Source organism: Physella acuta, unplaced genomic scaffold, assembly GCF_028476545.2.
Source record: "Physella acuta isolate Inbredline_101_S28 unplaced genomic scaffold, ASM2847654v3 ptg000490l, whole genome shotgun sequence".
In the NCBI taxonomy this organism is placed as follows: domain Eukaryota; kingdom Metazoa; phylum Mollusca; class Gastropoda; family Physidae; genus Physella; species Physella acuta.
This window is the reverse complement of record NW_026732009.1, coordinates 1-230000: the sequence shown is the minus strand read 5'-3', so window position 1 is coordinate 230000 and position 230000 is coordinate 1. Positions and strand designations below refer to the sequence as shown.

General features: G+C 36.9%; 16 protein-coding genes across 26 annotated transcripts in view; 11 read left to right on the top strand and 5 right to left on the bottom strand.

Moving 5' to 3' along the window:
• LOC131944392 (serum paraoxonase/arylesterase 2) overlaps window positions 1–6755 on the top strand; it is a 9056-nt gene extending 2301 nt beyond the window's left edge. Inside the window, exons 2-9 of one of the 2 annotated variants that reach the window (XM_059304962.1) lie at window positions 425–495; window positions 842–897; window positions 1245–1443; window positions 1898–2024; window positions 2669–2875; window positions 4128–4209; window positions 4338–4475; window positions 5864–6755. In XM_059304962.1, the coding sequence (XP_059160945.1) occupies window positions 425–495; window positions 842–897; window positions 1245–1443; window positions 1898–2024; window positions 2669–2875; window positions 4128–4209; window positions 4338–4475; window positions 5864–6034 (1051 nt within the window). In that variant the 3' untranslated portion in view covers window positions 6035–6755. Of the gene's footprint in view, window positions 1–424; window positions 496–776; window positions 898–1244; window positions 1444–1897; window positions 2025–2668; window positions 2876–4127; window positions 4210–4337; window positions 4476–5863 lie in introns of both variants that reach the window. The other variant, XM_059304963.1, reaches the window with a different exon arrangement.
• A 2938-nt stretch (window positions 6756–9693) lies between these two features.
• On the top strand, window positions 9694–13627 carry LOC131944389 (small ribosomal subunit protein eS26). Its single transcript, XM_059304961.1, has 4 exons — window positions 9694–9793; window positions 12840–13017; window positions 13261–13394; window positions 13522–13627. The coding sequence occupies exons 1-4, from the start codon at window positions 9791–9793 to the stop codon at window positions 13579–13581; spliced, it is 375 nt and encodes a 124-aa protein (XP_059160944.1). The 5' UTR covers window positions 9694–9790; the 3' UTR covers window positions 13582–13627.
• Window positions 13628–19301: 5674 nt separating this feature from the next.
• Window positions 19302–22896, top strand: LOC131944388 (cell division control protein 6 homolog). The gene is made up of 13 exons (XM_059304960.1): window positions 19302–19429; window positions 19538–19642; window positions 19778–19894; window positions 20030–20230; window positions 20355–20486; window positions 20641–20840; window positions 21115–21278; window positions 21397–21503; window positions 21629–21768; window positions 21858–22008; window positions 22127–22338; window positions 22423–22563; window positions 22666–22896. Exons 1-13 carry the CDS (start codon window positions 19303–19305, stop codon window positions 22756–22758), a joined length of 1890 nt encoding a protein of 629 aa, XP_059160943.1. The 5' UTR covers window position 19302; the 3' UTR covers window positions 22759–22896.
• A 4-nt stretch (window positions 22897–22900) lies between these two features.
• LOC131944407 (integrator complex subunit 9) lies at window positions 22901–33661 on the bottom strand. Its single transcript, XM_059304995.1, has 20 exons — window positions 33523–33661; window positions 30835–30962; window positions 30570–30639; window positions 30210–30278; window positions 29682–29821; window positions 29311–29397; window positions 29005–29125; window positions 28820–28909; window positions 28003–28047; window positions 27536–27647; window positions 26787–26967; window positions 26253–26313; window positions 26132–26174; window positions 24780–24908; window positions 24460–24515; window positions 24197–24346; window positions 24023–24109; window positions 23517–23732; window positions 23282–23338; window positions 22901–23062 (listed from the first exon to the last, which is right to left on the bottom strand). Exons 1-20 carry the CDS (start codon window positions 33529–33531, stop codon window positions 22946–22948), a joined length of 1968 nt encoding a protein of 655 aa, XP_059160978.1. The 5' UTR covers window positions 33532–33661; the 3' UTR covers window positions 22901–22945.
• Window positions 33662–34687: 1026 nt separating this feature from the next.
• LOC131944402 (coiled-coil domain-containing protein 103) lies at window positions 34688–37523 on the top strand. Of its 4 annotated transcripts, none has more exons than XM_059304986.1 (4): window positions 34688–34722; window positions 35283–35453; window positions 36426–36576; window positions 37049–37523. In XM_059304986.1, the coding sequence occupies exons 2-4, from the start codon at window positions 35293–35295 to the stop codon at window positions 37433–37435; spliced, it is 699 nt and encodes a 232-aa protein (XP_059160969.1). In that variant the 5' UTR covers window positions 34688–34722; window positions 35283–35292; the 3' UTR covers window positions 37436–37523. The 4 variants fall into 4 exon arrangements, with proteins under 4 accessions (XP_059160969.1, XP_059160966.1, XP_059160968.1 ...); XM_059304983.1 differs by lacking the exon at window positions 34688–34722 and adding an exon at window positions 34749–34846; XM_059304985.1 differs by lacking the exon at window positions 34688–34722 and adding an exon at window positions 34996–35084.
• Window positions 37524–41979: 4456 nt separating this feature from the next.
• LOC131944398 (dnaJ homolog subfamily C member 7) lies at window positions 41980–49215 on the top strand. The gene is made up of 13 exons (XM_059304976.1): window positions 41980–42101; window positions 42786–42883; window positions 43128–43252; window positions 43363–43476; window positions 43588–43662; window positions 43755–43873; window positions 43993–44146; window positions 45241–45405; window positions 45573–45664; window positions 46063–46136; window positions 46286–46432; window positions 46542–46697; window positions 46845–49215. The coding sequence occupies exons 1-13, from the start codon at window positions 42007–42009 to the stop codon at window positions 46991–46993; spliced, it is 1563 nt and encodes a 520-aa protein (XP_059160959.1). The 5' UTR covers window positions 41980–42006; the 3' UTR covers window positions 46994–49215.
• Window positions 49216–51848: 2633 nt separating this feature from the next.
• On the top strand, window positions 51849–115473 carry LOC131944405 (mitogen-activated protein kinase kinase kinase 3). Of its 3 annotated transcripts, none has more exons than XM_059304991.1 (15): window positions 51849–51887; window positions 63775–64074; window positions 86762–86915; window positions 90600–90705; window positions 91576–91728; window positions 103479–103604; window positions 110569–110639; window positions 110806–110882; window positions 110971–111039; window positions 111182–111367; window positions 111706–111854; window positions 112328–112453; window positions 112800–112929; window positions 113045–113219; window positions 114021–115473. In XM_059304991.1, the coding sequence occupies exons 2-15, from the start codon at window positions 64020–64022 to the stop codon at window positions 114253–114255; spliced, it is 1812 nt and encodes a 603-aa protein (XP_059160974.1). In that variant the 5' UTR covers window positions 51849–51887; window positions 63775–64019; the 3' UTR covers window positions 114256–115473. The 3 variants fall into 3 exon arrangements, with proteins under 3 accessions (XP_059160974.1, XP_059160973.1, XP_059160975.1); XM_059304990.1 differs by having other exon boundaries at window positions 51859–52247; XM_059304992.1 differs by lacking the exon at window positions 51849–51887 and adding an exon at window positions 61730–62019.
• LOC131944400 (uncharacterized) lies at window positions 114306–118495 on the bottom strand. Its single transcript, XM_059304980.1, has 4 exons — window positions 118372–118495; window positions 116848–116928; window positions 114802–115020; window positions 114306–114379 (listed from the first exon to the last, which is right to left on the bottom strand). The coding sequence occupies exons 1-4, from the start codon at window positions 118493–118495 to the stop codon at window positions 114306–114308; spliced, it is 498 nt and encodes a 165-aa protein (XP_059160963.1).
• A 1720-nt stretch (window positions 118496–120215) lies between these two features.
• On the bottom strand, window positions 120216–124314 carry LOC131944408 (uncharacterized). The gene is made up of 5 exons (XM_059304996.1): window positions 123390–124314; window positions 123058–123236; window positions 121810–121891; window positions 121215–121346; window positions 120216–120876 (listed from the first exon to the last, which is right to left on the bottom strand). The coding sequence occupies exons 1-5, from the start codon at window positions 124018–124020 to the stop codon at window positions 120764–120766; spliced, it is 1137 nt and encodes a 378-aa protein (XP_059160979.1). The 5' UTR covers window positions 124021–124314; the 3' UTR covers window positions 120216–120763.
• Window positions 124315–133562: 9248 nt separating this feature from the next.
• LOC131944410 (demethylmenaquinone methyltransferase-like) lies at window positions 133563–139398 on the bottom strand. Its single transcript, XM_059304997.1, has 6 exons — window positions 139255–139398; window positions 135408–135497; window positions 135164–135299; window positions 134428–134708; window positions 134099–134210; window positions 133563–133847 (listed from the first exon to the last, which is right to left on the bottom strand). Exons 2-6 carry the CDS (start codon window positions 135495–135497, stop codon window positions 133654–133656), a joined length of 813 nt encoding a protein of 270 aa, XP_059160980.1. The 5' UTR covers window positions 139255–139398; the 3' UTR covers window positions 133563–133653.
• Window positions 139399–139631: 233 nt separating this feature from the next.
• Window positions 139632–154045, top strand: LOC131944399 (WW domain-containing adapter protein with coiled-coil). Of its 2 annotated transcripts, XM_059304977.1 has the most exons (14): window positions 139632–139784; window positions 141075–141108; window positions 141235–141358; window positions 141495–141883; window positions 142448–142581; window positions 142685–142755; window positions 142857–143351; window positions 148923–149180; window positions 149349–149429; window positions 149958–150140; window positions 150602–150677; window positions 150821–151001; window positions 151231–151358; window positions 151461–154045. In XM_059304977.1, exons 1-14 carry the CDS (start codon window positions 139744–139746, stop codon window positions 151531–151533), a joined length of 2268 nt encoding a protein of 755 aa, XP_059160960.1. In that variant the 5' UTR covers window positions 139632–139743; the 3' UTR covers window positions 151534–154045. The 2 variants fall into 2 exon arrangements, with proteins under 2 accessions (XP_059160960.1, XP_059160961.1); XM_059304978.1 differs by lacking the exon at window positions 149958–150140.
• Window positions 154046–155715: 1670 nt separating this feature from the next.
• On the top strand, window positions 155716–168073 carry LOC131944403 (histone-lysine N-methyltransferase EZH2). 3 transcript variants are annotated; one of them, XM_059304989.1, is made up of 18 exons: window positions 155716–155830; window positions 158581–158811; window positions 159134–159259; window positions 159386–159506; window positions 159965–160156; window positions 160413–160548; window positions 160850–161019; window positions 161569–161660; window positions 161790–161964; window positions 163062–163210; window positions 163329–163423; window positions 163748–163914; window positions 164089–164202; window positions 164562–164623; window positions 164806–164901; window positions 165171–165252; window positions 167177–167342; window positions 167714–168073. In XM_059304989.1, exons 2-18 carry the CDS (start codon window positions 158608–158610, stop codon window positions 167769–167771), a joined length of 2205 nt encoding a protein of 734 aa, XP_059160972.1. In that variant the 5' UTR covers window positions 155716–155830; window positions 158581–158607; the 3' UTR covers window positions 167772–168073. The 3 variants fall into 3 exon arrangements, with proteins under 3 accessions (XP_059160972.1, XP_059160970.1, XP_059160971.1); XM_059304987.1 differs by having other exon boundaries at window positions 163745–163914; XM_059304988.1 differs by having other exon boundaries at window positions 155735–155747; window positions 163745–163914.
• Window positions 168074–168286: 213 nt separating this feature from the next.
• Window positions 168287–185266, bottom strand: LOC131944406 (uncharacterized). The gene is made up of 3 exons (XM_059304994.1): window positions 185136–185266; window positions 169490–169569; window positions 168287–169054 (listed from the first exon to the last, which is right to left on the bottom strand). The coding sequence occupies exons 1-3, from the start codon at window positions 185241–185243 to the stop codon at window positions 168895–168897; spliced, it is 348 nt and encodes a 115-aa protein (XP_059160977.1). The 5' UTR covers window positions 185244–185266; the 3' UTR covers window positions 168287–168894.
• Window positions 185267–185977: 711 nt separating this feature from the next.
• LOC131944387 (14 kDa phosphohistidine phosphatase-like) lies at window positions 185978–191450 on the top strand. The gene is made up of 4 exons (XM_059304959.1): window positions 185978–186103; window positions 188946–189129; window positions 189800–189924; window positions 190776–191450. Exons 2-4 carry the CDS (start codon window positions 188964–188966, stop codon window positions 190863–190865), a joined length of 381 nt encoding a protein of 126 aa, XP_059160942.1. The 5' UTR covers window positions 185978–186103; window positions 188946–188963; the 3' UTR covers window positions 190866–191450.
• Window positions 191451–201097: 9647 nt separating this feature from the next.
• On the top strand, window positions 201098–208141 carry LOC131944394 (uncharacterized). The gene is made up of 3 exons (XM_059304966.1): window positions 201098–201172; window positions 206759–207251; window positions 207350–208141. Exons 2-3 carry the CDS (start codon window positions 206766–206768, stop codon window positions 207476–207478), a joined length of 615 nt encoding a protein of 204 aa, XP_059160949.1. The 5' UTR covers window positions 201098–201172; window positions 206759–206765; the 3' UTR covers window positions 207479–208141.
• Window positions 208142–222219: 14078 nt separating this feature from the next.
• Window positions 222220–225408, top strand: LOC131944401 (uncharacterized). Of its 2 annotated transcripts, none has more exons than XM_059304982.1 (2): window positions 222220–222339; window positions 224494–225408. In XM_059304982.1, the coding sequence occupies exon 2, from the start codon at window positions 224496–224498 to the stop codon at window positions 225132–225134; it is 639 nt and encodes a 212-aa protein (XP_059160965.1). In that variant the 5' UTR covers window positions 222220–222339; window positions 224494–224495; the 3' UTR covers window positions 225135–225408. The 2 variants fall into 2 exon arrangements, with proteins under 2 accessions (XP_059160965.1, XP_059160964.1); XM_059304981.1 differs by having other exon boundaries at window positions 224489–225407.
• Window positions 225409–230000: the final 4592 nt, after the last annotated feature.

Genomic DNA, 230000 nt, shown 5'->3' with positions numbered 1-230000 from the left:
AACATTGCTAGTCGACTAGATCTACAGATGTGAAACACCAGTCAAACTATGATTAGAGTAGTCTGAAGTTTATACTAACTAACTAAGGTTCAGTCCGTCACACACAAGGCTAAGACTACTAGAATAGTATTCTAGATGTAGAAACTAGATCTAATAGTCAGATACTACTTGGTGTACACACCAGACAGTTTTAAGCAAATGTTAATTAGGCCTATACTAAGTATTTCTGAAATTCCTTTTTAATCTGATACTAAGATTAATGGAAAAGTGATACTTTAATGAGAATTTCCCATAATAATTTCCTGTGATAACATTTAACCTTTACCCAAGTCATCGCTCCTTGTCCTAAGCTTGCTGGTTAAATAAATATATTTCATTGATGAATAACAGTTAATAAATGAATGATACTTTTTTATTATTTCAGTTACTGGATGGGCTATCATCTCCATTACTACCAGCATTACCCTGGGTCCTGTTACCAAGTTGAGGGAATAGGTTTGTAGCATTATCTTTAAACAAGTCAACCATTTTATTCTATTATTCTGATTACTGTGTCCATCACTAGCTAAAATTAGAAGTTTGTTGTTGTTATAATGTGTTATATAATTCGATGGTCAACTTGAAATGTCCAAACTCTGGTTAAGGGATCTTTAGGATAAACTTGAAACATCCAAGCTGTAATTGTTCACTTGATTAGTCCGGGCAAGTTGTACTGACCACAGCATCTGTCTATTCTCAATGAAATAGAAATGTGATACATTTGTTGTAATTTACAGGCACATGAAGACATTTGGTTGTTGTTTTTTAAAAGCAGTTTTGAGTCTGATTTACTTCCTTCCAGAATTTGGTTCATGGGATATTCATACACTGCTAGATGGAACAACCTTCATCACATCTGTAAGTTTAACATGTTTCTTACACCTTTTTTTTTCTTTTTTTACATATTTCATAACATATTATTTACATACATCAAATACAGAAGGTTAGACATTCTTTATTTCTATATTTTATTTCTAAGATTGTATTCAAGTAAACATTTGTGGACTTTTTGTAAAATATTGGGTTAGTGAAGACATAATTTTTAGAAGTGGTTCTCTTAACATCACTAACTAGACAAAACAAAGTAATTTCATTCACCTAGCCTAGTACGACATTACTCATTCATTTAGCCAGACTTGATTGATATTATAATTTATTATGTTTTACCTATATAGTTGCTGTAGCTATAAGTGTTATCTATGCAGGGTGTGTGTATGAGTCTGTTGTCACAAAGTTTTCACGCACATTACAAGAACACTAATGCAGTTGGATCAGTGTACTTGATGTCACTCAACCAGACCATCCCAACTGTTACTAGGTTAGAGATCATTTCACAGAGTGAAGATTTTAAAGTAGAAACCTTTCGACCACATGGGATTAGTGTCTGGCCAGATTATCTCTCAGGTGATTTTAACAGCTCCAGCTGATTTTTTTTAAAGTAAGCAAAACTTTTAAGAGCTTAGTTTTTATTTTTATTTTATTTTTAAATATAAATTTTTACAAAGTTATTTTCAGTTATAATTTATATGTAATTCCATATTGATATAAATATGTATCAGTGAACATCAATATTACTCAAATTAAAATGATTTGACAATTTTTAGACATACACTAAAAAGCTGGCTGTTTTTACTTAATATAAACCTATATAAATTTGACTGTTTTAATGCAGTATTTCCAAAAAAAAATTATGAATATAAATACATTTTTCATTATTTTAACAAAAAAATAAATTGTTTTCAGTCTGGTTTCTTTTAGTATTATTTTGCCGTAGTAACATTAACATTATATTATTTGAGAAGTAGGCCCTGATTCACTTACCCTTTCTTAACCTGAATGCTCTTGTTTATTAAAACAGGTCAACACCTGATTTATGTTGTGAACCACCCGCTTAAAGAAGCCAACAGGGTGGAAAAGTTCCGTTTTGATCCAGCCCAGCAGTCACTTTATCATCTCAAAACCTACACTAGCAGTAAACTGAGATTGTGAGTTTTATTTTGTTTACCACTGGCTGTGTTTGTTTACCATATTTTCATGTGTTGGTTTTTCAATAAATAAACTGGCTGAGTTGTGTTAACCATTTCCTGATTTACTTTGCCATTGTTAAATGAGAACATTTAGCCTCACAAGTACTGTTTGTGTGACTGTAGGAATCTGTGAACTCTTCGTTACCTGCTATATAGACTGTTACTCGCTGTTAGTATTAAAAGAAAACTACCCTATCAACTTGTCTTAAATTTTTATTTTAATACAGTTTTGAATCTTAAATTTTTTTATTTTAATACAGTTTTGATTCTTAAATTTTATTTTAATACAGTTTTGATTCTTAAATTTTTATTTTAATACAGTTTTGAATCTTAAATTTTTTTATTTTAATACAGTTTATATTGTAAGTGAAATATAATACCTATTTAACACCAAAAAAAAATGTGTGTATAAAATTTTGAATCTTAAATTTTTTATTTTAATACAGTTTTGATTCTTAAATTTTTATTTTAATACAGTTTTGAATCTTAAATTTTTATTTTAATACAGTTTATATTGTAAGTGAAATATAATACCTATTTAACACAAAAAAAATGTGTGTATAAAATCTTCTAATCTTTTCCCCACCTTTTTCTCCTCGTAGAGTCTATGATGTTCAAGCCCTTGGAGAGGATTCCTTCTATGCCACCAACATCCTGTACGAGCAGAAAGTCAGGTTCTTCATGGTGCTGGAACTGTTCTCCCTCATGCCCTGGTCCAGCGTTGTCTTGTACAGAGAGGACATCGGCTTTAAGGAGGTCCTGACTGGGCTGACCAGTGTCACTGGCATTGTCATGTCCAAGTGTGGAAAGTTAGTTCCCTTTTTATCTTCATGTTGGCTGAAAAATTAATTATCAGCTTATACACTGTGATAACCAAGTTTGTTTGAAGTACAAATCAATTAATGGAGTATAATACAAATAATAATATAGCCAATTAATGCATGATTTTTATAATCTATTTTAAGGGGATATGCGCGGAAAAAAATCACAAAATTTCTGGTTTTTCGTCATGATGGGTTTCTTGCACTTTTGGATACTTTGTCCATTTTTGTATAAAGAAAATAATAACGTTAAAGAGAAAAAAATATTTTATGTGTTTGAATTACGATTTTTATGACCCTATTAATTAAAAAATAATCAATTTTTCCCAATCTTACAAGCTCTCTATGAAAAGTTTTATATCCGTCATTATATTGTATTTGACATCATTGGAAAGCTGGATTTCTCATGTATTTAATAAACTTAATTTCCTAGATTTCGGAAGCACACAAAGCTTACAATCTGCTTTGCAGTTTACACAGATATGGTACTTTCCTGACCTAGTTTTCGTTACTTTTGGCGGTTTTTCTCAGTTCGCAGGTTTTTAACACTAAAAAGCCTACTACTTTTTTATTTATTAAACAATGCCAACCATATTTTCAGTAAATGTTCTTGATGCGAAAATACAACTTTTGTCACGAGGGAATTGTGATTGCTTTCATAGAAAAAAAGTATTTGGTAATTAATATGCACATTTTGAAACTATTGAATACTAAAAAGGATACGATTTTTTAGACCTTGTAAAATTCTTACTAGTAATTATTTCAAAAAGTTGTCGTGACAAAAGTTTTAATATATACTGAAATATAAGCAGTTTAAATTTGATTGCTATAGGTGCATAAATAAAAAAGCCTTAGTATTTTTAAAAGTACCGAAAAATTCAAAATGGCGGAGGTGTTTTGGGTTTCCATGACAACCAAAATTGTTTTCGACCTTTTTATTTGCTGTTTAATACTTACTTTTATATGCCAAATATGATAAAAGTATTCAAAAGGCTTTAGATCTTAAACTGTAAAAAATAGAAAAAAACATAGCATATCCCCTTAAACTCAAACTTTGGTTTAAATGCAGTTTTAAATTAGTTTTAAATTTTTTATTTGAAAATAGAAAATGGTAATTAACAGTTTTAAACTTTAAAAACAATAAGCTTTATTTATATGATAGTGTTCCTTGTTCTCAAAAATCTTGTTTTATAGTTTTCATTATTTACAATTGTGTAAAGGAAATTTAAATTTTTTTCAGTTTTATTTATGTGGTTATGTCCCTGAGCTGTGAAATTCGAGTTTACTCACATCAAAAAGATGACTCTTTAATACTACAGCAGGTAATTTGTATGACTCTTTAATACTGCATCAGGTAATTTGAGCTAGTCAAGAAAATATTCATCTGTTTTTACCAGTGACAGCTATAATTGTTTACTTTTGATAATATAATTTGTGTTGATCCTTTCAGTCGTACCCTCTGTTTACACACCCAGACAATGCAGTGATTGATCCAGTATCAGGGGATTTGTTTATTGGCTCACATCCTATAGCCTATCAGTTCCTTAACCACATTGATAACCCTGGGAGACACAAGGCAGCATCACAGGTAGGAATGGTTGTAGTATATTTGCCATAGTCTGGTTGTTCAAAGCTGTGACGGTGTTGTTAAATCCCTGTTTACTTTCATGTTGCACATGACTTGACTTAGTCCTCTTTACTCTTTGGGGTATAGGGCCTCAACCATAACCTTCCATTTTTGCCAGTCCCCGGTTGATAGTTTTACAATCTCACAAGACATCCCACTGTCTTCAGTTCTTCAAGAAGACTCCAGGTTTGTCTTTCGATTTCCCTGGGGGTTTTACTCAAGCGGCTGTTGTGTCCCACCCAGCGCCACTTCTTCCTTCATTGCACTGTCATGGGCTCCTGCCTTGTCCTTTTCCATAGGTTTATGTTAGGCACCTTGTCTTGCCACATTAGTTTCAAGACATTCGTTTTGCATATAGATGCTTAAATATTTATTAAAATCTTTTAGTGTTATACATAAAAATAAAATAATGAAGTGCAGAAATAACTAACTTAAACAATTTATTCACTTCCATATTTTATTACATTTTAAGAGAACAAAAATACAATCAACTCATAAAAATGGGTCGGCGTGGTCGAGTCGGTAAAGCTCATGGTTGCTAAACCGAAAAGTCTCAAGTTCGAACCCTCGGGCAGATGAGGTTCTTTAGCTGGGGACAGCCACTCTTCTAGGAGAGACAACTTTAAAATCAAACAACTGCTGCCTTGTAGTTTGTTCTTTGTTGGACAAAGGCTATGGAAGCAAATCCAAAAAGAAAAGCAGGCTGAAATCGGAGTCAATGGCCTCAATGGCTCATAACCAGTTGACACGGAACCTTAATTGTGATGGAGGCGTGGTCGAGTCGGCAAAAAGCTCATGGTTGATAAATTCGATAAAAGTCTCGAGTTCAAACCCTCTGGCAGATAAGGCTCGATCCCTTCCAACACTAAAAATTAAGAAAAAAGAAGAAAAAGAAGAAGATAAAATTGTTAAGGATTATTTTTCTGCTAGCGCTGCTTCCCAAAACCTGACTCTAACCCTGATCCTGACCTAACTTCTGGCCTGCACTACTCATGGCCAAATCCTATTCCTATCAGCAATATCTGCAGATAAAAAATATTGATATGCCTACTGTAGGCAATTATCTATATTTTTATAAGAACCTAAATAAATAAATTTTAACCAAATGTTCAAGTAAAGAAATAGAACAGTCAGTGCAGATTTTAAAAAGTTGAAGCAATTATCTTGTCTACATTTTTATAGAACCCAAATAAATACATTTCAAGGGAAGAAACTGAACCAGTCACTGCAGCTAAAAAATAGTGTAGGCACTATCTTATCTTATCTTGTGTACATAAATAAATTTCAACCAAATGTTCAAGTGAAGAAACTGAACCAGTAACATAATTGTTACCATTGCATCTCCCCAGGTTTTGCATGTTCGGCTTATGGAAGGCAACATCACAACAGTGACCGAGTTGTTATACGATGATGGAGATCTGATATCTGGATCTACAGCGGCTGTTGTCTACAGTAAAAAGTTGCTTGTTGGCTCAGCTTTTGATAAACTGGTTATATGTGATGTCAGCGTACCAATATAGTGTTGCGTATTAGTGTGTTTATAATCAATAGTCATCGCAGTATATGTTTGATACACTCAGTTCTATTTCTTCTTGATTAAAGCATACAAATGTAAATGTGTTTTTGTAGCTGTGAATGTTAACCATGCACAATCTCCACAGCCTGATGTACTGCATGTATAAACGAGGTGTAAAATATAACGTTCATGACAAGGACTGGACCCCTGCACATTAATTAATGCTGTCAAACTTGTTTTCCTGTCAAACTTGTTTTCTTGTATATATGAATCATTAGTGCCAAAACTAATAATATTTGTTAGTACAGGATAGTAGAGTGCTAGTCAACTAACCCAAATGTCTCGAGTTTGAATCTCAGTTCTGACTTGAGCCTGCAGGATGTCCCAGAGTCCACCCAGCACTGATGGGTACCTAACATTAGCGAAAGTAAAGGTGACTGGGCATAGTGCTGACAACATCATCTATTCCATATGCATAGGTCAAGAAATGTATGTACTCTACTTCATCTGGATATTTAGATCTGAAATGGGAACTTCACCATAATATATATTCAAATTTATTCAATAGTAACATTTTTTATAATGTTTCTTTACTCTATGAATCATAATTTTGTTTTTTAATATGTGCAATATTGTTCATTTGTACCAGGTGCAATATGTCTGTTACACTTTACCCTCTACCCTGTAATTTAATTTTATATGTACTTGTCCTAGTTAAAATACAATTTTTACAAAAGATGTGTCTGAAGTTATCTTTGCTATTTTAAGTTTAACGTTTCAAGTGACCCCACTCTAAAGTGTGCGTTGTTGTTTTTTTTTTTTTTTTTTTTTTTTTTTTTTTTTTTTTTTTTTTTAAGTTTATAAGATGGTTTGTTGCAGGATTAAACTTTATTTTTGGTGCAGATAGTTTCTGTCTCATAAGCAGTTTCTTCCAGGCATCTCTTCTGGGGGGGGGGGGGGGGGGCTTCAAATGAACTTGAATTTTTATTTGTCTTCCGTCCCGGAAAATATCAAAAGTCCAGAAGAAACAGCTCACAAGCAACATGCCCAAATAAAACTGACTTGCCATCCAAAGTAGGGCTCAAAATCAACAGAAATAAAAATGTCAAATGAATACCTTTGACAAACCACAAGGCAACAGCCAATTGAGAGGGACATATAAGTCCGCATTATGATGGATCGGGCATGCTCTGAGAAAGGGAAGTCGATAACATCGGTAGGCAAGTGTAAGACTGGAATACCCAGGGGAAAAGTAGCATCCATGGAGAGTGAGGCAGAGGTTACCGGACCCCGCCGCATACGTGGGCGAAAATAAAGATAGCTGCTCAAAAAAAAAAAGAAGTCCAGTGGAGAGGTACGATTGCATACCATTACTAGTGTTTTTCTTCCACACTTTTTTCTCCGGGGGGGTACTGATAAAAGTATTTGTTTTCTGTATAAATTCCATTTCGTTCAGGGGGGGGGGCTTCTTCCCCCGAATATGACCATTACTCCTTGGGGGTAACTCCTATTTTCTATGCTGTATTCGGAAGTCTCTCGAATATGTTAGATTATAAGCTAACCGTAACTAGATCTAGTAAAGCCGACTAGTAATGTTCTAACTAGGAACAGTTAGTCGGAACAGTACCAGTCGGCGGTGGTTTGTATCGTGGTCAGAAGCTACGCTGAATTAATGTTTGATTTAAAACATTGCGAGGCTAACTGACGCTGAAATTACATGTCTGAGACGAAAAAAAAGTGAAATTAGTCTGTTAAGTCTTGTACATTTTCATTTCCTTACGTCTGCAATATACAACTCCGTATTGCAGCGCAAATATAAGCAATTTTACACCATTTTGAGGCCTACGATATAGCCCCCACCCCCAGCTACGCCACTATCTACGGGTTTCCACTTTCCTATGTACTATGTTTCATTTTTTCCATTTAGTTCTGCACGCGTAAAGAAAGTAAAATTCTTTAGCAGGTATCTTAATAGACCTAATCCTAATAATATACATGTGCGCACTTCTCTCTTTCTTTCTCTGTCCGCAGGCTAGGCCTCCCTAGGAGATCAGTATCTTCAGCAATGTATGGAGAACTTAATGATACAGACTTTTGTTGAAAATAATATGTTGGATGTATTAAAAAATGAAAATGTAGAATGTAGAAACATATTTTCAATTATGCAACCGGAAAAGTGTTTCTTGTTGTGACAAGAACGCAATAAAACATTGACGTCACACGTGACATGTTCTACGGAAAGTAGACAACACTAATGTCGTCATCTTCCAATGTTATAAAATGAAGAAATGAATTATTTCATTCACATTTGATTTAGAACTAGATCTAGATTCTAAAAATCTACTTATCAAGACGTATGCTGTGAAATGTATACAATTTTCTCGGCACAAACTAACACAAATGAGTTTTTAAAAAACAACATAAATACCATTGAACAGACGGGTTTTAACGAAATCAACTAAGTCTCTTAATCAGTGTGTGCAGTGGCGTAGCGAGGTCGGGTGTCACCCGGTGCGGCACTTAATGGTGTCACCCCCCCCCCCCCCCAGCGACGCTTCCCGGGGACAAAATTTCAAATTTTGAATTTGCACCCCCCCCCCCTCAAACTTTCGATTTGCACCCCCCACTCAAGTTTTTCTCTATATATTTTGCTATTTTTGGCCTTTTTGGCATATTAAGTAAGTTTAAGTTTCCCTTTCAAACCTGACGGTCTATGGGGCAAGAGAAGTAGAGTTCACTTGTTTCTGTGACCTCGACATATGAAGAGATATGTTCATGTGTGTGAACATAATTTGGTTTTAATTTTTCTAATAGGTATTAGTAACCTATGTTGTTTTAAAAGTGCCGGATTTATAGCCATTTAATTATTTCTTTGCTTTGTCACTAATATCGCTCAACGTGTATAGTTAAGTAATGTGTATTTACCAATAACTATTTTATAAATTATTTGTCTCAAACAAGTATAACATGAAAAATATATAGGCATATAATTCACGTGTAACGGGTACCGATGTCTAGTAATAATATGAGGCTCCGAATTGGGATCCAAAGAGGGGCTCCACAGTTGATCGCCTAAGTATGTTCATCAGTCTTCATTTTTACATGCTTCTAATTATTTAACTTGCTTTCGTGCTTAGCCTAGTGCTTTTAATACTTTAATCAGTGTGTCGCGCTCAGAGTTTCTTCCATGCATCTCTCCGGTATGCCCGAAGAAAGTCTACCGCCCCCCGAACAAAATGGAATGTATATAGAAAAGATATACTTTTAACAGTGTCCGCCCCAACCCCCCCCCCCCCTGAAATTTGAGTCCTCCCCCCCCCCCCCCCCCCCGAAAATTTCAAGTGCATCCCCGGAGAAAAAAGTCTGGAAGAAACACTGGCCGCGCTTTTGTCGTCAGAGATAGTTATTTAAAATGTAGTGTATTATTATAGATTAATTATTTAAAGAAAATATTTTTCTACTTTTTAAGTGCATAATAGATCTAGATGTATATATTTTATAAGCTTGTTTTAAAAACGTTTTTTTTTCCAAATCAATTTTTAGGTAATTTATTACAAGACAGTAAGTTACTAAATAGAGAAAATACGAAATTTAAAAAAATCATACAACGTATTTGGCTTATATCATAATTTCTGAGATATCTGAGGCCCAAAAGACATTATTTGTTTTGTTAGTTAGTCTAAACTTGCTTTTCCAATATTATTTTATTCCTTCGCCGGAAGCTGTGCGCAATATTTCCTTTTCCGCTAAAGTCGCCATCATGGTAAGACAGCATGTCTAGTTCACTAAATTTTTATTTTGTTTATATTGAAAATTAATTCGAATTCAGTATTTTAACTATACAGCGATTATGAAAACTGAATGTTAAATAAAATGCAACTAATGTAGTCCCATAAAGGTTAAGTTTGATTTCTAGTCGTAAACCATGGCGTGGTTATTAACATGGGATTTTCCTTGGTCTTCCACCGCTGGTTCATTCATATTCTGAAGAACAAGCCAGGTATCTGACGTGTTGCAAAGCATTTGAAAACACTTAGCAAGGGTTTACATTTATTTGATATCCATTAACTAGCATATTTCTCCCTTGTTCTCCAGTAAAACATTTAGATCTATGCAGGATCTGTCTCCCATTAATTTTTAAAAATAAAAAACTTAAGCAGAGTTCTACACATGCCCACAGATTTTGTGCCAGAAAAGCATTTTAAAATTTACTTTGGGCAATGAAGGCTAAATTTAAGTTAGTTTCAATAAAACCAATACCAGAGACACTCTACTGGTTTTTTAAAAATCGCCCCCACATCACAATTTCTTAAATTAAGCCCAAAATGAATTACGTTGTGGAGAAAAATGTCTGGTAGGGCCTGTAGAACAGCATTCATTTTGCTGTAGTCTCACCACGTTAGTCTTGAAAAAACTACAGATTCATCAACTTGATTATAAAACAGGATGATTCAAGGTACAGTTGTCCGATAACAAGACTGCTAAAAGTAAAGGTGTGCTAGGTCCATTTTTCTCAAGTCTAAAATTTACTCAATTTTCAATTTAACCCTCTTAAGTCTCAGAACATAGCTTTATTTGAGACGGTGCCTACTATTAAGCTTTGCACTTTTATCACACAAAAAATAATAGTAGGCTCTGCCATGAAGTGCTAGAATGAACTAAGTAAGAATCAATCTGATTGGCTGATATGATACTAGAAAGCCAATCATGTGGCTTCTACTATCAGCAGCTTGTCTTTAGCTATTAAATCGGCGACCGATAAATTGGGCCCGTCGCCCCAAGAGGGTTAAACATGACCACTGAATAATAGATATCCATATTTAATTCATTAGGCACACATTTTCAAGTATTTAGTTCTTTACTTATTTTAATATTTACTATCACTCATTGCCATGGCGCGACACACCTAATAAGGTCACAGGATTTAAGACGAAAGATCTGCGGAAGTCATGCATTCATTGTGGACGCTATATTGTTGTTAGTAACAGGCTTCACCTCTAGGTTAGCAATCACTCAACTAGTTAGGGTTAGGCCTATGGTAGGACTGTATGAGTAACCTAACACACCTTTTAAAAGTTTCTATTATCGGCGCTTGTAAAAAAAATACCCCCAATACAGTCAAACCACAGTCCAGCTCCTCCCCAGTCAATATACTGGTGGTGGCCGTTCCAACCTGTGGATACTAAGTATAACATCTGTCATCGCTATGTGGCTTGTTTTTGTAAACATAGTCACACGTAATGTCAGATACATATTTTTATTCAGTAGTCTTTGTTTCTTTACATGGTGAATATATTCTGACTTGGCAGTGGTCTTAAGTTACTTTTAGTTTGCTACATAATTTTTAAATCTAGGCCTATATGATTACTAAATATTAACTTCTTAGCAAATATTTGAACCTTTAGGTATATGGTATAGGCCTAAACTTTCTCTGACCTAAATGTTGAGCACTCGATAACATTTACTCCAGTAAAACTAGGTCCAAATATTTTTTTTCTGCCAAAAAAGAAAATGTTTCACTGTTATTTATTTTTTTGGGTCCATGTTTTTAGCTAAGAGGGGTTGTTTAAATATAGGCCTAGGCCCTATCCATTTATTTTAATAAACAGCCAGTTAACACCCTTTAAGCATTTTTTTTAAAGGTTTTGAGGATCATAAATTCTTGAGAAAAAATTTATGTGCATTATGATTTACTTTTTAGATGTGCTATGTTATTACAATTTTTGCAGATATGAATGATAAAAATAGCTAGTGTTTTTTTTTATCAGAAATTTCTGTTTTCTTCAGTCAACTGTAATTGCATAGTATCTTGAAGTCTCTTTTTGTTGTTGAGTTTTGCTTGTGACATTCGTGTTTTCAATTTATAACCCACAGTCCAGCTCCTCCCCAGTTTTTATACTGGTGGTGGCCGTTCCAACCTGTGGATATTAAGTTAAATTTTTTTACATCTGTCATCGCTATGTGGCTTGTTTTTGTAAACATTGTCACACGTAATGTCAGGTACATTGTCATGCAAAATAATTTATAAGTGATTTAATTGTACAATGTTCCTAGTCCTGTCTTTTGAGTTTATTTTAGTGTAACTGTCCTTTTGCCTCTTACTACTCTAACCCCTGCTGTAATTGAATTAATGCACCCTATGCATTATTTTTTGTTAATGCAAATATTTTATGCAAGTTCAAGAAAAAAACTTGTAGTTGATACACTTGTCATAAGCATGCACAATACGTAACAAATTATAGTGGGTTTAATAGTGCCTAATTTCTGAGTAGCTACTCAAGGTATAAATCTACAAACCACAGTCCAGCTCCTACCCAGTTTTTATACTGGTGGCGGCCGTTCCAACCTGTGGATATTAAGTAAAATTTTACATCTGTCATCGCTATGTGGCTTGTTTTTTTGTAAACATTGCCTCACGAAATGCCAGGTACATTTTTAGTTCCTGAGGGTTATCATTAGGAATAATTTAGATACAAGTGAGCAGCATTCATTCTTTCTCTAAGTAGTGGCTTGTCCAAACTCTGAGATCTAACAAAAATACCCACAGTCCAGCTCCTCACCAGTTTTGTACTGGCTGCGGCCGTTCCAACCTGTGGATATGAAGTGAATATTTATTCACATCTGTCTCGCTATGTGGCTTATTTTTATTGTTAGATATTGTCACACGTAATGACAGTTACAGTTCATTTATTACTTGTTTATAAACTATTTTGTAGCTATAAATTTAGATTTCTTTAGTTATTGCTTATGCTCATTAATAATGCTGGTTTTAAAATTCTGATTTTGTCTAAACTTTTTCTTTTTTACAGACTGTAAAGCGAAGAAACAACGGACGTAACAAGAAAGGCCGAGGCCATGTTAAATATGTACGTTGCACCAACTGTGCACGCTGTGTCCCTAAGGACAAGGCCATCAAGAAATTTGTGATCAGGAACATTGTTGAGGCTGCCGCTGTCCGGGATATCTCTGATGCTTCTGTTTATGAAAGTAAGATAATGGGGTTGATATTTAGAAATGTTAGCATCTGGCATGTTTTGCAGTTCGAGCTACACACTTGCTACAGGTGCATGTGTGTATTTTAGAAACTGCAGGCATTGTCTGAGTCTGTCTGCTTTGGGGTTGACCAATAGCTTTGGTTTTTCTTCACTTTAGACAGATACATTTAATGCTAGATTAACATTGGTTGACTGTGTTTCTGCTCCACCTCTAATGAATAATGCCATATTCCAGTGTACGCCCTACCCAAGCTGTATGCCAAGCTTCTTTACTGTGTGTCTTGTGCAATCCACTCCAAAGTTGTAAGGAACAGATCAAGGGAAGCTAGAAAAGACAGGACACCACCTATTAGGTTCAGGCCTATGCGCGTAAGTACATTTTAAAATTTAATTTATAAAATAAGTTGATTTATGCCTTAAAACGTGATTTCCTGTTTATTTGTTTTTTAATTTTTTAACTGAACTTAGTTTTAAATTGGTTTTATTTTTATTTCAGGAAGGACAAAGTGGTCCAAGGCCAGGTGGTCAAGCTCAAGGTGCTGGGCGTAGTAACTAAATTTGATAAGTTTGAAGTTGACAATAAACTAAATGTCTAAGTAAAAGTGTTCTTTTTATTATGTGTGTGCCAATTTCTGTATTAGTCTTGTTTGTTGCACTGGTTTCTGATAACCACGTTAGGGGTGTGTAGAGCTAGCAATACATTCTAGAGGTTGTAGTTAACTTTGTTGCATCCAAGAATGCACTTAAAACAGAAGTTACCATTTTTGTGACATTGCTGTATGTGTTAACATATCAAACAGATGGGGACAGGGTGGAACCACTTATAATACACTACCTCTGAAAAACCATGAAATAATCAGAATTTTATATTCTTTCAATCCCCCACACCTGGCTAACCCCTGAATCTATTATTTTACTATACTTTTCCATCTGAATTCTTTGTGTAAATTTATGACAACATACACACTTCTTTTAGCTGATTACATTTCTTGTTCAAATGACAGACCACTATTACGTTTAGGCCTAAGTCTATAAACACGGGGGGGGGGGGGGGAGGGGATTAAAAAAGTAGCCTACTTTTGAGACGTAGCATTCCTGGTCATACTCATAGGCAGTGATCGGACTTTGTGATGAGTCGATGGTCAGATGTGTGACGTCAGGCATTAACATTACGTAAACATAAATTAACTTTAGTAAATAGTTCGCGTTTAAAAAAAATATCGCTGAGCATATCTTACTCATGTAACATAATGAAGAAAAAATTAGACGAAGAGATGCATGAAAGAAATTCTTCTGTTAGAATGCATTAAATTTTTGCGAATCTATATATATAATTCTCTTCTGGGATCAGTTAGAAAACAAGCTGCAAGCGCCTCCTTGCAGTCCCCTCTCTTTCTCTCTGTCACTACCACACCCCACCCCAACATTGTCTGGTGAGCGGTGTTCACTCTAAATGTTTACAAAGCTAAATGTTTACAAATCGTACCGTACAGCCGGGTTTCTATTAGGGGCAGATAATTTAGTTCGATTTTAAACTTACAGGAGGTAACTAAGAAATAACTAAGAGGAGGCTGCCTTCACGGGGGGGGGGGGGGGGTAGTGTTTTAAAGCAAATATTTTCAGTGGCAGCATTGGTACTGTCGAATTCACAAATTATGAATTACTGAAAAGTAGAAAATAAAACAACTAAATAGCGGCGTATGATACGCTGCGGGTCGGCTCGTGTTGTTATAATGACTAACTGGGACCATATTTTGACAGTAGCTAATTTCAAAATGTTAGATATAAAAATAGAGATCAAAGATGCACGCCAAGGCTATAAGTACTGTCTTTCTTCCAGACTTTTTTTCTCGGGGGGGGGGGGGGTGGCAACTGTTATTCGCCGCCCGCCCCCGATGAGATGTCTTAAAGCAGCACATTCAAAACCCAGGATATACAGTTAAATGGATGATTGTTATCTCTATATATAATTCTCATCTGGGAGACGCTAGAAAACAAGCTGTAAACGCGCTCCCTGCCACCCCCACCCGTACATGGTCTAGTGAGCTGTGGTGCACTCTAAATGTTTACAAACAGAGCCGGGTTTAGTGACGACTATTAGGGACAGATAATTTAGTTTGAAACGATTTTAAACGTAGGGGGGGGTGGGTAACTAAGTGGAGTTTACTTTAACGGGGGGGGGGGGGTTCGTCCTTAACGAGCTACTTATGGTGTTTTAAAGAAATATTTTCAGTGGCAGCGTTGGTAGTGTCTGTCGAATTCACAAATTATGAATAACTGAAAAGTAGAAAAAACAACTAAGCGTATGATATGCCGCGGGTCGGCTCGTATAATATATTTAAATAACGTGTCTATGCACCGATAGTCCTGCGTATTTACATTTTGCACAAAGCCCCTTAGGATTTAAAATGTTGGGAACCTACGGTCGTGTGTAGAAATAAGGTTGCAATTTGCTGCAGTGGGGGTGGGGCGTTGTTTATTGACATCATCGAATGAGGATGCCGTGTTTCTTCCAGGCTTTTTTTCCGGGGGGGGGGGCGGACACTGTTAAAAGTATATATTTCCTATATAAATTCCATTTCGTTCGGGGAGGGGGGGGGGCGGTAGATTTTCTTCGGGAAGAGATGCCTGGAAGAAACTCTGTGAGGATGGAACTTCAAGAAATGTGAAATAGAGGCCAGCACTTTTAATGACAAAAAAAGACCATGCTGATTTCGGTCAGCAATGATTTTAGAGGGTGTGTTTGAAATTTGTGTGACATAAGAGGGAGGGGGTGAAAAATAGAAAATAGCGCTCGATCGAGGTCATGATAATTAAAAATTTTATAGGCCTATGTGGCGATTGTGTGGGCAAAGACAAGCCGCCGTGTAGCCTGTTAGGGGTCATCCATATATGGCGTCTAATATCCCAGCAGAGGCATTAAAGCAAGGTGGAGAAGTAGTAAATCGACTTCATAAATTACTTAACTTAGTCTGGAACACAGGACAGATCCCAACCGATTGGAAAAGGGGCCTCCTTGTGAAGTTGCCTAAGAACGATGACTTATCTTAGTGTGGAATATGGAGGGGCATTACATTGTTGTCCATACCAAGTAAAGTCCTTACCAGAGTTATTTTGGACAGAATGAAAGAGGCGGTTGACCTAAAGCTAATAGAGGAACAAGCAGGATTCAGGAAGGAAAGATCTTGTACAGATCAAATAGCCACTCTTAGAATTATTGTAGAACAGACGATAGAATGGCAAGCCCCGCTTTACATCTGCTTTGTTGACTTTGAGAAGGCCTTTGATAGTGTGGATAGGCAAACTATATGGAATCTGTTGAGACACTATGGTGTACCTGCTAAGTTAGTGGAAATAATCCAGCAACTTTACAAAGGATTTTCATGCCAAGTTAGCCATGCAGGGAAACTGTCTAAAGAGTTCCAGGTCAATACAGGTGTGAGACAAGGATGTCTGCTGTCGCCCCTCCTCTTCTTGGTGGTTCTCGATTGGGTGACACGCACAGCCTATGCCAGTTCTGGAAAAGGTGTTCAGTGGACACTCACGGGGAAACTAGAAGATCTGGAGTTTGCAGACGATCTTGCCTTACTCTCGCACAGGCTACAGGACATGCAAGAAAAAGTTGATGCATTAGGAGCCATCTCTCAGCGCGTAGGTCTCAAGATCAACAAAGAAAAGACGGAAGTGATGAGAATTAACAATAAACAGGAGGCTCCAGTGACAATAAACGGAAGACAGGTAAATGATGTGCAAGAGTTTGTCTACCTTGGCAGCAAGATCAGCAAAACGGGAGGCACAGAGGAGGACATACGCGCTAGAGTTAATAGAGCCCGCTGCGCTTTCACAGTCCTGCGACCCATATGGAAAAGTTCTTCCATCTCCATTACCACAAAAATTAGGATATTTAACTCTAATGTCAAGGCAGTTCTGCTGTATGGAGCAGAGACATGGAGAGTCTCCAAGGCAAGCACAGCAAAGATACAGACCTTCATGAATAGATGCCTTAGACAGATACTGAAACTGAGATGGCAGGACAAAGTGCCGAACTTGGAACTATGGAGGAAAGCTAGGCAAGAGCCTATGGGTGTGCAAATAAGAAGGAGGAAGTGGCGCTGGGTGGGTCACACACTGCGAAAGGCTCACACAAATGTTACACGCCAAGCGCTTGAGTGGAACCCCCAGGGAAAGCGGAAGAGAGGGCGCCCAAGACAGACCTGGAGGCGGAGTCTTCTTGAAGAACTGAAGCCAACAGGGATGTCTTGGGAGATGTCAAAATTAATAGCCGAGGATAGGAAGAAATGGAAGGAAATGGTGGAGGCCCTATGCTCCATAAGGAGCAAAGAGGACTAAGTCAAAGTCATATATGGCGTCACGCTTTTTTTTTGGCCGATTTTTACCTCCCCTCCGTCACACGTCGTCACTCGTCACAAAAAGCCAGCCCCCCCCCCCCCTACAATGACGTCACACCTCAGCCTACAACCCCCCTCAAAATTGATGTTGAATTTTTCTTAAAACATCGAGATTTTTCCAAAATCTTGTCAGAACTCTGCCAACATTGAGTATTTTGATCAATTTCTATTACAATTTATTAAAATAATTTTCTAAAACGCGAAATAACGGCTAAAACTCGTTTTTAACTCAGCTTTTTTATAATGCAAAAAAGTGAGTCACACCTTCTGAACCCCCTCCCCCTAGTCACACACGGTCACAAAATTACGCCCCCCCCCCCCCCCCTTATGGACGACCTCTTATCCCGAAAGCAGCCTCGTTCACCTTGCAAGGTAAATGCAATGGATGGCCAACGCCGTTTTTAGCTGACATTAACAAAATAAAACGAGTGGTTCTTTAAAATAGTTGGCCCTTGATCAGAACCTTCTCTTTATAATTTACCGGTGGTTAAAACTAGTCGTAGGCCCCTAGATCTAGATGTAGTTGTTTTCTGCCATAAAAATCAACATTAAATCCTATTATAGGACAATGCTTGGTATGGTAAGTCTATCTTAACGACAACATACACACAGTATTACACAGTGGTCATTCGGTGCTGTATGCATGAGTATTTCCATATCCATTGCACGCAAACTTGTTTTGATTTAATGTAAGTTAACTTTTTTTTTTTACCACGGCGTTTTATTTTGCTTTGTTTTTATATTTTCCCACGTGTACATATCCATTATCCATACGTGTTCATTCCAACGAATGAGGTCAACAAAAAACCTCACTAACGCGCGGAATGTTTCATCATCGCTTTTCAGTACTACTTTTTAATTTCCGCGAAACCCCTTTGCCTAGGCTGGTCCAATCATATTTTTACTTGGTATAATTCGCGCCAAACCCGCCTCCCGAACAGCTGGAAACTTTACTGATAAAGAAGGGCACTTGAACTAACGCCAAGCAAATATCGGGATATCATAGTCCGTTCTGAATCTGGGGTACCGCTAACTTGACTGTGCTTTTAGACCAGGTGACTATTAATTACTAGATCGATCTAGACCTAGAATCTAATTGTGTACGATTTAAAATGTAGACTACATAGCCACGTACATTATAATAATAAATAAAATATTTAATTCAGTCACTAGTAAGTAGTAAGTAGTGGCCTCTTAATTTACTAGACTAGATCTAAATTTAAATTACTTACTTAATTACACTCAGCATTACTTACACTTAGATCTAGAATCTAGATTCCTAGATCTAGAATCTAGATCTAGAAGTTCTAGTACATAATACAATTAATACATAAACGTCATAACAATGCCATAGAATGTTAGTAGAATCATACTCATACTCATAGAGATGGAGTCTAGTTACGGTTAGCATATAGATCTAGTATAGTATAGAATATTTCAATATAGATCTAGATCTAGTAAGATCTAAATCTAGACTCTCTAGATCTAAGTTTTAAGACTAAAGTTCTAGATCTAGACTATTCTAGACTCAACTTGCTCAATCTAGATCTAGAGACAATCCAGGCATCACTATTGAATACTATTGTTAACTATAAAAAATATTTTCAATATGGAACCTTAAAGTTATCCCCAGTGATTGCCATAGGCTAGATTAGATCTAATGATTTGTTTCTTGATACTTCAATACTTGACAAAAAGCCTACAGATAATCATTATAATGATAATGTCATTGAATCTAAATAATTATGCTCTGTAATTTTAGCATACAGGCCTATTGTAAGTCAATGTTTAATGAAGTTTATTTATTATTTAAATACATTCCAGGTGTTCACTGGTTGTAAAAGTTTAAATTAAGATCAGCTGTCAAAATGGCTCAGTCTTTAACAGCTTCGTTCACTGTTCGTAAAAGCACCCGCTTGAGTAGCAGAAGCAAGGCTGGTAAAATAGAACTGGAAGGAAAATCTTCAAATAGTCCACATACTACTGTTAACAAAAGTAGGTAGTTCTAATATTTTAACCAGATTTTTTAAAGATTTATAGCAATTTAATGATTAAGTGGCTTTAAGCAGTACCTGAACAATGTTGCATATGTAATTTTTACAGTTGAGGAGCAGTTAAGTTCTTTAAGAAAAAGAAATGGTTCTTTCCCAGATGTGAGAGCTCTGCTACAGCACAAGACCATAAGCGTAGATGATGGTAGAAATTCAGGTAATAATTTTAAATGTATGTATGTATGTCTTATAATTTCATCTAAGAAAGTTTTTATATTAAACTAACATTTTTGGAACAGCATTAATAATTTTGTGACTCTAAAAGGAAAATTTAATCTATTTTAAATTTCAGCTAAAAGTGTGGAACTCTCTCCAGAAAGAAATGCAGTAAACAGTGTCTTAGATTTAACACCACAAACACCTTCAGCAGATGATCAGGTGCAGCTTCGTCACACAGGTCTTACAGGAGGTATTTACTCTGCCACAAGTTTTTAAATTATATTGCTACCATGTTTACTTTTTTCAACCCCAAACTGTATGTAATTATTTCTAAATAAAAAAAAATTGCTAATCAGAATATTTTTACTTGACATTTTCAAAACAGATTTGGACAGAGTGTGCAGACGATTATTATCCCCAAAGAAAAGAAAATCAAATGAAGAGAATGATTTGTCGAGTCTCTCGCCAGTAAAGTCACCACGAGCATCCCATGCCATTAGATCTCCTCTCAAATCTTCTTACCTAAGTCCTATCTCTTTACTTCGATCACCTGAAACACCTACATCAACCAAGAAAGGTGACAAAGGTGAGATTATTAAGAAACATAATTACCAAATTCAGTTTTAATATAAAAATTAAATCGGTGTGATAGTTATTTGTTATTTTTGTCAACCTTTATTTAATTGCTTTTTTTTTTTTGCCGACGTCAGAACCAAAATCAACACCAAGAAGACTTTTTAAATCTCCACATAAGAAAGTTAGTGAAATCAGTCCTCTGGTGACGTGTCTCACAGTTGCAAGCAACAGCTCTGTTCCATCTCTTCAGCTTTATAAATCAAGCAGTAAGTGCTTTCATAACATCCAGCTATATTTGTACATTACTGCAGTAATTGTGTGTACTATCTTTGTTTGAAAACTTATGTATACCAGTCAAAAGGTTGAATTAGGTCGGAGTAATCTGGAATCGTAGCAAATTCAGTTTTATTTCTCTTGTAGCTTCATCTTACCAATCAGCAAAAAGATCTCTGCATACAGCAAAACCTGAGTACCTGATTGGCAGAGATACAGAGGAGGCTGATATAGAAAAGTTTATCTGTGAGAAGCTAGACAAGAAAACAAGTGGCAGTCTTTACATTTCTGGGGCTCCTGGCACTGGCAAAACTGCTGTTGTCACCCATGTTATTGACAAGTTAAAGGTTAGCAAATAATTTGATAGACTTGATAGTAAAGCTGGTATTAGTTCTCCTCCACCGGATGATTTAAGATGGGTGTTGAGTTTTCAAATTTTAAAAAATTCTGACTTTTATGGAGACAACAGTTTTATATTTGTTACAGTAATAATACTAGCATACTGTATGTTGATTTTAAAATTACTTTTCCATAAAAATTTTAAATATTTGAATATAGTTCCTCTATTGAAAATTTAATGGCTGTAATATAATTATATAACCTTTGGTTTTGACTGTGCAGGCAGAGAACAGATGTCTGCGGACAGCTGTAATAAATTGCATGATGCTGAAAGATTCCAATGTTGTGTTCAGACAAATGTATGAACAGCTAGAGGGTTCACCAATCAAGTCTAAGGATTCAATGAAAGCCGTTGAGAAATTGTTCATGACAAGTAAAGATAACATGTAAGCCTTTCTATCCTCGTTAACATTAGTATTCAAGATATTTTTCAAAAAGCATTGTGAAAGAAATGAGATTCATCAATGCAGTGCTCTGTTATTTATTAATTTTTTCTCTCTCTAGACTTTTGGTTTTGGATGAAATTGACCAGTTGGATAGCAAACACCAGCACATACTGTACCGTATATTTGAATGGCCTGGTTTAGAAAGTTCTAAGCTTATACTAATTGGTAAGAGATTTGTTCATTCTGTGGTTCGATAATATTTTTCTGCTGAATATGTTAATTAAATGTAAAATTCTTGTTGCTAGGTATTGCTAATGCTTGACCTAAGTGGTTGTCTTTCTTGTTGCTAGGTATTGCTAATGCACTGGATTTAACTGACCGTGTGTTGCCTCGTCTGCAAGCTTCAACAACATGCAGACCAAACCTAATGAACTTTGCACCCTACACATCTGCTCAAATTACTGACATTCTTAAACAAAGATTAGAAAAGGTAAGAAATTTTAGAATACTTTATAAACCATTGAGCACATGAGCCAAATATTACAGTATTTTTTACTGAGACATGTTTCAACTTTTCAGGAAGTGATAATAGAACCCAGCGCCATCAACTTCTGCGCTCGCAAAGTTTCTGCTGTTGCTGGAGACATGAGAAAAGCTTTGGATGTCTGCCGTAGGGCTGTAGAGATGGTCGAGTCAGATGTCCGCACACAGCAGGTTCTAAAACCAACAGGTATTGATTCAGTCTTGTCCTCTTTCAGTTGATTCTTTATACAAACTATACATGTGTAAACACTCCCACAGAAAAATAAAGTTTTTAAAAATTAATTTGTGCAATATTTCTCCTCTAGATTGTAATAGTCCTACCAAAAAGCACCAGCAAACACCCATGAAAAAAGTGACCATTGCCCACATCTCTAAAGTCATGTCTGAAGTGTACGGATCAAGCGTGACCAGTTCTAGCAGTTGTGAAAACTCAATCCCATTGCAACAAAAACTTGCTGTTTGTTCTCTGCTCCTATTGGTCAAAAATGGGAAGGTCAAGGAGGTTTTACTAGGAAAGGTAAATCACCATGATTTTCATTATTTATGTAAAGATATGTTGTACATATTGGGGGCATATTATCAGTGCCATTGTCTATTTCAGCTCCATGAAACCTATGTCAAGGTCTGCAAGCGCCAGCAGATGCCTTCTATTGACCAAAGTGAATTTTTTTCTGTTCTGACTTTTCTGGATTCTAGAGGTGTCATAGCTTTAAAGAAAGCTAAAGATACAAGACTCACAAAGGTAATATCTGCTGCTTATTTGTGTAGTTTTACAATGTTTACACATCATTCTAAGGAAACCATGGTAGTTTCATTGTATTAATGCTAAAGAAATCTTTCCCAGGTTTCTCTAAAACTGGATGAATCTGAGCTGGAACAAACTCTCAAAGACAAATCACTAATGGCAACCATCTTGAATGCTGGGATACCAAAGTAACAGTTTACAGTTGTTTTACCTATTTATTGTAATTTAAGTCTTTCAGAAATGTCTAGAAAATTTTTAATGAAATTTTAAAATGTTTGCATGTGTGTACATACATGTTCCCAAAGTTTTAATGAAATAATAAACTATTACTATACATGAACTCAACTGTTTATTTACATTATTGTACATAGAAACCATCTTACAACTGTTTTAAACATTTTAACATGGCTTCTTTTATTTTGAGCCGCACATCTTCACTGTCACAAATGATGTGGGTTGAGTTGCTGTCAACTTGGATCAATGAATCCTCCTTCACCTGTAGAACAAAAATAAATGTAGTGTTGTTCAAGTTATAACATCCACATAAATAATCTAATTTGGGAGTATTTTTATGAACTTCTAGACAGAAAATAAAGCTAGCAAAGAAGAACAAAAAGAAAATCTAATTACCAGCAAGATTTTATGTTACTATCCTTTAATGATAAAATACCATTGACAATACTAAACAGTACAATTGCTAGAACTCTCAACTTACCAAGTGAATTATAGATCCAGTTTCATTTTCTTCCACTTTGAGTGAATTAAATCCATGCTGTTAACAAGAAATCATTTATATCACTTTGTCTTGTTGACATGCTGGCAGTTTATCATTTATAATTTTAAAAAAAAACTACAGCATCTTCAGGTTGCATGATTATTTTTCTTACATAAGCACATAACTTTTTTTCATTCCTTAAAACTTCATCTACATTTTAAGTTATTTTCCCAACCTGTTTGAGAGCTTCAACAATAGCATGCAAGTTTGGTGTTCCAAATATGTACGGCTTGCGCCACAGCAGGCTGCCATCTGACCTTCTCTTCCTGGACAACGGCACATTGGGCATGTTCTGGAGAATGTACTTGTTATTTTTGACCACCAGGGAGGCTGTTATCATGGAAACAGCTGATCCTGGCTTGACCTCCACTGGCTCCAGTGTGTTGGCCAGCTGTAGGGAGAATGAATGACAATTAGCAATTCACTTTTAAAAAAATTAGTGGCGCCTCTAAAAAAATATCTTTTTCTGGATTAATTAAACTTGGCAAGTTTATGTTTGATGGTTATGTGCAATGGGAATTTTCTTGGAATAGCAGGGAATTTTCTGGTAAAACAATTGTTGACACTCTGGAAATTGAACAGTTAGTTTTACGCTAAAAAACTACTTCCTTAAATTAATGTGACTTATAAAGACTACAACAATAATTAGAAAAAAAAATAATAATCAGAAAAAAAAACTACCTCAGGTTCCATTTCCACTGTTTCAAATTGTCTTTTGACTGGTAAGGAAATAATTTCACCTTGCTTATAAGTCAAAGGAGAAGGATCCTAAAAAAGAAGAAAAGAATTAAACTAAACAAACACAACCTGCTAATCCTACTATAAATACTGTACTGAGTTAAAAGTTTTCCTCACAAAGTCAATTGTGAGATCGTTCCTCAAAGGCTCAAGTAATGGAGGCCGCATGTATGTTTCAGACACCACCAGGTGTAGTGGCCGCAGGTCTCGGATCAATTTATTGGCCTGGGAGAAGTTGAGACTTGTGTCTATAGGGCAGTAGCACACCTGTGAATATCCAGTTTTGTTTATTAAGAAATTTATTAAGTCATTTTGTTAAAAGTAAAGGAAATGAAGTCCTTGTTAAAGAAATAGATATTTGTTAAGAAATGATCATTTACCCTCATAGCAACTGGTAAGAATGGAGCCAGGGCATCTAGATGAGGGAAATCAGGCTCTGAAAGAAAGTAGCAAGAAAGTAATTAGTTAATGACAAATAGGAAATAAGAAAAAGGCAACAAATAACAAAATCCAATATGTCTATGTTCAACGTATAAATAAAATAAACCTTCTTTAAAAAACTTAAGTTATATACAGTTTCATATTAAATTTAAAAAAGGTTTGAGAAAAAACATCAAATATCTTTGTCTTTTACCTACTTAACAATCATTTGTAAATTTGACTAAAGAAAAAGTTAATCAATCTATAACTAAGATTTTACCTGTAAATATGATGGTGTTAGCAGAAGAGTTGCCCCACATTTCTATAAAGTGGACAATATCTCCCATGCGAAGTGATGGATGACCAGCAAAGAGAATACAGGGAGTGTGAAAATCTGTTGTTAGACCGGCTGAAATCAAGAGAATACAGGGAGTGTGAAAATCTGTGGTTAGACCAGCTGAAATCAAGAGAATACAGGGAGTGTGAAAATCTGTGGTTAGACCAGCTGAAATCAAGAGAATACAGGGAGTGTGAAAATCTGTGGTTAGACCAGCTGAAATCAAGAGAATACAGGGAGTGTGAAAATCTGTGGTTAGACCAGCTGAAATCAAGAGAATACAGGGAGTGTGAAAATCTGTTGTTAGACCGGCTGAAATAAAGAGAATACAGGGAGTGTGAAAATCTGTTGTTAGACCGGCTGAAATCAAGACAATACAGGGAGTGTGAAAATCTGTTGTTAGACCAGCTGAAATCAAGAGAATACAGGGAGTGTGAAAATCTGTGGTTAGACCGGCTGAAATCAAGAGAATTCAGGGAGTGGGAAAATCTGTCGTTAGACCGGCTGAAATCAAGAGAATACAGGGAGTGTGAAAATCTGTGGTTAGACCAGCTGAAATCAAGAGAATACAGGGAGTGTGAAAATCTGTGGTTAGACCGGCTGAAATCAAGAGAATACAGGGAGTGTGAAAATCTGTGGTTAGACCGGCTGAAATCAAGAGAATACAGGGAGTGTGAAAATCTGTGGTTAGACCGGCTGAAATCAAGAGAATACAGGGAGTGTGAAAATCTGTGGTTAGACCGGCTGAAATCAAGAGAATACAGGGAGTGTGAAAATCTGTTGTCAGACCAGCTGAAATCAAGAGAATACAGGGGGTGTGAAAATCTGTGGTTAGACCAGCTGAAATCAAGAGAATACAGGGAGTGTGAAAATCTGTGGTTAGACCGGCTAAAATCAAGAGAATACAGGGAGTGTGAAAATCTGTGGTTAGACCGGCTGAAATCAAGAGAATACAGGGGGTGTGAAAATCTGTGGTTAGACCGGCTGAAATCAAGAGAATACAGGGAGTGTGAAAATCTGTGGTTAGACCGGCTGAAATCAAAAGGGATGTGGTAACACTTTGTTGTTACATAGAGGAAGGTAACCCTACATGGTACATAATGGAAGGTAACACTACAAATTACATAGTGGAAGTTAACATTGAAGGTTGATACTTAAAATACATGTAAAATGTCACATAATATAAGTTACAAGTGCAAGCACTAAATCACCTGTAAGTGCTGAAATATTAAAGCCGTCTACACTACCAAAAAACATGGGTGTTAAATTTACCTTCAACATTAAAGAAGACTTACTGTGTATACTGGAGAAGTTTTTTAACCTGCCCTTGCTCAGTAGCTGGGGACATAAAAAAAAAGATTACAATACTGATACGTTAAGGAAAGTGATAGGAAAAAACAACACAGTTTTACTTACATCTGCATGGGGAAAAGGACATTCAGGTAAAAATACTTTAGACTGCTTCACTGAGGACAGCCTGAAATGTAACAATTACTTATTATGTTGATTTGATTAGTATTAAAAATTATCTTAATTAAAGTTAAACTATATGTTTTTTAATTAATTTTTTTCTTCTTTTAGCAAAGATAGTTTATGACAGAAATTTATATTAGTTCTTTAGTTTATTATTTTCATTCAAAAATTTTAGTTTATGGCAGTAATCTGGATAAGTTTTTTTTTTGTTATTGTTTTTTAGCATTGTTAGTTTATGTCAGTAATTTAGATTTATTCTTTTGTTCATTATTTTCTTTTAAAATACATAGTTTATGCCAGTAATTTAGATTATTTAATATATTAAAACACATTTTAGCATCAAACAATGCTGGTTTTGGGTGAGTACAACTAGTTGAATCAGGAAAAATCCAGTTACCACTGACTACAACTAGTTGAATCAGGAAAAATCCAGTTACCACTGACTACAACTAGTTGAATCAGGAAAAATCCAGTTACCACTCAGCAAAAATGTTGGAGTAGGCCAGGGTGCTGTCAGAGACTGGGGACAGGAAGTACATGGGGACACCTGCCAGGCCGCACTGTTCCAGGTGCATGGACAGACACTCAAACAGGTCAAAGGTCACACCTGAGGCATAACATGGCACCAGCACGTTACCTCCATTCTTTACAGTCACGGCTGGAACAAAAGATTAGAATACAGTGATGTATGTACATATGAAGAATATAATGAAAAATAACAGATTTGGTAATTAATATGCAAATTTTGAAACTTTTGAATATCAAAAAGTGTATGTTTTTTTAGACCTTGTAAAATTCTTTCTAGTAGCTATTTCAAAAAGTTGTTGTGACAAAAGTTTTAATATATACTGAAATATAAGCAGTTTAAATTTGATTACTATAAGTACATCAATAAAAAAGCCATAGCATTTATAAAAGTACCAAAAATTTCAAAATGGTGGAGTTTTTTTTGGGTTTCCATGACAACCAAAATTGTTTTCAACGCTTTTTTTGCTGTTTAATACTTACTTTCATGTGCCAAACATGGTAATAGTATTCAAAAGACTTTAGATCTTAAATTAGAAAAAATAGAAAAAAAACTGCATATCCTCTTAATCTATAGAACCACACACCAGCATTGACGCAGAACTCTCCTACTTTAGAGCTAACTTAAGCTGTAGAGCTAAATTCCAGATTGACACAGAACTCTCCTATCACAAAGTTAACTTAAGCTGTAAACAACATACCAGCATTGACACAGAACTCTCCTATCATTGGGTCAGGCAGTATCAAGGGTGTTTGTGTCAGGCAGCTCAGGATGAGAACATCTGCATTTTTTAAAGGTGCTTGGTCCATTGGCTGGTTGGAAAACAGCGAGGAGAGCAGGTAAATAAAGCTAATTGCATTATAACATTATCTACACTGACTGAAATAGCAACAGTTAAAAGTTAAAAATTGTGCTAGCATTGTCAATACATAAAAAAATATATTAAACCAAACAGGTGTCATCTTATTTAGTGTAGTTAATGCAATATTACTCACCCTAGGGTGTGTTGTCATTATTAACACAAGCAGCTAAACAAAACAGGTGACATCTTATTTAGTGTAGCTAATACAATATTACTCACCCTAGGGTGTGTTGTCATTATTAACACAAGCAGCTAAACAAAACAGGTGACATCTTATTTAGTGTTGTTAATGAAATATTACTCACCCTAGGGTGTGTTGTCAGAGTGGATGTTCCTGCAGCATAACAAATCTGTTGATGATACAGACATAGTACAATCTCTTTTTGTGTAAGTGCTGTGAACACATTGGCACACATGAAGGGGCAACCAAGCATGTCACTCAACAGATTAAAGACAAACCATTAACATGTAACCAAACACTGGACTAAATAAAACAAAGGCTAGTTAAAACAACAATAATAACTCAGCGTAACACAAGATAACACACACTTTTGAATGTAGTAGCAACTACTATTCTACACAGAACTGAAGGACACTAACCTGGTAGAACAAAATTACTTGACAGAGGCTACAAACCATGCTTATGCACATTTACCCTTACAAAAACTAGTACAAAATGGATGGTCACAACATGACAAGATAGCTCACAGCCTGAGTAGTGAATATCAACAAACAGGACAGGCTACTATTCTAAGTATAGACCAACATTTAACCCTTCACTACACTAAACAAGCACATATATAAACAGTAATTTGCTGACTCTCCAATGTTTTGCATTATAATCCTAACCATGTGAAATGGTGATTTTAATAGTCCATAAGGATATATTAGCTTGTTTTTTAATGGAAAACAATTCTCGTTACTGAACCTTCAGGAAAAGGATAAGATTTTTTCACTGGTTTGATTAGAAAATTTTTAAAATTTCAAAGGAAAATGCTTTTTGAGACTTATCAACATTGAAACTAAATCTGTTACTATGGTAACTTACAAAAAAATATATATATTCTTAGTATTACAACAAGAAATTAAAAACTAGTTATGATTTGATTCTTATGACCAAACCTTTTCATATTTCGAATTGATGATCCAGTTACAACTTCCAATACAACAGCCAGAGCTTGCAGGAGTCACAGTCAGGGCACCAAATATGTCCTGAACAAATCATAGGTAAACAAAAGCATTAGAGGGCTCTGAACAAATCAAACTGTGCATGTACTAACGAGTTGTACAAAAAATTAATTAATTACCAGTTTTTCACTAAATCCAACGAGCTGTACTTTAGATAGGGCGGAATTGATGTCATGCAGTGTGTACAACTTCCTCCACTGTCTAGGATTGATGGCATCACGAAGAGGAGTTGGCAGGTTCCTGAACAGAAATACATATTTAATTTGATTGGATAACAGAGGGACTACACAATTTCCTTAATATTATACAAGTAAACATAATTAAGAAATCTTTTATCAAACAAACATTCTTTTATCAAACAAAAGTTTGTAAAAAAAGAAGGAAAATTTGTGATTGAATAAAAAAGCAAGAATTTTATTACTCACTTGATTATGTTTTCCTGTTTCCAGTGTGAAGCAACATTAGACTTTGGGTTTCTTTCAACATATTTCACCAGTTCTTCCATGTATTGTCTACAATCAAAATCAGTGTCAAATCATTATTTTTTTCAATGCATGGGAAATCTGGCAATATAATGCCTCTATGCCTTTACTTAAACAAATTTCTTGCTATTAGTATGAGCTGGATGAACCTACAGTTCTCCAACAGATTTGAGCCTATGGAGGATTTGTGATATTTCTAACGACAGACCCTTAATTTTGTCAAATCCACCCTCCTCTCCCTCCATAATCCATTATAATAGTTAAAAAACACATACTATTTAATGTAACCAGTGTGATCCAATATTAATTCCTACCTCCCAATATGAAGAGTTGGTTCAGTCATATAAACTGTGCCTTTAAATCCAGTGTACTCTGTTATGTAAGGCAAGGCCAACATACAACTATAACTAGATATAAGTATGGCATCAAGTGTTGACAGATCTATGATACCAGTCTGAAAAACAGGGTGAATATAACTACTTTAGATCTATGATACCAGTCTAAAAAACAGGGTGAATATAACTACTTTAGATCTATGATACCAGTCTGAAAAACAGGGTGAATATAACTACTTTAGATCTATGATACAAGTCTAAAAAACAGGGTGAATATAACTACTTTAGATCTATGATACCAGTCTGAAAAATAGGGTGAATATAACTACTTTAGATCTATGATACCAGTCTGAAAAACAGGGTGAATATAACTACTTTAGATCTATGATACCAGTCTGAAAAACATGGAAAAAGTAATTACTTTTATGAATACAGCTTTTAACAAATACATAACATTTACTTGAAATAGGGCTGAGATGAGGGGGCAGAAGTAAATTGAGAACTTACTTCAGGTATTGAAAATTCAGGCGCTCCATCAACCAATATTCTACCTCCGCAGTCTTTTAATTCTTGAGCCTAAAAGTAGGTTCGGAAATGTGTATACCAATTAGACAAATTTTTTTTAGATATTTTAGCATATTGTGATAGAGTACATACTACTTAAAAAACTACTTTTCCAGCAATGGTCAGCAATAACATAATGATATTTTCTATTACAGACCAGGTGTTGATGAGACAGATCAAGTTATCTTCCATTTAATTGTTTGTGCATGGTCATTGTCTCAGATCTTCTTACAGAAAACTGCAATATAATTACAGATACAAATCTCAGATTAAAAATAAAAATTGTTACTTGGTTGAACCTACCACGTCATCAGACACTCGATTTCGTCTATCTCCTCCTTGACTCCATGCCCGAGCTTTGGAAACTTGGAATCTAAAAATGTAAAAAGTATAGAACCACAGAAATATTTTTTATCAAATCATACAGTAATTTAAATGTTTATGCACTTGTAAACCATAATTAAATTGCCTGAGCAATGGAAATTACAAAATATTAATTTTACTGATTGTAATAGAAAATATGATTTTTTTAATATAGTTTCCAGAATAATTGTGATAGGTAATTTACCCTGGGACAACAAGTAAAGGTACAAAGTGCAAAATTTGTTTAATATCAAGTCCACAATCTAGCATGATCCTCACGCCTTTGAAAAACAGGACAAAGCATGGTTTACTTGGGTTGTCGGAAAGGCAAACCTGTGAAATAATGGTTGGTATGTTAAAATGCACTCAAAATAAAATGAAACAGTAATCTCATGATGTAGCATCTGGAATTATCTGGTAATGTTTGTTGAGTTTGTAAACATTAGTTACAGTAAACCTTAGTTAACTAGTGAAAAATTATTACTAAATTAGAAAAAAGACTTGCATAACAGCATAAATAAGATTAGCATAACAGTATTTAACAATCAACTAAAATAGAAATCTATCCAAATTTGTAAACACTCTGTATTATTAAAAGATTTTACCAAATAAAATATGGTATACAGTACTTCCGATACAGTGTGGCAGACTGTTAGTGTTTACTTCTTTTTTTTTACTGCTAAACCTAACTTACTTTGCTTTTCATAATAAAAGCATTGGTCACCATGATTTTAAGATAAAATAACCAAAAATGAATTTCTCATTCTACTATCTACCTTAGCTAGGAAAAACTCCATTTTAGATTTTAGGGTATTCTATTATTATTAAATTTACTAGGCATGCTGCCCAGCTTCGCTTAGGCTTTCGAAAACATTGAGAATTTGAATGCTTAATTAATTCGCCCGAGGGTCGGTCTACGACCTCAAGAGTTATGAAGAGGTTCCTCCGTGGACATTTTTTTTCGATTTATAGCTCATATAAGGCACCGGTCAGTCGAGGTCAGTTTTGACCCCCTCATCGTAGACTTTTGGCCAACCGGCCCCCGTGTTCTGTCGCCCCAAGGCAAGATCCTGCCAAATTTGAAGCGCCTGCGGCGCCGGGAAGTGCCTTATCGGAAACCCGACAATCTAGATCTAGATCTAGAATCCTAATAGAATTTTTTTTTTTTAAGTTTAGCCCGAGCAAAATAAAAAAAATACATTAACCAAGTTGACTTGGTGTGTCTCGAACCCGCACCACCTGCGTGGTTTATGGTACACTAACATCTCCGCTATTTAGGCACCTTATAAAATACGGAGAATGAAAGACGTATTTTAAAATCTTAACTTACGCGAATATGCCTATTCTTTCAAATTAATTTTTTTATCCCAAATTAGCCAGTTCCAAACAAAGATTTTGTATAAATAAATTTAATGAGTTTAGGCCGGAAAAATTGTATTGTATACATTTCATAGTGTACGTAGATCTAAATCAAATTTGAATGAAATAGTTCATTTCTTTTTATTGAAAACACGGCAGATGACGTCATTAGTTAATGTATAAATAGTGACGTCACAGTTTTAAGCATTCTTCTTCACATATATAAATGCTTTTCCGGTTGCATAAATAATACTGTTTCTCTACATTCGAATACGCCTTTATTTTTTATTTTTCTTCTTTAAATAAAATTGTGGTTATACATTTAAAACATCTAGCATATTATTTTCAACAAAAGTCCGTAAAAAGTTCTTCATATATCGCTGCCGATTCTGACGTGATGTCCGCCGAAAATTTTTTGCGGACAGAGAGAGAGAGAGAGAGAGAGAGAGAGAGAGATGTGCGAACGTGGCCCATTATAGATTTAGATAGGCCCTATAAACAAACACAATCAATCAAAACACACAAAAACGGTAGCAAAACAATCTAAATTTTGGGTCCAGAATCTAGAATTAAATTCCACTTTTATATTAATATATTTATTTATTATTTATCATTTTTATGAATTTGTGTTTTGATTAGAACATGTAAAAACATGTCAGAATAACTAACTAGAAAATTATAAAATCCTAGGCCTACTCTAGTCTATACTCAACCAACATACTGTCTATAGTAGATCTAGAGGCCATGCCATAGATATTATTATTAAATAGGCCTAATAAAAAAACAAGTTAATAAAAAGTCTAGTGACAATTTAAGCGCAATTTCCTTATGTTATCTAAAAATAGATCTGTCGTAGCGTAAAGCACACATGGGGACAAAACACAAGACTATAATGCTGGGGTGCGTTCAAGCTAGGAGAACGATCGGTTTGTAGGTGTTTATGTAATTTTTAAAAAAATTTTGTGACCGAATGAAAGGATATTTTTGAAAACTTTCTTCGGCAATATTGTTCTAAATTATGGCAGGAATCGATTGGTAAATGTTTCAAGTCGCTAAGTGGTCTGGTTGCCGAGATATGGGCCAAAAACTGCATTTTTTCGAGGTTTTTTTGGCTTTTCCGGGAAATCCAGGAAGGAATTCCAGGAATTTTTTTGGCCCACAATTATCCTCGGAACTTGCTTAACATATTTGCTTTTGGAACTAGTCCTTGATATTGCTTCGTTGAGGAGGAGATACAACTTAATTAAAGCTGCGGACACACATTGGACACACATCCATCCTTGACGAGTTAATAATCGCAATTGTCCGTATGGAAATTGCGCTAAAAAACAAACATAGGCTAGTTAGTTACACTCAGTTACACAGAATCGAGTTTAGTGTCACTGAGTGAGTTCAGTTTTGAGTTTAGGTCAGTTTAAAATTTAAAACTTGAGTTTAGGTCTTAGGACGACCGGTTTTTTTAAGCTACTTAACCCAAGATCAAGCTAATGTTTTGCGAATTACCTTTAATGCCTAATGAATTTAGCTAACTTACCAATTTCATGTTTACTAATTAGTTTACAATAAGATTTATCCAATAATATCGGCAGAAATGTAGATCTGGCTGTCAGAGAAATTATTAGGTTATTTATTTGTTATGGAGGTCGCCATATTGCCAATTAAAAAGAAATACGGTTAATTCTTCATCCGGTTATTTCGATTTAGACTTTACAATAAATATCGCAACTGCAAAACTAAGTAATAATGTTAATAGGCAGTGGCGTAGCGATAGGGCGGGGGTGCGGACCGCACCGGGTGACAACATTAAGGAGGCAAAAAATAGCAAAATATGTAGAGAAAAAAATGATAATTCCACTTAATTAAGTGATTAATTCGAGTGTTAAAAAGTCTTTTAAGAGCAAATTTGACAAATCCCGGGTGGAGGGGGGGGGGGGGGGGGGGGGGAAAGGTGCAAATCGAAAATTGAAAGTTTTGGCGCCGGTAAGGGTCACTACGCCTCTGGTGGATGACTCCATTAATTATGTGCCGACCTACGCCACTGATAATAGGCCTACAATTTTATATTAATACATCAACACATTTTTTACTGAAACATTTTTAATGTGAGAATCTAAATAAGCACAAAAACTTTGGAGACAATTTTAAATTAGATTTAGAAATATAGATCTATTAATCTATCTATCTATATGTAAAAAAAAAGTTTTTTTAAAATTGATATTAAAATATTTTATATCATATTCTTATTAATTATTAGTTATCTAAAGACAAAGAAGTATTTTTTTCCAATAATTATTTCCAGTATTTTATTACTGTGGTAGAGGAGTATTTATTTTCACCAGTTAGGCCTAATGAATTTAATTTTCTTTTGTGCTCACTATTATTTCAGATTTTATTAAAACAGCGATTAGTCATGTTTCCTAAACCAGTAGATCTAGATCTGGTATAATTTTATTAATATTTGATCTAGATATCTAGATCTAGATCTAGTTTTAAACATTTATTTTAGTAAGCTTGTTGTCAAAATGAGTGTCAAAATCACGCTGAGTCGAAATCCCCCCCCCCCCCCCCCCCCCAACTTTTAAGATATAAAACTAAAAAAATATAAAAATAAAAGATAAAGATTAAATTAGTCTGCAAATTTGAGATCTTTGAGTAGATCTAGATCTATATGCCTATCTATAAATTAATTATTTTATAAAAACAAAATTAGAATGTTTTGAGCTGTAGGAAATGTGTGAGTTTCTAATTTTTATATGTAGTATTCAGGTTGCGACGGACGCAGTTTTCGCAAACCATTTTATTTTTAATTGAATATCAAAACCTGCTTCTAAATAGAATAAAATAGACCTCTAAATTTTGTAATTTGATTTCACGATTTATTTTACAAATACTCTAGAGTAATCTTTATCATTCATGTTCATGCCGGCTTATATCTTAAATTGTTAAATTCTTAATAAATATTAAATAAATAAATAAATAATTAAATATTAGGGGCCTACTAGTAGTAGTTACTACTGGCCCATTTCTCATTTAAATTTTTGTAGTAGTAGTAGATCTAGTAATATTATAATCAAGATTCAAGTGCACTCAGACACTGTCAGTACTGTCTTAAGTCTTTAGTATTATGTAGTAGTACTTAGTTAATTAGTTAAGTTAATTACTAGTATTAGTAATTGAACTATTTCTATTAATATTGTGACAATAATTGTGTATTGATTGACTATTGTGTAAATGTGTATCATTCTTAACTTTATAATAATTTTGCTAATATTTATTATTTAAAAATATTTTTAGATTTTGGAGAATGTCTTCAGCTAAATCTTCACATGATGATGACCATCTGGATTTCATGAAACTAGAAAAAGAAGTAGTGAATGCTGTGATTAGTGATGAAAAATATTGGCGTGAGAATGATGCTAAGATAAGAGCTGTAGAACAAAGAGTGCCAACCTATGATGACTTCAGGTTTGTTCACTTCTATGTAATAACCTGTCTCATGTATTGTAAGCAAAGTTCCTCTATCAAACCTAGTGCAGATGAAGTAGGGTTCATGTTTCTTGACTTCAGATATCCGAACTCTAGATATTTTGGTTAGCAGATGAGTACTCTACACCCAGTCATGCTATCCCGTATCTACCAAATTGACACTGTTTTATATTTGCTGGATGTTCCGTGTTGAACCAAAAAAAACAAAAGATAAATGGTTTATTTAAGTAGGTTTAAGTGCTATCATTGGGTTTATTGCTAGGATTAAAGCTAGTAACTACAACTAGTGTTAGGCAAGATCATTTATCATTATCTGCTTAACTGATCTTCTATTATTCTATTAGGTATAATTTGTCATTTTTGTTTTTAGGAGAAAAGCTGTTCTTCCTTTTTAAACTTTAATTTTCATTAAGGGGTCATCCATAAATGACGTCACGCTTTTTTGGATGATTTTTACCCCCCCCCCCCCTAAAATGATTTCACACCTCAGCCTACAACCCCCCTCAAAATTGCAGTTGAATTTTTTTTTAAACATCCATATTTTTCTAAAATCTTATCTGAACCCTGTCAAAATAGAGTATTTTAATCAATTCCTATTTAAATTTATTAAAAAAGTTTTCTAAAACGCAAAATGTCTAAAATTCGTTTTCTAACATTGCTTTTTTATAATGCAAAAGTGTGATGTCGCACCATCTGAACCCCCCCCCCCCCCCCCCTCCCCTCATCACAAAATTACGGACCCCCTCCTTCCCCCTACGAGTGTGACGTCATTTATGGACGACCACTAATGCTAATAAAAGCTCTCAGCTGTTTATCGACAAAAAAACAAAATCATTTTACAAAGACAGCAAGATTTCTTTTTAATAATGTTGCCCCATTTTTTTTATTTTTAAAACAATTCCAGTTTTATTTGTATTACATATACAAAAGTAAATTATCTTTTTCATTTAGAGAAATGGTGTTGGCAGCACACTTGAAACCACTAGAGAAAGATGATAGAATCAGTTCTATAAAAAACTTTACTCAAGTGTGGAATCAAGTGGCAGAAAAATTTCCTAAATCGACAGAATCAGAAAACTTACTTAGCAACAATATAAATCAGGTTTGCTTTTGCTGAAATTTGGTTGATATTTATAATTTAAGCTCAATAAAAGTATATAAATATATATTATACACCAGCATAGTTGTCACATGTTGCTGTGATCTGGTGGTCCTACACACTAAAGTGATGAAACATATAAAAGTGTTTCATCAACTTGCTACCAATGGTGTATTTTAGGTGTGTGACCTTGTCTAAAACAGAGTTATTTAATTGTAAACAAAGCAGGCTCTATATTCCTTGGATCTTAACTGTTGGGGCGCATATTTGTAGTAATGTACAAAAGACAAACAGACCCACAGACATACATAATATAGCAAAGCATTTTATGATATTTAACTTTTAAGAAGACTTGTATACAGTAATTACATATAACTTTAAAATTTAAACAATTGATTATTGATCTGTTTTTATAAAGATGAAACATCTGTATTATTTTTATATTGTAATCAGTTTTTTGTTATAATTTACTTAGACTTGTCAAAATTTGCCAAAATCTGGACAAGAATTTGTGCAGCATTGGAAGCGCTACTGCAAAACTTTGATAGATAAAAAGGCATTTATCTTTTCTGTTGGTCCAAAACGGGCAGAAGAAATTTTTCATACAGAAATAAGTGGCGGACTATTGGGAGAGTTTGTCGAGTGTTTTCTACCAGTTGAAGATCAAGATACAGAAATGATCGTTGGTTTGCTTGAGGCATTTTCAAAATCACAAAGGTTTTCATTGTCTATGACTTTTCTTAGCAAAAAAGAGAAGGAATTTGTCAAGACATTATTTCAAGAATTAAGCAATAGACAAATGGTGTTAGAGAATGACATTTTGAAAAGTAAAATTTTGAAACTTCAAGAAATTTTCTCTTAAAACATAACCATACCTCACACATAACTATTGTTGTTTTGAACTTAATAAAGAATTTCAGTTAAGGTTATATTTCTGATTAAATTCAAATGACATCACATTAAACTTAGTTGTTTTTTAAAAATATAAATGTATTGTGATATGGTCTTTAATTATGTTTTTTAAGGTATTGTCTGTGTGTGTTAAGTCAGTTTCACTTTACAACTTTAAGCCCCTTTGTTGGAAGTTCATCATTAAAAAGAAAATAACACACTAAAATTCAAACAAGTACATTAAGTTCGCAAACAATTAGCATTTAAATGCAAAAAATGGTGCTAAAAAAGTAAAAATTTACTCAAACAAAGGTTATTTTAGATAACATCTTATCAAAAACGTTTTTAATGTCAGTAAGGGTCTACTAGGATAAAAGGAAGCCAACTTTTGCCATATAGTTTTATTACTTTAGTGATCATTAGTGTTTTTCAAGTTTCAAGGAAATAAATATCACATCTCACACTCTCTTAATCAAACTCAGCTTGAAGCCAAGATATATAACATTAAATTGATACATTTGTATGAATATGATTAATTCTTGTATGAATACTACACTACATAATTTGAAGTTACATGTTTTTTTATACAAAATTTCAACCACACCCTAATAAATGTAAATGTAAATTGCAAATGTAGCATAGCACATAAATAAGAAATTTTTACCCCATACCCCATACATCAAGATGTAAAATTTCCATAGATCAGAGGCGTCGCAAGGTGGGAGGGGGAGTGCGGACCGCATCGGGGGGGTGGGGGGGGGGGGGGTGACCAGTGGCGTAGCCAGGATAGTCTCAAGGGGGGGGGGTTCCAATTTTTACCCGGGGACAAACTTTCGATTTGCACCCCCCCTCAAACTTTCAATTTACACCCCCCCCCCCCTCATACTTTATATATCTATACCGAGGGGTCTATGGGGTTATGACCCCCCCTAACCCCCCCTGCCTACGCCACTGGGTGACACCATTTAGGGGGGGATGACACCAAGACAAAAAAAGTACAAGATATATAGAACAAAAATGTTTTTTTGCCAGGAGGGGATCACACCATGATGTAGACATACAAACTCTAGAGAAAAGAATTCTACATCAAGCTGTATTAACAGCGGGGTGGGGTCAAAACCAACTGCAAAATTTACAGAAAAAAAGGAGGGTTATACCATGAGGTGCCGCATCGGGTGACACCCAACCTAGTGACACCAGTGCCATAGATCACTACCCCTCATCAGTAGCGTACGCAGGGGGGGAGCAGGGGGAGCGGCCGCTCCCCCTCTGGCCATTTTCAGCAAAGTGGCGCCTTTTTGGAAACTTTTTAAACTCAGTTTTAAACAATGATATTTGTTAAAAAAAATTTGGTCGGCACATCTATGTAAATCACAAGATTTCTTTTCATGCAGCAATTAAGCATTATTGTACTAGTTTAGTAGTCTACGTTTACAACACGTATTAACAGCTGCATCAGTTTGCCATTCTAAAAATAACCATTACGATGCATTGCAATGTTTAAAAAACCTCTACGGTGGTACCACTTGGCAAGAGGGGTGTTAAGTTTAAAGCAACTGTATAATGTATTTGCGTACGAATAATTGAATTAGAAAATGTTATACATAAAACTTCACACATAATTACTTTATATATACAGTTTGAATCGTATGATTAATTAAAAAAAAATTACAATACAGAAACAAATACAATTGATGTGGCACCTCTATTTAAATTCACTTATGAGCAAACTGCGTAGTGGTGGGGAAATTTCGACGTCATCATGATGAATTAGTAGTATTCTTACAGTTTGGGCGATAGTGATTACGATTACAAATTATATGAAACAGTTACAACCCCCCTCCCCCATGGACCCCTCTGTAAAAAATATTGTCATAATACCACTGCTACTTATTTAAATCTATTTCTGTAATATATATTTGTGTAATATATATTTGTGTAATATATATGTATGTTTAGAACAGTCATCTAAAAACTGACGCTATGTTCACTCTGAGTTGGTTATCTCCCCCCCCCCCCCTCACCGCCACAATTGTGTAGAGCGACATTATTGTCACACCTAGGTATACACCGGGTTTTATAATTGACCTAAAGTGAACGGACAGTGGTGAATGAAGTCGAACCCACCCCCCCCCCAACCCACCCCGAACTGATCTGTTAAGTACATGTACAAAAACGCGTAATGATGTACCAACGTACCATGCCGCCAGAAAATGAGCTTTTTAAACGTAAAACTCTGTGAATATTGTTTTTGCAATTACCAGTAAACGCAGTTGTGTGATCAAAATAGTGATCTAACCCATACCTATCAATATGTTTCACAAATGATCTTTAAACAACACAAAGTAGCAGTAGTTAATTAAAATATATGATCTGAAATAAAAGACCGATATTTAGTTAAACGTAGGCTGTTATTCCGAATATTTTTCTAATCTATCGAAAAGCGTGGTTTTATACCAACTCTGATTTTAAAAACTTTCATTATGCTGTAATACTTTAGCATTTATGATGACGATTTATTAAATTCTGATTATAGACAAAAACATTTTGTAAACACGAATAGTGTTAAACAATTTCATTATAATCTAAATTAATTATTTATTTGTTTCGACATTTATAATTAAATATGTAGATATATACATATTTATATAAAGAGAATGATTATTTCCCCTATTTCACTTGTCTTAAATAATCTCCCAGGAATTATTATGTAAGAAATTTGTTTTACAAGAATTACAAAACAGATTGTGTTAAGTTCATTGTTTTTGGTTGTAGTGTATATATATATATATATATATATATATATATATATATATATATATATATATATATATATATATATATATATATATATTGTTTGTTTAGATTGATACAATTTTTGTTTTGTCGGCCTACACTGTGTTTTTTCTTATTTCTTCAGAGCGCTACTTTCAATTTATTTTACATCATAGCGAAGTAATGACATACAGCTAGTAATTATATATATATATATATATATATATATATATATATATATATATATATATATATATATATATATATATATATATAATACACGTATATAGAACGTGTTAAAAATGTGGCGCCTTTTTTTGCTCTTTTCGCTCCCCCTACAACGAAAACCTGGATACGCCTCTGCCCCTCATATTATAAATTATAGTAAATTATACTATTTCTAGGAACCAACGCTTGCTATTTCTATTAGTAACTATTACAGAATATTTTTTTTTTACATTAGGAATTTTAAAATAAAAATCATGTATTAAACCTTTATTATAAGTAAATATAACACCAATTATTATGTTAACATATTAATCCCACCATTCTAAAGTATATTCTCTAATCAGATGGGGTAATTTCAAAATGCTTTTTCAAATATTATGTATAGATCTAGAAGACTAGTTTATGTGGACTAAAAAAAAAAAAGAGGCATTTTTTTCTTAACATTATTAATTAATTATTTGAAGATATTTATTTACATTTTCAGGTCTTTTATAAAAACGCAAAATAACTGCTAAAATCAGTTTAACGATAAATTTAAAAAATGCAAGTGTGATGTCTCAGTGTCATTAAAAGAGAGTGACATAACATTTTTCATAGTTACAGTGAAAACAGTGTTTTATCCCGTTAAGAGTGATGAAATATTATTGGAGAGGGGAGATAACAAGCCAAAAACGCAAAATTGTTGGATGGAAGGGGGATGTTGACTTAGTGACACCTTTATATTTTTTACCCCTCCATTCCCCTCTTGGTTACACATTTACACAAATACGGATCCCTCCCTTCCCCGAGTTTACACAAGCGACATGTATGCCTATACTATAGCCTACATATCTATAAAAAAAAACCAGACAATTTAATGTTAATTGGAAATTTTTTCCCACGGAACTTATAATATATATAGGCCTGATTGCTAATAATTTTTTTCCTAGACATTAAGTATAGTAGATCTGTACTTCATGTCGCAAGTGTAAACGCGGTGTTACATGATTTTTGGAAGACCTCCATATATTTTTGCAAATTTGTTTAAATAACATAATACTAACAATAGTTTTTAAAAATTAAAAAAGTATTGTAAAAGGAATCGAAAAATCGTTCAACAAAAGCAAAAAACGTAAACGGTGAGATTGGAAACGCACAGTCAGTTGTTTAATTTAAACAAGTTTAGATGAACAGTCAAGACATCAGATCACATCTCTAAAATTGGAAAAAAACAAAACAAATTGGATATGTATAGGGCCTATATATATATATATATATATATATATATATATATATATATATATATATATATATATATATATATATATATATAGACATATATATTCTAAGCAGGTCAATAACCGTTGATCGAGTTTTAGATCTTGATTCTCTTTCAGGTCTATATCTAACTTGTTCTCAAATAAATCATTACAACAAATTGCATTGTAATTATTAGTGTGGAAATGACGCAATCTAACACGCGTGTTCAAAATCAAATAACGCAATTTCTCGTTTAACTGCGTCTATTCTCGTGAGATTGGTTGTTCAACAAGAGGCAAAATGTCGGACGTAGAAATGACAAACGCGGAGATTTCTCAAGAATGTGAACCGAGTGAAGAGTCAAATGAACAAGAGGCAGATATAACAGAAGATCAGTGAGTCTAAACCATTTTGTAATCTTTTTAATTTAATTCAATATTCTTAAAATGGGGCGTATCAAAGTTGGTTTAATAGACGACTTTCGTTTTCTAAATGGAAAGACCTAGAATAAATGGTCCATTTTTTCATATCCGCTTTTATTTTTAGCTAAAAGACGAAGTTAGATCCACCCGATTTTATAATAATTAAATAATTAGCTTATATTATTGCTCTTAAAATATAGGCCTAATTGACTGCATTTAAAATTTGACCACATATTACGTTGTATTATTAGAGTAAATCAAGATATTTTGTCTAGTTTTAGAATAAGAAGGCCCTAAAAATTTACATCATGAAAAATAAAATTAAACAGGAGGCCTGTTACTAAGTTACTGGCTGTTAGATCTAGTCAAGGCCTAATTGACAATTGACTTAGTTAAATTTAATCTAGCCCCTAAGCCTATATTCTAAATATAGGTCTAGAAGTTAAATTAAAATCTTATTTGTAGCCTAATCTCTGTCACTTAGTTTCTAATTCTATTTAGATTAGAATATCTCTAGAATCTAGATCTACTATTTTTTTTCATTGAGCTTTTATAATAACTAGAATCTAGATCTAGATCTACATCAATTCATGGAGCCTGTAGAGTCTAGATTTAAAGAAAACATTTAGCTTATATTGTAAAAATCATTATTTTCAGATCTCAAGACATAGCTGAGGCAAAAAAAGAAGAAGGCAACAGTTTTTACAAAGATCATAAATATTCAGAGGCACTTGCTTGCTACACAGAAGCCATAAGTAAGACAAGTTTCATCTTTGAATAGTCAAATATTTAGTGCCTAATTTTAATAGGCCTAATTATTTTAACTGTTTGTATTATGTACTGACTACAGCTGCTCAGAAGAATAAACACTTGCCAGCATGCTTGATTTAGGGTTAAGAATATTGTTGTAATTAGTTATCATCACCCGTTCAAAAATGCAAATACAATTTCAAGTGGCTTGTTGTATCAAGGAAATATTTTTAATGTTAAATTTTGCAGATTTGTGTCCTAATTGTGCTGCTTATTATGGGAATAGATCCGCAACATATATTATGCTTCAAAAATTCAAAGATGGTTTAGCCGATGCTCAGTATGCTCTACAATTAGACACTGGATTTGTCAAGGTGTGTAATATTTTACTTTTAAATAACATGTTAAGACTGGTTTGTTTTGCTAGAAACATTCATTTTACAGATTGAAGTACCTTATTTTTTGTCCATTTTTGTTGTTTTAGGGATATTTGAGAGAAGGGAAGTGTCATTTAGCATTAGGAAGTCCAGTTGCTGCTCTTAGAAGTTACAGACATGTGCTTGAGCTTGAACCTAACAACACTGTTGCACTTAAAGAGGTGTGTCTTGTGCATTAATAGTAAATGTTTTTTAAAAAACTATATTTAAACTTGACTTAAACCTGGATTCAAGCACGTTTGCATTTGACATTGTTGTTTTTAAATTCTCAGGCAAACATAGCTTCACAAGTGCAAGAGCATATAGCAAAAGCAGAAGCTAATTTTGAAAAGAGGGATTATCGAACTGTAAGTTTAATTAACACAAATCGTTTCCAAGATGGAATTCAATTAATGACAAATGATATTCAATGTTTAGAATAACTATTGTTTCATTGCAGGCTATTTTTTACCTTGATCGCTGTATAGAACATTGCAGTGCTGCCTTGCACTTCAAAGTCCAAAAAGCTGAAGCATTAGCTTTATTGGGTAAATATCAAGAAGCGCAAGAACAGGCAAAGTAAGATAGTTTCTTATTTCTAATTCTAATGAAAATTTGGTGTGTATATAAATATGCATTTGTTAATAAACAGATTGGCTCAATACATTTGGCTAATGCATTTTTTTCTGTCATTTTAGTGATATTTTACAAAGAGAAGGAATGAATGCAGATGCACTATATGTAAGAGGTATGTGTCTGTACTACCAAGACAGCACAGAGAAAGCCTTCCAACATTTTCAAGAAGTTTTACGAAGGGCACCAGATCATCATAAGGCAAAAGATATATACAGGGTAATTAATACCTTTTCTTTATTTAATACTTACATGTTAAAGTGTCAGAAAAATTTTCCTTCCTTGTAAACATTAAAGTTGAGCAACTTTGTTGTTGATACAACATATAATGTGCTTCACATAAAAATATGTTGAAACATTTACAAAAATTACCTTCAATGCTATTGAATCTGTAGCCTTTACCTGGGCTGTGTGCTGCTGCATCACCTTGAAACCAGAAGAAATGTAGGGAATTTTCATCACATGCTTAAGCTAGAAAGGTTATGTCAATAGGAAATGATGAAATATCAGGTATTCTTCAATGGTACCAGAGAATCTAGTAGCAGGGGTAAAATCTATTAAATAAAATATTTTATTGGGTACTCCAAACTGATTTTTCAGTTCTAACATATAAATGATGTGCTTTTCTGGATTTTATCTCCCTTTTCAATTTGTAGAATAAGTACCAGATCTTAAAAACTTCGATATGCTCATCAAATGAAAGACTAGAACAATTAAACCTTAAATTATTTTTTTATTCCTGTAGATTAATTGTATGTAACATAAATTTTGTCCTACATATCATACTTCATCAGTAAATGTATAGATTTTAAAAAAAACCCACAAAAATCACCAAATTAACAAAAAACCTATATATCACACCCTCAATATTTCAAAGTTATATAAAATTTCTGAAGAAAATGTCATTACATGTATAATAGTTTTACTATAATTTAATTGTAAGTTATTTTGTTTAATATGAAAATGGGTAATCTTCTTAATCATGGTTGTAAAAATTTGTGTTGAAAAGGGTCTTGGCAAAATTTAATTTCTCATGGCCTAAAAATTTAACCATTCTGTACCTTTTATTTGAGATTTAAAGATAATTTCATTCCTTTGCAAATTATGTAATTTTTTTAGTTCAATACACACAAACATTTTTTTTTTTCCATTTTTCAGTTTGGAGTACTTATCTTTAGCAATTAAATTCTGTACTAATATCAGTCTTTCCTTTCAGAATTGTAATAAGGTGATAAAATTAAGAATCTTTGTATGTTTTATGGTTTAAAAAAAATTATCATAAAGGTTGAAATTTTAATAATTTTACTTTCTAGAGAGCTAAAGCATTGTCAGCAAAAAAAGATGAGGGAAATTCAGCTTTTCGCGCAGGGAAATACCAAGATGCCTACAATTTGTATTCTGAAGCTTTGAATATTGATCCTAATAACAAGTCCACCAACTCCAAACTTTTCTGCAACAGAGCAACAGTATGCTCAAAGGTTGGTTATTATTTTTTATGTAGTATTATCATTCCTTTTTGGCTGCATAAAGCTGAAGAGTTAATCATTATGTGGCAAAAAAACGACTTTGCAAAACTTGCCCTAAAAATTGTAACAGAGCTTTTGAAATCCTTTTTACAATTTTTATATATTATATATTTTTTTAGCTAAACAAACTAGACGAAGCAATCCAAGATTGTTCTAAAGCAATTGAACTGGATGATACATATCTCAAAGCTTACATGAGAAGAGCTAAATGGTAGGTCACTTAATTAATTACTCATACTTGATACCCATGCATATGTATGTGACAAAATTTATAGTTTCTCTAGTACATGGATCTGATACCCTCTGCAGCTTCTCCTGGATAGTTAAAACATAAGCAAGTTCTAAAATAATTAGGATCATTCAGATTGAGACATGCACTTTTATCAAAGCTGTTTAATATGTATACATATAATGCATAGTGGTAGATATGCTCAATGTGTTAATTATTGCTATTTTAAGATTGATGATGTTAAGTATATCTTTTCCCATTCATGCCTAAAGGTAGATGAAGTAGAGTTATTTTGTTTTATAGATCTGTAATAGCGTGTATATTTGGATATTTAATTTTTATATTTACTCATAATAAGCACAATAAAATTCATTTTTAAGCTACACTGATACAGAACTGTATGAAGAGGCTGTTAGGGATTATGAGCAGATCTACAAGATGGCCAAAACCAGAGGTAATAAACAAAGCATCTATACTCTCTAATTATGCCATAATATGTAGTATTAATACTGAACTCCATACTTCTTTTGTAGTTTGTTGTATACTTTGAAATAGATTAGTTTTTATAGTCTTAATACATTTTCTGTTTTCTCAAATAAACAGAAAATAAAGCACTCTTGCAAAATGCCAAGCTAGAATTGAAAAAGAGTAAAAGAAAAGATTACTATAAAATTCTTGGTGTCCAGAAAACAGCCTCAGAAGATGAAATTAAAAAGGCTTACAAAAAGCGTGCTTTGATACACCATCCAGGTATTTTTTTTTTTTTCTTAACTAGTTAAGAGAGTTTTTTTCTGTAGCCTCATTATGTATATTTTAAAAGTTTTTTTACTCATGTGCTCATTATTTTATGTTGTTACAGATCGACATTCACATGATACTGTTGATAAACAAAAAGAAGAGGAGAAAAAGTTTAAAGAACTTGGAGAGGCCTATAGTATTTTGTCAGACGCCAAGAAAAAAGCTAGATATGATAGTGGGCAGGATTTGGAAGAAGGAGAAGGCATGGGTGGCTTTGGTATGTATAATAATTTCTGATAATGTACTGTCTTTAATTCATTACATTATTTTGATTTAAAACAAATTAGATATAACAAAGTTTCATCTAATTTTATGTGTATTTTAAAGATGTATGTGCTGATCCAATACCATTTTGTCCCTCTAGATGTAGATCCAAATCAGATCTTCCAAGCATTTTTTGGAGGTGGAAACATGTCTGGATTTAGCTTTGGTGGTCACCCAGGCGGACACTTCAACCATGGAGGCCACTCACACAATGGAGGATTCCCTGGATTTTCTTTTCAGTTTGGTTGATGTCACTTTTAGTTAGACATCTTTGCCTCACCTTCTCGGTTGTACATGCTCCCCAGGTTTTATATCCCAGGTCTTGATGTTAGAACAAAATGTAGGGGAAGTAACTACCTGACACTCTGATAGACTAAGGTGTTGAGTTGTCCACTCTGCTACTGTGTAATGTTAGTTAGGTATACAATTGCAGACCTTAGGATATACAATTATAAAACTCAATTTTTTGTGTTAACATCAAGATTTGAATGTCCTTTGTAAATACTGGATGAATATGATAGTATGAGTGTTGTAGTGTGGTTTAATAAATGGGTTTTGAATGAATGTTATAATGTTAATGTGTGACAAATTAGTTATGCTTGAAAAAATGTGTGATGTTAACAAGAGATTGGTTGTTGTGATGTGATGAAACATGTAGAAAGTGTTAGATGAATGCATCTTTAAAAGACAATGACTACTGAATTTTAAGGTAACAAGTGTATTTTTGTGCACATTCAAATGACTATTTATTATGCTATTTGTGTGCTGACCAGATTATGGTCCGTGCACATGTACAAAAGTGGCAGCATCACTGTTTTCAGTGGTGTGCAGTCAGTCTGTTAATTTGGTCAGAGTGAGCTCTAGCCAGCCTGATGACATTGACCCAGCTATATTTCCTTGTCATTCCTATTACTATTGCATAATGTATGTGCATGCTGATGAATCAGTCACCAGATATTGCTGTCCTAATTAAAATGTAGACTCAATTAGTGTGTGATTACTTTCAGTTCAGTCTTCAACTCAAACATGTTGTTTCTGTAGGAAGAAAGTCATTTTGTGTGTATAATAAAAAATAAGCTGTTGATTTTTTCAAATGTTTTAGGGCTGATACTTTGTTCCACCGCAAGTTAGAGACTTTATTTATTGCAAGAAGCTAGAGAGTTGTGATGAATGTTGTTTGCGTGCTCATTTTTCATTGACAGCTCATGCGTGTATTTTATAGAATAAATTACGTGAAGTTTAATATAACATTGTGACTCAAATCTGTCTAAAGCCATGATAGCTAAAAAGTTGTTAGAGTGTGGATCAAAGTTTTGATGTGAATAATTTTTACATCAGTTGAACAATGTAGTGTAGAGTTTGATGTACAGTACCCAGTAACAAATAGGGTGACGTGGTCGATCATTGTTTGCTGACTGGCAAAAATTGCATTACCTGGGATAAGTCTGTAGTATGTCCTTAAGTCCATCCTCCAGCTTTCTCTGGCAGCTGTGGAAAGTATATGGATACTGTGGATAACTTGAGTTTTTAAATGTTCTTAGCAATTTTTTAATTAACTGAAAAAAGCTGGTTTGATTGACACCACAGATATAAGAACCAATGTTAATTTAAACAAAGCAATATAATACAATTGCATGGTGTTTTAACACAGATTACATTGCTTTTAACCAGGCAACTCAATGTTGTGTTTAAGCAGACACTACTGTCTAGTTGTGTTGTAACTTGTGACAGAAAGCAGCTCTAAGCAAACTGATACTTGTCTGCTGTTTTGTCAGAAAAAATAAACTAGCTAGATTTTCTATTGTAAGCACACTCTATACACTGTAGGTTTGAAGAGGTTCCAAAAAATCCTTGTTTTCAACCTACTTTGTTCTGCCACTGTACTCTGTGTGTACATTATTTTTAAGGCTTATTGTAGTTAGATTGGGCCTGCACCACATAGCTATTTTTTTGTTATAACTTATCTCATGCCGGTAGCTACAATGTATAGTTTAAGGTGAATGTATTTGTAAATTGTGGCTTGGGTAATCACAATTTTTAGAAATACACAGATGTGCTAAATAATGCCATCTTGGTAAAGCTGTTAAAATATAACCGGTGACAAGCCAGGAAATTGTCTCGCCATATGTATAGTTGTACCCAAATAATGCTTGCTGTGGGTGTCAGGATCAAGCTCCTGACAGTCAGTGTCAGCATCTCTGGCCAGTGTTGTACTGTGAGTTGTCAGTTGATGACACTGCCAGTTGGCCCAAGTACACCATCTCTCATTTCTGCAGATGTGAAACTGTTGTGTGCACATTTGATTGTGGTCTACAAGTACTACAGTAGTAGTTTGTCTCTGAAATACATTTTTTTAGTTGAATTTCTATTTTTTTCTGCAAATTTGATATATTTTATTCCTTGACAAATATTTGTATAAATGTATGGACTGTACAGTAAGAATATTTCATAAACTATCAAAGTAATAAGTCTTTCTTGGTTGGTTTTTTTTTTTTGTGACATTTTTTTATCCTAATTACTATTTTAATGAAGTATTTAAGTCTATCTTAGCATGTTAATTTTTTTCTTTGATGTGTGGATACTGAGCTATGAACCTGTTCAATTAAACTTCAAAGTTTGTCAATATTTTAACTAAATCCTTTTTTAAATTCAAGTTAAACCCTTATAGAACCTAGTCCTAATTTTAAGTTTAAAATTTAAAAAATCAGCTTGCTGTGTACTTAGGTCAACAAGTGCTATGTGTTAAGTTTGCAAATTTAGTCAGCTGGGTTGATCATTTAGAGAATTATGAGACCCCAAACTGATTGTAGCATCTAGGAAGAACAAAACAAGTAATTGAAAATGGTTCCACTCTACCAAAGAACTGCTCACTAACAACACAACAAAGAAACAAAAAAACAGCATACTACAGTGAAACAACAGTTTATGAAAAGCCATTTAATGATTTATCCACATTTGAGAGTTCTAGATCACCAAAAAGATAAATTTAAGCTGAAAGTTTGTGGATGTTGATAGAAATATCAGAGATGTCAAAAAAAAAAGCTGATTTACATCAAACTGGTGGCAGAATTTAGAAAATTCCCCCCCCCCCTCTTTTTTTCTGCCTATAAATAGTATAAACGTTTGAGTCCCTATTTGTATTATATATATATATATATATATATATATATATATATATATATATATATATATATATATATATATATACACACCCACTGAATACTGTAGCGAAAATAGGAAGTCCAACAACGAAAGTCAGTTATTAAATATTGGAAAAAATAAAACTCCGTACATTAATCAATTTTTCAAATACTGTATTGAACTTGATTTGGGCGCCTTAAATCGTTACTCCCTTTGCATTAATTCATTAATCAATTAATCCTTCTCAAAAGTACCAAAGGGACGTAAACGGTGTTAAGTGTTAATAAATAAAAATCAAGGGACAAAATTATCCCAGAGTATTGTCCGCTTCAGTTCCATATATGCATTACTTCCCTTGGATTAACACAAACGCCTACCTTCACTTATACTTCAATATTTTATGTTTCTCGTTTTCCTCAACATGATATTGTAACAGACCGTTCACTTCTCTGCGATCCCGAAATGAATAACAGTTAAAATTTATCCGCCGAATCGCTCATCCGTCAACATTAATTTACATAAAATAATTTTATTAATACAGATTTAAATCCGAACAGATCTAGTTGCTGTATTCTTTTCATTTTTCACAGGAAACAGCGTTTTAACTTTAACCTGTGTCAGCGCCCCCCCCCCCCACCCCGGGAAAAAATCCTGGAGAAAGGGAATCATATCTAGGACTAATACCCTAATTTCTTATTAGGATTCCACAGAAGTTTATACCACAAATGATAAACCAATAGTATCAGCCTGCTTGCTTGCAGCTTAAGCCTCACGCCCTGCTACTACTATAGAGGTCTAGATCTATATTAGATCCAGTGGCGTAGCGAGGTCGGGTGTCACCCGGTGCGGCACTTAATGGTGTCACCCCCCCAGAGGCATAGAGACCCTTCCCAGGGACAAACTTTCAAATTTTCGATTTGCACCCCCCCCCTCAAACTTTCGATTTGCACCCCCCCTCAAGTTTTCGATTTGCACCCCCCTCGAGTTTTTCTCTATATATTTTGCTATTTTTTGCCTTGGTGTTACCCCCCTAAATGGTGTCACCCGGTGCGGTCCGCACCCCCTGCCCCCACCCCTCGCTACGCCCCTGATTAGATCCCATTACTTTTTTCACACGAACCGACCACAACAATCGTGCGATATTAGACATTATAGGGCTACTTTTACAAAATGTGATTTAATCTTATTTGCTTTGAAAGACTTATAATTTAGAAATAAACCCAGCCATACCCGTTTCGTCCAGTTTCTTTCAGGTATCTCGGGGGGGGGGGGGGGGGGCACTGTTTCTCGAAGCACTCCTACTTTTACCAAAGTGTCGTCCCCCCTCCCCTGGAGAAAAAATGCTGAAAGAAACACTGGTTTCGTCTCAGGCAGATCTCAGAGCACACACAAAAAAAGATATAGAATCTAGATCTCTAGGCCTATCTATAAAGTATAAAGATTTGCGCAGTGTGAAACACATTACATAGGTCTAAATTTTGTCAAACATTTTATTACACATTTTAATATTTTAAATAAATAGGCCTATTTCAAACACCATTATATCATAATTAATATAACAAAAACTTTCCTATTCATTTGAATGAATGTGTATGTAGTAGATCTAGACTAGATCTAGTCTAGAATCCATGTAGATCTAGTCTAGAATCTAGATTTATCACGAGATTCTAATCTAGATCTATCATTTCAGCTTTAAAAAAAATTTCATAACCGTTTAAAAACATTAAACAAAAGTGACAATATTAGAACCTAAACATGTGATTTAAATTAGTGATTCATGTGCCAAATGCTTAAAACTAAGATAGTTAATTCAAGGAAAAGGGATTCAATGAAATAAATCTAGATTCTAGATCTAGAATCTATAAGCAAAACGTAAGGATTTAACGTTACGGACGACCCACATCTTATAGTTATGCTCGTATCGTTATGTACAGCTAACAACAGCCAATAAAAGGCCAAGTGTGTTCATGACGTCAGCGTAATGGCAGCCGACTTGATTTAGGTAAATCACCAGTTGCTTAAAAATTGGACTTGTTGCTTTCATTTGTGTAAAAACTATTCTAAGAAACTTGGATTAATAAGCTATATTTCTTTTCTGTGAAATTGGATTATAGATACATGAACGAAAAGTTAATTGGATTATTTATAAATCTTATGAGTGTGTGAAATTGGCCTTTCTTTGCCGATGTCCTCGCGAGGTCTTCTTTCACCAGCAAAGTGTGTTATTCGCAACTCATTTATCGGTCTTGTTTATCTGGATGCACATTCCTGGGAATAGAGAGCTCTCATATTAGAAGCTAGATCCTCTAGGCCTAATCCTTTATTGAAATAACATCAATTTATGTCTACATTAATGTTAAAGGTATAATGATGATGAAATTTTTAATTTTAGAATTTTATTTAATAAGAGAAGAGGTCTGTCTTGACTCTTGATGATCCAGGAAAAAAATATTAAAAAGTCGATGGATCGACCTATTTTTTTTTAGTAATATTTAATTTAGGCCCTAACAGTAATATTTTTTATTTAGGCATAACCGGCCATAACCTAAATAATAAATATGCCTTTAAAATAGAATTAGATCTAGAGATCTAGGTCAAGAACAGATTTGCCTAAATCTTTTTTATTGAATTACACTAGATCTAGAATCTAGATTCTATAATGAAATGGTAAATACTAAAATAGAACCAAGAATCCAGTAGACCTTACTAACAAGTTAACAACTTAACGAGTACAACTAGTGAGGTAGATCGAAATAATAAATCTAAGTAGAGGCCAAATATTAAACATTCAATCTGACTCACGAGTCATTCATTATTCAATAGATCTAGAGATCGAGTCTACTTAAAATATCTTTTTTCTAAAGGTTCAAGTAAAAACAAGTAATGACATTCGTTTAGTGTTGAGAGCACAGAGACATAGCTTTTAATTCGCATTAGAACTCTGAGCCTCTTTTAGCTTTATGATATATTTTACTTTTTGGACACTTTATTTCTATTAATATTTGTTCATGTACCTTAACTTAATCTTTTATTTATTATTGAACACTTAGGTATATTTAATTGTTATTAAGCCCCAGAGGGTGGCGGGGGTACATGTCCCCGGGCGCCAACCGTAGGGGTGCATAAATAAGATCATTTTGCTATTTTGAATTATAAATAATATATGGGGGGGGGGGGGCACCAGGATGGGTCGCTACGCCTCTGTTAATTTAAGCCCTCAGGTTTTCTTCACATCAGATCTTCACAAATCGTTACTGAGAATTTTTAAACCCCTTTTTTAAGGAATTTTTAGTTATACGTTTCATAATTATTAGGCCTATATCATTTACAAATAATTTGTAGGAAATGTTTAGTTATGCTGAAATGGCGTTTAGTTATGCTGAAATGGCGCTTATACTCCATAGTCTATAGTGTCTGTACCTCTGTTATAATATGACAATGTCAGAATACTCTAGACTATAGGTCTACATTAAGTATTACTATTTTATTTTCAATTCCAACATCAGCCTCAACCCCTTCAATACCTGGTATTCATATTTGTGAATGTATAAAACATTAATTACTTTAAAATTGATTGAAAAATAAGTGATCACTGCACAATGATTGATTATAATTTGTTTATATTACGACCTTTCAAACATTTCTCTGAAAAATTATCATTATAATTTTATATAGGCCTAAATAATAACACTTAAACACACCAAAATGCAACATTGCTTTCTGCCCTGCTTTTAGATTTTAAAAAAATCTCATAACTTAAAATGTTTTTTTTTTTTAAATCTCGTTTCTTAAAATGTTTTTCAGATTTTTATATTTGAAAAGCAACTTAATGACTGTTAAGTCTACTATAACTGATATTTATAAAACCTGTTGCACTAGACAGGCTACACACTGTTTTATCCTGAAGTTGGAGTAAAGCTTAAACATTATCTTGGTTTTGTCAGGCCCATCCATGAACCTTGAGCCACTTATAGTGTTAGTGTAGTTTATTGTTGTGTGTAGGGAGTGGTTAGTAGGTGAATCTGTCCTCTATCATTTTTATTTTTTACCCTATTTTATCAGGTTTCTGTAAATTCTAAGAACATATTTTAATACTTTAAAATAAGAGAGGCTTCTACATGTGTTTATATGGAGAACAAAACTACATTACATTTCCTAGGCTACAGTAGATATGACATTTGTTTCAGTTATTTGCCACAGGATGTAGGTAATTTACTGTAGCTGTGTTATCACTTGTTAACATCCTGTCTCCAAGCCCTTGTTTTTAAAATACATTTTTAGAAAAAGGGGCTGTTTATTTATGAGAAACTTGGTTACACTATACAGTGTAATATTAAACAAACGAGAAAAATGGCCCGTTGAGGAAGGATACACCGGGCGCTAGGTTGATAGTGCTGTCTCTTTTCTCTAAACTAAAACCAACCCACCCCCCACACCCCCCACACACACCACCCCCCCACCCCACCCACCACCCCCCCCACCCCCAAAAAAAACATGTCTACCGTCCCATTCAACGAAATATAATTATATACTTTTTCCAGTGTCCGCCCCCTCCCAGAAAATTCTACCCCCGCCCCAGAAAATTTCAAGTACCCCCACCCCTCTCTGGGGAGGAAAAAGTCTGAAAGAAACACTGAAACCAACCCACCCCCCCACACACCACCCCCCCACCCCCCTCCCCACCCCCACACACCCCCCCCCCCCCCACACCCCCCCCCACCCCTCCACCCCCCCCCCCCCCCCCCCCCCCCAAAAAAAACATGTCTACCGTCCCATTGCAAGAAAACCACTTTTTAGATTAGACACATTAATTAGGCGGTAATTTTATTATAGAGTATCGATGAGGAAATTTCTTTTGAGTTGGGGAGGGGGGGGGGGCTCAGACGTTCTTACGCGGGGGGTGGGGCTTCGCCCCTACCCGAAGAATTGTATGCAAGAAACTCTTCACGCAAACCATTTAGATTAGACAACATTTCCTTTTTTTCAATGTTTACGCGAGAATCAATGACGTCATTACATTACTGTGTGCACTCTCTGGTTTGAGATTATGTTCTACTCTACGCTAAATGTGTCGACGTCATATTTCGTTTTTCGAATTACTGTGCATGTTTTTAAATTGCTTGTGTTTTCTCTAGAGCGTTCTTGTCAGACAGAGCGTTCTTGTCAGATAGACAGACAGCGAAACTATTATTATAGACGAGAAAAATGGCCCGTTGAGGAAGGGTACAACGGGCGCTAGGCTGATAGTGCTGTCTCTTTTCTCTAAACTAAAACCAACCCACCCCCCCACACCACCCCCACCCCACCCCCGCACACCACCCCCACCCCCACCCCCACCCCCACCACACACCACCCCCACCCCTCACCCCCACACACCACCCCCTCCACACACCGCCCCCCCACCCCCCCACCCCCCCAAAAAAAAACATGTCTACCGTCCCATTCAACGAAATATAATTATATACTTTTTCCAGTGTCCGCCCCCTCCCAGAAAATTCTACCCCCGCCCCCGAAAATTTCAAGTACCCCCACCCCTCTCCGGGGAGGAAAAAGTCTGAAAGAAACACTGAAACCAACCCACCCCCCCACCCCCCACCCCCACCCCCCCCCCACACACCACCCCCCATCCCCCCCCCCACCCCCCACCCCCCACCCCACACACCACCCCCCCCCCCACCCCTCCACCACCCCCCACCCCCCAAAAAAAACATGTCTACCGTCCCATTCAACGAAATATAATTATATACTTTTTTCAGTGTCCGCCCCCTCCCAGAAAATTCTACCCCCCGCCCCCGAAAATTTCAAGTACCCCCACCCCTCTCCGGGGAGGAAAAAGTCTGAAAGAAACACTGAAACCAACCCACCCCCCCACACACCACCCCCCACCCCCCTCCCCACCCCTACACACCACCCCCCCCCCCACCCCTCCACCCCCCCCCCCAACCCCCCCAAAAAAAAAACATGTCTACCTTCCCATTGCAAGAAAACCACTTTTTAGATTAGACACATTAATTAGGCTGTAATTTTATTATAGAGTATCGATGAGGAAATTTCTTTTGAGTTGGGGAGGGGGGGGGGCTCAGACGTTCTTACGCGGGGGGTGGGGCTTCGCCCCTACCCGAAGAATTGTATGCAAGAAACTCTTCACGCAAACCATTTAGATTAGACAACATTTCCTTTTTTTCAATGTTTACGCGATAATCAATGACGTCATATTACTGTGTGCACTCTCTGGTTTGAGATTATGTTCTACTCTACGCTAAATGTGTCGACGTCATATTTCGTTTTTCGAATTACTGTGCATGTTTTTATTTTGCTTGTGTTTTCTCTAAAGCGTTCTTGTCAGACAGAGCGTTCTTGTCAGACAGAGCGTTCTTGTCAGATAGACAGACAGCGAAACTATTATTATAGATTATATTGGTTTTATTATATTATTTGTTATACTATGTTAAAATGCTCTCAAATCCCCCCCCCCCCAGTTGTTTCTTTCTTTTTAACATGTTAGCTGAAAGTAAATGGTTGTTTACTTGTGTTCAGTCAACACATATTTCCAAATATGCATTGATTGTCATAACTAGTATATTACTCCATATGCTATTGCTAATACATACCATTTCATATGATACATTAAATTAAAAATCTATGGGTCTTATTATATTTTTAAAAAAAGGTTATCAAAAGCTTTAAATTGTTTCTTACATATTATAAGACACCCACACTTGGCTGTCCTTTGGGGGGGGGGGGAGCTGTAGTCTTAAGCAACTTAATTTGTACAGAATGTTTATGGTTGATGTAGTTACTAGCCTATGCTATTTGTTTTTGTTCTTTTAAAACTTATATAAATGTTCAGTAGGTTGTGTTTTACTGTTGTAAGGGTGTGTGTGTGTGTGCTATTTTTAGAACACCAACCGTCTGGAATAGACGCGACCTTTTGCGAAAATTTTAGGATGAATAAAAAGTGGAACCGGCTGAATCAGCGATCATTTTCGCTTTGTTAGTTATCATACCCTGTTGAAATAGCCACTTATGCAATAGTTTAGTTTTTTAAAAAATGACACCCAGACCCAGTGGGGACTTGCAAATTACTTCCCCTTGATTTTACTCGCTCGTGTGCTCCAATTGTAATCTCTCTCTCTCCTTGTTTTCCCCTGGCCCGGTCTGCTGCAGTGTTGTGAAACAATCTGTTCAGCGTTACTTATCGAATGTATTTATAGCAACTCCCACCAAATGAGTTATTTCCGCAAATAGCCGGGCCATTGAAAGCTAGCGGTCACATCTAGGATGTATGTAGTGTAATTAGGCTAGTCGTGTTGCCATGGTTAAACGATTTAGGCTATGGCTGGCAGTTAGTGTCTGGAATAACCCTACAAGGCTTGTTTTATTTGAAACGTGTCCTCCTACCTTGGCACATAGTGCATTCTTTTGAGTTTGTGGCATGCATTATATAAACGAAAGTTTGACAAGACAAACACATGAAGTATAAAACTAAATCAAAGCCTTCTTTTTTAATCAGACATATACACCGTCATTAAAGCACATCTTAGCCAACTTAACGACGATGACATAACAAAAAGTCTTTGCACGATAGCCCATCAAATGTCCTATACAAACATGTTTATGCATATACGGATATGCGTCCTTTAAACTCATGTGATGCTCCATATAATGTCTCCAACACTCAGTTGATGGCCCAACCATTTCCCTCCCACGATGGCCCTTACTATATCCCTCGCAACACGATGGCCATTATTACATCCCCTACATACGCATGTTGACCCAAAAAAACTACACACCACCGATGGCTCATAAAACGTCCGCTCCGCATTGATAACAGGTCGTAAGAGGAGTACAGCTTGGATTGTGCTAGATAAACGAAACAATGGTCTCCATTCTCCCCCTCCGCATGTTAGATGCAGGAGCAACTCTCCTCCGGCTGACCCAGATTTCAGAGTTCCAGAGAGTTCGTGTCAGTGTCCTGTCTTTTCGCCCCTCTCGCACTGCCTCGGGACTTGAAGCACGGGGCAACATGACTCGGATGGTGTTATCTTTTTTTAGAAATCCCACAAAATGCGTCTGGGATGTTTTTCTACGTTTGGCCTAGACAGACAGTCGTGTGATATCTAAAGCCGTTGTATTTTCTTATCTTTTCTGATGCAACATATGCATTATGAGGTATGCCATGCTTTTTACTCTCAAGAAACGTATTTTCAACTCACCCTCGGCGTGTTGACTACTGAAATGTATATTCTTCATAAACACTGTTAACGTTTTTGTGGTGTTCCTTATTATTATTTTTTTAATCCGTTGGTGAAAATTTAAAGACAAATATGTATCCGCATGAAAGAATAGATCACGTTTATTATACCGCCACCCAACTGTACGTTACAACAACGTCTAAACCTGCGACTTCTGTTTGACTTAGACACTGAGACAAATACTCCACTACATATTTCTTACGGCGATTGGAAACAGAGTTTCTTTCAGGCATTTCACCGACGGGGCGGGGTCAACCCTGGACGAATAGAAATGCATGCCCCCCCCCCCCCCCGGATAAAATCGTCTAATGGAAACCTTGATTGGGGGATCAAGTGTTAGGGGAAAAAACATCAATATAATTTGCAAATTGTTTTAACAAATAGTTCACATAACAAAAAGGCTTGCGATAGGTAATGAAAATCGGCCTTTCTTATTATATATTTTTAAATTTAAGGTGGTTTACTTATACATAATACAAAACATCTAATTACAATTTTATTTTTAAACCGGAAAATGTATAATTAAAGGGGATTCAATAATTGTTTTTTTTTCTAGAGATACATTCCTAGATTAAACGCTTTCTATACTAACACAAATCTGTTATTTTAGCTTGCTCCATATTGTTATTCAGCCTTGCCTTGCTGTAAGTGCTATTCAAAAAAACTTCAGCCCGTTTTCATTCCCCTGTAGTGTATTGTATGTTAAAGTAGGATGGCTGCGTGTAAGTGGGCAGCTTGATACACGTACAGTGAAAACTCTGATTGCAAGTGCTTCACAAATGTAGCACACACTTATGTAAACAAGAACCGCTGCGAGTTGTACGAATGCGCCTTTTTTTTATGTCGGACGTCAAGCGATCGCTAATTACCCGATTGTTCTTTTCTCGCTGCAACACGTGTGCGATTGTCTCCCCTACCGGCATGCCAACATCCGCTTCACTGTGGTGTGTTGTTACCACGTGTAGTCCTTACAGTAATAACCCTTCTTCATCTCCCCCCAGAGGCGTAGCGACCCTTCCCGGCGATACTTTCGATTTGCACCCCCCCCCCTCAAACTTTCGATTTGCACCCCCATTTTGGCGCCCCCTAAGGTCGGCGCCCGGGGACATATGTCCCTCCCCACCCCCTTACTTACCATCAGTGGTGTAGCCAGGATCGTCTCAAGGGGGGGGGGGGGGGTTCCAATTTTTACCCGGGGACAAACTTTCGATTTGCACCCCCCCCCTCAAACTTTCGATTTGCACCCCCCCCCCTCAAACTTTCGATTTGACCCCCCCCCCTCAAACTTTCGATTTGCACCCACCCCCTCCCCCCTCAAACTTTCGATTTGCACCCCCCCTCATACTTTTTCTATATACCGAGGGGTCTATGGGGGGGGGTTATGACCCCCCCTAACCCCCCTGCCTACGCCACTGCTTACCATAACAATGTTCAAATAATGTAACGTTTTACTCTTTGGCACGTAAATTGACAGGTCACGTTCCCCCCCTTTCACCTCCATATTTGTTTCGCCATCAATCAGACGTTGTTGTGGTTTCAATTTTTTAATCTTTGTTTAAATAGGAAGCCTGACACTTAAAAAAAACATAACGTAATGGCTTTATAAAGCCAGCAGGTGCGGTTTCCATTATCCCCTTCTATTATCTAGCCCGTAACAAAGCGATTGTCTGGCCATACATCCTAACAAAAGACTTAGCTGAAACTGAAAGCGTGGAGAAGTTGATATACGAGGAACCACTTGGATGCTTTGTGTGACAATGGGCACGCTGATTACCCCTATGTTTGATGTCAATTACAGCTACACCATCAATGTGCTATTTACCTGAACGACTTGTATGCAGATATATGCTAATTTGGGTACTGGTGGTTGTGGCGAAATGGGGCTATCAACATTGGGTACCCGTATATAACGAAAGAAGGGTCTTATAACCACAGAGAAGGCTGTTGTAAATACAGATAACTGTGTAACACCAGATATACGTGAGATATAAGGTAGGCTTAGGACGTTTTCAGCGTGTACTTGTGCAGCTCTCAAACCATTTGTAAGTTGACTTTTACGTTAGACCAGTGGTTCTTAACCTGGGTTCGATCAAATCCCAGGGTTTCGGTGAGTAGAATCTCAAGGATACACCCGACTCATATGATTCACGTAAGGATTTTGTCACAACTATTAGAAAACGTTCAGTGAATGTGCATATGAAACTGGTGCGGTTCGGTACCACACAAAAATGTTGAGAAAGACTACTTTTGATTAATTGTAAAAATATTTCAGCTTAGATATTTATCGAATTTTATTTTTACTATGTTTCGCTGCTGTCTTTTTCATCATTCCTAGATCTAATTGTAATGTTGGACGAAATTTCCTCCAACACAGTTAAGTAGTAAAAGTAAGTGTCAACTTGTAATGCGCCATATAGGCTTTTGACTCCAACTTCAGCCACCTTTCTATCTGGATTTTCTCTCATAGCCTTTGTCCACCCACGAGCAGACAACAAGGCAGCAGTTGTTTGATTTTGTAGTTTGTAGCCATCAATTTTATCATTTAGAGAACATCAGCATTTATTTACACGTGACCCTACCATTCCCACGTGTATCCGCGAGTTGCCAACCTCCGCGTTAAGTTTGTCGGTTCTGTGTAGTCCTCTTGTGTACCTGTTGTGTGGCTTGTATTTTCACCTGTGTTCCTCTCATCTTTACCGGGTTGATATTTATGCTGCACGTATCATTTCATACATCACTTGTTACACGTGCACCGCTCACCTTTGATCTACACCTAATCTAAACATCTAGGGCTAGTTTATCTTTAATGCATCAAGATTTAATATTGTTTATATAGCAAGGATTCTCCCTCTATGGGGGTATAGCTATAACAGTCAATATAGGAGATCGGCTTATTATGGTTGACAGTGGGGCTTGCATTGTTGAGGCAGTTTATTATTGACGTTAGTGACTGAGTTGTTATAGCCGTCCAGAAGTTATTACTGACATAGGGCCTGCGTTGTTTTGGCCGTCCAGATTTTATTATTGACAGTAGTGCTTGCCTTACTTTGGCCGTCAAGAGTATATTATTGACAGTAGTGCTTGCCTTGTTTTGGCCGTCCAGAGTTTAATATTGACAGTAGTGCTTGCCTTATTTCAGCCGTCCATGACAATGAAGTTCGTGTTTTACGTGTCTTTAAAAAAAAATGACCGCGTTATGTGTATAAAAATGTCCGTGACGTTTGATGTGCTGAGCCTAATGTCCCATTTAACCTTCGGGAATTCCAAGTAAAAGTTAGGCCACGGCCCGGGAACAAAAGAACGTATTCACTAGATGGGCTTATCAAGTGCTGTCTTTTGACCCACCGGCACAGCGCTATCTCTCAACTCAAGATAACCATTGTAGACATTCCTAACACCGGATGAAATTTATCGATTTCAAGTAATATAGTTATTCTAACACCAGAATGTTCTTATGTGTATAACAATCGCGGTAGGAATTGCTGGAATGAAGATTTTATCCAAGAGATTATAAATTCTAGACGCCAAAAAAAAAAAAAAAAACACTTCTGAATAAAAGTTAAAAAAAAAAAGGCAGTTGAATAAAAAAAAAACAAGATAAAGGGGAAATCCAGTAATAAAACTACCCAACGTAAAGACAAGAGAAAATTGTAAAACGGTGCATGTTTCCAATCTGCGTTTAACCCTACCTCGTTGTTCATTCACCTTTCAACTATTTTTTTTCCCCATTAGACCTGTCAAATGGGCAGAAACCTTCCTGTTTTATGTCACTGTATGGTCCCTGGCTGCTCCACTCTGACGCCGGCTTTGTTGCTACTTGGCTGTGGAGATTTCTGCTGTTTTTTTTTCTCTCTATTCCAGGATCAGATGTAATCCTTTGTGTGTGTATTTTTTTAGCGATTTAAACATTTTCCGGTCATAGGATCCGAAACTTGAAATGTTGACAACTTGTTTGATGCAGGGTCCACCTCTCTTGTGATTTTTTTAAAAATTGTATGATATCATAATAGTAAACTTGGAAGTGAGGATTGAAACACACTCCAGGCGAAGCTAGTGTCCGAGCCTCGTGTCAGTGGACGTAATCTATCACTGGACTGTTGCTCGCAGCGGTGACCAGAAAGATGCGCAAATGAAAAAAATGGACAGCGGAAAACTGCGCACAAAAGTGTGCGCAAGGGAATTTATTTTCTCTAACTCGATCAGTTATATATAGACGTTAGCAAAGAATGACTACAGGAACATTGTCGCATAATAAAACATTTTCCACGAAGTGTGACAAGATTAAAGTGTATTAGCATAGATTGTATTTCCTCATTTTTTGTTTTGTTTGCGCATTTCTCAGGATTAGCACCGATTGTTATGGTATAATACACATTGCCTATACAACAGAAACAAGTTACATTATTTTAATGTATTCACAGACATGCATTGCGAATATACTTTTTAAGGCTGCCTCGGAACGTAAAAACCTAGTTCCGGAAGTATGTTTACATCCTACTCCCTCCCTCTATATTAGGGGTCTCCAAACTACGGCCCGCGGGCCGGATGCGGCCCGCGAGGTCCTCTCATCCGGCCCGCGGAGATCTTTTTGTTCACTGAAAAAAATGTTTTTAGAAGTGGCTGAGGAACTTTGTTCAGAAAATTCAAAACAATTTAAATATGAGCTTTGGGTGCAAATACCACTGCCCTCCGTGTTGCAGACATTATGACTCAAATAGCGAAAACAAGTTTCACAATGTTTCAATTGCAATGGATGAGTCGCAAGACAGTTGTTCCATGTTTTTGGAACAAGTACAGGGCAACAACTTGACGAACTTTCACACTTTCAGCAGTGCATTGTCTTCATGGTTGAAGCAACAGCTGAGATGTCCACATTATTTGCATGCGAGATCACAAAAGACCTCCAGATGCAGTTTCAGTAGCGGTTTTCTGACTAGGATTCAAAGGCAGATGAAGTGAGACTGTTTCAAAACCCTTTCGAAGCAAATGTAACCAGTTGCCCAGATGAACTGCAGATGGAGGTCATTGAATTGCATGCAAATGACTTCCTTAGAGACAAGTTCAAAAAATAGCGGGTGGGTTTTTGTGCTTGCCCAAAGAGAACAAACTTGGACCTCGAGTGTGTTGTCGGCCCCCGACAGTGTTTCTTTCAGACTTTTTCTCCTGGAGGGGGGGGGGGGATTTTAAAATGTGTATATATTTCCATATAAATTATATTTCGTTGGGGAGGGGGGCACGGGGGACACCGCCACCCCAAAGAGATGCATGGAAGAAACTCTGGCCCCCGAACTAATATTTGATAGTTAATGCGGCCCTCGGACTGAAAAGTTTGGAGACCCCTGCTGAGTCTATATGACCCACTTGAATATGCTCATTTTCTTAAATATATGTGTATGCGCTGTATTCCTTAAATGTCCTCTATTTCCCAGATGTATATATGCTTATTCCCCAGATATTTGATATAGCTGTGCTCTTTTTCCCAGTTATTTGATACATCTTTACTGTATTCCACAGTTATTTGATATGTGTGCTACATTCCCCAGATATGTGATTTATGTGCTGTGTTCCCCAGATATCTGATCTATCTGTGCTGTAGTCCCCAGATATTTCATCTCTCTGTTCTGTATTCCCCAGAGCGCCCATGACAACGTCCAGTCGAATACCGTGTCCAGCGAGCGAGCCAGGATGTAGCGGCTGTTGGATTAAACCTCTAGAGACACTTACCTAAATCATGTGTTCCCTTTCACTGTTGGATTAAACCTGAACAGACACTTACCTAAACCATGTGTTCCCTTTCACTGTTGGATTAAACCTGAACAGACACTTACCTAAATCATGTGTTCCCTTTCACTGACGGAACTAGCGTGGAGACTCTGTCCATGACTGGGGAGAAACCTGTGGACGGAGTTGCCAGGATGGATAAAGATCTAAATGGTAAGTCATCGTTTGGCCCGCACCACTCACTGCTTGAGACACACGCAACTACAATTTTAAAAAATTGTGGTCAAATAAAGGTCACGTGGTTTATTTGTTTGTCCAGTTCGGGGGAGAAATAAACTCATGTATCACCTTAAGTTTGCACATGCATGTCCATCGTATTGTAGGACAAACTTACCTGTCTTGTATAACAAAAAAAAAAGTGTAAGTTTTCCATCGTCACATATTAACTCACTATGGAATTGTACCGTTCCTAACTGTACACTACCCTTTCATCTAGCTTCCGGCATTAGTTGATAAAATCATTTTCTAAAAATTGGCATTTGTTTTGTAAAGCATAAATCTGAAAAAAAAAAGTATAAGATTAGTGTTGTCAGTAGCGAGTGTATGCCCAATGCTATGGATAAGTTGTGTCAAATTTCTTACATAAACATCGGGATGACGTACAGAAATCTGGAAAAAGCAACACAAAGAATCATGACGTGACAAGTGACTAATACAAAAGTAATGATGTCAAAATGGCGTCATTACTTTTCCGACGTCATGTTTCTTGTTTTCGCGGTTTACACAAAAACTTGGGCTATCATATAGGTTACCGGATTTTATATTAATATTTTACACAGTGTCAGGTTGCTGTCTATTTCTCCGAATTATAGGTATCGTCTACTTAAATAAAATTAATCGGTAGCTGCGCTAGCGTTATGCTGTGGAGGTTGGAAGGGCTAATCCATGTGACAACAGTAATGCTTTTAACACCTTGAATCAAATAATAACAGTAGCGTTGCAGTATGTGCTGCTACACAGTGTAACTGAGCTCATTATTTGACTGTAAAAACACGCACACCCCTGACCAGGTCCTCGACAAGCAGGACATGACTGACCAACGCTTTGTGTCCTGCGCCCACTTGCACGCGACCTACATTCTGGGCTATCTGATCAGTCTTCTGCTTACATTAGACGCTACTTTAAATTTTAAATCAGAGGTCAAACAAAGTTGACGCTACTTTATGCCAGATAAATATCTATCGAGCGTCTAAATACTCTACAGTGGCTGGTGGGGAAATAAAATGATTGACACGAGTTGCTTAATTCAATTAGTTGGCTTAAGTGCCCTTGGCTGTAACAATAACGGACAACTCTGTTCATCCACGAGGTCATTAAATGAGTCGACTGCGCTCATAAAATAAAATTGATAATACACTTCATCAATAAATTAAACAACTCACTCTTCCTATTCTCTGCTTTCTAGCAGTTTTGATTTAGCATGTGTAGGATAACTTAGGAAAGGTTTCAGAAATTCTGGTCACGTGATACACAACACGGAAGTAAATGTGACGGTTATGACTAGCAAAAGTGCATGTTGTTATATTATGTCGTGTTTGTTGTTTCGTTGCTTAAATATTCTGATATGCAATGGCTTGTTTAAACTAGAATAAAGCAATCGCTTATATCTTACAGCTGGATAATTTTACGCGGTGCGGGGGTTAATAGTTGCAAAACAAAAGGGGTTAATAGTTACAAAACATCTAAACGGTTTCCAAGCAAGCGCGTTTTCTTCATATAACTGTTCCCTCGCCTTATGAAGTACGGAGAATACACTTTGCCAGCGGTCTGCACTTATTCTTTTCACTTCAGGCTTCGTCATTCTTCTGCTTCCGCCTCCTTTTCGACTGATTTTACCCAACTCAATTACTAGTTTTTTTTTTCACTCTACCATTGATGTTTAAATTCAAAGCTTGTCTAGTGTTGTAAAGGTTATGTTTAGTAGTCTTTAAGTAAATAAAAAAATAGCACGCTAACCAAGTATAGTTTGAAAGCACAACTTGTCTTTAGTGCGCCTATGTGTCTCGTATTTTTTCTATGGACGGATCCTGTATATCCGGCCGTGGTACGTCCGGTACTAAGTGTGTAGAGTGCACATATGTAGGTGTCAGACTTGGCCTTTCTAATCGTCTATTTTTAGAACACTTTTCCATTCAACCGCGAAGCTTAAGCTTCATCTACACCCCAATTCCCCATCTAATTACTATGTACTCTGTCGCCGTTGTTTACGATGAAAAATATGCACAGATGTCAAGATCTCTTGATTTTCTCTTAACACAGTTTCCCCAATATTGATCTGGCCATTGTATTAGCATAGAAATAGATGTGGCCAAGTTGTTTATTGTGTGCGTCACCTAAGCGTTCTTTACTTTCGGGTTAAGTCCGTGTAGTATGACAGTATGGCGCCAATAGTTTAATGTCCAGTAGTAAGTCTGTCGTACTTTGCAGTGCTGACTACTTGGTTGTTGAGGTATTAACATTTGGGGTATCTGCCGTGGTGATAAATGTCTAAAGTGCAGGGGTATTACTATTATATTGATTTTTCATATGCGGTACAAATGGTAATACTATCACACACTCAGGGGGTGCTACGATTAAGTGATTTGCAGGGGGTGCTGCTATTATGAGGTGCGCCATTGAAAAGTCCACAAAACACCCCCTACCATTTCACCGAGTTACGCCACACACTCAAGTACTTGAGCTCTCTCGCCAAGTTCAGCTTGTGCTTTGATTAGTAACTTTCTTTAGAAATGCCGTGAAAAAGAATTTTTAATGAAGAAGTGCTGGTTCATGTTGTAAAGTCCCTGGTACTGGTTCAATACGTTTTTAGGTACCCACGCAGTCATCGGTGTGGAAGACTGGTTGTTAATCGATTCATAACAAGCGGTTCTGCTATGGTTTACACACTGCGTCATGGTTCCCTTTTACCACGACGTATTAGGTAGAGGGCTGTTTGACGCTAGAACAGATACGAAAAGGATTAATCCAAATATTCAAGCGCTCTTTGATTTAGTTTCCTCTGATATTTTGAGCAACCCGGGTGGCCACTTACAAATTCAGCCCCTTTATTTAGCTTATAAAGACACAAAGACATAATCTCTCTTGTCGCATGACTTAGTTTCGTTTTTGACAAACCCAGTGTTGCTTATTATAAATATAATATCATTCAAAACTTGCATTCAGACATTCAAGTTGACATGTGATATTAGGTCATATCTTTTTTAAAAAACTCTACAACAATAACGCCGTGTTCCCTTTTTCTCTCTGTCGGCTCTATTTTAGCACTGATGTGATAGTTCCTTTTTTTTTTGGTGACATAGTAAATACAACTTTTTGTCATTCTAACTTTAAAATTCACATCACTTGATTAAAATTCGCATCAGTTGATTAACATTCGCATCAGATTTTTTTTAAAGAAGGCTGTTTATTTATTATTTTCGTGTTAGTTGTGTTGCAGTTAATCCTATCGGAATAGTTGTTTGTAACGAATTAATCTCTCAACAAAAATCCATATCAACTACCAGATTATATTAAAGATCTCACAAGTAAAAAAAAAAATTATGCAAACGGTTAAAGATTGCAGGATTTATAAATATCCCCTTCCTGAAATACTACAAATACAAGAATTCTTATATCACCTTAAGGGCTAATCTAAATGATTGAATTTTAAAAATATACTTGACTCGTGTGATAAGAGGGTGTGCAAACAAACCTTAAAGATTAAATCATCGTAACGGGGACAGCATTTTATTTAGTCTCGGTCGGTTCTTCCTCATCTTCCCTTCCTATCCTCTATCTTCCCTTCCTATCTTTTATCCTCCCTTCCTATCCTCTATCTTCATCTATTCGTATCCCCCCCCCCCCCCGTTACACCCCCTCCCCCAGTAATCAGAGATCTTGTTCTGCATCCTGCGCTTCGAACCTCGGCCCATTTTTTCCCTCCACCAAAAATAAATGTTTCTCTTAGACATGTGTTGCCCCGCTTCTTCTGTAGGTCACTGCGGATTAAAAAGTCGGATTTTTTTTTTCGAGGTCGCCGGATTCATCGATAGAGAAAATGAATCGGCTTCGATCAGGGTTGTATTCTTTTGTTGCGCGCTCGTACACAAATCCGACTTGATTTAGTTCTCAAATATCGACCCTCCTCTTGATGACTAGTTGCTGTGTATTACTCTTGAGATAAATAAAGTGTTACGCTTCGTCTATCAGTATCAGCAAAAGTCCAGTGACACAGCAAAATTTGAATGAGTGGAGATTTGTGTCTCCATAAAGGCCGGGGTGGGCCGTCTTACAGTTGTTGTTTACGGATGGATACCCTGACAGGGGCGACAACCGAGTGTCGTGACAGATTTTTCAGTTATCTGCTTAGAGCTTGTAAAAGTGCAGCTTATATAATTTGACGGGTGTAACCGACAAGTATAAGCCCCCTTCGCATCCAATGATACATTTCCCGACATGTTTTCTATGGCTGGTTTGTGCAAGAAGCCCAGTGTTTAAAATGTTACACATCTCGATACTCAGCAGGATGGATTTGATTCTATTTTACATAACCAGTCACTGGGCGGGACGGGTTGTACGGTAGATATAGACCCTAAGCTTTGGCGGAACCAAGTAGCGTTGGATAGAAGCCTTACCGTAACTAGAGTCTAGTAAGAAATATTTTCTTTGTTAAAGGAAGCTCCAGAACAAACGGCTTTTCATTGCTAGACCTGTTTTTTTTTCCCCTCTGTTTTTCCCACATTTACCTCAGTGGAGTTGAACCCAGAGAGTTAATAGACATCTCTGGAGTGGAAACAGTCTAAACAGCGCTTGTCCAAACCACATGCGACTTGCCTTTGATGATCTTTTAAAAAAACCAAACGTGCATCGCACTCTGGTACCAGCGGTGCGCACATCCACCAGCAGTGCGCACCAGGGCAGCACTTAAAAAGGTTCAAAAGACGCGGAGCAGCAGAAGAATTAAAGGCTTGTTTTGATTTACCGTGGTTTAATGTCGAGTTAGCTAAGTTTCCATCTTCTAATCTGATTTATTTGACATTCTACTGATAGAGCCAAACTTTCCCCGACACGACGCTAGGCTAAACACCGCGCCATACATCAACCATTTCTACTGGGTTAAATCGCCTATGTACCGAAATCGTTACAGCTGAACAGCTTTGAATAGACCATCGTACACAATAATGTGCAAACATTTGATACATTATTGCTGCCAACTTGCCTTGCTGGTAATTATTATTTTTACCGACTTTCAAGGTTGCGGTTATTATGCAAAAATAGATATTTTTAGCAACCGCTTTCTTATGCAAGACGTTTTGAAGGTCTGTTTTTGCGCTTTGTAAGGGCTTCATTCAAGTTGAGACTACATAATGATATGTGTTCATTTGATAGGCCTTGAGAGAAACAAGCAATGTGTAAATATGTGTGTATGTATATATATATATATATATATATATATATATATATATATATATATATATATATATATATATATATATATATATATATATATATATATATATATATATATATGTGTGTGTGTGTGTGTGTGTGGTCTATGTCTATATGTCTATATCTGTATATCTATATCTCTGTATATATAGATATATAGATATAGACCACACACACACACAGTGTATAACTGAGCAACAAACTTTGAAGAAATGAAAACGAGCATCATTTAGCACCTAATTGTCGTGGTCATTAGCGACGCAGTTAATGTTGAGAATGTAGAGGGATGTGGTCAGGGCGATGTTTTAACACTCGTGATGTGGTCAGGCCGATGTTTTAACACTCGTGATTTCAGCCCACTGGCCGGTGTTGTATCACCAGCGACGTTGGGGGTTTGTTCAAACAGACGAACTCGGCGTGTGGGCCCACCCTCGGCATTATCTCATCGCCCCCGTGTCGCGCCCGGGTGAATGGCCCTGGGATTGAAGAATAGGCTTAAATATTGAGACGGTGTAATTCACATATTTATACATTTCAGACGTGCCCTCTTACTTTCCATATGTGGAATATCTTTAGGAACGTTCAACTGCATTCTCCCATTTTTTTTAAAATTTGTATAATCTGACGAAAATTTTATGTCGAAAAGCTATTAGATTTATTCTTTTGTTACATTCTATTTTCTAGAATACTTCAGCTTTTCTTACATATTAAGCGTATTGCAATAGGTATTAGCAATGAGAATATTTGCCTTGGTAATTAGTACGGCGAGAATGCCACTACCCTATGGGGTTAGAATTGTAGTACCCCATGTAGCGGGAATACCACTACCCTGTCTATTTAGAATGCTACTAATCAAAGAAATGAAAGCGTTACTTCTAAATCCCGACTTAGCATACCTTACCTTATCTCCATAAAAAAAATTGAATTACAATTCTAATATTAATATGACGGATGGTTTTCACAGCTCCTGTTCCCCCTTCTTGAGCTTTCGCTTCTAATCTGCCCCTACTGTAAAAATAGTAAATATATTCCGTGGCTAATAAGATAAACAGGTTTTATTTATTGCTCCTTGCCTTTTATTTCCTCTGGCTTAATCGAGGTAAAAATCACATTAATTTTCACGTCGTAAATCTGACACTCGTGATATATGTGTACACGTGAGCGTGTACACACGTGTCATGGTGGGGGATTTATGTGTACAATATGTACATAGGTAATGGATTGGAGATTATGTATGCCATGAATGTGAGTAGGGAGTAGTGAGAGTGTATGTGTATGTCTTGGTACGTATTCGATTAGATAATTAGAGCATTTATGTAAATGTTTAGAGTTGAATACTATATGTGTGGGTGTATCGTTTGTGCACCTAGGTATGTGGTTGATATTACATGTGAATCTGTGCATAGCGATTGGGTTGGAGAATACATGTGAATGTGTGCAGATGAGTAGAGTAGGTGCTGATATCCACTTAACTTATTTACAGTAGCGCCGTTATGTTGTAACGTTTTCTAACGTCCTTGGTGTAACGACCAGTCATGCTGACGTCAGCACCATCGCCGACCGTGTTGGACGATCGTGGACGCGATAACCACGGAGGGAGATATCTCAGGCTGGGGCTAACATGCTCAGGCTTAGAAGTGTTGTCAGAACCGGGGGGGGGGGGGGGGGGGGATTTTCTGAAGATGAATTGATAAGTGAACCAGAAAAAATACATTAAAGCAGTAAAGGAAATTTTCAGCTAAAGATGTGAGATACATAGGTATTAAAGAAAGTGTTGTATCTACTGTGGTAACCAGACATCTGTCTTAGCTAGAAGCATCACGCGCTTGAAATTAATGCCTTTTAGGTCATTGCCAAACTCCAATGTCTCCTCTGGTTTAACGTTCACCCAATGCAGGTGTCACTATGTGTTCCTTGTGTGAATACAAAAATTTCAGTTACAAGTGTGAATATGTACTTCAGTCTTGTTTTTATGCTGTGTCAAAGTTTTATTGCGGCTCTCTTAAATAGTTTTATCGCAGATATAAAAATAACAATTTTATAAGGAAAATTTGCCACCCTATGTGAACAGTGATAGACATACAATTAACTGTACATTGCTATTTTACAGTTTAATCAAATTGGTTAGTAGTTTATTTCAATGGTTTTCTGCTTTCGATTTTTTTAGCTGGGTTTTCACTTAAGAAATAACGAGCATGTTTATTTTCTCATTTCTAATTGTATTATTTGAATAAGGGAGATAAAATTAATAAAGTAGTCAGCAAATTTGTTGGTGGTGGTGTCGGTGTTTGGAAACTTGACCGGAGACTCGTGGGTGGGTTAATTTTACTAGTGTATCAGAAAAATGTATGAAAATATGTAAATATTTTCGGGCTACGTTGCGAGTACGTTGAGTTATAGCGATCTAACAATGGTTGTGTTAGAAGTACCTCAGTTAAAGCGATCTAGCCATGCTTGTGTTAGAAGTACCTCAGTTAAAGCGATCTAGCCATGCTTGTGTTAGAAGTACCTAAAAGCGATCTAGCCATGCTTGTGTTAGAAGTACCTAACAGCGATCTAGCTCTATTGGAACTAATTTATCTCCCCTGCCTAGTCACCACCTCCGGGTCCGACTACGTCACCACACTGTAATGAGACTCTCCAGCCCAACCGGTCCGGCCTGTTGGTGTCTGTTTACTATGGAGTGTAGCTTTGTTGTTGACCATTGTTTTGATCCCCCCGCTATTTATCCACTGAGCTTCAAAGTAACTTTGGACGTGGGACTGAGAGACTAGTGTGAATATACGGTCGGTCATAAAACCAAGCATATAATGGGTGTATAGAGTCAATGTTGGATGTATAAAAACCAAGGGTGTAAACTGTCTTAAGCTGATGGTAAACAGTATCGTGAGACCTCTTGTGTACGTAGTAGAAAATTGTATATGAGCAATGGCAGACGTCTGTGTTGTTGAAACCATGTGGGGTTTTAGAAAAAAATAATTGTTCTTGCGAATTTTTTTCAGTGTCACGTTTTTTTTTTACAAGCAACCCGTAAATAAAATGTGAAGCGACCTTAATTTTTTTTTAATCAACAATTTCATAGTGTAGCAACCACGATCTGCATGAAACAATCCCCACGTCACTATCATAATGTGAAGCCACCTTAATTTTTTAAGCAACAATTTCATAGTGTAGCAACCACGATCTGCATGAAACTTTCTTCTTCTTCTTCTTCGTTCTTAATTATTAGTGTTGAAGGGGATCAAGATTTATCTGCCAGTGGGTTTGAACTCGACTATTCGAATTTATCAACCATGAGGTTCTTTTTTTTTTTTTTTTTTTTTTTTTTGCCGACTCGACCACGTCTCCAACACAATTAAGCGTTACGTGTCAACAGGTTATGCGCCATTGAGGCCATTGACTCCGATTTCAGCCTGCTTTTCTTTTTGGATTTGCTTCCATAGCCTTTGTCCAACCAAGAACAAACTACAAGGCAGCAGTTGTTTACATTTTGGAGTTGTCTCTCCTAAAGAGTGGCTGTCCCCAGATAACGAGCCTCATCTGCCCGAGGGTTCGAACTCGAGACTTTTCGGTTTAGCAACCATGAGCTTTACCGACTCGACCACGCCGACCCCTCTGCATGAAACAATCCCCACGTCACTATCATAATGTGAAGCCACCTTAATTTTTTAAGCAACAATTTCATAGTGTAGCAACCACGATCCGCATGAAACAACCACCACGTCACTATCATAATGTGAAGCCACCTTATCCTGCATGATGTCATCACCTCTTTCAATAAAATGTGAAGCTAACATTTTGTGTAACAGGATCCTATAGGTCTCTTAACAAGAAGGGATGGGGGAGGGGATGGGAGGTCTTTAAACCTTCACGTGACATTGCTAATGTGAAACACGTGATTTTGGCGTGTTATATGTGAATGTGTGTCTATCGCTTTCTTTACTTTATGTCACTAGAAATCAGTAAACAATACTCATTGAGCTTTGTGTTTGATATCTGTCTTGTTTCGTTAAGTACCTCGTGTTGCCTCATGCACTTGTCCACGATTACTCACCCTTGTAACACACGACAGTTTAGTGCACCTGTGCGTCGTCTGAGATACTTGTTGTAAAACATTGGAGGCGGTTTGAATTTGTGTCCTCCCTCGTCTGACCTATTGCGCCATAACACAACCTCTGGATTGGTGTGTGGGTGTCTCCTGACTGTCACACCATCTTAAAATGTATAAAGGCTCTAGCAACTAGACCACTAGATTGGTGTGTGGGTGTCTCCTGACTGTCACACCATCTTAAAATGTATAAAGGCTCAGCAACTAGACCACTAGATTGGTGTGTGGTGTCTACAGCCACACCATCTAAAATGTATAAAGGCTCTAGCGACTAGACCAGTGGATTGGTGTGTGGTGTCTGATTAGTGAATTTTACCACGTAAATATTCTGAATATTTAAACAACAAACCCCACCAATATGTATATTTAATTTCACACGTTTCTATACGAACCTAGCTATCATCTACCTGTCTGATTCATTGATAATTATGGGTTAGCTAACAACACTTTGCCCGAGTGTATGATTAAAGCTACATATCTCAAATCTCATGCTTGACTAGACAGACCCCCTTCCCCCCTTATTTGCTGTCAGAGAGAAAACACGATCCAACGATCGGGTTTTCCCAATGATCTCTAGATCGATACACATAAACCTCTTTACTTAATCTCGATTACAGTAAAATATTGATCTACATATATTTTTTTTTCAATACCTTGTTACCTTGATCTTGCCGTTGACCTATTTCACCGGCCAGATCACCTATTCATGTAGTCGGTCTCATCACATTTTGTCTAGATAAAAAAGGATGGCAGAGGTGCTTATGGGCATGTAGTCTAATGGTCATGTATGTATCAGTTGCATGTGGTCAGGTATGGTCCTTGTATAAGTGTTATACGAATACATACCGTTATATCAATTGGCTGTATGGTCCTTGTAAAAGTGTTATATGAATGTATACCATTATATCTGTAGCTCGCTATTAGGCATGACTGTTTTTTTTTCGGTTTTTGTTTGGTTGATAGTGTCTGTCTGTGTGTAGGTTTGTGGACAAATCGTGCAACGCAGTTTTAAATCATTTCCTGTTTCAAATCAATTTGATTTCCAACGGCAGCACAAGAAAATTTTAATTTTTAATCTAATTAAATATTAAATTAGTCCTATAAAATAATTTAAAGACTCGTTTTTGTAGGGGTGGGGAGGGGGTGTAACGTGATTAAGTAGTAGCGATTACTGAATCAGCCAGGGGACTGAGGTGACTTCACGGATACTTTTACACCTGAGGGCCCATCGAAGGGGCAGATATTTTGTCGTTTGTTAAGATCACAAGCTACCGATTGTGTTTAAAGCAAATATTTCTAGTCCTGTGGGGTGTCTATTTAATTAAAGAATGGAATGGAAATCATGCATTTGGTGCTGATTGTTCTTAAAAACATGAACAGCGACAAACAAACGAACTTTTAGATGTATTTCTTAAATTGCATAAAAATAAGAAAGTAAAGCAAACTTGTTTTCTTAGAATCAGATACACAGTTATTATATCTACGAAAAAAATAGTTTTATTTTCTTATTTTCACAGCATTTAAAAAGCATTTTATTGATAAAGGTTCTTATATGTATATTCTTTCCTTTTTATGAAGCGTAATATTCATTTTAAAAAACTAGTTTGTTTCGTCTCTTAAAAATATATAATGCGTGTATAAGTGTGAATGTGTGTGTGTGTGTGTGTCATCGATTGTGCTTGCAATTTAAAAAATACTTCAATCGAAGCTAGGTATCTTGTTTCAATAAATTCAATAATACCGGCGCATTCCTTTCTTGGCAAACACGGATCTTTCCACGGAGATTCGGCGGAGCTCTAGAAAAGAAAATATTTGCTGATATTACGGTGCAAAAAAAAAAAAGAGTAAGAAATAGAAATATCACAAGCAATGTTTTTTTTATATTGGTAATGTCACTTAAGTAGACGTGGTTTGACATTATTGGAGGGGATTAACATGTAAGCCATCAATAGAATTCTGGGAAATTTTAGACTCGCATGGTACACGGAACACTGGGGAGTTTATTATGGCAGGCAACATGGGGTGTGTCTGACTGGTGGCTCCGTGTGTCCTTAGTGTCTGACTGATGGCTCCGTGTGTCTGACTGATGGCTCCGTGTGTCTGACTGATGGCTCCGTGTGTCTGACTGATGGCTCCGTGTGTCTGACTGATGGCTCCGTGTGTCTGACTGATGGCTCCGTGTGTCTGACTGATGGCTCCGTGTGTCTGACTGGTGGCTCCGTGTGTCTGACTGATGGCTCCGTGTGTCTGACTGGTGGCTCCGTGTGTCTTGACTGGTGGCTCCGTGTGTCTGACTGATGGCTCCGTGTGTGTGACTGGTGGCTCCGTGTGTCTGACTGGTGGCTCCGTGTGTCTGACTGGTGGCTCCGTGTGTCTGACTGGTGGCTCCGTGTGTCTGACTGGTGGCTCCGTGTGTCTGACTGGTGGCTCCGTGTGTCTGACTGGTGGCTCCGTGTGTCTGACAGATGGCTCCGTGTGTCTGACTGGTGGCTCCGTGTGTCTTGACTGGTGGCTCCGTGTGTCTTGACTGGTGGCTCCGTGTGTCTGACTGGTGGCTCCGTGTGTCTGACTGGTGGCTCCGTGTGTCTCACTGGTGGCTCCGTGTGTCTTGACTGGTGGCTCCGTGTGTCTTGACTGGTGGCTCCGTGTGTCTTGACTGGTGGCTCCGTGTGTCTGACTGGTGGCTCCGTGTGTCTGACTGGTGGCTCCGTGTGTCTTGACTGGTGGCTCCGTGTGTCTGACTGATGGCTCCGTGTGTCTGACTGATGGCTCCGTGTGTCCTTAGTGACTGACTGGTGGCTCCGTGTGTCTTTAGTGTAGCTCATGGACCATACATACTTCTCCAATAAAACCAGTGTCATGCTTTTATTTACGTCGTTTCCCTTATGAGCCCTCATTCAAGGCGTGTTATTAAATATTGTCTCTGTTTGGTGACGTTTATATTCTCTTTGTTTAAATTGGCTATAAATCCGTCGAGTCTCTGTATGTGTGTTGAGGGGGTTGGAGTTAAATGGCAATAAATTTAGTGAATCTTTGTATATGTGTTTGCGTGTTGAAGAGGTCGTAGATTAATAGCGATCATTGCTGTGACATTTGTGTATTGGTGTGTGTGTGTGGGGGGGGTGGGGGTTGACTGCTGAAGCCGCAATAAATTCGTGACTTGTCTCAATGACCGAGGTGTACATTACGACACAGTGTCAGAGTCATTCGTTAGCGCAGAACCCTCGCTTAGAGTGGCCGTCAAGTCTCTGACCTTGCCAGACACCAGAAGGGGAGTCGTGGGGTCGCCGGGTCCGTACTTTAGAGCCGCTGTCATTTCTGGGAGGCAGCGCCACTGTTGGTTTCATCAGGTTAGATGTTACTTCTGGTGTCATTGTTTAAAGACGTCGTTTATTTTGTTATACGTTTTGCTACAGCAAATTTTGAAATTTTAAAACAGTACTTAAAATAGCTCGAATTTTTACATTAATAAACTGGGCCGCTAAATAATGTAGATATATTTCGTGAAAGCTAACTCAAAACCCTTAAACTGTGTCACTGTTAAACCCTGTTAGACTTAAATATACCTGCATGCCGCACACGACTGTCCTAGACTGACCTGACCGTTAAATAAACCTTCATGCCGCACACGACTGTCCTAGACTGACCTGACCGTAAACCTGCATGCCGCACACGACTGTCCTAGACTCACCTGACCGTTAAATAAACCTGCATGCCGCACACGACTGTCCTAGACTCACCTGACCGTTAAATAAACCTGCATGCCGCACACGACTGTCCTAGACTGACCTGACCGTTAAATAAACCTGCATGCCGTACACGACTGTCCTAGACTGACCTGACCGTTAAATAAACCTGCATGCCGCACACGACTGTCCTAGACTGACCTTACCGTAAACCTGCATGCCGTACACGACTGTCCTAGACTGACCTTACCGTAAACCTGCATGCCGCACACGACTGTCCTAGACTGACCTGACCGTAAACCTGCATGCCGTACACGACTGTCCTAGACTGACCTGACCGTAAACCTGCATGCCGTACACGACTGTCCTAGACTGACCTGACCCTGCGGATGACCTTGTTCCACCAGGCGATGTGCACCGTTTGACCAAGCAGGCAAGACCCGGATATCGTGGACAGGTTTTATGTGCAGATAAAAATCTACTTGATATAAGCAAATACAGCCGGTGTATATAGAGAGCTTCTGGCTTGTCGCAGAGATACATCCATCATTCTTACCATAGCGATACACCTGTCTGCCTCAGTCTTCATTGAAATACTGGTACTGTGGGTTGTGACATACACCGTCACGGGGGGGGGGGGGGGGGGGGAGATATATCAGGGTTTAGAGATAACACAGCTAAAAGTTTATCTTTATTTTTCTGTCAGAATAATACATTTTCTTGATTTCTCGTGTTAATGCTTTTGCATTTATCCTATGTGGCATTAACGGGTTATTTCATGCCATTGTTATGGGAATACACATACATCAGTTGAATATGTGAATATTTCACCCTTTCTTGAAAGGAAAACCCATTACTCTTTCATCTCTTATCAGTTAAATACATTTCTCTTACATCGTTTGTCATGTGAAACTATACATATTTTTCTCTCACATCATTTGTCATGTAAAACAATTCTCCTACATAAGTTACCATGTAGCTAGACTCCCTCGGCTTGTCCATTGTCTGACTCCCCAGTGTGCCCACGGTGTTGACTCACGAGTGTGGTGTTGTTTTAAATCCCATCGTAACTGTTGTTTTCCATTAAGATTTGCACATCAAAACCTGGGCGTGAAACCACTTGAGCCACGGAAACCACAGCTTCAGTCGTCCTACCCCGCCACACGGACACTTTCGGGGCTGACACACGGAAAACATTACCCACCCACGGGGCGTCTTACAACTTGTGCACCCTGGGGCGTCTTACAACTTATGCACCCGGGGACTGGGGGAAATATATCGCCCCTGACACGGACAACCAACATAACAGCTTTTGTCCCGGGCCGACCCGTAATTGGCCGCATCTGACTCCCTTTAACTTACCTAACGGTTTATTGAGGAAAGATAACCCCATTATCCTTCCGACGACAGGAAATGCGTTTTGGATTATTTTTTTTAAATGCTTGTCAACGGGTGTCTGATATTAATGCATTTTGCTATTATTAGCCCTATGCCACTCGTATTGTTCAATTTATGGCCGGTCACGTGACAGCATTACTGTCGCTTCACTCCGTTTTACTACAGCACAAAATGTCAGCCGTGTACAGCCATCATTAGAAGACGGAACTTCTTCAATTTATATGTAACCTTCCGTTTTTTTATGTGGCCGTGTAATAAAACCATTGTTGGGGTCACAGTGACCTCCCTGTTACGTAGGGTACACTTGTTTGATTTATTGCTTGGTGTTTGATGTACTGTATAGTGTACACACTAGTCGTGCTAGGCTGTAAAGCATAATATACATCAATGCTTGTCTCCCCTGTAAAGCATAATGTATATATCAATTCTTGTCTCACCCGTTTTCATTTGACTAAACCTCAATATCTGTTGTTTAAATAGTTTGCGGAGATCTTTTAAAAAGTTGTATTTATGTTGTGCACGTCCTAAGACCGATATATTAAATAGTTTCTGTACGTGCTTGCGTGAATGTAGTTGTGGGTAGTTTAACCACCAGTCACGTCAATGGTTCATTTACCAATCTACGATCCCTAGGGGTGGGTGGGGGGGGGGGGGATGGTCATTTGGAGAGTAGAGTCTGCTTCCAAGTGTTGTACATTTTCGTTACAAAGGTGGGGGTTTAAATTAATCTATGGCATGGGCAGGTGTTAAAAGTAAAGATGTATCATTGTTTTAAAATTTTACATAAAGCACTGCATATAATCTTTATAATCTTTGTTTAAATTCTAAATAGAATGAGAGAAAAATAAACTACACACTAAAAAAAGATTTTTATATGCACCTAAATGAAGGGGAAGGGGGGGGGTGGAATCTTAAGCTACAGTGATACATGTAGGCTATCAACGATTCGGTTATAAAATCTTGGGGCATTCAATTCCAAATCTTGAAGCTCTGGGCAGTATATGTCAACATATCTGACATGTATTTTTGCTTATAAGTATTGAAGCTAACAGTTAAAGATAACTGAGTTTTATTATGTGATCGTAAAGTTTTCAATATAGCCTAAGGACTTCATTCCATAACACCTCCTAAACAACACCGCTATAGAAACACCTCAATAGCATCACCTCTATAACAAAACCTTTATAACACTACCTTTATATAACATCACCTCTATAATATCACCTCTACAACTTAACCTTTATATCAACATCTATGTAGAATTACCTCTATAACAACACCTCTATAGCAACACCTCTATAGCAACACCTCTATAACACTACCTCTATAACAATACCTCTATAACAATACCTCTATAACACCTCTATAAAAACACATCTATAACACTACCTATATATCACCTCTACAGCATACTCTTTATAACAACCTCTATTTAGAATCACCTCTTTAACACTATCTCTATAACAACACCTCTATAACAATACCTCTATAACAATACCTCTATAACACCTCTATAAAAACACATCCATAACACTACCTATATAACACCTCTACAACATAACTTTATAACAACATCTCTAACACCTATCTAGAAAGTTCTCGTCCAACTCAACCACCCCCAGAGCCAGACGTTTATTTTTTACGGCCGGCCACATCTGTCGTGGTGCAGGTAAAAATGTCACGGTGACCTTAATTTCTCCCCCTTCATCTGCCTGCATGTGCACCGCTGACCCCAGGTCTGTGCTGTCATGTTGTTAGCTGACTCGTTACGTTAGATGGGGGTCAAAGGCTGATGGGGTCACGGGGTTGAGGTGACTAAGGGGGGAGGGGTCAAAGGCTGCTGGGGTCACGGGGTTGAGGTTACGGGGGGGGGATGGGTCAAAGGCTGCTGGGGTCACGGGGTTGAGGTGACTAAGGGGGGGCGGGGAGGGGTCAAAGGCTGCTGGGGTCACGGAGTTGAGGTGACTAAGGGGGGGCGGGGAGGGGTCAAAGGCTGCTGGGGTCACGGGGTTGAGGTGACTAAGGGGGGGAGGGGTCAAAGGCTGCTGGGGTCACGGGGTTGAGGTGACTAAGGAGGAAGGGTCAAAGGCTGATGTGGTTGGGGGGGGGGTCAAAGGCTGTTGGGTTTGTGGTTAAGGGGGGGGGGTCAAAGGCTGCTGGGGTTGTGGTAACCGGGGGGTGAGGGTCCGGGGCTGGTGGTCTCGTGGGGTTATGGTTTCTAGGGGGGTTAGGGGCTGGTGATTATTAGGAGTCGATAGCTGGTGGGGTGTTCAAATAAAATTTTAGATTAAGGTTATATTAGATGGGTAACTGTTCAAATAGAGGGAGAATGAACCAGTGGTTAGAGAATATAAAATGTAGTGCTTGTCAAAACTGATTAGTCAGATAGGATATCCGTCTCAATGTATGTACCAGAAAGTATTTTACAGAAAAACAAACGCGCCGCGTCCAGTAATTCACTTGGAATTTCCCCCATCATCTTCATCAGCTAGTCAAGCTGATGAACGTTTTGTATATATGTGTGTAACAGTGTTAAATGGTTGATAACACTGATACACTATATATATATATATATATATATATATATATATATATATATATATATATATATATATATAAATAAATATATATATATATATATATATATAACCTTTGATACACAACGTTGACCGTCACTGTTATTCTGACCACCCCTAGTTTTTGTAGTTGACCGACCTTTTAAGCCGTCTAACACGTTCTCTGAACACACTACGCGCCTTGTTCATCTGAGCGTGTGTACCTAGACATTAATCAGTTTATCTACAAGATAAAAAAACCCACAAAATACGTCACTGTTATTTTTCTAGGTCTAGTGTAAACACCTGGACGCGCTGAATAGTTAATTTCAATATTATCCTTTAAAACTGTTTTTATTAAAATACACCCACTACTGGAGTGCGCACAACGTTATGTTTGGGGTACAAGATATGTTATGACTTGAAATAACGGATGTTGTACTTCGGTGAGGGAGATGATGGGCTGTCAATATACATGGCTGTATTGAGGGGATGATGTAGCATACAGGGATGTATTGAGGGTATGATGTAACATACATGGCTGTATTGAGGGGATGATGTAGCATACAGGGATGTATTGAGGGTATGATGTAACATACAGGGCTGTATTGAGGGGATGATGTAGCATACAGGGATGTATTGAGGGGATGATGTAGCATACATGGCTGTATTGAGGGTATGATGTAGCATACAGGGCTGTATTGAGGGGATGATGTAGCATACAGGGATGTATTGAGGGGATGATGTAGCATACAGGGATGTATTGAGGGGATGGTGTAGCATACATGGATGTATTTAGGGGATGATGTAGCTTACAGGGATGTATTGAGGGGATGATGTAGCATACAGGGATGTATTGAGGGGATGATGTAGCTTACAGGGATGTATTGAGGGGATGATGTAGCATACATGGATGTATTTAGGGGATGATGTAGCTTACAGGGATGTATTGAGGGGATGATGTTGCATACAGGGATGTATTGAGGGGATGATGTAGCTTACAGGGATGTATTGAGACTTTAGCATACAGGGCTGAGTAGAGACGAGCATACAGCAATGTATCTGAGGAAAGACTTCAGCAATAGGACCGTGTTAGAGGGAGACCAGCATACAAGGCCGTGCTGATAAAAGCCTTGACGCGTGTTCATAAAAAATGTTTAGGTGCCGTCAATGGGAAACGTCGCCTTCGATGGCCTGAAGCGATGAGAACCTCACCACAGCTCCCCAGCGCCGTCTAAATATCCGTGCCATATCCTTAAAACTTAGTATCGTTATCCGAACCTTCAGCTGCATGAGTGTGAGGAATAATCGATAACTATCGCTAATCCTAACAACTTCTTCTTCGTTCTTAATTTTAGTGTTGGAAGGGACCCCCTCTTGTCCAACCAAGAACAAACTACAAGGCAGTAGTTGTTTGATTGTGGAGTTGTGGCTGTCCCCAGCTAACGAGCCTCATCTGCCCGCGAACTCGAGACTTTTCGGTTTAGCAACCATGAGCTTTACCGACTCGACCACGCCGACCCCTTAGTATAACTAAATGAAGTACAGCAATGTATTATTAACACCATCAGTAGGAATGTTTATTCAATTTTTTAAGAATGTAATTCCGCTATTGTAAGACAGTCGTAGTTTTCCCATGCCTACGTGTTGTGTAGACTGGCTATTCCGCCCATCCTCCGTAACCCAATCTCCCCCCATGAATCAGGCCCGGTAATTAGCTTGTCCCCGTGACCAGATAACAGCAGGTTAACAAACAACAGAGCCCTAGCTCGCCACATCCGCACCTTCCCCCATCACCCATCTTTCCGGATTGTGTTTTCCTAAACGTTACACGCGTATCACAAAGTTCACTGGGAAATACACCAATAAGTAAATATTTACATAGTAGACTAGCTCAACACATTATCACTTCCTTCTGGTGTATAGTTATTTGTTGATTACACATTACATAAAGGACACATTCTTGTATTATCTTTTGTTTGCTAAGGGAAAAAAATTGGGATTTCCCGAAATCTGTTCGTCACCTTACGGTATATACAGCCTAACATTTTTGTTAGCACTGTATGAACTGTGTTTGGTTTTTTTTTTACGCCACTGTTTTCTATTTCCTCGAGAGTCCTGTATGTGTCATCTACAGACACCACATAGGCCCACAGCTGAGGTTTTATCGTCAACCTTCTATATTTTCTTAATATAAAAAATCAGAACACCTTTTTTTATGAATACGGAACGTAAAAATAAGATTCAATGTAGCATTGTACGGTAGCTCATGAATATACGTGACTGTCTAAGTATAAAACATCTGAGCCGTATTAATCTTTTCAATGGCCTCCGGCTGTAGTTTTAAATAAAATTATAGTAAGGAATTTTTTTAAAAGTACATTCTAAACAATTTAACGTATTTAATTTTTACTGTATTGTTTATTGGCGAATCGAATGTAGACGGTATACATTCAATAGGAACAATAACTCTAACGTCAATCTCTGACACATCAACAGCCGAGCTTATGGGGGGGGGGGGCGCTGCCCCATGCTGGACAGATAGAGTGACCTTTGTAAGGAAGCATCATTTCCTGATTGTGTTTTTACACGACAAAGAAAGCAGAATTTCAAGTACACATGTTGAAAATAACACGACCTCCCTCACTCCCCCCCCCCCCCCCCGCCGCACACACACACAATTTTGCTTTTTGAATGGCAAAATGTTTTTTGTTTGTTTTATTATCTAGAAGAAAGCAAATGTTTAAAGATGAGTACAATTTTTAAGACGACAGTTTTCAAATGTATTAGTATTGTCTCTTGCGCCTATTTTGACAAGGAGAAAATGTTCGTGCCTCCACACCCAAACACCCCCACCTCATAAACTTTAATATAGGTATAGTCGATATGGTTTGTTAATTTGTACACAATTGTGACGTGTCATGAACGAAATTACTACTGGTAGTTATTTGGATACGGTAATGTAACCATTTAAATGGTACCTACCCTTAATATTTCTAATGTAACAATTTTAACGGTAACTACCCTTAATCTTTCTAGTGTAACTATTTTAACAGTACCTACCCTTAATATTTCTAATGTAACTATTTTAACGGTACCTACCCTTAATATTTCTAATGTAACTATTTTAACAGTACCTACCCTTAATATTTCTAATGTAACTATTTTAACGGTACCTTCCCTTAATATTTCTAGTGTAACTATTTTAACAGTACCTACCCTTAATATTTCTAATGTAACTATTTTAACGGTAACTACCTTTAATATTTCTAATGTAACTATTTTAACGGTACCTACCCTTAATATTTAAATCGTAGTCACCGTGCTTTGTGTCAAGTAAACAAGACAACACTGAACGTGAATGTACTGACTATGTCTAGTCGTTCTTTTATCTCTTAACAACAATGGTATTTTAAGTCGTGTGTTCCGTGTGTGTTCATAGACTTACAACAGTCTGCCAAGTCTTTTCATTGGTAAAATATTATTCATAACATTTTTTATAGCCCTTATGTCAACACCACGGAGAGAGAGAGAGAGAGAGAGGTGGGGGAGAGAGAGAGAAACCTCCCCTTCCTTAAACATAGTGCAGCTTTCACCCATATAGCCATCTCCCCCTCACACAGCAGCCACCTTATTCACACATTTTGACTCCCCTCACATAATTAGAGGCCATCCCCCTCCCACACATTGCCACCTCCTCCACATAGAGGCCACCCCCTCCATATAGACGCCACCCTCCCTCCCCCTACACACACACTTAACAGCCACACCTATCTACCCAAACAGACCTCAGTCTATTAATGACCCACTATCCCAGAAAGCCTGGCCTGTCTCACTCTCCCCTAAGACCCTTCTGATGACGTTTGGGATATCCCTGGGCCTGGTATTGTATATCTGCCGGATTATCTGTGTATCTGCGGCTCATCCCGAACCTGTCCTTACCCGCACGTATCTCCTGCACCCAGGTGTGATAATTCAGGTATCATTTCACCCCCAACAAAACATTGATGGAGCGCCAGAGCTATCGTGGGTAGCCGTGTCGTTGTCTCGTGAGTCGATTCCACCGACCGGATCTACTTCAAACACCCATCTACTTTACACCCTCGTTAAACACGTCTGTAGCTACACCCGCTACTCCACCAACTAGACAGCTACCAGCTGCCGATCACGGCCGTTAAAGTATAGACATTTTATGACGCTGTAAACGCTGGCTTCGTGCTTTACCGCCCTCGTAAAAATTTGTATGCTCGGGTTTTTTTTTTTTTTTAAACGGTCCGCGGTGTTTTCTTACGTGTATAGATTTGGCCACTCACGTAATCTTTGACTTTCTCGTGGGTTTGATGAGTGGAATGTTTACAGCCTCGCTTGACGGGATACTTCAGAGGGAGGAAATCTTGGGCGAGTTTTTGGTCGTTTGGGGGGGGGGGGGGGGGGGAATGTAGATGGGTCGTACTTGTTGGGTGGTTCAAGTTGTTTTTATAGTGCGTGTCATTAAATGTTCTAGTTGTCTGTGCAAGTCTAGTTGTTGGGTAGTTGCAATCGTGTTTGTAATCTTTTTGTTGGGTATGTCTAATCAATGGTGTATATGTGTTGGGTTGGTCCATTAACTATACGGAATAATTGTATTAATTATAATATAATCACCGACTATCGTGATATCTAACTGTAACACCGTGACGTCAAAAAAAATGTCGTGATATTTAACTATAACACCGTGACCGTTTACAAAGGACAATTGACACGTGACTTTGTTCCGTGACAAAAGACCCATACAAAAATGTTCCGTCAAATATCTGTGCGCATTATTTGCTCCATATCCACCCCCACCCCCCTCGTATTTCTTTGAAGTTTTGGTGTTAACGCCCAAAAAAAAGTAATGATTCCTCTTTAGACCTAGCGATCCATTCGTGACTTTCGGACTGGCAGCCAAACGCTTTACCCTAAGACCACGCCGTCCCACCAAAAAAACAATAACCCTGGGGTAAATTGTTAAGATTCTCATTTAACAGCGCCTGTTTTTTTGACAGCGTTTTATGACAATATACAATGTAAACCACATAACTCAATATTTAATTACCATATGTTGTATGTTCGTCATATGACCCAACAATAAATGACCATATGTTGTATGTCCGTCATGACCTATCATTTAATGACCATATGTTGTATGTCCGTCATATGACCCAACAATAAATGACCATATGTTGTATGTCCGTCATATGACCCAACAATAAATGACCATATGTTGTATGTCCGTCATATGACCCAACAATAAATGACCATATGTTGTATGTCCGTCATGACCTATCATTTAATGACCATATGTTGTATGTCCGTCATATGACCCAACAATAAATGACCATATGTTGTATGTCCGTCATGACCTATCATTTAATGACCATATGTTGTATGTCCGTCATATGACCCAGCACTAAATGACCATATGTTCTACGTCCGTCATATGACTCAGCATTAAGTGACTATATGTTGTACGTCCGTCATATGACCCAACATTAAGTGGCCATATATTGTATGTCCGTCATATAACCCAACATTACGTGACCATATGTTGTATGTCCGTCATATAACCCAATATTAAATGACCATATGTTATACGTCCGTCATATGACCCAACATTAAGTGACCATATGTTGTATGTCCGTCAGATGACGACCCCATCTCAGACGTTGTTGCCTGCATCCAACAAAAGCTCGAGACAGGTCTGAAACAGGGCAACAAACAAGCCAGACGGGTGGCGATCCAGCACCTCCACAAGACTAAAGAGCTCAAGGTCAAGTGTGAGTTTGGTGGCGAGAAGAGGTAAACACCGCTTGCTTTCTGTCTGCTGTGGGGTGTCTGTTGTGGGGTGTCTGCTGTGGGGTGTCTGCTGTGGGGTGTCTGCTGTGGGGTGTCTGCTGTGGGGTGTCTGTCGTATGGTAACGAGAAGAGGTAAACACCGCTTGCTTTCTGTCTGCTGTGGGGTGTCTGTTGTGGGGTGTCTGTTGTGGGGTGTCTGCTGTGGGGTGTCTGCTGTGGGGTGTCTGTCGTATGGTAACGAGAAGAGGTAAACACCGCTTGCTTTCTGTCTGCTGTGGGGTGTCTGTTGTGGGGTGTCTGTTGTGGGGTGTCTGTTGTGGGGTGTCTGCTGTGGGGTGTCTGCTGTGGGGTGTCTGTCGTATGGTAACGAGAAGAGGTAAACACCGCTTGCTTTCTCTCTGGTGTGGGGTGTCTGTCTGTGGGGTGTCTGTCCGTTGTGGGGTGTCTGTCCGTTGTGGGGTGTCTAGTGTGGGGTGTCTACTGTGGGGTGTCTGTCTGCTGTGGGGTGTCTGTCTGCTGTGGGGTGTCTGTTGTGGGGTGTCTGTTGTGGGGTGTCTGTTGTGGGGTGTCTGCTGTGGGGTGTCTGTTGTGGGGTGTCTGCTGTGGGGTGTCTGCTGTGGGGTGTCTGTCGTATGGTAACGAGAAGAGGTAAACACCGCTTGCTTTCTCTCTGGTGTGGCGTGTCTGTCTGTGGGGTGTCTGTCCGTTGTGGGGTGTCTGTCCGTTGTGGGGTGTCTGTCTGTTGTGTGGTGTCTAGTGTGGGGTGTCTACTGTGGGGTGTCTGTCTGCTGTGGGGTGTCTGTCTGCTGTGGGGTGTCTGTCTTGGGGTGTCTTTCGTGTGGTAATAAGAGGTAAACACGTTTTACTTTTTCTTGTGTAGGGTGTGTGGTGTCTGTTGTAGTGTATCTGGAGTGTCGTCTATTTGTGGTATCTCTAATTGTGGTATCTCATGCCGTATATAAGAGTTGTGTTGTGTTAGACGTGTTGTGCAACATTGTCATGATTGGTGTTGGGTTTGTTCGTGTGTTGTGTAAATTGTATGATGTGTTGTGTAAGATGTGTGTTGTCTGATTGTGTCAAGAGTGTAGACTAGCAGTTTCCTAGCTGGGACTGTCGACTAGTGCAAGAGAAGTCGCCAGAACTTTAATAGAAATATAATATATACATTATAACTAATATCAAATAATTAATTTAATAATATATTTTACTTTATTATTTATTAAGTTTAGACACAGGCAATGTTTAAAAAAATATAAAACTTTTTTTACATTCAACACTATTATCTATTTGTTACTTCCCATGTATGAATTTGAAATAACCAAGGGAAACAATTTAAAACAATCCCAAAAAATCGTTAAAATTATAAGATCCTCAATTGTAAATGTAATGGGAATTCGTTTTTGTGGTCACCAATATTGCAATAACGGACAGTAAAAATTGTATATGACTATTTATACATCTTTTATTTTACAATTATTATTTGCCTCTTATTTGAAATCCCAAACCGTAACTAAAATAAATTCACAATTTATAGTTATGTAACTAATTTAGTATGAGCAGCGATATATCATCTCCGGTTGTCACGTTTTTTTTAAAATAAATAAACCGGGAGTGATCTCCCCTAAACTTTCTCGAATATTCTTTTATAACTCTGAATATAGACATGATTTTTAATTACTTAAACTTTTAAAAATAGAATAGAATCTCGTAGAAAAAAGAATTGCGCACCAAGCGAACGCCAAAAGAAAATGTGCATAATAGTTCGCAATATTATTAGTACTTTATATATATATATATATATATATATATATATATATATATATATATATATATATATATATATATATATATATATATATACTTATATATATATACATACTTTTAATCACATTCTAAATGGTGCCCTCCCATCCGTATATACAGCCAAGGTTTGTTAAAACGGTGGCCGAATGTTCTATTCACATTCTAAATGGTGCCCTCCCATCCGTATATACAGCCAAGGTTTGTTCAAACGGTGGCCGAAAGTTCTATTCACATTCTAAATGGTGCCCCCCCCCCCCTCCCATCCGTATATACAGCCAAGGTTTGTTAAAACGGTGGCCGCAAGTTTTATTCACATTCTAAATGGTGCCCCCCCCCCCATCCGTATATACAGCCAAGGTTTGTTAAAACGGTGACCGAAAGTTTAATTCACATTCTAAATGGTGCCCTCCCATCCGTATATACAGCCAATGTTTGTTAAAACGGTGGCCGAAAGTTTTATTCACATTCTAAATGGTGCCCCCCCCCCATCCGTATATACAGCCAATGTTTGTTAAAACGGTGGCCGAAAGTTTTATTCACATTCTAAATGGTGCCCCCCCCCCCCCCCCCCATCCGTATATACAGCCGATGTGTGGACAACGTTTCGCCGTCCCTTCTCTAGACAAACGCCAGCGGTTGTATTTTTTTGACCGCAGATCGAATCCCGATCATCAGAGACAGGTCGTGTTGTTCTAGCAAACACACCACCACTCCTCCACTCCCCCGCCCCCATGTTGTAGCTAATCTTTGACAAGCCGGAAACTTGTACACTTCACTTGGAGATTAGTGTGACGTAATATAACTTCCACCCTTCCGCTAACTGCTCTTCAGTCATCAGAAGGTCAAAGTTCACTAGGGCTGCCAACAGCTGTACTAAGTCACCCGTTTAAAGCTAGGGTTCATGATGCATGAAAATAAGAGTTCAATGTAACATGGTCAGTTTTATGCCTAACAGCCGTTACTTTCCGTAACGTGAGTCAAGTATCCAATTTAGCCAATAGCAGTCCTTGAATAAAATGGGTAGTGTAGTCAATGAGTATAACCAAAAATAATGATTTATTTGACCTTTACAACCTTTGACCTATGTCTGGTTTGGAGAAGAGGAGGCGGGGGTAGCCCTCTTTATGTCATACCTGGTACTTTATCTCCGCCTTTAACACCCCGGCCCTCTACACATCAACAACCCAATAGTCATGTACCAACACGATCATCATCCGCCCTCACCACACTTTCCAGCACAGTCCATTTATAGGGGTGTGATTTTCATGTTGCTTTGTTAACGTAAGATATGCTTTTCATTTGGCTAGTCGAAATGATAACCATACTCTAATTTTTTTATTTAAAAAAACAAACAAACAAAAAACGGTAGAATAAGAGAAATAATGCGTACAGGTTTCGTTTTTCCTGGGTTTTTTTTTTTCTTATTTATATTTTTCGGGACATGCGAGGTTTTTTTTTTCAATGTACAGCACTCGTCTTAAATAACACAGTCCAACGGTTGCAAGACGTCATATCAAAGGAGACAGTTCGTTCGTCGAGCCGTTTGATGCTCAGGCTCTGGCTTTGTTTTGATAACTTGCCCACTGCAATCGTGCACCTGTCTGTTACTTCACAAGCTACACGGCACACCTCACACCCACGCCAACAAAAAGTTGTAATCTCACACGTTACACCACCACACTAACAAAAGTTTTAATCTCAAACTTTAACGTCGTTGGTCAACAAAAAATTAACATGATCTAAAATGTCTAACAGTTTATACATATTTTTAAAATTTTTGTCTATCTGTATCCGTCTTTTGTCTGTTTTTGTCTATCAGAATGGTAACCGTCTTATGTCTGTTTTGTCTATCAGAATGGTAACCGTCTGTTTTTTGTCTATCAGAATGGTAACCGTCCCTAGACCAGTCAAGTACCCGGACCTGGTGAGAAAGCTGCAGGAACTGTTCAAGATTTTGTTAAATATATTTTATACTCAGAGCAACGGAGAGGTGAGTGTATCAACCACTTCTTCTCTAACTCACGTGCTTTTGACGCCAGACCGTTGACCCTGCCCTCCAATCCGCGATCACGTGACCAGGTTTCCTGCACGTTTTGCCGGCATCTTGTATTAAAAGCGTGCGTGTAGACCGGCAACGTAATCCGCTAGTTTAGACAGACAAAAAAAAAGCTACAAAAGCTGTCTGGCTATGCTGGGAGAGTGTGTGGAATACTTTCCCACCCGCCCCCGGTGGGCACACGGGGTTGTTGTACAGTCACGTGGTCGGGTGAGCTGCTACAACAAACGGCTACACTCCATGACGTGACGTCATGGGAACCAAGCTCGCGCTCTCTGTGACGTGACATTAGAAAGTTGTGTGACGTCATACATGTCTAGCTTACATGGCGCTGGTAAAAAAATTACTCACCCGTTGTGGTTTGTCATGGACGTGAAACGCGTACCCTTAACTCTATGACTGTGACGTGACTCTCGCAAGGGTTACTCACTATTACGTGACATCATTTTTCTCTCCACTGAAGCAGCATTACTCACTAGTACATGAAGTCATGGTAGCGAAACTTGCGCCACTAACCTCCCAACACTGGAGAGTGATCAGAAATCGATATTGCCATACCCCCCCCCCCTATCCCACTTGCCTCTATCCTTTTATCCTTTTATAAGCCAAGCCCTAACGTTAATAGAAACCTGCATTAAACAGGACGTAAAACAAGCTCTATAAAGTACTGCGTTTCTAAAATACATTTACCTCCCTTCTTCCCCCCTTTCCCCCCAATATTTTTATGAAAGCCTTCCCATGTAAGCTGATGAATCATTGTCTGCTGTTTTACCATGCTACTGTGTGGTGTTGTTTTCCTTTCAGATGTACATTCCCTTAAAAAATCAGGCAGAACTCGACGCAGTCTTGCGGCTGTTAGACCAAAACGAGCACTCGACCAGCTTACGACTTTACCTCACCCCGGCTGTCGCGGGAACAGAGCCCTCCAGCACGCAGTCGCATTCGACAGTAGCGCCTGTAAGTTCTTCTAATCTCTACTTTTTTAAAACTGTATTTTATAAATGTTATGATGTGTGTGATAGGTCTGCTCGTATAACACTAAGCACCGTATCGACACACGAGTTATATCAGGGTATCGAATCATCACGTGTCAAAATGTATACCATTTCCTGAAATGTATACCTTTCCCTGGAATGTAAAACTACATGATCCTCGTATGATTTTTTAAACAGCGTATTAAGTGAAACAGTTTTGTCAAGCTTTCGATTAGTTTTTTTTTTTTTTTTGAATAATGAGATGAAGGTTTCAGCATGTTTTTAGATTACTGTCACCTATGTGAGATATCTGGAACTCGATCTAAGGCTCGAAGAATGACGTATCCGTGACCAGTGAACTAGTCTACCCTCTCTCGTGTCATTGTGTTGGTGGAGCTTAATCTTTCCTCCATCCCGGTGTTTCACTCCGTGCTACCGCCCCTCCACCCCGGGTGGTGGGTGTGGTGACAGTTGCCGCCGTGTTCTGACGTTTATGTAACGTTTATGTAACTCGATAGAAGTCATCGGGACATGTAAAACGTCAAGGTGAAAGATTGAAGCTAATGTTACTCTTGGCTTAGCCGTACCTAATCATGAAGGGTTATAACAGGCTACAACGATAGTATATTTAAGTGATATATTGTGGCATAGCTAGATAAGGACATTGATCGCTTACATACATTATATTACTTGTCTAAATGCGTGAAAATTTGGTGTATGTTCTGAGTCTAAAAGCTTACTTATGTGAGAACTTGGGGTATTGTTTTTTTATAGCGGTGGGTAAGGGGAGACGCTTCTGGATTCTTTTGTCTCAGTTAACAAAACAAACAAAAAATAATGGTGAAGGCAGTGGCGTCACTCAAGGGGGCGTTCCGGTTAAGATGACATTTGACATCATGAAAACAAATCTCACAACAGGAGGTGGAATACTGTTAGCAAAAAAAACCACACGGTTAAAAACTGTTTAAAACGCCCGCTAGCGCAGGGCTCCAACTTAGTGCATCCTTTTAAAAATAAAACAACGAAGTTTTGGTCCATTGTGTATGCATGAGCTAATTCAAGGTCACGTGGTTTCATGTATTTTTACATCATGGGGTTCCCAGCCTTTTTTTTTACTTACTTTTAAAAATATTTTTTTTTTGTATTGCGAAATACTGAGTCATCGTTGAAGTGCGGGGGCTGATTGGTTAAATTTATTGTCGACGCAGTGGTAGGTGATATTCAGATTCATCCGGGGGCGGGGGTGATATTTCGAGTCTCAGCGTACCGTTGTGTACTACATCCATAGCACCAACACACTAAACTCACATCCATAGCACCAACACACTGAACTCACATCCATAGCACCAACACACTGAACTCACATCCATAGCACCAACACACTGAACTCACATCCATAGCACCAACACACTGAACTCACATCCATACCACCAACACACTGAACTCACATTTTATAGCACCAACACACTGAACTCACATCCATAGCACCAACACACTGAACTCACATCCATAGCACCAACACACTGAACTCACATTCATAGCACCAACACACTGAACTCACATCCATAGCACCAACACACTGAACTCACATCCATAGCACCAACACACTGAACTCACATCCATACCACCAACACACTGAACTCACATTCATAGCACCAACACACTGAACTCATATATTACATTCATAACACTAACACATTAAAGACTCACATTGCATTCATAACACCAACACTTTACGTACTCACATAAGAATACTTCACACACTTCTCTCTCTCACACGCACATACAACCATTGTACACAAACACACACACACTCACACACCTTTGGAGGCACTCCGACATTTACTTTACGTTTCCAGCTCTCCAAAGTACCACAAGCACTTATATCACAAACACTCAAAGTCACTTTTCCACCATCTCCTGTTATTTAACACCCCCTCCCCACTCCAGTTAGACTTGTCCCGTGGCAGTGTTGTTAGCATTAGTTAAAGGGGACTTGATTCTGTCCAACTTTGAGTGGAAGGGGTGTCAGAATGACGAGAAGGACTCGTGTATAATAGTAGAAAACGAGGGGCTGGCGAGGGTTCTGACATTTAAATTGTTTCCATTTGCTGAGCATTTTGTTCCTGGCATCTTCATGTAATAATGGATAGGCTGGATGCACGGGGCTAATGTACCAAATTGTTAGGTAGATGAACACGGAGATTGTCAAATGTATCTATTTCGGGCTTTGTTCCGTATAGTACATCCCATCAAAAAATACATTGGTTGCAACATTATTTTCATTTACATATGCGTTTTATCTTCATCTAATGTCATTTGCTTTTCTTCTAAATTTTGGCAAAAACAATGATCCAAGATAATAATTGTAAGCGCGAATGTACAATGCACATCGTGGGTAATCAAGTCCACTCCTGAAGTCTGTGACCCAGTGTCATGCGCACATATTAGCACCAGACAAAAACCTACCCAGTGTCATGCACACATATTAGTACCAGACAAAAACCTACCCAGTGTCATGCGCACATATTAGCACCAGACAAAAACCTACCCAGTGTCATGCGCACATATTAGCACCAGACAAAAACCTACCCAGTGTCATGTGCACATATTAGCACCAGACAAAAACGCGCACATATTAGCACCAGACAAAAGCCTATGCCACACATACTCTGTTCACACCTTCCTATACGACTTATCACTCTGTCCGCTCGCCGAGTTCCCAAGTTGCCGATTTGTGCATTACGGGCAGCCAAACCAGATTAGATAAGATTTTATGAAGTCCTGAAACGCACCTCATTCTTGAGGTAATATCCGGATTATGCGTTGTTTATTTAACGTACAGTTTGTCTTCTGGTCCGGTAATTATTTTCTGGTTCGACGGTCTTTGGCTGGTCCGGCAATATTTTGTTGATCCGACAGCCTTTGGCTGTTCCGGCAGTCTTTGGCTGATCCATCAATCTGATTGGTCAGGCAATCTTACGTTGGTCCGGCAGTCTTTGACTGGTCCGGCAATCTTTTGTTCGTCCGGCAGTATTTGGGTGTTCCGGCAATCTTTGACTGGCCCGGCATTCTTCGTCTGTTCATGCAATTGCTGTCCAGTCCGGCAATCAATAGTTTTGATTAAACTAACCAACATCGTAAATCCCATGTAGCGCGCTGTATTCCATTAAATCTATCACCAGTTGATAGTTTTGGTTATACTAAACAACACAGTAAACCCCATGTAGCCTAGCTAGCTGTACTCCAGTAAATCTATCATCAGTTGATAGTTTTTTTTATACTAAACAACACAGTAACCCCATGTAGCCTAGCTAGCTGTACTCCAGTAAATCTATCACCAGTTGATAGTTTTGGTTATACTAACCAACACAGTAAACCCCATGTAGCCTAGCTGTACTCCAGTAAATCTATCACCAGTTGATGTGGTTATGTAGTAGAGCAGCTCTTACAGTTTCGAGGCTCGCCTGTAGCATGTAGTGAAAGTGCTGGGGGAATATTTAACTAGCGCTGTTGAGCCTGGAGTGGGGGACATAGGGACCGCTCTAGACGGCGGGCATCCAATTAATGAACTCACTTATGTCATCGTTTTAACTTGTTTGGACTAGGGGGAATTGTTTTTTTTTTAGACCCTCGGGTAGGACTCGGGGGATTGCAGAGGTGTCCTTTGCCTTGTGTCCGTTGTAGATGTGACCTGTGTCAGTTGTAGATGTGACCTGTGTCAGTTGTAGATGTGTCCTGTGTCAGTTGTAGATGTGACCTGTGTCAGTTGTAGATGTGTCCTGTGTCAGTTGTAGATGTGACCTGTGTCAGTTGTAGATGTGTCCTGTGTCAGTTGTAGATGTGTCCTGTGTCAGTTGTAGATGTGTCCTGTGTCAGTTGTCGGTGTGTCCTGTGTCAGTTGTCGGTGTGTCCTGTGTCAGTTGTAGATGTGTTCTGTGTCAGTTGTAGATGTGTTGTGTCAGTTGTCGGTGTGTCCTGTGTCAGTTGTAGATGTGTCCTGTGTCAGTTGTAGATGTGTTCTGTGTCAGTTGTAGATGTGTCTGGTGTAACTGATGTAACTGCGTCTCAAGCCATTGGGTACAGTTGTAGATGTGTCAGTTGTAGATGTGTCTTATGGCTGGTGTCAGTTATAGAATGAACGTAGCAAACATTTCTGCAGGTAATTTATGAGTATGTGTGTTGGGAGGGGGTGGTGTGGGTGTAGACTTGTACAATGACAGCGTTACTCAACGCTTGAGCCAGCTGGGAAGTTTTGATACATTGTTTCCACTCTAAGCCCATTCTCTGGGGGAATTGAAGTAATCAACTCTGTTGATAAGCTTGATACAACTTTGTGGAGTAAACAGTCGAGCAATGATAGAACCAAATCACCCACCACCACCTCTAACTGGGTTAACAGACGTGACTTATCTCCCCTGTCATCTCGTGTATCCGCCGAGGATACGACGAGGGCGAATATGACCAACTAACGGTGGCCCTCTAGACGAGCACTACGACGGCCTGGCTTTGTATATTCCGTGACGATATGGGAGATTGCATCCACGTGTACACCGGTAGCCGGCCGGCAGAGACCGGAATGCAAACCGTACAGCAGATGAAACATGTACAGCCGAGGACCCCCGGAGCCGGTGCTATTTGTACACGGATCTCTCTTGTTTATTTAACTGCTGGATTTTGTTGCACGTGCCGCCATTAGGTGGCCTCATTACCACGTGCTATCTTATGCGCAGCCGCCTCAGCTCGGTTCAAAAACTTGCGCACCGTTGATGCAATCTTTAGAAACTGATGCGCACCATTTATACAATCTTTAGAAACTGATGCGCACCATTAATACAATCTTTAGAACCTGATGCGCACAGTTGATGCAATCAAAAACTGATGCAGAAAACTATTAAGCTCAAAATAAACAGATTCCACTCTAAAGATATGAGGCAGGTGGTTGTTGATTCTACGATTGTGCTGTGTGTACAATGGCCAATAAGTTCGCTTGTATATTTATCTCACTAAAATCTGGAGGTGCGGTAGATGCCGTGTACATGCCGTGTGTTCAGCAACAACACGCCAGGCGTAGGTTCTCATTCGTCGTTATAGGAGCGACGTGTTCGGGGGATAGAGCACACCACTGATACACAAAAGTCTCGAGTTCGGATCCCAAGCTCTATTTCCTTGGAATCCTTGAGTCCACCCAGCTCTGATGGGTACCTGACTTGTCAGGGAGTATTGTAATTGTGTTTATCTGTGTAATAAAAAAAAAAGGTGACCACAATTAAAATAGTGGTGTCACTTGTCGATCTAGAGGTGTCTATTTCCCTGTGTTATGACCAGGATTTAAATAGTGGTGTTAGTTGTTGAAATAGAATCATCTATAGTCAAAAGTAAAGGTTTCTGGTGCTGTCTTAAATGTTTATCTGAGCTTAATAATCCAATGGTTATAAAAAAGATGTCTACTGCTGTAAATAGAGATGTTGGCTATCGACATCAAAGTCAGTGTTTCTTCCAGACTTTTTTCTCCGGGGGGGCACTTGAAATCTTCGGGGGGGGGAGCGGTAAACTTTCTTCGGGGGGGGGGGGCGGACACTGTTAAAAGTATATATTTTCTATATAAATTATATAAAATTCATTTCGTTCGGGGGGGCGGTAAAAATTTTTCGGGGGGGGGGGGGGGCTTTGCCCCCCCCCCCCCCCCCCGAAGAGATGCCTGGAAGAAACTCTGATCAAAGTATCTCCGGACGTCATGTAGGTGTCCTTGCCTTAAAATACATCCCATCGTATGTGCATCCGTCGGGACCTATAGATTACTATAGATGTATCTGATAAAGGGCTGGAGCTCCCACAGATAAGTCTAGGCTCGTAAAAACACATCAAAGTGTTGGGAATCTCTGAACGTTGGCCGGCTGTGGGGGATCACCTCGTGGCAGTTGGCAGTCGTTCACGTGATACCCGTCCGAATCAGCTGGTGGTAATACACACAGGTAAAGCTTGGCGCTATCTGAAACGTTTTAACCGACGACCAACAACCGCTCAATGTTAGGAGAGTTTAATCTTAGGAGAGTTTAATCTTAGGATAGTTTAATCTTAGGATAGTTTAATCTTAGGATAGTTTAATCTTAGGATAGTTTAATCTTAGGATAGTTTAATCTTAGGATAGTTTAATCTTAGGAGAGTTTAATCTTAGGAGAGTTTAATCTTAGGATAGTTTAATCAGTGTTTCTTCCAGACTTTTTTCTCGGGGGGGGGGGGACACTTGATATTTGGGGGGGGGGGGTCAACATTTTTCGGGAGGGGGGGGGGGGCACTAGCAAAAGTGTATGTTTACTATATAAAATCCATCTCGTTCGGGTAATTTTATTTAATCTTAGGATAGTTTAATTTTAGGATAATTGAATCTTAGGATTGTTCTAACATAGGATAGTACAGTATTAGGATATTACAGTCTTTGGATAGTAAATAAAAATGGTGGCTGCAGTGAGGTTAAGCTAATGGTAATTAAAGAGGTTGTGTTGGTATCCTCACACATTGAAGACAGTAAAAGGTACAGAGATGTTCTTGCTTTGAAGATGATCGACTTTTTTTCTTTACCTGATTCATTAATCCATCATGTGGTTGATGGCTGTGAGCGACCTTGAACTATGTGGAGCTGACCACGTCGTGAAGTAGCTGGATGGCCTTGTTCATGTCAGGGAAGACATCGGTACGCTACACTAGAAGACAATTTTTGACCTCTAGAGAGCCATCTTAAACTCTTGGCCTGCGAGTCTTGTAATGTGAAAACTTTTCATAAAGCGGGAATGGGACATCTGGTGGAAATGTAAAGTTTGTTTTGATGTGTCTTCATCACCGGCAGTGTGATTGGAAGGAATTCAAAATAACAGAGGGGTGGGACGACCAGAGGCGTTTCCAGTCTCAGGAAACTTAGCTGGGTAGATGATGTTATGACAGGCGTACCACACAACAGAGGGGTGGGTCGACCAAAAGACATGCAAATTCTCAGAAAGCCTAACTTTACTCGAACAAATATCTGAAAATTTAATGAATAACCGTGTAAAGAAAATGAAGACAATTTGTGTAATTTGGTACTCGAGTAAGGAAAACGACATTTTGTGTTGTTGTTTTTTTTTTCGTACAGACGTGTAAGGAAAATGGCTACAGTTTTTGTATTCATGTACACATGTGTAGTAAAAATGACGACAGTTTGTGTAATTTAGTACACACGTGTAGGGAAAACGACGTTTTTTGTATATTTGTACACACGTGTAAGAAACATGGCATTTTGTGTATATTTGTACACACGTGTCTCTAAGTGCCTCTTAACATTCGTCAATGGACTTTGGACTTATTCAGATACTCAAGTTGTGTGGGTGACTAGGATGGTGTGTGTGGGGGGGGGGGGTGAGGTAACCGTTTTTTATGGGTTAAGACTTAACCTGCTTATCTGTAGCGATTAAGTTACTTCAATGTCAAATAACCGGAGAAAAGATAACTTCAAACCGTTTTCTTGTCTGTTGTAGCGGGTAGGTCACACACAGAGGGCTAATTGATGTTTAGGGCCAGTTGATAACTGACTTGAAACTAACCAACTGGTTATGACTGGTTGGTCTTAACTGGTTGGTCCAATAATCTGAATATGGCAGAGGGGTGGTGTAGGTCTGAGCTCTCTGCTGTCTATTTAATTTATTTAAGACCCCACAATTAACTACTCTCTCTCTCTCTTTAGATCGCTGTACTTGCTTATATACACAACAGCACTAGCTAGTATATAGCTTAGAATTTAGCAATAAGAAGGGCCCCGTTAGAATATAGCCACAGTAAGGACCCCCCTTATAATTTAGCCAGTAAGGATCCCGTAACAGTTAAGCCCTAGTAATGACCCCTTAGATTTTAGCCACACGGACCGGACCCCCTTAGAATTTCGCCATAGTAAGGACCTACTTAATTTAGCCATAGTAAGAACCCCCCCCCCCCCCCCCCCCTAGAATTCAGCCACACTACGGACCCCTTAAAGTTTAGCCATAGCTATTTCCATTTAATGAAACATCCGATGAAACACACTGGGAATTTTGGAGTAGAGACCCACAATAGAAGTGTTAATCATTGTAACTCTCGACAGTCTATTACTAATGGCGTTAGTCAACGGCCTCTCGAGTGTTTTGTCCGAGAGTTTGAATGAGAGGGGGTGGGGGAGAGGAGGGGCAGTGTCCTCGACTGAACTACAACACAGAAATGGCACGTTCTCTGGTCGTATTACAAATGAGGCATCACGTGATCAACGTGATTGGTCATTCTTGCAGCTGGTCAAGTCTTGGTCAGTTGTAGATGACCTCGTATTTGTCAGTCTTGTATTTGACCTGATTTTGGTCAGTCTTATATTTGACCTGATTTTGGTCAGTCTTATATTTGACCTGATTTTGGTCAGTCTTATATTTGACCTGGTATTGGTCAGTCTTGTAGCTGACGTGGTATTGGTCAGTCTTGTAGCTGACGTGGTATTGGTCAGTCTTGTAGCTGACGTGGTATTGGTCAGTCTTGTATTTGACCTGGTATTGGTCAGTCTTGTAGCTGACGTGGTATTGGTCAGTCTTGTAGATGACCTGGTATTGGTCAGTCTTGTAGATGACCTGGTATTGGTCAGTTGTCATATTTGACCTGGTATTGGTCAGTCTTGTAGCTGACGTGGTATTGTTCAGTCTTGTAGCTGACGTGGTATTGGTCAGTCTTGTAGATGACGTGGTATTGGTCAGTCTTGTAGATGACCTGGTATTGGTCAGTTGTCATATTTGACCTGGTATTGGTCAGTCTTGTAGCTAGCCTGGTATTGGTCAGTTTTGTACTGTCTACACTACCTTCAGCCAGTGTTCGAACCCACTTAGCTCTCTGCTAAGACCTTCTCTACATCCTACACACAGAGGAACGCTGTTTATTTGTATGGCGCGGGGTTAGTTTACAATGTAGGCTTCCATAGATATATATAGAGCTCTTTATATTCCTTTGACGACTCGGCCCATTTTTTAAATTGGAACCCGACTGTTTCATTCATTCTCTGGGGGTCTACTTCAGCATGTATTGTAGGGTAACATGCAGCGTATGTGAATGGACAAGGGCTTTTGTTAAGTCCTGCACATACAGCGTATGTCAATGGACAGGGACAATTCGTTAAGGCCTGCACATACAGCGTATGTCAATGGACAGGATCCTTTAGTTAAGTCCTGCACATACAGTGTATGTCAATGGACAGGATCCTTTAGTTGAGGCCTGCACATACAGCGTATGTCAATGGACAGGATCCTTTAGTTGAGGCCTGCACATACAGCGTATGTCAATGGACAGGATCCTTTAGTTGAGGCCTGTACATACAGCGTATGTCAATGGACAGGATCCTTTAGTTGAGGCCTGCACATACAGCGTATGTCAATGGACAGGATCCTTTAGTTAAGGCCTGCACATATAGCGTATGTCAATGGACAGGATCCTTTAGTTGAGGCCTGCACATACAGCGTATGTCAATGGACAGGAACCTTTAGTTAAGTCCTGCACATACAGCGTATGTCAATGGACAGGAACCTTTAGTTAAGTCCTGCACATACAGCGTATGTCAATGGACAGGAACCTTTAGTTAAGTCCTGCACATACAGCGTATGTCAATGGACAGGAACCTTTAGTTAAGTCCTGCACATACAGCGTATGTCAATGGACAGGAACCTTTAGTTAAGTCCTGCACATACAGCGTATGTCAATGGACAGGAACCTTTAGTTAAGTCCTGCACATACAGCGTATGTCAATGGACAGGAACCTTTAGTTAAGTCCTGCACATACAGCGTATGTCAATGGACAGGAACCTTTAGTTAAGTCCTGCACATACAGCGTATGTCAATGGACAGGAACCTTTAGTTAAGTCCTGCACATACAGCGTATGTCAATGGACAGGAACCTTTAGTTAAGTCCTGCACATACAGCGTATGTCAATGGACAGGATCCTTTAGTTAAGGCCTGCGTCGCTCCAACGGTTTGCTCAATGTCTTGCAGGGACACGCCGTGAATCGGGTCACGGAGGGCTGGGTTTCTAGCGCTTGAGAAAATGGACGTTGGCCCAAGGTGAAGGTCAACTGACTTAGTGTCGTCGTTTCAACCCCATCAGTGTTACCCTCGTTCATAAAAGTAAAAAAAAAAGTTGCCCATTTTGTATTTGAGTTCATATTTATTGAGCACGGCATGTGATTGGATGGTGTGGTCAGCACTATACTAAGCCGCCTTTACTTTCTCTAATCATAGCTGGGTAAAGTCAGATCGAGATCCGAACTCGAGACATTCGGCTTAACAGTCGAGGGCTCTACCACACTATCACGCCATCCTACCATATACATAAAGTTTGTCTTAATTTTTTAAGGCCATCTGAGTGTCCACCACAGTTTACAAAGCTGGTCGTTATTTCAAGGCCATCCCCGTATAAGCTCACACAAGTGTCCACTCCCGTACACCATGTAAAGCCTGGCACTCGGCTGTTGATTTTACGCTCGGCTGAGTCTCGGCGACTGGCGGGCCTGAGACTAGCGTAGGTGTTCGCCAGCCAGCCCGAGGTTGATCGTAACTAGGCCAGAATCGTGACTGCACGGGTACCACGTGGTGTCAATAGAATGACGTAGATCACCCGGCGAGGGAATCAATTAGACTGCAAGGACTTCCAGAACAGGAAAAAAAAAAAACGCACCGTGACAGCCATATCGGAATGTCAAGCGGTGTGACTGCACAGAATATCTGCCGCACGGAGAGGGCGGGGATCTACAGGTGCAGATACATTTTTAAAGAAAACACATTAAATATTAAACGTTGGTCTATGGGTAAAGGGAAGAGGGGGGGGGGGGGGTGTACAATGCCAAGTTTGCCGTGTCTTACAACTAAGGAAAACCCCATGAGGGCGAATAGTCGTTGATGGGCGCGGTTAAAATTGTTGGCGCCATTCAAAGTTTAATACAAAACAAGGTGTGTGTGTGTTTGTGATGGGAAATGAGAAAAGATCAACATGTTGGTAGTCGCAGGGTTTCTTTCTGATATTTCTCTCTGGTGTTGGGGGGGGGGGGGGGAGGGAGAGATTTGAAACTTATGGTGGTCACTTAAAATTTTCTCGGGGGTCGACACTTTTTAAATTAGATCTATATAGTTTCTATACAAACATTTTTTTTTTCATTTCGTGCGGGGTAAGGGGGAGAAAAGGGGGATTGTGCCCCCCCCCCCCCCCCCGGAGAGATGCGATTAAGAACCTCTGGATAGTCGAGGATGACTGCGAGCTTGACTTGAATAAGACTTAAATTTTAACGTGACCATTTATAGATTTCATCGTTTACAAAAATAGAATCAAAATATATTGGAAAGCTGTTTCAATCGTGTGTTGGGGGGGGGGGGTAGAAATTGCAAATGGCATATATTGTAGGTGTTATATTATAGTTCTTAAAAATACTGTGAAAAACTAGTTATTTTTTTGTGAAATATGGGCTGTGGGGGAGTGGAATAGATGGCGTTTCAGAGGGTGGTTCAAGAATCGGCAAAAATGTAACGATGTAATTATAGAGCTAATTACTTTTATAGGTGTATAGATAATTTATATTAAAGGTTTGTTTTAAATATTGTATGCCCTTATATCTATTTTGTTTTAAAGTGTTTGACAAGATCTGCGTGTTACAATTGATGTATGTAAAATGTCGCCATTGTAACTTTGATGTTGACTTCTACTCTGACAGGTGCGGCAGTCCCCCAGTCCACCCCCAGGCTCACTGCCACACGTCTATCACGGCAACAGCTCATACGCCGCTGTGGAAGGGGAGGGGGCCTTTATTCCTGAGCCAAGTCATGCAGATACTCACACGGTAAGTACAGGTGGTTGGGGCAGGATGGTGGTTGGGGCTTGAGTGGTTGGGGCAGGATGGTGGTTGGGGCAGGATGGTGGTTGGGGCAGGATGGTGGTTGGGGCAGGATGGTGGTTGGGGCAGGATGGTGGTTGGGGCAGGATGGTGGTTGGGGCAAGTTGGTGGTTGGGGGAGGATGGTGGTTGGGGCAGGATGGTGGTTGGGGCTCGGGTGGTTGGGGCAAGATGGTGGTTGGGGCAGGACGATGGTTGGGGCAGGTTGGTGGTTGGGGCAGGATGGTGGTTGGGGCAGGATGGTGATTGGGGCAGGATGGTGGTTGGGGCGAGATGGTGGTTGGGGCAGGATGGTGGTTGGGGCAGGATGGTGATTGGGGCAGGATGGTGATTGGGGCAGGATGGTGGTTGGGGGAGGATGGTGGTTGGGGCAGGATGGTGGTTGGGGCAGGATGGTGGTTGGGGCAGGATGGTGGTTGGGGCTCGGGTGGTTGGGGCAGGTTGGTGGTTGGGGCAGGATGATGGTTGGGGCACGGGTGGTTGGGCAGGTTGATGGACAAGTGGTTGAGGTAGTATGGTTGTTGAGACAGTAAGGTACTGGTCTGTGGGGGGGGGGGGGAGTAGTGTCAGATGGTGACTATATGGTTGTGGCAAGATGGTACTTGACGGCAGGCCATTGGTCCAATATGGCAGGCCGTTGAAAAGAAAGTCTTTAAAGTTTTTGTTTAACTCGTCCCATGCAGATGTTGTATCAGACTGTGTCCAACCATTTCCACGCTCCAACCCATTACACCTACCTGTTTATTTAACACACAAAAATTTGACTTTTTTTTTTTTAATGTTTTTCAATATAATGTAATGACCGTCATTAACTTGCCGAACTACCAGATCAGTTTTAACGAACGGTGAAAGCTAATTGGATCTCGTATCTCGCAGCCACTTCTTGCGTTTCACCGAACTAGGTCAGACCCAATTCTTCCTGACCTCGTTTCATCCCCGGCTCCCGCCTGCAGCAGCCAGCAGACGTCTCAATCTGGTCGAGATACGGCACTCAAGTGGCGGGAACAATGGGAGATAATCACCGCTTGTCTGCCGAGGCGCGGGCAGTTGGACGCGAGGGCTGTTTGGATGTGTTGTCCTACCGTTACCTGCAGTTACCCAACTCTCTATCCACCAAGCCTGTGGCTATTTTTAAACAACGGGGGGTTATTTTTAGTGGGATAGGTTATTGATTTTTAAAACTATTTATTACAGTACTTTCCCGGTATTTCTAATAGCCATTAAGCTCAATGAGATTCGTCTGGTATTTCGGCCACATAAAATTTTACGCCCCGTTAATTTTGTTATGTCTTTACATTCTTGGCGGAGTACAGGGTGGGTCTACTTTTCCGGTACACGATAACAGACTGTAGTCAAGCATATATCACATAGCAATAATCTCTAACCCACCCATGACCCTAACCCTGTCTACCACTGGCCTGCTTTAGCGTGGCACACGACTGTCACCTGGCATAGCCAGACTCTAACCCACCCATGACCCTAACCCTGTCTACCACTGGCCTGCTTTAGCGTGGCACACGACTGTCACCTGGCATAGCCAGACTCTAACCCACCCATGACCCTAACCCTGTCTACCACTGGCCTGCTTTAGCGTGGCACACGACTGTCACCTGGCATAGCCAGACTCTAACCCACCCATGACCCTAACCCTGTCTACCACTGGCCTGCTTTAGCGTGGCACACGACTGTCACCTGGCATAGCCAGACTCTAAACCACCCATGACCCTAACCCTGTCTACCACTAACCTGCTGTAGCGTGGCACACGACTGTCATAGCCAGATTCTAACCTACCCATGACCCTAACCACCACTAACCTGCTGTAGCGTGGCACACGACTGTCACCTGGCATAGCCAGATTCTAACCTACCCATGACCCTAACCCTGTCCGACACTAGTCCGATGATTTCTGACGACGAGCTGTAGATGCCAGGTTGCATGTTACCAACTGTAGGGCTGTACCCCCCCCCCCCCCCCCACACACACTCAAAAGGCCAACAAAACCGATCCGTCTTAAAGTGACATCAAGCACCACGAACCGAAAACCGCCCCATGTTCTAAAATAACCTTAACCCATACTGAGATTAACATGTATTACACCGTTGTTTTTTTTTTTGTTGCTACTCACAATGTACCCATCTATCTACACACACACAAACACGCACGCACACACCGACATCATTTATAGGGGTCCTAATAAAAGCATAACACAAATAGAGGGGTCCTAATAAAAGCATAACACAAATAGAGGCGTCCTAATAAAAGAACAAGTAGAGTGGTCCTAAAGTTAGCATATCACACGTAGACGGGCCCTGATGAAGGTTAGCACCAGTAGGGGGGGTCCTAATGTAAATGTAGTAGAACTACAAGCGCCCGACCACAGTCCTACGTAAAGAGACCGACCTCCGACCACAGTCCTACGTAAAGGGACCGACCACAGTCCTACGTAAAGGGACCGACCTCCGACCACAGTCCTACGTAAAGGGACCGACCACAGTCCTACGTAAAGGGACCGACCACAGTCCTACGTAAAGGGACCGACCATAGTCCTACGTAAAGGGACCGACCACAGTCCTACGTAAAGGGACCGACCTCCGACCACAATCCTACGTAAAGGGACCGACCACAGTCCTACGTAAAGGGACCGACCACAGTCCTACGTAAAGGGACCGACCACAGTCCTACGTAAAGGGACCGACCTCCGACCACAGTCCTACGTAAAGGGACCGACCACAGTCCTACGTAAAGGGACCGACCACAGTCCTACGTAAAGGGACCGACCATAGTCCTACGTAAAGGGACCGACCACAGTCCTACGTAAAGGGACCGACCTCCGACCACAATCCTACGTAAAGGGACCGACCACAGTCCTACGTAAAGGGACCGACCACAGTCCTACGTAAAGGGACCGACCTCCGACCACAGTCCTACGTAAAGCGCCCGACCACAGTCCTACGTAAAGGGACCGACCACAGTCCTACGTAAAGGTGCCGACCTCCGACCACAGTCCTACGTAAAGAGACCGACCACAGTCCTACGTAAAGGGACCGACCACAGTCCTACGTAAAGGGACCGACCACAGTCCTACGTAAAGGAGCCGACCTCCGACCACAGTCCTACGTAAGGTACCGACCACAGTCCTACGTAAAGGGACCGACCTCCGACCACAGTCCTACGTAAGGTACCGACCACAGTCCTACGTAAAGGGACCGACCTCCGACCACAGTCCTACGTAAAGGGACCGACCACAGTCCTACGTAAAGGGACCGACCACAGTCCTACGTAAAGGGGCCGACCTCCGACCACAGTCCCACGTTAAAGGACCGACCTTCAAAATAATTAGCATTCTGTTTGGGAGCCTTTCCTTTTTTTTCTTCTTTTAATTTTTTTTTAAACACAAATAAATCGGGCAATGCCAAACGGCTGTGACGGAAATTTTCCACAACTCGACTGGTGTAACACGGCTCTGCCATTGGCTGCCTGTTTGACCCCCATGTCACGTGACCCCCGTCGTGTGTTGTAACTGAAACATACTCTGACGGTTGTTGTTTCTGCCCCAGTGAACGTCAATAACAGTAAAATCGAAAAGTATTTCGTTAAAAAAGTCTTTAAAATACTTGGGAGTCAACCTGCTATGCAGGGAACATCAGTCAGTCGATGCAAGTCAGATGTGGGGGGCAGTCACAATGTGGGAACATATGACTTAAGTCAGCTAGACATTCAATATAAGACTTTAACAAGCGCCTTTGGCGAGAAAACTAAGCATGACTATTGGAGTCATGTTTTACGTGTAAACTTAACATGACTTGGTCAGTTAAGGGGATATTTCGGGTAGTGGGTTGTACACCTGTTGGTCAGTTCATGTGGTATTTTGGATAGTGGGTTGTACAACTGTTGGTCAGTTCATGTGGTATTTCGGGTAGTGGGTTGTACAACTGTTGGTCAGTTCATGTGGTATTTCGGGTAGTGGGTTGTACACCTGTTGGTCAGTTCATGTGGTATTTCGGATAGTGGGTTGTACATCTGTTGGTCATTTCATGTGGTATTTTGGGTAGCGGGTTATACATCTGTTGGTCAGTTCAGGTGGTATTTCGGGTAGTGGGTTGTACATCTGTTGGTCATTTCATGTGGTATTTCGGGTAGTGGGTTGTACATCTGTTGGTCATTTCATGTGGTATTTTGGGTAGTGGGTTGTACATCTGTTGGTCATTTCATGTGGTATTTTGGGTAGCGGGTTGTACATCTGTTGGTCAGTTCATGTGGTATTATGGGTTGTGGTTTGTACACCTGTTGGTCAGTTCATGTGGTATTTCGGGTAGTGGGTTGCCCTCTAACAGGGCGTTACGTTGCAGACTACTCAGAAATATCACATGATAGATTGACGTAATCAGCTTATCGGTTCACACCTGAAACAAAAAAAAATTGACGTCCTTTTACACCGCCTAAATGAACGACCTCGTCATACTATTCTAGTCGTCCAACCTACATTATCTTCTAGCCGCCCACGCGACATTACTACCGGCCGTCCACGCTACCCCATCCAGTAGCTTCCAAAGGCGGGGGCGCGGGGTGCTGTCCGCACCGGGTGACACCACATCGAAAAAATTACTGTTAAAATCATTTTTGACTAGTTAAATTTTTAAATTAGGGAGAATGTAAAAAAAATATGGGGGGGGGGGGGGGGGGGGGGGTTAAACGCACCTGTTGACACCCGACGTAGTGACGCCACTGACTTGATCTAATGAGCCGACTTAAAGTAGTCAGTGTCCCTTTTTTTTACCTCTCTTTTACTCTGATTTCACGTCTAGTGTATTACCTCACCATTCTATATTGTCACGTCTAGTCTATTTCCCCACCCGTCTATGTATATTGTCACGTCTAGTCTATTGCCCCACCCGTCTATATTGTCACGTCTAGTCTATTGTCCCCACCCGTGTATATAATATTGTCACGTCTAGTCTATTGCCCCCCCCCCTACCCGTCTATATTGTCACATCTAGTCTATTGTCCCACCCGTCTCTATTGTCACGTCTAGTCTATTGCCCCCCCCCTACCCGTCTATATTGTCACATCTAGTCTATTGTCCCACCCGTCTCTATTGTCACGTCTAGTCTATTGTCCCACCCGTCTATATTGTCACGTCTAGTCTATTGCCCCACCCGTCTCTATTGTCACGTCTAGTCTATTGCCCCACCAGTCTATATTGTCACGTCTAGTCTATTGTCCCACCCGTCTATATTGTCAAGTCTAGTCTATTGTCCCACCCGTCTCTATTGTCACGTCTAGTCTATTGCCCTAATGTTGCACTGGCTGACGACGACATCAACTACGTATTCTCCAATATGTTACTGACGTGTACATTATCGAGCAAATACCTACCTGAAATGTGTCGACACTTTCTCAAGGTGAGAAAGCTCGGCTCGTGAAAATATTTTAATGGCGGGAGATACGCTCGTTGACCTCTGGCCCAGTCTGCATTAAGGCTAATAATTAGGAGAGAAAAAATGCGAATAATTATGCAGGAGGTGTGAGGTGCACGGGACAACTGAGGGGAACTAATCAGTTATCTCTGTGAGGGGAACTAATCAGCTCTCTCTGAGTGCAGTTCGCATTTTTTGGAGATTCCAAAAACTGCTGCAGCTATGCAGGTTGTGTTTTGGGGGAGGGGGGGGGGGGTGGCGAGGTGGGTTATCTATATCGTTGTGGTGTCTGAAGGTGTTTTTGAGTGTAAAGTTGTAGAGGTGTTGTTGGTGAGGGGGGGGGTGGCAAGGTGGGGTATCTATATCGTTGTGGTGTCTGAAGGTGTTTTTGAGTGTAAAGTTGTAGAGGTGTTGTTGGTGAGGGGGGGGAGGGGTGGCAAGGTGGGGTATCTATATCGTTGTGGTGTCTGAAGGTGTTTTTGAGTGTAAAGTTGTAGAGGTGTTGTTGGTGAGGGGGGGGGGAGGGGTGGCAAGGTGGGGTATCTATATCGTTGTGGTGTCTGAAGGTGTTTTTGAGTGTAAAGTTGTAGAGGTGTTGTTGGTGAGGGGGAGGGGTGGCAAGGTGGGGTATCTATATCGTTGTGGTGTCTGAAGGTGTTTTTGAGTGTAAAGTTGTAGAGGTGTTGTTGGTGAGGGGTGGCAAGGTGGGGTATCTATATCGTTGTGGTGTCTGAAGGTGTTTTTGAGTGTAAAGTTGTAGAGGTGTTGCTATAAATTGTATTGGCCTTAGAAACGTGCCTGTAGCCCTGAGATTGTGTCCTTTGGTGGGTACCCTAATAAAAGCCTTAACACAACATAAACAGAACCAGTCTAAAATAGACAATACACAGTCTCACACACACACTATGCCTCTGTCAGTGTAGCTTTAGTGCACTGTTAAGTTTTTTTACAATCTTCAAGGCTGTGGCAACCTTCCACAGAGAAAAATAAAAATTTCATCAGATTGGCAGGTGTCCAGTCATTTGCTGCCTGCCAACAGGAAATTCCCCTTCATTGAAATTTATTTACTGTGATTCTTGTCTAGTTTGTTTTTAAATCACAGTTTATATGATGAGTAAATAACTTTTTTCTGAACATCTGTTACACCCTTTCACAACAGTTTACGGCAAGCAGAAAGTTTATTTGATTAAACAAGTATTAAATGTGTGATCACTCTAAGATCCCTGTTACAATTCTCTTCCACCCATTTAAAAAGCAGATCATAATAACACACTTTTATATACCTACTTAAAAGAGGAAAATTAAACAATTTTCTTAGTGATCAATAATGCACCACTATTTTTCTAGCTATTTATATAACTTGTGTATTGAAAACTCTTACTAAAGAAATTGTTTGAGTGATAAATAATTATATAAATAGTGGTGCATTATTCTTTATTTTAAAGAATATCTTTTATATACTGTGTAACATCTGTAGCATTTATTGTCCACAGTTTCATCACCACAGAGAAGGGTCCATGTCAGATTCTCTTTCATCCATAGATAGCAGTTACATCAGCGGACAGTAAGTCTTTCAACATATATATACATTCATGTATATTTATATATACATATATATATACACACACACAAAGGTTTGGGGGTGGGCAAACATGCACTCTCCATAAATTTACATGTGATTTGTAAACTCGTAACGCAAGTGACTAAAATCTATGTTTTTTCCACCCCAGTGATTCCTATGGCAGGCGGAGGGATTCACACCGTAGTGCTCTTTCGGAGGGTCCAAAAGATGAGGTGGAGTCGCGAGGTACAGTTTTGTTGTTGGTTTGTTTTATTAGTCACAGTATAGGCTTGCTTTAAGCAGACCGTACATTTGATGTCTATTGTCTCCACAGATCGCAGCAAACGTTTTGGCACTTTCCCCAGGGGGTTTGACAATCAGGAAACAAACACAGAAATAAATGGTCAGTCTTTCTCGCATGAATATTGTCAAAAAAATCACAAATTAAATTCATGACCTATGTTTTATGAACTAAACATAAAAATGTTTTTTTAAATATTTTTGCACCAACTTTTGAACACAAGCTTATATTGATATGACTTCAGGTCGTCAGACATTTCCAAGGTCCAGAAGGCTGGACTACGAGTCCTCGTCCATCATGTCCCTCATGTCTCACAGCTCCGAGGGCACCCTGGACTCACAGAGCTCATCCAGCAGCGGCTTCCCAGCAGACGGGGACTGGGACTCCCCTGGGGGCAGATATTCCATGAGTGGACCCATGTTCTCTAAATGTAAACCTCAAATATTTTTATGTAAACTTCTGTATCCTGAACGTTTTTTTTCTGAATGTAAACCTCTGTTTAATTATTTATCTCAGTGTAAACATCCTTAATTTAAATCCCTTTTTTTATAGTAACACCTGTTTTCTTAATATAAACTTTTCATTTTTTTTTCTTATTGTTTGGATGATGTACACTTGGTATTTGTGAATCAGCATTGTATTATTAAAATATTTTAGTTATCTATGACAATGTAAGTCTAGATAATTTTCCTTAATTAACTTAAGTAATTAGTTTTATTAAAATATTTTAGTATTTAGACTCAAATGTTATATAATAAATGTTCACAGCCCCGCGAGCACCAACCAACTGGAGGAGGGGTAAGCTGCTGGGGTCAGGGGCATTTGGTGAGGTCTACCTGTGTTGTGATACTGACTCATCCATAGAGTTGGCTGTGAAGCAAGTACTCCTAGGGAACATGAACGCTGAAGTTTCAAAAGTCAGTTGTTGTTTTTTTATCTCACTTTACACACTTTTTTTTTAAAAATGCAGTAATTATTTTCTAGAGGTAGTTTAGACTTATTTTTTTAATAAATAACTTTTGTATCCACCGCGGAGACCAGCTTTTAAGGCAACAATAGTGTACTATTTAAATAAACTAAAAACTTTTTCATTTATATTGAAGATGTATTTATAGCCTTTTTTAAAAATAGAAATGATATTCATGATTCTGAAAAGTGTGTAGTAATATATATTTTATTTGTGTGTTTAGGAAGTCAGGGCTCTAGAAAATATTTAATTTGTGTGTTTAGGAAGTCAGGGCTCTAGAAAATATTTTATTTGTGTGTTTAGGAAGTCAGGGCTCTAGAAAATATTTTATTTGTGTGTTTAGGAAGTCAGGGCTCTAGAAAATATTTTATTTGTGTGTCTAGGAAGTCAGGGCTCTAGAAAATATTTTATTTGTGTGTCTAGGAAGTCAGGGCTCTAGAAAACGAGCTTCAGCTGTTGAGAAACTTCCAGCATGAGAGGATAGTCCAGTACTACGGCTGTCAAGAGGAGAACAGGGTCCTCTCTATATTCATGGAGTATATGGCTGGGGTAAGTGGTTGTCTTATGGTTTGGTAAGTGGTTGTCATATGGCTGGGGTAAGTAGATGTCATTTGGCTGGGTTAAGTCGTTGTCAGATATACAATGACAGGTGCAAATGTCATTTATGGCTGGGGGTAAGAGGTTAGTTCTACATGAATGTCATATGGGGTTGCTTGAGTTATTTTGAAAACAAATACTCGTTACCTCGCCTACATTGCTTTTTAAAAAAAAAAATGTTTTAAAGGACTTATTAGTAGATTTCTTTACAAATAAAAATTATTTTAAGAGAATAACCGTGTTCTACATTGTGGCTAATTTATTTCCCACTATTTAAAAAGCTGTATGTGTTTCTCAGGGATCAGTGTTGGACCATATAAAACAGTACGGGCCTTTGACAGAGCGTGTGGCTAGTAAATACACTAGGCAGATGCTCCAAGGCCTAGCTTTCTTACATAAAAATGTCATCGTCCATAGAGACTTAAAAGGTAGATTCAAAGTTTTTTTAAATTTATATAATTTATATAAATTTATGATTTAAAAATGTTTTTTGTATGATATAATCAGCTGATTGATTAAAAATGTGCTATTGTATGCTTTAAGCTGCGAATGTACTTCGAGACACACAAGGCAATGTGAAGCTGGGAGACTTTGGAGCATCAAAACGTCTTCAGACCATCACTAGCGCCACAGGCCTGAGGACTGCCATAGGGACTCCACATTGGATGGCGCCTGAGGTTATAAGTGGTGATGGTTATGGTCGTAAGGCTGATGTTTGGTGAGTTAGTGGAGATATTTTTACCTTGCAACGTGGTTAGGGTTAGAGTAGTCTGGGATTAGAAATATGAGGGTCTAGTTATTTGGTTGTTTTATTTTTGTGCTCCTTCCCAATTTTTTATATTTGTACATGTGTAGTTTCCTTTTTTGTTATGTATGCAAATTTCTTTTTTTTATATTGTATTTTCCATTTTGTATATATTCGGTGTATTTACTTTCTGTAAGTTACATTGACTTACCTGGTACACCTTTTTGTCCATGTCATTGACTCACCTTATTGTCCATGTCATTGACTCACCTGGTACATTTTATTGTCCATGTCATTGACTCACCTGGTACACCTTATTGTCCATGTCATTGACTCACCTGGTACACCTTATTGTCCATGTCATTGACTCACCTGATACACTTTATTGTCCATGTCATTGACTCACCTTATTGTCCATGTCATTGACTCACCTGGTACACCTTATTGTCCATGTCATTGACTCACCTGGTACACCTTATTGTCCATGTCATTGACTCACCTGGTACACCTTATTGTCCATGTCATTGACTCACCTGGTACACTTTATTGTCCATGTCATTGACTCACCTTATTGTCCATGTCATTGACTCACCTGGTACACCTTATTGTCCATGTCATTGACTCACCTGGTACACCTTATTGTCCATGTCATTGACTCACCTGGTACACCTTATTGTCCATGTCATTGACTCACCTTATTGTCCCTGTCATTGACTCACCTGATACACCATATTGTCCATGTCATTGACTCACCTGGTACACCTATATTTTCAGGAGCCTGGGCTGTACTGTCGTGGAAATGTTGACGCTGAAACCACCCTATGCAGACTACGAGCCATTCGCAGCCATGTTCCAGATAGCCACCAACGCCACACCCAAGTACGAGCTTCCTGCAGGGACCAGTGTGCTGGTGAAGGACTTCCTTGCTTTAACATTTCAGCGAACTCCCACTAAGAGGCCTTCAGCAGAGGATTTAATGGATCATAGATTTGTGAAAGACTTGACTTAATGATGGTGTGTTTTCCCTAGGATTTCTCAAATTTGTGTACAAAATTTTCACTAGTTTTGCCAATTGGGATTACTCCAGTGTGTTGGATCCATTGTTTCAAAGTTTGGATTATAAAGTTCTGTGCCTGGAAATGTTTATATTACAATAATTTGACTACTGTGTTTCACTTTTATGCCAAGGGTCGTTCCTGTTATTGGAAGTTGTTGTATACTTAAAACTGCATAACAAACATAAACATGGTGCCAGTCATGTGACTCGGGTCATGTGACTTCAGGCTATGCAGCTGATTCATTACTCATTTATTTTTTACCTGAACTGAAGCGACATTTTGCCTTCAATGAAAAATTTATTCAGTATACAAAATAGAATTGCCATAATATATTTTTGTGTGATGGATCATGTTTTGTGCACACTCATGAAGGTTGGATACTTACGGATAATATTTCTAGTGGTTCTCTTATTGTGGATAACACTGGGATTCTTGTCTCCATATTTTTTTATATCAGTGTGAGCTTTCAGATGAATGAATGATAAGATCATACCAACTGTATGTAACAAGATCATCTGAAGGTGCATCTGTAACAAGATCATCTGAATGTACATCTGTAACAAGATCATCTGAATGTACGTCTGTAACAAGAGCATCTGAATGTACATCTGTAACAAGATCATCTGAAGGTGCATCTGTAACAAGATCATCTGAATGTACATCTGTAACAAGATCATCTGAATGTACATCTGTAACAAGATCATCTGAATGTACACCTGTAACAAGATCATTCATCACATGAATACAACTATCCTGATGGCTGATTTCATTGAGTGTTCATTGAATCAAACTTTCATCTGTGTCTTCACCAGTGGTCCCTATTTGACCAGCCTCCAACAATGTTCTACCGCATTGTTCACTCTTTGCCATACACTTATTTCTTTAAAAGGATTGACATAATTTTGACCAAAAAAAAACTGCATTATTTATGTTAGAAGCTTAGATTCTATGCACATGTCAGCTCTCAGTGTGTGTGTCTGGTATGTAGAAGGTGGGTGACTGAGGCAATACAAAGAGAAGGTGGACTCAAATCTACTTAAAACTATTGGAACTCTTCTGTTTATGTAGCTCTGCACATTTTTAACTGTGTTACTAACGTGCAATGTCTTTTTTTTTTATATAAAACTATACTAATCAACATTCAAATAAATGAAACTATTCAACAAATAAATGAAACTATTCATTGCTGTGAAGAGATTGATGTTTAAATAAAAAGCAGATAAATTCTAGCAGTTTAACACAGGAATTCGCAATACTAAACAATATTAGCAGTTATTACATTTTAATTTAAAACTGTTAATTAAATGGATTTTTTTTTATCTAAACACATTTTTAAATTAAATGTGTTTTCTAAAATGTGATTCTCCAAGGTTTGAACTGTGTCTGTTACCCTGGTGTTGAACCACTTGTTGGAACAGCCACTTTTATTCATGTATAACATGTCAGTGTGTGTGGAACCACTTGTTGGAACAGCCACTTTTATTCATGTATAACATGTAGCAGTGTGTGTTGAACCACTTGTTGGAACAGCCACTTTTATTCATGTACAACATGTAGCAGTGTGTGTGGAACCACTTGTTGGAACAGCCACTTTCATTCATGTCTACCATGTAGCAGTGTTACCTCTGTCCCTTGCTTCAGGCTGTCTATAACATTTTCATACTGCTGGTCTTCAGTGCTGTTTAATCATAATAAAACTTACTCTATAGGAGGCAACCTGTTAGCTTTGTATATACTTAGCATGTTGAAGCATAATCAAAAATGTGATACTTCTAGTTTTCAATCTGTTGCTTGTACCATTTTTCAAACATCTATTTACAGTTGCTGGTATAAAAAATATTTTTGTTTAAACTTAAAGAAACAGAGTTTAATGTGGCCAAATTATTTTAAAATCTGATCAGGTTGTAATATTTAAAAAAAGTTTTACCCTAATTCTTTTTAGCAATCTAATTTTTATTCTACAATTGCATGTGCCATAAACAATTTTTTTAAAATAATAGTTATTTTTAACCAAGTTTTATTCAGTCAAGAAAACAAAACATTTTATCAACTTAAAATTTTAACATGGTGCAACTTATTTTAAAAATAAGATTGATAACAAAATAGCACAACTTCCATCTAGCATGATGTACTTAATTTTATTTAAATGTAAAAAACAAATCTTAATTCTGATCACTGTTCTTCATGAGGAGTTTCCATTAAAAAGTTGAAATGCAGTGAAATATTCAATTTTTATAAAAAGCTTAAATGATGCAATGGCAAAATATTCAATGTTCATAAAAAGCTTAAATGATGCAATGAGTTAAGAATGTCCACTTTAAGTTATATAAATACTATTTTAGTATTTGTGTGCTCAAAGATTAGCATTTAACTGCTTATAGTTTCAGCTGAATAATTTATTTTTAGATTGCATTCATCTGCAAATAACAAGAACTTAAAAATAATTTACTTAATTTAGTGTATGATAAAATGTGTGTTGACTGTAAATGTTTATTTGATGTTTTATAACAACTTGGGATAAGTATGTACATAATGTTTCTCACCAGCAATGGTCACCCATTGGTCAGGTATGGGAACTAACTTGTTGATCACACTAACACGACTCTCAGCTTTAGTAACAAAAACTATTTGGGAAAATTAGTTTTGGTTTGATGCACATTCCTTTTTTACCTAGGTAAACAAATATTACTGGCATGCACTTGTTTTCTGTGGGTAGTGTAACTTTAAAGTCTGAAATAATGTCTAAAACAGGTTTTATTTTTATTGTTATTTAAAGCATTGCGTTTCTTTGTGTTAATGTAGTTAGCAGAAGTTGTCTCCCTGTTATGTCTATTTTAAAAACATTTTTGAATGAATAAAAGTTTAGACTTGATTTAAAACTTTCACCCCTCTCTTAAGGGGGGAACACTCTTGTTGTCCTGTGTGTAGTTGGATCAGGACAGCTAGCATTTAAATCCTACTTGTACAATAACTTTTCAGATTGTTTTCTATGCAACTTGTGGGAATGTAAATTCTAGATAGTGGAGATATATTTTAATTTATTGGTAGCATAGTCTGTACAGCATTTATAATCATCTGATGTTTTTTTAATTATGTCTGTGTACATTACCTTGTCTGTGTAGATCATGGAAGTAAATCAGTCCTGTTTGATTTTGTGAAGATATGCTATCACTGTACCTGAACTTCTGCTTACACCAACCCTCTACACTAGCAGAGACTGGTTGTCAATTTTACTGTCATACTCCAACCCTCTACATTATCAGAGACTGGTTGTCATACACCAACCCTCTACACTATCAGAGACTGGTTATTATAAACCAACCCTCTACACTATCAGAGATTGGTTGTTATAAACCAACCCTCTACTCTGTCAAAGGCTGGTTGTTATAAACCAACCCTCTACACTAGCAGTGGTTGTTTGTCCTACACTAGCAGTGGTTGGTTGTCATCAAACATCATCCCAGCCCTGATACACTCTCTAGCATCTGTCCCTGATATAGGAGTATGAACTATTCCCCAACCAGCACATCTTTTAGTTGATTGTGTGTGATCATTCAGATCCACCATACCATTCAGTCTCTTGCTTTACCTTGAGATTTTTATCTAAGAACCTTAGGCACACCTTACAACAGAGTGTAAGAAACACAGTTAGTTATAACATCGTCTGTTAGTCTGATAAACAGCGTACCTTAAGTTAATTTTTTTTTTTTATAAATGCAATATATTTAATGAAATACCCGCAAGTGCCTTTATTTGTAGATAAAAAAAAAATATTTTGTAATTCATTTTCTCTATATAACTTATTGTTGCGGCTGATAAATTATTTATAATTTCAACCCACAGCTCTATGCATTGGATGAATCATTTTAAACAAACTTATTGTTTGAAACTGTTTCATTGCGTATAGAAATAATTTCTGTCTGTCATAATTATCTGGTTCAATTTTTCAGGACTCTTTGCTTGGGTGAATTTATTTGTTTTTTTATGAATGACTGTGATCTTCAGACAAATTCACATTATTATGATGTACAAAAATGGCAGATGTTTTGTTTTTCATGAATAATCACCAGCACTTGTCATAGCTCTAGACCATTTGTTCATGGGTGAATCTGCTGTCAGGAACTCTATAGCATCATGTATTGTATAATATTCATTGACTCGATATAAAAATGGACTTGTACAGTATGTCATGTTTACATTGTATGCTTGAGGTTAGGTCCATGTCTGGCTAGTAGGCGGGTAATTTACATGGTTTCATTATGTGACTAAAATACTTGATCATTGTCTCTACTTGAACCAGGAACCAAACCAAACCAATGTATCCTATTTAGTTGAATGACTGAGTCCAACTAAAGTATCTAGTAAAATCACAAACAAAAATGAAGCCAAATTATATATCCTATATAACTAAGTGATTTCTGCTGAGGTTTCATTAGCCCAAGTTCAGCAGCTGGGGTTTATTTTTATATATATATATATATATATATATATATATATATATATATATATATATATATATATATATATGGATCTCTTGTGCAAAAGGGGGTTAGCTTTGGATAGTAGCGCGGCATGCCATCTTAATGCTCTTACAAAGTCACATACTTTGTTGAGTAAATGTGTATGTAATTTTAGAAATGCTGCAACTAAGTTTCTCTGAGCAAAAACACAAGCAACAGATCAATTAATACATGATTAACATAATCAAGATGGTCCAATAAAATTATCACAGCTATGCAATATGAAAGTACCTGATAAAATCTATTTTAAGTCATATTTAAAGTATAAAACAAATGTTACAAAACAATACCTGTGAATTTTTAATTATATTCTTGCGATATTTTATATTTCTTAATTTGATTCTATTTGTCACATTGCAAGTTTTTGTCCTATTTCTATATTTAGCAATGACTAATTGACTCAAAGATGCATTATATTTTAGTACAAAGTGATGCTTTTTAACTGATGTTGTCCAATACATTTGTGCTACTCTACAATTTTTTTTTTTTTTACTAAAAGCTTCCAATTTTTTAACGTACTGTCTATATTTTGAAAAAATTAACAATTCTAGTATCACAAGAAGTAAAACAAAAGAGCTGTGAAGAAAAAATTATATTGTTATAATTAAGTTGTCAAATTAACTGGTGATATGGTCCAACTTTGTACTCAAATTATTTATAGATAAGGGCTTTAAATGTAGCCTATAATTAATTTTAAAAAATAATAGTAGAAAAAGTTTAAGAATTTATGGTGATTTTTAAAACTTGTGATTTATTGCCTTTGTAAATGAAGCGAGTAACATTGTTGAATAATTTCTTAGTGTTTAGAATGTGATGTTAAATTTTATTATTTTAGATATGTTTGTCATCACATCTTAGTTCTCTCCCTTTGTTTATGTTTATTTCAACAAAGCCTTAACTATTAAATTACTGATGCTGACATGCATGAATTTATTGACCATTTTAAATTTTTTTCTGTCATTTATATTGCTCTCATCACTTATAAACACCGACTTTTTGTATAATAATAAAAAATACTAAAAGGTAAAAAAATTTGTTTCTTGTATTTTCAAACTTTTTGTTCAAGACTGTCACAGTTTATACTACAGCACTTCTCAAGGTCTCTTGCCCTGACTTCATTGTTCCCTTTAGTGCTTGAGTGTTTACTACAGTTGTAGATCAGGTTCTGAATGTAAGAATCAAACTTTTCACTACTGCCTGTTCTACCCAGTTTACTTAGAAAAACAATTTCATCTTGCTGAATACATCATTCTGAAGGCCAAGTATAGGAAGAAATAAAGATTTACCTTGTGTAAAATGCAAATGGTTCACACCAAAGTTACAACTAGTTACAAAACAAACACAAATGAAATAAAGCGTTCACAATCGAGGCTGAAAACAAGAACTGGTTTTTGTATGCAGTTTATTCCAACAGTTTTGTTTTTATCAGAAGATGACAAAGTATAAAAGACAGTTCATAATTTTCAGCTAGTTAAAACAATGTGCCAATCAGAGAACACCTTGTGTTCATAACATTGAAAATAGTGACATAAGTATCTTTATAACAATACATGAGCATCAAAAGATGGGATAAATACATTCTATTTCTATCCTGTTGATACTGAATCTTTTTGAATTATAAATTTGTTGGCTAAGAATTTTAATTACCTATTTACTGAAGTATTTAATGCTGTACAGTTATTTACTGTAGACAAGAGCCATCCTCAGCTCTGTATTCATTAATTAATGAAGTAAAAAGATTTTTTAATAATTTCGTTTGTTTTACCTAAAATCAGTTTCTTGAAAATATGAAAGATCCAGGTATCAACTAATCAAGTAAAGGATTAGCCACCATCAAATTCTTATATAAAGTGCTAGCATATTAAGTCGTCTACATTGATGTTTCAATGTACATAAGAGTAGCATAAGATCAAAACCTTGGACAGAAGCAGATAACTAATTAAGATTTAAAAACAGGGGATTCATTCCCTTCAGGTGGGGTGGCTGTTTCACTTTTCTTACCATCTGCTGTGTTATCTTTTGTTTTAGAGGTCTCCAGCCAAAACAGATCCTCTGTATTGAAAAAAGTATGAATTGATTAGAACCTTGGCAACTAAATCTTAAACAGTAAGAAGTATGAATTGATTAGAATGTTGGCAACTAAATCTTAAACAGTAATGAGTAAGAAGTATGAATTGATTAGAACCTTGGCAACTAAATCTTAAACAGTAAGAAGTATGAATTGATTAGAATGTTGGCAACTAAATCTTAAACAGTAATGAGTAAGAAGTATGAATTGATTAGAACCTTGGCAACTTAATCTTAAACAGTAAGAAGTATGAATTGATTAGAACTTTGGCAACTAAATCTTTAAGAATTATTAATATTGTTTCTTTTAACTGCTATATCACCTGGAGAGAGAATGTATGAGTCTTGATCCTGCTCTTTGCATTTAGGATCATTCTCAGGGCCCAGTGTCCACAGGGACTCAATGTCATAGAACTCTCTGGCGTCTCCATGGAAGATGTGCAGCACAATGTTACCTGAGGGGGTCAAGGAAACAATGTTACCTCAGGGGGTCAAGGAAACAATGTTACCTGAGGGGTCAAGGAAACAATGTTACCTGAGGGGTCAAGGAAACAATGTTACCTCAGGGGGTCAAGGAAACAATGTTACCTGAGGGGTCAAGGAAACAATGTTACCTGAGGGGGTCAAGGAAACAATGTTACCTGAGTGGTCAAGGAAATAGTTATTCTATTCAGGTTTTAAAACCTTACAAATCTGAAGAAAATGGTGTTTTCAATCAAAGTTTTTAATTATAATAAAACAAAGGCAAGTAGTTCAAATATAAAAAATGAGCAGATGTAATAATGAGCAGTTTGATATTTTGTAAAGATTAGATAAAAAAAAAATGTTTTGTAGTTGTCAAAGTAGACAACAGATTTTTTTTTCCAAGAAAAATAATAAAGTCAATATTTTTTAACAATGATATTGAATAAAACAAACCCATATCCATGGCACACCAGTGGGTCTTGTTAAAGCCTTCTATGACCAGATGATGATCATTAGGTGACTTTTTTCTTTTGTGCTGGAACACAACATTGTTGATGAGCATTTCAATTTTACCCAATGATACACAAGCAAAATAAAATGGAATAACTGTTTACACTTACATATGTATTTGCTTATGAACAAAATATAAAGCAAAGCACAATCATTATTTTTACAGCACACGAAGTTTAGCCTTTGACAACATGGAAATTGTTGAGACACTATGGGTGCCACAGAAAATAGTCATCATTTTGCCCTCATTTGAAGGCCTAAAATGTAGAGTAGTATGTGGCCAACAGACTACAGAGACCTTCCCTGTACAGACTAGAGTAAGGCAATGTTGCCTACTTTCACCATTCCTGTTCCTGCTGGCCATTGACTGGATAATATTATTAAGATATCAACAGACAAAAAGTGAAATAATATATAGTGGACACTCTGGAAACAGCTGGATGACCTGGACTTTGCTGATGGCCTGGCCCTTCTATCTCCCACATAACAGCAATTTCAAGATAATACCAACAGTGTTGCTAATTTTTCTACATCCTGGCCTGAACATCCACAGTCAATACATCAAGCAGCACCCCTATAACACTGGCAGAGGAAGCCTTAGAAAAAGTGGATAGGCTCACCTACCTTTGAAGCATTGTTGAACAGAAGCAGACAAAAATAAAGATTGGCAATGTAAGAGTAGCATTTACAAAATGCTTGGGGCTCTGGAGATTTAACTTTTGGAATAAGAATGTGGAGCTGAGACATGGAGAACAACTGCCATAAATAAATAGAAAATAATTTATAAACGTATGCCTCAGGAAGATCATTCAAATACGATGGCCTAATACCATCAGAAATGGGGAACTGAGGCACCAGACTGACCAACTGCCAGCTGATGAAGAGATCCAGAAAAAATGAGGATTAATTAGCCACACACTCAGGATGCCTGAATTCAGCATAACTAGACAGGCCATCACCTGGAATCCACAGGGCAAAAGGAAAGAGGTTGACCACGGAAGATCTGGATACATGACCTGGAAGAAGACACCAAGAAGATTGGATACACCTGGGGACAGTTGGAGAGAGTAGCCCAGGTCAGAGATGCCTGGAAAGCACTTGTCAGCAGCCTATGTCCTGGAGGGGGGGGGGGGGAGGGAACAACACGGACAACAGGCAAAATTAACCTAACCTAACTTTAAGTTTACTTACCACCCATAATAATTCCTCATTTAAGGCATTTAAATGGCGTTTCGACTTAGCTGATGCTATGACCATATTGTCACAAAAACTAGCTTTCTTTGGAATTGGAATAGTTACAATATTTTCTGCTCCCATGTGAGTTAAAAATGTTACCAATTCATCAACATCAAAAACACCTGTTTTGCCTCCTGAGGAATGAAGAAAAAAAAATCAATGTTTCAAAAAGAAGACTAACTATTTTACAAAAATTATTTAGATGTAGAAGCAAGCTGAAGCGAAGTAATTTTTTCCAAAAAGTAAAATAAACACTGTATTTAATTATGAATATAAACTTTACTTACGCTCTAGACTAATGGGAAGCACTTTACTAGGTCGAATTTGTTGCTGTGCTATTTCACTTTCTTCTTTATAGTCAAATTCCTCTATATCTTCTGCCACCTGATAGTCATACTGAAACTCAGATTCTAATTCAACTGGCTTAGAATCAGAATCTAATTTACTGAAATTTAAGAGTTGGGAATCTTGTGTTTTCTCAACTTTGCTCTTTCTAGCTTTAGGTTTGACTGTTGAATCTGCATCTTTTGGTTGTTCAGTGTTCTTAACATCAAAATCTTTTTTAAAGTCATCTAATATTGATTTTATTTCAGCATCATTTTTAAACAATTCTTCTTCATCTTTTACACCATCATTAAATATACTGCTTTTTGAAGAGGATGAACTTTCTCTTTTTAAAATCTTGTTTGTATCTGTTTGTTTACATAAATAAAGTCTTTTGGAGCTTTCGTTTATCAAGGTTTCATAATTTAAAAGTTGTAGTAACTTTGTCTTTGAACTGCGGTTTTCTACTGCTGACTTTGAAGATGACCACATCCAAAAGGCTCGACTTATGTTACAATACTTGCACATCTTGCATAATAAAGAAGAATTTAAAGTTGATTGATGAATTCCATTTATCAGAGTTATGGAGGCCATTGTCGTGATTGTAGTAAGTTAATTTAAACTTAAACGTTGTGAATCACCACAGTTACCACAGTAACTGACCAAACTTGCACTTGACTTAAACTCTTAAATAAGCTGGTACTTAGATTCTAGAATCTAAATCTACTAGAACTAGATCTATGTCACGGTAGATCTATTCGTTAGTTAGGTCCTAGATCTAGACCTAGTAGATCTATGTACTCACTAGATCTAGATATCTATATTCTATATGTAGAGTATTGCAGAGTCTAGTAGGCTAATGTACATGTAGGTTTCATTTTCTGATCTGCAATGTTTTTTGGACTTCTATAAAAGAGACTACCCCACTTGTGTCGCAGGAAGTCGAATTACGTGTGTAACTGCGAATTCGTCCAAGGCCTATTTCTTTAAAAAATAAAATCTAGAATCTAATAATTGTTTTGTCAGACCACTGGATCTAGTCTTCTAGATCTTGTAGATCTATGTCTAGATTCAGCTTGTTATTCCTCATGGTTTCCATTTTTACTTTCTCGTATATACGAAGTATAGAGAAAGTATTGTAATCGTGCAAAAAAAAAAAAAAAATCGAGATTTTTACAAATCTCGACGTTTTACACCTCACTGATACGGAAAAACATAATTTTGCAATCTTGTCCGTATGTCTGTGTGTCTGTCTGTGTGTCTGTCTGTCTGTCCGTGTGTAAACACGATTACTTGAGAACCGTTACAGCTAGGTTGATGAAATTTCATATATAAGTATTGTATCAAAATCGTAGATCCGTATCAACTTTTGAGCGATTTCCGATAACCGGAAGTGGTACATTTCCTACTTTGAATTTTTCAAAAGCCTATAACTTGAGTACTATTTCAGATAGATAAATGAAATTTCACATGTAAGTAAAAGATCTAATTCTCTATCTTCTGTTAAATTTTGAGCAATTTCCGTTGACCGGAAGTAGTAATTTACGCTACTTCCGATTTCTCAAAAAACTAATGTAAATTTTTAAAGTACTAATAATATTGCGCACTATTATGCGCTTTTTTATTTGGCGTTCACTTGGTGTGCAATTAATTTGTCTACGAGATTTTATTCTATTTTTAAAACTTTAAGTATTTAAAATGGATTAAAAATCATGTCTATAGCCCGAGTTCCCATCCCCTGTTATTTTATATAAGAATATTCGAGAAAGTTTAGGGGAGGTCACTCCCGGTTTATTATGTAAAATTTCGCCCCCATAAAAGTTACTCAATTTATCGGCTTGTGAAATTCCCGGCGACTGGGGCGAACTTTCAATTTGGCGCCCCTCTCCCCACATTTTTAGTGCTATGTTACTGCTATGTGTTTTTTAATTGTTTTATTTGTTTAAACGGCCAATGTGAAAAGAGGCCTTTGTGCCTACAATTGTAATCTTTTTTTTTTAATAAATTTGAAATTTGAATAAATTTGAATAAATTTAAATTTGTCCCCCACCCCATTACGGTGTATGATTTTCGTTTCTAAACTATACTCGACGCCAATTAAACTCCCTGTCGGGTGCAATATCTTTTTAAAAAAGATTAATGATGTCAGAGAAAATAAACCGGTAGTGATCTCCCCTAAACTTTCTCGAATATTCTTATATAAAACAACAGGGGATGGTAACTGGGGATATAGTTATGATTTTTAATCCATTTTAAATACTTAAACTTTTAAAAATAGAATAGAATCTCATAAAAAAAACATTGCGCACCAAGCAAACGCCGAATAAAAACGCGTATAATAGTGCGCAATATTATTAGTACTTTAAAAATTTACATTAGTTTTTTGAGAAATCGGAAGTAGCGTAAATTACTACTTCCAGTCAACGGAAATGACTCAAAATTTAACAGAAGGTAGAGAATTAGATCTTTTACTTACATGTGAAATTTCATTTATCTATCTGAAATAGTACTCAAGTTATAGGCTTTTGAAAAATTCAAAGTAGGAAATGTACCACTTCCGGTTATCGGAAATCGCTCAAAAGTTGATACGGATCTACGATTTTGATAAAATACTTATATATGAAATTTCATCAACCTAGCTGTAACGGTACTCAAGTTATCGTGTTTACACACGGACAGACACACACACGGACAGACACACACACACACAGACATACGGACAAGATTGCAAAATTATGTTTTTCCGTATCAGTGAGGTGTAAAACGTCGAGATTTGTAAAAATCTCGATTTTTTTTTTTTGCACGATTACAATACTTTCTCTATACTACGTATATACGAGAAAGTAAAAATTAGCCAGATCTGAGTTTCGAGGGTAGTTTGTAGTGCGCTAATTTAGTTATGCCTGTTTTTTATGATATATCTTTGTAATAGTCTCTGTTACGATATGTTACAATAAGGTCATACAAATGATACGCAATAGCATTAGCAATTATCAGAAACGTTTATTGTACACATTGGAATACGACAGGTATTTCGTTGACGAGTTGATTGTATAATGAATAAACCGGGAGTGATCTCCCCTAAACTTTCTCGAATATTCTAATATAACACTACGGGGGATGGCAACTCGGGATATAGACTTCTAGACATGATTTTTAATCCATTTTAAATACTCAAATTTTTAAAAATAGAATATAATCTCGTAGAAAAAAGAAATGCACACCAAGTGAACGCTAAATAAAGATGTGCATAATAGTGCGCAATATTATTAGTACTTTATAAATTTACATGCATTTTTGAGAAATCGGAAGTAGCGTAAATAAGTACTTCCGATAAACGGAAATGACTCAAAATTTGACAGAAGGTAGAGAATTAGATCTTCTACTTACATATCAATTTTCATTTATCTATCTGAAATAGAACTCAAGTTATAGGCTTTTGAAAAATTCAAAGTAGAAAAAGTACCACTTCCGGTTATCGGAAATCGCTCAAAAGTTTATACGGATCTACGATTTTGATAAAATACTTATATATGAAATTTCATCAACCTAGCTGTAACGGTACTCAAGTTATCGTGTTTACACACGGACACACACACGGACAGAATTGGATAATCCAGTTTTTCCAACTCAATTACGCATAAAACGCCAAAATTTTTATATATCTGAGTTTATAAATTTTGCCCGATTAAAATAAGTCTTCTATATCCCGGATGTGATGAAGGACTGAGGAGTAAAACGGTGAAAACTGTCCAAATTTAATGTGATTTTTGTGCACGATTACAAGACTTTCTCTATACTTCGTATATACGAGAAAGTAAATAAACCGGGAGTGATCTCCCCTAAACTTTCTCGAATAGTTTTATATAAATAAACAGGGGATGGGAACTCGGGCTATAGACATGATTTTTAATCCATTTTAAATACTTAAAGTTTTAAAAATAGAATAAAATCTCGTAGACAAAAGAATTGCACACCAAGTGAACGCTAAATAAAAAAGTGCATAATAGTGCGCAATATTATTAGTACTTTAAAAATTGACATTAGTTATTTGAGAAATCGGATGTAGCGTAAATTACTACTTCCGTTCAACGGAAATGACTCAAAATTTAACAGAAGGTAGAGAATTAGATCTTTTACTTACATGTGAAATTTCGTTTATCTATCTGAAATAGTACTCAAGTTATAGGCTTTTGAAAATTTCAAAGTAGGAAAAGTACCACTTCCGGTTATCGGACATCGCTCAAAAGTTGATACGGATCTACGATTTTGATAAAATACTTATATATGAAATTTCATCAACCTAGCTGTAACGGTACTCAAGTCATCGTGTTTACACACACACACACACACACAGACACACAGACATACGGACAGAATTGCAAAGTCCAGTTTTTCAGACTGGATTACGCATAAAACCGCTTAATTTTGATAAATCTGGATTGATAATTTTTGCCCGATTAAAATAAGTCCTCTATACTTCGGATGTGATGAAGGACTGAGGTGTAATACGGTGAAAATTGTTAAAATTTCAAGTGATTTTTGTGCACCATTACAATACTTTCTCTATACTTCGTATATACGAGAAAGTAAAAAAGTTAGAGGAAACAAAGTGGAATCCAACGGACACAACAGCTCGAAGTCTCAGATTTCGCAGATGTGCGCTGCCTTCTCGCCATAGTCAACAACAAATGCAGAATAAATTGTACTCGTTAAAGAAGCAGTAATAACCGGTTTAATGATAGCGACATGACCGCCTTATGGGCGGAACTACAATCAGTGTTTCTTCCAGACTTTTTCTCCGGGGGGGGGGGGGGGGGGGCACTTGAAATTTTCGAGGGGGGGGGGGGTAAACTTTCTTCGGGGGGGGGGGGGGGCGGACACTGTTAAAAGTATATATTTTCTATATAAATTATATAAATTTCATTTCGTTCTGGGGGGGGGGGGGGGGGCGGTAAAAATTTTTCGTAATTCCCCCGAAGAGATGCCTGGAAGAAACTCTGACTACATTGCCAGACTCCGCCGTCAGGTCGTTGAGGGGGACTAAAGCCGACCATAATTAATTTTTTTATGATTAAAAAAAATAATTTTGATCCATTTTTGACTTGATGGTTGTTTTGTAAAAAGAATACTGTAGCTGCAGGTTGGATTATCTTTATTTTATAGACACCACCCCACCAGAGTTTCTTCCAGGCATCTCTTCGGGGGGGCGAAGCCCCCCCCCCCCCCCCCCCCGAAAATTTTTTACCGCCCCCCCCGAACGAAATGAAATTTATATAATTTATATAGAAAATATATACTTTTAACAGTGTCCGCCCCCCCGAAGAAAGTTTACCGCCCCCCCCGAAGATTTCAAGTGCCCCCCCCCCCCCCCCGGAGAAAAAAGTCTGGAAGAAACACTGCACCCCACGCTCTTTTATATTCATTTTCCCTTTGTTTTTATACAATAGTGAAAGCCGAGTCCTCTTTCTCCTACAATCAAACACACGCTGTTGTCGGCAAAATTCTTTTGAAACAAAAAGTCAGTCCATTGCGCGAGAGGCCGATATATATTAAGACGACTTTTGATTCTTTATCGCGTTGGTTAGGGGCCCCTAATCCATTGTGATTTTACAATGTAAAATGTGCGTTTGTTGTATTGGTAGAACTACTATTCTGTACTATCCTGCATTCTACAAATAAACAAAAAGAATATAAGAACAATAATTTCGGTGTTATATACGTTTACTTCTTTTTGTTTTACAAAAAAATATGTGACAGTAAACTTGTATAATTTGAATTCGCTCCCTTGAGTAATTTACAACAGGCTTCAGGAATATGTAGTTGAGACCATCCCAACTTCGGTACTGATGGATTATAGAAGCACATCGACGCTTTGTTTGCCCTTTTAAGTTCCTTTCTTAGCCTCACAAGTAGCGAATAGATAAATGAATCGTTTGCGAACATCCAAATCCTATACTGTACATTTTCCACTTCTCACATTTTATCAGACACTAGACTGTGGATATTACTTTAAAAGCATAGTATTAATTAGTTTGATGAATCTTATTCATCAAACAAACAAGGTAAGACTATTTTTTTTATATTATTAGTACATGAATTAATTGAACATTTATAAAAAATGAATAAATGACGACATTTAGGGGTGAGGGTCTGGTCTTTTGTGAGTCGTCAAAAAAAGCGCATGTCGTCATTTATGAATGTCCCTTAAATCAGAAATTTAAGGCTTTCCTCCGCGTGAGCTGGGCACATACAGTTGTACATGTGACCATCGTGTGTCTGTCTTTTATACAGTACTAAACCCTTCAAACTAACGCCCCAACAACCATCAAGTCAAAAATGCAAGAACATTATTTTATTTAACTATTTTAAAAAAAATTGATTATGGTCGGCTGTGGGCCCCCTAAACGCCCCCCCCCCCCACCCTCAATTCAGAGTCTCGCGGCATTGTAGTTCCGCCCCCGGTCCTAATGCCTGTAACAGTCGCCTAGTCTCAGGTATATATTTTAGCCAGATGCCTAGTGTTTCTTCGAAACACCAAATGAAATAGAATTTATATAGAAAATAGGCCAGTCTCCGCCCCCCCTCCCCCATCAGGAAAAATTTAGTCCGCCTCCCCCCCCCCCAAGCAGTGTTTCTTCCAGACTTTTTTCTCCGGGGGGCACTTGAAATTTTCGGGGGGCGGTAGACTTTCTTCGGGGGGGGGGGGGGGGGCGGACACTGTTAAAAGTATATATTTTCTATATAAATTATACAAATTTCATTTCGGGGGGGAGGGGGCGGTAAAAAAATTTCGGGGGGCTGGAAGAAACTCTGTCAGGGATAACGCCGCAGTTCGATGCTAAGAGATTCAAGATGCCCAGAAACCTGCTCTTTCAAATTTGTATTTACCTCACAGTCATACTCACCAAACATAGCAATATTTACAAGATTTATTTTTCTTCGCCAATTTTGAAGCTTTGATAATCATGAAAAGAGATAATAGCGTAGCCAGCGTACTGTAATGTAGAAAAGCATAACCTCGTGATCTTTATTCATATCTTTGCATAGTTCTTTAAACAGACGGGTGTTGTTAGAAAACAGTGATCTTTATTCATATCTTTGCATAGTTCTTTAAACAGACGGGTGTTGTTAGAAAACAAGCTGCAAGCGCCTCCTTACAGTCCCCTCTCTTTCTCTCTATCACTATCACTACCACCCCACCCCCACATTGTCTGGTGAGCTGTGGTCACGCTAAATGTTTACAAAGCTAAATGTTTACAAATCGTAGAGCCGTAGAGCCGGGTTTCTATTAGGGGCAGATAATTTAGTTCGATTTTAAACTTACAGGAGGTAACTAAGAAATAACTTAGAGGAGGCTGCTTTAACGGGGGGGGGGGGGGGGGGGTGTAGGGTCGGGGTTAGGGGTAAGGGGGGGGGGGGGGTTAGTGTTTTAAAGCAAATATTTTCAGTGGCAGCATTGGTACTGTCGAATTCACAAATTATGAATTACTGAAAAGTAGAAAATAAAACAACTAAATAGCGGCGTATGATACGCCGCGGGTCGGCTCGTTTAATATAATTTACGACTTTCATTAGCGTTAGCAATGGAGTCGAAAGAGTCTTGCTGGCGAGGGCATACCGGTAAAGCATGCAGTAGATTCCCCTTGGTTAGGGAGCTAAATCGTTTACTGTTTTCTGATAGCCCGATCTTGACCCAAAAAATAGATGGCGCACCATCTGTACAAACCCCACAGCTGTTTTCCGATTTTTATTCATCCAGTTTAAAAAAAACGTATTTAGTTTCTCCGTGACATCTTCACATAATAGCAACTCTTCTTTTTCTTCTTTACTATCATCTGAATGAATATATTTCACAAGACAAGCAACTGCGAACACGAATTTACGGCTATTGATTCATCAACTTGAAAAGCAAGAAATGGTGAAAGCTTGATTTAATTTAAAATGTATCCTTTATCACCGACAGACATGTCTGCTATAAGCCGCTGAATATAATTATTAGACAGAAATGTCTGTTGCATCTTTGCTGCACTGAAATCCCCAAAAATTAATTTCACCATCTTCAACATTGAGGGTTTGATGAGATTTTCTCCTATTGTGTGTGGGTTTTTTTATTGGCTTTTTTAAAGAAGACTTCATATGATGCTTGAACTAATGCTGTGTGACAACTTACTGTTCGATCAAGTATCTGACGTTTGCAACTAACTTCATGCAGACGAGAGAACTCACTAACTTTTTGGTGTGTTCCGAATAACTCTTCTCATAATTAGTTTTAGTTTTGAAGGTATGAGACTCGATGATCATTGATGAGAACAATTTTGCACAGAACGTAGTTTCTTTTCTATTCCATTTCCCGTGATGTTAGTAAGGCCGAATTTCAGATATTCTTCTAATTAATTAATAATCATGTTTTTTTTTTCATTGCTAAGGTTTTGCCTACCAGTTCACAACCCCCAGGTTGGGAACCCGTGGCTTAGAGTAAAACTTTGCCAATACTACAGCAGGAAGTGAGATAGCAGGGCACTCGCACATCAGCTTATCTACATCTTCCAAACGCATCTTGTAAAGATGAACATTTTTATGTGGATTGTGTTTAAAAACTATAAGTCATTATACAGAGTGGGGGCGGGAGAAACAGGCGTAGTTTAGTACCCAAACAATAGCCGGTTTATTTATAACATCTACATTTTAAGGCAAACACAATGAGTAAAACAGAATATTACAAACTTTTTCTTTTAATGATTTTTATGCAGGATATATATTTTATTCCAGAAAAATTGCATTCATATAACAGTTAATAATAACTTTATTTTTTAATGTATGTTTAATTCATACAAATTTTATATTACCAACAATAAATACAAAAGCTATTTTACAGTAATTTAAGATTTCCTTCTTGTGAACCAGCTGGTGTTTGGAAGACTAGACAAGCTCTACAAATCCAGCAACAGTTCATGTCTTCATATATCAGTTGTTTCAGAACCATTGAATCACATGGACAAATATAACATTGTGTAAATAAAACAATATTAAGGATTTATTTTTACCATTCCCAATCATCAAGCTCACAATCTCAGACAAAATCAAATGTTTCTACAGGTAAAATTATAGTCTCCATAACAAGGACAATTCTATCACATAATATTTGATAGAACAAATCAGGCGTTAAGTGTAGCACATCTGGTATAATGGGAGAGATTTTATTCATTTCTCATTTGGTGTGGTGTGTTTACCGGTGCCAAAAAATAATTTGCCAGATAAAATTACTTTATATCTGTCACTTTAAAAAGATGAAATACAAATAAATGTTTGCATGGTATTTTAAATATCATGTTATGTAGTAATGGACATGATTTCTTATCAGTTCTATAATTACACATGGTAAAGGGCATTCATGAGCCACCCTGCCTACAAAGGAATATGTTACAGCGGGTATACAAAGACCACCAGGTATTCTCAAGATAGGACCTGAGACAGGACATACCTAGGTCTTACACCGGACAATCCCAGGCTAGCCACCTCTAACAGACCCCTAAAAGATAACTCACTGGCATCAGTTACTTAAGACACAGCAAAAATTAACATATATGCCCTTCATGGATAATTAATGAATACATAGCACTTAAAACAGTGCATTAAAGAATTTCCAAGTTAAAAAAAAAACAAAACTCAGCATCACACATAAACTTAGGGATGGCAAACATAAATACTTTCCTAGTCCTATATTCGTAAAACATCAGGGTGTAAAACCAAAAAGGAAGGGTAAGCTACAACAACACAGTAATTTTAACTAACCTCATTATTAAATGTGTGCTACAGCAATCAAACAACAAATTAACCCAGCTAGAAACTTGTTGCTCAAATAAACAACCTTGAGTAATCACACCTACATTTAGGTGAAAAATAATGAATGGCCGCCTTGATTTATGGCACAAAGTTCTGAGGGAGACAGAGCAGTCTACCACCATGAATAAATGTTTCACTCAGATGCTAGAGCAGTCTACCACCATGAATAAATGTATCACTCAGATGCTAGAGCAGTCTACCACCATGAATAAATGTATCACTCAGATGCTAGAGCAGTCTACCACCATGAATAAATGTATCACTCAGATGCTAGAGCAGTCTACCACCATGAATAAATGTATCACTCAGATGCTAGAGCAGTCTACCACCATGAATAAATGTATCACTCAGATGCAACAAAGCTGGTCCATGCTTCACATTTCATGCTGTGGATTGTTTCTGTCTGTCAGGTTCGTTAGGTTTAGACTGATGAGAAAACTGGGCATACTCGCTCTTATCTTTTAGCAGTGTGTGGACTTCTTTTTCAATTTCATCATCTTCATCATCACTCAGCATTGCACTGTCATGGGCTGGCTTTTCAACAACCTCAGAGAAAATGGCTTGAAATTCTTTTCCTAGTAAAAAACATACTTCTTTATCAACATAAAACCTAAAAAATCTGATTTTAGTGTTTAAATAACTATAACTTCATCTATTTGTTTAAAAATAGCAGCAGTTTAACAAGTTTAAAATAAATAAGCTTGAGCAACCATTAAATGATTTAAAATTTGGAACACACAGATATTCTAATTGTATATTTTCAAAGCCATAGTTTTTTTAGGCATATACATTTCACAGGGCCTGATTTAAAATTTAGACAACTCACCAGTGGCTGGATCTTTCAGATATTCTAAATGGACATTTTCAAAGCCATAGTTTTCAAGACAGACCATGTATTTCACAGGGTCGGGGTGTCCATGCTTCATAAAACCACGTTGCTGAAAGGTTCAAATAAGCCAAGCTAAATATTTTCAATAAAAAAACAAATTTTTTTTTTTAAAAACAACACAACAAAAATGATTTATAAACAAGAAAACTATTAACATTATACTTAAGCATGGAAACACAACCATATAGCTTTTGTGAAGTCAAGAGACTTATGAATATAATTTAAGGTTATTACCAAAAACAAATGTGGAGCATAACCCAACATACCTGAGCTAATCGCAGTTTATCAATATTCAATGTTGTAACCATTATCCCCCCTGGTTTCATAACACGATAAATTTCTCTCATCACAGATCTCATTGAAGGCCAAAAATAGTAGCAATTTGTGTGAAATACTCGATGAATAGAGTCTGTGTTGAGGGGAATGTGTGTTGCACTGCCATGGAAGAGCAAAACTTTTTGCTCTTTAATTGCTTTATCAAGCTTTTTACTAGCTGTCTCTAGCATGTAAAATGATGTGTCAATGCCATACACTTTTCCTTTACCATCTGTCAAATACAGTGCATAGATACAGTATTAGAAACCACTCTCAAGTTAGAAATAAACTTCTGCTTTAATAAACCAACAGCATAGATTAAGTAATTGGAGGGTAAAAAAACCAACTGATGCTCTGTTTACTTCTCTAATTACTTAAAAGCATCACACCTATTGTAAATGTATTTAATGTAAAAATAACCGTATATTAAAAGTCTCGATTCTATTGCAGTATATAAATAGCTTGACTGCTGTGCCGAAAGTTTCAAGTTAAAATCATGGACTTGAGTCCACCCAACCCTGGTTGGGTACCTGATTCACATTAGGAAAGGTTAAGGTGGCTGGACCACACTATCTCTACATATGCTATGGTTAAAAAAGATGAGTTCTATTTCATTTGCTATATGGACCATCAGGCCTGAAAGGTGAACTTAACTTTATATAAAAGGGATGTGTAAAGGCTATTTACTTTTGACAATGTTGTAAGCAGATTGTAGTCCAAGGCCAGGTCCAAACCCAATCTCTAGGACATTGTGGTCTGGTTTAATGTCACATAGCCTCACAGCATTCTCCTCTAAGAATTTATTGCGCTGCACGAAGTACTTCTGTGAATTATACAATGCTAGTAAAATAGTGCAATAGAAGAAAAGCATACACAAATGTGGAAAAAATAAAATTGATTGTTAATAAAAAGAAGTTACAAAACAACTTACTGAAACAAACCATCCAAATATTCCTTTTTGTGGAAGACGAAAGTTTCTAGCTACACTATTGGAAAGCCAACTGTTTACTTTACCTGCCATCTGAGAGTTCAAAATAAATAAGAACAATTTAAAAAGTCAATAATCTAGAAGTAGGCTTTTAAAAAATTGAAATTAGAAATCTAAAGTAATGCAAATACAGTTATCTCAACAACTGTTCAAGTATCTTAATATTAATCTTTGTGGTTTCATGAAATGTAATTATAATTTTTTTAAATTAAAAATTGCACTCTGAAGAACAGCAATTTGCTCAACTTAACATTTAAAAAGTAAGTCTTCAGAATGGTATTCAAGAAAGAAGAGAAAGTCTTACATGTTTATAAATATAAAAAAATAAATCCATGGAAATGGAAAAAATTGGTGTAACCAGTATCAGACTATAGTCTAATATTGGAAGCTTCTGAAAAGAGGTGTCCTAGGTTGTTAGTAGAATTGTAAGGTGTTAGTAGAATTGTAAGGTATGGATACCAGTGTCCATGTCACAATAATGGAATTGGTAATAAGTCAAATGTATATCCTACAAATGACACGCAGTAGATAGTGTCTTAGATTTTTTATTGTTGACATTTAAGTTTACTAGTCTTATAGCTAAATCTACAGATCTAGCAAGTTAATTTAAGTTTTTGGCTGTTTTTTTTGTTAACACTTTACCAGACCTACAAGTTAGCACATTGTAAAATATATATATAGACTAAAAAGTAGACTTTAGTCAGATAAGTGACTAGTAATGTTAACAGCTTAAAGTTTTAAGTATAGTCATTGTACTTTAATTCTAGTCTAGTAGTCTATTAGAAGATAGAGTTGGTAAACTCTTGTCTGAGAAGTAAATTTAGAATGTAGGGAGTATAGGTATTACTAATGCCGACAAAAAGACTCTTCCAATAAATTTTTGGAAGAGTCTATTTGTCTGCCTTAGTTGGTTAGAAGTATTGTAATCTCAGGTTTAGTAACCTTTAATGTCAGAAATTAGGGTAAGCACTATAGCCAGCCTTGGGTTACGGTGGTATGTGTCATACCAGTGATTAATATTGCCATAATGATAGATTCTGTGAGGTTACTGGTACTTCACTAAATACTATGAGTTGCTAATGTCAATGCTAACCCTATCCCTAACCTGTTATACCATGGTGAGCAGAAAAAAACCCCACAGAAATTAGTCACTGTTTTTGCTAGAAAAAAGTCATAACAGAAAAGTCACAAAAAAGTCTTTTATAAATGTGGATGGTGTTTTTAGTTTTTAGTAACATTTATAACCATTAACGGCATTTGAGGTTTTAATGACAGCCTTTGGCAATCTTGGCGTTTTCTTTTGAAAACATGATTAGGCCTAAACAAAATGAAAAGGTTAAATTCTATTAAAATATAGGCCTACATAAAACCGAATTAAAACCTACATACTTCAGACTAATTATTTTTACACTAGCCGATCTGCAACGTAGCATATGCTGCTATTTAGTTGTTTTATTTTCTACTTTTCAGTAATTCATACTTTGTGAATCAACACTATCAATGTTGTGACTTTAGTGAAGGAAAATAACCCACTCCCACTGTTGGAAGCGGTGAATAAAATATGCTAAAATGGAGTTTTACCCTATAGAGTCCTTTCATATGACGTCACGTCCGTTCGTGATACCTACGCCCGCCGCCACAGTGGTGTACACAAGACGTAAACACAATCAGCTGTTCGCCAGCGCTGGACGTGATCACCAGCGCTGGACGCGTTCACTGTATGTAAAGAACCGCACCCGCGGAAAAGGAAAAATACGTTAAAAAACTTGAACTCTTAGGAATTGAAGATCCTTATACTGTTATTGACAGTTTCGTATAAATAAATATGTGGACAAAATTTCTAAATAAAAATACTGTTAGTAATACTGTTTGCGTTTAGAGTTAAACTTAAGTAGCCGAATCTGATCAAATGCAGTTCTCGATACTTTGTTTCATGTAAGGACAGTAAAATAATAAACTTCATTTTAATTATAAAAGATAACTATTAATAAAACAAATATGCTCGACCTTCACAAATACTAATAGTAAAAGACAAAGTCAAAAGTAATATTATAGGCTAATAAGAATAACAAGATCTAATAGTAGGCTTATACCTGGCTCCGCTGGGTAGACATAGAATCTAGAATCTACTTCTTTACTTAAATTTAATTACTTTAGATCTACATTCGATTCAAAATACACCCATAATAAATCAAAAGTAGTCATAATAGGCCTAATAAAGCATTTAATTGTCTCTAAGTAAGATCTAAAATCTCGCTCTATTATCTAATCATTTTTTTAGCAAACGAAATTTTCTGAAATTGAAATAGATTATATGACTAGACTTAGATCTAGAATCTGCTACTTAAATTAAATTTTAAAAACTTTATACAAGCATGTAGTTGATATTATTGTAGTAGAAGGCTTTAATAAATTACTAAGGCCTACCTACTTTGTTGTCTTTTTACAGCAATATGTATCTGATACTGGACTGAGTTTAATTAAATTCAAATTCATATCTAGTAATTGGTCTACTAAGTTTTTGTAGCCTAGTAGTACAATCTAGATCATACCAGCCAACAACAAATAACCACATTATTATTATTAGGTTAATGATTAGGCTAATTTTTTTTTTAAATCCACTGTTTATAAAAGAAACAAATAAAGCTAGAAACATTATAAGTGAGATGGTTTAGAATAATAACAATGGACCCAGTCTACAATTGATACAATTGCAGGTCTACATAGGGCCTACAGTCTAGTAGTTTACAGTAGGCACCTAGTGTGTAGCTAGTATACTAGTGTGTAGCTGTCCAAGGTTAAGATTCTTAATGCCTTAATGCTTTCCCCTGATAAGCCGTGTGTGCTATAAATGACATAACATGACACCGAGTTGAGAAGTGTTGAGGGGAGAGCAGTGGGACTTTCCCCTTTGTTCTCCCTGCTGGGCCCTGAGGGTCAAAATTATATAAGAAATACTATCTCTGTGGGGCTGGGTATCACGGAGGTGAGACATTTTCAGGGGAGGGCAGGGCAGACTCCTCTTTGGTTTTATTGTGGGCTAGATACAGGTGGGGGCAGCCATCATGACGGTTGAACGTCAGTATTAATGTGTCTGATTACTTCCCTGCTGGATTATAAGGGTCTTAAATTGTATAACATGCTACCCAGATTGGTTATTACCCATGGATTATATTAGCCGTTGTAGTGTGGGTTTTGTAGGAGTTAAGTGGTCTCACGTTTGCTACAGTAGATAACCTCTAATATATTACTGCGTTTGATCAGCTTCGTCTACTTAAACTCTAAACGCAAACGGTATTACTAACAGTATTTTTATTTAGAAATTTCGGCCACATATTTATATTATCCACGAAACTGTCAATAACTGTATAAGGATCTTCAATTCCTAAGAGTTCAAGTTTTTTAACATATTTTTCCTTTTCCGCGGGCGCGATTCTTTACATACGGTGAACACGTCCAGCGCTGGTGAACACGTCCAGCGCTGGCGAACAGCTGATTGTGTTTACGTCTGATGTACACCACTGTGGCGGCGGGCGTAGGTATCACGTGATTTAGGTCACGTGTTTGCAAGGACTCTATTAACTTAATTATAAATTATTAATAGTAGATCTAGTACCAAGACTCCAGATCGCAAAATGACTTAGACTCTAGAAAGAAGTGTTTTGGTGTTTGTTAGTAATGTTATGTTAGTGTGAAGTAGGCCCTGCTGGTGAGAACGCATGAGAGATTCTCTCAGGAAAGGACCGCTTCCGCAGGTGATTGATTAGATTTATAGATTAGGCCTACACACCTCAATTAATCATTCTCAGATGTAAACTAAATCCAATAAAGGGTTTTACAGGTCTAGATCTAGTACTAGATCTATAATCTATAGATACTTTGATAAATTGGTAGATTACACTTTGACTTTACACACTCACTAGCCTATAACAACATGCTATCTAAATCCACTCCATTTAAAAACATAAAGGCTAAGCTTACTTCCTATGACCTTGACCTTTCATTGAACTTTGATGTGTATCAATCTTTTATAATAACGTTACTTTTTAGTTTTTATTCAAATTTTCAATATTATTTTTAGAAAGAAAATATGTTTTAAGCAAATATTTTAAAATATTCAATCATACGTATAAAATATTATGTGAAACTTGTCGCTTCCCCGGATGTAATATGGCGTCGAACCAGACGAACGCAGACACATAAAGTTGAATGAAATTTCTCATTACCCAACCCAAATAGCTTCCTTTGCATTGCACTTTGCTATTGTTCTATAGCATTGATGGTAATGCATGCAAGGAAACAGCCCAGACTAAATGATGGGTAAAATCCTTTGCATACATTGAGATAAAAGTGTCTGTAATGGCAATGGCCGCCATATTTGTTGTGTTTTGAAAATGTTTTGCTTGTATTTGTTGTTTTCTTATAATTTCAGTTCGTTTCAGGTCACCTAACATATGTTAACAGTTTTACAGCTGAAGAAAGAACAAATCATTGAATTGTAATTAATATCCTTCATCTACGTTTTTTCATTTAGCAACAGATTTTACCCATTGGCCTGGGTTTTTTTATTTTTTTTTTTAAATTTTTGATCAGAATTTAACTGTAAAAAAAAGAATCAAGGGATCTAGATATAGATCTAGAAATCTAGATCTAGATCTAGAATGATGATTTTTAAAATCTAGATTTATTCTAAATCTAGATTCTAGATCTAGATCTATGCTAAAACTAACACTTTTACTACTGTAACTAGATCTAGTACTCTACCCTAGACTCTAGAGTCACTCTAGACTATGTTTAGAATGTAGCTTAGGCCTAATGATTTTAATTTTATAATTTAATTAAAGCCAGTCTAGTGATAGATATAGTACAATTAGTAGTTAGGCTAGATTCTAGATCTAGGCCTACATCATAATACTAGATATACTCATGTCATATCTTGGCTTACACTGACTAAAGCCAAAAGTAACACATTTCTGAAAATCAATTAAAATTGTTTGTGGTTTTACACCATCTTATGCCATTTACTTTAAGACAACTGCTAGACCTAAATCAAGATTATATTCCTGTTAACAGCCATACAAAACTTTGTAACTTTAAATAAAACGAACATAACTTAACCATTAAATAACAAAATCTTTAGGCCTATACAGTTGTACATCTAGATGGCATAAAGTATAAAGCTATAAAAGATACACACCAAACTTCATTATTAACAGTTTTTAACCAGTTAAAAAAACAATAAAAAGTAAGGAACTGCCTACTATATAAGAACAATGCAGTAGTGTTTTTTTAGATTACTGGAAGAGGCAGTGTAAGCACAAGGAATAAAGTAGTATAGTATACTGACTAAAACTAGCTTTGATGGAACCCCCACAGTGACATTAATATTACCTCTCAATAAATAATGCAAATATTGCAAACCTGTTTTCTCCTTTAAAAATAGGAATGTTGACTTGTTTGTTTTTAATATTTTTTGCTGTATTCTACTTTGATAACAATGATCTAGTTATAATTTTACTGTGTAAATTCCCCTATTTTTCCCTATTGAGTAATGTTCAATAGAAATTAAATTTTTTTGCATAATTTTTTTTCTTTTTTTTCAAAATTTAGGTATGCTGACAGAAAAGACGCCCATCTGCATAAGGTAATAAAAGTTATATTTAAGATTATATTAAATGATAAATTAGATTTATGTTAATAATGTAATAAAACTTAAATATTTTAAGAAAGTCTATTATATTTATGTTTACCTTTGTATAATGTTTAATAGGACATGCAGTACAATAGCAGTTTATTTGCCGATGACAGCGATGACGATGGACCACTTAGCAGCCGTATTAGTCCCCGCAATCAGAACAAGTCCTCTTATACTGAGAGAAATAAAGAAAAAAGAGGTGTGTAAATTTCATAATTAGTTTAGTTTATATCTATCTCCAGATGTTCCTACTATATTTTATATTTCCTAGTTTTAATACATGACAGAGCTCATTTATATATATATATATATATTTTTTTTTTTACTGCTTTTAGGCTCCCTTAGCCTTGCAGAGAAGAAAGTCAGCCACTATCTTGCCACAGGCAGCTTGGGCCGGCCAATCCCCATGGAAACTAGCTTTGCCTTTAGTGGAGAACCCAGCAGTGGTGTTCCAGACACAAGTCGACCAACAGCATCAGCAGGTCAAAGAGCAGGTGCTCAGAGTGACAGGGGGATTAAAGAATACAACAACTATCAAGGTTCAAAGACAGAATATAAAGGTTCCACACCTTCATCCTCCTCTCAGCACCAAGAACACAGAATCAGTTCCAAGCAGTATCCTGGTGGAGAATTCAATAGCCACACAGAGAAAGCATTGTCCTCAGTGTCCAACAATGGGAAACAAAGCATATCCTCTAGCAAGGAGCATGGCAAGGACAAGGAGGTTAGTTGTCTTATCTTTTCTAATATTTTTCATTAATTAAAAGATATGTTTTAGTTTATTAACCATTGCTATTTTTATGTAATGAAGTGTGGAATACATGAATTTTTAATTAAATATTCTAGATCCCTTGTTTTTCTTTCAATAATTTGAAGTTTTGAGAATGATTATTGGTTTATTGAAAGTTCAAATCAAATAATATATACTTTTAGATTATGAAATACTTTAAATATAAAATAAAAATGCGGTTAAAGTATATTTTTACTCAAGGAATCCAGGTTTTTATTCCTTGAGTTAATCAGGTCTTTTGGGTTGCACACCATCTTAATCTGTTTAATATCAAGTTTTATAACATGTGTTTTAATGGGCAGAATGTTTAACAAAATATCTAGCAAATTAAGTACCCTTTCAAACCTTACTGTCCATTGGGCAGGTGAAGTAGAGTTCATCTTTCTCATTGACTTTAGCATATGGTGGGGCATTGTGGTCAGCACTATGTCCAAAATGTTTTGTGTTTCATTTAAAAGATGTGTATTGTTTATGTGGCATTTATATTTTTCTGTTCAGCAAGTTCAGAAGTCGGCCATTAGAGTATGTGGTGACTGGTCAGAACACATCAGTAGCTCTGGAAAGCGCTACTACTATAACTGCAAAACAGAGGTTTCACAGTGGGAGAAACCTAATGAGTGGATCAGTCAAATGTAAGCATTGTCAATAAAATATTCTATTGTATATGTAACTATTATGTATGCATTTTGTACATGTACTTGTTTGCATAGTTTAAAATTATTTTATATACTGTAGGTGCAAGACACCAGACCATAGATCTAAAGATGGACGGCCAAAATTGCTTTCTCAATCAAATGCAAACAAAAGTAAGTGTTAAAATATAGTTCATATCAGTAAATTTATGTAATTATAGTCAAAACAGCTGATATATTATGAACACTATATACATTAATAATTTTCTTTTCAGTCAGTGCTGAAAATCGAGCCTCTCGACATTCCAGTTCTAGTGAGCACCAGCCACTTGAGCAAGCCCGTGCACAACGCAATAACAGTGGAGACAATGCTTCCGAGTCTCAGCATGGCAGGGAAACCCCATTGTCAAATACACACCAGCACTTCAGAGACAATAGAGAATTTAGAGACAGTCAACATTTGTCCAGAGAGAATAGTCGAGATAGCAGCGGTCGGGACATTAGAGAAATGCACAAATCAAGTGCAGAGAGGACTCGTTCGGGAGACTCTACAACAAGCAATTCATACCATCAACACAATCAGTTGGTACCTCAAAAATCGGGTTCCACGCCTGGTGGGAACAATGGTATACCAGATTTGCAGCATACAGACAGCAAACGTTCACAGCATGAGAGTCATTTCTCATCCTCTCATGGGGATTACAAAAGGTCTTGTAATGAATTATCACGAAGAAGACGTACGGATAGCCAAGGTTCTCAAAGATATCATGGTTTGTACATTTTAATTTTTGCTTTGACTTTCAAGTACCTGTAAGGTTTTACTCTCATTAGTTTGATACTCTTTCAAATGAAATCTATTGTAGATTAAACAACAGTTCTAGTAAGTAGTATTTGTTTTTATTTTGATTCAAGATGTTTATTTTACAGTTTCTAGTAAGCACATTTTTATAAATCTTTAATTATTTATTTCACTCTTTATTACATTAGTTTAGAACTAGGCATGCTGCCCAGCTTCGCTTAGGCTTTCGAAAACATTGAGAATTTGAATGCTTAATTAATTCGCCCGAGGGTCGGTCTACGACCTCAAGAGTTATGAAGAGGTTCCTCCGTGGACATTTTTTTAAAATTTATAGCTCATATAAGGTACCGGTCAGTCGATGTCAGTTTTGACCCCCTCATCGTAGACTTTTCGGCCAACCGGCCCCCGTGTTCTGTCGCCCCAAGGCAAGGTCCTGCCAAATTTGAAGCGCCTGCGGCGCCGGGAAGTGCCGGACACCCGACAATCTAGATCTAGATCTAGATTCCTAAAAGAATTTTTTTTTAAGTTTAGCCCGAGCATAATAAAAAAAAAATACATTAACCAAGTTGACTTGGTGTGTCTCGAACCCGCACCACCTGCGTGGTTTAATGTACACTAACATCTCCGCTATTTAGGCACCTTATAAAGTACGGAGAATGAAACACGTATTTTAAAATCTTAACTTACGCGAATATGCCTATTTTTCAAATTAATTTTTTTATCCCAAATTAGCCAGTTCCAAACAAAGATTTTGTATAAAATAAATAAGTCTTGAAATAGTTTAGTCCTAGTATAGAAATTTATTTTTGGAATTGATTTTAGAGAAGTTAGAGTCTAAATCAGTAAATCTAGATCTTAGCGTCTACGTCTAGATCTAGTTATTGCGTAGATTTAGATTTAGATTTAGTCTAGATCTAGAATCTCTAGATCTAGAATCCAAATACATAAAATAAATTTTATGAGTTTAGGCCGGAAAAATTGTATTGTATACATTTCATAGTGTACGTAGATCTAAATCAAATTTGAATGAAATAGTTCATTTCTTTTCATTCTAAACACGGCAGATGACGTCATTAGTTAATGTATAAGCAATAGTGACGTCACAGTTTTATGCGTTCTTTTTCACATCTATTAATGCTTTTCCGGTTGCATAAATAATACTGTTTCTCTACATTCGAATACGCCTTTAATTTTTATTTTTCTTCTTTAAATAAAATTGTGGTTATACATTTAAAACATCTAACATATTATTGTCAACAAAAGTCCGTAAAAAGTTCTCGATATACCGCTGCCGATTCTGACGTGATGTCCGGCGAAAATTTTTTGCGGACAGAGAAAGAGAGAGAGAGAGAGAAGAGCGCACATGGCCTTTTATAAATTAGGATTTTCTTATAATTAGTTTAGAATTTTCTTATAATGTGGGGAGGGAGGAGGGAAGGATTATTATCAAAAATTTTTTTACTATCCTCTACTTTTTAATTAGTTATATATAGCCATAATTTAGTTCAACTTCATATCAAAATGAATTATTTATATAGTTTGTAAGAAAGATCATTCTTAAAACCTGAGAGCAAGTTACAAAATCATTGCATTTCCTGCTGTTTTTTTTTATATTGGTTGCTTTTTTTTGTTAATTGTGGCTATTTATCTTTGTGTAGGTCTTAGGCAATTTTTAAAAAGGGTTTTTCTGTCTGATAAGGATAAAACTTTTCATAAAGTCAACCTTACCTAGCTTTTATTTTCTATGTGCCATCATAAAATGCACACAACTCATTACATTTTCCAGTACTAATAATTTCAAAAGGAAAATTCTGATTTACATGACAAAAGTTCTTAATACATTAATTTTTAAGTTGAATCACTGTTTGATAACAAAGGGGTAGTTTAGATATGCTTTGAGCCAACTTTTATATTCTAATTTTGCTAATGGGTAGCTATACTCATTAAGCTTGTTATAAACCATGTTATACCTTACATTCATACAGAAAACATAATTCATCATTTCACACAAGGGATACATTTCTATTATTTTCTGTAGGTCTATTGCTGCAAAGTTCACATTATTTTTGTTTAGTCTACTCAGTGCATAAAGGCTGCTGCTTGAAGCTAAATGCAGTAATGTGTTAACTTATCAAATCTTAACAAGATAACTCATTAGATTTTCTGGTATTACGTGGTAAAAGTTCTTCTAGAGTCCATCCAGCGGTACCTGACTACAATAAAAAAAATAATGGTGGATGAGACCACTCTATCCCTTTATGTGCAGAGGAATAGATTAACTCAAATTCATCTGCCCTAATGACCACAAGGTCTGAAAGGGTACCACGAGATTTAGATGACAACTTTAAAGTTAAAGTAGAATATTAGTCACCATTTTTTATTAAATCTAAATTTTCTACAGTTTTTGAGATTAGAAGAAAGCAAAAAGTAGTATTTATATATATAATTCTCTAGGTGGACACCACCATGACTCCAGTCTCTCCTGCTGCCCCCTCCCTCGCTCTCCAGGCATGCGCAACAGATATCTCCCCCACGCCACCAGTCTGGTGAGCTGTGGTTAACGCCGAATGTTTACAATCATAGAGCCAGGTCGAATTAGTGACAGCTATTAGGAAAGATAATTTAGTGTTTAAACGATTTGAAGCTAAGGAGCGGTAACAAGTTCTGCTTGATCTTTTCACTGTTGTCACGGATGGCTGCTTTCATGGGGATGGGGGAAAAGGAGAGTAGTTCAAATTCATAAATTATGAATTTCTGAAAAGTAGAAAATAAAACCAAATAGCTCCACAGCGGGTCGGCTCGGATTAAAAATCTTTTTAAATCTATCGTTTTAACATTTTCATTTTTACTATATATGCATACTTTCAAAAAGCTAACCTTAATTTTTCTATTGAAAGGGCCCAGTGAGTTTTAAGTGGCCCTGTTCTCAGTATGGTCTTGCTTATATGACTCACATAAATTTTAAGATCTGGCACCACCTCACCTTCTCCTTGACCCCATTAAGCATGTGTTCTATATGTTGGATTTATTAAATCAGTAATGTTTTGAGTGCTAAAAATTATCCCATGAGCAGGAGGATTGTATGGCATGCATAATAATAGTTTGCATCTCGTAGTGCAAACTCGGATTGTCTTTGACCAGGGTTTGCTTTTAAAAAAATGGATTTAAAGCTTGAAAAAAAAACTGTCTCATAGAAGCGAAGTTTTTATGTTTTTAAAATCCCTATTTAAAAACATGGACCTGTATTATACAATTTTTATATTTTTGTTACTTGCACCCCTCTGCCATGCCATTTTAACAAATGTTAGAGAAAGAGGCTAATGAATTGTGTTTTTGACCTTGGCTTCATAGCACTAAAAAAAAAACCCACAACAACTGCGTTGTGTTTAAAACCCCTTGCTTTAGGGTATTTATAATTGCAAGCGTGCTATAAACATTTCAAGTTTAAAGCCTGATTTAAAAATGTTAAGTTAGAATTACTTAATTTGTTCACATCTTTTTATAAAACAAAATTGGTAAATATAAGGTTTAAGTAATAATGTATACACGTGTATAAAATCATCTGTCTCTCTGAGTATGTGAGCGAATAGGAGACATAGACTTCCTTTATCAAACAACTGACTTGACTTGTATTGTAATTAAATAGTTAAAGCAGATAAAAAATTAACATATTTGATTAGATATTCCACAGTGCTTAAATTTTGAGTGAGCTTTCACTCTATCTTTAAAAACTGTAATCTGCTGTCAAACATGATACTAATACTATGAGCAGTGTTTGAAAAACAGCAAACTGACAGTCAGTGAACTCTTGTCACTCAACTAAATATTTTATCATCATGCTAGATAGGTTATACCAGACTAATCCGCTTGAATAGAATAAGTTTAAAAATACTAAATTCTTTGGTAAGCTATATTTAACTTAAATTTTTAAAAATATGCAATTGCTTTGCATAACATTTTAGTGTTGATTCATATAATTACACAATTATGTTAATACTAGCCATCGGTGCCCATTTCACAAGAATTATCGGCCAATATATTTTTAATGTTCTATTTGTTAAAGAAAAATATTTTATAAAATAGTTATTATTGGTCAAAACGCAATGTGCTTTACTACACTTTGAACTATATTAGTGGCTAAGAAATACATATTGTATACATTTCATAGTGTATGTCTTGATAGGTAGACCTATAGTATAGATCTACTTCAAATTTGAATGAAATAGTTCATTTCTTCATATTCTAAAATTGGAAGATGTCGCCATTAGTAGCCATTAGTTTTGTTTACTTTCCGTAGTTTAAACATGTGACGTCCGTTTTTGGAATTCTTGTCACAAAAATAATCACTTTTCCGGTTGCATAATTAAAAATGTGTTTCTACATCGAATATGCTTTTATTTTTAAATAATATTTTGTCTATACATTTAAAACATCCAACATATTATTTTTAACAAAAGTCTGTATCTTTAAGCTCTCCATATATCGCTGAACATACTGATCACATAACTTCAAAAATGTTGCGGACAGAGAGAGAGAGAGAGAGAGAAGTGTGCACATAGGCTTTTATGCACATGGCTTTTATATATAACAAGCCGACCCGTGGCGTAACATACGCCACTATTTAGTTGTTTTATTTTCTACTTTTCAGTAATTCATAATTTGTGAATTCGACAGTATCAATGCTGCCACTGAAAATATTTGCTTTAAAACACTATCAGTAGATCGTTAAAGACGATACCCCCCCCCCCCCCCAACCATTTCCCCCAACCCCTACCCCCCCCCCCCCCCCCCCCCCAGTGAAAGTAGCCTCCTCTTAGTTACCTCCCCTAAGTTTAAAATCGTTTCAAACTAAATTATCTGCCCCTAATAGCCGTCACTAAACCTGGCTCTACGATTGTAAACATTTAGTGTGAACCACAGCTCACCAGAACATGTGGTAGGGATATGCTTAGAGAGGAAGAAAGGGGGCTGCAAGGCACGCTTACAGCTTGGTGTTTTCTAGGGTATCCAAGAAGAGAATTATATATATATAGATATGATTATAGGCCTTTAAATAAAACAAGGTTTTGTTTGATTAAGGTATTGGGCATCTGTAATTGGAGATGAGAAAGAAAGGGATAATTTGATGTTAATGGCTTTTTTCTTAATACAATTAGTACAATTTATTTTAATATGAATCATCATCTTTTCCCTTTCGTGCCTAAGACACAAAGGGAAAAATGAAGTAGAGTTAATCTGTTTCAAAGACCTTGGTATACATGGGGATAGTGTGGTCAACACTGCCCGGAGGCCTTTGTTTCCCTAAATGTGAGTCAGTTACGCATCAGAACTGGGTGGACTCAGGGCATATTACAGACTCAAGCCCATAATCTGAGCTCAAGACTTTTGGGTTAGCAGTCAAGCGCTCTACCGCTCAGCCACACTGTCCCGTTGTAAAATGAATACAGAAGATAAACTCTGTGCTTGAATTGAAGTAAATAATTTTTGTATACCTTTCCCAATTATCTCTTTTTCTGTAAAGTGAATTCAATAACTTCTGCAGATACAGGACAAGGCCCCATAGATGACATGGAAATCTCCCCTTCCCCCTCTCCATCTCCATCATCATCGTATCGTTCATCTGCTGCTGGCACGCCTCAGCTACCCCCTACAAGTACTCCCATTGCTACATCATCAACACCAGCACACAATCCAGTTAGCACACCAGGAAGTGCCCACAGGTCTTCGTCACCTCAAGGCAATCCCATACCCACATTAGTTAACAGACAGACTGTAAATGAAAGTGGAACCTATGATAAAAGTAAGTTCTTTAACTAGTGATTTCAATCTAAAATGGTACATCATTGTATTTTGTAACTTTTGAATCTGCTTCATTCCTCAAGGCAGCTTTATTATGTTGAATAACAATCAGCTAATCTTGCAAATTGCAATATTCTGAGAATTTTAAAGTTTTATTTTTAATCGACAGCTATTCAACAGACATTACAAGAATTACAAAAGGCCTTGAGTATGCATATACATAGAGCTCAGCAAAACACTACTAACACAAGTAAGTGCCCAGAAGATGAATTTTCATAACTTATACTTAAATCTCAATTTACATTGCCAAACATTTAAAACTTGACTAAGTTAATAGAAATAGTTTTGAGCTAATTGAGATTTAAGTTGTATTTTTTTACTAACTCACTATTAATTCATCAAATCTTAGTGCAGCTTCTCCTCCCTCCACCCGCCCCTAACCTTTTCAAATGCTAATTTTTTGCACAGAAAAAATACATCAATAAGTGTTACAAATATATTCTGGTTGTTTGTTGGTTATATTCCTTAAAAATATATCAGTAAGTTTAATATGTGTGAAGTTGTAACTTAGCCAGGAAAAATATCATAGTAGAAGTAGATTGTAAACATTTAGAGAAATATATTTTAATAACTGTTTGATAACACTGTTGGCATCAAGTGCATGCACTTATCAACTAAGTTTTTTTATGTCTTTAACAAACTTAGTCTATGTAAACAGGCTTTGGTGTAAATTGCCTTGTAGAGTCGGGTGTAAAACCTGTGCTATTTGTTTGTGCAGGGTCAGCTCTGGTGCAACAACAAATACGACACACCACCTGTGTTCCTTTGTCTTCTCAACAAGTAGCCCCACAACTCAACTACCCTGCAGGCCAGGGCACCCCTTTGGCACCTGGGCCCCCTATGGGGGTCCACTCCCAACTTCAGTCCTTCTCAGGGCTGCCAGCCCATGTCCAATCTTCAGGTAAATTGCTTGGGCAAACTTTGAACCAAATTCTTTAGTCTCAAAATATTTTTTACCTTGATGAAATTGTGTCTACTGAATGTGTATGCTAAATGGTCGAAAGAACTAAGTAACAGCCAAACCACACTGAAAATTTGAGTTATTACACAATTTTTACTACATTGTACAAGATGGACATGGGCATCCCCAAATTTAAAGCTTTTTTTTTGTTCAAACTGACCTGCATGGCCCTGCAAAGCTTGTTTGTAAATAAATATTTAACCCTTACTAACTATACATTGTTACATCTGTAAGAAATAAATATCTTTATAAATCTTTTAATACGTTATAGTAAATTTCCCTTATATAGTGACATCACAATGGAATTGTTTACATTAAATTAATTAAGCTTATTTTTCGCAATGCACTTTTTCTCACCTAACACATAAAACTAGTATTCAGTTCATCTGTTTTTATTTTAGGAGTGGCTGCAGGTCCACAAGGAGAAGAAATGGGTAGAACCAGCCCAGTGTCAGCTACCAGCTCTCGGAGCTCTTGGTAAATAGTTTTTCTCCTCTCTTTTATAACAGACAAATACAATACAAATTTTATAAAATATCTCCTTATTAAAAGGTTGGTATGAATTGAATAGGAACAAACAGAATATATCTGTTAATTGCACAAGTTTTTATGAATTTCAGTGGTAGCCCAACACCCAGTGACTCAAGTTCACAAAATGCAGCCATCACCTCCCAGGCATTGTCTGCAGCTGCCTTAAAGCGGGAAGAAACTGCCAAATTAACTGCATCACTTAGTAACTATTATAATGAAAAACTAATAGGACATGTACTAGGTTGGCAAGCAGACTTAGTAGAGAAACAGGTATGCAGTTTTGTTATTGTTAGAAAAGTGTATTTATTTAACTTTGTTTATTTCTAGAGTATTTTTTAAAAAACATAAATTTTTTTCTGTAAAAATGTGACAGTAATCAGGACTTAGAGGCCTATGAACAAATGTCTTATGGAATTTTGCTTCTATTAAAAATATAGTTTTTGTAATAGGACACTAATGCATCTGTTGAATATAACTTTTAACTTGTCTGTTTTTCAAGGCGGCTAAATTGTGGGAGGAGTCAATGGTTAATGGAAGCTTACAAATAAGTCATATATCTGTCCAGTTAAAGCGTGCACGCTCACAGGTCAGGATAGCTGAAATCCAATCTACATTACATGAACAAAGGTAATTAATTTTTTACTAATAGAGCTTTAACATTTTAATCTGTTTAATCATTTCCTTAAATACCAATGTAATTTTACTGAACAAAAAATAATTTTGTTTCAGAATAATGTCATCAGACCAACAGAGGCAAGAAATAGAGAATCTGAAAACTCCCTCTTCTTTTTTACCATCATGACAGCAGGCCCCTTGAATGGGTCGGGAACAAAATTTGGGGTGGGGGGTTGGGATCTTATTTAAATGCTGGGCACAGGACATAATTGAGTGTATGAGTGGTGATAGAAAGATTTCTATATTTTTTTTAAAGCTTGTATGATGAAATCAAGCATTTTAAATATGTATGTAACTTGTTGATGTGATAATGTTGAGTTTATATTTGAAATGTTTCTTCAATTTTATTTGCACAGTTGCTTTATTGGTGGACAATCTTTAAAGATATTTAACTTTTTCTTTTTTTAAAAATTACTTTCTAGGATATTTAAAAATATTTTTCACCATATGATCTTGGCTGAATCATGTAAACAGGACCATAGCTTTGTGTGCAAGAGAAAATTCTGAAGAATGTGTTCATTGTATTCCTCTATGATCATGTCTGAAGGTGTGATGGTGCAATACACATTTCTTCATTTCTTTAGGATTCTTTAAAACTCTGGTTTCAGAAGTAATTTTAATAATTTAGCTTGTGATTTAGAGTTAACTTAATAATTCCGAATTGTATTTAGATGCATTCTTTCTATTTGTAAAGATTGCAGCATTACTTTAATATAGATATGTTAGCCCCCAAAAAAGTAACAGAGGGAAAATTCTTTGAAGAAGTTTGTCACTCATTTTTCTTGAGCTCACAGCCTGTGCTTTATGTGTTGTCTGTAAAAGACGCTTCTGAAAAAAAAAGTGATTTTTATCTTTCCCACTTCATAATAGTGAATAAAATATCTTGAACCAGTTATCCATTCTTATTTCTTTATGGTGCTGTAAACTAAGATTTATTTTATTTTGAGAGTATTTTGTAAAGTATCATCTGGGACCAGTATCCATTAAGCAATCATCTAAATATAAAGTTCTGTTAGCTTTTTCCATAATGTGCGTAACCTTGGTATCGCTTTTCAGCATTAGTGTTAGGTATTTGTTTAGCTTTAAATTCTTATCTATTTTAGGAAAAAATAACTTAGAAATTCATCTACTAACCCACAATAATAGTGAAGGTTGTTTTTGAATAGGCCATTCAAAACTTCAAGTTAAAATTTAAAATAAATAGCTATGATGAGGTAATAACATTTTTTGCCTTTTTTAAATTTCAGAATCTTATATATTTGAAATTATTGTTTACTCATTTGTAGACAAATTATAGCAATAAAAATTGACTAAATTTAAAAAAATAGAAAAATTAACATTTTTTAAAATCACTTGTACATTGTTTTTATTATCAAATAACAAATACATACAACTTTAATTGTTTTAAGGATTAGCAAACTCCACATGAAGTCCCTGTGAACAGCCATTTGTACATGCCCTTGTAATTAAATGAAGTTGCCATGGATTGTGCGTTGAGTTAGCAAAAGTGTTTGTATATAGTTTATATGATTTGCCTACAAGTATAAGAAATGTTTTTTTTTGGAATTAGATTAGATTAACAATTTTTAAAAATTATACTGTAGCCTACACACTATACAACAATTAAATGTAGGTTAAATACTTTGTCATAAATCAGAACAATACTCAAAACTTTTATGATATGACAGTGTTACTATTTTCTAAACATAATGGTAGTTATTTTTTTTTCAATCAAACATTTTTTTATCTGAAGGAAGTTAAATCAGATCTGTTAGGACATAGTACAGTGCTTTTGTCACTGTTCTAGTGTTGAACCATGTTTATACCTCATTTCTCATTCACTTATTTATTCTCATTTTCACTTCAGTATCTGTGGGCTTATCTGTTGGGAGTCCACATATACAAGTGGATTGTTTTTTGTTTGTTGCTTACAATTTAAGCACTTTAACCCTGAAATAATTTGGAAAAAACATTTCTGAATTTATTTATTTGTATAAGATCATTAATTTTATATGGTACTAACTAATAGTTTTAGATATTTTAAATAGCGTAGCAGGTGTAATTTATGTTTAAAGAAACATTGCCACATTTAGACTGATCAAGTTGAACAATACGCATTAGCTACACTTTGCAGTATTGGAATTGATCAAAACAGTTGCTTAAAGGATCTCCTACTCAGTTTGTTTTCCATAATACAAGCAGCTAATGAGGAAATTAAAACATTAGTTTTTACATCAAGTGAAATGGCTGTTATTTGTTTGCTAGTATTTTAATCTATTACTTTATGAACTCTGCATGCTTGTAATGTTTGTGTATATTTTTTATATTAGCTCTGTAAATATCACATGGCCCTATTGTTAGTTTATGTTTATTATATTTCTTGAGATGACTTTAAATTCTACTTTTTTGGGGGATTGCATTCACTAAACCTACTGTAACCATCAGCTGAATACACACAGTAATGATATCACTGAAACAAGCCATGATCCAAATGTATACAGTGCATACACAGTTCTTATCCCATGTATTTAATATTGTTACTATTATAAATATTCATTTACAACTTTGTTTTTAGTCAAATTTGCTTGGCACTGTGGCCACAGAAATAAGATTGTGAATAAAATTACTTTGAACTTTTATTCTTCACTTTTTTGTGTGTGAAAAACTATTTGACACAATTATGATATGTTGTGAAGGGGAACTGATACATTGCTATTTCTTCTATTCAGTAGCAAATAAGTTTATTTATAAAGTAGAGTGAACCAAGTCTGTCATGTTGGTGAATCAAATGTTGAACTAAATAGCTCATATGAAAGAGGGGAGCAATAGTTTTTTAATTGCAGTTAATATTTATTATTTTATTAAATAGCTGAAGATTAAGAAAATCTGTAAAACCATAAGTTGATGAAAAAACATCTAGTCTGCATATTAAATCAGCTTTTTTTTTTAAAAATTGTTTAATATGCACTATCAATTAGAAAAAAAGCTTTCTGTGCCAACTTGAAAAAAACAAACATTTCAGATGTCATACATGAAGTAGCCTACGTAAGCTGAAACAACGTAAGTCTTCCATATATAGCGTCATGCACAGTGTGTTAGGAGGTACTGTAATGACGGATTCAGATATAAGACAAGTAACGCGTAAAGTTAACAGGTGGTCCCCGGCGCATTGTGGTACTTTTGCCACAGGCACTTTATATTCGAGTGAACCCTTCTTCCTGGTCACGATTGTAATGATGTGGTTTTTACAAATGTTTGGGTTTAAAAAAAATATTAGAAACACGTCATTTTTAGAGATCACTTGTTACATTTTCACATTTTCATTGCAAAATCTTTTATAGCAAAAAAGAGAATTGTGTAAGTTAGTATTGGCGCCAGTGTTTCTTCCACACTTTATTCTCCGGGAGGGGGTGGGCGGGCAGACGCGGGTAAAAGTATGTTTACTATATTATCTCGTTCGGGGGGGGGGGGGGGGGGGGCGGCGGCGATAGACTTTCTTCGTGGGGGGGGGGGGGGGGAATGCCTGGAAAAAGCACTGATTAGCCCACTCAACTTATTAATTCAACCCTTCAAACTTAGTTAAGGTAAAAAAAAAATAATTATGCACTTTAAGAAAATGGCGTTTTGAAAACATTACAGCATATCTTTTTAACTGAACATCTTAATTGTATCAATACGATGTAAAAGATTTCTATATAAGCTGTTCCTTTTTAGGAAAAAAAAAACCCACCAGTAGCATGTTGATGGAAGGAGGGGGTGTGTGGGAGGGGGAGGGAGCTTCGAGGGCTGGCATGTTGTGATGAGTTAGCCTAAAAATTTAGTAAAAATGGCTAAGATAGATGTTAATACGAAAGGATCGTAAAAATAGCCTGGTAAGCCATCGTCATTTGACGTCATTACATTACCATTAAATAAACATTATACAATCCTCTTTATACTTTGTTTAAATCAAATTAGAGCGTTGAATAAATCGTAATCAGTTGCTTTTTCTATTTGTTGTGAAAGGTCTAGATCCATTTCAAATCAAATAGTCTTTGTTGCAAATTGTTTCAAAGATAGGCGATATTGTTGTAGTTGTAGGGAGTTGGGGGGGGGGGCGAACAAAGCAAAAGCTGGGTTACGCTTTTGAAAGATGCTTAAATATAATGTTCGCTGAGGAATTCTAGTAAATGACATTTAATTAAATACGGTTTTATAAAATTTAGATATGTTTAGATTTGGCCTGATAGGCCTAGGCATTTATTATTTGGTATGAATTTTAGATGATCCTGCAGTAAACTGCTGTAAACTACTGTGTAATTTACGCGCAAATATAAAAATAAAAAGCCCAGCCTTGAAAAAGTAGTAGAATCTAGTCTAGAATCTTTAGATCTAGATTTAGATTCTAGGATCAGATCTAGAATCTAGACTAAATCTAGAATCTAGTAGGTTTCTTTTTAAAACTCACAGTTAATATTCATTACTAATTACTTGCACTGAGTGATTTTAAATTAAAATAGGTTCTAGATCTGATCTAGATCTAGTAGACTTAACTAGTAGATCTCTAGACTTAACTAGACTAGACTACTACTAGATTCTAGTTACTAGTACTAAGAAGACTAGCGGCTAGCGTTAGCTAACTTAGAGTCACAGTAGCAGTAGGTAGAGTTAGAGTGTCACTAGCACTAGACTCATCACTAGAGTCTAGACAGTGAATTAGTCTTGCTAGACTAGATCTAGACTCAGATCTCTTGGTGTTCAACTCTTGAATCTTGACTGAGTGATCTTGAGTCTGTCTTATCCAGATCTAGAATCTAGATCTAGCTAGATCTAGATCTAGTTACTAACTAGTAGGCCGTTCGGTTCAACGCTTCCGGGTTTGTCATTTTCGTCTCATCTCACGGCTCATGCGCTTACTAAAATGGCGACCAGTTTCGCTTTCACTAAATGGTAGAGGGATAAAACTAATAATTTCGAGGCCATCGTTAATTTTAGACATCGGAACTATCCGTTTCTATTTCAGTCTGTTATTTAAGAATTCCCAGATGTACTTTTGACCTAATTTCTTTGATTGTCTCGCAATAACTCTGAAATATCACTTTGCTCATAAACCAGCTTATGTTGCTCATAAACTTTAAAGCATCAATTTTACACACATTACAATTAACTGGTAATAATTTATGGGGTTAATGAGATATGTTCGTGGGAAAACGATCACCCCCAATAATGCCATTTTATTATAAATCTTGTTTAGTGAAAACGAGGCGCGGGAAAATGTGTGCTGCGCAAGAATCCAAGTATTTGGCTAGATTTATGACTTTTTTTATGTCACACCTAAAAATAGAATGTTTACGCTTTCTTCGTAGATGATCGTTTTTATTATTTTTCAAACTGAAAGTATGCATTATTAGTTAGATTGCAGATTTTGTAACTTGTTATACTTACCCTTTATCAATTTTAAAAGCATAGCATGCTGATTGTAAACATATCTAGTCATGAAACACAGAAATATAAAGTTGCAATTGCGATGTGTGCCACACCCGGGTCACACCCCCTCAAGAAAACATGTGTTTATTAAGCTGTTTATCTCACTTTACAACAGTAATAAAAATTAATTTTCAAATTTTTATCACTTATTGGGTAAGATTAAGCACATGTTTACTAAAAAATAAAAAACAAACAAAAGCAAATTCTGTTTTAATGACGGTCACAGGTCAAGTTTTTTTTCCTTCTGTCAAGTTCAGTGGAGGGTGCCACAGGCTGACCTGACTTTGGAATTTTTTTCAGTAATAATGACTGCACAGAAAGTTAAAACATGCTAAATTGGCTTAGTTTACTAGTGTGCTAGCTGTTATTGATACATTTTTAATTAAAAAATCATTCTGTAATTCTCATCAAAAAGCCTACTAACTAGTAACTACTAGGTTCTAGATCCAGAAATCTAGTAGCACTCTAGTATTCTAGACAGTCTAGTAGTGTCTAGACTAACTAGAACTCTAGATTCTAGCTAGACTCTCTGTTAGTCTTAGTCTTTACTAGCAATACCAGTATCAGTAGAGTAGACTCTAGTTAACTCTACTAGTACCACTCAGCACTATCACTATCTCGGATGATATTTAGAATTGACCCTTTGAATCCGGACAGATCGTCCCCCCGTCGTGGCCTCAATCAACCGGCGCCTCCCCCATAAATTATATTAAATAAATTTTTTATATTTATAATTCAAAATAGCAGCTAAAATGAGCTTATTTTGGCACCGTTAGGGTTGGCAGCCGGGGACATGTCACATATGTACCTCCCCCCATCTCTACGCCTCTGCTTAGTACCACTTACTCCTAACTTTTAATGATTTAGGTTTAATTATTAATTATCTACAATATATAGTACTTATTCCTAATTCTTATACTCATTCTTTACTGTACCTGTACACTGTGGTGTGCTTTGTCTATCTCTGGCATTCTTACTTAAACTCAGGGCAAAAGTTTAAAAGTCAACACTCAGACTAATTATTGACTAATAAATCTATCATCTAGTTATTTTTACATTTTGATCTATAAGTGAACCTAATTAATTATAATAATAATGTAACATTCCAAAGGAATTTAATAGTAATGCTCTACAAAGATTAAATGATTGATCACTAATACATGTGAATTCACATTGATGCTCAGACCTTGCTAATGTTTAACTTTTAATGAGTTCATGTGTGTCAATCTGCCCATCAGGTTAAAATTTTTAGTGATTTTGTTAAAAACTTATAATCTAAACAAGTAGCCTATTTTTAAATATAATCACAACTGGCCTATGGAACATGTATCGGGATATCTTACTTTTTTATTGGTTGGTTCCACTATTAATTGCTACTTACCTAAAGTGTTGGGCATAGTGCTGATCACACTATCCCTTCATATACAGTTGAACTCTACTTCACTCGCCCCATAGACTGTGAGTTTCAAAAAGGGAATTTTACTTTGTTTTTACCTAAAGAGCTAGTATCCAAATGACTATTGTGTATAACATTGATGGGTTTAGATGCCAATATACACTCCTTCATGAAGTTTTTTTTAAAAGTAGCCTTTGTGCAAAGAATAGAAATTTGCTGTTCTCCAAATTTTGTGCAAAATCAAAACCACTTAGAAAATAATTACACCTTTTAGCTTTTGTGCAATTAATAAAATGTTAACATTATTAAAAGTTATAACAGGTCTGGCTGCTACTTAAAATGGCTGTAGCTGAAGGGGCGTGTCACACACGAAGTGGAGCCCAGAGACTTCTGCAGGCATCATCAGCAATTGCTCCACCCTCACCCAACAACAGCGTTAGTGAACCTTTCATTCTGGGAGTTGTGGACTGGAAGAAACGGGTCAAGGCTGAGTACACTCGCTTATGTTATCAAAGGAAGGACAGGCGTGCTGATGAGGTCAAGGTCAGTGTCATTATTATTTTATTTGTTGTTAAACCCTAGTTTAAATTGATTATGTAAAAAAAATGATTTTGTTATGACTTATTATCACTTCTTCTAGGTACATAGTTTGCCGTATTTTTTATGCCTACAAATACATTTAATTATCATTACTTATTATTCATTGTGTTTTGTTAACCACTTTGAATTAGGCATCGTCCTTCCTGCAACTTTTGCTGCAGTTTCAACTAATTTTATTATCTGTTTGGCCTACCCATTTTTCTTAACCAATTTAGTGCTACATTTTTATTTTCTTTGTTTCTAAACTATTGTAATCTCTTTGAAGAATGCCTTTGCTGCAAACAGAATAGAAATAGAAAAAGAGCTGGCTGAAGAAGAAGAGTGGTTGTCTAAACAGTCTATACAAAAACTAATTGTGCCAGAAATATTACCAGGGAGATCAGCTAAAAAAGTATGTTTCTCGTGTTTTTTCTTTATGTTTAGTTTAAATTTTTTTAAATAGGAATTTCTTAGTTTTCATAACCTATAATTCCTTAGGTGTATGTAGTGTTACAGTTCTAGTAATTTTTCCTTTCAGTGTGAAGTAACTAGTGGTATGGGTTTCCCAACACAGTCTGGGCCATTAAAGACAATGATGCCTGTCAAATCTATACCTACAATGTATAGCTGGGCCCCAGTCCAGCAAAACTTTATGGTAGGTTTGTACTAGGTTTGTACTAGCAAACCAGCTAGTGTTAGATAATAATACACCCGTGTGTTACTGCTTGTTTTAATTGTACACATTCTTTTTTCTTGGCATATTTACAATCTGTAATATTTAAATCAAACTTTTGTTTATAATTTCTTATCATTTAGGACTACCTTATTGCATATAAAATATTTTGCACATCTAATTTTCCACCGTCTAACAGTATAGAATTGTTTCCTTGTTAGGTAGAAGATGAAACAGTTCTACACAACATTCCATACATGGGGGACTAATAGTATAGAATTGTTTCCTTGTTAGGTAGAAGATGAAACAGTTCTACACAACATTCCATACATGGGGGACTAACAGTATAGCATTGTTTCCTTGTTAGGTAGAAGATGAAACAGTTCTACACAACATTCCATATATGGGGGACTAACAGTATAGCATTGTTTCCTTGTTAGGTAGAAGATGAAACAGTTCTACACAACATTCCATACATGGGCGACGAGCTGCTGGATCAGGACACATCATTCATTGAAGAACTGCTGAAAAATTACGAGGGACGCGTGCACGGAGAGAGGAATTCTGGGATTGGGGATGATTTGTTTTTAGAGCTGGTCAACTCAGTGGCCCAGCAGTACAGGGCAGAAAATGGAGGTCAGTCATCAGTGTCCAAGCCATTAGTTCTATGCCATCGTTGCTTAACTTGTATCTCTGCTTGTTTTATTTGTTAGGTGTAGCCCATAAAAGTATTTGTTAGATCTAAATTTTATAGTGTATTATTTGATAGATCCAAACATTGAACTTAAAAACATTAATTGACTTTATTGGCAACCTACTGTTTTGTACACACATTTAAAGTATTATTTATTTTTGAAACAATTTTGTTAACACATTTTTTTTTAATCAACAGAAGAAAAAGTGAAACGAGAAGTAAAAGATGGAAAAGAAGAGTTTATGGATGTTGCTTCTATTCCTATTGAAGTGTTTGAGGCTATTTGTGCAGCATTTCCTGACCAGGGTGGAACTGTGGAAGAATTAAAGGAAAAGTAAGACAAATTTAAATTGCTATAATAGTTTCATCATATCACAAATAAAGTGTCAGGGTTATCATTCTATATGAGGGTGGTAGGTGAAAGGGGAGGTAACAAATTCTTTCAGAAACTTGTACACAATTGGAAGGTAAAAGAAATCTTTGACTACAGCATTCATGAAAATGAAACTTTTTTTATGGTTAAAATATTTTTATTCATATAGCTTCAAAAAAGAATCTTAGCAACATTTCTAGCTTGTTTTGTTTACTTACCTCTAACAAAGTGATGTAAACACAGAGAACTGTTTGTTTTACAGGTACAAAGAACTAGTCGAAGCCCAGAAAGTTTGTTTACAAGACGTCCCCCCTGAATGTACACCTAACATTGATGGGCCCAAGGCACAGTCTGTCCCTAGAGAGCAAACGATGCACTCATTCCATACGCTGTTTTGTCGACGTTGCTTCAAATATGACTGCTTTTTACACCGTAAGATTTCAATCTTCTCAATATTGCTGGCAAGTGTGTTAGTGAAGGGTTTGTTAAATTCATCTCCAGGTTTTAGACTGTAGCACTAAAGTAACAATGGTCTAATAGCTTTAACAGCTCTAGTCAGGAGTGAAAATTTTACATATTTATCATGTAAATTATTAAGTAATTGTACGCTTGTTGATTAAAACAAATCATTTTTTGGTTTTGTGTACTATGTTGTATTTTCCTGACATAATTCAATGTAGTGTAGTTCTGTAATTACTGAGCACTGTGTACCTTCTGTTATGATTGAGTATTGTGTACCTACGGTTATAACTGAGTATTGTGTACCTATTGTTATAATTGTCTATTGTGTACCTGTTGTAATGAGCACTGTGTACTTGCTGTTATAATTGTGTATTGTGTACATGATATAACTGAGCACTGTGTACCTACTGTTATAATTGTGTATTGTCTACCTGTTATAACTGAGCACTGTGTACCTGCTGTTATAATTGTGTACTGTGTACCTGTTATAACTGAACACTGTGTACACTCTTGTTACAGCCTATCACCCAACACCAAGTATGTTGTCTAGAAAGATGCCTGAGAAAAAAACAAAACTGGAGCATTGTGGTCCTGACTGCTACCTCTACCTGGTTGGTACTTTCATTGATTGATTAACCTCAAAACTTGTGCGCTTAACGTTTTATGAATTAAGTTTTTGTACACATTTGGAAAAGTGTGCTATTATTTTATTTTGAATGAAATTTTATGAATTTGAAAAGATAAACTCTAAAGACCCAAAAGCAGAGGAAAAAGAAACCAAAGAAAAGGAGAATCAGAAAGAGGCTGGGAGGGCCTCACCTAACAGGCCAGAGGTGAATGGCAGGAAACGCAAGGCCAACAATGGCAGCAGTGTTGCAAGCAGTGAGAACAGCGAGGAGAGCAATAATGCTGATGGTGAGACTTTAGTTCACTAAGACATTGGTAGATGGTGAGACTTTAGTGGGACATTGGTAGATGGTGAGACTTTAGTAGGACATTGGTAGATGGTGAGACTTTAGTGGGACATTGGTAGATGGTGAGACTTTAGTGGGACATTGGTAGATGGTGAGACTTTAGTGGGACATCGGTAGATGGTGAGACTTTAGTGGGACATTGGTAGATGGTGAGACTTTAGTGGGACATTGGTAGATGGTGAGACTTTAGTGGGACATTGGTAGATGGTGAGACTTTAGTAGGACATTGGTAGATGGTGAGACTTTAGTAGGACATTGGTAGATGGTGAGACTTTAGTGGGACATTGGTAGATGGTGAGGCTTTAGTTTAGTGGGACATCGGTAGATGGTGAGACTTTAGTGGGACATTGGTAGATGGTGAGACTTTAGTGGGACATTGGTAGATGGTGAGACTTTAGTGGGACATTGGTAGATGGTGAGACTTTAGTAGGACATTGGTAGATGGTGAGACTTTAGTGGGACATTGGTAGATGGTGAGACTTTAGTGGGACATTGGTAGATGGTGAGACTTTAGTGGGACATTGGTAGATGGTGAGACTTTAGTTCACTAGGACATTGGTAGATGGTGAGACTTTAACATTGGTAGATGGTGAGACTTTAGTGGGATATTGGTAGATGGTGAGACTTTAGTGGGACATTGGTAGATGGTGAGACTTTAGTTTAGTGGGACATTGGTAGATGGTGAGACTTTAGTTCACTAGGACATTGGTAGGTGGTGAGACTTTAGTTCACTAGGACATTGGTAGGTGGTGAGACTTTAGTGGGACATTGGTAGATGGTGAGACTTTAGTTCACTAGGACATTGGTAGATGGTGAGACTTTAGTGGGACATTGGTAGATGGTGAGACTTTAGTTCTCAAAGACATTGGTAGATGGTGAGACTTTAATACACTAGGACATTGGTAGATGGTGAGACTAAAAAGCTACACACTAGGACATTGGTTGATAGTAAAACTGACTTATTACTCTGTACACTAGAACAATATATTTTTATTTACTGTTTTGATGTAACAAAGATGATCTTGCTGCTAATTGCAGATGTTGATATAAAATTTCCACCTCGCCTGAGCCCAACAGCAGAAGAATGGTCTGGAGCTGAGGAGTCTTTGCTGCGTGTATTGGCGGATGTGTTCCGCAGTAACTACTGTTCCATAGCACGTCTGATTGGTTCAAAATCTTGTCAGCAGGTTGGTTTAACATGTATACAAATATTTTTCTGTTTGTTTTTCTGACCACATTGTGGGGTGTAAAATTGTATTATTAATTTTTAATCCAAGTTTAAAAAAACCCATTTCTCTGTTTTAGGTGTATAGATTTGCTGTGAAGGAAGAAGCTCACATCCCTGATTTGAATGAGGAGACAACACAGACTCCACCAAGGAAGAAGAAGAAGAAGCAAAGGTTAACCCAGTGTTAAATCACAATTTATTTGTTAACCTTAGTTGTAGATACTGTACCATCTGTGGGGTGGAAAGTTGCAGCCTAAAATTGTGTACATTTTGTAATGGATTATAAATAAGCACATTTTGTTAAAAATCTTAAATGAATTTTTTTTTTTATACTTTTGCACATTTCAAATTAAAACTGATCATAAGTGTTTTTATCTAAGATGTATAAGATGCAACACTCCAGCATTATTTTGTGGGTAGCAAATTATGGTCCAGCAAATTATAGTCCATGCCCTGTCACAGCAAATACCCACTAGTATCGTTTTGTTGCCAGCAGATTGTGGTCCATGCATTGTCGCAAGATTCAGCTCAAGAAGGACGGGTCAAGCAAGACTGTGTACAACTACCAGCCGTGTGACCACCCTGGTCAGCGATGCGATGAAACCTGTCCTTGCATCATGGCACAAAATTTCTGTGAGAAATTCTGTCAGTGTAGCTCTGATTGTAAGTTTTTCCCCTCATCTCTTGAATTACAATATTTTCTGGTTTCAGTTTAATGACGTTTCCACAAGCAGTAAAATATAATGACCAAATTTTTATTGTCCAAAAATATTTGCTACTTTCAGTTTAATGTTTCCACAAGCAGTAAATAATGACCAAATTTTTATTGTCCAACAGGTCAGAACAGATTTCCTGGCTGTCGCTGTAAAGCCCAGTGTAATACGAAGCTGTGTCCCTGTTTCCTGGCTGTCCGAGAGTGTGACCCTGACCTCTGTCAGACGTGTGGGGCAGGTAATGTCACAGCTGTGAGGGCATTGACCTGTTCACAGCTGTTAGGTTTTGTCCTGATTATTTCCAGCTGTAAAAACTTAAAATTCTCTGGTGGTGTAGCTTACCCGTAGCAAGGTGAAGGACTAATGAGATGGCTGTATCGCTGTATTCTATTATATTAAAATCTAGTATTGAATTAGGATCTTATGAACAACTTTATGCAAAATATTTTTATTTGCTGCTAGGATAAAAATTCCTTTACTAAGCGTTACCTACCATTACTAATGTGTTGTCATTATCATAATTGTGAATAGACATAAGCGTAACTAAAATGTAAAAACCCTTAAAAACTTAATTTAACGATGATTTTTCATGAACAGATCAGTTTGAAACACCCAAGATTTCCTGCAAGAATGTCAGTGTACAGAGGGGCATGAGAAAAGTGAGTGAGACTATTTTTAGTTTTATTAACAATTGTAAAAAATACCCAAACTTTGCCTATTGATTTTGTAATGAACCTGTCAAAAAAAAAGCATTTATAATGGACAGGTATCTGCTCGTTGTTTAAAAAAGGGGCGCAACTCTAGATATTAAAAGTAACAGGTTCAATAATTTTGTCTTCAGCATCTTCTACTGGCACCTTCTGATGTAGCTGGCTGGGGAATATTCCTCAAGGAACCAGCAGAGAAAAATGAATTTATCTCAGAGTACTGTGGAGAGGTAACACCAGTTTACAGCAGTTAAAAAATTGGATGCTAATGATTAAATATTTGCCAACATGAAGAGTTGCATCATCATTATCTGATGTTACTTGTAAACATGTATACAAATATTTTATTGGAAATTCTGATAGTAAATATTATTCTTAAAAGAATTGAGAAATTTTCTCTTTAGATTCCTTCAATAGTATGATTTGTTAAAACGTTTAAATCTGTGCAGACATGTAATTCTGAACATTAAAAAATGTGATTTTGTAAACAATCTGACAGATAATTTCTCAAGATGAAGCTGACAGACGTGGCAAAGTTTATGACAAGTACATGTGTAGTTTCCTGTTTAATCTAAACTACGGTAAGCATCACATTTTCTTTTGTTGAGGAGTTTTTATCATTTAATTTAAACTACGGTAGGCAGCACATTTTCTTTTGTTGAGGAGTTTTTATCATTTATTTTTCACTATGTTTTTTTTAAAATTTGAGTTAGAACTAGAACTTAATTTATGTTTGCTCTACCACCTTGTCCCTTTCACATTTCAATGTTTTTTTCTTTGTCCCTTTCAGATTACAATGTTTCAAATTGTTTTCTATGTTCCTTTAGATTACAATGTTTCAAATTGTTTTCTATGTTCCTTTAGATTTCAATGTACCCATTTTTTTCTTACTCTCTTTTAGATTACAATGTTCCAATTGTCGTCCCCCCCTGTCTTGCTACAACATGAGTTGTTGAGTGAACTTGAAAACATTTGTTACAATATGAGTTGTTGAGTGAACTTAAAACCATTTGTTACAACATGAGTTGTTGAGTGAACTTAAAACCATTTGTTACAACATGAGTTGTTGAGTGAACTTGAAAACATTTGTTACAACATGAGTTGTTGAGTGAACTTAAAACCATTTGTTACAACATGAGTTGTTGAGTGAACTTAAAACCATTTGTTACAACATGAGTTGTTGAGTGAACTTGAAAACATTTGTTACAACATGAGTTGTTGAGTGAACTTAAAACCATTTGTTACAACATGAGTTGTTGAGTGAACTTAAAACCATTTGTTACAACATGAGTTGTTGAGTGAACTTAAAACCATTTGTTACAACATGAGTTGTTGAGTGAACTTAAAACCATTTGTTACAACATGAGTTGTTGAGTGAACTTAAAACCATTTGTAACAATATGAGTTGTTGAGTGAACTTAAAACCATTTGTTACAATATGAGTTGTTGAGTGAACTTAAAACCATTTGTTACAACATGAGTTGTTGAGTGAACTTGAAAACATTTGTTACAACATGAGTTGTTGAGTGAACTTAAAACCATTTGTTACAACATGAGTTGTTGAGTGAACTTGAAAACATTTGTTACAACATGAGTTGTTGAGTGAACTTAAAACCATTTGTTACAACATGAGTTGTTGAGTGAACTTGAAACCATTTGTTACAACATGAGTTGTTGAGTGAACTTAAAACCATTTGTTACAACATGAGTTGTTGAGTGAACTTAAAACCATTTGTTACAACATGAGTTGTTGAGTGAACTTGAAAACATTTGTTACAACATGAGTTGTTGAGTGAACTTGAAACCATTTGTTACAACATGAGTTGTTGAGTGAACTTAAAACCATTTGTTACAACATGAGTTGTTGAGTGAACTTAAAACCATTTGTTACAACATGAGTTGTTGAGTGAACTTAAAAACATTTGTTACAATATGAGTTGTTGAGTGAACTTAAAACCATTTGTTACAACATGAGTTGTTGAGTGAACTTAAAACCATTTGTTACAACATGAGTTGTTGAGTGAACTTAAAACCATTTGTTACAACATGAGTTGTTGAGTGAACTTAAAAACATTTGTTACAACATGAGTTGTTGAGTGAACTTAAAACCATTTGTTACAACATGAGTTGTTGAGTGAACTTAAAAACATTTGTTACAACATGAGTTGTTGAGTGAACTTAAAACCATTTGTTACAACATGAGTTGTTGAGTGAACTTAAAACCATTTGTTACAACATGAGTTGTTGAGTGAACTTAAAACCATTTGTTACAACATGAGTTGTTGAGTGAACTTAAAACCATTTGTTACAACATGAGTTGTTGAGTGAACTTAAAAACATTTGTTACAACATGAGTTGTTGAGTGAACTTAAAACCATTTGTTACAACATGAGTTGTTGAGTGAACTTAAAAACATTTGTTACAACATGAGTTGTTGAGTGAACTTAAAACCATTTGTTACAATATGAGTTGTTGAGTGAACTTGAAAACATTTGTTATCCCCAGATTTTGTGGTGGATGCCACAAGAAAAGGCAACAAGATACGTTTTGCCAACCACTCCATCAACCCTAACTGTTACGCCAAGGTCATGATGGTCAACGGGGATCACCGTATAGGGATATTTGCCAAGCGACCAATCCAAGCAGGGGAAGAGCTGTTCTTTGATTACAGGCAAGTATAATTATACTTTGATAAACATTCACTTTCTTTCTTTCACAATTTTGCAAGCTTATTCATTTAAGGAAAAAAATGAGTATTTTAGAAAACAAAACCAATTTTTAAGAATATGTTGCACGTCACAACTCAGAGCAATCAACCGCTACACAATTTAATTTGAGGATATTTTAAATTATAACATCTATTAGTTCAGTTAGGTTCAGGGTTAAGTATCAACATCTGTACCTAGATAATCTAAAGAACTATATAAAATTGTCTCCTGTGCCTTTTAGCACTTCAATTTAGCTAATTTCTTTTTTGTTACTAAACACTATTTAAGCAATAAAATATGCTTGTTATAAACATACCATAATTTTATTCTCTAGGTATGGCCCAACAGAGCAGCTAAGATTTGTGGGGATTGAGAGAGATGGCATGATATGAAATGTATTTTTAAAACTTTGATATCACCTTGTCTGGTGTTATGTTGTAGAGAATTTAATGTTAACAAAACTTTGAGTTGTTGTAATTTTTGTATGTGAAAGAAAAAAAGTATCATTTTACCATACATTTTTTAAAGTAGTTTATCATGTTAAAATTTGATAAATACATTTATGAAACAGTTCCTAAAATTATAGACATAATTTATATGGCTTTATTTTAGATCACTTTGTTTATTATGTCTTTTATGAAATGTTTAGTGTATATAATTTGTAATGATACAACTCATTAAAATCAAGTTACATTTACAATTATTGTTATTTCTTGTTTTAAGTTTTAAGGTGCTTTGAATTTTTTTTTGATAATATTGTGTTGCTACTAAAAAACTTCTCTGTTTAGAATATGGTGTTGGTACTGCACCTCTTTTGAGATTTTCCAGGCTAAGTTCTAGCTTGATATAGGTCTAGTCAGCCTGTCTTAATTTATTACATGTGACTAAATTAAACAAAGACAAATATTTATAAATATTAATCATTTTATTTATAAAGTTTGAAATTGAAAAAAAAAATGAAAATGTAAAAATGAGTTTGTACTTGACTTGGCAGGCAGTAAAGTTGTATTTAACAACAGGAACAATAGGAAATCCAACTTCAAAAGTGGCAAGTCAGTGTACTGCTATACAATATGTACATGGTAAAAAGTAAAAAATTCTTGAGATAAATTAATCAAAGTTTTATACACATTTTTAAGGCATGAAAATTGTTTACTCTGAATTCATCCTTTATAAAAATGTGACAGAATGTTCATTGAAGTAAAAATGGAGAGGAGACAAATTTTATTTACTAGCATGTAAAGGCTCAGCTACATCCTAGAATCACAACACCAATGTTAATACTAGTTCTAGGTAAACAGTTAGGTTATATCCTTAAAATTATATTTAGAAACTTTAAGCTGTAGTTGCATGAAATCTCAAGTTCCGGTATTTTAAATAAAAATATGTACCGGTATTTTAAATAAATATAAACTTTATTATATTTATTTGTTTAATGGTTCATCAGCTGTTGTACAACCCAGCCTAGGTTTAGAATAAAACAGTCAATTTTTTGTGAGCTTTTCCCGCTAAGTTTTACAATTTTTTTTGGTAACTCTGATCGACCAGCTTGGCCTGCTGGGGTGTGAGCACTTCACTGGAGTGTTCATTCCTCCAGTCTGACATGTTGCCTTCCCCAAGCTCATCATACAACAAATCTCTTTTGTTCCTTGCTTTCTCTATTTCATTGTTCATCCTGGAGGATTAAAAAAGATGGGATGGATGGTAAATACAGCTTTAAATGTTAAAGAAGAAAAAAACAGTTTGGATCCATTTCAGGGTAGTAACATATGTCATGATGTGTAAACACCATTTAACATATGTCATGATGTGTAAACACCATTTAACATATGTCATGGTGTAGTAAACACCATTTAACATGTCATGGTGTAGTAAACACCATTTTACTAATAGTATCAGTATTCCAACCCTAACACAAACACTACCCCAGAACCTAGTCATGACAACAACTCTAACTCTAAAAAAAACCAAAATATGATGTTAAATTGTATAGTATTTTACTTTATAAAAAGAATGCATGGCCAAGTTGACAATAAAAACATGCAGCGCAACTTGTGTAAATAAAATTAAAAACAAAGCAAAATCTCATCGCTAATAAAACTAAGATTACCTTCTGCTGACTGCCAGTGCTCTAGCAATAAACTTGTCTCTCTTCTCTTTATCCAGGTTATCATCTTCTCTAGAAGATTTCTAGACATTAAATGAGAAGCTTTTTTAACACTGCATTTATAATGATAGATATTAAATGAGAAGCTGTTTCAAACAAGTAATGAAAAACTTTTTTAACACTTCATTTATAATGATAGATATTAAATGAGAAGCTGTTTCAAACAAGTAATGAAAAACTTTTTCAACACTGCATTTATAATGATAGATATTAAATGAGAAGCTGTTTCAAACAAGTAATGAAAAACTTTTTCAACACTGCATTTATAATGATAGATATTAAATGAGAAGCTGTTTCAAACAAGTAATGAAAAACTTTTTTAACACTGCATTTATAATGATAGATATTAAATGAGAAGCTGTTTCAAACAAGTAATGAAAAACTTTTTCAACACTGCATTTATAATGATAGATATTAAATGAGAAGCTGTTTCAAACAAGTAATGAAAAACTTTTTCAACACTGCATTTATAATGATAGATATTAAATGAGAAGCTGTTTCAAACAAGTAATGAAAAACTTTTTCAACACTGCATTTATAATGATAGATATTAAATGAGAAGCTGTTTCAAACAAGTAATGAAAAACTTTTTCAACACTGCATTTATAATGATAGATATTAAATGAGAAGCTGTTTCAAACAAGTAATGAAAAACTTTTTCAACACTGCATTTATAATGATAGATATTAAATGAGAAGCTGTTTCAAACAAGTAATGAAAAACTTTTTCAACACTGCATTTATAATGATAGATATTAAATGAGAAGCTGTTTCAAACAAGTAATGAAAAACTTTTTCAACACTGCATTTATAATGATAGATATTAAATGAGAAGCTGTTTCAAACAAGTAATGAAAAACTTTTTCAACACTGCATTTATAATGATAGATATTAAATGAGAAGCTGTTTCAAACAAGTAATGAAAAACTTTTTCAACACTGCATTTATAATGATAGATATTAAATGAGAAGCTGTTTCAAACAAGTAATGAAAAACTTTTTCAACACTGCATTTATAATGATAGATATTTGTAACGTTAACCTATCTATCAGCTAAATAGAAGGAGAACGTCCCCGGATTCTTTTTTCGGGGTCATATGCAAATGCCTTACGGCCTAAGTGGATGAACACTTAACACAACGACCCACTAGGGCTCGAATTTAATGTCTAGGGGAGCTAGTGATACTGTTGTAATTAACACTCATCCAATCTACATACGACCTTTTAATCAGCGAACTCAGTTGTGGCAGAACACAAAGATGAACTAGATAAAATATTTAATGTATAAAATATCAAAACACAACTTACAAAATGTAGGAAAAATCACTATCACAGATTTCTACACTGTCAAAAGAACAGCCACAGGCCACACAACACTGCTGTAGCTTCAGGAATTACTTAGCGACAAGTAATATTAAACTAGAAGACTAAATCAACTTAAGAAAGCAAGGCACACACAGGTCTTAAGTACTCTCACGTTCAAATGGTCAGAGTCTATAGCCGGACAATATGGACGGCTGCCTGAACGAGGTAAAACGGCCCCGTAGACTACCAGGTCAAGAAAAACTGCCTCGTGTTGCGAGTGTGCAGTGCAATTAAAGACTTCTGTGACAGGGGAGGTTATCCTCAACTCATGTCGCCATTGGTTGGGATAATCATCTGATCAGAATCATTCAATCAGATTTTAATGGAAAATTTCTATGTCTCAAACACCTTAATAAGTCAGTGGAAAAACCCCAGGTGTTACACCATCATTCCATATAAGGAATTATACAATGTCAAAATAAAAATGACTCGACCTAAGTAGGTCACATCCCCTCCCTTTTTGGAAGTGACAGATAGGTTCCACAAAAACATACATAAGGAACCAATCTGGCAATGAAATAAAAATGTTTTACAAATGTAGGCAATCAAAATCATAATACCAGATGAAAATATCCCTGAACATAAAAGGGAAGTAACTCCAACTTTTACAATTGGTGAAAGGGGAGTAACCCTTCAAAAGGTAATTATACATCAAAATCCCTCAAAAAGGGGAATTACAATTTTTCCATGAGAATATTAAAAGTGGTAAACCCGCCAGGGTAAGACCTTTATTTCTATGACTAGCTACAATATCAATTGAGTCATATGAGACATATTATTATAAAAGATTACATATAATCAAAAACTACCTTTAATTAAGGTTCACCTGAAAATAAACAAAATATTCAACAAGATTGGAATTTTGAAAAAAATTCAAAACTCACACCACCCACTTCCATATGAGTGACACTCAAACAAAACCTGTCTATGGTCCTAATGAACCACAAAGCATGTCACATGATCAATGTGTGTAACAAGATTTTACATCCTTGACAAACAATCAGCCACTACATTATCACTACCCTTAATGTGTGAAATTTCCAGATTAAAATTTTGGAAATATAAGCACCATCTCAATATTCTTTGATTTGTCTGTCCTAACTTAGAGGTAAATTTCAGGGGATCATGGTCAGAAAACACTCTGACTGGATTGGTTGAAGAAGAGACATAGACTTCAAAATGTTGTAATGACAAAACCAAAGCTAAAGCCTCTTTTTCAATAGTAGAGTAATTCTTTTGGTTCTCATTTAACTTCCGGGAAAAAAAGGCAATGGGATGGTCAATTCCCATGTTGTCTTCTTGAAATAGGACTGAGCCAATGGCTAAGTTGCTAGCATCAATGGCAAGTTTAAAGGGCTTGCTGAAATTTGGTGCAGCCATAACAGGAGCATTAGATAGAAATGACTTAATGGTTAAAAAAGCTTCTTGACATTTATCTGACCATTCAAACTCAACACCCTTTTTCAATAATGCAGTAAGAGGTTCAGCAATAGCTGAAAAGTTTTGACAGAACCGTCTATAGTAACCAGCCATCCCAAGGAACTTTTTGATTTCTTTACAATTTTTGGGAGGTGGCAACTTTACAATAGCATCTACTTTAGCTTCAATGGGCCGAACTTGGTTCGTTCCCACTTGATAACCCAAATAGGTAATTGAAGCTTTACAGAAATCACTTTTATGTAAGTTTACAGTAAAATTAACTTCAGACAATTTTCTAAAAAGGTTAGTCAATTGAACAATATGTTCTTCAAAAGTATTAGAAAATACAACTATATCATCTATGTAGGCCTCACATTGGTCTATGTCAGCAATGACAGAGTTAATGACCCTCTGGAAAGTTTGACCAGCATTTCGCATACCAAAAGGCATACGTTTGTATCTATAAAAACCATTAGGGGTTACAAAAGCAGATATTTCTTTTGCACGGTCAGATAAGGGGATTTGCCAGTATCCTGAAAGTAAATCAATTTTGGAAATTATCTTAGCCTGACCAACTTTATCAATAACGTCCTCTATCCGAGGTAAGGGATAGGAATCAGCTTTGGTGAGCGCATTCACCTTCCTAAAGTCGGTCACAAACCTGAAAGATCCACCGTCTTTCGGGACTAGGAGACATGGGGAACTCCAGTTGCTGAAACTGGGCTCAATGATATCATTCTTGAGCATATAATCAATTTCATCTTTTATCAAAGCAGCTTTTTCCGGGTTAACTCTATAGGGGTGTTGTTTAATGGGTTTTGCGTCACCTACGTCTATCTCATGAGGTGGAACCTTCGCTTCTTTGGGGACATCCCCAAAGATAGAGGGAAATGTCTCAAATAACTGAGACAATCTATGGCTTTCCTCTGTGGACAAATGCATAAGGTGGACATTCAAATTATCTAAAAAGGAAGAATTTACCAATTTCGGGGGTTTCAATTTATCATGTATCACATCATCAGAAACATTTAAACATGCAGGTAAAGTAATTTTAGCTGTGGATTGAAAATTGTTACAATTATCATAATACTTTTTCAGTGAGTTGACATGATACACTGTCTGTTTCTTTCTTCTGTCGGGCGTATTGACAACATAGTTCAAATCACTTAATTTTGAATGCACAGTAAAGGGTCCACAATATCTCAAGGATAACGCATTGTTCAGATTAGGAACTAGCACAAGAACTTTGTCGCCGGGATTGAATGTTCGTTTGCAAGAACTCTTATCATACAGTTCTTTCATTCTCACTTGGGCCTTTCTTAAGTTCTTGTGAGCCATTTCGCACACGGCTTTCAGTCGAACGTGAAAATCGTCGAAGCTTTCCACAGGATGATCGCTGGTACCTGTCCACCGTTCGTGTATCAGCTTCAGGGGACCACGGACAGAATGTCCAAACACAAGTTGAAAAGGCGAGTAGCCTAAAGAGTCCTGGACACAGTCCCTCGCGGCGAAAATAATCCAAGGAACAGACTCATCCCATTGGGTGTTACTAGTAGCGAATGTTCTTAGCATGGTTTTGAGGGTTTGGTGGAACCTCTCAAGTACGCCTTGAGACTGAGGGTGGTAGGCTGAGCTGGTGATGTGGGTAACGCCTAGCTTGGCTAGCGCTTCCTGAAAATGGTGACTGGTGAAGTTGCTGCCTTGATCTGTTTGCACGATTCTAGGTAATCCAAAGGTAGTGAAGAACCGGGTCATGGCTCTGACTACAGTCTTTGCCTTAATGTTCCGTAAGGGAATCGCCTCGGGAAAACGGGTACTTGAACACATAAAGGTAAGTAGGTACTCGTTGCCCGCCTTGGTTTTAGGCAAGGGACCTACACAGTCCATGACGATTTTTGAAAAGGGTTCTTCTAATACAGGAATCGGACTCAAAGGGGCCTTAGGAATTTTCTGGTTTGGCTTTCCGGCCAACTGACAGTTCGTGCAACTTCTGCAGTAACGCGACACATCTTTTCTCATTTTGGGCCAAAAGAACAGTTCTTTGATCTTCGCCGTCGTTTTAGTGACTCCTGGGTGCGCTGACATTGGATGGTCATGTGCCAGCTTAAGTATTTCATGCCGATAAGGTGGAGGGACCCACAGCTGGTTTTTACCCAACCATGGTTCGGCTGGTGAGGCATTCACTGGTATAGCGCGACGAAAGAAGAGGCCGTTCTCGGAGAAATATTCTCCATCGTCAGATGATAGAGATTTTTCGACCGTTGCTTTGAGTTCCGCGTCGACTTGTTGAGCTTTAATGATGTCTTCCTGAGATATCCTCAGGGGTAAGCCCAAGCTTGTGTTTTCTGGAAGCATAGACTCCAGTTTGGGAGTCGAATTTCTTGACGATGATGGTAGATGTGGTTCAGACGTTGTGTCAGCCAATTGTTTGGTCTGGCTTCTTGTCACCGCACATGCAGGATACAGTTCATAATCATTATCTGGAACTGTTGACAAAGGGTCTGAAACCGTACAGGGGTATACTTTGCTTCCCGCAAGGTCATTCCCTAGAAGTAGGTGTACTCCTGGGACAGGAATACTATCTATCACACCTAAAATGACCTCACCTTCGACGAGATGATGTTTCAGGGCAAACTTGTGTAGAGGGACGACAGTAGATTTCGTCCCTACTCCCTGGATAATGGAAATCCTTCCGGTGTTCGTCTCTGGTGAAATGTCCATTGAACTTTTCAAAAGGAGAGATTGTGACGCTCCTGTGTCTCTTAGAACGGTGATATTCTTCTGAGACAACGGATCACCTGGTTTGCTAATGATGGCTTCGGCAATAAAAGATGAAAAGTCAACTTTTCTCGATCTCTCGAGATCGGTAGACTCGGAAGAAACTGGATGGTGGCGAGAACAGTCAAAATGTGACTGCACATAATGGGTGGAGACTTGACTACCTTCTTGCGGACACTTAGGGTTAGAGTCCTTTTGAATTCTAGAGTTCATAGTTGAACTGGCTGCTTGAGGGGATAGAGCATAGTGCGCGGAAGTACGCACCACCTCTCTGTTATTCTGAAGACGTTTGTAACAGTCCTTGACAAGATGCCCAGACCTTTTGCAGAACTGGCATACTGCTCGACGATTGAGAGTTGATCTTGGTTTCTCTCTGGACTGTGCTGCCTTCAAATGTTGGCCAACAGGATGATTGCTGCCAAAAAGGGGAAGCACGGGGTTGAGGCGGTTTCCTGACACTGGTGGTTTCTTATGCACCAACATATATGTGTCAGCCGACTCAGCAGCCTTCTGGATGTCAGTTATCTTGTTATCCAGTATGTGTAGTCGTATCTCTTCAGGCAGGGACGATAGGAATTCTTCCCTTAGGATAAGAGACCTGAGTTTCTCAAACTCAGAAACTTCCTCAGAGTGTAGCCACCTTGAGAATATTTTCTCCTTTTCAAAGAGAAATTCCACATATGATTGTGTGGGTAACTTGCGGAGTGTTCGGAATTTTGTCCGATAGGCCTCGGGCGTCAGTGCGTAGGCCTTCAAAATGGCAGTCTTGACCAAACTATAGTTATTTTGAACGTCGTGAGAGAGTGCCTGGTATGTTTTTGCAGCTTTCCCAGTAAGGACAGAGCTCAATAAAGCAGTAATGGAAGTTTCGGGCCATTCACATGTCTTCGCTAAACTCTCGAACGAGTTAAAGAAAACGACCAAATCTGTTTCATCAAATTTAGGAACTAATTTCCCAAATTTGGCAATCACTTGCCCTACCGACAACTTTTTTAGATCTACCAGAGAAGTGACATCACTAACTTGACCAAACTCTAATTCCAACCTCCTCTTATCTAAAGCAATTTTAGCCTCTAACTCCTTTTCTTTTAACAAAAGCTCCCTCTCTTCTAGAGGTTTCTCCTCGCGAAGTAACACATCCGCCAACAAACTTTCATCAAATACACCTTCATTAATGAAATGAACAACAATCTTATCTCTCAACACCTCTGACTTCTGCGTAACAGAATAATCCAATTTCAATTCCTTAACAACACTAACCAAAACTTTTCTACTCAACTTTTCTACATCTTCAACAGTAGGATTAGCCAAAAAAGACTCCATAACTCTAACTTGAAAATCACAACAAGCCTAGATTCTTTAAATTAATACACAGCGTTGGGCCGTGTACTTGACCTCTAAATGTAGGACGTGACACGTCTGCTAATTTGACCTAGATACTCTAGCCTGAGCGCGCGTTGTAAGAACACTGCGCTACTGGATATAAAAACAACTAAATCCAACTAACCTTAATATTCAACTGATATAACCAACAACTGGAACGACAGATTAAATCTCGGCGAGCCCCCACTTTGTAACGTTAACCTATCTATCAGCTAAATAGAAGGAGAACGTCCCCGGATTCTTTTTTCGGGGTCATATGCAAATGCCTTACGGCCTAAGTGGATGAACACTTAACACAACGACCCACTAGGGCTCGAATTTAATGTCTAGGGGAGCTAGTGATACTGTTGTAATTAACACTCATCCAATCTACATACGACCTTTTAATCAGCGAACTCAGTTGTGGCAGAACACAAAGATGAACTAGATAAAATATTTAATGTATAAAATATCAAAACACAACTTACAAAATGTAGGAAAAATCACTATCACAGATTTCTACACTGTCAAAAGAACAGCCACAGGCCACACAACACTGCTGTAGCTTCAGGAATTACTTAGCGACAAGTAATATTAAACTAGAAGACTAAATCAACTTAAGAAAGCAAGGCACACACAGGTCTTAAGTACTCTCACGTTCAAATGGTCAGAGTCTATAGCCGGACAATATGGACGGCTGCCTGAACGAGGTAAAACGGCCCCGTAGACTACCAGGTCAAGAAAAACTGCCTCGTGTTGCGAGTGTGCAGTGCAATTAAAGACTTCTGTGACAGGGGAGGTTATCCTCAACTCATGTCGCCATTGGTTGGGATAATCATCTGATCAGAATCATTCAATCAGATTTTAATGGAAAATTTCTATGTCTCAAACACCTTAATAAGTCAGTGGAAAAACCCCAGGTGTTACACCATCATTCCATATAAGGAATTATACAATGTCAAAATAAAAATGACTCGACCTAAGTAGGTCACATCCCCTCCCTTTTTGGAAGTGACAGATAGGTTCCACAAAAACATACATAAGGAACCAATCTGGCAATGAAATAAAAATGTTTTACAAATGTAGGCAATCAAAATCATAATACCAGATGAAAATATCCCTGAACATAAAAGGGAAGTAACTCCAACTTTTACAATTGGTGAAAGGGGAGTAACCCTTCAAAAGGTAATTATACATCAAAATCCCTCAAAAAGGGGAATTACAATTTTTCCATGAGAATATTAAAAGTGGTAAACCCGCCAGGGTAAGACCTTTATTTCTATGACTAGCTACAATATCAATTGAGTCATATGAGACATATTATTATAAAAGATTACATATAATCAAAAACTACCTTTAATTAAGGTTCACCTGAAAATAAACAAAATATTCAACAAGATTGGAATTTTGAAAAAAATTCAAAACTCACACCACCCACTTCCATATGAGTGACACTCAAACAAAACCTGTCTATGGTCCTAATGAACCACAAAGCATGTCACATGATCAATGTGTGTAACAAGATTTTACATCCTTGACAAACAATCAGCCACTACATTATCACTACCCTTAATGTGTGAAATTTCCAGATTAAAATTTTGGAAATATAAGCACCATCTCAATATTCTTTGATTTGTCTGTCCTAACTTAGAGGTAAATTTCAGGGGATCATGGTCAGAAAACACTCTGACTGGATTGGTTGAAGAAGAGACATAGACTTCAAAATGTTGTAATGACAAAACCAAAGCTAAAGCCTCTTTTTCAATAGTAGAGTAATTCTTTTGGTTCTCATTTAACTTCCGGGAAAAAAAGGCAATGGGATGGTCAATTCCCATGTTGTCTTCTTGAAATAGGACTGAGCCAATGGCTAAGTTGCTAGCATCAATGGCAAGTTTAAAGGGCTTGCTGAAATTTGGTGCAGCCATAACAGGAGCATTAGATAGAAATGACTTAATGGTTAAAAAAGCTTCTTGACATTTATCTGACCATTCAAACTCAACACCCTTTTTCAATAATGCAGTAAGAGGTTCAGCAATAGCTGAAAAGTTTTGACAGAACCGTCTATAGTAACCAGCCATCCCAAGGAACTTTTTGATTTCTTTACAATTTTTGGGAGGTGGCAACTTTACAATAGCATCTACTTTAGCTTCAATGGGCCGAACTTGGTTCGTTCCCACTTGATAACCCAAATAGGTAATTGAAGCTTTACAGAAATCACTTTTATGTAAGTTTACAGTAAAATTAACTTCAGACAATTTTCTAAAAAGGTTAGTCAATTGAACAATATGTTCTTCAAAAGTATTAGAAAATACAACTATATCATCTATGTAGGCCTCACATTGGTCTATGTCAGCAATGACAGAGTTAATGACCCTCTGGAAAGTTTGACCAGCATTTCGCATACCAAAAGGCATACGTTTGTATCTATAAAAACCATTAGGGGTTACAAAAGCAGATATTTCTTTTGCACGGTCAGATAAGGGGATTTGCCAGTATCCTGAAAGTAAATCAATTTTGGAAATTATCTTAGCCTGACCAACTTTATCAATAACGTCCTCTATCCGAGGTAAGGGATAGGAATCAGCTTTGGTGAGCGCATTCACCTTCCTAAAGTCGGTCACAAACCTGAAAGATCCACCGTCTTTCGGGACTAGGAGACATGGGGAACTCCAGTTGCTGAAACTGGGCTCAATGATATCATTCTTGAGCATATAATCAATTTCATCTTTTATCAAAGCAGCTTTTTCCGGGTTAACTCTATAGGGGTGTTGTTTAATGGGTTTTGCGTCACCTACGTCTATCTCATGAGGTGGAACCTTCGCTTCTTTGGGGACATCCCCAAAGATAGAGGGAAATGTCTCAAATAACTGAGACAATCTATGGCTTTCCTCTGTGGACAAATGCATAAGGTGGACATTCAAATTATCTAAAAAGGAAGAATTTACCAATTTCGGGGGTTTCAATTTATCATGTATCACATCATCAGAAACATTTAAACATGCAGGTAAAGTAATTTTAGCTGTGGATTGAAAATTGTTACAATTATCATAATACTTTTTCAGTGAGTTGACATGATACACTGTCTGTTTCTTTCTTCTGTCGGGCGTATTGACAACATAGTTCAAATCACTTAATTTTGAATGCACAGTAAAGGGTCCACAATATCTCAAGGATAACGCATTGTTCAGATTAGGAACTAGCACAAGAACTTTGTCGCCGGGATTGAATGTTCGTTTGCAAGAACTCTTATCATACAGTTCTTTCATTCTCACTTGGGCCTTTCTTAAGTTCTTGTGAGCCATTTCGCACACGGCTTTCAGTCGAACGTGAAAATCGTCGAAGCTTTCCACAGGATGATCGCTGGTACCTGTCCACCGTTCGTGTATCAGCTTCAGGGGACCACGGACAGAATGTCCAAACACAAGTTGAAAAGGCGAGTAGCCTAAAGAGTCCTGGACACAGTCCCTCGCGGCGAAAATAATCCAAGGAACAGACTCATCCCATTGGGTGTTACTAGTAGCGAATGTTCTTAGCATGGTTTTGAGGGTTTGGTGGAACCTCTCAAGTACGCCTTGAGACTGAGGGTGGTAGGCTGAGCTGGTGATGTGGGTAACGCCTAGCTTGGCTAGCGCTTCCTGAAAATGGTGACTGGTGAAGTTGCTGCCTTGATCTGTTTGCACGATTCTAGGTAATCCAAAGGTAGTGAAGAACCGGGTCATGGCTCTGACTACAGTCTTTGCCTTAATGTTCCGTAAGGGAATCGCCTCGGGAAAACGGGTACTTGAACACATAAAGGTAAGTAGGTACTCGTTGCCCGCCTTGGTTTTAGGCAAGGGACCTACACAGTCCATGACGATTTTTGAAAAGGGTTCTTCTAATACAGGAATCGGACTCAAAGGGGCCTTAGGAATTTTCTGGTTTGGCTTTCCGGCCAACTGACAGTTCGTGCAACTTCTGCAGTAACGCGACACATCTTTTCTCATTTTGGGCCAAAAGAACAGTTCTTTGATCTTCGCCGTCGTTTTAGTGACTCCTGGGTGCGCTGACATTGGATGGTCATGTGCCAGCTTAAGTATTTCATGCCGATAAGGTGGAGGGACCCACAGCTGGTTTTTACCCAACCATGGTTCGGCTGGTGAGGCATTCACTGGTATAGCGCGACGAAAGAAGAGGCCGTTCTCGGAGAAATATTCTCCATCGTCAGATGATAGAGATTTTTCGACCGTTGCTTTGAGTTCCGCGTCGACTTGTTGAGCTTTAATGATGTCTTCCTGAGATATCCTCAGGGGTAAGCCCAAGCTTGTGTTTTCTGGAAGCATAGACTCCAGTTTGGGAGTCGAATTTCTTGACGATGATGGTAGATGTGGTTCAGACGTTGTGTCAGCCAATTGTTTGGTCTGGCTTCTTGTCACCGCACATGCAGGATACAGTTCATAATCATTATCTGGAACTGTTGACAAAGGGTCTGAAACCGTACAGGGGTATACTTTGCTTCCCGCAAGGTCATTCCCTAGAAGTAGGTGTACTCCTGGGACAGGAATACTATCTATCACACCTAAAATGACCTCACCTTCGACGAGATGATGTTTCAGGGCAAACTTGTGTAGAGGGACGACAGTAGATTTCGTCCCTACTCCCTGGATAATGGAAATCCTTCCGGTGTTCGTCTCTGGTGAAATGTCCATTGAACTTTTCAAAAGGAGAGATTGTGACGCTCCTGTGTCTCTTAGAACGGTGATATTCTTCTGAGACAACGGATCACCTGGTTTGCTAATGATGGCTTCGGCAATAAAAGATGAAAAGTCAACTTTTCTCGATCTCTCGAGATCGGTAGACTCGGAAGAAACTGGATGGTGGCGAGAACAGTCAAAATGTGACTGCACATAATGGGTGGAGACTTGACTACCTTCTTGCGGACACTTAGGGTTAGAGTCCTTTTGAATTCTAGAGTTCATAGTTGAACTGGCTGCTTGAGGGGATAGAGCATAGTGCGCGGAAGTACGCACCACCTCTCTGTTATTCTGAAGACGTTTGTAACAGTCCTTGACAAGATGCCCAGACCTTTTGCAGAACTGGCATACTGCTCGACGATTGAGAGTTGATCTTGGTTTCTCTCTGGACTGTGCTGCCTTCAAATGTTGGCCAACAGGATGATTGCTGCCAAAAAGGGGAAGCACGGGGTTGAGGCGGTTTCCTGACACTGGTGGTTTCTTATGCACCAACATATATGTGTCAGCCGACTCAGCAGCCTCTGGATGTCAGTTATCTTGTTATCCAGTATGTGTAGTCGTATCTCTTCAGGCAGGGACGATAGGAATTCTTCCCTTAGGATAAGAGACCTGAGTTTCTCAAACTCAGAAACTTCCTCAGAGTGTAGCCACCTTGAGAATATTTTCTCCTTTTCAAAGAGAAATTCCACATATGATTGTGTGGGTAACTTGCGGAGTGTTCGGAATTTTGTCCGATAGGCCTCGGGCGTCAGTGCGTAGGCCTTCAAAATGGCAGTCTTGACCAAACTATAGTTATTTTGAACGTCGTGAGAGAGTGCCTGGTATGTTTTTGCAGCTTTCCCAGTAAGGACAGAGCTCAATAAAGCAGTAATGGAAGTTTCGGGCCATTCACATGTCTTCGCTAAACTCTCGAACGAGTTAAAGAAAACGACCAAATCTGTTTCATCAAATTTAGGAACTAATTTCCCAAATTTGGCAATCACTTGCCCTACCGACAACTTTTTTAGATCTACCAGAGAAGTGACATCACTAACTTGACCAAACTCTAATTCCAACCTCCTCTTATCTAAAGCAATTTTAGCCTCTAACTCCTTTTCTTTTAACAAAAGCTCCCTCTCTTCTAGAGGTTTCTCCTCGCGAAGTAACACATCCGCCAACAAACTTTCATCAAATACACCTTCATTAATGAAATGAACAACAATCTTATCTCTCAACACCTCTGACTTCTGCGTAACAGAATAATCCAATTTCAATTCCTTAACAACACTAACCAAAACTTTTCTACTCAACTTTTCTACATCTTCAACAGTAGGATTAGCCAAAAAAGACTCCATAACTCTAACTTGAAAATCACAACAAGCCTAGATTCTTTAAATTAATACACAGCGTTGGGCCGTGTACTTGACCTCTAAATGTAGGACGTGACACGTCTGCTAATTTGACCTAGATACTCTAGCCTGAGCGCGCGTTGTAAGAACACTGCGCTACTGGATATAAAAACAACTAAATCCAACTAACCTTAATATTCAACTGATATAACCAACAACTGGAACGACAGATTAAATCTCGGCGAGCCCCCACTTTGTAACGTTAACCTATCTATCAGCTAAATAGAAGGAGAACGTCCCCGGATTCTTTTTTCGGGGTCATATGCAAATGCCTTACGGCCTAAGTGGATGAACACTTAACACAACGACCCACTAGGGCTCGAATTTAATGTCTAGGGGAGCTAGTGATACTGTTGTAATTAACACTCATCCAATCTACATACGACCTTTTAATCAGCGAACTCAGTTGTGGCAGAACACAAAGATGAACTAGATAAAATATTTAATGTATAAAATATCAAAACACAACTTACAAAATGTAGGAAAAATCACTATCACAGATTTCTACACTGTCAAAAGAACAGCCACAGGCCACACAACACTGCTGTAGCTTCAGGAATTACTTAGCGACAAGTAATATTAAACTAGAAGACTAAATCAACTTAAGAAAGCAAGGCACACACAGGTCTTAAGTACTCTCACGTTCAAATGGTCAGAGTCTATAGCCGGACAATATGGACGGCTGCCTGAACGAGGTAAAACGGCCCCGTAGACTACCAGGTCAAGAAAAACTGCCTCGTGTTGCGAGTGTGCAGTGCAATTAAAGACTTCTGTGACAGGGGAGGTTATCCTCAACTCATGTCGCCATTGGTTGGGATAATCATCTGATCAGAATCATTCAATCAGATTTTAATGGAAAATTTCTATGTCTCAAACACCTTAATAAGTCAGTGGAAAAACCCCAGGTGTTACACCATCATTCCATATAAGGAATTATACAATGTCAAAATAAAAATGACTCGACCTAAGTAGGTCACATATTAAATGAGAAGCTGTTTCAAACAAGTAATGAAAAACTTTTTCAACACTGCATTTATAATGATAGATATTAAATGAGAAGCTGTTTCAAACAAGTAATGAAAAACTTTTCAACACTGCATTTATAATGATAGATATTAAATGAGAAGCTGTTTCAAACAAGTAATGGAAAACTTTTTCAACACTGCATTTATAATGTAGTGTATATTTATCCTCATTTGTGACTTATAATGATTAAATTGTATTTCTTTTATATGAGAAAAAAAATTAAAATTCTACTGATACAGACTTGCTGAAAAGCTTTATCTTAAATTGTTATTATACAATTAATGGCTAATCCTTTGAAGTTTTAAATCATGTATCACATGCTTTAACCTGTCAATTACAACACTAATCAAAATTAGTGTATTTTCCTGCAACCCTATTAACTCCATAAACAATATCAAACATTTTACAAAAGTTACTAAATTAATAACAATAAAACATAACATTAATTATATTATACTTATAGGGAGTATAAATAAAAATCAGATCCCTACCATAAAATGACAAAGTTAGAAATATTTTGGAGCTTTTTTTAAAAGCATGTTTATGGTTCACATTTAAAAAAAATGAAAGGTATAATTGAGTCACTCTTCTCAACCCAACCTACAAGATCGAGTTTCTAAGCTAACAAATCTAAGATCTAGATTTCTAGATTATTCTAGATCTAAATAGTAAATGGTAATCTATCGTTTTAGGAACGTAAAATCCCTCGTGGCTAGTAATGTACGAAAATGTTACCTCATTGTCAATGCTTTAATAGAAGTATATTGTGATATATTTGTGTCAAATATTATAGATAAATGAATAATAAACCTAAATCAATGGCTAAATATATCAATATAGGCAAGAAATTAACTTTAAACAGCAGTGTTTGCGAGGAGGATTTGCTATATAAAAAGCTGCCATCTGTAAGTTAGAGTGGCTTCCCCTGAATCTTGCGCTATAAGTTTACAATTAAAAAAAAATAAACAAAATGGCTGTAATAGTAAATGAGCATGGTTGCATCTGTTGGAAACATCGCTAGTCTTCATTTATTACTGAAAAGTTTTAATTCAATTGTTTAAAAACAGGTACGTAAATCAAACAAGGAAACATTTTTATTTATTTTTCAAAACATAAATCCTCCTCAAAATGTGAAATAATTATTAAAATTTAAGGAGTCACCTGTTTTTCACATTACTAGTCGCGGGCGATTTTACATACCTAAAATGATAGATTACCCAGTAAATCTAATTAATTTAATAATTAATAACCTTTGACTCTGTAGAAAATTAATATAACTTAATTTTAATAATATATTGTATGTATATATATATATATATATATATATATATATATATATATATATATATATATATATATATATATATATATATGCATTAAAAACAATAAATAAATTAAATATTAATAAATAATAATAATAAATATATAATATATATATAGGCCCCTATTTAATAATAAAAAAAAATTGAAACTTTTACACTGAATATATTATATTGTATGGTAAACGATTATAATACACTAACCTCTTGCTTTCGAATTTGAGTGGCAACGAATCCTTCAATATTTGATGTTCGAGCTGACATCTCTTCACCTCCATAACCATTGATCCCACTGCTGTGATGATCCGCCATTTTTCAACAAAAGTACGTTGTTGCTAAGTAGTATAAAATTCTGAACTTAATTTTACCTCCCATAAAAGAAAACAATTTTAACTAGACGGTTTTGTTTTTACAAAAGCCAAATTAAAAAGATAATATGCCAAACATTTAATATTAACCTAAATGAGATTTTTAAGCCCAAATAGTACATATTATAACTTATTAATACTCCGTGAGCATGTAAAAGTAAATACCAAAAAATAATTAATATAAGTAGGCCTATAAAGTATAACTATAAGCATACCAAACTAGGGCTAGGCCACAAGCCTAGAATCTACTAATCAACTATATAGATCTAGATATACGAGGGCAGGACCTATTATGTAAAAATTCTAAAAAAAAACAACAACAAAAAACTTCATCATCTAAACTAAGTAAAGAGAGTTGCAAATTATGAATTATAGGCCTATATTAAACTTAATTTAAAGTATTTAAAGCCTGGAAAATGAAGTTTAATAATTAATAAGGATTAACAGGGACCCCCTTTAACTTTTATGCTTGTTTAGTTTGGCAAACACATTTCGTGGTGCTTGTTTCTTGGAGATTAAAAGTCAATTATTCTTTGTTTTTTAAAATTTTAAACCTAACCTAAACCTAGAAGTCTTTATAATTTTTGTCTATTCTAGAAAGGGAAAAGCCACTTTTTTACTATGCCGAGCCGGAGCCTTTAACCTTGACCTTTGAAAACAACTTGCTACTAAAAATAGATCATAATAAACCACAACAAACTTATTTACTACATGTAGAAGAGCAGTCCAAGATTTCCTCACCGACATTTGATTTGCGTTACACACAACCACTGCAAACATTTTGTAAGCTCAGTCTCTTAAGCGGTAAGTTTTGAAGAAAACAATAAGCACTTGTAAATTGCGTAGCATTCTAGATCTAGATCCAGATTCTTTCTAGAGAAAGAGATCAATCTAAAAAAAAAAACCTAATCTTAAGAAAAAATATTAAAAAATAAAAATCTATCATTCTAGAATCTAGATTAATTATTAATTAATATTTAATAATCTAGATCTAGATCTATATTCTAAATCTAATCTTATGATGTTAATTATTAATGATATTAATATTAATGATAAGACATAGGCCCTAATTCAGGGCTAATGGACACGAGCGAGAAAAGTCTCAAAGGTATTCGAGAGGTGTATAAATTCATTTAAAAATCATGCACAGCGTAGTTACAATTAATATGGTTATAAAATCCTCTCTGTCTGGTTTTTTTCGGACTTTACTAAAGATTGGATGTATTTGATGTTTATAATATTTTCGGTAACTAAATAAAAATGTAAAAAAAAGCAAAAACAATTTGGTTTTCACGTGTAATGGCGACATAAACAATGGCATCCTGCTATTGGATAGGCCGCCATTGATTTTATTGTACACATTGTAAGCTAAAAATAGAAAACTAGGTCATGGGGTTTTAAATTTGCATTGTAATTTAAAAACTTGATCTGCAAAGTTTTGTAAACAAATAGTTATCGATCACTAAGTTACTGTACAGCCAATCAATATTTGTCTTACGAAAGTGAAACATCCGGTTATAACTTAGGCTTGATGAAAATAAATAGAAATGTAGCCTTAAACTCAACAAATTATTTTCAAGTTCTCTGGATTTGCAACTTTTATAACATTTATTCTAAAAATATAAAATTTCTAAATTAATTTTAGGCTTAAGTTTTTATTTTTTATTTTTTTTTACGGTCTAAATCTAAAAAAGCACGTTTTTATTCCATGTCAACAACATTGGGGACGGAATCTCGTCAACTCGCTTGTCTCCATTGACATAATTTCATCTAGCTAGTCTAGACTAGTCTGACTAGTCTATTCTAGAAGTCTAGAGTTGAGTAATCTAATGTAATAGACTAGGCCTAATATTTAATAACAATAATAAAAATTTATGGTAATCTATCGTTTTAGGTATGTAAAATCGCCCGCGGCTAGTAATAATGTATGAAAAAGTTACCTCATTGTCAAAGCTTTAATTTAAGTAGGCCTATATTGCGATATATTTAATTATATTTGTGTCAAATATTATAGATAAATGAATAATAAACCTAAATCAATGGCTAAATAAATCAATATAATATAGGCAAGAAATTAACTTTAAACAGCAGTGTTTGCGCGCAGGATTTGCTATATAAAAAGCGGTCATCTGTGAGTTAGAGTGGCTTCCCCTGAATCTCGCGCCATAAGTTTATAAAAAAAACCTTCAACAAGATGGCTGCTATAGTAAATGAGCAATGTTGCATCTGTTGGAAACATTGCGAGTTTTCATTTATTACTGAAAAGTTTTAATTCAATTGTTTTAAAAACAGGTACATAAATGAAACGGAAACATTTTTGTATTTTTCAAAACATAAATCCTCCTCAAAATGTGAAATAGTTATTAAAATTTGAGGAGTCACCTGTTTTTCACATTACTCGTCACGGGCGATTTTACATACCTAAAACGATATATATAATTCTGATATGATACTGAATGCTTTTAATAGCATTATTATAATTATATGAATACTGTAAGCTAAACACTTACCCTAAGCAACTTTATAATTGGAAATGAATTCTGTGCCGAAATTCATTAGTTATTTTTTTCTGAAATTCTCTTTTTTTTTAAATTCTTGCTAGCTGGTATTGCTAACATTTGTGGTAATTGTATTTCGTGTCCTATTCACATCTGCAATACCCATATATAATTCCTCTATACTGAAAATAATATTGTGTTGCTCTTTTAGCATTGGTAGAAAAAAACTATCTTTATACAATTGTTTTTGCCTTACTAGAGAAAATTAAAGTACCAACTTAATTTTATTGTCAATACATTAAATATGAATTTAGAATTCTAATTTACAAGTAAACTATTGACAAATTGTATTCAGAGTTATTGAAGTTATAGATAAGCAAAGTGCATCAATTTTATATTAACTTTGTAGATAATAAAGATCCTATAAAGAACATTTTTGCGCACATTCAACAAATTTTAAAAATGAATAAATAACGCATTTCAAACTTTAATTTTTAGTCAGATTTGAGGGGTCGGCATGGTCGAGTCGGTAAAGCTCATGGTTTCTATACCAAAAAGTCTTGAGTTTTAACCCACGGGCAGATGAGTCTCGACATCTTGGGGACAGCAACTCTTCTAGGAGAGACAACTCCAAAATCAAACTATTGCTGCCTTGTAGTTTGTTCTTGGTTGGACAAAAGCTATGGAAGCAAATCCAAAAAGAAAAGCAGGCTGAAATCAGCATTAACAGCCTATATGGTGCATAACAAATTGACATGTAATACTTAATTTTGTTGGAGTGAATCTCTTCCAACACTAAAATTAAAAACGCAGAAGAAGAAGAAGTTGGATGTGCTTTACTGAAGAGTTAACCATACACTGCAAAAAGCACAAATTAATTCTAACAGTATATTGCTAGAATAAGTACAAAAAAATGAATACTAGCCTATAAACTATTGTTTTATCTTACTTCCATTTTAAACATAATTTTGTTATTGTGTTTATTTTTTTTCAAAACTGTTTATCTGCTGAAATTTATGTAGAATTGCTGCATTTTATTGAGCTGCATTAAATTAAACAAGTTGCAATTTTCAAATGCATAAAAACATAATAAAAACTAGGTTATCATTTGTCACAATCTGTTTGATATCACTGCTTTATTTAACCAGACATCAACACATAAGAGTATGCCTGGTAAGACTGCAGAAGTGAACCCTCTCCTGGCCAGTATTGACGATGTGGTGATTGATGAAAATGGTCGATTCAAATACATTCTGTGTAAAGTGTATCAGGATGGCAATAAGGAAGATTCCAAAATGATTGCCAGAGGTACAAGACAGGCGGAGTTCCATGGTGGGTAGATTTGAAACTTTTAAAAAAATACATCCACTTCATGTAAGGCAAGCAGGTAGCATAGTAAACAGATTTTAAATTAAAAAATCTTAACATCAGCTTCAAGGGAGACAAGCTGAGTAAAATGTCGGACAAATTCCTGTAGACCTCCCCCCCCTCCACTCCCTGACCACACCCCTGCTGTTGAATTGTATACTCAGCATCAGATCTTCATCAGTTTTGTAAAATAGTCTTCTTAATAATAATATATGTTACTTAGCAACATTCATTCAGCTAATTTTCTAATTTAACTTTGTCTATAAATAAAATGTGTGGCACATTTTTCTTACAGTTCTTGGTAAATGAGGGAAAATTTTTTGTACATTTTTATTACTGTTCTAGGCATATGATGACAATTGTTTATACATTTTTCTCATTGTTCTAGGCATACAATGAAAGACGTTTGTACATTTTTCTTATTGTTCTAGGCATATGGTGACAGTTGTTTGTACATCATTCTAATTGTTCTGGGCATATAATGAAAGATGTTTTTACATTTATCTTATTGTTCTAAGCATATAATGAAAGTTTTTTGTACATTTATCTCATTGTTCTAGGCATATAATGAAAGATGTGTGTACATCATTCTAATTGTTCTAAGCATATAATGAAAGATGTTTGTACATTTCAGCTGACATCTATGATCACCTGGATGCATTTCTGGAGGAGTTGGGCGTCACTTGTGAGTGTGTGGGTGGAGGGAAGATTGAACATGACTCCATTGCTAAAACCATCACAGTATTTGGGCATTCTCAGGTTTGTGTTATCTTGATCATTGGTTTGTGTTGTCTTACAAACTGGTTGACAGTGATTGTATCTTCTTACATGCTGGTTGTGTTTTCTGACACGCTGGTTGTGTTTTCTTACACACTGATTGTTTTTACTTACACTGGTTTGTGTTTTCTTATGGGAGACAGACATTACTCTCTATACCCCTCCCCAGCCAAAGAAACAGCATTAAGATATAGCCCTGCTGATGCTTCTGAGGTCATTTAGAGGTTGAGATACAGATAAGGATAGGATAAGGATATGTTAGGGATAGGGTAAGGATATGCTAGGGATAGGGTAAGGATATGTTAGGGATAGGGTAAGGATATGTTAGGGATAGGATAAGGATAAGTTAGGGATAAAGTAAAGTTCCCTTTTTCAAACCTGACCGTCTATAGGGCAAGTGAAGTAGAGTTCAGTTGTTTTTGTGACCTCGGCATATGAAGATATAGTGTGGTCAACACTATGCCCAGCCGCCTTTACTTTCCCTAACGTGAGTTAGGTACCCATCAGAGTTGGGTGGACTTAGGGACGGTATACTGACTTGAACACGGATTCAAACTCAAGACTTACGGGTTAGCAGTCCAGCTCTCTTCCGCTAGACCACTCCATCCCCCTTATGTTAGGGATAAGGTAAGGATATGTTAGGGATAGGGTCAAAGTAATATCGAGGTTTTAAATGCACTTAATAAGACACTAAATTTCTATTAGATATAAATAAAGTGTTAGTTGTGCATGTGACACATTCGAAAGTCAAAAAGTGTTTTACTTCCCTGTCAAAAGGTCCGAAAAGTTATTACTTAATTTGGCTCATGCTAATTAAAATCTAAATTTTTCAGGGTTATGGTAAAGCTGACCATTCTATCACAGTGCGACTCTTGAAAGAAAAATTCCCAGACTACAACAGTATAACGTGGTCAGACGATTAAAAGCCCCGCCCCCGCCTGGTGTTTGTGTGTAAACATTATCTTTTTTTTTGTTAGGAACAAGTTACTGTAAATAACTGTTTATACTTTTGTACATAACTATGTTATTGTATGTTTTTTCTTGTTGTGAAATATATTCAAATGGTGTTTGGTAGCCACAAGACAGTTGCTGACAGTGTGGTAATTACTGGCTGTTAGTGTATACTGTGTGTGTGATACTGGATCTGCAGTTGACTTATTTTAAAGCTTGTTTTGATTGAGTAACAGCTCATTCTATTTAAAAAACAAATACGGAACAAATTGCATTGATATTTTAAAGGCTTGTGATTGTGTACATAGCAATGGTCTTGGGAGGAGCAGTTAACTTCTAGAGTTATTCCTGGTGACAAGGGAGGGAAGAGCAGTTTGTAAAGTTATTCCTGGTGTCAAGGGAGGGAAGAGCAGTTTGTAAAGTTATTCCTGGTGACAAGGGAGGGAAGAGCTGTTTGTAAAGTTATTCCTGGTGTCAAGGGAGGGAAGAACAGTTTGTAAAGTTATTTTTGGTGACAAGGGAGGGAAGAGCAGTTTGTAAAGTTATTCCTGGTGACAAGGGAGGTAGAGCAGTTTGTAAAGTTGTTTTTGATGACACGGGAGGGAAGAACATTTTATAGAGTTATTTTTGGTGACAAGGGAGGGAAGAACAGTTTGTAAATGGGTTGGAAAAATAAATTGAAAGGTTGAGTGGGGTGCAAATCAAAATCTTGAGGGGGAGGGGGGGTGCAAATCTAAAGTTTGAGGGGGGGGGGTGGAAATTGAAATCCTGAGGGGGGGGGGGGGTGGAAATCGAAAAGTTTGTCCCCGGGCGCCGGGAAGGGTTGCTACGCCTCTGGGGAAGAGCAGTTTGTAAAGTTGTTTTTGGTGACAAGGGAGGGAAGTACAATTAGTTTCCTGATGATAGTGGGGGAGGGATTAATTTAAAAAAAATATTATTGCTTAATTGATTATGTGTTGTAATTTGATTATTCAGGTGGGTTATTCAATTCACATGTTACAGTGTTGATGTGGGGTGTAATACAAATTTGGGGAATATTTTATGTGTTTTCCTTTTGAGAAAATGGCTTAGTTATTTTTAGTTGTATCCAGAAACTGCATTTATATCCACATTTTTATTATTGATGGTTTAAAAATGTTTTAAGTTTTTGTTCATGTGAACAATTGAATTTGTTGTTTTAATGGCACTTAATGTGAATGTTGTACAAGAATTTAGAGACTTTGTCAAGTGAGAATGAAACAGTTTTCTGCATGTAGAGGTTGTTGATTGCCTGTCAGGCACCACTATGTGAACGTACAAACTCCTAGTCTATGAGTTGTTGGCTTTATCAAAATTGGAATTGGTGGTCCTGTTGGTTGAGTTGTTGCGTTTATCAACATTGGAATTGTTGTTCATGTTGGTTAGTTGTTGTTGTGACTTTATATATAGAAGTCATGCATTCACTTTTTTTTTACAACAGGTTTTTAAAATTAGATTTGTACCTATCCCAGAAGATATAACAATGTTTGCAGTGTTAGTACTCTCAATGTCGAACCTGTGTGATGTGAAATGTTTGTTCCTTAATTATTTTAATGGTTGCAGTTTTTACTATTTAAATACTTTTGCTTTGTGTTTTGGTGTTCAGGTTTTTTTTATCAAGGGAGACAATCATATTCTGGGGGCAGTTCTAAAAGTCTGGTTATGGAACCTGATATTGTCATCCATATATATGTGCTTTTGTTGTCCTCAAATCATGTCATGTGCTAGTTGACAGCTGTTTAAAATTGTAACAATGAATTCCTGAAACCATTAACTAAAAGTTGAATGGTGTTATCACCAAAGAAATATTTTTGGATGTATGTGTAATTGTATTTCAAATGTATGTACTCTACAGTTTATGATAGATGTAATGGTGCTATTTTAGATAATGGTTTGACAGAGGACATGAACAAAAATGATGTGTTGAACATCAATGATGTGTCAATAGCTATTAACATATTGATCATGTATGCTTTTACCAGTATGTTTAATGACATATATATATGTTTGTATGTTGTGTGAAGCTTGTATGTTGGGAGTGAATGTTAAGTTAACCAGAGACATGTCAAATAATTTGAGGGACAGAATTCTAAATGTAAAGAACAAAGTTTTTAAAAATGTAAACAGAGTTACCTTACCTGTGCATGTATCTTTATATGTATCTGTACATGTATCTACATGGCAATTCTCCACATGACATCCTGCTGACATACAAGAGATCTGAACTAGGTGTGGGTGTCATTTCATGCTGTTTCATGTCATTGGCAGGTTTTTCTTTTTGACCTCATAGTTTAAACTAAATTTAATTTCTCCAACCTAAAACATCAAATTAAAAGTATAAAAAACACATTTTTGGGTTGTCAAGAATGTTCTAGGCTCACCAGTTTTGGGTTGTCATGAATGTTCTAGGCTCACCAGTTGGGTTGTCAGGAATGTTCTAGTCTTACCAGTTGGGTTGTCAGGAATGTTCTAGGCTCACCAGTTCTAGACTAATAAGTTAAACTGTAAAAACGCACTTGAAGCAACGAAAAAAAAAACACAACATAGGAACAGAGACATTACAGCCAACACCAGCTTTTGACAGACAAACCAACCAACAAAACCACAATACTAGACAGACAACACAACACAAAAAAAACCCCACCTGTGCTGATGACCTACTTAGATCAATGGTTTAGCTGTAGAAAATTCTATTGCTGCTGAGACATTTCAGCAGTGTTAAAATACCAAGTAAATATATTTGTACGCTTAGCTCAATGTTTTGTTTGAATAAAATTGTCATCAACTTGATCTTGTGTGCCTGTTGTTTAGTAAAATACCCTTTATCTCCTATCCGATATACAGGGGTGCAGCTATCCTCTTCATGGTAAAATACCCCCTATTACCTACTCGATATACAGGGGCGCAGCGATCCTGTGTGGTAAACAAAACTCAATCTGGATTTCTAGCTAAATGTGATGTCTGTTTTACTGTAAGGCTCGAAACTCAATGGTAACACAGTGGAGAACGAAATAAGATAAAGAAATTGTGGTGTTGCCTAGGTCTATGCTCCTTAGTAAGCCGAAAAAAAATTAAGTTAGTTGACGAAGTGTTGGCTAGGTCTATGCTCCTTAGGGAAGTGTTGCCTAGGTCTATGCTCCTTAGGGAAGTGTTGGCTAGGTCTATGCTCCTTAGGGAAGTGTTGGCTAGGTCTATGCTCCTTAGGGAAGTGTTGGCTAGGTCTATGCTCCTTAGGGAAGTGTTGGCTAGGTCTATGCTCCTTAGGGAAGTGTTGGCTAGGTCTATGCTCCTTAGGGAAGTGTTGGCTAGGTCTATGCTCCTTAGGGAAGTGTTGGCTAGGTCTATGCACCTTAGGGAAGTGTTGGCTAGGTCTATGCTCCTTAGGGAAGTGTTGGCTAGGTCTATGCTCCTTAGGGAAGTGTTGGCTAGGTCTATGCTCCTTAGGGAAGTGTTGGCTAGATCTATGCTCCTTAGGGAAGTGTTGGCTAGGTCTATGCTCCTTAGGGAAGTGTTGGCTAGGTCTATGCTCCTTAGGGAAGTGTTGGCTAGGTCTATTCTCCTTAGGGAAGTGTTGGCTAGGTCTATGCTCCTTAGGGAGCCGAAGGAATAAAAAGAAAATCAGAAGAGTTCAGAGAGTGGTTTGTAGAAGCTTCTGGGTGATTTGGTCCAGTAGTGGTAGAACAAACTTCGAAACGTGTATACTACAGGATCGGCGCCTGGGGTGGCAGCCCGCCCCCCTCCAGCTACGCCTCTGAACATAAAACATTTTTCTTTTTTTCATCTATCGAGCTCAACTTATCTACAATAAAACATATTTTATTTGATATTAGAAACAAAAAACAATTTTAGACCTGTCAGAAATAGAGAAGCATTATTTTATAATTTCAAGTACCGCAATACCAAGCATAAATTAACATCTTCAAGTGCTAAATTTCGTGGCTCGTGTTTGTTAATACATTTACTGGGCTGAATATTTAATAACATTGAATGGCATTCAAATTGATGCTGTTTTGTTAGTGACAGATTTTAAAAATAAAGTGAAGAAATTTCCACTAGCACACTGCTAAGACCGGCACTAGGTGCATAACATGCTAGGTGCATAACAATATCACATGATTTTGGTCACGTGTTTTCAAGGGGTCTATAAATATTCAGAAAAAAGAATTCCATATATGGGAACATTTTGCGCAGGTAGCACGAACTGGTTCAAGCTTTGTCACGAATCTTACCTTACTATTGTTTGATTTAACCAAGTGAGGGGAAAAAATAAGGAGATGTTAAGTTCAGGTAAGAAATTCAAGTCAAGCGTGACCACGATGGATGATTGCCTTCAACAAGCTATATCGTGCTTAACAGAGAGGTCACGAGACTCGGCATTATCCTGCACCCCGTCCTCGATCTCTCCTCCTCGATCTCCCCGCCCTACCCACCCTATATATTATATATATATATATATATATATATATATATATATATATATATATATATATATATATATATATATATATATATATATACATATATATATATATACATATATGTAAACATATATGTATACATGCAGGGGCGTAGCGAGGGGGGGGAGGGGGGCGGGGGGGTGCGGACCGCACCGGGTGACACCATTTAGGGGGGTGACACCAAGGCAAAAAAATAGCAAAATATAAAGAGAAAAACTCGAGGGGGGGGGGGGGGTGCAAATCGAAAGTTTGAGGGGGGGGGGTGCAAATCGAAAACTTGAGGGGAGGGGGGTGCACATCGAAAGTTTGAGGGGGGGGGGGTGCAAATCGAAAATTTGAAAGTTTGTCCCTGGGAAGGGTCTCTATGCCTCTGGGGGTGACACAATTAAGTGCCGCACCGGGTGACACCCGACGTCGCTACGCCACTGTATACATGTATATGTATATGTGTATGTGTATGTGTATGTGTATGTGTATGTGTATGTGTATGTGTATGTGTATGTGTATGTGTATGTGTATGTGTATGTATATGTATATGTATATGTATATGTACATATATATATGTACATATATATAATCACATAATACAAACAGTAAACATTGGATACTCAGTTCTGGCCTGATCTGGTTTTGATAAAAAAAAATTGTTTTCAATTAAAACAAATTACATGTCATGTGTGTGAGTGCATTTGTCGGTTTTGAATTTTTTTTAAAGATTTAAAACTAGGTTATTCAATACGTTTGCTGTAATACTGCCTATCATCCAGACCTAAGCCGGTCATAAGAATATAAAATGTGAAAGCTTTGTATGTGTAATGGTTTCTCGTGTTTTGTTTATTTTTTATGTATTCTTGTTTTTATATTATTTATTTTAAATACATTACCTTTCTATGCTATGTCATTCTTTAGTATGTATTAAAAAAAATAATTTAGAGAAGGAATTGGTTTGTATTTTTTTTTTTTTTTTTTTTTTTTTTACACCAAACAGATTTTAATAAGTTAAAAAATAATATAAATGTTAAATAATACCTTGATGTTATTATATTTTTTCCGCCTCAGGCTTGTAAATTTACAGCGTCAGTTGTGTGTTTGCTTTAGTATTACAGTTTTCATCGTCGGCTAGTGAGGACTGATATAGATTTACAATAGTAATATTTCTTTCTTACTTGTAGCCTGCTTTCATTCATTTAAGATGATTTACTTATACATAGATCTAATACAAAACGTCTAAATATAAAGAAAAAATTAAAATTAAAAACCAACCTGAAACTGAAAATGCAAATGTGTAATTAAATGATGATTCAAGGGATTTTTTTTTCTCGGCGTGCGTGGTGGGCTGAGGGGACTGGGGGGGGGGGGGGGTGGTGGAATTTGGGTTTTTTAAGTAGAGCTGAAAAAAAAATTGGGATTACCGAGAATTAAAATTATACAAATTTTAAGCAAGCGGAAAAGTTATGTTATTACAATGAGACACATCAACGCAAACATTCTTCCCTTTCAAACATCTATATCTGTACAGTCCTCAAACAGTTTTTTTTTATTATTATAATTATTACTTTTTTTTTTTTTTTTTTTATGACCAAAAATTATATATATATATATATATATTTTTTTTTAAATATCTTTATTTTCAATAGAAATAATTACATCAACATAATATACAAATGTGTGTGTGCTTAATATTTAACATAGTTCAAACATTGACAAAAATTATCATTACATGAACAAAATGGTGAACATTGCTAAAAAAGATCAACAATTCAAATGAATATAATTAGAAATAAAGAAATAAAAGCATGTATTTTTTTCACCATAATAGTAATAGTCTTAAATGTTTTTACAGTTTTTAAATCATCTAATTTTTTTTTTTTTTTTTTTTTTTAATACTTTTATTTGCAATTAAAACAAGTACATCAACATCAAATTTTTTAACATAATTTTGAACACCAAATGAAAACGAAAGGTTTTGCAAATGTACATAATGAATATTTACATGATGTCATGTATTTGATTATATAAAAAAAAAAATTGCAAAGGATGACAGTAAAAGGGGTGAAGGTCAAATGAAAGTGTCAGAAGTCTGGGTGGGTAGAGGAAAGGAAATTTTTCAGAGAGGGTCAATGGGACAGTGAAGCATTTTCTATGTAGGGAAACAACTTAAGTTGACTAGTTGAAAGGGTGTTGTAGTGGTCGCATTGAGTTTTCAAAAGGTTGCAGTGTGAAAGATGAGGGGAAAGAGACAAGATTTAGAACTTTAAATAAGTTCTGGATATTGATGTTGCGGTGGGTGGTGGGGTCGTTGGAACAGTTAAAGGGATTGTGGGGTTATCATGTCTGGGGGTAAAGTGGATAGAGGGGGAGAGAGGAGGGGGTAGATTTTTATTTTTATTAATTCAATTGTTTTAAACATTTAAATCAGTAATAATAATATATTTGATAGATTTTACATAGCATCAAAGACATGAACAATGAACATCAATTGCATATATAATAATCAAAGAGAAAAAATAAAATGGCATAAGAACTAGATTAAAATAAGGTGTGCAAACTAGGTTTCTCTTCACTGCTTAGTTTAGTGTGCTGCGGAGTCAAAAGTTCACACTGTAGCCACCCATGGACAGAAATAGAAACGACTGTGGAAGAAGGGTCTCTGTAATCACGTACTGATCTATCATTCCAAAATTTTCCATGACATAAAATTGACCCTTGGCAATGAGGGCACGCTACCTTGAAATGTCCGCCAGTCCGGTTGAGTGGGGGGGGGGGGGGGGGAGTGTGTAGGAATTGGTTTGTAATTTGTTTAATCTAATATATAAAGCTCAGTTCTGTATGTAATGCATATGTTTGTCGTTGGAATTGTATGAATTTAAGTGTTAGAAAATTATCGTGCGCATTTGTCTAAATTTATGAGCTAAAAAATTACTATTGAAAGTGTTGGGAAATAATTTTCATTTTTCAAATTATAGTAATAATTGTCGGCATGTTCATTAAACACAAGTTTTAAAAAAATATCATCTTTTACAAAAATTCTAATTATGTCTTTATTTAGTCCTATAGCACTTACTTCCCTTTGATAAATTAGGAAAACAAAATTACTTCCCTTTATAAAACCATTGCATTAGTCGAAAATAATTTACTTTTTAATTACTTTGTTTTGGTGTTGGGAAAAAAAATAATTACATAATTAGCGGGGATTGATCAAGTGCAAATGTTGTAGGTATTTTACGGATAAGCTTGGAGTATTAAAATTGTTCATCAAATTGAAACAGGCGCGTTCGTTTAAGTGAGTGCAAAAGACTATGAATAAGTTGGGGTACTATAGTCGTTCATTAAGCTATAACAGGTGATTCCGCCCCGGGCGTTTATGTTCGCGTTAGTGTTTTCTTTGTGTTTAGGTGGGTTTGCGTTAGTGGTTGCGTTTTGATTTGGTTCGTTTTTGTTCTTTCTTTTTTCGTTTTTGTTTGTGTTTTTTTGTTTGGGTTTGTATTTGTGTTTTTGGTTGGTTTTGCGTTTGGATTTGGTTTGTTTTCGTTTGCTTTTTCGTTGTTTTTTTTTTTTTGTTGGTATTGGTGTTTGTGGTTGGGTTTGTTGTTAGGTTTTTGTTTTCGTTTGCTTTTTTGTTTGTTTTTTCTTTGTGTTTGTTTTGGTGTTTGTGGTTGTGGTTGGGTTTGTTGTTAGGTTTTTGTTTTCGTTTGTATTTGTAATTGTGTTAGCGTTATGTTTGCGTTTTGTTGTTTTGGTTGGTTGTGGTTTGGGTGGGCAATGCCGGGTTTATGATGATTACTAAACACACAGGTAATGGTCTTTAACAGAAAGGTTTTTCACAGAAGCCAGAGCAGGGCCTGGCCGGGACGGCTAGTCTAATTCTAATATATAAAGCTCAGTTCTGTAACGTGTGGTAAAAAAGTTTGTCGTTGACACTTCTATGGATTTACGTGTTAGATTTTTTATCGTGCTCATAGTCTAAATTTTCGGCATGTTCATTAAACACAAGTTTAAAAAAAATATCATCTTTTACAAAAATTCTAATTATGTCTTTATTTAGTCCTATAGCACTTAATTCCCTTTGATAAATTAGGAAAACACAATTACTTCCCTTTATAAAACCATTGCATTAGTGGAAAATAATTTACTTTTTATTACTTTGTTTTGGTATTGGGAAAAAATAATTACATAATTAGCGGGGATTGATCAAGTGCAAATGTTGTAGGTATTTTACGGATAAGCTTGGAGTATTAAAATTGTTCATTAAATTGAAACAGGCGCGTTCGTTTAAGTGAGTGCAAAAGACTATGAATAAGTTGGGGTACTATAGTCGTTTATTAAGCTAAAACAGGCGATTCCGTTGGGTTTGCGTTAGTGGTTGCGGTTTGATTTGGTTCGTTTTTGTTCTTTCTTTTTTCGTTTTTGTTTGTGTTTTTTTCTTTGGGTTTGTATTTGTGTTTTTGGTTGGTTTTGCGTTTGGATTTGGTTTGTTTTCGTTTGCTTTTTCGTTTTTTTGTGTGTTGTTATTGGTTGGTATTGGTGTTTGTGGTTGTGGTTGGGTTTGTTGTTAGGTTTCTGTTTTCGTTTGCTTTTTTGTTTGTTTTTTCTTTGTGTTTGTATTGGTGTTTGTGGTTGTGGTTGGGTTTGTTGTTAGGTTTTTGTTTTCGTTTGTATTTGTAATTGTGTTAGTGTTATGTTTGCGTTTTGTTGTTTTGGTTTTGGTTGGTTGTAGTTTGGGTGGGCAATGCCGGGTTTATGATGATTACTAAACACATAGGTGATGGTCTTTAACAGAAAGGTTTTTCACAGAAGCCAGAGAAGGGCCTGGCCGGGACGGCTAGTACAAATATATTAAAAGGAGCTTATGAGCACCCCTATTTAACAATTTAAACAAGGGAAATAAGTCATAAGTGTTTTGAATGTTTTCCTATCTTTCACACTACAGCTTCTATTTTTTTACGCAACATCATGTGTTAGCTACTGTATAACATCACTACTGTAGTAGAAATGTTTGTTATTTACAAAAGCTTTAACCGTCAAGTCAAAAATGCAAGAACATTATTTTTTTAGCTATAGAAAATGTATTATGGTCGGCTATGGGCCCCTAAATGGCATGCCCACCCCCCCGCCCGCCCGCATTGCGGGGTCTGGCGGCACTGTAGTTGCGCCCCTGGTTACAGCAAGACATTCTGTTAGCGCTGTCAACATTTCAGCAATACATTCTGTTGCTTCTGTCAGCAGTTTCACCAAGACATTCTGTTACACCAAGACTTTCTTTTAACTCTGTTAAGATTAGAGTATCCCTTAAGTTAAGACCAGAAAATTCCTAAAAAAATGTGACCCAACATTTGAAAATTCATAAGAAATTATTTTGAAGACCTGCACTTAAATACTTTAGCTAAGTACCCTATGGTAGAAGATAATGAATTTATAGTTTATTGGGCTTAAAATATAATATTTTATGAATGGTGGAAATCCTACGAATAGGTTAATTTTTCAAGATGGACGCTGTTGTCATAGTTGGCTACAGACCTACCCGTACTAGCCTAAATGTAATGCGTTTCAGTTTCGAAACATGACAAATCTAAAACGAAACATCAGACGACAAGCTCGTTTCCACGAATCCCACCGGGAAGTTAGATACCTCGTGTGCAGGCATGCAAGCCTGTACGGGGGGGGGGGGGGGGGTTTAGAAAACCGCCAGTATATAAGTGCAGGCCTGTATTTATAGCTCGCTTACGCGATATCTCTCGAAATCTGCACAACATGGTGGGCAGACTTAAACGAGACGAGATATCAGACTGAAATATTTCACAGAGGTACGTTTATTTATTGTGTATGTGTTCAAGTGTTTTTATGTGTATTCATGTGTTTGTTTGTTAGGTCTAATTAGACGAAAAGACCATAGGTTTGACTATACATCGTGATCTCTCTCTTGAACTTTGACTGTTTAGTCTATAGGAAACCAAAGAAATACGTGTGATACCAACTTTGCTTGCAGAAGCTCCCGAAATACAACAAGAGTTGGTAATCCTGTCGCCCAGGGCCTCCACTCCTGTTTGATTTTGGAGTTAACTCCCCTACACGGCTGCTGTCTCTAGCTAACGAGTCTCGTCTACCCTAAGTAGGGGGGGGGGGCGATTCATTTTGCTCGTTTGTTTTATCATTCTTATCGCCTGTTGTGGTTGTGCTAGTTAATTATGTGTCTCTTATTGCTGGCTTTTCTGTAGCTGTTTTTTCCCCCAGGGAAGGGTTGCTGACCCTTCACCCAACTCCCCTCATCGGTTTTTGACCTTTTGCCCAACCCACTTTAAGGGTTGCTGACCCCTTGACAAACCTACTTTAAGGGTTATGCAACCCTCGCCCAACACTCCTCATCTCTCACTCAAGACAACATACGTCTGCCTAGGCTATGCATGGAGGACGGAAACTTTCGACGTAAACAACACTTTATATGACACCTACACAGTACTCGATGACGATAGTGCTTGTGTGTGTAACTTACTATATACATGATATAAGGTATTTTTATTTTTTGAAACTAGTGTAGCCCCACAAGCATAAAAAAGAGTTTAATTCCTCCCCCCCCCCCCCGTCATCCATGTCGCAGCGCGAACATTTCATTTCTTCTTCTTCTGCGTTCTTAATTAAGCTTATGGTGGAGGACTTAAAGAACAAGTCTAGCTTCGTGGATGAACTGGACTGTGGTCGCCAGATCTGCAGGTGCCCCATGTAGTTTTTCTTTGAATGGGGTGTATAGGGGCCAGTGTTTGGATCGCACCAATTTTTCGATTTCTCAAAAAACGCATATGAATATTTTTAAACTTGATTCTTCTGTCTTTCTTTATAAAGTAGGCCTACTAGTGTTCCGCACTTTTATGCAGAGATTATTTGTTGTTTATTTGGTGCGCAATTCTTTTTATTTTGTACGATATTCTAATCTATTTAAAAAAATTAAGTATTTGAAAATTAATTTGTAAAAAAATGTCTATATCCCGACCGCACTGGAGTTGCCATCCCAATTAGTGTTATCTAAGAATATTCGAGTAAGGCTAGGGGAGATCTCTCCAGTTTTACATTATTTTATCAAAGAAGCATACTGCCGACAAAATGGTTTTGTGACTGAATGAGAAGGATAATACGATCCGCACCACGGTTTAAAAAAAATAAAAATTTAAATTTCGGCGGTGATTTCTGTGTAATAAAGTGTTAAGCATGGCCAAAGTACAAAATAATTCGTGCCACTTTGAAAAGATCCACTAGGACGTGACCCACCCCCTCCCTTTGTGTACGCCTCTGCCCCCACCCTCACCGACAACTCTACAACAGATCTAATCAACAAGGTTATTGATTCATTATTGATTAAAATTGAAATAAAACGACAACACCGTGGTTGGTTACCAGAGGGTAGCTTGCTCTCGTACGGGTCAACATCGTTTATCAGAGCAGTAAACAATCATACAGCAGTAAATTAGAATACAGCTTCTACCACGGGTGGGTTGATTAAGTCTCGGAAATAAATTCGATTTGGTACTTTGGTGCCCCCCCACCCATAGAAATGCATGAAAGAAACACTGATACGCTGTCTCAGTTGAACAACAGGTTAATTTAAAATTACATTTACATTTTCTATCTTAAGTACATTTAGGGCAGATAAGGCTAGATCACAGGAGACAGCAGCCCATCTAAAAACTGCTGCCTTGTAGTTTGTTCTTCAGTGGACAAATGATACGGGAGCAAGTCTAGACAGAAATGCAGGCTGAAATAAGAGTCTAAGAGCCATATGATGCATTACATGTTGACACGTTATTCTTAATTGTGTTAAAGGAAATTCAGTCCAATATTACAATTAATCTATCTATCTATCTACCTGTCTGTCTGTCTTTCTGTCTTTCTGTCTTTCTGTCTGTCTGTCTGTCTTTCTGTCTTTCTGTCTTTCTGTCTTTCCGTCTTTCTGTCTTTCTGTCTTTCTGTCTTTCTGTCTTTCTGTCTTTCTGTCTTTCTGTCTTTCTGTCTTTCTGTCTTTCTGTCTTTCTGTCTTTCTGTCTTTCTGTCTTTCTGTCTTTCTGTCTTTCTGTCTTTCTGTCTTTCTGTCTGTCTGTCTGTCTGTCTGTCTGTCTGTCTGTCTGTCTGTCTGTCTGTCTGTCTGTCTGTCTGTCTGTCTGTCTGTCTGTCTGTCTGTCTGTCTGTCTGTCTGTCTGTCTGTCTGCCTGCCTGCCTGCCTGCCTTGAGGAGTTGATTAGAACATTGCAGGGAAGGGTTCTGCAAAAATTTCGTTTTAATTTCGCAAGGTCGGCGCCTCGGGAGGGTGCGATTTATCTCTACATGTGGTATATAAAAATAATAAAATTGAATTGCAGTGAATCTGTTCACACGATCGCCATGAAACTTTGGGAAGTTGCTAACTTGTGCTAGAAGCTGTACCCACCTGTGATAGAAGCTGTACCCACCTGTGTTAGAAGAAATCCTAATATATAATAGCCCATGTGCGCACTTCTCTCTCTCTCTCTCTCTCTCTCTCTCTCTGTCTGTCCGCAAAATATTTTCGCCGGATATCACGTCAGAATCGGCAGCGATATATGGATACCTTTATACGGACTTTTGTTGAAAATAATATGTTAGATGTTTTAAATGTATAACCACAATTATATTTAAAAAATAAAAAAAAAAATTAAGGCGTATTCGAATGTAGAAAAACAATTTTAATTATGCAACCGGAAAAAGGTTTATACTTGGGACAAGAACGCATTTAACAACGACGTCGCTTATTGTTTACACTAAAAAAAAAGAGCACGAAACTGATGACGTCATCTTCCGAGTTTAGAATAAAATAAAGAAATGAACTATTTCATTCAAATATGATTTAGATCTAGAGCTAGATTCTACTTAAGCTATGAAATGTATACAATACGATTTTCTCGGCCTAAACTTTTATAAGTATTTACTTTATCTATTTGGATTCTAGATATAGATCTAGATCTCGATTCTATATCTAGACTAGATCTACGGAAAAACTAGACGTAGACGCTAAGATCTGGATTTAGACTATCTACTAAAAACAACATAACTACCATTGAACAGCCGGGTTTTTAAAGAAATCTTTTAAGTCTCTTAATTTTAAGTCTCTTAATCAGCCAGTGCATTTAATATGGTATGGTTACCGATGAAGAAATGAACTATTTCATTTAAATCTATAGATCTATTCATAAAAATCAAATAAAAATAATTCACTTTAAAAACAAGAAGAATACCATTGAATATCCGAGTTTTTAACAGAATCATTTTAGTCACTTAATCAGTGTGTGCCTGTGTTTGGTTAAATGTGTCGGATTTTTTCAAGCTTTTATTTAACACACTTCCTCTGTCGACAGTCTGTCGACAGTCTGTCGACAGTCTATCTGTCGTCAGTCTAGATCGAAACACAGGAGTGAAAATTCGGAAACTTCTACTTGACCGATACGATTCACATTTGGCACGTGGGTCAAGACATGAAGACAATGCAATCTGAAACTAAATTTGACTTAATTGGATGCCTAATTAATTTTTTATGAATTAATTAAAATTTGGACCGAATCAATACAGAGGCGTAGCTAGGGGGGGGGGGGAGGGGGGCGGGGGGCGGCCGCCCCGGGCGCCGACCCTATGGGGGCGCCAAAAGGGGTGGGAAAAATTTTTTTAAGCTGATTTTATGCTGCAGTTTTGAATTATAAACTGTCTAAGTTAAGAAATGTAATGGCTACACGCCTTTACATACTGATTTAACTGTTTTCTACCTTGATTTCTTAATGTAAAACATATACTCTGAAGAAACAGTGACCGGCAAAACCGCTTTGAAGCTTTTCCTAGATGGGGGGGGGGGCGCTTTTTCGAGACTTAAATCGGAAGAATTTACACTAGATTGTTGAGTCGATAAACGTTACCACTATTAAAAGAAACCAATTGTATTAAAACGTATTGGTGCAGGGGGGCGCTTTTAGGCTAAATAAAATAGCAAAATTACACTGGATTCTGAGTAAACAACCTTCAGCTCTCAGAAAGAAACAAATTGTACTGTGCATTGTATAATTGTGTAACATTAAAAAAAAAGTTAGTTACGTTAAAAACCGCTCTACAAACTTTGTCCAAGATGGTTGTGATGAGTGTGTGTGGGGGTGGGGGGGGGGGCGCTTTTTTCGCTAACAAAAATCGCAAGTATTTGTACTGGATTGGTGAGTAGATAACTCTCTTAACACTTAGTAAAGAAACCAAGTGTATTAACGCGTAATGTACAATTTCACTAGCCAGCTTTGTTAAAAAAAAAGACGCGACTATTTGTTTGTAAGATTCTTACGATTCTCTCAACTTCAACGTGAGAGATCAGATACTTTTGATTGATTGCATTACATCTTACCTGGATCACTGAACTATATTAAAGAGAACTAAATATCACGGATTCTTGAATCCCTAAGCCACTAACCACCACTTTTTTCCATGCTCTTATTTCATTCTCCACTGTCTGTAATCTAGCTCCAAGCCATACAGTAAAAGAGACTTCACATTTAGCTATAGATCCTGATTGAATTTTTTTGACAATGCATTTGAATTCCACATTTTATTAGAGTGTTAAAACGCGTTATATTGCTGCTGATTATAATCAGAACGTCATGGGCTATCTTTAAATTGATTGTTACTGCTTCTTCAATCAATACAATTAGTTCTGCATTTGTTGTTAACGTTGTGCGAGCAGTGTTTCTTCCAGACTTTTTTCTCCGGGGGGGGGGGGGGGGGCACTTGAAATTATCGGGGGGGGGGGCGGTAGACTTTCTTCGGGGGGGCGGACACTGTTAAAAGTATATATTTTCTATATATAAATTATATAAATTTCATTTCGTTCAAGGGGGCGGTAAAAATTTTTCGGGGGGCTTTGCCCCCCCCCACGAAGAGATGCCTGGAAGAAACTGTGTGCGAGAAGGCAGGGCAAATCTGCGAAATCCAAGACTACGAGCTGTTAACATCCGTTGGATTCCAGTTTGTTTTCTCTAGCTTGTTTTGTCATACCATCAACCAATCAACGAAATACCCATGTCGTATTCCAATGTGAACAATAAATATTTCTGATAACTTCTTCTTGTATGTCACTTGTGTGTCCTTACTCTAACAAACTTCGAATCCAACTATGTACCATATCACAACAGAGATCGTTCCAAAACTAGAACATAAAAGGCTGGTCTAAACATATTAGCGTTAGCTACAAACTACCCTCTAACACAGATCAGGCTTATTTTTTTTTACTGACATTACTAATCTTTCGCAAAAAAAGTTAAACGCATCTTAATGGGAATTAAATTGTCATAAAGAGACAGCTCACTCCCAATTTATTGTAAAAACATATTTTTTTTATTTTAAAGTAGATTTATGTATTTCAGGATCACCATGGCCAATGCAAAAGATGTCCAGGATTTGGATAAATTAAAAAAAAAAAATAAAAAAAAAAATAAAAGGAAACCATCAAAACTTGAAGATGGAAATAAAATTACTGTAACCAAAAATGATAAAAAAAAAAAAGAGGTGGTCCAAAAATCTGAGCCAAAAAACAGAGATACCAAAAACAAATCAATGAAAGTGGAAAAAATACCAGATGATGACGATATGAAAAAAGGGGTGGATTATTTTGTTCATTTCGACATGAGAATAAACGATGAAACAATTGCTGAATCTGAAAAGATAAAGCTACGACAAAAAACTGCAAAAGTTATAAATACATATATGTTTTACGTCGACGCTTTTGATGCGAGGTATTGTGATACACATTCATATATATCTATGGATGGTGTAACTGAGCAAAAAGATATGAAAAAAATCATTTCTGAACGCAGAAAATTATCAAAACACTCAGAATATCAATATGAGTTTTGGCAGGTATTTGGCAACTTTTCAGTAGACGAGTTTAATCAAACGATTAAGGATAATGTGAATAAGGAAGTATATGTTAATATGTATCTAATTATTAATAACAGCCTAAAGAAGTCAAAACAGAACGGGCAATTGACGGTACCAAGAGAAAAAGGTGCGATGTTGGCATACCTGTTCAATCTTCACCAACAAAAAAGTATACAAAAACCCCAACCAGACAAAAAAGAGAGTAAAACATAGACAATAAAGAAGGCTGTTTTGGAGTTCGTAATGATTATAGTTAAATAGTGTTTACTGTTGTTTTGTTTGATGAATAAAATATTTGTAGTGTTTCGTTGCTGACAAGGTAAAGGGGAAAGTTGATAGGCAGGAAGAAAGGAGTAAACATTTTTTTTTGACGATAGGTAAGAAAGATTGAAGGATTAGTTTAATCTGTGTATTAAAAATACATGTTACTTGTAGAACAATAGTCTTTAGCGTTTAACTGAAATAAGATACCATTCCAACAATTTAAAGCAAGAAATTTAGAAGCAGAGATTGTTTTACAGTTGCTATCTTGTATAGAAACCAATTATAAAATTTCCTACCCTCGTAAAATGATGTCATCAAGTCTTACCCCCCCACCCTCAAATGTAAGCTGCAAAGTCACTCCACCCCCTACCCCGAATGCAAGTAGCGAATCCTCCACTTTCACCCCTCTCCCCTGGAATGCAACTATTCATAATTAAATTTTAATTGATTTCTTATGGCTCAACTGATTTAACAAGATAGTATATATTGTTTTCATCTTTCACACTATTGTATATCGTTTTGTAGCAAAGTTAATTTTACCAAAATGTAATGTAAGTTAAAAAAAATAATTTTGTTTTATAAACGACCAGATATATGTGCTTTTAGGTTGGCCTTGAAGATTTTGTTTGTTTTGGTTTTGTTATGTCTACAGCCAGAGATTTTCTCATAGTCCAGACTACACCTTACTGTGTCTGAATATAATATAGTGCAAGACACTGTACATTTAAATATTTTAGCCGTGGCATTCGCAACTATATCAGTCAAGTTGTTCCAGTTTGGCATTCCGACTGGGAGTAAAACTGACCATCTTTACAAATGGGATCCGGACAAAAGGCCGACATGGACAAAAGGCCGACAAGACAAAAGGTCGACAAGACACAAGGCCGACTTCCAAAAGGCTAACTCCCAAAAGGCCGACATCCAAAAGGCTGACAGCCAAAAGGCCGACTTACAAAATGCTGAAATCCAAAAGGCCGACAAGACAAAAGGCCGACAAGACAAAAGGCCGACAGCCAAAAGACCGACATCCAAAAGGCCGACAAGACAAAAGGCCGACAGCCAAAAGGCCGACAAGACAAAAGGCCGAAATCCAAAAAAACTTTTATAAAACAACAAACTACAATTACAAACATGTTTAATTTTTATTGAAAACCAGTTACATAATGATAAAGGTATATTACAAATTAGAAAAAAACTCACCTTCAAAATATAACATATTTTGTATTTATACAACATGTAGGCACACTTGTATTTTGTTTATTAATATCAAATGTAGTGTTTCTTTTAAAAAAAAAACAAAAAAAAAAAACTTACCGATTTCGGCACACTTGTACCACAATCACAAAAGAATTAATGAATCCAACTAATATAGTATACACTTTTTTCACTTTCACACAATTCGCAATGGACGAAACTAAAATATTATTCAAAGTTTGTCGGTATTTATCATGTAGTCCAGTAAAGGCACGTGATCGTTCTACTTCATTCGGTTTCTTTGATTTCTTTGCAAAATATGGTGGTGACACCACCTTTCTGGCTATCTTTTGTACACTCCCGTCCTCTCCAGACGCATGGACCCCATTGTTCACCTTATAAGGATCGCATCTAGCATTGTCTCTTGGCGCTCCACCTTGTTGCATGTGGGCGATGATGCGACGGCTTTTGACTTGGTTCTTTGATGATTGTCTCACCTCGTTGACATAGAAGGAGCAATAAAAGACAGTAGTGATCGCATTTCGCAATATTTAGGTGTTGATCCTTTGTGTTTAAGACATCCCAGTAATCTTCAGTCGCTTGGAGCGGATGGTTCACCTAATAAGGATAGCAACTAGCATTGTCTCCTCTCTTGAATGTTTCACCTTATTTCATGCCTTATTTCGATAGTTATCAAGATAGCAGCTATGCAGTAATATATATTTTTGCGATATTAGTATTTTTTATGCTTGCCGGCCTTATGGCTGTCGGCCTTATATCCTGTCGGCCTTATGTCCTGTCGGCCTTATGTCCTGTCGGCCTTATGTCCTGTCGGCCTTTTGGCTGTCGGCCTTTTGTCAATGTCGGCCTTTTGTCCGTGTCGGCTTTTTGGATGTTGGCCTTTTGTCCTACGCCCGTTACCCACATTCTTACTTGTCCCTCAACTCTCATTTTCTGTTAGTTATTTCAGCGCACAGATAGCTCGTCATTTAGCGGCCAATCATGTCATTGGCTTGACCAACACGTGGACACCTAACGCACTGTCCAGTCAGGATAGAGGGACTAGTCACGTGACATGCAAAGTACAGGGGAGGAAAACCTGAATCCCTCTCTTACCTCTTACTTTTCTTTTACTGATTTTGTATTATTTACTTAGTTCTTTTTTACTTTCTCGTATATACGAAGTATAGAGAAAGTATTGTAATCGTGCACAAAAATAACATGAAATTTTGACAGTTTTCGCCTTTTTACTCCTCAGTCCTTCATCACATCCGGAGTATAGAGGACTTATTTTAATCAAGCAAAAATTATTAATACAAATATATAAACATTTTGGCGTTTTATGCGTTATCGAGTAGTAAAAACTGGACTTTGCAATTCTGTCCGTATGTCTGTGTGTATGTGTGTCTGTGTGTAAACACGATAACTTGAGTACCTTTACAGCTAGGTTGATGAAATTTCATATATAAGTATTTTATCAAAATCGTAGATCCGTATCAACTTTTGTGCGATTTCCGATAACCGGAAATGGTACTTTTTCTAGTTTAAATTTTTCAAAAGCCTATAACTTGAGTACTATTTCAGATAGATAAATGAAATTTCACATGTAAGTAAAAGATCTAATTCTCTACCTTCTTTCAAATTTTGAGTAATTTCCGTTGATTGAAAGTACTAATTTACGCTATATCCGATTTCTCAAAAAACAAATGTAAATTTATAAAGTACTAATAATATTCCGCACTATTATGCACGTTTTATTTGGCGTTCACAGGTGTGCAATTCTTTTTTTTCTACGAGATTTTATTCTATTTTAAAAAGTTTAAGTATTTAAATGGATTAAAATTCATGTCTATATCCCGAGTTCTCATCCCGTTTTTACTTTCTCGTATATACGAAGTATAGAGAAAGTCTTGTAATCGTGCACAAAAATAACATGAAATTTTGACAGTTTTCACCGTTTTACACCTCAGTCCTTCATCACATCCGGAGTATAGAGGACTTATTTTAATCAGGCAAAAATTATAAATACAAATATATAAACATTTTGGCGTTTTATGCGTTATCGAGTGGGAAAAACTGGACTTTGAAATTCTGTCTGTATGTCTGTGTGTCTGTGTGTAAATACAATAACTTGAGTACCGTTACAGCTAGGTTGATGAAATTTCATATATAAGTATTTTATTAAAAAAATCGTAGATCCTGATCAACTTTTGAGCGATTTCCGATAAACGGAAATGGTACTTTTTCTAGTTTGAATGTTTCAAAAGCCTATAACTTGAGTACTATTTTAGAAAGATAAATGAAATTTCACATGTAAGTAAAAGATCTAATTCTCCACCTTCTGTCATATATTGAGTAATTTCCGTTGACTGAAAGTACTAATTTACGCTATATCCGATTTCTCAAAAACACATGTGAATTTATAAAGTAATAATAATATTCCGCATTATTATACACATCTTTATTCGGCGTTCGCTTGGTGCGCAATTCTTTTTTTTATGAGATTCTATTCTATTTTAAAAAGTTTAAGTATTTAAAATGGATAAAAATGATAACAATGTTCCGAGTTCCCCTGTTGTTTTATACAAGAATATTCGAGAAAGTTTAGGGGAGATCGCACCAGGTTTATTTTTTTTACGTTAAAACTTTGTAATTCATAAACTAATTTTCAATGTTAGTATTTGTTAAAACTAATAACTTTGTGTTTTAAGTAACTTACATGATTTTACTACAGACCGTAAACCGCAGTCATCGGACCTGGTTATTAAGTTTACTTGCAAGACAAGTGGTCATCAGACTTGGCTATAAGTTGTGTTACAGCCCCCTTCTCTAATCCTTTCGAACTAGTCAGGGAAGCGAAAACAAGAAAAAGAAAACAAGAATAAATGAACACAAATCTCAATGATTTCTATTTATTTTCACAAACACTAACCCGCCACCTAGTGAAAACAGAAAAGTATACAACTATCTACAACAACTAAAGTCCTTAGTCCGACTACTCTACTTTGTCCCTATGCTAGGTCTACTACAGTACAGACATCTTGTGGTTTGCCGCCATCTCACAGAGACGTCCCATGTCTTCTCACCCTACATATCCGAGTCTGTCTGTCCGTGTGTGTGTCCCCTAGTCTCCCCCTTACCGTCTCGAACCCCTCCTTAAATAACAGTCCCGCGTAGGTCCAGGTGCAGGGGTAATTATGCACCAAGAAATCTTACTAGACCAGCCCAAGCTTCCCAAGCTAAGTACTGGCCAGTCCATTGGCCGTGCCTCAGCATTTCATTTTAATTACCTGGCCGGCTATTCGAGCGCTGGGCACCTTAGTTTATGGGCGTCATGTCACTTCCCCGTCGATGGGGCCAAACATAGGTAAAGTTCCATTGGGATCGTAACACCTCCCCCCTTCAAGAAATTAATTCGCCACTTGGTGAATTAATTGAACAACACCTAAACCACCACCCAATCCCACGATGCCTCAAAAAATCCCAGAACAAACCGAATCAGGACTAAATCATTATTATGGACATAAGAAACGTGAATGGTTTAGTCACAATAACATGTTTGACTAAAAACCCCAACACAATGTCATCAAACATAGACATGAAAAGTAAATAAAACCACAAATACGTCACAGCCTTCAGGGTAACGGCACACAACGGTTAGGGTAACGGCACACAACGGTTAGGGTAACGGCACACAACGGTTAGGGTAACGGCACACAACGGTTAGGGTAACGGCACACAACGGTTAGGGTAACGGAAATATCAATGGTAAAAGTACCGGTAATGATAGGATATAATAAAGAAAAGAGATAAAGTGATGATTAAGGATGATCATTTTTTTAATTAGGAAAAGGGTTAGGGATTCGGAGATGGTTATGGGGAAAGAAAGGGATATGTATCGGTATAATAACATAATATGTATTTTGTAGTGGGATAATTACACAGGATGGTAATTGAGAGGAGGTTATTGATCTGGAATCTAATGACCGGATGGGGTACAGGTAGGTAACGGTCTTACACCCAGGTAAAGCATGTCACATTTAGGATTAATATTAAGGTTGAATTTCAGTTATATATGCTTATTTTATTATTTTGATTTTAATGGCAAATCTGTGCATATTATTTTAACATTTAATACGAGTGATCGCTTTTATATTTATATTTATACTAGATATAGAGTATGCTGTATGTGTACAATTGTCTGTTACTATTTCTTTTTTTCAAATACTTTTTTATTTAACGTTAATGTTACGCTTTGCAAATATTTTCTGTTACGGTGTATACATGTATATACTATCTAAGATACTATTCCGATATTTTATGTTTGTATATTTTAATCGTATTATATGGGATTGTTGCTCGTCAGGCGAGGGCAAATAAGTAACTAAGTTTTCTGTTTAATGGTTTAACTCTGATTTTTTTTATGTGTGTGTAACAAAATGTGATATTGAGCAATGGTAGGTGATGTGTAGGTTAATGTCCAGAAGTTTAGAAACAAGTGCTGTTGCTGTTTTGAGCTTAGCATTATGTAATGCTCTTTTATTTTTCTTAATAATATTGATATATCTGCGTTAAAATTAACATTTAGACAATGCTATAAATGGCTGAAGCAAAGCCAAGCCGATAACGGCTAGTGAATATATATATATATATATATATATATATATATATATATATATATATATATATATATATATATATATATATATATATATATAACCAACTACTGGTAAAATTGTGTACCCGTATATACCTACCAAGTTATAATTTCTGAAGTTACATTTAAATATCACATAATCACAACCCATTTCACATAATCACATCACATATCACTTAGTCACAATTTATATCACATAATTTCAACATATTTCACATATCACAACACATTGCATAATCAAAAACAATCACACAATCACAACTCATATCGCATAATTACAACACATAATCACAACACATTTCACAACGCATATCGATTAATCAAAACACATATAACATAAACACAACACATATTACTTAATCAAAAAACTTATCAGTCACAAAACATTCTCACAATACACATCACATGTTTACACCGGGAGCCGGACATTTTCCCGAAAGAATTTTGGACACTTTTACACCACATATAACAATCATAACACATATCACATGATTACACACAATTCTCAAAATCACCAACAAAATCACATAATCATAACACAGATCATATGATTACACACAATTCACAAAATCACAACCCATATCACACAATAATAACATATCACATGATTACACACAATTCACAAAATCACAACACATTGCATACTCATAACACATATCACAAAATCACAACACATCACATAATCACAACAAATATCACAAAATCACAACACATATCCCATAATTATAAACATCACATAATCATAACACACATCACATAATCACAACACACATCACATAATCACAACACATTTTAATATTAATATTAACAACATAGACCGTTGTGTGCCGTTACCCTGAAGGCTGTGACGTATTTGTGGTTTTATTTACTTTTCATGTCTATGTTTGATGTTCACTTTATTTCTCGTTTTATACCAAAAAATTACGCATTGCATAAGGCGCGATCAGCGTTCGTGCAAACTGGAAAATGTCTAGAAAAGTAAATGTTAGACTTTTTCAGGTCTCGAAAAGAACTAATTTTTGGGCTGGCTTTTAAAAAAGTCTGGAAAATAATAAGAATTTTATTTTAGAAATAAAACTTATCTATGATGTCCATTAGTCTACGGCATTTAAACCTACCGTGTAAATGCGCTAAGACTATAAAAAATTGTTCTTTATTGAAAGAGTGATAGCGCATGGACGCTGTGTACCTCTCGATTTCACACTTGTTTTCTCCTAACGGTAGTCAAATGTTGAAGGCGTAAAATATTTTTTTTGTTTAAGAGGGTGGGTTAGTGGAAATGTAGACAGAAATATTTAATGCCATTTGTGGTAGTCGGGCGGTATACATTTACATCTGATACAATTATTCACCCGTTTAGCTGGTGTTTTTTAAACACGAGAACTGCCAATTTAATTCATAAATCTTATATGCAGTTTTTATTAAATTTTTTTTAAATTTTACATTTTTTAGATGTTAAAATTTTTATGTTAAATTCAACAAGGGAATGTCCACATTGACCCGACAACCCCCGCCCCCCAGAGGCGTAGCGACCTATTCCGGCGCCTGGGGCGGACTATCAATTTTTCGCCCCCTCCCTCCCATTTTTATATGTAATTATTCCTGTCTATGAAAAAGCCCCCCCCCCCCCCCTCCTTCCACACACAGTTGAAAAGGTTGGTGGCGCTTTTTTCAGTTTCTAATTCGGTGCCTCAAAATTGATATAGAAAACAGTTAAATCAGTGTGTAAAACCTTGTAGTCGTTTATTTTCGTGACTTTGACTTTGTATAATTCAATACTTCACCTTAAACTGAACTTTTAAATTAAATTTTCTACCCTGTTTGGCGCCCCTTTGGGTTCGGCGCCTGGGGCGGCCGCCCCACCCGCCCTCCCCTAGCTACGCCACTGCCCCCTCCCCCTAATTCACAAGTGTCCACAAAAGTCGATTTCTTTCGGACTCCCCCCCTCCCTCTTTTCCCGCATGTAACTTTGTGTTATATAGCACAATAGTGCACCTTAAAGTATACCATGGCCTCACCTCAAGGAAGAACGCCCCCCCCCCCCCTACAAGATACGTCACCGTTGCTCCTAGTATGAAGCTGGTGCACTGAATAGTTAAAAGTTGCACAGGTAATCGTCGCATTCTGACCTCAACAACAATTTAACATTCCGAGTAGAGCTAATAATAGGCAGAACCTCCCCCCTTTTTATTCCTCCTCACACCCACCCATGGGTTGAGGTAAACTTTCGTGTGCTGCAAGAATTTCATAAAACCTTCACACTGGCTGATACCATCTGAAATGGGATCTAGTGTTGAAGTTAAGTTTCAAGGATGTTTGCCAGTTTGAGATTTTATATTCAGGCCAAACTAGGTTTCATTGAAAGGTTTTATGTTTAGTATTCAGGCCAAACTAGGTTTCATTGAAAGGTTTTATGTTTAGTATTCAGGCCAAACTAGGTTTCATTGAAAGGTTTTATGTTTAGTATTCAGGCCAAACTAGGTTTCATTGAAAGGTTTTATGTTTAGTATTCAGGCCAAACGAGGTTTCATTAAAAGGTTTTATGCTTAGTATTCAGGCCAAACTAGGTTTCATTGAAAGGTTTTATGTTTAGTATTCAGGCCAAACTAGGTTTCATTGAAAGGTTTTATGTTTAGTATTCAGGCCAAACTAGGTTTCATTGAAAGGTTTTATGTTTAGTATTCAGGCCAAACTAGGTTTCATTGAAAGGTTTTATGTTTAGTATTCAGGCCAAACTAGGTTTCATTGAAAGGTTTTATGTTTAGTATTCAGGCCAAACTAGGTTTCATTGAAAGGTTTTATGTTTAGTATTCAGGCCAAACTAGGTTTCATTGAAAGGTTTTATGTTTAGTATTCAGGCCAAACTAGGTTTCATTGAAAGGTTTTATGTTTAGTATTCAGGCCAAACTAGGTTTCATTGAAAGGTTTTATGCTTAGTATTCAGGCCAAACTAGGTTTCATTGAAAGGTTTTATGTTTAGTATTCAGGCCAAACTAGGTTTCATTGAAAGGTTTTATGTTTAGTATTCAGGCCAAACTAGGTTTCATTGAAAGGTTTTATGTTTAGTATTCAGGCCAAACTAGGTTTCATTGAAAGGTTTTATGTTTAGTATTCAGGCCAAACTAGGTTTCATTGAAAGGTTTTATGTTTAGTATTCAGGCCAAACTAGGTTTCATTGAAAGGTTTTATGTTTAGTATTCAGGCCAAACTAGGTTTCATTGAAAGGTTTTATGTTTAGTATTCAGGCCAAACTAGGTTTCATTGAAAGGTTTTATGTTTAGTATTCAGGCCAAACTAGGTTTCATTGAAAGGTTTTATGTTTAGTATTCAGGCCAAACTAGGTTTCATTGAAAGGTTTTATGCTTAGTATTCAGGCCAAACTAGGTTTCATTGAAAGGTTTTATGTTTAGTATTCAGGCCAAACTAGGTTTCATTGAAAGGTTTTATGTTTAGTATTCAGGCCAAACTAGGTTTCATTGAAAGGTTTTATGCTTAGTATTCAGGCCAAACTAGGTTTCATTGAAAGGTTTTATGTTTAGTATTCAGGCCAAACTAGGTTTCATTAAAAAGGTTTTATGTTTAGTCCAAAAATGTTTTCAAGGGAACTGTTACGGCTACGTTAATTTACTAAAAATAGTTTTCTCAGAGGTTTTACGTCACACAATCATTGAGCCAATTAAAATTAGTGAGAGGCTTCGCGTTCGCTTTAACTAGAGTTAAAATAGACCAGAAAACATGGCGGTCCATGGGACAAATGAAGTAGAGTTAAACTGTTTCTGTGACCTCGCATAAGTTGTGTCTTTATTAATGCCACCCCACATCAGTTGTGTATAATAATGCCACGTAAGTTGTGTGTATAAAAATGCCACCCTAAATTAGTTGTGTATAAAAATGCCACCATAATAAGTTGTGTTAAAAATGCCACCCTAAATTAGTTGTGTATAAAAATGCCACCCTAAATTAGTTGTGTATAAAAATGCCACCCTAATTCAGTTGTGTATATTGATGCCACCCTACCAATATCAGGTGTTGTCTTGTTCTATTTCTCCTCCATACTGCCATTACAATTTGACATGCCAATTACAACGATAACTATGGTTTGTTTAACCCACACCCAGAGACGTAGCGAAGGGGGGCCGGGGGGGGGGTACATATGTCCCCGGGCGCCGACCTTAGGGGGCGCCAAAATGGGTTTGAAAAACAAATTAAAGTCTCATTTTAGCTGCATTTTTGCATTATAAATATAAAAAATATAAGGGGGAGGGGGAAGGGTGCAAATCGAAAGTTTGGGGCGGGGTGCAAATCGAAAGTTTGAGGGGGGGGGGGGGGGCAAATTGAAAATTAAATTGAAAGGTTGCTCCCGAGGGTGGGGGGGGGGGGGGGGGAGGGCGCCTAATTGACAGTTTGTACTTGGGCGCCGAGATGGGTCGCTAAGCCTCTGCCCACACCGATCATATGTGCTTACAGATATACTACATAGATATGATTGGCATGGTGTTTAGCTACTGACCTACTGGCTTAAATGTAAAGTGTTTTAGTTTCGAAACACGACACATCTAAAACGAAACTTCAGACGCCAAGCTTTTTTGTACGAATCCCGCCGCGATGTTAGAGGGGAGAGGGGGGGGGGGAGAGACTGGGAGGGGTTAGAAACCGCCAGTATATAAATGCAGGCATATACTTAGCTCGCTCACACAACACCTCCACACGTCTGCCCTACTTGAAGCAGGCGAGATAACAGACTGAAATATTCCACAACAGAGGCACGTTTATTTAATGCGCCTGTGTTCATTTGTGTTTGTGTTTTTTTGTGTTTTCTGGTCTGTTCGTTTGTTTGTATGTGTGTTTATTGTATTTCTTTTGTAAGGTTTGAGCAAGACGATGCATTAAATCAGTGCATACTAATTTTCGCTATATTAATATAATTGTAATTTGGTGAGTGAGAACTATTTGGGACATGTCTGGATCTTTGATACGTCGTATGGTAGATACGGCCCCGTGTTGCACCGGGACACACTGGAAGGAAGCACACAGAGAACCAGGGGCATTAGATGTAGAGATCATGGGTTGTCTATACTTACTTACTTAACTCATCACTCCCTGTGGAGTATAGGACAGCAACAAATCTCCGCCATTCCACCCTGTCCTGAGCGAGCCACTTTAGTTCATGCCAGGTTTTGCCAGTAGCCTGTACTTCTTCTTCCATCTCCCTCCTCCATGTTCCCAGTGGTCTTCCTCTATTTCTCTTTCCGGGTGGGTTCCACTTCAGGGCCATGTTGGGGAGTCTTTTTTTGCTCATGCGTAGGACATGGCCCAGCCATCTCCATCTCCTCGTTCGAACTTCTGATACAGTGTCGTTTAATCCTGTCCTTCGCCATATTTCCTTGTTCGGGACTTTGTCGTCCCACTTTATCCTGAGGATGCGTTGGAGGGTTGTCTGTACTCGTGATTTTTCTCTCCATCGTTATAGTCGAAAGGAATTATAAACAATTTGGGGGGGGGGGGGGAGGTATATGTCGTGTTAGCAGCCATGAGCCATAAGCTCAGTGTTTCTTCCAGAATTTTTTCACCGGGGGGGGGGGGGCACTTGAAATTTTCGGGGGGGGGGGGGGGGGCGGTAAACTTTTTTCGGGGGGGGGGGGGTGCGGACACTGTTAAAAGTATATATTTTCTATATAAATTTCATTTCGTTCGTGGGTGGGGAGGGGTGAGGGGTGGGGGGGGGGCTCCCCCGAAGAGATGTCTGGAAGAATTTCTGCATGGATTATCCTACCCGACCACGACGTATGGCCTAAGGTGGCGATAGAGCCTTAGGTACCACCTGATTCTTACCTACTTTCTTCGGCTACTCTCATTGTTGGGGGGTGTGTGGGGGTGTGGATGGAACGCATCTTGCTCGTTCGTTTTATCCTTCTGATCATTTATTATGGTGGTGTTGGTTGATTATGGATGCGGGTACAATAGTTCATAAAGAATCTTGTCTCGCCACTGCACATTATCAGGTGTCCTATTAGAGATCCGCCCTACTGCTCACTGTTGCTCTCTTTGTTAATATGTTAGCTTGCAGGACACCTCACAGGTGGGGTACACGCTGTCCGGCAGGTCACACTTGTTGACCTCTTCGAACCCACGCCCCCGGGCTATCGAGTTGATGCGCTTGTAATCTGGGGCAAGATGGAGGGCAAATTTTTGTTTCGTTTTAAACTCATTCATAGAAAAGCTTTTATTTTGTTCATAGTGTCTGACTGTCTGTCTTGTTTATGGGTTAGTGGAAAATCTTGTAACTCAATTTTAACCCACTAATAGGGCTGGTAAGTAGGTCACCAACCAGTTCTACGGCTCAATAAAATCTGCATGAGCCATAGAACTGGTTGGTGACCTACTTACTAGCGATTTCATTAACATTTTTAAGATACAAATATCTCCCATGACAATACTAATCTATTTTTTAACGAAGTTAGACATTAGGTTCCTCATTACACTACACTTTAAAAATCCACTAAATTCAATAACAAAAAGGGAGATAAAGAGTAATAAAAACTAGCGATGAACTGGTAAAAATTGGCTGCTATCTCAACTGTTAGTCGACAGTGGACTAAGAACAGGAAGACGATTGTCTTTTAGATATGGCAAGCTACTGGTTGAGTTTTAAAGCAAATATTTTTAGTCGTATTTACTGTTGACTTCATTGGGAACAAATTACTAAATAGTAAAAAAATAAATCAAATATAAAAAACAACCTTTATAATAATACGCTTTTAAATGCACCGAAAAAAAGAAAATAAACAAACTTGCCTTCTTTAATCAAAGCTTTGGTCACTCGTAAGAAATCTGACTTTTAACCATTAATTCTTTTATTAAAGAAAGCTAGTTTTTTTCCCTTTTCAGTGCACAAAAAGCTCATTATTATAAAAGTTTGAAAAAAATATTTATTTTATTTTAAATTACGGTTCATTATTTTAAACAAGCATGACAAAATATATTGTAATCATATCATGAAGTAGATCTACCTGTGGTAAAAATGTAACCATACCATCCAGTAGATGTACCTGTGGCAAAAATGTAATCATACCATCAAGTAGATGTACCTGTGGCAAAAATGTAACCATACCATCAAGTAGATGTACCTGTGGCAAAAATGTAACCATACCATCAAGTAGATGTACCTGTGGTAAAAATGTAATCATACCATCAAGTAGATGTACCTGTGGCAAAAATGTAATCATAACATCAAGTAGATGTACCTGTGGCAAAATGTAATCATACCATCACGTAGATGTACCTGTGGCAAAAATGTAATCATACCATCAAGTAGATGTACCTGTGGCAAAAATGTAACCATACCATCAAGTAGATGTACCTGTGGTAAAAATGTAACCATACCATCAAGTAGATGTACCTGTGGTAAAAATGTAATCATACCATCAAGTAGATGTACCTGTGGCAAAATGTAATCATACCATCAAGTAGATGTACCTGTGGCAAAAATGTAATCATACCATCAAGTAGATGTACCTGTGGTAAAAATGTAACCATACCATCAAGTAGATGTACCTGTGGTAAAAATGTTCGACAATATCACATGACTCACACCCCACTGACCCAGATACACGCTAGGATGTGTATCATGCACCTTAGTATTAGAGGCAGAGCGTACCTATATCAAATTATACACATACAACAGTTTTACCCGCCCCTACCCCTGTATATTTCTAAAAATTTAAAACCCCCAAATTCTTTGGTATCTAATAATTTTAGACTCCCCCCCACCCTTTATTAGATGGCGGCCCATAGTTTAGCTGGATAATGAACTAGAGAGCTCCGCCCCCCCCCCCCCGTCCAAAACGAGATGGAATTTATATGGAAAATAAATACTTTTAATCGTGTCCGATTTTATATAGAAAATATATAATTATACCAGTGTCGGCTCCCACTCCATAAAAATGTCTTAACCACACCCATGTAACATGGGGAGAAATGGAAGATTGTGGATGAACAGAAAAACAGTCACAGGAGAAACAAAATTTGGAAATTTTTTTCCTGTGACTTTTTTCTGTTTTTTTTTTTCGATAAAATTTTTCCATTGTGACTTTTTTTTCTGTGACTTTATTTCCTAGCAAAAACTGTGACTTTTTTTCTGTATTTTTTTTCCTGTGACTTTTTTTCTGTTCACCACGTGACTCACCGGGTTAAATGTGTTTGTACATGTACACTCGAGCTATAAGACATTCTTTTAACTCGGTTAAAAGTTACACTAAGACGTTCCTTTAACTCTGTTAAGATAAGTGCATTACTAAAACAGATCTTTTAACGCTCTTAAAGTTTAGAGTATTACTAAGGCGCATTTTTTAACCCTGTTAAGATTAGAGTATCACTAAATTTAAGACCACAAAATTCCTCAAACTTTTGTGTTTTTACTGGATCCAAAATTTGAAAATTTATAATGAATTAGTTTGAAGATCTGAACTTAAAATTTTTAGCTTAGTATCCCATAATATGGTAGAAGATTTTGAAATTATTTTTTATTGGACATAAAATATAGATCTAATACTTTATGAATGGTGAAAATCCGACGAATTGGTTAATTTTTCAAGATGGCTACGGACGGTTGTCATAGTTAGCAATTGACCTACTAGTTTTTAGATACAGACCTACCCGTACTAGCCTAAAAATTGTAAAGTGTTTCAGTTTCGAAACGTGACAAATTTAAAACGAAACATCAGACGACAAGCTCGTTTCCACGAATCCCGCCGGGATGTTAGAGACCTCGTGTGCAGTCATGCAAACCTGTACGGGGGTTTAGAAACCGCCAGTATATAAATGCAGGCCTGTACTGTAGCTCGCTCACTCGACATCCCCAGACGTCTGCACAACTTGGTGAAGAGACTTGAACCAGGCAAGATAACAGACTGAAATATTTTCATAACAGACTGAAATATTTTCACAACAGAGGTAAGTTTATTTATTGTGTATGTGTTCAAGTGTTTTCAGGTGTGTTCATGTGTAGGTCTAATTAGATGAAAAGACTATGGGTTTGCCAATACATCGTGATTTCTCTCTCTCTCTCTCTCTCTCTCTCTCTCTCTCTCTCTCTCTCTTTCTCGGTTTAGTCTAAAGGAAACCAAAGAAATCGGTGTGGTGAAGCTGCCGAAATAAAACCAGAGATAGTAATCACATCCCCTAAAGGGCTCCACTCCTGTTTGACTAAGGAGTTTTCTCTGCTACGTGGGTTGCTGTCCCCAACTAACGAGCCTCATCTGCCCTTCTGGGGGGGGGGATGTCAAATGTGAGGTCAGCAGCCGTGATCTCTCCCACCCGGCCACGACGTATGGCATCAGCAGCAGATAGAGCCAAACGTACAACCTGATTCTTACCTACTTTCTTCGGCTAATGCAATGTGGGAGGGGGTAGGGGGTGGACGGGATCCATCTTGCTCGTTCGTTTTATCCTTCTGATCACCTAATGTGGTGGTGTTGGTTGATTGTGGTCGCGGGTATAGAGTTTCATAAATAGTCTTGGCTCGCCACATTATCAGGTGTCCTATTAGAGATTCCTCCTACTTCATGACTGATGCATGTGTCCTATTAGAGATCCGTCATACATCATTACTGCACTGTTTCTCTCTTTGTTAATATGTTAGCTTTTCTGTAGCTGTAGTTATACACGGAAGGATTGCTGGCCACTCACAAACCCTCCTCAATGGTTGCTGAGCTTTCACCCAACTCTTTATAAAGGTTGCATAACCCACGTCCAAACCTGTTTAAGCGTTGCTGACCCATCGGACAACTCACTTTAAGGGCAGCTGAACCCTCATCATCTCCCACTCTGACGCCCTACGTCTGCCTGGGTTATGCGAGGAGTGCGCCAGCTATCAGCTGAATCAAACCACACGACATTATTATTTGACACCTGTAACAGCCTGTACTTTTGATATTGTTTATTTATATTATATTTAGCATGAACTTGTATGAAAGTAGAGTACCTGGCCAACGGAAGGACTGTGTAAGCGACTAATAATGTTTTCCCATGCTTTTTGTTATATCGCTCACTGACGTTAGTGGAGAGAATGAAGGGTATAAAAGGGGAGCGTTACCATGTTACAACACCTTATGGCAATCAACGCTTTCATGTGTCATTATATAAAAATAGCCGTCGGTACCCGTTACACGTGAATTATAGGTCTATATATTTTTAATGTTATACATTTTTTAGAAGAATATTTTATAAAATAGATATTGGTCAAAACGCAATGTGCTTTACTACAGGTTTAACGATATTAGTGACAAAGCAAAGAAATAACTAAAAAGCTAAAAATCCGATACATTAAAAAAAAAAGGCAACTAATACCTATTAGAAAAAATAAAATAAAATATATACATAATTAGTCAACACAACACCATATTAAATGCACACATTAATTAAAAGACTTACATGATTCCGTTCAAAACCCGGCTTTTCAATGGTATTTATGCTGTTTTTTAAAGCAATATGCTGTTTTCTAAAGCAATTTGTATTAGTTTTGGCCGAGGAAATTGCATACATTTAATAAATTACGTCTCGATAAGTAAAGCTATAGATCTAAATCAAATTTTAATGAAATAGTTCATTTCTTCGTATTCTAAAATTGGAAGATGACGCCATTGATTTTGTGTACTTTCCGTAATTCAAACATATGGCATGTGACGTCATCGATTTCGGCGTTCTTGTCACAACTATAAACTCTTTTCCGGTTGCATAATTAAAACTGGTTTTCTGCATTCGAATATGCCTTTATTTTTCATTTTTCTTCTTTAAATAAAATTTTGTTTATACATTTAAAACATGTGCCATATTATTTTCAACAAAAGTTTGTATCAAGTTCTCCATATATCGCTGAAGATTCTGATGCGATATCCTGCGAAAATATTTTGCCGACAGAGAGAGAGAGAGAGAGAGAGAGAGAGAGAGAGAGAGAGAGAGAGAGAGAGAGAGAGAGAGAGAGAGAGAGAAAAGTGCGCACATGGGCTTTTATATATTAGGATTTTATAAGGTGTTTTTATTTTTTTCTATGAATATAAAATCTATTTGTATGAGCTTTTTTATGTATAAACATGTATTTTAGTACAGGCATGGCAGATGATGACCATTTGGCAGAAGACTTTACATCTAAAGTAAACATAGATGAAAGAGGAAAAAAAGACGAAGCAACACCGAGCAAACAGAAAGGAACGCCAAAAAACATAGGCAAAAAAACCCGAACCAACAACGAAGAACCAGAACTACCAGACAATGACAATGGAGAACTACAAGAGGTGGATTATTTTGTTCTTTTTCGCCGAGAAAATGATGAAGGAGTTCTCTCAAGTTATTCCAAAAAAGCTGCTCGTGTCATAAATAGTCACATGCTAGGCGAGGACGCTTTTGACCCTAGGTGCTGGACAACACGCCCGAGTGAATCATTGGATGCTAGAACTTTAGAGGAGGAGAGACGTACAGGGGTAAAAAACATTGCTCAACGGAGGCAGTATTCAGGACACCCAAATTCAACTGATTATTGTACGTTTTGGAAGGTACCTGCTGATTTTTCTGTAGCTGAGATTGGAGAAAAGATCGAAAACGAAACCTATATTGGAGTTAAAGTTTATATGACTCGAATTGTAAACAACGAAATTATGAGGAGTACACACCAAGGAAAGAAAAACATCCCTGTACTGCCTGTTGCTACACCACCAGAGGAAAACATTGATCCTCCCACTGGACAAAACTAAAAAAAAAGTCGTTGCACTTTTGCTCTTTTTGTCCATTTATGACATTGGAGCGCCTTACAGAGGTGAAATGTAAAGCAATATTTTGTTGTTGCTAAGTAAACATCTTTTGATGCTAATAACCAATTAAAAAGTATAATCTTTGTCAGTATAACTTGTACTTCTCAGTTATATCATTAAAAGTTTAAAAAATCAACACGTGCAAGAGTTATTGTATTTTAAAAAATAATTTCATCCAGGCCTTCGAAAGTCGGCATGTGATCTAAGTCAGTGTTTCTTTCAGATATTTTCTCCCAGGGGGGGGGGCACTTAAAACTTTCGGTGGGGAGGGGGGAACTGGTAAAATAATATATTTTCTATTTTAATTCTTTTTTGTTCGGGGAGGAGGGGGCGGTTGACTTGCCTCGGAATGGGTAGGGGACAGTGCCACCCCCCCACCAAGAGATGCCTAAAAGAAACTCCGTGCACATAACACATCTCTCAGTGCATATAACACATCTCTCAGTGCACATATCACAGTTCAGGAATAAGGAAATCAAAACAAGAATGATTGACAACAAATGTGAGTTTATTCTGACGTCATCGTCTTACACAACACAGCAAGCTGTAACAATATAAAGGTGACGACAGGGGCGGAGATTTCAGGTGAACCGTTCCCAGGGTCCCCCATCATGGACCACAGGTCACCTGACTGGTCATTGCAGGCGTCACGTGACTTGCAGGACATCTCACAGGTGGGGTACACGCTGTCCGGCAGGTCGCACTTGTTGACCTCTTCGAACCCACACCCCCGGGCTATCGAGTTGATGCGCTTGTAATCTGGGGCAAGATTTGTTTCGTTTTTAAACATATTCATTTCAACAAGCTTTTATTTTGTTCAGTGTCTGACTGTCTTTTTTATGGGTTAGTGGCAAATCTTGTAACTCAATTTTAACCCACTAATAGGGCTAGTAAGTAGGTCACCAACCAGTTCTACGGCTCAATAAAACCTGCATGAGCCATAGAACTGGTTGTTGACCTACTTACCAGCCCTATAATGCAGCGATTTCATTAACATTGTTAAGATACAATTATCTCCCATGACAATACAAAAATATCTATTTTATTTTGACGAAATTAGACAATTAGGTTCCTCAGTACACTATACTTTAAAAATTCACTAAATTCAATAACAAAAGGGGAGATAAAAGTAATTAAACTAGCGATAAACTGGTAAAATTGGCTGCTATCTCAACTGAGAGTCGACTGTGGACTAAGAACAGGAAGGTAATTGTCTTTTAGATATGGCAAGCTACTGGTTGAGTTTTAAAGCAAATATTTTTAGTATATTTACTGTTGACTTCATTGGGAAAGAATTACTAAATAGTAAAAAATTAAAGAAATATATTAAAAAATACCTTTATCATAAGTTTTTAAATGCACTGAAAAAAATAATAAATAAAAAAAAAACTTGCTTTCTTTAATCAAAGCTTTGGTCGCTCGTAAGATCTCTGACCTATTTTAACCACCAATTTTTTTTTTTTACTTTCTCGAATATACAAAGTATAGAGAAAGTCGTGTAATCGTGCAAAAAGAAAAATAAACCGGGAGTGATCTCCCCTAAACTTTCTTGAATATTCTAATATAACACTACGGGGGATGGCAACTCGGGATATAGACTTCTAGACATGATTTTTAATCCATTTTAAATACTCAAATTTTTAAAAATAAAATATAATCTCGTAGAAAAAAGAAATGCACACCAAGTGAACGCTAAATAAAGATGTGCATAATAGTGCGCAATATTATTAGTACTTTATAAATTTACATGCGTTTTTGAGAAATCGGAAGTAGCGTAAATAAGTACTTCCGATCAACGGAAATTACTCAAAATTTGACAGAAGGTCGAGAATTAGATCTTCTACTTACATATCAAATTTCATTTATCTATCTGAAATAGAACTCAAGTTATAGGCTTTTGAAAAATTCAAAGTAGAAAAAGTACCACTTCCGGTTGTCGGAAATTGCTCAAAAGTTGATACGGATCTACGATTTTGATAAAATACTTATATATGAAATTTCATCAACCTAGCTGTAACGGTACTCAAGTTATCGTGTTTACACACGGACACACACGGACAGAATTGGATAATCCAGTTTTTCCAACTCCATTACGCATAAAACGCCAAACTTTTTATATATCTGAGTTTATAATTTTTGCCCGATTAAAATAAGTCTTCTATATCCCGGATGTGATGAAGGACTGAGGAGTAAAACGGTGAAAACTGTGATTTTTGTGCACGATTACAAGACTTTCTCTATACTTCGTATATACGAGAAAGTAAAAATCGAGATTTTTGCAAATCTCGACGTTTTACACCTCACTGATACAGAAAAACATAGGTTTGCAATCTTTTTCGTATGTCTGTGTGTCTGTGTGTGTGTGTGTTTGTGTGTGTGTGTGTGTAAACACGATAACTTGAGTACCGTTACAGCTAGGTTGATGAAATTTCATATACAAGTATTTTATCAAAATCGTAGATCCGTATCAACTTTTGAGCGATTTCCGGTAACCGGAAGTGGAACTTTTAAACTTTGAATTTTTCAAAAGCCTATAACTTGAGTACTATTTCAGGTAGATAAATAAAATTTTCACATGTAAGTAAAAGATCTAATTCTCTACCTTCTGTCAAATTTTGAGTAATTTCCGTTGATGGGAAGTACTAATTTACTCTTTTTCAATTTCTCAAAAAAAACGCATGTAAATTTATAAAGTACTAAAAATATTGCGCACTATTATGCCCAGCTTTATTTGGCGTTCAATTAATGTTCAATTCTTTTTACACGAGATTTTATTCTATTTAAAAAAGTTTAAATATTTAAATTGGATTAAAAATCATGTCTATATCCCTAGTTCCCATCCCCTGTTGTTTTAGATAAGAATATTCGAGAAAGTTTAGGGGAGATCACTCCCGGTTTATTTTTCTTTTCAGTGGATTTGAAAGCTTGCTGTTATAAAAGTTTGAAATGTTTTAAAATTTTATTTTAAATTACGGTTTATTATTTTAAACAAGCATGACAAAATATATTGTTACCATACCATCAAGTATATGTAGGCTACCTGTGGTAAAAATGTTCGAAAAGGTCCCATGACTTACACCCCACTGACCCAGAAACACGTTAGGATCTGTTTCATGCACCCTACTTAGGCTTAGAGGCAGAGCGTCGTAGCGTCTCCAGATCGTGCATATATCAAATAACACACATAGACTATTATTACCCGCCCCTACCCCTGTATATTTCTAAAAATTAAAAAAACCCACCATTCTTTGATCTAACATTTTTACCCCCCCCCACCCTTTATTAGATGGCGGCCCATAGTTTAGCTGAATAGAGAAGTAGAGAGATGTAGTCGGATGCCCATACTCGGTGTTTCTTCCAGACATCTCATCGGGGTTAGGGTTAGTGAGAGTCTACCGTCCCCCCACGAAATGGAATTTATATAGAAAATATATACTTTTATTCGAGGCCGCCATCCCCCCCCCCTCCCCGAAAATGTAAAGTGCCACCCCCCCCCCCCCCCGAGAAAAAAAGTCTTAAAGAAATACTGCCCATATTCTGGATTGAAAGCTATAGAAATAGCTAACTTTATCCGTTCTACTTTTTCTTTTAAGAATCTCTCAGGGTGTGTGTGTGTGTGTGTGGGGGGGGGGGGGGGGGGGTCCTTCCCTCCTCGAGCACGCCTAACCCCGGACAATATAAAGAACATTTATATTTTATATAAAAATATATATAATTATACCAGTGTCGGCTCCCACCCCATAAAAAAGTCTGAACGACACCCATGTAACATGGGAAGAAATGGAAGATTGTGGGTGAACAGAAAAACAGTCACAGGAGAAACAAAATTTGGAAAATCAAGTCGCAGGTTTTGTTTGGAAAAAAAAATCACAGACATAAGCACACAAGAATTAAAGTGGCAGTGATCTCCCCTAAACTTCTCGAATATCTATAATATAATCTATAATATAAGCGGCTAGGTAGTGTGTCAGTCCGTCATCGCTATAGATTTTGGGACTATAAAAGTAAACTACGCACCATGCTGTGCTTTTCAGTGCACCGCAGTGTCTTATTATAAGTAGTAGAGTAGGGTTTGTTTATATAGTGGCATAGAGCTATTTTATAATTTCCACTGTTTGTACAATTTTGCATAACGTAAAGAAAATATTAAATACACGCACACTGCTAAAACATATTAAAATGATCAATGTCAAATATTGTTTTCGTTAATATTCCCAGAAAAAGTGGATACATTTTAATAACATAATAACAGTAGGGTAGAAAAATCTAATTAAACTGCTTAGTAATTTTGCCAATGGAGGTAATTCAAAGATAAATTGAACTCACGCTAAAAATGTGAATGCAAAATCTGCAAGACGGAATAATTGTTGGAATAATATAATTAGCAAAATGTGAATGCAAATTATGCAGACGTGTAAGAGTACATTATTGTTGGAATATTATTATTAACATTGATTGATAAAAGGCTATCTTTTATTTATTTTATTCACTGAATGTACTGTTTACTAATTATAATTTTTAATCAACTATTCTCCATTACTATATTAAGTCATCACGTTCATTAGGTGCGCAATGGTTTTAGTCATGAAACTTTATTGTAAATTTTTAAAAGTACTGAAAAAAATGCATGAATTTATAAAGTGCAATATGGTCGGTAAAACACGGATATTCTAAATACTGCCTTTAATTTTGAGTGTTGTGTTTGTTTTTTCGTTTTTGCTTTTTCTTTGCGTTCGTTTGTGTTGTATTTAGTTTTGTTCTGTTCCCAACTTGGTACATTTAAAAAAAGATTTACCGTGTGTTGTGGTT

Coding starts and splice junctions, on each gene's coding strand:
- LOC131944394 (XM_059304966.1), top strand. CDS start 206,766: ATGGCCAATGCAAAAGATGTCCAGGATTTGGATAAATTAAAAAAAAAA. Junction 207,252..207,349: donor ATCAATATGAGTTTTGGCAG/GTATTTGGCAAC, acceptor TATTAATAACAG/CCTAAAGAAGTCAAAACAGA.
- LOC131944408 (XM_059304996.1), bottom strand. CDS start 124,020: ATGGCCTCCATAACTCTGATAAATGGAATTCATCAATCAACTTTAAAT. Junction 123,237..123,389: donor GCTTCCCATTAGTCTAGAGC/GTAAGTAAAGTT, acceptor TTCATTCCTCAG/GAGGCAAAACAGGTGTTTTT. Junction 121,347..121,809: donor CTGGTGTGCCATGGATATGG/GTTTGTTTTATT, acceptor TGACCCCCTCAG/GTAACATTGTGCTGCACATC.
- LOC131944410 (XM_059304997.1), bottom strand. CDS start 135,497: ATGGCAGGTAAAGTAAACAGTTGGCTTTCCAATAGTGTAGCTAGAAAC. Junction 135,300..135,407: donor TATTTGGATGGTTTGTTTCA/GTAAGTTGTTTT, acceptor TATAATTCACAG/AAGTACTTCGTGCAGCGCAA. Junction 134,211..134,427: donor ATAAACTGCGATTAGCTCAG/GTATGTTGGGTT, acceptor TGAACCTTTCAG/CAACGTGGTTTTATGAAGCA.
- LOC131944398 (XM_059304976.1), top strand. CDS start 42,007: ATGTCGGACGTAGAAATGACAAACGCGGAGATTTCTCAAGAATGTGAA. Junction 42,884..43,127: donor TTGCTACACAGAAGCCATAA/GTAAGACAAGTT, acceptor TAAATTTTGCAG/ATTTGTGTCCTAATTGTGCT. Junction 46,137..46,285: donor CAAGATGGCCAAAACCAGAG/GTAATAAACAAA, acceptor TCAAATAAACAG/AAAATAAAGCACTCTTGCAA.
- LOC131944387 (XM_059304959.1), top strand. CDS start 188,964: ATGCCTGGTAAGACTGCAGAAGTGAACCCTCTCCTGGCCAGTATTGAC. Junction 189,130..189,799: donor AAGACAGGCGGAGTTCCATG/GTGGGTAGATTT, acceptor TGTACATTTCAG/CTGACATCTATGATCACCTG. Junction 189,925..190,775: donor CAGTATTTGGGCATTCTCAG/GTTTGTGTTATC, acceptor TAAATTTTTCAG/GGTTATGGTAAAGCTGACCA.
- LOC131944388 (XM_059304960.1), top strand. CDS start 19,303: ATGGCTCAGTCTTTAACAGCTTCGTTCACTGTTCGTAAAAGCACCCGC. Junction 19,430..19,537: donor ACATACTACTGTTAACAAAA/GTAGGTAGTTCT, acceptor TAATTTTTACAG/TTGAGGAGCAGTTAAGTTCT. Junction 21,504..21,628: donor TTCTAAGCTTATACTAATTG/GTAAGAGATTTG, acceptor TCTTGTTGCTAG/GTATTGCTAATGCACTGGAT.
- LOC131944401 (XM_059304982.1), top strand. CDS start 224,496: ATGGCAGATGATGACCATTTGGCAGAAGACTTTACATCTAAAGTAAAC.
- LOC131944400 (XM_059304980.1), bottom strand. CDS start 118,495: ATGACATACTGTACAAGTCCATTTTTATATCGAGTCAATGAATATTAT. Junction 116,929..118,371: donor TAGAGCTATGACAAGTGCTG/GTGATTATTCAT, acceptor TTTCCCAAATAG/TTTTTGTTACTAAAGCTGAG. Junction 115,021..116,847: donor CCAATGGGTGACCATTGCTG/GTGAGAAACATT, acceptor ATCTTGTTACAG/GTGTACATTCAGATGATCTT.
- LOC131944405 (XM_059304991.1), top strand. CDS start 64,020: ATGACTGGGGAGAAACCTGTGGACGGAGTTGCCAGGATGGATAAAGAT. Junction 111,040..111,181: donor AACAAACACAGAAATAAATG/GTCAGTCTTTCT, acceptor ATATGACTTCAG/GTCGTCAGACATTTCCAAGG. Junction 112,454..112,799: donor TCATGGAGTATATGGCTGGG/GTAAGTGGTTGT, acceptor TGTGTTTCTCAG/GGATCAGTGTTGGACCATAT.
- LOC131944402 (XM_059304986.1), top strand. CDS start 35,293: ATGTCTTCAGCTAAATCTTCACATGATGATGACCATCTGGATTTCATG. Junction 35,454..36,425: donor CCAACCTATGATGACTTCAG/GTTTGTTCACTT, acceptor TTTTTCATTTAG/AGAAATGGTGTTGGCAGCAC. Junction 36,577..37,048: donor TTAGCAACAATATAAATCAG/GTTTGCTTTTGC, acceptor TAATTTACTTAG/ACTTGTCAAAATTTGCCAAA.
- LOC131944399 (XM_059304977.1), top strand. CDS start 139,744: ATGGTAATGCATGCAAGGAAACAGCCCAGACTAAATGATGG. Junction 150,678..150,820: donor ACCAGCTCTCGGAGCTCTTG/GTAAATAGTTTT, acceptor TATGAATTTCAG/TGGTAGCCCAACACCCAGTG. Junction 151,002..151,230: donor CAGACTTAGTAGAGAAACAG/GTATGCAGTTTT, acceptor CTGTTTTTCAAG/GCGGCTAAATTGTGGGAGGA.
- LOC131944403 (XM_059304987.1), top strand. CDS start 158,608: ATGGCTGTAGCTGAAGGGGCGTGTCACACACGAAGTGGAGCCCAGAGA. Junction 160,157..160,412: donor GTACAGGGCAGAAAATGGAG/GTCAGTCATCAG, acceptor TTTAATCAACAG/AAGAAAAAGTGAAACGAGAA. Junction 161,020..161,568: donor ATATGACTGCTTTTTACACC/GTAAGATTTCAA, acceptor CTCTTGTTACAG/CCTATCACCCAACACCAAGT.
- LOC131944389 (XM_059304961.1), top strand. Junction 13,018..13,260: donor TGATGCTTCTGTTTATGAAA/GTAAGATAATGG, acceptor GCCATATTCCAG/TGTACGCCCTACCCAAGCTG. Junction 13,395..13,521: donor TTAGGTTCAGGCCTATGCGC/GTAAGTACATTT, acceptor TTTTTATTTCAG/GAAGGACAAAGTGGTCCAAG.
- LOC131944406 (XM_059304994.1), bottom strand. CDS start 185,243: ATGGCGGATCATCACAGCAGTGGGATCAATGGTTATGGAGGTGAAGAG. Junction 169,570..185,135: donor CTCAAATTCGAAAGCAAGAG/GTTAGTGTATTA, acceptor TTTAATGTCTAG/AAATCTTCTAGAGAAGATGA. Junction 169,055..169,489: donor GCACTGGCAGTCAGCAGAAG/GTAATCTTAGTT, acceptor TTAATCCTCCAG/GATGAACAATGAAATAGAGA.
- LOC131944407 (XM_059304995.1), bottom strand. Junction 29,398..29,681: donor CCAACTCTTCATATTGGGAG/GTAGGAATTAAT, acceptor TTTTGATTGTAG/ACAATACATGGAAGAACTGG. Junction 23,339..23,516: donor TTGTTGAAGCTCTCAAACAG/GTTGGGAAAATA, acceptor TCTTGTTAACAG/CATGGATTTAATTCACTCAA.